Below are 239,093 nucleotides of genomic sequence, written 5' to 3'. Positions count from 1 at the left end.
AAATCGGCATGGCTTGAAGGCACAAAGTACGTAATGTAATGCACTAACAATGCTTTGTGTAAAATTTGGTGGCTGGTAGCAAACAGGAAGAATTACCTTCCCATGAACTTTGTCACAATTACCCATACAGTTTCTGAATAAGCTCTAAAAGGAATATTCTGGGAGGGTAAATTTTTACGTACAGCTAGTAAAACTCCACCGTCCCGTAGTTCTCTACGGTCAGCTATAAAGTGAAAACAGCTGAGACGCTGTAAAAACTTCATTATCTTGGATTTGTTAGTGAAGTCGCGTTTCGGTCAGGGCAATCACGTCTGTGTTACGTGTGTCAACTGCTGTTGATATGTGCTTGCGTTTGTTAGTAACTCTTGTAATGTCGCAAACAAACAAATAAACAAGAAGACACGCGTTGTTTATGCCCATGCCCCTCACTAATTCCTATGGAGAGACAGGTGACACATTTCGTGCCTGGGTGCTATGGTTCGCTCATCGTGGAGCATGTTCGTCCGCATTCGCCGGTGACCAGTTTTAGGTAAAGGGGCTGACTCGTTAGCGGTATCGGTTAAGCGGTCGTGTATGTACTGTTTGTTATTCGTCAGAAGTTTATCGTATCTTATCCGGAAACTTGGCTCGCCGGGTTGCATTTTGGCAAAATCAGTGCGTTTCCGTCGGATTTCACGCTTAGCGGGCGAGAAGTCCTCGCTGACAGTAATAGTTTGTTCTTAAAACCTTCACTTCGCATAAAGCACCGAGTCATTAGTACTGCAGCGGGAAAAGTGGACGATGATGAGGCGACATTGGATAGGTTTAAAATAGGGTCTAGAGCATAGGGTAGTCCCACCAAGCGACCACTTTGCGTGCGCGGTCTGTCCCTCCGGGAAGGTGCTCTATAATAATGTTCCGAGCTTCCGGTAGCTGCATGGATGGATGCTATGAGCGCCCCCTTAGAAACGGAGTGATGGGATGCGCCGCCAAGCTCTTGTTCTTACTTTAACTAACCTTCTACCAGTTCCTTTAAGAATATGAACACACACACAAAGAATTCCCCGCATCAAACTTTCGGAATCACTGCGGAGAACTTTGTTTTTGTACGCCGCCGCTGTTTGGAGTCTCCCCACTTTTCTGTCACCCAACTTCCAATCGCCTTTTACGAATCTTGGTAGCGGACACGTTTACTTTCAACCTCCTATCCCACAACTCAGGGCCTTCAAGGAGGCCAGAGGAGCCCAAACCGACAGCTGTGCAGATATCTTCACATTCTAATAAAACATCCTCCATCGTTTCCCTAGCTTTAACGCAGCAAGCACTTGCTTCTTCGTCCTTGGGGCACCTTGCCTTACAACTACGCGCTTTAAGGCATCCTGATCTCTCTTCGAAAAGTAAGGAGCTTCCGTTTGAGTTACCATAACTCTTTTTCTTTCCTGATTTAGTTTTTACTCTTAGGTAGTTACTTATAGCAGGTTTATTTTCTACTACTGCCACTTATGAGATTGTCTCAGCCTCTTTGACTTTGCGTTTGACGTTCGTTGCTGCCATGTTGCTTACCATATCGGTCACATACTTGCTGCTAAGCTTCCTAGTTATTTTCCTCCACTGTGAGACAATGTTTTTCCTGTACAGATACCTGAACACTCCCGCAACCCGTTTACTTTCTTTCATATTCCCCAGTCGTTCTTCAGAACCAATTTTAGTCTGAGCTTCCCTGACTTCAAAATTTGTCCAGCCCATATCACTCTGCACAGCTTCATTTGTAGTTTTCCCGTGAGCGCCCAATGCGAAGCGTCCCACTGACCTCCGGTTGCCGCCGATACCTTATTGTACCCCTGACTTTAAGCAAACAACCGCATTTCCAAATGCAAGTCCTGGAACCATTACGCCTTTCCACATAACCCGGAGCACCTCGTACCTATTGTATCCCCATAGTGCTCTGTGTTTCATTATGGTCGCATTTCTCTTCTCATTTGCTATTATTGTTTTTTCCTGTGTTTTCATATATCTATTGCCTTCGTTTATCCCTACAGCAATGTATTTGTATTCTTTTGACCGAGGTATTTCCTGACCCTGGATTTACACTCTGTTCACTGTTTTCATTGAATGGCATAAAACCTAATTTTTTTAACTCCAAATTATAATCCTAAATTCTCACATTCCTGTCCACATATATCACCCAGACGTTGTATACCACTTTGCTTGTACGCAAGCAGCAGAATGTCGTCCGCATACAACAAACCTGAAAGCTGCTTCTCTACTATTGTGCTCGCCTCTTTGTTTGCGAGGTTAAACCCGACAGTGATTCCTCCTAGCGCTAATTCCATCCTAACCATGCACATCATCAACAGCAGCGGTGGTAAAAGGCACCCCTGTCTCAGTCCTTTGGTGATATCAACTTTCTCCTTGCTTTTCATCCCTTCCCATTCAACGCAAACAGTATTTTCTAAATAAATATCCCTCAAAGGATGTATGCAGTCGTTGCCTAAGCTTTCCCGTTCCAGCATATACCGCAAAATGTTGCGGTCTAGGTTGTCATACGCTCCGGTAATATCTAAAAAAGCCACATGTAATGGCACACGTCAGGCACCTTGCTCGCCCTCCTCTCCTCTATCTCGCCTCACTGCCAGAAGACCGACCACGTGCCTATTTTGGTCAGACGATACTACCTTATCGTGTATACCTACCATCAGATTGCACAGCTGCAGGGATAAGTTTGCTTCCCTTGGTGCTTAGCTCAGCTACAAGTTCGACTGACATTCCCCGGTATCCAAACGAAGGCACAGCTCCCATCAACGGCTCTAGAACAACTTTCGTTGCTCTTGCTGTAGGAACAATACGACGATCATACCCATAATACACTGATGGTTCAATCACTGTGTACGGATGCGCAGTATCAGTAACTTTTCCTGTGAAAGTCACCACCTTCAAGTTCAAGACATCGCATCAGACTACATCCACAGCCGCGGAGCTTGCTGCTCTTCGTAGTACATTACGCATAATTCCCCAGGAACCACCTCAAAAGTGCAGCATTTTCAGCGACTCTAAGGCAGCTCAACATTGCTTGCTTTTCGCCTTACGCCGTGGACCCTGTGAGCAATTAGTGCTGCAAATCCGAAAGCCCCTTCATTTCCTTGTCGAGCAAGGACACGACGTCACATTTCAGTGGCTTCCTAGCCATTGTGGCATAATGGGTAATGAACAGGCCGATGAAGCTGCTCGATCTGCTCATGAAGACGGCGTGCAGGAGCCAATACCGCCGTCAAGAACAGATGCAGCAGCGCAACTTCGAGTGCTTGCATATGGTGCCTTACAATCGGTGTGGAACACACCTAGTTTCTAGCACACACGTCTACATCGACTGGACCCCTGTCTGCAACTTGAGCCTCCACCTGGACTATACCGAGACACCGGTACTTTACCACTTGTGGCTTGGCGTCGCATTTACGAAGTCGTTTGCTTTCCGTATCGGATCGAATGATAGTGCCGCGTGTTACCACTGCGGCGACGAGGAAACCATCGAACACGTTCTTTGTCATTGTCCCCAATATAGCGCACACAGGCAGTCACTCGCGACCGCGCTGGCGCGTCTTGACGACCGGTCGTTTTCGGAGCAGACAGTCCTGGAACGCCGACCTATACGGTCACCAGAAGACAGTCAAGGCACTCTTGAAATTTTTACGTTCTAGTGGCCTATTGGAGAGACTGCAATTCTCATGGACGTTCACGAACTTCGCTACATTTTTTTCCCGTTAGTTCGCTTTTTCTCTCCGCTGTTCTTTCCGTCTTTCATTCGCTGTTCTTTCAGTCTTTCAGCAAACCAGAATCTCATCCGGTTAACCTCCCTGCCTTTCCCATCCCGTTTATCTCTCTCTCTCTCTCTCTCTCTCTCTCTCTAAATAGACTGACTAATAACGAAGAAGTTATCATCCAGACTCCTACCTATTCTGAAGCCATTTTGAAGTTCTTCCTATGTGCCATTAGGTTTTGTCCATGCCTACAGTTTTAATTTAATCGTCTGCATTTCTAACCTGTATATTGGCGATGTAATGGTCAACGGTCTATATGAGCTAATTGTATCTTTTTCCTCCTTACCTTTATGAACAAAATGTATTCTATTTTGTCGCTTTCTTCCAGTTGAAATTTTTCAACACCAGCTCTGTTGCATCTGGTTCCCTTTCATGCTTTATTTCTCAACTACAAGCTTGTCATTGCCTTGGGAATATTCGGCTTTTATTTTTAGGATGTAATTTAATGCCGCGCCTCCTAATACAGTGTCACGAGATTGCAGCGTCCTTCCTGCACGTGGAAGTAGAATGAAAACATGATGCAGAGCAAAAAGAAAAGACCGGAAATAATCTAATCCTTAATATTTTGGAGGATTAAAAGTATACTTGAGAGTTTATTATTCTCAATGAGGAGGCGTTGACGCGTTTTTGAGATGTTCGTGGCGTCGTTGAGACGGTGCAAAGCAGTTTTGGGGTGTTTGGGGCACCACGTTATATTTTTGAAATTTAGCATTAGGGGCGTACGAAAAGCCGTGCCCAAAGATACCGTTTCGGTTCGGCGCATGCGCTGTGGCGAGACGCTAATCGTTAGCCGCCCCTCTTCTAAAATAGCCTATTTACTCGTCACGTGAGCATCGTGAGACGGTGCGCTCGCTTTATAGCGGCGCCGGGTAGACCACGAAGTGCTGTCCCCAAGCACTGCTTTATCTGCTCTTCGGACTCTTCCAACGAGTGACGGGAATCGGCTAGCCCTCGGAAAGATAAGATTGCGCTGTCATGACCAATCTTCCATTTTGCTGAACCGCAAATCATCAGGGTCACACCGAGTGTCAATCATCGTGACTGATGTTGGTAAGTGACGCGCCGCCTGCCCAAGTTCATCGAGGGATTAGCTTTTTTTTTTCTCTAGTTCGTCCAATCTGTTGTGTATGGCACCCATCTCCGCGTCAGTGCTCTTCTGGTACTTGTTCATCGCTTTCACATCGGAACGATATCAGCCTTACAGTATGCGGATTGCGCGAAACGCGTTTGTAAGCCTTTAATGATAAGGAATATAGCGTTCATGTGTTCTGAAGGCCTGGTTAAGCCCACTGCAGGGCAAAGGCCGCTCCCATACTTCTCCAACTACCCCGGTCATGTACAAATTGTGGCCATGTCGTCCCTGCAAACTTCTTAATCTCATCCGTCCACCTAACTTTCTGCCGCTCCCTGCAGCGCTTCCATTCCCTTGGAATCCAGTCCGTAACCCTTAATGACCATCGGTTATCTTCCCTCCTCATTACATGTCCTGCACATGCCCCCCCCCCTACCCCCATTTCTTTTTCTTGATTTCAACTAAGATGCCATTAACTCGCGTTTGTTCCCTCACCCAATCTGCTATTTTCTTATCCCTTAACGTTACACCCACCATTCTTCTTTCCATAGCTCGTTGCGTCGTCCTCAATTTAAGTAGAACCCTTTTCGTAAGCCTCCAGCTTTCTGCCCCGTACGTGTGTACTGGTAAGACACAGCTGTTATACACTTTTCTCTTGAGGAATAATGAGGGTTCTGAAGGATTCTCACTTAAAGTATCAATTTTGGTGAGGGACTTGGAGCGCGTGTCAGGCCCCGGTTCCCCTGGACATAGCCACTGCGAAGAAGCAAGCATGTCTCTGAAAAACGATCGCAGACAATATAAAAAGAGCACTTGTGGGCATGAAAGCACAGACAATGGTTGCTGCTTTTCCTAGAAAACGCGCAATACTTACTGATCAATATTTATGAGACATAACTCCCTCGTAAACGAACTGGACACTGGAAATATCAAATTCGGGGAGTTCTCTGACAGTGCCATAACGACGTTTGGATCCCTTCATGGGAAGTAGAAAGAGCAGGTATACGCAGTCTCGCGCATCAGAAATTCAATTCTTAGTGACGCTGAGCAGCCCAGTTCAATTAAGGCACAGCCAACAATCACTGCCTACTACGCGTAGATTTATTTTCTAGAAATGGGTTCATTGCTCGTTTTTTTTTCCTTCACTCTACGGAGGTAACATATATATACGAAGATAACAAACCCATATATAACGAACGCATCACAAGAATTAGCTTATTATAGGCAAGTTCCTATGTATTGAATGGCTGATATATCAACTATTTTCAGCTCATAAGTCAGTTGGCTATAATCGGTTTTGGCGGTGCCTATTGCCATCATTGTACCTGAACCTTTTGCCATCGCTATCCTAACGTACAGAACGCAGCCAAGACCGGCGTTCATCTCGGACCTGCATCTTTGGGATATTGGATAACAGTGAGAAGAATAACGGTGCCCTGTTGTCATTGATGAGGTTGTCGAGGTCGCTCGTGAAAATGGAGAGCAGCCACTAGCGAAAGGCATCGGGCGCTTGCCTTGAGAGCAGCCCGGCACGCCAGTGTTTCGGCGGCTACAGGGTTCGGAGTTCGGAGGCTGAGCACGAGGTTGCGGGTTCGATTCGTGGCCGGTGGCCGCCGAGGAATGTAGAAAGCTTTTGTATACGAACACCCAGTGGACGTTAAACAACCGCAGGTGGTGAAAACTAATACGGAGTTTCTTAGCTCCCGTTTTGCTTTTGAGGCGGTGAATTTTATGCGCCGTCGGATCAACTTGTAGTGACCGTCCGTCACTTCGTTGTCCCCGCCGTGGGGGTCATTGCCCCTTGCTCCGGAAATCCAGTTTGCCTCACCGTGTAGGTCATTGCCCCCTGTTCGAACCGAAGAAGCTGCCCGACTGGGGCGAAACCACTGTCACTCGGCAAACCTGCTTTTACTTTCGAATAAAGCCATTCCGCTCACCGTTCTCAAGCTGTCAAAACGTGTTTTCCTTGCTTCCACTAAAGCGAGCTCCCAACAATTTCAATGAAAATCGCTTGACGTTTGGAGGCGACTGCCGCTAATTGTCAAGCGCGAACGCGTCTATAGGCGGGCGCTGATAACACTCGGATGTTATTGTATTCCTCTTCCTCTGTTTGCTGTCGTCTTGTACTTCTTTGTCTTTCCCTGCTTTTCTTCGTTTCAGTTTTCTCGACGCTCCGTTGCGTCCGTTAAAATGCCATTTGTACCTCTTTCGCCTTCTTTCCTTTAGCGGGGAAAACAATACATTAACCTTTCGTCTGAAGGACGAATTTCCACAGAGGTCAAGTGAAACGGCATAATAGAGGAAGCAGCGCACTTTGCACTTGCTGGCTCAACAGCGGGTTTCGTTTTTTTTTTTTTTTTCGTTCGTCGGCACGCTTTAGATCCTGTGTAAACACGCAGGAGGAAGGAAAGCCACGCATGAAACGACCACAGCACTGAAAAATTCGGAATAGAACTAGGCTGGACTCTGATTATTGCCTAGAATTTACACCCGACGCCTTCGGTGTATATACACGCCTGTGTTGAGCGAAAACTGGTGGAGCTCTTGTCCTCGTTAAGCGATGGGCTTCGATTTCGTCATCTTCGCGCTTTTCGCTCACCGACGCTTTTGCATAATTAACGATCGTAAATTGTTACAGGTTATAATGGGTCACTGACATTAAATCGAAGTCGCGGCTTCGATCGCTGGCGATGACTGCTTATCGCAGTGATGATGGCTGTCTTTTTGCGTGAAACTTCCGACACGAGCCCAAAGCTCACCAGCGCCTGCGTCTGGCCAAGACTCCGTGCGCTCTTTTGTCGTCTGCCGATCGTCACGAACTGCACGCGCAGTTGAGCAAGCGCCTTCCTCCCCGTATGCACGACGACCCTGTCGACGCTGTACGCCGGCGTCGCCACCTCGGCTTTCCTTGGCGCCCGAGATTGGTTTCCGGGAAAGCGATCTCAGTAATTGTGTCTCCAGGGCTGCTTTGTAGTCTTGAAGACACTATTACTGAAAGACAACTTTACTATTACTGAAACAACTCGAACGACGGTATGATTACCGTATCACCGTATGATTACCGATGATGGAATGAGGGAGACGGAATGATGATGACGGCACGGCGACGCCGGCGTGATGACGACGGAATGACATTGCAGGGACGGCGAGAGAATGAAGACGCTGGGTCGATGCCGAAAGCATGGCAGTGAACGCTGTCTTTAATTCGTCAGCATTCTCAGGGTATTTCACGCTTTTCAAGGGTTATCTATGTTTGCATGTATGTAGGTTTGTTTCTAACTGTTTTGCCGCATACCTTGTGGGTCACTGGGTAGTCCTTGGAGGGGATAGCGCATCGGGCTGCTGTGCCGAGGGAACAGCAGCCCAACTTGGTTCCCTGAATATGTGAGAATATGCGCATACGTTCCACTCTTCGAAGAATATCATGCCGATATGGTCACTCTAGATAGAGGACTGGGTAGGTATCGCTGTTCGAAGGAACTTTTTTAAGCCAACTTGGAGCCGTGGGTCGGTGTCATTCGGTCTTTGCTGGTCTTCGATGAACCTCTTTGATGCCAACTTGCTTCACTGGGTATGTGCCAGTGTGCGTGCGCTGGCTCTTCCATGAACGTCTTTGACGCCAACTTGGGTAAATACGTATGTGCCCCTGGCAGCGTGCCGTTCTACAATGACGAAAAAGATACCTTAAATTTATCCGACGCTGAACGGAATCGAACCAAGGTCGCAAGGATTCCTCAAGGATAGCGACCAGGTGCATTAGCAGGCTGCCTCACAAATGCAGTAGGCATACGTGCCGCTTTTCAACGAACCTTTCGCCAACTTGGGTCACAGAGTATGTGCCACTTAGCGTGCGGCAACCGAGGGAACAATTCTGAGCGTTCGCCGGCACCGACGCGCCGCGCTTCTCCTTTCAGAGGCGGCGCGCGCACTCCTCGGCAATGCTACTAGATGGCGCAGCGTGTCCAGAAAGAAGAGCGAGAGAGGAACCTCGCTGCCGCATGACGCGTTTCTCAGCGTTCGGTTGCAGAAGATAGCGCCAACCTTTCCCTTCTTCATCGAACCATTTCTGTCCCTCTCTCAGCGTTCGCATGCACGGCGCGCCATGCATTTTTCGGAGGTCACGCGCAGGCTTCGTGGCGGTGACTCTAGATGGCGCCGAGTGCTCTTAGGGACGCGCGAAATAGGAGTCCCGCTACTGCACACGCCTCATACATAACTCGTTTCGACGGTGGCAATACGTTGTGTCGCAATATTGATTCAATGCAACGCATTACCGTCGACATTCATCGTGAGATGGGTTCTGCCACAATTTTATGTGTAAGAGCTCACGTCTGTGCTTACATACATTACCCGTCATCCCTGGCCATCTCGGTTCCCACTAGATCCGCTGCCGACTTCCATTATGTGTACCGGACAATCATTCCAGACAGCAACTTTATATATATATATATATATATATATATATATATATATATATATATATATAAGGGAAACACTTTACAATAATTTGCGAAACAAAACATTTATTGGTTGACCATCAGGACGAGAAGTAGCGCATAGTACCGTACTTTAGGTGTGGCTCGTTTTCCGCGCGCGGGCATCGTCTGCCAATGTCGCAGGAAAAATGCACTGAAAGAAATGCCGCCAGCCTTTCCATTCCATGGAATACTGTCAAGATACCGCATTCACTGCCTCGAAAACAAGCGGGCGCGTGCAATTGGAGAGTGCGCCTAATCAGTTCAGCGGAAGCCTGCAAAGTGGAGCAAGTTTGACGTAAATTTTTCATGAACCGAAACTCGTCAGGTTTATATATATATATATATATATATATATATATATATATATATATATATATATATATATATATATATATATATATATATATATATATATATATATATATATATATATATATATATATATATATATAGTTTCGGAATACTTGCGAGTGGATGACAATACTTCAATTTCAATTGAAGAGTATGTAAGGAGAATAATTATATCCTTCTATTTCCCGGGAAATATATTGTGTATAACGGTGCACTGTTCTATTACAGATGGATTTCATGCGCTTGTCGTGCTATCGTTACATCTTCAGTTCGACAGTTCGACAGTTCGACAGTTCGACAGTTCAACAGCGACATATGCAAATTCCGTCAGTGCGCTTTTGCCGGTGTTTGCGTGGTTTAGGTGGTTTCGTAATCGTGCTGGGTCGTGCTTTGTGCGGCTCACGGCGATAGTTGCGAAGCGGCAACGTTTGCGTTTGTTAGCGGCACCTTCAGTTTTTGACTTGAGTCAAGAGGCAAGCAGGGACAGCAACTTAATTATTGTAGTGCTGAAAACTTCCTCTGCTGACGGAGGACTGTCTCGCAAGCGACGACCACGATGTGTACAATTGTTTGCCATAAATGATGCTTTTCCACGCAAGCGCATGAAAACTGAACGTCGATGTGTTGATAAAGGAGGCCACAGGTGTATGCTCGCAACGAAATTCATAACCAAGTCAGGAAAAGCTCGTGTACACATCGCGTTTGCACTGCTATGCCTGCGCGATCTCAGTGGGAGACTATATGCCCTCTCAGGATATTCGTACGGAACTGTTTTTTTTTTTCCCTGCGTCCGCCGCATCAGCTGGCAGGTGGTGGGGGCGGCACGATCTGGATCTCGTACGCCACCTCCTTGCTGCTCATCCAGCTAAAAGAATTGTCGAACTGCAGCACATCTGCAAAGAAAAGGAACGAGCCAATTGAACATCAACTTTCTAGGAATACGATAAAAAACGAAACATAAGGAATCTCTAACCAGAGTGTACACAATAAGCTGTATCGCGGCTGCACCTAAGCCTACTCAGGTTTGTAACCACTTCATATTGGCCAAGAGTTTAGATATAAGTTAGTTTCATCACGAAGAATGAATGCTTCTGAGAAAAGATTAAGGAGTAATCATCAGAGTTGACGAAACGCAAACATCGCAAAAATTCAAAGCACATTTAACCTCCAGGCTTTCTTCCCCCTCTCAGCACTGAAACAAGTGTTTCTGCTATTGACAGGGTTAATCGTTCTTCAGTGTAACCAGCCTGGTGGTGGTGGTGGTGGTGGTGGTGGTGGTGATGATGATGATGATTATGATGATGATACTGATGATGCCAGCTACAAACCCGGCTCAAAGCGCATGCTGATAAAGCCTGCCATCCATCCACAGGGTGCCGAAGAAGCATCGAGACACCACTTACACGAATTATCGTTCAACCCCGTAATGAGAAAATCTGCAATAAATTTGGCAGTTTCGCGCGAAGGGCGAAGCACTCACAGCGTACGGTTTAGCGTTGCGCTTCGATTTCTTGCACGGTGTTCTACTTATAGAGGGTTTCATAATGTAAGCGGTCTTGTCACTGTAGACTTCGCATGGGTACAACTCAGCTTGCCGACGGCATACGTTATTGAAAGTGCCCTTCCTGAATTAAAATTAAATTAAATCATGAGGTTTTACTTGCCAAAACCACAATATGATCATGAGGCACGCCGTAGTGGTAGACCCCGGAATAACTTGTACCACCTGGGGTTCTTTAGCGTGCACCTGAATCTAAGTAAAGAAATTAATGCTTTAGCGGTGTCACAGTACGAACCCTGCCGACAGATGAAGTCACACGCGCAACGGCTTCGAAACTTTCGACAGACTGCACCTTCCGCTCCCTGGTTAGGTGGGCGGATGAGATTAAGAAGTTTGCAGGGACAACATGGCCACAATTAGTACATGACCGGGGTGGTTGGAGAAGTATGGGAGAGGCCTTTGCCCTGCAGTGGGCATAACCAGGATGATGATGATGATGATGATGATGATGATGATGATGATGATGATGATGATGATGATGATGATGATGATGACCTTCCGCTCAGAAAAAAAAAACACGACAAATTATGTCAGGCCCTGACGTTGCATGCCCACTGTCGCGCGACGTAAAAAGCAAATCCTCCTACCTTCCTGTGCCGAGCAATCCGCTCCCAAAACAAGCGCTCTTTTCCCTTCACATTATTGTTATTCCTTGTTTTTTTTTTACTTTTATACATAAAGCTGCCACCGACTGGCCCTACGGATATCTGCTGTTTATCATTTCACCCTGCGCACAAGAAAAGCATATCAAGTTGCGGTTATCCCACGGAGTCACGTGAGCCATCCTCCAAATACACGTATGACCAGACTGCGAGACCTGCGCCAAGCATTCAGAAGGCAGCTTTCGTGAGCATGCACAGCGAGCCACTTGCCGGTATACTGCAACAGCGAACGATGTGAAACAGTTCCTACGGTCGGGAAAGCCTCGGGAACCAGGCTTCAAGAACAGGGAGGGCACTCACCCACCGTGATTGCGTTGTGGCTTTGGTGTCCGGCTGCTAAGCACGAGATCGCGGGATCAAAGCCCGGCCACGGCGGCCGCATTTCGATGGGGGTGAAATGCAAGAACACCCGTGTATTTAGATTTATATGCACGTTAAAGAACCCCACGTGGTCCAAATTTCCGGAGTCCCCCACTACGGCGTGCCTCATAATCAGATCGTGGTTTCGGAACGTAAAAGCCCATGATTTAATTTATTTTAATTTAGGCAGTGCACTTTCAATTACGTATGCCGTCAGCAAGCTGAGTTACACCCACGAGAAGCCTACACTGACAAGACCGCTTACACCTTCCAGCCTGTGAGCAGTTCTCGGCCATCTGGGCATTTGATCTGGTCGGCCAATATAAATAGTCATTATAAAATTACAGAAAACTTGCCTTGAGACACTACCACGACCCTTCCTACATACACTCTTTAAAGAAATGGGCATGAGTGGTTGCCTCTTTAGATGTGGGTGGGGACTCCAATTTTGAAGGAAAGAAATTGCTATGTAACTGACATGTGTTACTTCAATCGCCATCCTTCCTTCCTTTAACAATTTACAGATGGGGAGAAGCCGGCGACGGATTGTGCTTGTTGTCATCACTTCCAACACATACTAAATCAAATCAAACCCATCCTCAAAGTGACCCGCCGTGGTTGCTCAGTGGCTATGGTGTTGGGCTGCTGAGCACGAGGTCGCGGGATCGAATCCCGGCCACGGCGGCCGCATTTCGATGGGGGCGAAATGCGAAAACACCCGTGTACTTAGATTTAGGTGCACGTTAAAGAACCCCAGGTGGTCGAAATTTCCGGAGTCCTCCACTACGGCGTGCCTCATAATCAGAAAGTGGTTTTGGTACGTAAAACCCCATCATTTTTTTTAAAGTCAGAGAGGGCGCTCTGTAGTTAAACATAACTCCGGCTTTTGTGCACCTGTCACTTCCCTGCAAGGACAGGATCACTCACACGTCCCGGGTTTTGTGCAGACGTGCGATCCGTGCTCGGGCACCAGGCTGCAGGAGGGCACCCGGTGGAGCTCGAGCAGCTGCTCCTCCGCGCCTCCTCCGCCACCTGCCGGTGGCTGGAAGCGAACGCCGAAGGCCAATTCTCCCTTCGCCGTCTGGAATGTCCACCGGATCCGGCAGCCGGCCTGGTCCACGGCAACGGGCATCTCGTGGCGACCGCGCCGATCGACGCAGAACTGCTGCACGCCTTCGCGGCCCCAGAGCCGCTTGGAGGCGAGCTCGTCGCGGTACTCGTCCGGCACCTCGCCGCCGGGACACACCAGGTGCGGGCAGCGCGGGTCACCGTCCGGTCCCTTCAGGGTGCCTCCCCATTGGGCCGGCAGCTTGGTCACGTCCATGCACTCGGCTATGGCCGCCTTCCAGCCGTCTGCAAGCGCGGCCGATACGCGGCAGCCACGGGCTCGTCAAAAACACCTGCTAGAATGCACAAACGGCGTAAACTGAAATGCGAACCGGAAATGAGTGATCACGACGCCCGTTACGCGTTATTACGCGGAAGTGCGACGTATAATCGCTCTGTGCGTGGCCCGTTTTTAAGCATGGAGTTGTCCGGATAGGTGCTGTCCAAACCGACGTCCCAGTGGTAGCGCCCTCTGGATAAGCATGGTGAAGGTCGTGAAGGTTATGCTTTTGTTGGCTGCGTGTGGTGGAAGCGATTTCGGGAGCCGGGAACATGTCGTAGACGTTCGGTTTTGGACACCAACTATTGTACGTTTGGAGTGTCTGAATTAAGCCACAGTTACAAATGCTTGTGAATCGAGAAACGTAGCAACGCAATGAAGTACTTTCGTAATTGTTCGCATTTGAATTTATGCTGGCAGCACAACCGCGTGCAATGCACATTACCTTCGATTGTTTTCAGAATTACCTCGAAAACGATTAGGTGGGATACTCATCCCGTATTGAAGGTAAGATGCCTGTGGAAATGTATGAAAGCTGTTTTTGAGCATTTTCCTGCCGCCAGTTTTCCTGAAAATTGACGCAAGTTGTTCTTGAACCATTGTGATCACAGGCAACGAAGAACACACATGAATTGTATTTCGTATATACCGCGAGATAACATGAATATTTATGATAAGGAATCAACATGACAAGCCAGCACACGGTGTTGCAATTTCATCTCCGTCTTTAAACAAATGAAGGTGGTTCCTACAAGAGAAAAAAATTAACGAGGAGACGGTCACTTTCTCCTCATGCAGCGAAGCCACCAAAGCGTTACCACTTGCAATTACCACTTGCGTTACCACTTGCGATGGCTCCAGGGCTGCACATGTTTTTTTGTTTTTTTTCTGTTGACCACGGAGGTCGGCGATTCTATTCCAGGTCACGATAGCCGAAATCTGATGCAAGTGGAATTCAGAAAACTCTTATATGCGGATTTTTAGTGCACGTTATTAAGAATTTCACGTGGCCGTAGTTAACCTAGAACATTTCGCCGTATGGTCTGTCATAGCGAAAGTTCCGCTTTAGTAATCTAAAGCCCATTATTCATTCAATTAACCAGCATGCGCGTCGAATGCTCGTTCGGAAGAGAGGCATGGGACGCATGTGAGAGGGAGATAGAGTGTAGGATTGGGAAAGGCAGAGAGATTAACCAGAATAGCGTTCGCTCTGCTTTTCTGTAGTATAAAATGGCGAAATCGCGTACATAATTTGAGACAGAGAAATCGAAGAGCTGATGGGCCGAAAAGAGTATGCCCCAACAAGTTCATTTTCACTGAACGCATAATTGAATTTGAATCGAGTGAGGTGTTGCGCTTTGCCTCCCGCATACTGGAATATACTTCGTCCTGCAAATCCTTAAATTTAGGATAATCCTCATTGCACTTTTCACTCGCGCTTTGTCAAGAATTGCAGTACGACTCCGATAAAAAAGAATTTGTTCCTCGCTACGCTGCACTCATTCCTTCGAACTCGTCCCATAACGGTTTCATGCGCCGTTCTACTCTGGTTAATCCTAAAAGCACGCAAGACTATCACTTTTGCATTAGTCTCAGCGCACAATTGATTGATTGATTGATTGATTGATTGATTGATTGATTGATTGATTGATTGATTGATTGATTGATTGATTGATTGATTGATTGATTGATTGATTGATTGATTGCCAGTCCACTTTGTTGAAAATTGAAAGTTAAGAATTCAAGAGCAGGCTTCAGGAAAAATTAACAGGTGAGGGGTATCAGACTAAACAGGAAACGTAGTACAAGCTTCGTAGGAAATGCGACTGGAGGCACGCCGAAAAGTTGAAATTTCGTTTCCTCCACATTTACAGCATGCTATGGATGTTGACAACCGCCGCGACATCCTTGCGGAAATTGCGCCCGTGAGGATGCCTAATAAAAAAAAAGAAAGCTTTCTGCGTTAAGGAAGAATCGAGTGAGCCAGGGTGTATGAGAACTTAGGCATCCTTTCCGTTTACCAGCAGCTTGAGCAGCTGAAAAAGAAAAATAATGAATTTCATAGAGCTACTGCTGCATTGTCGAGTGCCTCCCTCTAACGACAGTGTTCTATGTCTAAGCGTCGTCGATTCTGGCCTTCGAGATTTCTAACGGATTTGCGACGCATTGCCCACGCCGTGCCGATGGCATCTGAGGCCATGTGTTGGTGCAGCTTTTGTAGCTAGCGTAACAGCATGCAGTCGTCGGGAGGTGGCGTCAAGAAGTGAACGAAGGAAAGCAGCACTGACGTTCTGACGTGTGTATGTAGCTTCTAAATAACCCTAGTGTCAAAAAAAAAAAAAGGAGAGGAGGGGGAATATGGAACAAACGCACAATTGGTGAAAAGAACAGAATTCCGGAAAGGACAGGTGCATCGCTTGTACCTGCGCTTTTTCGTAGCCCGTGTTTCGTGCGTGTAGTTTCGGTATGCGTTAACCACAGTCGTCATGAACCTCCACTTTGCCGCTGTTATACAAGTTCACCTAAGACTGTACCTGTGGTTACTCCGCTACATACGTAGCGACATTTCTACGGCAGATTTCTGGGCTGCTTCACAAAACGAGAATATGTTTTAAACTGGCTTTGCAAAGTCTATGGCAGCATACATGCATTCTAAAACCTGTAATCACCTAATTCGAATTAAGCGTTTCGTCCACTTCGCTTTCGTATAAGCCAATGGTTAATGTTTTACAATGGTTAACGTTAATGTTTTACGAAAAAAATGTTTCTAATGGTTTTCGCGAATTATTTACCTCGTTACAAGTGCACCCAGTCTGCTTGGTTGAACACATCGTCTATATCATCACTCGTCTCTTTTTTTGTGACGTATTTTATGGAAAGGAGGAAGTGCCCAATTGTGTTACACGAGGCCCACTAAAAGTGCTGCCCCCCAAAAAAGAAAAAAAAGAATAGAAGTGAAAGGGGAAGGGAGGGTGGAGGGGTATAACCAGGCGTGCCTCCCTTTGGCTACTCCACATGAGGTGAAAGAGGTTACGGTAATAGAAAGAGAGAAGGGTGATGGAGCAGTACGAGGTACCGCGTGCAGACCGGCGCAAAGCAATATCCACGAAAGTAAAAGCAAAAAATAATAAAGTAAAATATGGATGTCGTCGCTGGTTCACTGCAGTGGACGTTTGCAAAGCTCGGTGGACGCAAAAGGCACAAGTGCAGAAGCCTGTAAAAAAAAAAAAAAGTTGACTCGTTGCATTTTTGCTTGCTTAGGGGGTATGAACCATTCCTGATGATGATAAGTTTTGTTCATGGACGAACACGAAAAATTGGAGGACGCTTAAACTTCGCCTTAAGGAGTGGAACGCGACAGCATTCAAGGATCCCTGACTGCTTCTCAGGCATCCCGGCAACTGCAACTTCTCTAACCCTAATGTTCGCCGGGAAACGCTGGCGGCGAACTATATGCACGAAGGTGAGCTTTCTGGTAGAAACGCGACCCCTCGCGTGGGCCGATACTGGAGGTAGTACACAACCGCGCCACGAAAGCTACATGATTTTCATATTTCTGTTATTGTTTCGCCGTTTTAATGTTTAAGTCTGAGAGGATCGAACATAAAGGACATACGCTGTCGGTGTTTTGTTTCATGACATTTGTTTTTGGAATGTCCATTCTCAAAATTTTGAGGAATAACTTTGTCATGAATGCTAGACAAAGCATGAACAACTTCAGAGATAGAATGGCGTGACAATATGACCCGCATATACCGCATGTCATATAGCAAGGCGCGGCATATACATATATATACCTAAACACATACGGCAATTTTCGCTCACGGACAACTCCGCCGATGCCGACACCGGCCTTTCTTCGACACGGGGCCCTTAACGTTATCGCGTTATAACGCCGACCACCGAGAGGCTTTTGCTGTAAAAACTGAGAATTTTTCTCTTATTTCTTTACCTTTGCCGTAGATGCCAACTTTGTTCACCGTCCTCTGCGTCAAAAGCGGCCGCATCATTTTCCACAGGACAGGGAAGAAACTGGGCACTGCGATGAGAGGCATGTGTAAATCATGTAATTAAACTAGGAGCCACCACAGCTCTCCAATCACACGAGTGCCGAAACTCGCCACAGGTCACGTATTTCAGAACCCGGACAGAGTTATTGGCGATAACGTTGGGAGTATGCTGACTGTCGCGTCGCCTATGGGCAAGAAAAGTTTTTAAGAATGTCGCTTTTCGAGTAGAACGACAAAGTGAGATCTCGGCGGGCACGCACTTTAAGCAAAGCCAAAGAAACTGTGTTTTCAACCATCACTTTATTTTTATTATTGGAAGCGTCCTTTAGCAGGTGATGAGTGACGATGGGCTTTATCTTGTCTCTCACTTGTGACACGTCAGTCAAACAACCTTGCCCCTTCTTGTTCGAAGTCTCTAACGGAGTTTAGGGATTATTATGACTGATCAAATGTGGGGGATCGCACACACGAACGAAAAAAATTACCCACCCATTCAAAAGCTTCATGGAAATCCCAGTATAGATTGCGCAATAATTTTCGCACGAGTGGTGCTCGTTTTTCACTGCGCAATTTAATGTGCGGCACTTTACTGTCACTTTCGCGATGCTGTTCAACTAATGAAAAATCTACTTACGGGTGAAATCATCGCTGCAGGCGAGGATTCACGAAGTTAATTTTTCATTGTGACACAAGGACAAGTTCGTCCTGAGCAAATTCCAGGTTTAAAAGTACGTGTAAATACTTTATTTTTATTTCTATCTATCTATCTATCTATCTATCTATCTATCTATCTATCTATCTATCTATCTATCTATCTATCTATCTATCTATCTATCTATCTATCTATCTATCTATCTATCTATCTATCTATCTATCTATCTATCTATCTATCTATCTATCTATCTATCTATCTATCTATCTATCTATCTATCTATCTATCTATCTATCTATCTATCTATCTATCTATCTATCTATCTATCTATCTATCTATCTATCTATCTATCTATTTTAGCACAGAACAATGCAATCCTTGAAACTATGCTCACACATATGCGATTCGAGTTTTCTTACGGAACTTCCAGCTTGAGAGAGCGCCTTACTCTTCGGAAAAAGGTTTCCGACGCGATTTTTTTACCCTCGTATCGGGATTTTTCGCCGCTTCCTTACCCATGACGCCGTAATCGAGGTGCCCTCCATCGAGTGAGGCAGTTACCACGGCTTTCATCTTGCGATAACCTCCTCCTCTTCCTTCAACACTTAAGAAACTTAGCCGCTAGGCGACTAAGATCTGCAAGAAAGCCTACCTCTCAATGGCAGGAGGCGCGAGCTTCTGATTAGGCGAGGGCGCTAGACGGTGCAACAAAGCAGAACGGGGCCGAAATACGCAACGTGACCCAAGTAGAGTAAGAAAATTCATCTCTGGACTTTACGCCTAATAGTCCAATTCAGTAGAGCGTTTCGCGTCCACGTAGCCGTCCCGCACCAACTCATGCATGCAACGGCCCGCGCCAATCGGCCCCTCGGCGAAGGTCATCACAATACCGTTTGAGCGTTCGGTATAGACCACGTATAGACCGAAGGGCGGCCCATTGCCGCGATGCGCATGCGCTGAGACTCCGACGCGTACGCAGCTGGTCTCGCGCGTCAATGCATCACCCGTCGCGGTATGCTAAAAGGCCTTATCCTAAGAGCGCGGATACGGCGCTGCAACGCATCGTCAGTTTACGTTTGCAATAGTAATATTGTTATTTTCAAAGTGGGACAAAGTTACTTCACGTATTTTATTTGCAAAAATGTGATCGTAGAGTAGACTCCACGTAAACGCAAACCGCAAGGTACCGCAATTTGGGTCCGTTTAAGCCGAAGCATCGTTTAAACAAAGCACACAGTTTTACTCGTATACGACTGTTTAATAGCGCGAACCCATGCTGGTGTCACTGAAAAGAAACCGTAGCATCAGGTAAATCTAGCATCTCGCGGCATTTCTAGCTCTAATCATTTATGCGCCCGCTTAACCTGGCCGCAAGGTCGAGATCTGCTAGCATGTATAGACCCGATTTGTATTTGTCGTTCTTGTTCCTTGAATGGGCTTCCCATTTCTTGTGATGGTCATGGGGGGGAGGGGGGGGGCTAGTGGCCAGTTGTTGCCCCGAGGCGACAAATCCTGTTCTTTGGTGAAAGATGCTACCAGCGCAAAATCAAACAGTACAGAAAAACAAGACACTGACACCACAAACGATGCTGCTATGTCAGTGTCAGTGATTTTGCGCTGCTAACATGTTTCACCAATTTGGCAGCCAACCAGCTTGTCTAACGACCTTAGCTAAAATCCTGTTAATGGGGGAGTGTCTTTCCTAGCTCAATGACCCGTACCGGTGCGGCTGCATACACTTGGTATAGTGATCGGACGCCATCTCTGCGCCGTAAAAAATGTAGCAGGGCTTGAATGAAGCATTGAACGAACATCCTCGAGTACACTCACGTGACGCTTTCTCGCATCTCAGCGTCACCTGCCTTTGTAGGCTCGAAAGGTCACGTGAGGTCGTCATTCGCGTTGTATGACTCGAGTGCAATGAGCGACCGCATTTGAATGCGCAGCGCTGCCCGCCGTAAGTAAATACGTAGTAGAACAACTGGGGCCGACCGACCATCGCACTTCATCTTATGTTTTGAGCTTGTGCATATTGCGCGCTGAGTCAGGGTCACCAGGTTGCCGTATAGTTTACGTTTAGCCGAGGGTCCCGTGACAGTCTCGGCGTACTGTCCGGGTGTCATTGGTTCACTTATCAGAGTTACAGCAAGGCTTCAACTGAGACAAATGACACCGTCACAGCCGCCTTGTTTTGAAGTCCCCGTCCCGTTGACTTAATATTTGTTATACTCTGCGAGCGCTTCCCTTACCTGAGCCCACGTAGCGGGTTGTTGTGACTGTAACTGAACTATGTACAGCGTATAGCTAAGCATAGTCGCGCTGGGCTGTGAACCATCGCCAACAGTTTTCGCACGCTCACCGTTGATGACGAACGCCTTCTCAAGGGACTCCGGAAAGTTTGTCTCGTACATCTTGAGCAACTCCGTCAGAAGGTTGAGCACTACGCACAATGAAGAACAAGACACTCTTCAACACGACTGGTAGTGAAAAGGACGGCACACAATTAATCACGCATGAAGTACAAAATGCGCGACTCTTAACTATGTGTGCTGCGTGAAACCCGCTGCCACGCACCTTGCCAGGAGTAAAGCTGGCGCACTGAAAAGCCCTCGTAGTCCATGATCACGTACTGCGTCTCGATCTCTCTTCCCAACTGCAATGGCGAGACAGAAGTCTTAAAAGAGAACATCCGAAAATGGGGTGTTCGGACGAAATGTCCACGCAGTTCTTATGAAGCCGAGCGTTTCCTCCCATTGTTGTTTGGATGCTTTGAACTAGCTAACGCTCTGAAATTGCGCTCGAAAATGTGATGGTTCCAAGCTCTACAGGCAGGTGAGTATACCGCAGACTTCACAATGGAGCATTCCGGTGTGGAAAAACCGATGACACGACTTTCACGCATTATACGTACGTTGGCAAGCGCCGGCCAGCCAAGGCATCATTTGGGTTCATATCTTGCAGCGTAGGCAAACCGTTTTCTTGAAGGTGAAAGACAACCTAAATGCTGTACGTTGTTGCCTATTAGGAGCGAAAGTATGGAAAATGTGATTAATAACGATCTCGCTGTCCGGATACACAGCTGTGAAAACCTAACTTTAATATTACAACAATAAAGGGTGAAACAAAAAGCAATTATTGAAGTCTGCAAATTAAGGACAAATACACAAACAGATTTTACGTACACGTGCATCATGCTTAGCAACATGCAGCCTTAAATGTAATGCTGTATTCAGCGCCCTGGAGCCACTGAACTTGTCACAGCGGTAGGTTAGTGTCTCAAGCCTTCAGTGAAACTGTGTGGTATCGTGTGTTCTCGTAGGTTTCACAGATGTGCATAACAATGACTACAACAAAAAAGGCGTTAGTTTGTCTCCACATCCTTTCTGCAGCATAATAGCGCCTAATCTTCATGGCAGTTGCACCAACGTGCATTATTTAAGTTGGCACGTATATGAAAGGAGCACCGGGTGCCCATCGCTCACCTTGCGCGACGTGTCCTTTTTTATCTTCTCTTGCAGCTCGAGCAGGTACATGCAGTGGCGGTAAATGTCCGCCTGAGGCAGCACCTGCAGAAAACCTGAGAGGACCACCGCGAAGGCATGATTGCCACGCTCCTAGCAATACTCTCGCCACACCGCTCACGTCATGCACCAGTTTGGGTCACCCCCTAGAACACATTTACAAACACGTCAGTGCCGTCATATCATTATCAGCAGCAGCACTGTATTAAAGCAATCTTCAGGACGAAGGCATCTTCCTGTGATCCCCAGTCAGCGCTGTTTTGCGTGAATTAGATGCACCGTATACATCGTATGCCCGCAAATTTTCTTCTCTATTCACTTCAGTTAAACAGGTACCGCGCCAGGGCGCACTTCTGTTCCGTAACAAAAAAAAAGAAAGAAAAACACGTAAGGATTGCTTGCGCAGCAAGCGATGGTAAAGGCAACTGTTGGTACAATGTTATGATATGGAACGACAGTAGTTTATATCAGCGAGGGGACGTGGGTAGACAATTTTCTGATTCGGGTTAACTAATAGAAATAGAGTTTCCTGCTCCTACCCTCGACGTGCTAAAGTTGTGCTACCTTCGGTAGCGGTCACTGAATTTGGCATGCTTAGGAAAAGACGTCCGCGATGTTCAGGATGAGCGTGGTATTTAGGTTGGTCTATCCAAGCTCGACATCACAAGGAGAAAGTTGTCTTATAAAAGTGCTACACAAGGCCACTAACAGCGTTGAAGGATAACATCGCGCACCAAGTGTTACGTACGGGCTTTCTTGTTGCAGCTATATCCGTAAGCCGATCAAGTCATTGCGGTTCGGGGTTCTCCTTTTTTTAATAAAGCGTGGATTTATTCATCGATCGATCGATTATTGGGTTTTTATCGCGCAAGGGGCGATCCTGGCCAAAGAGCACCATAAGTCACACTTGTTTTGCTTGCACAAAGAAGCAGGTTTGTGATTTCATAGAATACAATATTGCAGAATGAAATAAACCAAATGAAATTCTTTCTCTTTTTGTCAGTTATTTGGCCTCTGTACGCTGTAACAATATCCTTCAGAAATTACGTCACTTCTTGGCGGGAAAGACACAGTGTCGAGGCAACGCTGTCCTTTCTATTTTATATTGCCAACCTTCCCTACAGGCCATCAAGGCGTGCGCTCACCCCCTAGATAGGTAAGTCATGCAGTAAAGCTGGCTCTTCAGGTATACGTAGAGATAATTTTGCCTTGCGGAACCAGATAAAACGAAAATTAAATGGGCTCGAGCAGAACTGCCTTACACCTACACACTGCCCTAACATGTCCACTACGGTATTATCATGCGTATCGACTCGTCGGTCTGCGCAAGACGCCAGCCTACTGTGCCCGAAAATTTGCGGATGTTGTCGCGGGTTCCGTAGCGAAAGAATCTTGTCTAACAGAATTGCGCGCGCGACGGGGACGCTCTTGTACATTCTCGAATGTAAGCGAGCACGAGTGATTATTTTGGAATGTACTATGACGCATGCATAAATGGTATACGGACTTGACCCGTGAGATCATATTTCGACCACCGACGAATGGGATGGCCGCTATCGCTGTGCTTTCAGCTGTTACTGGATTGCCTGCGCCCAAGTGTACAGAGTTGTATAAAAAAGATTACAAAAAAAAAGCGTGAGCATCCGGTTCTGCACCATTCACTCGTAGGAAACAAGGCCCAATGGTAGTCATACTTACATAATAACCCTTTCTCCTTGTTTAAGCACTCGTGTCCGTAATTCTCATGCGTAATTTTGTATAATAACGCCGTTCTTTCTGCCACTGCTATCAGCAACCTAAGCTAAATCTGACCATTTTACAGTCTGCTGGTACTAGCATCATTCGTTCTGGACTTGTAGCCTTAGCCTTGGTGCGCTAGCGATCGGGTCGACCTCGAACGCGTAAAGGTCCTGCTGAGGGCTGGCGATCTGTTTAGCGTTAAGAGGCTGAGACCGTATTATGCATTATCTCACCCGCGACCTTCACAAACAGAACAATAAAAATAGCAACGGCACAGACTGGTTGTAAACCTCAACGTGCACGTGGACTCGCAACGCTATAGGCAGGTTTAGGCTGGGTTCGGTGTCGTTGAGCAAGTCACTTCTCCCATACGTTCGAAAAAAAATGAAATTTTACGTGCCAAAACCACGATGTGATTACGAGGCACTCTGCAGAACGGGACTCCGGATTAATTTTGAAATTTGATCAGCCGAAGTTCTTTCACGTTCACTAAGTGCACGGTACATGAACGTTTTCTTTGTGTGTGCGTGTGTGTGTGTGTGTGTGTGTGTGTGTGTGTGTGTGTGTGTGTGTGTGTGTGTGTGTGTGTGTGTGTGTGTGTGTGTGTGTGTGTGTGTGTGTGTGTGTGTTTGTGTGTGTGTGTGTGTGTGTGTGTTCTGCGCCAATATAGTTGGGGGCGCCGTTGCCGGGAACAAACACGTGACGTCAAGCTCAGCTGCGCAACGCCAGCCACAGCCGGGATCGTACCCGCGACCTCGAGCTGAGCAGCGCAACGCCATGGCCACTGAACTGCCGCTGCCGGTTCTCCTCTGTCTTCTTTTCCTTGTACGAACCGAAACAGATTGGTGTGTTCTATCTTTTTCTTGCTTTCTCTCTTTCCCCCTCTCTCTCCTTCTTTCTTTCGCGCTCATGGTTAGGCGTTACAGGATGTATAGCTTGTCCGATCGGACCTGGATCTGGCAATCAGTTCTGCCCGAGCGAGGACAAAGAGTTCCAAAGCACCGAAGCAGCGTGTCCGCGGCCGACGAAGGTCGGGACACGATGTGTTCGACCGCCGGAACACGTCCCGCATTCACGGCCACCCTTACGCGTCGCCGGCTGCAGAGACGGCGACGAAATTCACCTCGCCGCGGTCTCGTAAATAGCGCGCGCTGGCTTCGTCATACCTGACGCAAGGCGTGCACCGTCCTTGTCCGCAGGGTCAGCACGCGGGGAGATCTCGCTTCGTACTTGGCTCGCGTCGTTCGCGGCGCGCGGGGCCTTCATCGAAACGAATAGGTCATGAACGAACAGGCTCCGACGGGGGGGCTCAAATATCAAGATTTGGCACGCGCGTGCACTCTTTCTCGAGCGCAGAAAAGCAAAACCACCTTCACGTACTCCTGTGAGCAAAAGCATACGGACCAGAGATTCCGCGATAAAGTATATTTTCTTCTCCGCCGTACGAATGTTACTTTAAATTGGCGAGTGCAGTCCAAACCTGGCATCGCTAAACTTTCCGGTGCACTCAACAATTTCAGTTTGTGCGTCTAAGTTATGAATACATTCGTTTGCTTTTATATTTAGTTGTTGTTGTTGTTGTTGTCGTCGTCGTCGTCGTCGTCGTCGTCGTTGTTGTTGTTGTTGTTGTTGTTGTTGTTGTTGTTGTTGTTGTTGTTGTTGTTGTTGTTGTTCGGCGAGTCACAGTCTGTGGTCCGTATACTCTTGCTCACAGGGTGCGTTACTTTTCGGAGTTATTATGGTCCTGCTTACAAGCAAATGTCTTCGCAGATTAAGTCAATTTTTTTTTTCATGAAAATAACGGGTGGATATCGAATGACCGTGAAGGGTAATGTCTTACGCAATATATTCGTTGTTTCAAGCAGCTCCTTCTCCTAAAGAGCTAGTTCAGTCGCATCTACTGCAGGATCGAATTGGGGAGGGGGATTCCTGGACTTTCTTTCCCGTCCCCAGCTCTCCTATCCGTAGTAACAGGTATAAATATCTTGAAGACACGAAGAAGGAAGACAAACGAAGAAGGAAGACGCAACACGAGTACCTTCTTCGGCATCATCTTAAGCGCTTTATACAAGTACATGTTCTATAGTATACCAAGAAGACGTAACGTCAACCCTAGCGAAGTTCATCTTTGAGGCGTTTGCCTCGGAGTGCATTGCTCATTATTTCTGTCCCACAATGTCGCACTTCTGGTACAGAGGCAAACCGAGGCTTAGCTACCTGCCGGAGGCCTTGAGTTTTAAAGATAGAAGTGAAAAGGGGAATGCATCTTCCGTGGAGAACCGTAAAAGAGAGCAGGTGACTTGAGTATTGGAGGCGTAAAAGAGGGGAGCACACACTGAAAGGAACATTGCTTATTTTACTCAAGGCGATAAAAAAAATTTAAATTCAGTTCATTGCTAGAGGAAACTGTGGATCTTTCTTTCATCCTTTCCCCTCTCCCACCTGGAGTAATGTGCCAGGCATGTCGCTAGGCTAACCTCTTCAGATAGTATTAAACTTCCCTCTCTCTCTCTCTCTCTCTCTCTCTCTCTCTCTCTCTCTCTCTCTCTCTCTCTCTCTCTCTATCTATCTATCTATCTATCTATCTATCTATCTCTCTAAACAACTGAGAATAAGCGCAAAGAAAGGTAAAGAAAATGACGACCTTGGTGGCACCAGCTCTCGTACATTTCAAAGGGAATGATCGTAAAATACATCCATCCATGCAATAGGTGGTGTCCGAATCCACGCCTCACAGTGTGGCGCCCTTTGGATTTTAAGTGCGGATCTTAAAGGCCATGATTTTACTGGTTGCACGCGGCGGAAGCGATTTTGGGAGCCAGAAACACGCCATGGACATCGGGATTATGGACATCACCTATTGCTCATACAACCGTCTCTCCCCTCTTTGCCCTCCATTTCTTCTCGCCACGAGAACGGTGCTCGCCTCACCCTTTATGTCCACGCTGCCGATGTTTATGAGCCAGACGGGGTGTCCTTTCGGATTGCAGTCCAAGATGCCACCCGGAAAGTTCTCCCGCATCACCTGTAACATTAAGAAATGGCCGAGCCCGGTTTCGTATTTCCTTCTTATTTTTATTTCTGGTCTCACTCATAATATAGGCCACATATTTAATGAGCAGTACATGCTCGTTATGCTTATATGACCGCTTGTAACGCACCTTGCCTGCACTCTACTTAGTTTCATTACCCGTGGCCCTTTCACCAAATATGAGAGGCTTCAAGATTGGCGGAGGAAGGTGCTCCGAACCAAGTAATTATAAAGCAAAAACAACAAAAAGCGCTTTGTTCTTGAGTATTGTTTGTGACCAAGTGGTCGTACATCCTGTCGTCTGGTTAACGATACTGTTCAGTGTACAAAAAGTTTCAACTGCGTAATCTCAGCTACATTATCATCTACGCAGTGTTTGATCTCCTGATCAACTCAGCCGTCGTACTACCGATCGAAAGGTCTGATAATGTACCACTGTGTCTGGCGGCCTTACCACGGCGAATCTCAAACATCACGGCCGCTGACACATCCAAAGATAACTAGCTTTTCACCTACAGTCGATGTCATCAAAACCACCCAGATAGCAAAAGTCCTGTACCCTCCGATTCAAGACGTCATGCTACCTGGCCCGAAATTCCCATTGCCAAGGCTTGCGGGACGAAATCATTGACGTCAAAAACACCTTTTCTTATTCTGGAGCATCCCCATTAGATTCTGCGGCAGTCGGGCCAGGTATCATGAGGCCATGGATCGGAGTGAAGAGGCTTTGTGCTTTCTAGGTGGTGTTGACATAATCCGGTGATTGTACTACTCCTGAATGTTACACGACGGCCGAATGACTCTAGTGGATGAAACCTGTTCCGCCGACCATCAGCGATTTCAGCGTTACATAAGTTCGCTCGCTATTGCCGTTAAAAACTCTAATTTTTCTTTCCGTCACTTAGTTTCGTAATCCACAGATTCACTCTAACTCCCTTCGTTACCGTCCGTTTCTATCCCGTAGAGGATTACTGTCACGATGCAGTTATCTTTGCAATCATATTGGTAAGCTGGTGTGTTGCAGAGTGAGCTGCTAATACGTTCACGCACGGCTCCGCCCATCTGGCGAACTTATCCTGAACAGGTGACTTTTCAGCGCAGCTGTCACATAGTTGTTTTACACTACTTCTTAATCGTTTCCAGGCCACTGCACATGTGAGTGGACCGGGCAGCGTATAATGTACGACCATCACAGAACGTGCCCCGTTACAGTGCCCCATACGTCGATATGGAACAACAGTCCTCACTTTCCTTGAAGGCACAGCGCCAGCTGTGTTACAGAAGCCTTACAACAGAGCGGGTCGCGGACGTTGTCATTTGTGGGGTTGCTTCGAAACTTTAACGTAGAAGCTTTTAAAACTTCGGAACTTTCGGAAAAAAAGGTACGCGTGTAGCAGTGGAGGCACAGAAGCCGGCAAACCCACCTTGGGCACCTTGTAGTCCGTGAGCAGGGTGTCCACGCCGTTCTGCTTGCGCCATTGCAGGTGCTGTTCGGGAAGCAAGGCTCAGCCGAGGGCTGTGCGACCGCCAAGTGCGCCAACGCGTCTCACCTGTCGAAACATGTGCTCCGCCCGGTCCAAGTCGAACTCGCGTGCTGTGTAACAAAAGCATTCGTTAGAAGGCCGGTCGCGAACGTACCATAATGTCGTCACGCTGAAATCAAATCTTTCGCGGGAACGGCCTCAACTGAGGGAATGTGCGCAATATGCTGCCAGCAATGACACGACAGAACGCGTGATGTGCGAGCGTCCGGTACACACGACACCCCACAATCACGTGATTCAGACAACTGCATGTGAACTTCAACGAAACACAACATAATGTTGGTTCGATCCATGAGGTAGCAGGAAGGAGGACATCGGCTTCTCATGGTTCTACATTGATCTACGACGGGACGGAACGGGTTTCCAGCTCTCAGAGGACGTCCCTGAAAAGGGTCGCGCGACTACTTTTTTTGTGTTTTTCAGGCTTTCTTTTAGGCCTGGAAAAAATTATGTAGCACGTATTTAGCAACAGAAAGCTGTATCGAGAATTTTTCAGGAGGGTCTATTATTTAATTTTCTCATTGGCACTTCTTCTGGTCTGACTCTAATATTTGAGCATTCATTAACTATGAATAAATAATAATACAATTAGGTAAAATACAAGAGAATAGTCTGACTGATAGTCTGATGGTGTCAAACTATATACCTGAACAGCTAACTTCTTACGATTTTCCTTTTTTTTCTGGCAATGCCGTTTTTTTTTCTGCTCACATCCTGACAATAAATATGTTTCCGAGATACTTAAGAGTTCACTGAACGGTAAAGGGCTTTGCTGTGTCGGATAAGACTTAGCTTCCATGTTCAGGTTAATGAGCAAAAGCAGATGTGACCTGAGCCACATGACAAATCTTATTAGGCCAGGTTGTGCGCTGCAGCAAGTTTAATTATATCCGCTTGGTCGCATACTGCGGGTTCGTTTACGGTTACCTGCTGCGGCGCCATTTTGTGCTCGCCTCGCGGGCACACAATGGCGCGCAGATCACAGACGCCCTCACCTCACACAGATCACAGACGCCCTCACCTCGCAGCCATCGAAGTAGGTTGGCGTCCGTGTGCTCCGGTCCCCGGACGTCGGCCACCGCTTCGCGAAACTGTGAATGAACAGGACACGGCGAACATGTCAACAAGGAGTCGCTGTAGGCTAAAGTGTCGCGCGTCCACCACATGCGTGACTATACGCATATTTGTGCGTTTGCTAGCGCCGCATAAGGACGGTCGCTCTAATAAGACGTTACATTCAAAATTGCCTTCAGAGGGTCCCCCGCGTGTCTTAGTGCGTTGCCCTTCAGTTGGCATGGCTAGTTGGCGCGGGCTGCTGCGTGCTTGAGAACGGATCCTTCCTCAAGTGACACGCGATTGATTGATTGATTGATTGATTGATTGATTGATTGATTGATTGATTGATTGATTGATTGATTGATTGATTGATTGATTGATTGATTGATTGATTGATTTTTTCTTCGTGTACAGTAACATTCGTCTATAGATGTGCGTCGATGAATACGTGCTTGCATGACCATGCAATGCAGCCTCGATCATTCACTTCCGCAGCGTGGCTTTGTTATCTTTCTGCCGTCGTAGTTTGTAGGCGCGCTCGTAGTTGTTTGGGGCACAATATGCAATTTAACTTGACAGAGCCCATGTGGAACATTCGATGATACGTGTATGAAAGCGGCCAGACGCAAGTGGCCGTTATCTGTTTCGCCGACCGCCAACGACGCTTGTTGCTATCGCCGCCACCGAGTTTAAAAAAAACACATTATCCAAATAGGCTGTTCACGGGTCATTAACCGCCTGTCTTCCCGCCTGCCTGCCTGCCTGCCTGCCTGCCTGCCTGCTTGCCTTGCTGCTTAGCTGTGCCTGTACTTAGTTACACTTACGGCACGTTTCAAATTTTCGCGCAGATGAGGAATGTCGCAATAATAGCTCGCTGTGCGCACCTGGCAAATTGTGTGCTACAAAGTGGGACGTTGTAGTGTAACTTAAACGAGTGCTCGTTTTGTCGTGACTCCGTATACTAAACTTGTCTGACGAGTCCTCGCCGAGAAATAGATCGTAAAGACACCACGAAAAGTATGCAGAGGATGAAAAAGAAAAGAGAGAAAGTCCTGCCTATTTTGTTAGACGCATCTATCGCCTCCCATGACAAAAAGCTACACTAGATGAGCAGCATGATTTGCTGACGTGCCTCGAACGTTTTACACGCGCCACACGCCTTAGTATATAGATTAAATATTTTGTCAGTGCGATAAAACCTTTATTCGTCAGTAGACCCCTCGCGGCATTGACTATGGCGTTGGGCATACTAGCCTCGAGGTCGCAGTTTTGATTCCGGCCAAAGCCCGCCGGTCCGAATGGGGACAAAATGCATAAACGCTCGCGTACGTAGATTTAGGTGCACGTTAAGGAAACCTAGGTGGTCAAAATTAATTCCGAAATCCAGAGCCCCCCTCTGTGGCGTGCCTCATAATCAAATCGTGACTTTGGCACATAGAACCACCAGAGTTTAATTAATTTTAATTGCGAATAGTGCGCCCGTGTTGCGTCTGACTCTTTCGTCCGCTGTGCGTTATGGAGCTGTTTGCTTTCTACAATGCTAACCTGCCAGCTCGGCCAAGTAGCCGCTTGTTTTAGATTAGAGACACCACGCAGGCCCAGAACATTCCCTTGCACAGAACAAACTTTAAAGCAGCTCTAGTCTGACTGCCCATCATACGAAAATGAAAGGCTAGCCCTTAGGTCCACTTAAGGAAAGTTAGACGACCAGCCTTTTGATGAACTGAAGACCCTGGAACTGTGGCCTCGAGCGTCTGAGATATGCAAAACCTGCCGCGTTTCTTGAGATCCAGCAGCCTGTGTGACCGCTTGTCAGTGACTAATCGAAGCACACTTGGGCTTGTGTGCTGTGAATGTTTCTTCTCTCCTTCTGCGCATCTTCCTCGTCCCCTTTCCCTCTTCCCAAGTGCAAGGTAGCCCAAACAGGGGCAGCCTGGTTCAACTCTCTCCCTTTTCTCTCATCACTTTTCTCTCTGCTTCTATGGCATTCCCTTCACATGCACGAGGAAGGGTCTTTCGCAAGTGGCAAAAGATTACGAGGTATATCGGTGTTTTCAACTTTGGTGCGTCACGTGCCTATGTTCTTGCCTTGCTTTGTTCAGTACAGAGAGATTAGCAGATTACTAGGTTGCGCAGGTCACAAGATTGTTCCCGCTGTCGACAGCTCCGACTCCACTCCGAGAGAAGTAATATTAAACAAAACAAAACTGGAAAAAGCGAGCCACACTTGACAGCTTGCGACCCGCCGACGCGAAGAAGGTCAATTTGTGTAGCCTTCTTCGAACAAAAATAAATCTCATAAAATGGGGAGGGATTGGGGTCCAAAGGTAACGCAGTGTGAACAAAAAGTGTTTCTTCCAATGAACATATTAAATACAGGATTGGATAAGAGCGTGATATGAGAATAATGCATCATTGGCTACCAGACTACTTCGCGTCGCGTCTTTTACGGCTTGTGAAAGTGTCGCCATTAAAGTAGCCTTGCGGAAACGGAATTGCAGTCAGCATCAGCCTGCTGTTCTCTTTGCAAGCAGCAATGCTGCGTTTTGCCTATTTCAGCGAGGGTTTCCCCTTGTCAAGTGCATCCAGCGTACGTTACATGTCGTTAAAGAATTGCCGAACGTTGCATTAATCATCGTTTTCCAGTAAGTGCCTTCATATATAAGCGTAGCAAGCAACGAGGCCGCTGACAGTCTTTCGCGCAAAGTGTTGCAGTCCACGCCACCGAAGAAGGCTAACCAATACGCAGAAAGAGACATGAAGCAGGTCATTAAGAGGAAGCTTTAGCTCTGGTGCTCCTGTCCAAATACATGTAAAAGGAGAATTCATTTTCTCGGCAACCACTGCACCAAATTTGGTGAGGCTTGTTGCATTTAAAACAGAAACTGAAGATCTCGTGACTGTTTCGAATTTTGGTTTAGGTGGTCAATTTTTTGTTAAAAGGGGCAAAAATAGAAAAAAATTCGGGAAACCAAGCTATCAAGTTTACAACTCTGCAACTCAGCAACGAAAAATGGTGTCTTAATTACGTGAATGGCACCTAATAGTACATCTAAAGCAGACAAAACTGACATGTTACAAATGAATATGAAAAAAAAATAGTAATATGGAAATACAGCGTTTGCAGAACCCTTCTATACGACGTAACAATTTCACGTAATATATAAAATGACATATCACATTTGTCCGCTTCCAATGGTCTAGTGGATGTCCTTTACAGAACCGCGATATCTGTTCTTGGCGCAGAGCTATTAATCAGTAAACTTCGTGCTTCATTTTTTTTTTCAAACTTTAGAATATTTCAAATTTTTAAAACAAAATTCAGGCCCTAAATCGAAATTTTGCTACCACCAGTCACTAGAACTTGATTTTCTCTCTCAATGCAACAAATTTCATTAAAATCTATGCAGAGGTTATCTCATAGAAATGTTTCTGCGTTTTACATGTGTTTCAATAGGCCGCGTCGGAGTTGGGCCCGAGCTAAAGCTTCCTCGTAAGCCACTTCCGTTCGCTATAGTCTCCGCCTCACCAACCTTGTGTTTTTACGGGACTTAACAGAACTGAAGCTGCTCTCCCTCGTCGCATCCTCACAGGGTCAGAGCAGACTCCAGCTTGGCGGTGCAAGACAAAACTTGTCCCATCATCGTCGTGCGTGAATTTGTCAAGCTCTTGGGGACATTTAAGATTACGTACTAAAACGCCCTAAACTTGAAGTAGAACGCAAGATATTAACAGGTGGACTGAAGCGCAAGATGGCCCCGCATTCTAGGGAAAATGGCATTCGGTACCCGCGAGGACAATGGACATTTAGGACAGAGCTGACTCGGCTCCTCCTAAAATTCCCACGGGATACACGGGGTCGTATAGTGTGAATGGTGAGCCATGTGGGACGGCGTGGTTTGGATAACGGGCGACGCGTAGCGCTCGCTGTCAAGCTCATTGTGATGCCGGGCGTTATTGTTACTAGACGGACTGTGACGGGGCTTCAGACCGTACTGCGTTTGAGAGGTGGCACTCGGGCTGAGCAACATGTCGTCAACCTTTGCAAGTCTGGGTCCGCCTGCAGCAAGCAGCACCCCTCCTCCTACTCCTCGCAAGAAGGACCCTTTGTTCGCCCTTCATTATTATCGGATCCCCCTTTTCAAATCCCAGCATTGTAGGAAGACAAAGTGCTGACGAAGTTGAACTGGTGCAAAGAACGGGATTTATGCTATGTGAGTGTCATAAACTTCACTAATACTCGGTTTCCATTGCAAGATCCCGACATATGTGCCCTAAATTGCAAAATATTGATGAAGGCAATGAATGCTACTTTGGTAATTCGTTGAGAACACAACGTGATCTATCGTGAGTATATAAGGCCCGCGTTCTCCTGTAATGCGGCTGGTACAACAGAATTGTGCAGCCGCGCGGTATTTTCAGCAGTACACATTGCCCGACTATCGGGTCCGTCATGAAGCAATGCTAGAGGAGCACTCAAAGACAACTGTATCATTGTTTCTCTTTGTCGCTCCGTTGTTCCTATCAAGTACCGGCACAGAAGGTTGCTGGAACCCTATCAGGAATCGTGAAGCCAACGAACTGGAGTGGCCGCACGTGGGTTTCGTGGTCTGCATTGTGAGCGTACAAAGGTGACAGACTCCGTGAGTTACCAAGGGCTTCGGCGTGTGAAAAGCAACAACATCCCTTCATTTAGGATGTACGTATACACATATGTGTACGTCACTTGTTCTTGTCAGTTCTTCCAAGTGGGGGCAAGGAAGAACCACGCGTGTTCAGCTTCGGATAAGTTGAATCCCCCTAACTACTCAGTGTGGCTTCACTTTATTTCAGTGTGACTGATGCTGCTGCTACAGCTAAAACCACCACCATGTTTGACGATATCTTATATTGGTGTGGCTCGTTCACTTGACAATGGTGAACGAATCATTCCCTTGTTTCTCGTAACGCTTGAAGGCAATAATTAACTTTTCGCAAGTGCTCCAAGCCGGGGATTCAATTATTTCTATGGAAGCATGCAATACCTCTGATTGCACAGTATTACTTTTAGAGGCTAAAGAAAATTCGCAAAGCATGCTCCTATCATCGTGACTTTCTTTCTGCGGAGTCAACAGTGCACTGGCACAACGTTATGTGACTTTGAGCACATTTACCGACAGTTCTTCATCATTCGTGACTGAGGGGGGATAAAGTCTCGGCTGCAGACAAGCAATGTCAGAAAAATACCTGCGGTTTTACAGTAGGCGCTCAATTAGCTGATCGATCAGCACAGGTTGTGTCTGGCGTACGATGTCGCATAAGTGCTCCTGCTTTAGTGTGTTCACTATACATGAATGACAGGGTAATGTTCAGTGCGGCGAAGCAGCCCATTCAGTGACTTTGGGTTTCTAGACTGTCGATGGCACTTTCTAGCCGTGCGAACCAACAACAGCGCGCCGGTCGGCGTATATAACGAACTTCTGAATACTTTATCTGACACTGCAGACTTTTCATTTCATAAATTCACGCCTGTAGAGAAGACGCATGTCGTGTTATGCGCCATTGTGATTGACATGCGGAGTTAATTTTGGCCTTTGAAGCTTTGGCCGCTTAACTTTCTTGTCATTTTTTTCTTCCTCGATAGCATAGCTTATAAGTTCATCTTTTTTTTTAATCTTCACAAACGGTTTCCGTCAAAGCCGCGACTCCAGTCTAGATCCGCGCAAGCAATTCAGCGCGCCTGTCGTGTATCCAGCCTTTCTGTTATATCGTGCATCGAGAACAGCGGATGGACGTATGGCATATAGCTGCAGTGTTAGCCTATTATACCAACGCGGCCCCACAAAGAGGTCAGGTCTTGCTGCTCTAAAGCGCGCAAGCAATGACTTGACAGAATGCAAGCTGCACAATTCAGACGCATGGCAGTATGTAGCTTAGAACGACAGAAAGCTGAGCTAGTTGGTAAGTATTCATTATGCAAAATAGAAGTGAGGCGTGCAGACAGGACACAAGAGTAGAGAAGTGGACAACACGAACGCCGTGTTGTGTTGTCCACTTCTCTACTCTTGTGTCCTGTCTGCACGCCTCACTTCTATTTTGGCAGTATGTGTACAGTTCAGCCTGGCGACATGGCCGATGCGTTGTGTATTCCTTCGTACACGGATTCTTCCTGTCCACGCCATCAAATATAATCTTTCTTTCTCTCTCTCTTTCTTTCATTTCTCCCCTCACTGTGTGCAATGTAACAGGCTGCTGCACACAAGTTCGGGTTGGCCTCTCCGACTTTCCTGTAACATCTATCTATCTATCTATCTATCTATCTATCTATCTATCTATCTATCTATCTATCTATCTATCTATCTATCTATCTATCTATCTATCTATCTATCTATCTATCTATCTATCTATCTATCTATCTATCTATCTATCTATCTATCTTCTTGTTTAGGAAAACAATTTATATTTAGATCAGTTATAACGGATGAGACAATTGCATGGACCTTTTGAAAGGCTATCTATTCAATTGATTAAGCGACAGTGCATTACCATGGGCTGACATAAACACTGTACTCTTTTCCGCAAGCAAGGGGGCTTTCGCGTCTTGCCTTTATCTTCTATTACTCCGTCACGCACGTTAGCCACGTGTATAAGCTAGGGAACCGGACGTAGGCACGTAATTGATCCCAACTTTATTACCATTCCTTATTTACTATAGCCTCACATTCTCTCTATCTCTGCAACATAGGGCGGAGATAAGCCCGTGTAGCCGTAGACCGCTCTATCATTACATTAACTACGGATATGGGCAAGCTCCATCACTACACAGTTGGGGTAGCTTGTAACCGTTCGTAAGAGATAGCGCAGCTCTCAAACAGTTAAAGACGAAGTATTGATAGGGCGGCTATGTTCTATCAGTTCTTTACCGTTGTTTCTTTAATCGCTGCACAGGTCATAATGTGCGTCTCGATCCTCACAGACATAACTGTGAACTTCTCATTCCGATACGCTTTTTCATTGTTCGCGCCCGTTAGAGGTGTCGAAAGGCGTGCTTTTTGAAGGGAAGGAGGAGGAGGAAAAGAAGGAAGGAAAGATAGGGCGGTCAACCAGGTGCATGTCCGGTTTGCTACCCTCCACGGGGGAAGGATATTAAGACATGAAAAGAAAGAAAGAGAGGGAGGGAGTGAAGAAGGTACTCTCAGTGTCAACACGTGCGGTTGTCCATCTCTTCACGCCTACAATCGGTCACTGAGGCGAGTCGATCTCACGAATCGTAGCGATTCCCGCGTCGCCTTGAAAGCCGCGATGCGTGAGGCCACGGTCCAAGAATCTTTTTTCTCTGGAAATGGTCTGCTGTGTAATCGGTTTAACACGTTCTGAAGTACGTGGCATTCGATTTCATAAAGATTGCAAAACCACAAAGCGGGCTCGGTCGTCTCTTCACAGTTGCACGAGTCACAGATAGGTGCGTCGACCATTCCATTAAGCCTCCTAGAAGCCAACCCTAACCAGAGGCGGCACAGTGAAGTTGCATCACGGCAGGGGAAGTGCGATGGAATCGGCAGCTTCAATGTATATAGCGTCCAGCAGGCGGAGACGACAGTTCGAGAAAATCAGGGTGTTCCACGAAGCTTCAGTTTTGGTTTGAGCAAGTAAACGAAGACCCCCCCCCCACAGCGTCTGTCCTTGATAAGGGTATCGGAACTGTCAGGGTTCCTTTATGGGCTGACCGGGCAGCATCATCAGCAAGGTCATTACCGAGGATGTCAGAGTGCCCCGGAAGCCATTGGACGATGATACCATGTCTGTTTATGAGGGCTTGATGGAGAACCTCTCTAGTCTCAAACACCAGTTGTTTATGGGTCTTGCGTTGTAAGGTTGATTGCAAACCCTGAAGGGCTGCCTCGGAGTCACAAAAAAACGACCCACTTTCGATATTTTGCTTGTGCGATTTAATTAACAGTGGCACGTAGGGTGGGAAGTTCTCTTGCCGTAGAGCTCATTACGGGGCACACTTTGAGCTTCATTGTGACTTGTAAGGCCGGAGTGGTTACATCGTCTGTGGAGCTGGTGGGTGCTTTTCGAACTGTTGCAAGCAGGTATATAGGGCATATAGGGCAGGCATATAGGGCATATATATATATATATAGAGAGAGAGAGAGAGGAAAGGGGAAAGGCAAGGAGGTTAACCAGAGAAAAAGATCCGGTTGGCTACCCTACACTGGGGAGAGAGGGGAGGGGGAGGTAAAGTGGTAACAAAGTAGAGATAAGGAAAGGAAGGAGCGTAGGCACACAATCACAATCGGTCACTGGCACCGAATACTGTCATCGCACAGCACAGTATAGGGCATATAAATTGACGTAGTCTTAGGCGGGTAGAACCAATGTTTCTAATGTGCCCGACCACAGTCACGTGGAAGAAATACAGGTCCTCCAAATTTCTACATGCTACATTGTAGCCCGGTGGTGACACGTGACGTGCTCTATATTGTCATATTACCTACGCTCTATAGTCCCGCGATGCGCCATGATGACTTAGTGGCTGTGACATTGTACTGCTGAGCACGAGGACGCGGGTTCGATCCCCGTGTCCTCAGACCGCCTGCAGATAGGGGCGGAATGCGCAAATGCTCGTGCACCGTTTTTTTGATGCACGTTTTTAAAAAAAACCAGGTAGCCAAAACTAATGCGGTACCCCCCTCTCTGCTATCCATCTTGCAGTTTCGGGAGATAAAACTTCATAATTTATTCTTGTCGCGTGGCCGTATGACGACTCCTTGAGCGACCTATGATATCTTTAGTTGCCACCTGCTAACGTACTAATTAGATCAGCTGGTAGAGCGACCACCCGGGAAAGGCACTGGTCTCGGGTTCTAATTCTGGACAAATTCAAACTTTTTATTCGAAGCGTCGTGTTTTCTGAGAAAGCCGTGTGACAGGGCTTCACGTTGCTTTCGGGTGGTTGGTTGGTTTCTTTTTCTATTTTTCGTGAGACTTCTTCCATCATTTCGATTTCGGCACAACTTGTTTGCTATAAGATCGTTAGGCACCTGAGAATAGAGTGGGAATATCCACAAAAAAAAAACGATGAATATCTCCAGCAACCTTGAAAAAGATGAATGAGCGTAAAGATGAACAAATACGGCCAGTCTCGTATAAATCCGCGCTGAAGAGGAAACACACGCCGCGAGCGCAAACTGTGAGGGATGGTCCCAAAAGCAGGTGCTCCAACTTTTGCAATTGCTTTCGAGCAAACAGTCCAGCGATGCATGTGGCGACACCCAGGGCGCTTTCGTTGGAAAGATGTATGGGTTGCGCGCAAAGAGGCCGCGACGAAATGTCATTTCAAGGGTGCTTCCCTTTTATATTTCTTTTTTTTTTCTCGCGGCTAATTTCCCGTACGCTCATCGAAGTTTTTCAAGCGCGAAAGTCATGAAAACAGAAAAGGCTCTTTTCTAGCATCAAGCGTAATCATCCTTTCAACATTGACATATCTTGAATGACGAGAAACTGGAATGTGGTGTGTGTGTGTGTGTGTGTGTGTGTGTGTGTGTGTGTGTGTTTGTGTGTGTGTGTGTGTGTGTGTGTGTGTGTGTGTGTGTGTGTGTGTGTCTGTGTGTGTGTGTGTCTGTGTGTGTGTGTGTCTGTGTGTGTGTGAGAGAGAGAGAGAGAGAGAGAGAGAGAGAGAGAGAGAGAGAGAGAGAGAGAGAGAGATTACTTCAAGAACTCTATTCATCAACAAGGCCTGTTTATATGCATCGGTCGCTAGGAAATTCGCCTCTTCGGTACTGCATGCTCTAATCTTTTTTTCGAAAATTTCATTTTCGGTGACCATGTTGCAAAGGTCAATGGAACACGTACATACCAGAGCGAATCAGGAAGTTCTTCCTCTCTGTTTTTCAAAGCCAAATTAGGGCTGTAAATGCGAAGCCAACATATCCATTCTCAGCGATCGGTCTTTCTCGGACCAGCCCAGCCTTATCTGCCGGTAGCTCCGCATCACGGCGCTGCTGTCAGTTATTGAAGATGGCGGTTGTGCTTCACGCGTCCAACGGCCTACGAGCAACGACGTGTGATTCGTTTTCTATATGAAGCAAGGGACGAACGCCCATAGAAACCTACAGAGAAATAAATGCAGCCCACGTGTGGGGAAAGGCGTTTCGCTTTGAGAAGTGGGACGTGGTGGTGGTGGTGCGAGTTTGCAAAAGGCCCTGAATACCTGCATGACAATGAGCGTCCGGGGAGGCCGCGTGCGTCGCCGATTGACGACTGCGATGCGACAAATTTAGTGCTGCGATGGAAGATATGTCTGTAGCGGTGTGGAGACCACGTGAAAAAATAGTGTAAGGTACGTACAGTAATACTTATATTTGTAATTACTTGCATGTACCGTAAAATTTATTTTGGTGAATAATATATAGGGGCAAATATTTTCGGGTTCGCCCTGGTATATATATATATATATATATATATATATATATATATATATATAGAGAGAGAGAGAGAGAGGCTAAAAACAAATAAGGTTCTTTGAGAGAGAGAAAGAGACAGAAATACAGGAAAGGCTGGATAATTAAGCAGAAGAAATGTCTGTTTTGCCACGCTACAAACAGGGGTATGGGATAAGGTATTTAGAGAGAGCGGTGGGCGCCGATTTCCGTTTCCCTACTCTTCCTTCTCCCTCACATTATGTCTTTAATGCACAGAAAACTCATTCAAGGTAGTTTAATATGCTAACTGTGCACCCGACGACGGCATCGGCGAAATATTAGTTTTGACGAGTTTGCCGGAGCTTGATTTTTTTACTGCCGGTCGTGGCGCGTTTTCAAAGCTGCGAAATAACTTTCCGTCTACTTGTAGCGAAATAAATGTGCTTCCGAGTTTTCTGTCACCGATAAGCAGCCGTAAATTAACGTTACTTTTTTTCATGATAAACGAGCAACGACAAGTAAAAAAAAAATGAGCGCGAAAAGGCATTACGTACTTCCAGAATAAACTGAAACACGTGATGATTTAACAGCGACGGTTCGAATTGGCGTGCAGCGGATCGCTATATGTAGCTCTAAGACGCGCGTGAATAGCGAATAATAAAGATCACCAAGTATTCTGACATGAAATTCCATGGATGCCTTTTCCTCGCCGAAGGCTGTCTCGCAACTCCGATCCTTAGGGGACGAGGTCGCGGGATTAAATCCCGGCCACGGCGGCCGCATTTCGATGGGTGCAAAATGCGAAAGCACCCGTGTGTCTTTGTGTCGTGTGCACGTTAAAGAACCCCAGGTGGTCGAAATTTCCGGCGTCCTCCACTACGGCGTGCCTAATAATCATAAAGTGGTTTTGGCACGTAAAATCTCATAGTGATCCTTAGGGGAACGCGGCAACACAAACACGCGTTCGAGCACACTCCGAGTCGTTCTCGCCTTGTGTCTTGGGGCCGATAGATACGGTTCGTCCGCTATTATTCCTGGACGTGGCTGGCTTAATGGCTGCGCTCGTTTATACATATCGTACTCTCGAGCTGGCCAGCGAGAAAAAATATGGAAAAGAAAGGAAGAAGAAAGAACAAAGAAACCGAACAGCATTGCTGCTTTCGAAAGAGAGAGAAAAAAAAAGAAGAAAGCACACTAGTTGACACATGCGACAAGGCTCACCTGTTCAAGTGTGGTGCGTTGGCGCTCATCGAGGTCCTGCAGGTAGCCGCTCATGGTGTCGAATGACGGCTCGGGCCAGCGGCTGCGTTCGTTGTAGTCCCACTCGCGCGTCCGCTAGACCGCCGCTATCTGCGCGGCGCAAGGGCGCAGCCTTGGTTGAGAGCCGCGACCTCCTCTCCCACGTCACTGAGGGGCAAGCTATGCCTCTGGGATGGAGGAGGAGAGGAGGGGGGAGTTGGAGAGGGGCAGGAGACTTACGACAGAGGTAGAGAGAGAGAGAGAGAGAGACCACGTCGTTCAATGGCACACGGCGCTACGCTTAATTGTCTGTAAAATGTATGTTAACTTGCGGGTCACGGTGGCCGAATAGTGCCCGATATAAAGTACGCAATGCTTCCCTGTCCTCTACGCGTACGTGTAGCGATGAAAGGGTAGGAGAGAGGCAGTGAACGAATGCATAGCAGTGCGCCACTTCGAGGTAAGGAAATACAGAAGCAGTGCGTCAACCAAGTTTAACGGGATACATGGGCGAATAGAGAGGCAGAGAGAGAGATATGAAGAGGAAAGGCAGGGAGGTTAACCAGATATTAGTCTCCGGTTTGCTACCCTACACTGGGGTTTGTACACAGGGGTTAGAAGGAGGACAGAGAGAAACGGGTTAACACACACACACACACACACACACACACACACACACACACACACACACACACGCACATACACACAAAGGGCGTTCCAGTTAGAGACGTTCACAGAGGCCGGTAGATCGCAAGAAGCGCAGTAGAGCTTGCATGGCCTTCTTCTGTGACGTTAAGTCCTGTCAATGGCGTAGAATTCCTTCTTCCGTTAGTGGTCGGTCGTGCAGTAGTCACAAGTTGCGGTGTCAGCCATCCCTATGCGGAACGCATAGGCTTTGGTAAAAGCAACGCCCAACCACAGTCGATACAAGACCTGTTTACGTCAACGCACTGGCGCGCTATGTATGGGAAAGTAACATGGGACGTTTAGTATACCACCAAGCGCAAAAGTTCTGGGAACACGAAGTCGCGAAAGAGAAAGTTGTACTTCCTCGCGACCTCTCCAGTCAGCCGTAATAGAATGTAGCTTAGAAGTGCGATAGTTGCATGGACAATTCATCAACTGAAACTTTCTATTCGAGAATAGGCACACTGGCGACGACGAAATTTCGTTTTCTGTCAAATCCCGCGATCCGAAAAAAAAAAAAGCCTTTGTGTTTGGAGATACGTCGTATCTGCCTTCCTCGATGAATTAGCGTCTCCTAACGCAATGCTATGTCCTGTTGTGTTTCGTATATTTTTACGATATCGATAAGGCCTAGGTAACAATACCGCATCCCCTTGAGCCTTGCGCGCAAAGCGTACGGAATTACAGAAATTTAGCCCGCATGCCCCCGTGTCAACGTCCCGAAGAAAATCACCTGTCTGCAAACTGTCGATCTTTCCGTCCGACGAAATGCAGCAGGTGCAGAATTCGCCCCAAGCGGTCAACAGAAGCTGATTAAAGTAGTCTCCGTACACGGCTGATGCGGCGAAGGTGGTGTAGACTAAACTTATTTTCAAAGCCTTTAATGTTTCAGTTTCGCTTGACGTCACCCGCCTCGTGCGGCATCGCTTGACGGCGAATTGGGCGCGCGGCACGCGACATGTGAATCGCACTGTGAAGAGAGAGAGAGAGAGAGATGAAGAGGAAAGGCAGGGAGGTTAACCAGATATCGGTCTCCGGTTTGCTACCCTACACTGTGGATGGGAGATAGGGGTTAGAAAGATGACAGAGAGGAAAACGCTAAAAACACAAACAAAAGAAGCACGCACACGTGGAGACACGCAAAAGGCGTTCCAGTTAAAGACGTTCGCAAAGGCCGGTAGAGTCAGCGTGCCAACGAACATAAGGCCTCTCGCCGAAGGACGACAGAGAGTGGTGACCTTTAGTTGTCATCTTAAAGATCGGTAAGGTGGGCACAGCTTTCTCTTAAAGCGATAGCGTTAAGGGCCCCGCGTTGCAAAAAAAGAAAATCTGTTTGTCGGCGTTGTACGTCGTTTAGCGAAAAGCTCATTCCCAACCACAACCACGCAGGCCCACCTCGTGGCGCAAATGCGCTACTGGACTGAGTGGATCCCTCAAAGTAAAATGCATGACAAAAATCGTTAAGTACGACCTACACTCAACTTGGAGACATGATAGCGTCGGAGCTGAATTTGAATATACGAGAAAACATAATTCTGTATACGCAGGAACTCAAACGCAAACTCCTTTTCCAGCATTTCTATCATTCATATAGAGTGGCGCGGCCCGCTCAGTTCCTTGCAACAGCACCATCGCGCTCGCCTCCGCACGTGCGCAGGAAAGCTGCGGTTGTCGGGAAGCGTGACGAACAATCAGGGATCTCTGAATGCTGTCGCGTTTCACTACTGAAGGCGAACCTTAAGCGTCCTTCGATTTTTTTCCCCTACTGGAGAGCGTTATTTCTTCACATTCTTCGATTAAATCGCTACCACGTACGGGCCGAACGGTGTTTTGCTCGTTACCGATGGTAACTTGATCTGTCTGCAGACTGCTTTCCTTTTGCCGTGAATCGTCCCGGTCGGCCTACGGTGGTCGGTCGTATACGTGTGCCCTTGATTTCAGAAGGCGAGCCATAATGTGTGAGACATCTGAATGGGGGAAAATCCCTGTCTGTACTTGTCTGCTAGTATTTCTGTATTGCACTTGCTGGGTAACAGTTTCCTGATGCCACGGATTTCTAATGCGCAAACCTTGATAAGATGATGATGTGGCTTTGTATTTTTCCTCCCATATTACTGGGACCTATCTTACAAAATAGTAGGATCAAATTGAATAGTTTCTTGAAATAACGTTCATTGAAAGCTGTGCAAACTCAACAAGAAAATTTCAGAATGCATGATCGAGCACTTCTTTAAGAGGTACACCGAAGAACAATGTTGACACCGACTACTATGCTCCGTATATAAAATCGGAAGATGGAAATTCAAGATGATAAGCAAAACGAGAACAAGGTAAAAGCGGGAGCCAACGTTTCGACAAGTGAACTTCTCTTTTTATGTAGGCTTCTCCTAAAAGAAAAAGGGGGTAAGGAGGGTGGGTGAGGCGTCACCCATCCTCTTACCCCTCCCCTTTCTCTTTTAGGAGAACTCTTAGAGATGGTCTACACAAAGATGCCTTGCTACTAGTACTACTTTCACAACAAGTACTATACTACTACTACTACTACTACTACTTATACTACTACTCTAGTAGTAGTAGTTGATGCAGTTATAATAATAATAATAATAATAACTGCTGCTACTCGATATTATTATTATTATTATTATTATTATTATTATTATTATTATTATTATTATTATTATTATTATTATTATTATTATTATTATTATTATTATTATTATTATTGCGAATTAGCATTCTTAGGGTACGTCACGCACTTTCCGGGACCTGACTGCCTCTCGAACAGTTTTCCAGCCAACTTCGGTCACTGGGTGTAGGTATGAATTCTGGGGTTTTACGCGCCAAAACCACGATTTGATTATGAGGCACGCCGTAGTGGGAGACTCCGGATTGACTGGCTATAGGTAGTCCACAGTCTAAAGAGTAGCGCATCGGGAGGCCGTGCTGTGGGAATAGGTTCGAAACCAACCGTCAGACCAACTTGAGTCACTGGACATATACGCGACACTGGGTGTGTGCCGCTGTGCAATTAACCTCTTTGATGTCAACCTGGAGCACTGGGCACGTGACACCCTTCCGTAAACCTCTTTGACGCCCACTAGAGTGACCGGGTATGTGGCACTGCGTGTGTGCCCCTGCTGAATGACAAAAAAAAAAGATTCCTTTAAATTTCTCTGGTTCACAGCGGAATCAAAACTATGCCAATTAATCGCAGGCTTCGCGGCGGCAGCGCTAGATGGCGCAGCGTGTGCAGCGGGAAGCGCGCGGAACCAGGCTTCATTGCACGTTTCGGCGTTGGCAACACTACATTGTGTCACTACATTGCTTCAGTGCTAATCGCATTAAAATCGGCATTCAACGTGAGATGGCTTCTGGCGGAATATATTATTATTATTATTATTATTATTATTATTATTATTATTATTATTATTATTATTATTATTATTATTATTATTAAAGCTTCTACAACCTATAAATGAAAGAAGACGACAGCGCGGTGGCAGACGCTGATAACGTTCCCCCACAGTGGGTATGCGCCACTGTTTGGGATACAAGACAAGACGTACCCTCGCTCTCTGTCGCGCAAAATCAACAGCACTTTCCTACGCGGAAACGTCAACGCGATCGGACGGGCTCCACAATCTCGTATTGCGAGACCTGGAGGTGATCCAGATGAGAAGTTAGGAAGCGGCGACCGGCGTCAGCTATCCGGTTCCTGTATCTTCTGGCTGTCCGTTCTATCGCGGAGCCCGCGAGAACTCAGAGTCTGTCAGCGATCACTCGCGCTTTGATAATGCGCGCAGCTCTCTCCGATTGCGTCGATCTCAAAGCCTTGGCCGCCCGCTATCGCGGAATCGGTTTCTATTGCGAGCGATGTCCGACGACGCCCGAGATACCCGCAAGAAATGGCGGGCAAATTAACCGGTATATGATTCCACGATGCTTAGAAAATCCCTTACAAAAATTAATTTAGGCAATCTACCAGGCATTCTATAACTTTCTTAAAACTGATTTGCCTTTCTCAAGTTTGTCTATACGAAATATATAGACTGTCTCTAAAAAGAAGTTGATGAGGTGTTTGTTTCTTCTTTCCTAATCCGTTTCTGTAGGCTATCTACAGACAAAAGTCAATAAGCGTTTATTCCTTTTTGTACACTCCCTAATCTTTGTCTTCCTTCGTTAATATTTTTATCACCTAATTCAAACTTTATTGAAAGTTACTTCTACAATTCAAGTTGGAACATTGTTAATGTTCGTTAATTTGATTGACGGTATCCATCATTAGAACCCTGCCACCCCACGCGTGTGGTACATGCCGCGGTGGCTTAGCGGCTTTGGTGTTGCGCTGCTAAGCACTAGGTCGCAGGATCGAATCCTGGCCGGGGCGACAGCATTTAGATGGGGAGCGATATGCAAAAAAAAAAAAACGCCCGCGTCCCGTACATTGGGGGCATGTTAAAGATCCTCCGGTGGTAAAAATTAATTTGTAGTCCTCCCCCACCACGGCATGCCTCATAATCAAATCGTGGTTTTGGCCCCTAAAACCCCAGAATTCAATTCAGTTAATGTGTGTGTCATCATGCATGTGTTTAACAATCGTCACCTCTTACTACCACACACCTATTCTGTCCCCATCTGTCCTATTTTTCCCTTACCGCCTCAAGGTGCATACATACCGTCAGAAGCACACCCTCCACGGCTCGACTCTTCACATTGTTAACATTGAAAGTATCTCTCTCTCGCTTGTCTACTGGCTTCGTGTGGTTGTTACTAAAAAGAGAGAGAGACGGAGCTCTTTATTGAAAAGCAGGTTACCAAAGGTCAAACCCTTCGGTTCATCTAACTCAGTCTATCTATCTGTTTGCACGTCGTTGTTTACGCACTAATCTTGTCCGAGCTCGGAGAGGCTGTTTATAGGTCGTCCGATGGAAGTAAACATTTCAATTGCGGGTCATGGTCTCTTGCGTATGAAGTCCTTTTCTATTTTTTTATTTTTATTTTCTTGCTCCCATATCGTTCGGCTCTATTTCGCTTGCCCCCTTGACGAAGGACGAACGCGGTTGTATCGGCGGGCGATCGCGAGGATTGGACGCGGCGGCCATGACAGCTAATATGCGAGCCCTTCGTCCACCCAAGTTCGCATCCGAGCAAGTGATCGCGAAAAAAAAAATTTAGAAAAACAAGGCAGTTCGTCGGACTAAAGATATGCGTCTACGGCGGGCACTGTGGGGAGGTATCCTTGGGCTGGCCTTCCCACACAGTCGACTCTGCGAACAGTGCTGGCACTGAGGCTGCATTGCGCTGTAAGAAAAGAAGATAAAAGCACCAAGCAGTGCGCAAAATCGTTCACGTCTGCTCGCACTGGGTGCGCTATCATTGAGTGCATCTCCGATCTCGGGAGACGCGATAATTGCGCTCGTTGTATGCGCGTGCCAAATTCAAAGCTTCATTGAGGATCGAGCCTCGATCGATGGACACAGATAACGTACGGTTGTTCTTGAGTTTGTAAGGGCACTGCTTACATATAGTTTCCGGATTTCCTAAGTGTTGTGTATGGTTAAGGAGGCATCTGTTATTTTTTTCCTTTCTACAGGATTATTGCAATGTTCTAATTAACAACGGCAAGGTGACAAAAACAAACGAACGAAAGCAGAGAAGGAACGGCCTCGGTAATACATGACCTTGCAAAAACATACGCAAACACTCGCCTAAAGAAGCTATGGGCGGTGCGCAGCAAGACTTGTTTTACCACAGAGGCTGCGGTTTAAGGCTAGGTCTTCCGTGGACTTACCCGCCGTGGTTGCTCAGTGGCTATGGTGTTGGGCTATTGAGCACGAGGTCGCGGGATCGAGTCCCGGCCCTGGCAGCAGCATTTCAATGGGGGCGAAATGTGAAAAACACCCGTGTACTCATATTTAGGTGCAAGTTAAAGAACCCCAGGTGGTGGAAATTTCCGGAGTCCTCCACTACGGCGGGCCTCATAATCAGAAAGTGGTTTTGGCACGTAAAACTCTATAATTTTTTTTTTCCTTGGACTCGCTGCAATTTTTTATGGTGCAGGATCGCCACAAACCCACTGTGGATGATAGGACAAGGAACGGGTGGTCATGTCGTACGATTATTTCCTACGAGAACAATGACCACCACGACAGCGAAGAGAAACCATAATGAGAATGTAGCAATGAAAAAGCATTAGGAGAAAACAGAGGTCCAAGAAGCTGCACAGTAATGATTTATGCGTCCCTTAAGTCAAGGGACTAACCGAAAGCGCCCTAAATGATTGCGGAAAATTTTAATCTTTCGTGCCGTGGTTTGAACGTCTCTTTTGGCAAGAAGCGAAAGGAAAGAGAAAGAAAGAAAGATGAGAGAGAGAGGGGAAAGGGATAAGTGAAAAGCACGAAAGTTAACCAGGACTGAGCCCGGTAGGCTACCCTGTACTCGAGTTAGGAGAAAATGGGAAGAAAAGATTAAGAGAAGAGAAAGTCCACTGTTGATAACGCCGACGTAGTGAAAGCTCTCTGCTTTATATCACAGGCGGTCACTCAGTCTGGTAGCCTTCATAAACCGCAGCATCAATTTTGTGACCTTCTTTAGCTGCGATATACGAGGCCATGGCCCCAGGATCTTGTTCAATGTGAAAGCTTTTCCATCCACCCGATTTAAAGATGTGCGGAGGTCACGTCTTTCATTTTTAAAGAGAGAGAAAACAAACTTAAAGAAGGGAATTGCGCTAAAAAAGACACGTCCATGTATTTACTCGTCCGTGTCTTTTTTAGCGCAATTCCCTTCTTTAAGTATGTACGACCGACTCGCCCAACAACGTGCTCTTCAGAGAACACAAGGGTAGGAAAGGCAGGGAGGTCAACCAGAACAGCATCCGGTTTGCTACCCTACACTGGGGGTGGGGGAAAGGGGAATAGAAAGAGGAAGAAAGGGAGAGAGTAAGTACCGAGTACGTGTGGGAGGGACAGCGTACACAAGGACACTATAAACGGTCTGTTAAGCCCGTGCACTTCAAGTACCGCACTAGTGCACGAATCGCTTTTCGAGCCAGTGACGGGTGTGGCCACGGTCCGAGTATCTTTGACTCGGTGAAAGGTCTCGAGTCCAGCCTGCGTAAAGTTGCCCGCAGAGAGAGGCGTTGGACATCGTAGCGAGGGCAGGTACACAATAGGTTCTCGATGGTCTCCTCGCACCCACAGGAGTCGCACATCGGGCTCTCGGCCATTAAAGGATGCACAGTAGCACAGGAGGTGTTCCATAGCCCCTTCGACACCGCAGGAATTTCATTTGGCGCTATCGGCCGTTCCAAACAAAAATGAATATGCAATATGAACAAGAAAGAAAAGAAGAAAGAAAGAAAGAAAGAAAGAAAGAAGGAAAGAAAGAAAGAAAGAAAGAAAGAAAGAAAGAAAGAAAGAAAGAAAGAAAGAAAGAAAGAGTAAAAGAAAGGTCGCGTGACTGGCCACTTGAGGCAAAGTGCCTCGAGCGGCCAGTCGCGCGGCAATGTTTTGTGTGTTCGCTGGCTTCTTTAATGCTCGGAAGAACAATTTTATGTAGCACGTATTGAGCAACAGAAAGCTCCATCGGGAGTTTTTCGTGTTGCTATACAATTTTCTCGTTGACACTTTTCTTCTAATCATAATATTTGTGAAGTTATTTGATTAATGGTCTAATTATGTAATTAGGCGGAATGCAAAATTTAATCTGAGCATCTCCAAGCGATGGCAAACAATATTACCTTGGTTCTGTCCAGCTACGTGTCGTCTGCGTATATTTTAAGTTTGGCTCAAGTTACGTGGGACAGCCGATATATTCGTGTATGCATATATGACTGCGCGCTCTATATTTCCCGACCCTTCGACGTTGTTTCTTCTATTATTTGAATATTTTTTTATTATTATTGTTACTATTATGCGAACTGGAAAGGCCTACACTATTATAGGATGGCATCCTTTCTTCTATATTCGTATAAATTTTGTAGAAAAAAGTTTTCCAAGTTGCTTTCTTTGTCAATTCCTTTAACGTAACGTTGCTTTTTTTTCCGCGAGTAAATACAAGCAAATACTAGATGAGTGGTTCGTCCCTCGCAGTCAACGAAAACATTGACAAACACGTCAGCCGAGTGTATTTCACAAAATACAATGCAAGAACGCCGGCGTACCGTGCATGGGGTGCACTTGAAAAAAAGAAAAAAAAAGGAACCGCAGGCGGTCAAAATTAATCCGGGGTCACCCACCAGGACTTGCCTCACAATCAGATCGTGGTTCTGGCACGTAAAACCATCGGAATTGCAATTTTTTTTCTCTTAAATTTAATAGCTGGACGACAGCGTGGTGCAGTCATAATGCGAGAGAAATGCCCTCGCTTTCGTCGCGCATGCGACGATGCATCAGCTCGATGTCCTCTGCGCCCACCGATGGCGAAAAATGTGCTTGCGGCAGCCATGCGCTCTAAATATCGCGCTTCTGTATCGACGAGCACTGAGTCCGCAATAATGTTCTCCATGCACTCATGGCAGCCAAACAAGTGTTTAGCATAGAATTATCCGCGTAAGTGGCTCAAGCCAGCAGTTATCGGTGGAACGATCGAGCTGATGCGCATGACTCGTTGCCGCAGCGCGAAGCACAGAAAAGTGCGCCTATCCGCCAGATGATGGTATACGGGGAATTGAAAACGTGCTAAATTCACTTGCGGCGAGCGTAAGGGCAACTAGCACTCTCACCTTAGAGTTTCATACAACAGCTACTAGAGGGAACTCTGGCGCTAGTGTTCACGGGAGCTGCAATGGGAGCGGTTGAGCCCCAGCATGGGAACTATGGGACGGACAGACAGACAAAGAACTTTATTTACATGGTCCTGAGAAGCTTATACGTGGATTTGCCTAAACTTCATCCGTCTGGCTTCAAACGGCTTCGTGACTTTGTAAACACGTCATTTTCCACAATGTAATGCGTAACAAATCATTACACAAAATTATTTAGATTGTCAGACGGCAGGAATCGAACGCAGTACCTCTAGCACAGACGCCCGATATCGAAACTATTACGCCACAGACGCATGCATCGATCGGCAAGCGACATATATAACACCGTTATGAATTTATCGCTGGCAATGCCAACGCCTTGAGACGCTTGGCGCGTTTCTATTTGGCCACCTCGACAAGCTGGACCGTTACAATTAGTAGCGATTTTGCGTGTTCGCAGCGTCTTCTGCACTTTGGAAAAGTTTAGACTGCGCTGCAGTTTACAACAATGAAGGCACACGAAGCGCATTAAACGAATGAACAAGAAGGTCTGAATCCACAAGCACGATGATCAGACAAATCCATGTACTTCCCATAATTCCCATGGTGGCTCAACGATTGCAGCGCCAGAGTTCCATCTAGTATATTGTAGGAAACTGTATGTGTCGCACGTCTCCTTTATTCTAGGGGTGTACGAATATTTGAAACTTTCGACTAACGAATCGAATATTGTCATATTTGATTCGAGAGCTGATTCGAGTGCAGTGTAAAAACTATTTTGTCAAGATAAAAAAAATAACGACAGAGTACGGCAATTTTTGTAATATATCTTTTCTGTTCTCTGTTAGCTTCTTCTATTTCTGTGTTGCTGTCACCTCCCTTCAGAAGAGTAGGCAGGCGTTGTGTCCCTTCCGGTGGCAGTTGCCAGCCTGCTCCTCGATTTCCCTTTCCTGATACATGTGTATATGTGTATATGTGTTCAAAACAAATAATAATAATAGTCCTTGTGTGTGTGTGTGTGTGTGTGTGTGTGTGTGTGTGTGTGTGTGTGTGTGTGTGTGTGTGTGTGTGTGTGTGTGTGTGTGTGTGTGTGTGTGTGTGTGTGTACATAGGGGTAGTTAATTTTTACTCCCGTCATGAGTGCAGCTTTCCTGTGTGCGAAAGATTCGAATGCGGTTTGAAAAAGATCATACATGTACAGACAAGCACGCCATAGACATCTGGTGACAGGACGAATGGCACTGCGCGACACATCCATGTGTCCGCTCTACTAGGTTGTATAGCCATACCTTGAACGGCATGGCTCGCCCGGATTGCAGCTGTATCTTGTTCAGAAACTAATGAGAAATGATAAATTCAGACAACTACTAAACGTACAGTCTTCATCATAACAAATATATTCTTCTCTACATATGTCATGTCATATAATACGTGTCACATATGGGTTATGACTTTCTCTTTTCAAATCAAATCAAATCAAATCAAGTTTATTCATTACTCTTTGTTGTTGTTATTGTTGTTTCAATTTTGTTTGCTTTATGTGCTCGCGCTATGTACGTTATTTTGCGCGAGTGTTACATCGCTTTTTATGTTACCGTGAATTGTACTTTTAATTCCTTTCCCGACAACTCTTTGTATTGATTTAGCGTTTTTATTTTTTATTACACTGTTTTGCAAGCACGTGATCATTATAAACATTATTAGCTCTCACCTTTTTAGTGCTCATATATCTGTTTTCTCTTGTCATTTGTTCAATGACGCCCCCCTTACTCAATGCTCCCCTTGGGGCCTGTAAGGTACTTTGAAATAAATAAATAAATAAATAAATAAATAAGTAAATAAATAAATAAATAAATAAATAAATAAATAAATAAATAAATAAATGATTGCAGATTGGCTCGTGCATACGACATCTGTCTACCTATACTTGCATGGCTGGTGAAGACAGACAGACAGACAGACAACGAACTTTATTTAATCCTGAGGAGCTACTGTCAGGACCTCCTAACGGGAGGCCTTTGTAGTCGCTGGCCGCACCCACGTAGAGGACAGAACGCCGTGACGCTCCGCCCTTTCCTTGGTCCTCTGGATAGCCTGGGTTTGATTTTGGAGTAACTTGCTTCTGATGGCCTTCTCCCATTCGTCTTCGCTGGAGAGGAAGTCGTTAGGCAACGCGGGACGTCACCAGAGCATGTGAGCCATAGAATAAAACGTTTCACTGCAGTCGGGACAACTAGGGTCCACATCTGAGTACATCCTGCTGAGGAATCCCCGCGACGGGAAAGATCCCGTCTGCAACATTCTGAGAGTAGCTGACTGACCTCTATTGCTGGTGAAGGGATACACACAAATGCTAATTGTGGATAGTAAACAGGCGAACAAATCTCATTTCGCTCACACTATGTATGACAAAATTCTCACTGTACAGTATGGGGAGCGATTCTTTGGTTCATTTCGGTTCACGGTATTGGTATTTGACCAAAAACCGAAACAGGTATTTATATATATATATATATATATATATATATATATATATATATATATATATATATATATATATATATATATATCTGTGTGTGTGTGTGTGTGTGTGTGTGTGTGTGTGTGTGTGTGTGTGTGTGTGTGTGTGTGTGTGTGTGTGTGTTTCTTCTATTGCAAGAACTTTTCTTTGGGTAAAATAAAATTCTTCGTTTAATTTCACATTAATTTTTTACAGTGTAGTCACTATTCGAAAATCCAAATAATTTTCGAATACTTCACGTCATCGACTGTGCAAGATTAAGCAGGAAATTGAAGCAAAAACGCGTTAACTTTCATCCTATTCGCAGTGAACATAACCTATACAGCACGCTCCGTCACTCCGGTGGCTATGTAGACACGCTTCAGGCCATGGCGTCATACATATAGCTGCCTGGCGTTGCCTACCGCGAACCTGCCCTTTAAAAATTATTGGGTTTTACGAGCCAAAACCACTTTCTGATTATGAGGCACGCCGTAGTGGAGTACTCCGGAAATTTCCACCACCTGGGGTTCTTTAACGTGCACCTAAATCTAAAGTACACGGGTGTTTTCGCATTTCGCCCTCATCGAAATGCGGCCGCCGTGGCCGGGATTCGATCCCGAGACGTCGTGCTCAGCAGCCCAACACCATAGCCACTGAGCAACCACGGCGGGTGAACCTGCCCTTTCTGTTAGACGTACGTCATTCAATTGGTCTTGAGCCTTTTATTGTTGTAGAGGAAGCTCCAGATTACTGAAGCGACGAATTGGTGACTCAACGAGAGAGAGAGCAGAAAGTGTTTCTTCCTTCTTCTTTTTTCTGTTCACGCACCAGTGCACTAGCGACATCATGTATTTCCTGTTTACAAACACGAAGGTTGTCTATAGACTTTTCCAGCTTGACCACGATCGCTCGGAATAAAATTTTTTGTCATGACGTTGGACAGTTGGTAGCCGGCATTGTTTGGTCCTACTTAAGGATGCAGCACCTGTGTCCTCTCATCAGAATAAATCTGAATGCTTTTCATTACAACATGCTTGATACAATAGTGGCACCATCTGCCGCGATCATTCGAAGTAGAAAAGTAAAAGTTTAACTTTTCCTTTTTTCTCTTTTTTTTTCTTGTTGTGCCGTCGCCGCAGAGGACACGCATGTCTAGTTTAGTTGCGAAGGTAAGCAAATGGTAAGCAAAGGTAAGCAAAAATTACCCGCACGGCTGCCTTTTCATACTTACGTGGTAATGCATGACCGCTTAATTCTGCTATAGAAGAGGCCCGAGTATGCGAACAAATTCCTTAGCTGTTCCTAACGCTCCCTTTTGTGCTTTTAATAAAGCATGCTTTATGATGTGCAGTTTGGTTATGGAAAAGGGCTGACGTTGGGAATTCCTGGATGCGAAAAGTGCTCGATATTAATGGTAAGAAGTCTGCATGTACATCATTCGCAAGATTTTCGAAAAAAAAATAATATTTCATTCGATTCAGCCTCAAGAAGTACTATTCGCACCCCCCCCCCCATGTAACTTAATTCCTGGCACTGCAGCTTTTGTCTCAACGACAGCGACGTCGCTCATCTCTCGATGGTGAAATAAAAGAAAAGGAGCAGCCGCACTGGCGCAACGCGCACACGGACCGGTTGCCGTCCTTCAGATGCAAACATCTGCGGCTCGTGTGTAAATGTCCAGTTTCGTCATGACGCTGCCGTACTCTAAGCAGCAACGTTAGTGTTTGAAGCAGCGGTTATGTGCCCAGTCCTTATTTAGTTTATGTATTTGCTCATTATTATTGTTATTATTATTATTATTTATTCGCCTGAGTAGTAGTAGTAGTAGTAGTAGTAGTAGTAGTAGTAGTAGTAGCAGCAGCAGCAGCAGCAGCAGCAGCAGCAGCAGCAGCAGCAGCAGCAGCAGCAGCAGCAGCAGCAGCAGCAGCAGCAGCAGCAGCAGCAGCAGCAGCAGCAGCAGCAGCAGCAGCAGCAGCAGCAGCAGCAGCAGCAGCAGCAGCAGCAGCAGCAGCAGCAGCAGCAGCAGCAGCAGCAGCAGCAGCAGCAGCAGCAGCAGCAGCAGCAGCAGCAGCAGCAGCAGCAGCAGCAGCAGCAGCAGCAGCAGCAGCAGCAGCAGCAGCAGCAGCAGCAGCAGCAGCAGCAGCAGCAGCAGCAGCAGCAGCAGCAGCAGCAGCAGCAGCAGCAGCAGCAGCAGCAGCAGCAGCAGCAGCAGCAGCAGCAGCAGCAGCAGCAGCAGCAGCAGCAGCAGCAGCAGCAGCAGCAGCAGCAGCAGCAGCAGCAGCAGCAGCAGCAGCAGCAGCAGCAGCAGCAGCAGCAGCAGCAGCAGCAGCAGCAGCAGCAGCAGCAGCAGCAGCAGCAGCAGCAGCAGCAGCAGCAGCAGCAGCAGCAGCAGCAGCAGCAGCAGCAGCAGCAGCAGCAGCAGCAGCAGCAGCAGCAGCAGCAGCAGCAGCAGCAGCAGCAGCAGCAGCAGCAGCAGCAGCAGCAGCAGCAGCAGCAGCAGCAGCAGCAGCAGCAGCAGCAGCAGCAGCAGCAGCAGCAGCAGCAGCAGCAGCAGCAGCAGCAGCAGCAGCAGCAGCAGCAGCAGCAGCAGCAGCAGCAGCAGCAGCAGCAGCAGCAGCAGCAGCAGCAGCAGCAGCAGCAGCAGCAGCAGCAGCAGCAGCAGCAGCAGCAGCAGCAGCAGCAGCAGCAGCAGCAGCAGCAGCAGCAGCAGCAGCAGCAGCAGCAGCAGCAGCAGCAGCAGCAGCAGCAGCAGCAGCAGCAGCAGCAGCAGCAGCAGCAGCAGCAGCAGCAGCAGCAGCAGCAGCAGCAGCAGCAGCAGCAGCAGCAGCAGCAGCAGCAGCAGCAGCAGCAGCAGCAGCAGCAGCAGCAGCAGCAGCAGCAGCAGCAGCAGCAGCAGCAGCAGCAGCAGCAGCAGCAGCAGCAGCAGCAGCAGCAGCAGCAGCAGCAGCAGCAGCAGCAGCAGCAGCAGCAGCAGCAGCAGCAGCAGCAGCAGCAGCAGCAGCAGCAGCAGCAGCAGCAGCAGCAGCAGCAGCAGCAGCAGCAGCAGCAGCAGCAGCAGCAGCAGCAGCAGCAGCAGCAGCAGCAGCAGCAGCAGCAGCAGCAGCAGCAGCAGCAGCAGCAGCAGCAGCAGCAGCAGCAGCAGCAGCAGCAGCAGCAGCAGCAGCAGCAGCAGCAGCAGCAGCAGCAGCAGCAGCAGCAGCAGCAGCAGCAGCAGCAGCAGCAGCAGCAGCAGCAGCAGCAGCAGCAGCAGCAGCAGCAGCAGCAGCAGCAGCAGCAGCAGCAGCAGCAGCAGCAGCAGCAGCAGCAGCAGCAGCAGCAGCAGCAGCAGCAGCAGCAGCAGCAGCAGCAGCAGCAGCAGCAGCAGCAGCAGCAGCAGCAGCAGCAGCAGCAGCAGCAGCAGCAGCAGCAGCAGCAGCAGCAGCAGCAGCAGCAGCAGCAGCAGCAGCAGCAGCAGCAGCAGCAGCAGCAGCAGCAGCAGCAGCAGCAGCAGCAGCAGCAGCAGCAGCAGCAGCAGCAGCAGCAGCAGCAGCAGCAGCAGCAGCAGCAGCAGCAGCAGCAGCAGCAGCAGCAGCAGCAGCAGCAGCAGCAGCAGCAGCAGCAGCAGCAGCAGCAGCAGCAGCAGCAGCAGCAGCAGCAGCAGCAGCAGCAGCAGCAGCAGCAGCAGCAGCAGCAGCAGCAGCAGCAGCAGCAGCAGCAGCAGCAGCAGCAGCAGCAGCAGCAGCAGCAGCAGCAGCAGCAGCAGCAGCAGCAGCAGCAGCAGCAGCAGCAGCAGCAGCAGCAGCAGCAGCAGCAGCAGCAGCAGCAGCAGCAGCAGCAGCAGCAGCAGCAGCAGCAGCAGCAGCAGCAGCAGCAGCAGCAGCAGCAGCAGCAGCAGCAGCAGCAGCAGCAGCAGCAGCAGCAGCAGCAGCAGCAGCAGCAGCAGCAGCAGCAGCAGCAGCAGCAGCAGCAGCAGCAGCAGCAGCAGCAGCAGCAGCAGCAGCAGCAGCAGCAGCAGCAGCAGCAGCAGCAGCAGCAGCAGCAGCAGCAGCAGCAGCAGCAGCAGCAGCAGCAGCAGCAGCAGCAGCAGCAGCAGCAGCAGCAGCAGCAGCAGCAGCAGCAGCAGCAGCAGCAGCAGCAGCAGCAGCAGCAGCAGCAGCAGCAGCAGCAGCAGCAGCAGCAGCAGCAGCAGCAGCAGCAGCAGCAGCAGCAGCAGCAGCAGCAGCAGCAGCAGCAGCAGCAGCAGCAGCAGCAGCAGCAGCAGCAGCAGCAGCAGCAGCAGCAGCAGCAGCAGCAGCAGCAGCAGCAGCAGCAGCAGCAGCAGCAGCAGCAGCAGCAGCAGCAGCAGCAGCAGCAGCAGCAGCAGCAGCAGCAGCAGCAGCAGCAGCAGCAGCAGCAGCAGCAGCAGCAGCAGCAGCAGCAGCAGCAGCAGCAGCAGCAGCAGCAGCAGCAGCAGCAGCAGCAGCAGCAGCAGCAGCAGCAGCAGCAGCAGCAGCAGCAGCAGCAGCAGCAGCAGCAGCAGCAGCAGCAGCAGCAGCAGCAGCAGCAGCAGCAGCAGCAGCAGCAGCAGCAGCAGCAGCAGCAGCAGCAGCAGCAGCAGCAGCAGCAGCAGCAGCAGCAGCAGCAGCAGCAGCAGCAGCAGCAGCAGCAGCAGCAGCAGCAGCAGCAGCAGCAGCAGCAGCAGCAGCAGCAGCAGCAGCAGCAGCAGCAGCAGCAGCAGCAGCAGCAGCAGCAGCAGCAGCAGCAGCAGCAGCAGCAGCAGCAGCAGCAGCAGCAGCAGCAGCAGCAGCAGCAGCAGCAGCAGCAGCAGCAGCAGCAGCAGCAGCAGCAGCAGCAGCAGCAGCAGCAGCAGCAGCAGCAGCAGCAGCAGCAGCAGCAGCAGCAGCAGCAGCAGCAGCAGCAGCAGCAGCAGCAGCAGCAGCAGCAGCAGCAGCAGCAGCAGCAGCAGCAGCAGCAGCAGCAGCAGCAGCAGCAGCAGCAGCAGCAGCAGCAGCAGCAGCAGCAGCAGCAGCAGCAGCAGCAGCAGCAGCAGCAGCAGCAGCAGCAGCAGCAGCAGCAGCAGCAGCAGCAGCAGCAGCAGCAGCAGCAGCAGCAGCAGCAGCAGCAGCAGCAGCAGCAGCAGCAGCAGCAGCAGCAGCAGCAGCAGCAGCAGCAGCAGCAGCAGCAGCAGCAGCAGCAGCAGCAGCAGCAGCAGCAGCAGCAGCAGCAGCAGCAGCAGCAGCAGCAGCAGCAGCAGCAGCAGCAGCAGCAGCAGCAGCAGCAGCAGCAGCAGCAGCAGCAGCAGCAGCAGCAGCAGCAGCAGCAGCAGCAGCAGCAGCAGCAGCAGCAGCAGCAGCAGCAGCAGCAGCAGCAGCAGCAGCAGCAGCAGCAGCAGCAGCAGCAGCAGCAGCAGCAGCAGCAGCAGCAGCAGCAGCAGCAGCAGCAGCAGCAGCAGCAGCAGCAGCAGCAGCAGCAGCAGCAGCAGCAGCAGCAGCAGCAGCAGCAGCAGCAGCAGCAGCAGCAGCAGCAGCAGCAGCAGCAGCAGCAGCAGCAGCAGCAGCAGCAGCAGCAGCAGCAGCAGCAGCAGCAGCAGCAGCAGCAGCAGCAGCAGCAGCAGCAGCAGCAGCAGCAGCAGCAGCAGCAGCAGCAGCAGCAGCAGCAGCAGCAGCAGCAGCAGCAGCAGCAGCAGCAGCAGCAGCAGCAGCAGCAGCAGCAGCAGCAGCAGCAGCAGCAGCAGCAGCAGCAGCAGCAGCAGCAGCAGCAGCAGCAGCAGCAGCAGCAGCAGCAGCAGCAGCAGCAGCAGCAGCAGCAGCAGCAGCAGCAGCAGCAGCAGCAGCAGCAGCAGCAGCAGCAGCAGCAGCAGCAGCAGCAGCAGCAGCAGCAGCAGCAGCAGCAGCAGCAGCAGCAGCAGCAGCAGCAGCAGCAGCAGCAGCAGCAGCAGCAGCAGCAGCAGCAGCAGCAGCAGCAGCAGCAGCAGCAGCAGCAGCAGCAGCAGCAGCAGCAGCAGCAGCAGCAGCAGCTGTTGTTGTTGTTGTTGTTGTTGTTGTTGTTGTTGTTGTTGTTGTTGTTGTTGTTGTTGTTGTTGTTGTTGTTGTTGTTGTTGTTGTTGTTGTTGTTGTTGTTGTTGTTGTTGTTGTTGTTGTTGTTGTTGTTGTTGTTGTTGTTGTTGTTGTTGTTGTTGTTGTTGTTGTTGTTGTTGTTGACGTACATAGCACATTCTCACTGGAACATTATCGATGTGGGAAACAGGAAGACAGATTTTGCGCATATATTGTTTGGTTGAGTGACGGCGAGCGCTACTTCCTAGTTGGCTACAACATTATTAATCGATATGTAATATTTAAAAGTAAACAGAATAGATACAGCGTGTTATTTGTTCGAGAATGGCGTAAGCCGATACTCCGGTATTTTAAATACATTATCCTGCGTATTGTGTTTTTATTCACTAAGGGAAGAACGATGGCTATTGGTGACGTTCTGAAGGCTTCGGAATCGCGAATACTAACAATATCATCTGGATTTGACGGTAGTTGCTTCACCCGTGTAGAATAAGGTATACATGTTCAACTGCGGGAGTATGTATGGGACGAAGACCCTGTGAAGATCCATCCAACAATAGTCCCGAAAACTGGTTGAGCAATCCGCAGAGCACAGGAAAGCTGGGGCAATAAAAGATTGGGATTACGAAAAATGAGTAGGTTCTTACGTTCGTAGAGCAGGAGGAGGAGGAGTAAGAACATTTATTCATAAGAAGCCGATTTCGTCAGGATGTGCGGCTTTCTGTAGAATACTAGAAAGAAATCTGGGGTCTCACGGTGTGGCAAAATCATAGACATGAGGCACGCCGTGGTGGTGGGACACCGGATTATTGTGGGCCATCTGGCTTTGTTTAACGTTGATCAAATGCACAGTGCACCAGCGCCCCATTTAAAGCGAAGCTTTCTCAGCATCACTCCCACACTTACGGGCTCGTCTCTTCTAACTCCTATATAGCGCGCAGGTACTGGCATTTTTCTTTCTTTATCGCAGTGGTATAATTGTCAACTACGTAATGATACATTGATGTTTTTTTTTTTTACAATTGTTTCATGTGTAACAAAGATTCCATACGGTGCAACCAATCGGGTGCACGCTTTCTCACTTTTTAAATTTTACCAGAAATGGAATCAGAGACTTCCGAAAGTGCTGTATAGCAGGACGAGCGTGAAAGTCTGCAAGGCGAGCAGCCATGCATGACGTCCAAATACTATGCAGAACCAATAACATAGTAATACCATATATGGAAAACCATCTTCATTATCAATCATGAAGTACCTTATTCCCTGCGCACCCAAAGCGAAATCTTTCTTTAAGGTCCTTTGCAGGACATCTCAGAAGAAAATGTGCTCAATAGTTTCTGGTTTGCTGCACAAGAAACAGTGGTCACCCTACGACGTCATACGATGTTGTATCGGCACTATATATATAGCCTAATTCGGACCACACATCCTGCGCTCTTCCCGCACTCTTAGCGCTCATGCATAAATATCATATGAGGCCAGATCGACTGTGGCGTTTGACTGAAGGTTGTGCGCTACGTGTGTTCTTAGTTCATTCACGTGATTTATGAGTCATGCGCATAGTAGAAAGCCGTACAAGTGCGCGGAAAGCAACAGCACGGGTTCTTTCTGCAGTAGCGAGAGCAGTTACGTTTCGCAGATAACTGGGAAAAGCTACTCGGATGCATTGTAATTAATTACAAATAGGCAACTGATGTCAGCACACATATGTAAAGAAGGCTGCAGAATACCCTTTCTCTTAGCTGTGAATGGCGTCCTCACGGAAGATCCAGGCAGCTGCGGAACAAAAAAGTAAGGAAACAACCCAAGACTATGGACAAGCAGTAATCTGTAAATAAAAGAGACCTGCGCGTTGCACATACCATGTGTTGCCTTTCAATATACCACTCTCCAAAAACCAAGAGAGCTTCGCTCACATGGATATGCAGGCATCAAGAATGTGTTCTACCTAATTTGCATACCGCCCCCATCGGAATATGGCCACCCTCGGCCGGGACCTCGAGCTTACTATAGCACAACGCCATAGCCGCTGGGTTACAGCCACGTGTTTTCGGTACATTGGCTACGTCGGCCACGTATCGTTGAACGCAATGCTTTCGGACTCTCACGACTTCTAGGGGTTAGCACGCGAACTGCAAACCATGGAGGCCGTATACCCTCGACCCCGGCAAGTAAAGCCACGGCGCGACGAAGCGATGATCCCGGCTCACCATCGTCTCGTGGCCGCGTCGAGGACGCGACGTCCTGCGCTGGCTCGTGTATGGGATGGCCTCGGCCGCCACCTTGTTGGCGAGCCACCGCATGGAGGAATCCGAGGTCTGTCTGCTACAGCGATGTTATCGCCACGGGCGCCAGGATTACTTAACGTATCACCCCTTGCCGTATCGTTTTTTTTTTTAAGCTTGTAATGAATGCGCACAAGCTCGACCTCGAAGTTCTCGAAGAGGTGTCCTTTAGTTTTCTTGTGTCGCTCTATATAGATATATAGATAGATTTTTTTCGTGTTTAATTTTTTTCTTAGGCCGATCCCGAACACAGTGCGGTGTCTAACGGCGTTAAAACTCACGTGGTGGTACCGGCACAGCTACTGGTGGTACCATGCGGTACCGCCTGATGGCGCGGCGTTTGGGTGGTATAGGTATATAGTGTTCCTGCATATACAGGGACACTACTGGCAGGTAAAGTGTCAGGAAACGCTTTCTCGCGTTATTCCCTCGTGACATCTCTAGAGTTTTGAGACGCTGTCGTAGAGCCGCTGTGACTCAGCAACCAGCGGCGCTTATTATATACACTGCCGAATTCCGTCATATTCTGGAATTCCGTCATGGCGGTATTGTTGAGCCAATCAGAGAGGTCGTATATTGTCCAAACCAAACAGAGCTAACTAGATGGCGAATTTTTGACAATATGTCGGAATTCGGCGATGTCCAGAACAGCACACCATGCAGAGAATGTGGCAGACGCTGTACGGGGTTCCGAACTTGGTCCTTGAGGAAGTGGTGCTCGAAGTACCGGTAGGCTGGCGTACTTGTAAGACGTGGCGGTAAGGGGAGCGTAACGCATAACACATAGTGCCAAAAATAACCGCCTCTCAAATGCATGCTAAGCGTATTCTTGGATAGCAATCGATGTAGGCTCTTCGCAAAGTTTTCGCATTAGACCCAGAACAGATTAGAGCAAATGCTATAATCTGAGCGCGGCGCTTTACGTAGTGCATTCGCCGTGGCTAAGGACACTTTGTTCCGGCAATGGTAGAAACGAGCTAGTAGGGCACGTAGTACAGCCATACCTTGCAGGTCCTCCGAAGAAATCTCTTTTGGACACGCCTTTACACGCAGCCACAGAAGCTGCCGAAATGTATACGCGCTCAGATTGTCGTGCCTCTAGTGGCGTACCAAGCGTTAGGGGGGAAGGGGGGGGGGGGGAGCCGCAAGTTCTCTCATCCCCTCTCGCTCCCTCTCTCTCTCTCCAACAAATCGAATTCTTTAATATACAATGGAACCAATGTCATTATTATTTACTGTTCTTTTTCTTCTTCTTTTAGCAAGGCGAGCGCTAGATGGTCGCAATCTATTCGCTAACAAAGATTCGTAAACGAACTTTTAGATTACTTGTTTTAACGCCAGCATGTTTCAAGGGTAGTGTTGGAGGACGTCGCAGGAGGCAGAAGTAACTTACGCGGTTAAAGAAGATATATAATGGAGTCTGGCACAACCCATATCACAGTTAATGCCGACATTCAGGAGCGAGATAAACTTTAATGAGAGAAATACGGAGAGGTCGGCCTGAATGATCCGCATTCCTCTAGCCTGCTACTCTGCGCTGAAGAAGGGATTTGTGGGAACGACAGACAGGGTAGGAAGATAAGGTGCCGTGACGAAAGCGCCGACGACAGCTGCTGCACAGCCTTCTGTTTCTGTGCAACTTGCACGGGCACGCTGCACGGCATATCATCCACTCTGGCGGAGAAGAATCGAGGCTATACTGGATCGTAGCCAGGAGACCGTCTGTATGGTACCCATGATTTCCACAGCTGTTCTCGCTACAGGTGCATATATGAGCGAGACAGCAACTGTCGCAGCATCTGCCTTGATGACCGAGTCCGATCGGGTCGTCTCGAAGTGCTCTTGTTGTTTCTTGCCGACAATCGGGTGTCGACGGTGGTAAGCGTGGCCATGCATTCGTTTCCAGGCTTGCGCTTTTTACTTTACGGGGGGAGCCTCCGGAGGTCTACCCGAACTGGTTTTAGATGATGATGATGATGAAAAACTTTATTTATCCCTCTTTAAAGGGAAGGGGGCAATGGAATAGAGGGTCGGGGGAGGAACTACTTGAAGTAGGCCTCCTTTATCCTCTCAGCCCACTCCAGGATGGCCTCCTGAAGATCGGGCCTGGAGCTGCGCAAGGCAGCCTCCCACTGCTCCTCACTAGATATTACAACTCTTGCTGGTCCGACATGACTGGAGCGAGGGAGCTCGATTCTATCGCTTCGTCTGCTTGCGAACTGGCGCCTCCGTGTGCCCCGAGCAGTTCATGCTCACGTGTTGCACAGTACTGTAATCTCTTCATTTTATCGCGGGACAATCTTTAGAGTTTGCCTCGTGGCTGCCATCGCAAATCGAGCATTTTGCTGCCTTGACCGTACAAAAAAAAAAAAGATTAGTCGCGACTGCCTGCACAGCGGAGTCATCTGGTCAGTGCCGACAGTGCAGCTAATAAGATGTCCGAAACTTAGACACTCGCGGCGCTGCAATGGTCGAGGCACGTAAATAACCCACCTTGACGTGAGGAGGTAGGGTGTCTCCCTTCAAAAGGCAGCTTATACGCTTGTCGAGCGGCCGAAAACACCGAATATTTTCTTATTTCTAAGAAGCAGGAATAAAAGTGCTTAATGGAGGGCGTTTTGTGAGTGTTTTGCAAAAAAAAAAGACAAAAAAATTTTTGCTTACGTTATTGGATGCGTGTACTACAGTTCAGAACTAGACACACAGTGAAAGGAGGAGCCTTGAATGAGAAACAACTGAAAGGTTACCGCGTCTGATGTAACATGACAGTGACCGTAATGATACAAAATAGTGATTTGACGGATGCACGCAGAATGTTGAGTTTGTTGCAAAGTGTAGTGCTTCAGCACCGCACACCAATTTAAAGGCTCCAAACGCGTAGCCAGGTCTTTCTTTTTTTTTTTTTTGGGCAGGAAGGCTAAGGTCCCATTATGCTTGGTGCATAATAATACAACCATTACCTTGAGCAGGCCCTTGGTCTGCTTGAAGTCGTGTACCATCCTGTACTTGTTGTACTTGGCGGGCGTTCGAAGCATATAGGCACCTTTGTTGATAGCGACGTGCCAGGCATGAAAGGGAGCAGGATGCCGGCAAGGAAATTTGTTTATTTTTTGGGGTGGGGAGAGGGCCTGAAGCCCCTCCCCATCTGGCTACGCCTCTGAGGCACACCACCAAACGTGATGAGAAGCAAATAATACATTTCTTTGCCTAAACCGAGACGACGAAGTCATAAGCTGTTTAGAGGCGAGTCATCCTAATCTTAATGACTGGGCGTTCCTGATAAATTATTTGCCCGATGTGTTCATTAGGATTCTTTTTATTTAGATGTAGAAATATTTAGTTTTAGAAACTGGTTCTCCGCAATACAATATCGGCTCTCTTGTATCAAAATCATGCGGAACTCTCATCACCTACATCAGTTCCTTTCCCTGTTGACTCTTAATTTTACTTATATTTGAAAAAAAAAGAAAGAAAAGTTCGAATATTCACAATATTGAAGAATGAATTCTCGAATCGAATACGAGTCGAATATATCAATGACTATTGAATTGGTATTCAAAATTTGGAATATGCGCGCACCGCTACTTTATGATTAATTGACCACGTTGACAACCATGCGTGTTCAACCAGTAGGGACCTGTAAATTATAATGCTTCATACATACCGAAGGAACGTTGTTTTTGTTTAAGAAAAGTTCGACGGCCCCAAGAAACTCGGGATAATGCAAGCGAGGGAGTTTGAAACTTGTGGCGGAATAAAAGAAAAACGCTATAGAAAATTAATTAGGTGGCCGCTATTCCGAATGAAAACTTGTCATCAGCTGTTTTTTCTTGTGTTAGCCAGTGTGCTGCCGATAGAGCCCGCGTTCAAAAGTGAGGAAAGGAGTGCGCCCCTTGCCCCCCCCCCCCCGCTTAATACATACGTCTATGCATGCCTCATTCATTTGCACCAGCTTATTTTTTTGTCTATTTTTCTTTTTTCTTCCACTACTAACTTAGTGGGCACTACGGGAGCACTGAATTTCTGTAGACGCACGAGGTAGCCAGGGGACAGCTTCTCATTTCCGTGTTCACTTTCTTCAATTAAGTTTTTCTCGCCCGTATTCAGTACGGGCTTGTCATTATGCGTATCGAGAAAGTATTCGTTTGCACATGCGAGATATCGGTGCAAATTCTGCTTTTCAAGAGCCTGAGGGGCGGGTCGAGGCAATGAAAGTTGTCTATTCACTTCAAAAGCGCCTCGACACGGACCCGTGAACAAAGCTACCCCCTGGTCATCGCAGAAGCACGAGAGCCTCCAGTCATTGTGCTGAGCGAGAAGTAGGAGGAGGAGGAAGTAAACTTTATTGCCCTAGAAAGAGTAATTCAGCGGTCGGGCCGGATGTCTTGATCTTCTATTGGTTGATGAAGATCTCCGGCCTGCATGGTTGGCGCCCCTATTCCAGGGCACCACTGAGCGTGGCTGCTCGTCGGGCATGATCCACCAGCCTCCGTTGGAGGCTAGGGTCGCCGCTGGAGAGCACGCTCTCCCACTGCTCCGCACTCGGATTTTCTATTTTGTGGAATGCCTTATTCGTATTGCACTCCCATGTGATGTGATAAAGTGTGGGTATTGCGCCACACCACGGGCATGTGTCCCTGTATTGACCTGGGAACATTTTGTATAGTGTATGTAAATTTGGGAAAGTTCCTGTCTGCAGCTTTCGCCAGTATAAACTGCCTGTTCTTGAGTAAGTGTACTGTGAGGCGGGGGATATCTGATCCTCGTCCCTCTATGGTAATTTAGTATGTCAGAGTACGTTGGGATCACTGTCATGAAGACATTACGGACAGGGGCGTAGCCCCCGGGGGAGGGGGGGGACTTATGGGGCTTCAGCCCCCCCCCCCATTTTCAACATTTTTTCGGGCTATCATGCACCGCCGACCAAAACAACCCCCGGCGCCGGAAATCATTGATTTTGTCTAGAATGTCTTTTTCACACTCGAAAATACATTTTAGCGCGAACATTGCAAACTCGGGCTGGATTTCGCGGCAACGGCCATGCACCGGGGGTCACATAACGCCAAGGAGCCCCATCCGAGCACAAAGTTTCAAGGGCCTTTTGATGGCGAGCGGGCTCGTCGCGACATCTCGCGGAGGCTGAGTAATCTACGGAGCGCATGGATTTCAATTTCGATACTTTATGGGTATAAAGTTCTCATAAACTTTCTTGTGTGAAAGGTGCATTGACATTTCCAAAGTCGTGTTTTAGATTTTCGATTCCGGAACTTTGCGGGTTTAATGTTATAAACATTTGGCGCCAAATGTGCATTACCTTTTCTAAAGTCGTACATCGGACCATACAACGAGAAGAGCCAAATCAACACACTATCAGACAAGTTGACAAAGCACGTAGCGAGGTCCCATGAGACGAAGCCACGAAGCATTGTGGTGGTTCATTTGTGCCTTCATGTCGGACGATAACGTGAAGGAGTCAGTTGCAGACTTTTTGAAGCAGCAACTTTCTGAGATGGGAATCACGCGACTCGTTCGTCAGTGGGACAAATGCCTCAATGCTCATAGAGACCACTTTCAAAATAAAGTGCCGCAGTTGTCATATATTCGCATCGGTTCACTTTCATTTGGCTCGCCCTCCATTATCTTGCAGAACTCCTGCTTTTTATATGTGCTCTCTGTTGCGACTGTAATTTCGGTGCAATTACTCACAATACACGACCGGTGACAGCTGCTCCTGCGCAATACATTGAAACGAAAGACAGCGTCATTGACCGTTGTATATGTACAAAAATGTAAACAAGTTTCTTGCATGACATAGTTTCATTAAAATATTTGTCCTCAACTTCTTCATTTCACGGACTTTACATTTTTCATATCAACAGCATGCACTGCTTTGCTGGTTTCGAACTGATATAGTTCTAAAGTTCGTATGATATTTTCTTTACTTATTAAGGAAACAACATTTTATGGAAGCATTGATTTCAGTTATTTCGGGTACAACTTTTGGGACATATGAGTATATTCTTTCATGAAAAAAATACATATTTTATTTGTCTTGACAGTGCGTAGCGTTCAAGAATTCGTTTGCAGCATCTTTGGCAATTGCAATGCAGTTATTATTCATGTATTTGATCCCTCGACAAATTCTGTAAGGAGGAGGCCGAGCTGTAACGTGAGCGCCCCCCCCCCCCCCCCCGAACGACATTTCTGACTACGCCACTGATTATGGCATTTTTTTTTTTCGTATATTTACTCAGCATCAGAGCCAAAAGCAATCGGAAGTGTTGCCACTTCCGATTGCATGTAGTTGATGTAGTTTGCATTCACAACTGGTTGGGTGCGAATCAATCGGACCGTTTTTCAAAACCTTGACGAATCACTGCTGTCATGGATATACCCAGAGATATGCGAGTTTCTGTAAGCATCGAGAGAATGAAGGAAAAGCCACAAGTTTCAGCAATCGTCGCGGTACAGTTGTACAAACGGCATGCGAGCAAATCGGGGGAGGAGGGCTCCATGACCCTTCCTTCCTCCATTTGCGACCGCCACTGGACCCTGACTTGCTTTCACATTCAAACTTCCAATTTCATTCGTGTCTCCATAGTGCCTCTCCACTCTAAGAGCCCTCCCCCTGAAACTTTCTGTTATTTGAAGACGGATGGCGCGGTAGGCGAGGGGCGGCGCGTATTCATCAGAAAATTTCGGGGGGAGGAGGGGAGGAGGGCGACAGATTATCACACCCCAGGTGCTATCAGATGCGCGTCGCTGCATGGAGTAAGGAAGAACAGGAAAAGACATAGAAAGCGGCTAATTTAGAGAGAGAGAGAGAGAGAGAGAGAGAGAGAGAGAGAGAGAGAGAGAGAGAGAGAGAGAGAGGAGGGAGGGAGTAGACTTTTTAAATGCAGAATAGCTGCGGAAGATAGCGCCAACTTTTTCTTTCTCATACGAACTACTTCTGTAAAATGTTGTGTCAAGTGGTATAGCTAACCCGCCGTGGTTGCTCAGTGGCTATGGTGTTAGGCCACTGAGCACGAGGTCACGGGATCGAATCTCGGCCACGGCGGTCGCATTTCGATGGGGGCGAATTGCGAAAACACCGATGTACTTAGATTTAGGTGCACGTTAAAGAGCCGCAGGTGGTCAAAATTTCCGGAGTCCTTTACTACGGCGTGCCTCATAATCAGAAAGTGGTTTCGGCACGTAAAACCCCATAGTTTAATTTTTTAAATTAAGTTGGATAGCTGGAACCGTCCCGTGACTTCTACACTCACCTTTAAAAGCACAGGTAGGGTGGACTAACATTAGTGGCACTGCGATGTTTTATTGCGATATCTGGGCACTCTAAGCGATTTTTTTTCGATCGTCGACGCCGTGAGGTTCCGCATATATTTAGGTATATGTATGCTATATGCCACGCCCTGTTATATTGCATGCAGTATATGCAGGTTTTATTGTCAAACCATTCTATCACTAAAGTTGCTTATACCAGGTCTCACATGCTTGGTATAATTATTCCTCAGAATTTTGAGAATGGTAGCCCACGAACAAGTGTCATCAAGCAAAACACCGACAGCGCATGCCTTTTGTTTTAAAACTTCGCAGACTTAAATATTAAAAGTGCAAATCAATAACAGTTCAAACCTCAAAATGATCTAATTTCATTGGTGTGGCTGTGCACAACCACCAGGATCGGCCCACAAAAGAGGTTTGAAACATGCCCGATACGGAAATGTGGTGGTAAAGCCGCTAAGAAAGACGGTGACTTTAATTAATAAACATAAATGAAATTGTCCGATGCCATGATTCAAACAGACGACCCTAGCACAACAGCTCGTCTAACTTACTAAGCTTACGTTTACTTCATACTGCCACTGTAACTACGTGTCTTGCATTTCGTATAATATTCTAACATGTTGATATCGCATTCATTGCTTCGCCCGTATTTCGAAACTGTGATTATTCATTAACACGCTAAGGCACAGAAGGGTAAACTTTTTAAAATTTCGGCGCCGTCCCTGGTCGCTGTTTTTCATTAAGCAAACGGTAACCTGTAAACATAGATCGTTTACACTGATGTGGTAAAGCTGTTGACTTGTTTAAACAAAGGTGTGGGAACAAGTGAAAGCGTTTCGTAGTTCCATCGAGCTTCAAATCAGCTTTCAAAATTCGCGCGCAAAGTTAAAGGTGCAAATATCTCCGTGCGTACATGCAGTTGCACTAAAGAATCGGTAAATTAGGCATTTTTATTCACCACTTATTTGAGCAAGGGTTAAGGTTCAGATGAAATTTTTACCTTTGGAATCTGCCGAGTTAAGCCGACCTTGAATGTTGTGTTGTTGCGTACGAAACTGGGGCCGTCGATTAACGGCTAAAACCCTCCCAAACATATGACGAGGTAAACAGACACACGTTGGCTGCCGAGATGTGACTGCTTGAATGCGGTTGCTACTAAATATGTCACTCGGATAATGCAGATGGAAACGGCCGAATACGACGTCCACTACGTGAAAAGGGTGAGTATATAAAGTTTAAATTCTTCAAAAGATAACGTCGATGCCTAAACTGTTCATATAGTGATGGTATACCTTCGGTTCCTTAGCGTGGTTCGCCCGAACATTTCCTTTCTGTCTCGTAATACTGAGTGCTTGCAGGTACTTAATACTGTCGCGCAGTCATCTTCCCCTCGCGAGTCACTTCAGTGGTGAAATTCATGCTCATTTCTTCTGTACAGTCGCTGTCAAAGAATGTTGTCATGTTGCCTTAGCAGAATGGCGGATCTCCTTGCAATGCATGTCGTGACGTGCTCGCGCTGCCATTTTGGATGATCGTTCGCGATTTGGATGTCTCGCGCTCACAATCTGCCACGCGTGCGGCACATTTCAGGTCTAGTGTGCCCTGTGTTCATCGGTTCTCTATGCGATGTGTGCATAGAGAACAGATGAACGCGCGTCCCTAAATCTGTGTTCTTTGTCATCTCGTGTTACATTTGTTGAGCGCACGTAAACATCGCTGCTAACGTTAGGCAGCTTGTTTTGCTGCGACTGCTGTTACATAAAGGATACCTTTTCAATCATCCATCCTTATGCAATCCATTCAAAGACCTTGTTTTCTCTACTGAGTCTGACTCCTTCGCTTCCCTAGCTCCTAGGTACTTTTCCTCAGGCCACTGCATCCGGTCGATCCCGTTGCAGTGGCGCCGTGAACATCCCGTGCTGTGCTGTTTGCTACCGGAGCGTGAAGCGACCGCGCACGCATACAAGCACTACCGGACAACGTTCTTATCGCCATCACTTTGTGTCGAAGTGAACATTTATTATTTTCCCTGTGTATGCTACTTTTAATCATTAGATAACGCTCGTGACAGCGGTCTGCTATCGCCAAAGGTACTTCCTGTCACGGCTGGCGCCTCCCCAGCTGTTTAGAATAACACCGTTACGTGTGTCGTGTAGCTGGCATACTCGGCATCTCACTGAGCGTCCCGTCGCACGAAGCGGCTAAAAAGCGCTTCAGAATCTGGTGACAAGACGGACCCGGCGTCGGAGCAATCGGTGTCTCACTGTCCCTAGGGACGAGCGCCTTCTCGCTCTCTCTACCTTCTCCACCACCACTCCGTGCGACGGTTGCGGTCAGCGGCACGTAAGTTCATGCGCGACGCACACCGCTGCTGTGATCAGAATTTCACTACTACCGCTATCTTTAGGACGCACAGACGGTTCGCAGAGTAACGTCCTCGAACGAAAGAGATCCGACACTGAAACAAGTGAAGCACGTACGTATAGCCATGGTATACAGCGGCGCGGCGTACTGAGGGCCCCGAGAAGTTGGTGCTTGTTTTTGTGTGGCGGGTTTCGTACTGCGACGCATTTCGCCGAAGCCACTCCGGCGGGTCGTCGGCTCGCCGACAACGGCACCTCCATAGTATTCACTGCTCTATCGCCGGCCTCTGTATGCCAGACGGTTGTACAGCCGGTGATACTGGAGTAGCGAAAGCAGCTGCTGACGTGCCGCATCTGCGTCATATTGCGCGTGACGCCGTGTGCGGCTCGGCTGCGTTGGGCAGGTCGGTAGGTGCAGTAGGTCGGCTTTTGTTGGCCCAGCTTCATCGTCGTGTTGCGATTGGTCGTACCAATACGTGTTTGACCTTGCTTTTACCGATGCGTTGGAAGGGTGCTTATAATATTTGTTACAGTTCCAGGCTTTGTTGAGGTTTCCGTGTCCTGACATAGGAAACACTTATGTAGGCATGGCATGTATTTGCAATATGTAGGGCTGTATTTCAATAACGGAAGTATAGGCCCACTGAACTATCTGTGCCCCATTGATGTCCGGAGAACATCATATTTTAGACATTGCACTCATCCTATAAATATCTGTGTTTCTCCAAACACCATTACAAATGCGTACTATGGATAATCTAAGTCCCATCCAGATTACGTTGCTGTAACATTGAAAGGATGTCGCAGCTGGACATAAGTGACCTCTAATAGATTTTTCTTTTAGGGATACAGGAAGTTCATAGAACATATAATGGATCTTACCTGTTCACGCTGTAATGAGCTGCATACCTGCAAGTGCCACAGCAGATGTACTATGGAATGCAAATGAAATGCAAATTGCAGAACATGCGGCCGAAGCATAACTGAACGCAAAGTGTGCAGCGACGGCCAGCAATCGTTGTACACATGCACGCGCATGTGGATTTGACGCGGAATTCGGGACTGCTTGTCCTAGTGCGATTATCTCACCTGTATTTTGTTTGAAGCTTGCATTCTCGCTGCGCCATTGCTGTGTCATTCCCATCTGCGATTACTGTTAAGGTGGCTAGCACTGTTGCTCCTCCAGTACAATATATTTTTGGTGCTATTCAAATTACACTTAAGACACTGGCAGCTTTGACTGTGGTAACAAAAGCAAAGCAACCGACGTTATGAAACTGGGTGCATGCCAGCTATATCATGCTACAGATGCAGCGATGGTGCAAGCCGCCATAACAGTGTACTGCCAGGTGGGAGCGCCACTGCCACGGAGAGATGAGGAAACAACTTTCAGACGAAATATGGGTGACGTTTATGGTAGTATGGCGAGCAGCGCTACACTCTGCGCAAGAAATACATGCGCACGCACGTGCACAATCACTGGCCGACGACACGCACTGTACCGTTAGTTGTGCCTTCGGCCACACGCTCCGCTGTTCGCATTTCATTTGTCCTCAGTGGTACATCTCCTGAGGCACACTAATGCCACAGTTACCACCATTGTAAAGTAGCTGGTGACCTTGTTTGAAATGTTTTGTTAACATGTAAACTTGTTAATGTCAAAATTTAGATTGCAACACTCCTGAGGTATCTTTCTTATTTGGGCGAAATCCTTAAATGGCTCATGCATTGAAAGACCCGATGTCCAACGTTACGGCACCCAAATTCAATGGAATCAAAATTCGGGCTCGAACCTTCGACCTTTGGTGTTAAATAGGGTGAAGCAAATTAAGGCACAGTTCATTAAGATATCGTTAATTAGGGCACTCTAACCCACGAACCAACATGGAGATATGGGCGAACCAGCCATATCTCCAATTTGGATTCTGATTGCCATGGTGAAGGTAGAGGGTCGAACCCACTACCTTTGGCTTTAATTAAGGTGAAGGTTATTATGATAGAGTTAAGTCCTTTGAACCCGCGATGTTTGGTGTTAGGGTGAGGTTAATTAAGATACCGTTAATTAAGACACGTACCCTCGACCTTTGGTGCGAGTAGAATCCACGACATTTGGTGTTAATTAGGGCAAAGTTAATTAAGACCAGCTAATTAAGATGTAGTTAATGACAGCACTCGAGTCCTCAACCTTTGGTGGAGGTCCAACCCACGACCATTGGTGTTAATTAGGGCAACATTAATTAAGGCACAGTTCATTGAGGTCAAGTAAATTAAGGCACTCGAACCCACAACCTTTGGTGGGAGAAAACAAGTAATAGGAAATGAATTTGAATGAGAATGGCAAGTAATTTAACGAATGTATTGTAAGTGCCCAGGCTTTCACCTTCACCTTCTTTAGCATATGCTAAAGTGACTGTCAACTTTTATATGTAGTCCTAGCACTCATCAAAATGTGAAAATTGGGCTGACGAAATCGTAGATCTGTATTTTGATCCTTGTTGATTTTTACAAATCCTGCAATGGCTGCTTGAAAAAGCGAGTTCAGTGAGCACTAGGTAAAGCACACAAATGGGGCTCAGTGTCATATCAATGTTACTTTTTATTTATACAATTGATAAAGCTTTATTGCAAAAATTGTTGGCACACAGCCAGGCACATGTATGAAAATGTTCATTGCAAGTTCTAGCTATCTACAAACAGATTAAACATGATTTCTAAAAAGAAGAAACATAAACTTCGATAAAAATTTTTGAAATTCAACTTGACTAAAGCAAAGGTAGTGCGAAAAGGGTGTTAAAACTCGAAAAATGACCAGCAGTCACAATGGCATAGTTACATTCAAAAGATTAAAACTGATTAGTAGGAGGTAATAATATCATACTAATGAATGACAAAAAGGGTATGGCCTGCATGCCAGCAGCTGCTTCTGGGGCCACGAGATTCAAGATAGAAAGCCAGTACTTTCTAGCTATCTTTAAAAATATATACTAAAGGAAAACCCACACGAACAGAATCCTGAGATGGAATGTTCATCTTGATAAGCAACTTGCTCAGGCAGCTTCTCACACCACGAAAGTGCCAAAAACATAATGCTGCTAGAGACTTTGAGAAAAGCATTGCAAATGAGAAATATCTCTTGACACTTGAAGAGGTACGCTAAATAACAAGCCACTCAAACATGTCTGAAACTGAACGACCAAAATGTTGACCTGAGGACATTTCTACAAGTGCTCCGCAAGGCGAACAAACATACCACAAATAGTAGTCGGAAGCACAGCTCTAAATTTCAGTACGCAGCTGTACGCAGCTGTACAGTTCTGCCTATTATATATGTACTTGGGCCATGGTCAACTGAACAAAAGTGGAAAAGGCACACCAATGCAGCACACTTCATGTTGCTCGCATGTGGTAAATTACCCTGCGCTTACGTTGAGGGACATGCTGATTTGATATCCGTGGCAATGTGAAGTCAAAGATATGGATATTGCGAGTTGAAGTGTGCTTTTTTTTATAATCTATCCAAATATGTCAGCAAGTTAAAGATTATATGTTTTAACAGTGTACTAATAGATATAACTGAAAAAGGAAGCATTTATGTTTGAGAAAAAGAAATGACATAAACGAAACCGAAAGTTTCGGCTTTAGACACACGGTGTCCAGCAGTGCATGCTGAGGTCGTGCAAAATTGCTACTGATAACCACGTTACAAAAAAATAAATGGGGTCATAAGTAAAGTTCTGAGCTTTAGTACTTCAACTTGAATAATTTCAAAATGAACAGATGGATACTTCGCAATTCAGGAACACATTCTCTCTTGTAGGATCTCGGACATGTACGTGATGGGGAAAAACAAAGTAAATGCCCAGCTACAGTTCTGGAACAGACAGCAGTGCGATTTTTCCTTTCCCAGGATCTCATTGTTAGGCATTAGAGACAATTTTCTTTTACATGGTGTTTTCATCTAGTCACAACGCACAATGTACCATCAATGCACAGAAGCTTTGGATGTGCAAGAAATGTCCAAATCACAAAGTGAACTAGAAGTCGTTAAATGCCCTGGATATTTGGTCTTTTGTGGTATGTCCAATGGATATTTGGGGTTTGCTGGGGAGAGGCTTCATTCACATGCCCATATCAAAGTGACTTGTTGTTTTTGAGCTAACAGCCCGCCCACTTCTATAATTATATGGAAGAAAGCCAGCAGACTTTTCTTTCTTGATGCATAGTGTGTTATGTTTGCCTTTCATCATTGACTCTTAGAACGGCAGCTTAATTAAAAAATCTCCAGGACAGAGCTTCTCCCAGAGATCTCCAGCCACCCTTATCACGAATGAATGAATTTACCGTATGTCCTCGCATTTCCTAATCTCATCACCTTTTATGTTTCTCTGGTGCCCTCTACTACTCCTCCATTCAATTGACCATTTGCTCATCCGTGCTGTGTCTGTCAAATGCAGGAGAGTGTAGAGGAGGAGGGCCACGGCGGAAGACGGGGTCGGCGCAGCTCGGGCAGCTCCGTTGGCACTTCGGCGACTGGCGGAGGAGGGCGCAGCAGCGGCAGTGGCAGCAGTGGGAGCAAGCGGGGTGATATGCGAGCCAAGCTGGAGCGCAGCCGACAAAGTGCACGTGAGTGCCGGGCACGTAAGAAGCTGCGTTACCAGTACCTCGAGGAATTGGTGGCCGACCGGGAGAAGGCCGTGCTGGTGCTGCGCCACGAGCTTGATTTGGTGAGTGCTGCGGGCTTCCTGGTGGCGCCATGTATTGCAGTGGCTCCTCTTGAGATCCGTTCTTGTTGCCCATGACAAGAATGCCCCTTGGAACGTTGAAATTTTGTGATCTGACCCCCCTTGAAGTGTGCCCTCTTGCAAACACCATCATCCTTGCGGTGGTGATAAGCACGTGCAAAATTGCTTCTTTGCACATTTTCATGCCTAGGTGTGCTCTTATTGGCATGGGCTGTTGTTAATGCAGAATGTACAGAGACAGCACCAACGTTGGCATAACGCAGACGTATGGCGTACCTCTGCAAACAGGGCTGGTATAATGTAACATTTGTTTTTCAATTGAGTCTATTCCTTTCTTGCTTGATCCTGCTGATAATGTTGGTGGAGCACCATTTGGACCTCTGATGAAACAGGTAAAGGAATAGAATCGTCACATTATGCCAGCGCAGCTTTTCATTGTCATTCTGTTCATAGTTTCTGTGTTGCAAGCTCACAAGCTGATACGGACAGCTGTCTCCAGGTCTACGTTAATGGGGATACTTGCTCCAATTCCTTAATTAAAACTATTCATGTTGATTACTATAAAGCTTGTGCAAATGTCATTTTGACATCGTGAACCTTTGTCCTTCAGTGACATGGTGCGACACGCATGCGAGGAAAGCAAAGCTTAAATTTACGTTGACACTAGCAGAAAATCAACAGAATGGGTCAGAAAAATAACCATTGCAAGATATATCTTGACCAAGTGCAATTGCTTTCTCCAATTTCCATGTCTACGCAATTTAATAGTCGGTACGTGCTCTTGCTACAACAAAAGGCACTTGTTGATATGTTTCTGTTGCTCATTGGGCAATTGCACATGATAGTTTTGTGAAGCAAAAGCACTCAATGCATTAAGAATTATTATGGGTCTACAGTGGTTGCTGTTAGATTCTTTCAGCTTCGGATATCCCGTGGCTATGTTACACAAACTTTGTAGCTACTTCAAATAACCGTGTACAGTTTGTCATGATGTCTCTTCAGCACTTTTGACGACCATGGTGCACCGACAGTGGTGATGAGAGAATTCTAGTGTGGGCATATTTATTTTAACCCAATATCACTGTTTACCGTAAAGCTTGGTTCTGTTTGTTGTTGTGAGCAATATCACCATAGTAAATGTGTACACAAAAGTGCCGCAGCTTGCAACTCCAGGGTCATCATCGTCAGCCTATTTTTTTTTGTGTCCACTGCAGGACGAAGACCTCTGCCAGCGATCTTCAATTACCCCTGTCTTGCACGAGTTGATTCCAACTTGCGCTTGCCAGATTTCCTAATTTCATCAGCCCACCTAATTTTCTGTCATCCTCAGCTGCCCTTCCCTTATTACCCATTCTGTAACCCTGATAGTCCACCGGTTATCTGTCCTACGTGTTACGTGGCCTGCTGAGCTCCATTTTCTTTCCTTGATGTGAACTAGAATATCAACTATTGGCTTTTTCTCTATCCAGGGTAACTCCAGGGGAATGGGACTCAAAAGCATTTTTTAACATAAGTGTCCACCTTCTAAATCGTGTAGCTATACTACAATGAAATAAAAGGGCCACCATGAATGATAGAAGCTGGTTTTGAGCTGTGCTTAAAGCTATCATAGCAACAGGATGGCTGTAGTGACAAAGTAAGTGCTACGAGGACAAGTCATAGAAAAAGACGAGTGAAGTAGCAGCTGTGGCACTGAAATTATTTCATTGTGGCACTGAAATTCTCTTTTAGTGGCCCTTTATACCTTAGCTTTGCAAAGTGCACATAAAAATGCTACGTTCCTCTCCTGTTGTGAAGTAAATATACGCAACTGTAACGTTTAATGTACATTTGCATGCTGAAGTTATAGACTTTCCATCATTTCGCAAACTGCAGTTGCACATCACTTGACAAAACAGCTGTTATATTTTGTTTATGACGTAGGCACACACCTAAAGGGCATCCTAAGTAGAAAGATGGCAACATCTTTGCTGGCAAATGCAAAAATAGAGGCCAGAATCGGAGGGGGTAGAATAGCTCAATTACTTTACGCGCAAGCGTGCGGTAAATGTCATACTTAAACTGAAAACACCATAAGTGCTTCTTTGCTTCCTTGGGGAGGGCGCTGGACATTTGTGATTGGGTGCTAGCTTGATGCATTTTTCATCCAATGCATTCGATTTCTGCTCCTTGCAGCCAGTGTTTGTTATAGTTCGGCTACCATATGTGTGCCTTCATTGTTCAGCCTAATTCTTATAGCAGGTGTACATATTTAGGTGGTAAATGTCTGGGGTAAGCACATGTAGCATATCCTTGCAGTCTTTCTTGCTAGAACAACAGCTAGCTGTGTAAAAAATGGTATTTTCGTTCCTTGTATTTCAGTACCAACAGTACTTCAAAGAGATGGACCAAGGCAACATTCCCCAGGCTGTGCTCGAAATCCTAGAGAGAGAACACGAGAATGAGCAGCAAATCCCACAACAAGACTAATGCAGCGGAGCCTCGTGGCAACTTACTTGGTTGATTTGAGCGAAATGCGGCAGCACAGGGAGCATGTTCAGGCAATGATGAGCTCCAGGTCATTACTGTCCTTTGATATTTGTTACAGACATCCGGTTTGTTCACCTGGAGTTTCATACTGACTGGCACAAAGGACACATGAGAAGGAAGGAAAGAAAGCGGGTGCTATCTCCAACATCTTTCATGCTGTCGGTATGACGGCACCATTCTGGCTTTGTTGTGCGGAGCTGTTGTCTCCTCGCAATGTCCTTTGTGCACTTTAGTATGAAATTATACCAACCCTTTCAAAACATTTATGCTGCTTATATGGAGTGCGCTGCAACATTCTTTGTTTCCTTGCTTTGCTTTCTTTCAACATTTTTGTTGATTACCAAAGCAATTTGCCAGAGAGCCATTTCAGTAGAAACTGTGATTGAAACAGTGCCCTAATTTACCCAGTTGTGAACACATAACGTGGTTGATAAAAATTTTTGTCCATTATGTGCATTATAACACGAAAGTGTCATGATGTAAAATTACAAGGAAGGCTTGTGAAGCAACATAGCCACTAGAAACAGCAGTGTTGTGACGGCTGCATTGTATTGCGCATGTAGAGATCCTGATTCCTGGAAAATTATGACAAGGGTTCAAATACCTCTTCAGAACTTTCAAAAAATAGGGATGCAGTAAGAAGCCAGTCATAGGTGCAGTGGCTGTGGTTTCTTTTGATAAAATCTGTTCATGACGGATAACATATTATATCACATCACATATGCAGTGCAATGTATCTGGTGTGGTTATTCCAGATTTTGAAGCTTATTTATTTGTGATGTTGAGCTGGAATCATACGCAAGTAGGAAAAAAATAAAATCGTAACTCTTATGTCTAATTCCTCCAATGCAGAGTCATGCTCCACATTGTTATTTTTTTTTACTTTGCATTTCATTCCGGCCCAGCAGTACATATTTTTGTGAAAAACAAACAAACTTGCATAGCAATATTTTTTTTTTTTTTTCAGAAAAGCAGTACTGATAGTTGTGGAATCATATTTATTGTTGTTACAGATTATACATATAGCACTTTATGAATGCGATATTTGTTCTTGCCATTGCTGTGAGGCAAGGGCATTGTTTGGTTCGTTGTGACATTTTGCACTCTCCCAGGAACAGTTGGAAGCGGGGATGGGTGTGTCTTATGTGATTATGTAGAACTCTTTTTCATGCTGCAGTCACATGCTTGGCTACATATGACAGTGCTTATTTCTGTTACAAATGAATGGTGAATAAGATCACACGATGCACAATGTGTGATGGAGACATCTGTTGTGACTCTTCTTACAGCATTGCTGTTCTTGTGCATTCACAAGAATCATGTGCATCATGCACTTATCTTGTGTTGCGTTGAAAGTTGTTTGTTGTATTCAAGGTACAATAATGTTCCTCTATTATGTTTGGTTGCAGCAGGCATTGCTTTCTTGCTTTGCTCATTGGTGATGGTTCTTTAAAGAGGAGCTGTGATATGTTACTACTAATGATCTTTAACTATGTTGAGTTTTTAAGGCAGTAGAAATTATTTGCGTGAGGAGTTTTAAAGTTATGCATCTAACTTTATCTGGTCAACCAAACAGTACCAGCAAACAGGCTGGATAGCTCTCCTTACTTTTTTTTTTTGCCCCGGCTGTTTGACTTCATTGTGTAGTTTATCATTGTTTGTGACAGAGATACAGAACTGTTCTTGACCACGCAGCCATTTGCATCATGCCTAGCGGTGTAGCAGGTTATGCTTTGCTGTTCTTACTTTTCTGTGTTAGACAGTTGTCGAGAAACTATTTTTTTCTTTCCTTTTTTAAGCCAAAGATTAATCTGTTCTGCAAGAAGCAACTATTGGCATGTGAAATTTCAAACACTTCCAGTGTGATGTCATTGTTATTTGGCTCCTGTTGCTGCTGTTGTATGAATGGAAAGATATGCTGGATTAAAAGCTTGATTGATACCAACTCTCTCCATTTTTTACTTTCAGCTCTTGTATTAGGCCATGTGTGACATTGCAGTTTGACACTTGCAGATCCTGATAATGCTATTGGTTCTCATCTCTGCTAGCAGGATTGACATAACATGGCTCTTGTTGGTTGTCCTGTGAATACTGTGGAAAAAAAAATTATGCATATTGAATGCACTTGTTGGAATGACGTGAAATGAAGCTTAATGAAGTCTCAAATCCTATGCGACCACCTAAATGTGATGCATAAAATTATTTTCATGCGGTGCAACGTGTAAACATGCAAAGTTTCTGCCTATGCACTGCATCATTCGCAAACAATGGAAAAATGCAAGCACCTAATAAGATGGATGCACAATGTGAGATGTTGATGCAGCAATGTTGTGAGGACAAAGGCAATGTACAATGCTTGCCGAGGAAAGAATGGCGATTAGAGAGTATGCATAGAAAGCGCGACACATATGTTAACATATTTTAAGGATTCTATACCCCTTAGGTTGCAGTAGGACATATCCAGTTGCATATACTAAATGGCCTAAGAATGCGGTAAACCAAATTTAGGAATTCAAAAAAGCCATTGAGTATCGTATTTAAGTAAGTGTATGTGCATTAGAGACATTTATGAGCTGACATGTGCAGGTTTTATGTCGTGATTTAATATTTTATTGCAGACAATGCTGGTGGGCTCACTGATAATATGTTGTGGACCAATTCCTTGCTGTGCATTATAAGCCTGTTAGCTGTGTCCTATATGGTGAGATACCAACCGGCCGATACGAAACTATGGGGACTAGACAATCTTTTAAATAAACACATCTCTTGAAAAAGCTGTGTGTGTTGCCGCAACACGTGCTGGACTTTTGCGAACAAGCATCAAAACTCATTCAAGAACGGGGAAAGTGGCAACACCTGCATTGTGTAGTTCACCCCTAATAGCCAAGTCCCACAGGGCACTTTTGATCACGGTCGAGCCCAAGCTGGATTGAGTTTCTATCGAAAACGCCCCTGTGGCACTGGTGTGACGATCTAAAGAAAGCTGTGCAGACAGCTCGATGCAAGTGGTGGAAAGATGCACATAAAGGGACCTCGTTTACACCCAGCCATTCATATTCAGATCATGTATATTTCTACATGATCTGAATGTAGAATGATATTATGTAGAACTATCTGATTGCCCAGCGTTGCAATGTGACAGTAACATACACGGATGAATTAGTAGATAGAAAAGTAAATTTTTTGTTTAATATTTTCAGTTCCTCTTTGAGGGAAGATGCAGTACACCAATAAACTAGCCAAATCTGCTCATTCAGAATGCTACATGCCAACCTTCAGGTCGCCATAATACCTTGTGGGGTGTGGAGTGCTCTCTCTAACAGAAGAAGCGACAACAAGGTAGTGCACGCGAGAAAAAAAAAAGGCATTTATTAAGCAATTTCTACAGAAAAAGCCGGCTCGCCGAAATACAAGGAATAGTTCCTTAATGCAACATGTTTCCAAATTGAAGTTCGATTCGCGATGCAAGAGTTACCAAGCGAATATTTCGCCAATGTCCGAGGTGAGTCGTCCACCAAGTGCGGCCCCGCAAACGGAAGCGACTGGGTTGGAGCAGTCGTGTTCATCCACGCCGGTGCCACTCTCGGAAACCGAACGGGAAGCGTCCTGCGGGTTAGTGATGCCAATCGTGAACTACTATGTTCAGACTGATGAAGTAGTTCAAAAGTCCATTTTCGTTAATTTCGCGGTGATAGTTTGATTAATAGAAGTTGAAACGAACGTCAATTTCATTTTTTGTTTGGAATTTTGCGCCGATACTGCAGTGTCGATACGCCAGTAAGACGTCGCGGATTTCAAAGTAAAATGTACGTACTTGGGCAGTTGTGGGCCCAGTAGAAGTTCTTGACACTTACTAAGTTCAGTATTTGGGACTTTTAGAGCACACTTTAGTCCATCTTTGCGGATAAAGAATTATCAAAGCTGAAGCAGACGCTGTCAAAAATTCATGACGTCGCGGCAAGCTGGTGCGGGAACTTCAAGGCGGCGTCGCCACCTGTCGATCTTTCGTTTTTGGGCATTTTTTCACTTACCGAGCCTCTTCTCCTGGTAATATAATGGCTAATGGCATTTTTTCGGTATTGTATAAACAATTTGCTAATACCCGTCAGAATATTTTTCTCTGTAGAGCATGCAGACGTCCCTCAGCCGAAGAGCAAGCGAGTGCGTTATCCACACCGTGAGGTGGCGCGGTAGCATCTGAACGCACGTGCTATCTCTCGTCGCAGCTGGAAGCAACAATATATAGCAACGACACCGACTTTCCGTCATCACATGTGTGTTGCAGGGAAGCCAAATGCCAGGACACGCGAGAGCCATGCGGGGAAGTTTTTTTTTTTGCTGCAGTTGTGGCTCACAAACTCCTGTTCCCGACTGTAAGTGTGAACCAGCTTCTGATTATGTGCATTTTGCACCAGGTATGTTTTTTGGAACATAATACATTTTCACTAGGACTCTGGGCTGTGGCACTGTACTTTTAGGTACAAGCCAAAGCACCAGATTAATTTCGCAGCTCTGCAGGATATCTAAGCAAATGATACACAATCGTGAGGCATTGCAAGTTCCACAAATTCCAAGACCTTGTTAACAGCAGAGCTGTTTAAGCTTTAGTTCTGCCGTGAAGTGTTACCAGAAAACTCGGCCCAGCTGTGCATGGCCTCGCGTTGCCTAGCAACCACTTGCAAGGGCACTGAGCCACGTAACCTCCTTGTACCCTTAGGTGCAGCAAGTGTTTCACATTAATGGCATAAGCATAAAAAAATGAACACATTTTCATTCTCAACATCCTGCAGCAGGCTCTTAGCTGTTTCAGTGACGTACTCCTTTTGGTGGTTGCCATATGTGAGAAAACAATTATGCAGATCCAACACATATGTTGGAATCTGAGAAGCAAAGTTTTCGTGACACAGTTCAATAAATGCCATGTAACTGATCATGTTCTACACAGCATTTTGAATCATAGCAATTACCTGCCTGCAGTGAAGACGTCACATGGGCCACCGCATGACCGCTCAGTATACCGTTTCTGGGCTTGGCCCCCTTTGCTATGACACTGCCGACTAAAGCAGGTCAATCCTGAAGATAGCGCAACAGTAAATTTCATTTTACTCGGCGAAACACTGACCAAGCAGATGCGCCAAACCTCGAGCCCTAGGAAAATAGACATAGAAAGGTTTGCTTTATTAAAGGAATTGTGCTCGTTACGACATGAATTTGTCGCAGTGAGGATATTTGTGTTATGTACTTTCTCAACACAGTCATTCCATAGAAAACAAGGCCAGCAGCCAGGACAGCTGTAAATGCAGTATTTGATGGTAGTACTGTCTTGCATATGAGCTATTCAGCAAAACAGCAGCAACCACCACGGCCAGGAAGGTCCGGCGGTGTTCGCAAATGACGCTTCACTTCACCGACTGCAGAGAGCCAATTAGAGGAAAGCCCAGAGTGTTGTCCAAAGCATCGGTGCCCGGGGCAACAACAACAGCACGATGGCACGAACAATAATGACTGCGAGAATCCTGGGAGAAGCAAGAAAGGTCATATCTTCTATCAAGGAAATGAGGGATGTCATGATTATAATATGATAACTGTGATGGTTGCAACAAAAGCTGGAAAAAGTGCTCTTGATAGCAGCGTTGTATTTAGTGCCTTCCAGCAACATTAACATTAACCTCAAACCTTGCAGCATACTTGTGTGGTTGCAGCAGCCTTATTAATGAACAAAACCTTAGAAATAATGCAGATTTGATGCACAGCATTGGTAGGCTAATATGGCTAAAGAAAAACAAAGAACACCGAATGCATTTGTTAATTTTGAAATGTTTTATTAAACATGTAACGTCTCATGCTTGCAATTCATTCAGACATACAGCATGTTGTTTTCATTGTGACAGACCGAGACATTTCGCTGAGACATAAAAGACAGGTTTGTCACTGAAGTAGTCTTATAAACCGCCATGTGAAACGTAAACAATAGTCGCCACCTTTGCAGCACTGTTCGCAACTGTGCGCGAAAAAAGTGAACCTCAAGCATCACAGCATACTTAGGCTGTTGCAGCAAGTCACATACGAGGTTCTGTGTACTATATTATATAATAAAGTCCTGAAGAACTGTTTTTCAACTATCCCGTGCAGCAGCAACTTGATAATGACTGGTCGCTGCGACAAGCCGGACGAGAAGGGAACAGTTCCTTTGATGAGAGGTGCAGTGAGACAAGAACACAATTTGAATCGAGGCTTTGTCTCTTCATTCCATGCCTGCTTGTGACTTGGGCAGTAACACCAGTGATTCCAGCAGAAACACTGCAGGTCTCGTCAGTTTGTTGCCTGCACTAGCTGAGCCTGGCCCACATGGGTAGCAATGAGCTGAAATTCAACCTAAAGGTCAACCCTGCTGTTTGACTTGGAGCACATTCTTCTGTTGCGTGGTGGAAATGTGTTTCCCACTCGCCCATATAGGAAACATTTTCTATTTGTACTCTTTGTCCTCCATACACTTGATTTGCGGAGGACTGCTCTCTCGCTCTGCAACCAGGATGTAGACTCAACTGGAAGTCCTTGAGCATGTTGCATCGCTTCTGCTGGCTTGAAAATCCAAGTGGGACTTAGGCACTAGCTCCAAGATTCCAGCTGCTCCTCAAGAACAGCCAGTGGAATCTGTCAGAGCACCAGCTTGCATTCCCTGTACTATATCTTCAGTCGAACAGCAAAGACAGTTCAATGCAGACGCTTTTGAAATCGTTGAGCAGATGCTAAATGCTGAAGAGAGCATTGAGAAGCGGTACGGAGCAACACAAACTGCTCTGCCCAAAGGCAATGCGGGCACAGAATTGCACGAGGTGGGAGTACAGCAAGTGCAGGCCAAACTGAAGAGGACCTGGAGACACACGGCAAGTCCATGCAGTGAAGAGTGATGTACAAGGAGTGTAGGGAAGGGGGCTTCACAGTTCTGAGTGGTCATGCAGCAGTCGACTAGAAGATATCTCTGCCGTTGGCTTAATGAAGATGCCCTCAACGCTCTTCCACTGACACGAGTTGTCTGGGTAGCTCAGCCCGCAAATTTCCATTTGGCCGCCTATGGGCCGTCCATATGTCTGGCCTGAGGAGCAAAGCCACCTGCATCATGGAATGGAGGGAGATGGTTGAAAGAGGTTAAAATGCATCTGTCCATACTACAGTGCATATAGTACTATGAAGCATTTCCCACTCCACATTTGCTAGTGTGTGCATGGCACCAGCACGATTCATTTACAGACATACATCATACTATAGGAAAACACCAGCATGAAAACAGAATACTACAATAAAGACGGTGGAACAGAGGCTTACCTGCAACTTAGTTCTTTATTCTAGAAGTGACATCCATATATACAATACATTGCCACTCGCTAAAGTGCAGGTACAGTCGTAAACTTACAACAAAAATGGATCCAAAGGAATTTGCCAATCAAATCTAATTCCCAGGTTAACATATGTAACAATAATATACTGTGGACCATTGTGTAATAATAATAATATAATACTTGGGGTTTTACGTGCCAAAACCACTTTCTGATTATGAGGCACGCCGTAGTGGAGGACTCCGGAAATTTTGACCACCTGGGGTTCTTTAACGTGCACCTAAATCTAAGCACACGGGTGTTTTCCCATTTCGCCCCCATCGAAATGCGGCCGCCGTGGCCGGGATTCGATCCCGCGACCTCGTGCTCAGCAGCCCAACACCATAGCCACTGAGTGTGGACCATTGTGTCCCCACTTCTTCCAAGTACTTTAATCTTATGCGGCAGTGGTTTACAAGAGCCCTTAGCATATTGTGTAGGCACGTGAACATGAATGTCCTCTGACATGAAGCAAACATCTTGGTGGCTGGCCTTCTGCAATGTCATACACAGGAAACCTTGTTAAAGTGAGAACAGTATCAGTGTGGTTCTACTGTGAAGACTTTCCACATGGGAAGCGATGATTTTGAGACCAGGTGCTAGACATGCGTTACAGTGCCAATACTTACGCATCAGTGTCGACGTGCTTGAAGCGAACTGGTGAGCCTCTCTCCCAGAAGTCTGAGCTGCAGACTACAGTCCAGTTATCACCTGCACAGAGAAGACACTTATCAGTCATTTAATCAAGAGTTCAATGGAACACCGTTACATGAGGTGAAAGCATCATTAGTAGAACAGATCAATGACCAACGTAAAAAGAGAGAGATGTTTCGGGGCTTGTACATCAAGTTTACTTTTTACATTAGTCAGCAACCTGTTCTACTAATTATCAGTCATCTGAAGTTGAGCGTACAGTGCAAGCATCAAATAAAAGGTGCAGGACTAGTCAGTGCTCTCATGACACCTTCAAGTAAAAGTGTTAACAATTTCAAAAGTGGAAGCAACATGTGTGCTACTTAATGAAACTTGCACTACAAACAATGCTGTGGTTACTGCAAAGCAATGTACATAATTGGTTTCCATAATCTGTCTTTCCAGTCATTTCCTCCCAGATCTCTTGTAAGCAACAAGGAAGCCTCCCTTCACAAGTGTCGACATATTAAGTTTCTTCAATGCACAACTACCACATGCACCCGCACACACATGCATACCTAACCTAACCTAACCTAACCTTCGCACTATTGATGCGCATTACACACTGCAAAGCCTGTGAGATTCAATACAGATGCACCTAAGTATGACAGCAAATTGTGCATGCTGCTGCAAAATCACTGCCTTGCTGGTGGACACATTTGAGGCTGGCTTGGCTTGCTATGCTTGCACATTTGTGTCTGCAATTATAACACCCTTGTTACTACATGCCCTACTGCCCTGCATACTCCCATCTGTACCAGTTACATTGGTCAATTAGAACACAACAGGGAGCCCCTTTTGCTACCATATTGGATATCCTCGGGCAGTCAATGGAAGTATGTGTACCAGATGTTTTAAACCTATGCAGAATTAAAAAAAAAAATTTCCTGTGGCAGATAGCGCAATTCTAATCCTTGAAGTGGATTGCTCAAAGAGAAGGACATAACTTGCACAATAAATTAAAATGCATAGTTGACTAATCAATGAAGCTTCACTAATTAAGTTTTAAGTAATTGCTTTCTTGCATATTAGCAATTTATGAATTGTAACCGGTGAGTTTGCAAGGCATATCCACTTGGAATGAATTCTGAGGATGGCATTGGTTTCGAAATATTGCCATCAAACCCACAGTAAAAATGTACTGTTGTTCCAATTACGTTTTAAACAAAATGGCTGTTTCTGCACTTGAGTATAAAAATAACCGCAATGACAATGTATTTTGTGACACGCCTTAGAAATGAATATCTTGAAACTGACGTCATCCAGTGAATTCGTTCCGAGTGGATACGCTTTGCAAGCTCACTGGCTATATGGGCCTTAAACCAACTAATTCAAACTTAATTAGTGAATTTTGTTAATTAGCAAACTATATATTTCGATTTATTGTGCAACTAATGTCTGCCTCTTTGAGTAATCCAGATCAAGGACTAGAATTGTGCTTTCTGCCACAGATGATACTAAGAATTCTGCACAGCTCAAAAAAGCTTGGTATAGTGCCAAGGATTTCGGCAGCAGAAGAGAAGACTGATGTGCCTTCTGTTCTGTGTTTTGTGTGTTAGCAACTGTCTCCAACATCGTGCACTTGTAGTGCTCGAAGAAATCATGCTTTGGCAACATCATGCTGTACAGAGCGTGTGGCCAATTTCAGAAATTTCGTTGATACATGCCACATTTCAAGATTTTTCAACATTCCTACTACAGCTGAATACCGAGATGCAGTGCCATATTGCAGTGCTGGTGGAAACAATCTGTGGCTGGCATAATAGTTTTCGCAGCACTGCCCACTTTTTACCACCACAATTTTCCCCTGCCAAGGCATGTCACATAATGGGACAATGTTCAAGCAAACTCTGGTTTGAATGCACTGTAACCAGATGCCACTACCAGTATTGCTGTTCAAGTTTCTGACCAAGTTTTGCACAAAAGTGAAATTGCTTGAATGTGTATGCAGGCTAAGACACAATGCTAGACTTACTTGGTATCTTGTGTGGGCACCTATCATTTCGCATACATTATTCTTCATCACGTTCACAAATAGTATGCTGAACTTTGGAAATAAATTGCCCTTTGTTTGATCTCTAACAGTTTAGAAGTGTTCTTTCACTTATCTTTTATGCATTAGAGCTGTAATACATGCTGGTGTGAATGCATGGTTACATTAAACTCAAGGAGTGCATGATGGTCATGCTAATGCGTCAAACAGAAGGAAAGGAGTAATCAATCAATGCCTTGAAGCTGCCCAATAAGCGACAGCTATATACCTGTGCAGTTCCTCCCTGGACTGAAACCAAAGCCAGAGCTACAAGCATATCTGCACTGTTCATAAGTGTTAAATTCAAGTTGAAAGGGCCTAACAAAGCAGCAACAAGTACTGCAGTTTTTAATGTCCTGGAGAGCATATGAGCTTAAAAAACATGTCACAACATATGGTACACACAGCGAAATGCCCCTCTCTTGTGGCACAGCATCTGTGTAATCACCTCTCAATGATTGCATAAGAGCTTCCCAATGTTTCAATGAAGCACTCTGCACAAACTGTCCTCCAGGTTACTGTTTGAAAGCATCAGCTCAGTGCTAATTATGATTTCTCTACTCAAACATGAGTGAAATACCAACAAGATCTCATCAGACAAGTGGCCAACTGATTTGAATGAAATTTGCTGCACTAAAAAAGGAAAGAGCAACATCACCTTAGCCAGTTTGCCAGTGAAACTTCCCTTTATGCGAATTTATAAACATTGATGGAATTTGACATTTGTAGTTGTAGTTTGTAGAGTATTGTAGTTTTCCTCAATTTTTAAATTTAATGGCCTAAATAAAGCTCTGCTTATAACAGCCACTAAACTTTCGCTTTACTTTAAAGTTAAGTGCAACAAGTTTATTCAAATGAGTCCAGTGGCACTAATGGGAGCAGTTTCAGGTCTCGCATTTATACGTACAAGGAAATAAAATATTTCGACTCAAATAAAGCTACCTCCCAACTCATCTGCGGTGTACGCTCTACTTCAGAAGTGTTGGGCGAGCTCACCAGTGTCACCCTCGCCTCCATCCCCAAATGCGCTGATCTCCTGGTTGTTGGACAGCGGAGACACAAAATGGTGGCTGTGCAGGTTCTTGTGAGTGACCAGATGCTCCAGCCTCACAGGTGACCCACACGGAATTGGATCCCTGCAATAATGTACTCTGCTGTCAACAAGATCATTTGTTTCACACAAACATGATTACATCATCAATGTTGCAGCCCTGGCTGCCATGTAGTGTTGCCCGGTTCAAGTTGATCACTGAGGGTCCCAGGCTGGTGCACAATAGCTCAAAATGGTGCGGTATGGCGACATTCATTATTGAAGTTGTTGCTGCCCAGACTGTTGCACACATACAAATTTGTCGCAAGATTCACCCAGAGAGAGAGAGAGAGAGAGAGAGAAAACAAGGAGAGGCAGGGAGGTTAACCAGATGGACATCCGGTTGGTTACACTCTACAGGAGAAAGGAGATGAAGGATTGAAAGAAATAAGCAAAAGGTAAAGGAAATGAGCGTTCACATGCACAGTAGCAGATGCAGAATGTCTACAGGCATCTTTTCAGGTCCATTGATTTTAGGAAAGTCATTGGAGAGCACACAGCTTTCTGGATTGATGATGAGTGAGCTCATGCACCTAAGATCTTTGCCTCTGTAAAGGGCCAACTGTCCAGTTGACCATGCGCGCTCAGAGGAGACTGACGTTGGATGCTGAAGTGAGTGCAGTGGGAGTGGATGTGCCTGATGGTCTCTTCGCAGTTGCAGTGGTCGCATAGGGGGGGGCCAACCATTTCAATGAAGAATGAGTACGAATTTGTGAAGGCTACCCAGAGCCGTAGGTCGCACAGCCACGTGGTGTTGCACTGGGAAAGGACTGATAGTAACTGCAGCTGCAATGACGGAGGTCGTCATAAGGTCATTGCAGGTCACAAGGTTTTCATAATGTTGTCATAAGGTTATGAGGTCGTCATGAGGTCATCGCCGGGGCTATTGCAAGAACATGGCGATGAGCTAGGCAACAGCGATGACAAGGGAGGGGCATGCATTATCTGTATGTTTCAGTTTCATTTGCATGTTCCTTTTAAGCACATATACTGCAATTCACTGTAAGTAATTGTATGTTAGCTTCACATGGCTGTTACTAAAGATTGAGCCCTTCAGTTCCACTTTTCAATCAGTGCACTGTAATGTGGTTTTCAGGTATGAACCAATTTACTCATGAAAGTCTTGTAGCTACCATAAGTTGAAGAAGTTACAACCTTGTTCCCTCCTTTTCATACGAAGTGCTGTGGAGGCATGCAATAAGTGGGATTGTAAAATCACTCCATGCATTTCATAGTGAAGTTGTCCAAATTTGCAATGATGATGATGATCTATATGCGTTTAGGTCTTGTCTACAACAGTTATAACATACTATAAAGCTTATGCTACATTTAATCATGTAATGTTTTTATGTTTCGTTTTTGTTCCTAATATGTGTAGAGCTGTTTTCAGGTCAGCATTTCGACTAGAGTGAAGATTCAGTTTCATCTCCAGGAATAAGATATGCCTCTGCCACTAGTAAATCACAAAAGTTCATAGTTAATGAGCAGATTCTCTGATATCAAAGGAAGAGACCCTTTGTCAACACTTCAGGTCACCATCACAAACAACCCCACAGAAGTGGAACAAGAAAAGAAATTGCTAAAATTTTCGTACAGTCTACGAGTAGCCCCGGTTCAAGATTAACCCACTGCATTGCACCAGCCTCATATGAAAATTTGGATGTCTGCATAAGCTCCTTCTTGATGAATACCAGCTCGTTTAATTTGAGCAGAAGTGTGCAAGGTATGTTGAGCAGCATATTAGGTACAGCATCTTCCTGAATGTGGTAAGAGCAATGCAGAAGGCTGAAGATGAAGAAATAAAATATCCAAGATGCAGTGCAGTAGTGTGTTATTGATCCTATGTTGCAAAAGATACGAACTAACACTGTCTTCGACTTTTGGTCAGACATAGTCTCTTCTTTGGTAATGAAGTGCTGGCAGCTTGCCATGAGAATTTGCAAGGAAAACATGCGACTTCAGGGACAAGTTATACACTTTCCTGAAGTTAGAGTAACAAATATAGTGCTCCTGTTTTTTGATGGCACAAAAATTTGGCATGATGCGCTATCTACCCTTAGGTATCGGCCAAGTGGTGGCGAGCCTGCACAAACTTGGCGAGCTAAAACAGAAAGACAACGAACTGCACACGAAAGCACGCGAGTACACCTAGGCGAGAGACATGCTGTGGCCAGGTTGCGATCCTTACCCACGCAGGCAGGCCTTTTCACGCTTGCCTTTGACGACCCAGTGGCTGTTGTTATCTTCTCTATCCATAGTTCCCGTGACAGACTGCGCAAATGCAAAATGAGATGCTGCGATTAGCCGACTCACAAACAGCACGCAAGCACGCACAGCATGCGTACAACTCACCTGCTGGCCGCTGCCAGAGCCGTACTTTATGTCGTGGGAGTGCAGGCGCACTTGGTACTGCTGGTTCTCCAGCTTCAGCACCGAACCGCACGTTACATACTGTAGGTCTATAAGATGCGGAAGAACAATTGGTGTGAGTGTGATTGATTGACTCTTGTAAAAAGGAAAAAAAAAAAGCAAAAGTGAGAAAAGCAGGGCAACGTCGGAATTCCTAAGAACCTACTGCCACGCGAAGCTCACTACAATCGCTCAAATAGTATAATGAAGTAAACCACAAATCACAGAACAGCAACAGAGCTTTCGAACAGTGAGCAGAAGTTTTTCGGAGAAAATGAATGAGCGTGCTCGAGTGCACTTTCTAGACGTGACACGTAAGAACGTTACTACGTCACTTAGACTACACGCACGGACACATCGCAGCTCTTGTGCGCGCAAGCTCGTAAAGCGCGTCACATCTGTACGGTAACGTGAAAAGCTGAAAGGCGGCACGTATTTCGTTGCACTAAGAAAGATGTGAAACCTCTCAACTTCTCAAAGGAACTTCAACACAATCAGAAACTGTGCACCGATCGAAAGTACATGCGTACGAATCCCGTAGCACTGAAGCAAGGTGCGACTTCGCGAGCACGCACAAAACACAGCAGTCGACGAACGGTGCCATAATTTCCTATATTCGCCACCCCACACTTTGTACAGAACACGCGGATACCAGATTCAGAGTGAATCATCAAGCAACGAAACATTTCATGTACGACCGACGAGACTTCTACCATGAAAAGTTGATATTTTGATCCATGAACTGTAAAGTCGGCTCACTTACCAGCGCACACTAATGTCCCTAGTTGCACCAAGGCAATAAATAACAGAGATATTTTGCACCAAAAAGTAGAAGGCATTGTATAAACAGCGGAAATAGCAGAAGCAGCAGCAGCCGGCGTCCACCTCCAAGTTGCCATCACATCGCCTCAAAACCCACGTCATCTCTTACAACAGCAGTGTGAACCATAAAGCAAATAATTTGCCAATATTTTTCTTCTCATCTTTAAGATAATTTATTTGCATGCTTTTATTTCTTATTTGTCATCAATATGTACATTTTTTAAACATCTCGGTTTGTCCAAGGTTGGTCGCTCGCAAGCCAGTCGCCTGGCCACATTGAAGTCATTAAGTTCGAATTTTTTTGTTTTGTTTTTTCGCTCGTTCGTGCTGCTGCTCGGCTCGGGGCGTGTTGTTGGTGTAGTTGCTGTCGTTGGTGGTGGTGGGGGTATGACTTTTATTTTGGCCCCTTTCAAAATGCAACAATGGTCGGATACGATTCCCGTAAACGCATAGAACGACTTTTACTCGCGGTCACATTAGCGGAGAGAGTGATGGAGCAACGTGTGGGACTGTCCGCGGGCGAGGTGCGATGCTGCCGGAGCGGCACGGTGCCGACGGCGACTGACGGGCCCGTGAGTCAGTGATGCTAGGCCTTGCAACAGCCACGGCAGCAACCCGTCAACGGCACACGTGAGGACCACTTCACGTCGTCGACAGCGGCTCCCGTCGATCCGGCCGGGCCGTTATGGACACCATGGACGAAGACTACGATCTGGACGGTGTGGAGCTAACGCCGATCGAAGAGTACGACTTCGCCAAGGTACGGCCGCTGCGGGGGCGAGCGTCTGGCCGCTAAGCGGTCGCCAGAAGTAGCATTTCTACCGTGTCCGAGTTTACGTCCACTTTTGACAGGTGGTGATAGTGCGACAAGTCCGCTTACCGCTTGCGCTCGCGGGCTCGTGCGAGTTAACGCGTCTACGGGTCACTGGCGTCCTACATTCAACGGAGCGGTCCTTATTTGGACATTTACTGGTCCCTTCGTTCGGCCAGCCTGCGGCTCTAAGGCCTCATTTCAGCGATGCCCCGAAAAACGGTGACTGGCCAGTGCACCGCGAAGAGATGATCCTTCATGGGCGCCTTGGGTTTGGCACGGTGGTGGGGTGTGGGTGGCTCTTGCAGGCATTCCTGTGACGCCTCTGCGCGGGCGCCGTTTGTGTGACCGTAAATAGAGAGAGAAAAAAAAAAAAGAACAGGGTCGCGGACCACGCCGTACGACTCGAGTTCGTGGCTCTGCGGCAGGCACACGATCGGGCCACGTCTCGCCAAGCGCCCACGAATTAAAGAAAGAAAAGTCTTTCGGCCCCCTTTTCAACCGGAAGCGCACGATCCGCCGAAATGCTTGAAAGCCCGGCTTGCGTACGACGATGGCTGTCTCGTTTCTCCCGATGAAAGATAATCGGGTTAGCGGGCAGCCTCGTTGTATTGTACCAACGCGAAGCACCTTTCCACTTGTCGCGTTTTAGGGGTGACAGAGTCAGTGCAAAGGCCGGGTGATCTATGTTTCTGTGCGTTGGTTATGTGTTAACCTGGTATTCTGCTTCACGTTCGGGTGGTTTCGAAGTAGTTTAGGTTGCGTTATTTATGATCGCCTAGTTTCGTTTTCACTTTTCGCTAGGTAGGATAAAGTGTCGTCTGAGAACACTTGTGTAAGTGGCATGCTTTGGTCAGTTTAGTTATCACTGCACCCAGAGGATTGGTCACTGAGCATGCATCTTACAAATTGTTGATCACGAAACGGTGGGCGTCAAAGCACCGGTCAGAGGTTACTTTAAATAAACTTTGGCGCCAAATAACTGTAGTGCGTGCTTTTACCATCACATAATTGATCCTAACGTGATAACAGGGTTTCATACTGTTCTCACTGTATAAATATACAGGTTTCTATACCCATTCATTGGTAGCATCTGTTCACAAAGAGGATTTTGCTTGTTTTCTTGTGTCCTGAAGGTCACTATTATTTTCTCATGTTTGAAAAACCTGTCATGCAAATTCAAAAGCATTCTCGTTCTTCATGAGAATTGAACACAGACATGAAGAATGAATGTACTACCTGTTTCAACCACTGGTGTCCCAAGAACCCAGAAATTACAGCAGCCCAGATAAAATATATGTGAGTATTGTGTGAGAGTCGTGTTGGGGCAACAGCTGCCAACAGTGATAGATTCGAAAGCAGCATATTTACATTTATTGCCATGTTTAGATTTAAAAAAAACAACAACAGTCGTTAGGAGCATCTAAATAGCACTACTTCATGATAATAAATTATTGCTATGACTGCAGTTACTTTCTTTTGACTGGTAAATTTTTTCAGGCTCATCAGCACTCAGATAATGTGTAACTATGAAAACTACAAAAAAAAAAGAAAGGCCAATAGACTTCTAAGAACAGCCACCCTGACCATGGTATAATGACCTGCCATTGTCAAAGAAAAGCTCTATGATGAAAAACGTTGTTTTCTCCCCTGTTATTGATGATCTACATGTAAATTGACAAAGCTAAATCGATTGGTATTGAATTGGCTAAGTGCTTGCAACCAATCGGCATACAAATGTGGATGCCTAGTCGTTTTTGAAGACAGAGGCTTGTCAGAAGTTCTCTCAGACAGCTAACATAGAGCTTCAGACAAAAATGTAGTCACCAGTGTGAGCCCATGCTGAACAGGTTGTTTGGTTTCTAGGTTCTCCATCTCTTCAAGCATTAGCTCCTTGTTTGTTATTGAGCCTGGGCTCCCAGGGCTGCTGCAAGTTGTAGGCTGTATGGGCAATATAATTGGATGTACAAGATATACAACATTGGGCATGATACACTGACATTGTACAGATTAGCATGTACAGGAAATCAGTTACACATTGCATGGTGGTCTTGTGTGGATGAGTGTTTTATTTCTTTACTGCCATGTCTTCCTTTTTCTTCATTTAATAATCCACCGTTAAGGAAGGTTTTGTGAAAGAGGCTGGAGTCATGGTGATACCCGCATAGTCACCATGCTGCATTCCTTTTTGCTGCTGCTTTGGAAGGCACAAAAAAACATGCTAGGCTATTCTTGGATTTCCCTGGGAACTAATTATTTTCTAGAGCAGGTTCACAACAAGTGTGATCATTTAAAAATGTATGTTCGATGACAAGTTGATGATGCTTTTAATAAGAAAACCTTTTTCCTGTTGGCGCAGCGATGTTTGGGAGCAGTCTATCGGCATTGCTAACATTTTAGCAAACAGAGAAGTGCTCAACAGCACAGAGTCATTCAACATTGGATCTTTAAAGCCGTTGTTATTAAACTGGAGTTGGCGGGATACTGAATATTGTGCGTGAGGTCAAGACAACCCAGCAGAATTAGTTAAAGCACTGAAATAAACACTAGTGTGTGCAAGCTCCTATGACACCTGGCTCTGAAGTTACCTCTAAACTATTCCTGCAAATTTTACTGTGCTTGTCATTACCTTTAGACTAGACAAAATATTAGCAGAACAACAAAATCAGCATGGCTATTCCCATTGTTTGACTTAGCAGTAGTGCTAAGTCTTGAAATAAGCACATTATATATCAATTTTGGTGACGTCTGTAATTCGTCAGCCTGGGCATAATAAAAAAGGAGGTTGGAGGTGGAGGCTGCTTATATTCGAGTGAATGCGGTATATTTAGCAGCTCCGTTGGAACAAAAGCGCCCGGTTCCCTTTTGGTTGCGGAGGAAGTGAGGTGCGGTGGGGTCATTCTTTGTCATTTCAACCCCCCCCCCCCTTTTTTTTTTGCGCAGTATCAGAAACGAAAAACGAAATATTGTACCTAAGACACCGCCCAACATTGCATTCGTCCGTCTCCTTCACCAACACGACTCCCACATGCACGCGCCCACATCAGCATGAGGCGAAGCGCCCGCGCCTGAACTGTCGTGTCGCAGGCGTAAAACGATCGCTTTGGCATCGTGACGTCATCGCGTCGCTGATAGCTGGCATATTTTTTGCTTTCTCTCTGATAAATGGGAGAGTACCACTTCTTTTTCTTTTTTTTTTTTTTCCCTCCTGCGACGAGGATCGGCAACCCTTTTCCGCTGGTTTCGGTTTCGATCGAGCCTGGGAAGTTTCGTGGCACGTGCTTACCGGTTCCCATTTCTACGCGTCTATTCCGTGGTGCCCTATTTTTTATGGCGTGTTTACTCATTGCTAATCGACAATTTGGAAGCAGGACGGCTTCCGTGCCCTGTTTCAGAACACCTTTAAAGGTCGTTTTATATCCGCTAGTTCGATATTTCGTGAGACTGAAGGACCGGACTTAGGGATTGTTAACTTAGGTGTTCCCGCGACAGTTGCGACGTTTACAGTTGTGTTGGCGCCGGAACGGAAGCTGCAGCTGGCATATCACTCAATCAGGAGGAGCGCGATCGTGCTGACGACGCAAGCGCGTTTCAGCGCATGCACCTCCGTGTCAGATTTCCATCTAGCTCCGTGAGTTGTCTCGAGCGCCAGTAACAGTGCTTAAGAAGGACTTAATGTCTAGCTACTGTTACGTCTAAGGCGTTTTAGTTTGTGTGCATGCGTTGGCCAATTGCGTTCTTATTTCCGTGACGTCATGGCGAACGTATCAGGTAGCGCTGTGAACGCTAGAGCAAGTTTTCGCACTACCTGAATTCGCGACCAAAATGTAGCGCGTCCCACGTGACAGCAAGAAGGGCTGTGCTATAGGTGATTCGCCATTACGTTGAGTTGATCCATTACAGTCACAATAGAGGAAACAGTTATCACATAGGTGACCCCGCAGGTCTGAATTGTAACCGCAGAACGACGAGCGGAGTGACACGTTTGCTCGACCGCACTCACTGCGCAGCATCCGCAGCGCACCGCCAGCATTCGCGACCGAAACGTAGTGCGTTACCTACTGGAAGCACAAGGCATACAAAACAGTGCTGGATTCGACGTAATGTTAGCTCCATACGTTATAGTTCTAATACATCAAGAAGTTGGCCTGTAGAATACGTTGCATATTGCAATCCATTTCACTACTGAATGCGCGGAGTGATACATTTCCGTGACCGCACTGCGCGCATTTCTTCACATGTCTTCCACAGCGTTGCCCGCTAAGTATGAAACGGAATAGGTATATTTTTTGGTGCGCCGGAGCACAGAGGGAATGTGCTGTGTGGATTTGTAGGCGGAGCTTGTCACCGTGTATATATAGCATAGCTAAGCTCTTAAGAAAAGTTTACGCCCATTTCGAGCTTATCTTGTTCCCGAACATTATACAGGTTTATATTAGAGGACGCAGGAGACATGCGTTCCGCTTGCGTGTACGAACTCCGCTCGTGCCCCAGCGAAACTTAAGAATCTGGGTTCTTGGGTATGCAAGCCGCTTGCATCCGCTCAGGTCACGAACGGAACGTGCCCATGTAAGCGACATAGCGTTCTTAGAAGAAAAGTTGCGAGCGGCCGAGTGTTTGAGAAAGGAAGTGCACGCAATGACAATTATTGTTTTGGGACTAGATAAGCCCCAAACGAGCGTACATATTTTTCAGATGGTATGCGATTACCAGGGCTATATGCACATGATGGGAGCGGCGGCCATAAGGGCCTCGAAGCAGTGCTCCCGTTCGGAGTCGACGTCGAGGCTCCTGATCCTACTTTGACCGAAAACGGTTGCGATAAGAACAAGCGACATTGACGAGGCAGTTGTTAGGCGAACAGATACATGCGGGATTGTCATGTATGTCAGGTATTGCCGATCATTCAGCGCTTAACGACGATAGCAGTGCATCAACACAACCTGTATAAACGTACGCCTTCCTTTCCAGGGGCCCTCAATACGCTTGGCGTATCTGTGTAAGTATACAGTTTTTACCGTTACCTTTCTTATGACACCGTCGCACCTGTAGGAAACAATGCGTATTGCGGCAGGCTTCGCACACGCGTCGGTTTGAGCACGAGTGAAAGTGCAATGGCCGTTCGTACCAAGCGATGAGGAGCGGGGCGAGAGAAAAAAAGAAACCTGCGACCCTTTGACTGTGGAATAAATTAACGCCTCCTTCCTCCTTTGCGCCTCCTTTAACTGCCGTGATCCGCTCCGTTGATCACTACTTTGGTCGTGCTTCTCACGCGTCATCGTCGGCCGACGCCTCTTTACCATCTCGGAGGAAGTGCTGAACCGTGTGTGTGTTGTGTGTGTGTGTGTGTGGATGGGGTGGGGGAGCGTTCGATTTTCCAGGCTTTCGTCAAAGGCGTCCGGATAAAAAACGGCTTCGCTTGTCACCGTCCTTTTTTCTTCCGTGTCGTTTTCTTTATTTTTCTCATATCTGTTTATACGCCATTGGAAACAACGTTTGCAGAGGCTTCACACATGCGAGACCAACCCCTTTCACACGGGGATAATCTCGGTCCTCGCCTGAGTCGATTGGCGTTGAACTTTTCAATCACGATTGAGGCACCGATACTCAGATTGATGTGGCGCTGAAGTGGAACGTATACGACGCGCGCTCTGGCGATATCGGAACTTCGCTCTCATCTACACCAACTGTAATTTAATGAGTTCAGTTGCTTGTAAGAGCCATTCCTTCGTTGATTTGTCATTTTATTTCCCTCTCTCACCCGCCTTCTCGCCTGAGATTAGATCGTGGGGTTTTACGTGCCGAAACTACGATCTGATTATGAGGCTCGCCGTAGTGGGGACTCCGGACCAGCTGGGGTTCTTTAACGTGCACCTAAATTGAAGTACACAGGTGTTTTCTCATTTCGCCCCCATCTAAATGCGGCCCCCGATCACGCGACCCCTTGCTTCGCAGCCCAACACCATAACCACTAAGCAACTATGGCGGGTCTCCTCGTCTAAGTCGTAGCTGTTATAGTTGCTTTTAGCTTTCGATGTATCCGTCATAACGCGCAAAAAAAAAACACAAAAAAGTCACAGTTCACAACTTATGTTGTGCCGTTCTTAGCGTCGTTGCCGTTCGGGACAGCTACTTGAGTGGCACTTAAAGGGACGCGATAGAGAGAAAGCTTGAAATATATGGCTTTGCAAGTAGTGTTTTTGAGACCGAACCGAATGGGAGTCGATTGGAGCCATAACCGAATGGAATATCGAGTAGTTTTCGAATAACGAACAGCCTTTTTCACCACTAATAGAAGGCAATGTTCACATCCTATAAGCATTTGCATCATTAGCAAGTCGCCGTCTTTACACTGCATATCCTGGAGCATTCCTTATTGTACGCACAAATGGAACATTAGGAACAAATAAGTAGTTGGTTCTCGTACTCTGACCTTCTCGCTGAATACGGGGTCGTGCATTATGAGAATAAAGTTTATATAAAGGCAATCTTGAGAGCCCGCTAGCATACGCGTAAACGTTGGCGATAAATCCAAAAAGGCGCGTCGCCTGGGGCGATGGTGGAAGGGAAAAAAATAAAAATGATAAAGCACAATTTCTTTATTTGGAATGACAGCTGTAGATGGGTGTTACTACATATCAAATAACGTTGCAAATCAGTGTACTCAGATTTATTCCGTGTACACAGGCACTGCATCGGTAAATAGTATGGTACAATTCCACAATGCCTAATTTCATGTCTGAGAGAAGTTTCAATGCTAATGGTCGCACTTTAGTCGAACATCGTCAACCCCTCGTGGCTTCCTGAGCGATGAACCAGGCTCTCTACTGCTAGGGGCGTGCGAGTAGCAGTTTTGAGACCGAATCGAATAGTGCGAAAATCGAATCGATTGTTTTTTCGAATACTTTGCGAATCATGTACTACTTTCTCACGGTTAATATCAGGCAATCTTAACCCGGTATTCACAACAATAGAAAGTTTGTCATTACACTGCTCGTTATGCAAAGCGCGAAGGGAGCATTAGTAGCGACTGAGCAGATTGTCCGCCAACTTAGGGCTCTTAGGAGAATACGTCGTCATTGATTACTATATAAAATTTATAAACGTAACCTTGTGGGCCAATTAATACCATCTGTCATACATCGCGACCAGGCATGCGTTGTCGCAGCAGAGAAAAAAAAAAGAGAGAAAAAAAAAAGCATTTTTTTCTCGAGCTCTAATTGTCGCGGCAGAAGGCGCCACCATTGTATGAAGTATGTTGCAGTGAAACGTATCCGATTTAATGCGATGAGAGGACACAGGTGTTGCGTCTATAAAATAGTACCAAACAATACACACTGCCAAATGCAGTGCATAAATGACATTTTATTGCGAGTCATCGCGTTTAGCCGGAAAAGCGTGATTGACAGCGACGCTGCGTGCTCTAGTACTTCATGTCCATTGTGGATGCGATGGAAAATATAGCATTTTTGCTTCTATTTCGTGTTTAGTGGTGTGCAGTCGATGACATGAAGTATTCGAAAATTATTCATATCTTCAAATGGTGACTACTCTGCTCAAAGGCCGAATTGAGTAGTAGTTATTCGATTATTCGATGTGGCGCCTGCATGCTGCTAGTGCATTATATATTCTATTCGCTATTCAGAAGTTTCGATATTCGCACACCCATGTCTACTGCGTAAACTTCCCACGTTTTACGTCTCCTATGACTGGGTGAAAATTATAGCACGTTTGCTTCAGTTTGTTTAGTATGAAATATTCGAAATGTTATTCGAATATTCGAAAATATTAAATTTGTTGTTCGAAATACTCGAATATTTGCACTTCCCCGACATCGTCTAACCTGATTACCCCTCCCCCCCATTTTTTAGGACTTCGTTTGTATTTATTTGGCAGAAAACAGTTTGTTCTTATCGGTGAAAGTGAGCGCCAATGTACTTTTTTTTTTTTCTTCTTAACTCCTGCGCGGTAGCGCAGTGCCGGCTGTGTTAGTACGACGTCACAGATTTCAAGGGGTATTTTTTTATTTCTTTCAGTTTTCGTTTCTTTCTATTTCATTTGTATGCTTATTTATTCAATCATACATTTTTGATCCGTAGAAATGCCCAAAACTCGCTTGTCTCTTGTTCCCGTGGTATGCACTGTAATCAATGTCTGTCGATGGACTGCTTATCGGCTGATTTTGAAAACTCTTTTGGTCCCTAGCCGTTGCTGTTCAAATCTCATGGCATAACGTAGGCACTTCAAGCCAGCCTTTCGTTTTACGTCTGTTCCGGCTTGCCAAGCTCATACGTGTTTCTGGTTATCGACGTCATCGGCACCGTGTGGGTCTTCAGCCCAACCGGCCACCAGACTTGCTCATGTGGACTCGTGGACCACATTCCAGAGTGCGTGGCGCCATCTTTTAGCGAAAGCGTTAACCGGAGAATGCACAGATCGGTTACTGTAGTGACGAACCGTATTCTATATTTGACTGCTGGCACTGACCCTAAGCGTTAACATGCAGCCTCTCTCCCTGTCTCGCAATTTGTTCTTTTCCTTTGAGAACACTCACGCAACGCTAACAACGTTTCAAACGCGCTGTATAGTTGGGCAAAGCGTCACAAGCTGTCGCTACCAGCGTTGCTATACTGCCGCTAACAGCTCCAGTTATCCGGTGTCACTAAAGGATAATGCGTTTGCAGGCAAGCTAAAACTAGAGAGTTTTTTGGCGTGTCCGGTATTCCGGTACGCGCAATGTCGTTTGCGTAATAACGGGTAATACCGGACGCTGGTAACAACACCTTGTGACGCTTCGTCTAACCTGCCACTGCCATATAGACACGTTTTCATGTTCCATGTATGTTCCCGTCGAAAAAAAAAAAAGCATCTTAAGAGGCAACGTGTTCACGATTACACATGTGCCGAAATTTTACGCTGGTAGTGAAGTGGAATGTACTTGGTTACTGCAATAATAGCTTTGTGTTTCTCTGGTTGAGCTCTGCTCCACCAGGTGGCGTCACCAGCCCGTCGGCTGATGTTTACGCCTTCGATAAACGGTAATCCACAAACTATAAGATGATGCGGACAAACTAAAACTCCGTACTCCTTTATTTAGCGTTGGCGGTTAGGCCACCGCGCGCAGTGGTGGACCGTGACCCCCGGTTCACCGCCGTGTGCAGGGCCGCCCCCGTATCCTTTGTCGGCGACTTCTGCTGCTAGTGCATTCAGAGCCCGGTGAGCGCGCTAAATCACGCGCACTTCTGGAGAAAACAGCTGCTCCGCGAACAACCCGCGCTATACGGCTGTGTGTGCACGTGTGCAGAGAATCCCAACATTCGGGACGCGAGCGTTGTGGCGCGCTTCAGCCGACGTCTGGAGTAACACGGTGACGGGTGCCTGAACCCCTACCAGATGCTGAATAATAGGCAATAACGGTCTCATTGAATAACGAAAGGGCAACTCCGGCGATTTGTCGAGCTCAACGAATCTGAACAAAAATTTTGCTACGTGTTCTGTTTTGACACTCTCGATCATTTGTGCCGAACGGTATACGACTGAAAGTTCTTTTTTTTTTACTTTTTAATTTCCCTCAAAATAACTTTGAAGGATTGCCACATACATGCTCCCGGCTCGTGCACGCGAATGTGTGAACATTTACCGACCAGCCTGTGCTTGCTGACGTCAGCGCCTACTAACAGACGAGGATGACCGAGGAGCGGGTGCTTGCCGAATGGTCATTTTGCGCGAACGCGAGCAGATGCAAGGACCGTGTCATCGGCCTGCATTAGGACGACTGTGTGTTTAAGCCCACCTACTTTTTCGTGGAATAGCATATTCAGCGGCTTGATTGATTTTCTTAAATTTCTTATATTCGAACTTGGGTGGAAACCTTCAGGCTCGCGAAGCCAAACTACGGTAGGCGCTTCGAGAACGACGCTGTGCCGACGCTCTACTCGTTCACAAAAGATAGGCTCTCACGTCATCACGCGGTCATCGCACATCTCCAAGCTGCCCTGTTCGGTTTCGGTTACGATAACTCCTTTTCCGATTATTTAACATATTTCCGTGTTTCCGAGCAAATCGGTCCACTGTAACGTGTGGCAGAGAGGACCTATGCATTTACACACTTACCGCCGAAGTTGCCCTTTCAAATATGTGAGGCATCAGACTGTTGCGTACTTCGACCGTGTTTTATTTCGTCTTTCTATCGTGTGTCACATTAGCTTTGGCTCCTTTCCGACATTTCCCGTAAATTAAGTTGGCCTCGTGCTTGTCGCATTCACTGAATTTTGTATTTTCGCGTAAGAGGCACGGAATTATCATGTTTCGTCGGCTAGCTGGGCTCTAGTGGGTTCTCGGCGATATATATATATATATATATATATTGTCTGAAGACATAAGGGATGTATGGAGGAGGGAGTAGGAAGAAAATATGTTGGGTATGTGGAACTGCTTAGAAGTTCGAAATGGTGGAGACTGGCGTGCTGCCATCTCGATCGTATCCTTGTGAAGTAACAATGTCTTCTCGCAAAAGTACCAGATTGTGTACCTGGAAGCAAGAGGGCAACCCATGCACAGCCGCCATATTGTGTAATTTCCTGGACTGTAAGCGTGCTGGTTGTTTTTTCAAATTTTCCGTCCGCTGTTTGCAAGTGATCTATTTAATGAGCTTCGGCCGTGCTTGGGGGGGGGGGGGGGGGGCGTGTCGCAAGATCCGTGAGACGTACGTTTGCGAGAGACGACGACTACGACCGGAGGTGTTTTATACAGACAGAGGCTTCCAAACTGCCAGCCTTTCCTTCTCACTCTCTGGAAATCGAAACGTGCTCAGTGTGCCGCGGCAGCCGTGAATGCCCGCAAAGGTCGTTCACCTTCTACCGCCTTTCAACCGGCGCGCTTTATTTGTTTACTTTGTTCAAGAACCGCGCCACGAAGAAAAGGAAGAGAGAAGTGGCAGACCGTCGTGCAGTTTGAAGAAATACAATACGCACGTTGTGAACGACATTCCTGAAGTTGTGCGTGCCATTGACGGCAGCGGCTGTATACACACGTACGAGCAAAGTGTCGCACGACGCACGGCTATCGTAAACTATTGACCAAAAAAAGAAGTTATAGAAAAGGCCACTCCTATCAATGTGGCGACGCCGCCGTGAAGTTGCCGCACTAGTTCGCTGTTGCGTCGCGGATGTTGCCGGCTTCTTCTCTGGTCTTGTTAAATTTTTTTTTGATCTGCAAAGGCTGACCACATTGTATTCTGAAGAAAGGAGTCAAAGCCTTAGCGAGTTTCAAAAACTTTTCCTGCACCATTACAGTCCAAATATGCGAGAAAAAAATACTTGAAATTTGTGACGTCACATTGACGTACGTACGGGCGCTGATGCTTCGGCGCGAAAGCTAGAGAACGGAATTTTGACCTTCATTTCCTATCCTAATTATAAACCGATTACCGAGAAATGAACGCAAATAAAGTTCTTAAATAATACTTTTTTAGTATTTCGATTACCGAAAACTTCGAATCGGATCGTACATGAATATTCCAGAAACACGACCTCCCAATATCGTATCCAATGCCGAATATGTTCTTTCTTCTAAACAAATTACCATATGGAGGTTTCCAGTAAGGGGGCAGATAAGGAAAGAAATTACATGATGTGATTTATAGGTTGCGCGTCAATTGAGAGGCTTGTAAATCGTAAAAAAAAAAAAAAAAAACGGAAGGGTAAATGCATATGTTGCTTCAATGACTACTACGGTAATGTCTTAAATACCACTTACGTCGTTTCTTTTTTTTTTTTCCCTGCATACCACAACAGCTGTCGTGGTCCCTTTTAGTACCCGAACAGAAACGAATATTCGTGGACTTCGAAAAGCGAAATCTCGAATCGAATAGCGCAATATTTGTATTTGAAATTTCGGATATTTGCGCGCACCTACTGTATCAATCTGCTTTATTGCTTAAGTAACACTCAATCAATTTGGACCGATAAACTATTCTTTAAAACCGTTTTTTTTTTTTTATGTCGTGGTGCTCATTATTGGGATACAAACTGAAGGTCCAAGTTAAATTTTTCGCAATTCGCTCCGAAACCCCAGCGCAAGTACATTAGAGCGACGTCATGCATCTCAAAGAATTTTGTTTTTTCGTACTTGGGTTCTTGCAACTCGGCAAAAGTTCTTGGAATTTGACCAGTTGACTGTTTGGCTCATATAGAGTACAACGTAGCCCATCTTTGCCATTTAATATTCAACTGGGCCTGAGTAGCCGCAGTCAAAATCCATGACGTCCCATCCAGCTGGTGGGTCTTTCTGGTGGACTGATCCTTTCTTTTTGCTTCTTTTCTTACTTAAATATACCAAGCCTCCTTTCGCTGATAGTGTTCTTTCTTTTTGTATGCATTGTGGAAGGGTAACCTACGGATACATTCCAAATTATTTTTCTCTTTAAGTGTTTCTTTGATGGCGTACGCGTCGCGTCGTAATGTCAGTTTAATTGTCTGGAACCCGGAAGGGACGGCGCGTTCTTCTGCGGCGCCTCCCAAGAATAGCCTCTTATCTCGGAACGTTTCTTCGGAGTCTGTTCTGTGCGAGCCGCCGCGTTATGTTCCGGGTCGGCCTGTAGCCGTGCCGCTCTTCCGAAAGCGGGGACCGAGCCGAGCCGAGCCCCTCCGGCGACTGACGAGATCCTGCTTGGTCCGCCGTGATGTTTCTAATGCGACAGGAAAACGAGGGCACGGAGGCGTGTGTGCGACCTTGCGCGGATGACCATCGTGCGTGCACGATGCGTGTTTGGGAGACGTCGGCGGTAGCAAGCGCGAAACCGAAAAAAAAAAAGGCGAGTTGCGTTCATCTCGGGGGCGCACCTCATGGGTATTCGAAGTTGGGCCCACAGGTGCCTGAATTTCCCGGGCGCGGCAGCCCCGGCAAAACTTTCGCTCGGTATGTGACGGCGCACCGTTAACTAACGGCGATGTACTGAAGCAAGGTTTGGGTACGGGCTAGGTGGCAGCGCTTGTCTTCGTCGTTCTTTCGGTCCCTTGTCCTTGTATGCGCTGTAAGTGATGTTTGAAATAACGGCGATAGTCTGGTTGGTTTTATGGTTCTTCAGGCAGATACGGCGGTGACAAGGAAAACGCGAGGGAGGAGTGCACCGCCGAAATAAGTGCGTGGGAAAAAAAACACAAAAAAAACTGGGAATTTGGTATTGAGAGAGTAAAGATGACAATGGGTGATCATTAGCAGACACATGTCACAGGGCTGCTTTGTGCTGCCGAGGTTCGGTAGCCTCTCTCTTTGTTTCTCTTCTTTTCAGAGCAAAGTGTACGAAACTAAAGAAATAGACCCACCCCTCCCCCCAGTGCGTGCCGGTAGGAGTTTAACGAGCGCACTTGTGTGTGAGCGTGCGGTTGGGTGTGTGTGGCGGGGGGGGGGGGGGGGTTGCGTTGATGCAACGCTGTGAACGCCTCTGTAGCTGTCGGCAAAAGGGGGTGTTGAGCGTGTTGTCGTATTGGTCAGGTGATGGGTGTTAAAAATTTTCTGTGGTTCGAAATCTTGTAAAGACAAACGAGGCCGTTGTTACTTTTTTTTTTTTCGTTTGCTTCCAACGCACAAGCGGCGCCAAATGCGGCGAATATTTTCCCGTAACTATACTTTGCTTCGATGCGTCGCCTCCTTTCTACACACCCATGGCGTTTGTGCGTATAGCGCTCTCTACGCCTCTCCTCACTTTGTCAAGAGCGCCCCTGACCGATTGGACTGACCTCGCGTTCTTGTATAGGCTGCATTCGTGCCAACCGTCCGGGATGTTTAGACAGCGAAGTGCGCTGGATCGTTATAAGGGCGCCTCCTATAGTGCGTGCATGTAGTACGTACGATGCATGTTTGAAACTGGGGCGGGGTTGGGGTTGAAAGAGAGGGAGCGAGCGAGCGTGAAGGGGAAGGGGCTGCGGAAGAGGGCACGCTCTCGGGCGGTGACATGCTGAGGTATATGCAAAGTACCCGCGGCTCCTTTTTGGGAACACCCGTATTGCGAGACTGTGGCGCCGTGTAAGGTCCATATGATATGGCATGTATCCTCCAGCGTCTCCGACATCGGCGGGTGCGCTCCGATTCCTGAGGCCATGCCTCTGGCGGTGCGTATTTCCGAAGGGCTGCCTCAGGGCGCTGCTGCTGCCGTCTGCCGGTTTTGCGCCGTAACTGCTGCCTTTTTCATTGGGCATTTGCGGAGCTGTGGATCCTTTCGTCGATGCTCGCGGTGGCAGGAATGCGACTGCTACACCAGAACACTTCCGGTCGCACGATTCTAGCGGTCGACGTGGCCGTGAATCTGTTTTGCGTATTACTCTATACCGCACCGTACCGTATGCTGAATGAATGAGTGTTCAGTAGTATAGGATAGCCCTGTAGTCCTCGGTGGGGCGCATGATCCAATTAAAGGAACACATTTGACTGCGCAGACCAGCTTTGACGACAAAGGTCGACAGCGCCTGCTGGAGTACGACAAAGGTGGTCTTACAGCCTTTATTGGGCATATAAAGGCCTGCAGATTTGTCTCTAATCAGCAGATACGCCTGCAAATCGGCGACCTTGGCCGAATTTAACCCATATAGATGTCGGTTAATTCTGTTGATTGAAAACTTATTTCACTGCATTTATTACTTCTTCGGAATCATAAAAAGCATATAAGAATTTCGAATTTTTTTGTGAGTTTTGTGAGGTCTACAGAATGTGGACTCCATGTGAAAACCCATGACAGGAACATCATATAGGAAAACATGAACTATTTCATGTCTAGCAGGCTTGAAAAGCACCTATCCAGCGACTTGAAAATAATGCCTGGTGGAAAACATTGTAAAAAACAATGAAAGAAGTCAACCTGCTACAAACGACGTACTGACACCAATACGAAATACCCAGCTGCCTACCTTCTCACTCGTTCTACTAAAACATTTACTAAAACATTCTGCACTTGTTATTGAAACTTGCAGCACTATTCTAATCAGAAGTGTTTCAGGTTGTATGCAACACATTCGAAATATTTTTACTTTCATCAATGCTTTGCTCTTGATGCAACACCTTGGTGCACACAATTGTGTACACAGCGTCTGAAAGGGTTTTAAAAAAAAATTGAACTGTGGAATTCTACCACAACATGGCGCACGGGTTCCTTCCAAGTTCCCCACAGTGCGAAAACTCTACGTTTGCCCGGATGTTAATCTTTCGATATACGTCGAACGCTATGTGTAACGCGCTCTCGACAAAAATTGCATTGTCGCGGTATTTCTTTCTTTTTCTCATTTTATCTTCGAAACCAGCAACGCCTCCATATCTCTCTGGGTCAGAGAGAATGCTCTCGCGATATCTGACCACGACAGCTTGTGGAATGCTTTTGGAACGTGCGCTTGCTCTTCACATACCGCAAACGCCCTTAGGAACAACATCGAATGAACAGTCGCATAATCTTTTTAAAAGGGGCCCTAATGAGAATGAGGTCAAGCTATTATAGTACATTGGTTGGTTGCACAACTAGATTTGCAAACAGCAAAAATTGCAAAAAAAAAATATATATATACAGGTGGCGACTTCACCAAACCCTACACCAGCCATAGGCAGCAGCTCTTGAGGCCGTCATGTATTTCAGCATTAATCTGGCCGAGTCTAGCTAATCGTTTACGAATAAGAACAGTCGCACTGCATTTGAAAAGAACTCATTTTCGCAACCCTTGTGCAATTTTCCAGCGCAGAAGCACGCGAAGACTGTTTGCCGAAAAATTCGTCATCTTTGCGTCACATTTGCGACGTCTGTGAAGTCATATTGACATCAGCAACCTAGCGGAATCGGCGCATTGTTCGAGAAGCAAAATTTGGCTTTCTTATTTTGCGCTGAGCCAGTCTTTTGCCGCTGAAGAACTGCAGAAATAGTTCTCTGAGGGTCGGTATGCCTGTCCGAGGCCGATTTAGTATTTCTCTTTATCGTCAGCTTAGAGGGACAATGAAGGAAAATATTAAGTCGAGCTAGATTGAAAGATTAGGCATCTAATAATTTCGTCATGCGTAGCGAGAACAGAGCTTTAGTAAGTGTGAAAAGAGAAAAATTGGAGTGGCGCCGCCTGTTGTGGACTCTAGTACCTCTCCTGTCGCTTTAGTACTGACCGTACTGACTCATTCACAAAGGGCACCATTGAATGGGAAATGTTTGTCTGTTAGACATTAGGCAAAATAAAAAGAAAAAATCTTGGTGGCGCGAGCCATCGTCCCGTTTCAAATGGGACGCTCATTGCATCCATCCATACATCCATCGATCCTTCAATCCCGTCTATCCATGCATAGAGGAAGAAAAAGATAGGGGGCGCATACCGCAACGCGATTGAAGCCAGCCTCGTGGCCCAACACGTGATCGCAAGTCGGAGTGCGCGGTTGGTTTCAGCAGTGTCCGGCAAAGCATTGAAGGGCTCTGATTTTAGTGTTCCCGCTCTGCAGGCAAAGCCACGGCAGAGCAGTCGAACAAACGCGCACCGAATGAAAACTATTGGCTTAGCTACTGGGAACCAAGCGCCTCAGCAAATCTCGATTCTTGTTCTATGATCTCGACGCAAGAGGTCACGTGTTGGGCCACCACTGTGTCTTCTCTTGGCAAGGCTGGCTGTGTGACACAGTGCTCCCTTCTATATTTTTCTTCCTCCATGCATCATCCATGCACCCACATAAAGATTACGTCAACTCGTCCGCTGTGGCGCAGGAGGTTGAAATTGAGGAGCAGCAGCGGCAGCTGCGGCAGCTATTTTCTACGCAACAAAGTAACACATTGGCACACAAGAAACGATGACAGACTCCTAGACGAAGAACCTATCGACACAGTCGACTTAATATTTTCCTTTACTGTCCCTTTAAACCACGGTGAAACGTATCCTGAGCCTCAATTCATTGATATTACAAGGCACTGGTACACACAGCCTTTCTCAGGCGACAAATAGTCTTGCATAAGTCATGGCTGCGTGCCTGACGCAAGAGCCAAAGGGAAGCGCCGCCTTGATAGTAGCTGGCAGACGCCAGGTGTTGCGCGCTGGCGCCTTAGGTGTCCCCTTCCTTTCCGTTTGGTCGCTTGCTTGGGCAGGGCTGCGTTCGGGAACATGTTTGGGCGATTGCGCATGATCGCTCGAACGAAGTGTGGCAGCAGCTTACAGGCGACACAAACCTGCCCTTCGAAAGCAAGAGTAGTCTGTGATGCTTTCATGTTTTCTTTTTATTCTCTCTATGATTTTACAGCACGTGCCAAATGATCGAGGTAACTGCGCCCACCGCGGCTAACGAGGTCGACGTGTTTGTTGTGAACAGTTCGTGTTCTGATATCTCGTGATGGTGTGAATCGGACGCTGAGAGACCGCATTTCGACCTCTACACGCAATGCGAGAATCGGGGTTGGGGGGGGGGGGGGGGCGTTCTTCTATCATCTTTTCGCCCGGCAATAACGATGCACTCCAAGTGGGCCCGAAAGGGGTGGATCGTCTGCCTGATCGATCACGTGCCGCTAGAGATCGCGCAGCGCTATCGTCGTGCGAAAAGAGGAGATCGTGCTCCAACCGTCCCCATACCCTAACCGATCTTCGTACTACGGTCTCGCGTCTTTTTGCGCGTGCAGGGCTGCTGGAAGTCTGCCGGTGCTGCTCGGACCGACGGTACCCCACACGGACTGCTCGTCCGGCGTGAGAGTGCGAGGCGAGGGCGAACACGAAGGTGCGCCGACGCGCGCGTGGTCGTGGGGGGCGTTGGGCGGGCAGCCCCGAACGCCTCCGGCGGCTGCGGCAGCATTCGTTCGTCGCGCGCGAGGGTTCTTGCCAAGGCCGCCGACTCGTGGGTCGTGCCGTGGGCGCGCCGCGCTCGGCCGACGCTCGGATCGCTGGCTTTGGCCGCCGTAAACCACGCGCACCGCACACTGCGTGTGTTTGTGCGGGCCGCCGCCGCTGGGGCCTCCGCAAACACGCGCGAAATCCCCTCAATGGGCGCGCGGGTATTCCGGCGCGCCGCCGTTGCGTGCGTGGGGCAGACCAGCTGGCGGTGCGGTGATCCCTTCCTAATGAAACGATTTTCATGCACGCGCTTTGGTCGAGCGGCCGCCGGCAGTGCATCCCCCTTCCCCCTTTCCTCCTCCTCCTCCTCCTCCCTGAATATGACGCGTCGTAGTAGAAAAAAAATGGCAGTCCGCCTCGTTTGCCGAGAGTTGTGGATCTACGACACAGCCTGTCATCTTGGAAAAACTGAATGTTATTGCTAGTGGAAGGTTGGGTGAGTAGGTACATACATTCATAATGGTAAAAGCGCGAACGAAACGACGACGGAGTGAAAGGTGTTGCGTTTCGCCTGCGACACGTGGTTTTGCCGGCGCGACGGCGGCGGGGCGGCGGACATTTTGGCCCGATCGTCGTCACCGCAACACTCATCGCCAGGTGTTTCCAGGCGCGTCTGCGGCGATGCGACCGCCTAGGGATTTCGTTCCAGTCATTGTGCCCGAAACAGGCGAGGCCAAAGCAGGGATCTCCTTCCAGTTATTGGGCCCGAAACAGGCGATGCCAAAGCAGGGATCTCGTTCCAGTCATTGTGCCCGAAACAGGCGATGCCAAAGCAGGGACCATCTTCTCGTTACAGTCATTGTGTCCGACCGGCAGCGCCACGACAGTGTGCTGCGCAGCGCCACGACAGTATGCTGCGCAGCGCCACGACAGTGTGCTGCGCAGCGCCACGACCAGGTGCTACGAGATCGTGCGCAGCGCCACGACATGGTGCTACGGCATCGCTACGACAGTGTGCGTCACCATTAGCCCATTGTACATTCACGTGCTCGTCTTTTGAGGGGTTCCTTCTTGCCCTCAACTGCGAGAGTATAAAAACAGCTGCCCCCGGACGCCAGAGGAGGGCTCCGATTTCTTCCGTTGAGTGAAGTGCTCTCCCGTCTCTCTACTTCGGTCAAACCTGACCGCCAACTCTTTGCGATGTTAAAATAAACAAGTTGTTTCGTTGTTACCTGTCGACTCATGCTTTGCCGGGACCTTCGGATGCTTGCAGTTGTACCCCAGGCCGCCAGGCCAACGCTACCCGTGGGGCTTGCGACCCAGGTACGACCACGGGCGTCAGCGCCGAGTTCCCAACAGATCGTACCAGAAGTCCGATCCAAATATCTGGTTGCCAGCGGTGAGATCGCCTACGACTTCAAACAACGGTCTGCCAGCGGCGAGATCGCGACAACGGAGGCCAGCAGCAAAGAGATGCAGTTGACTGTATGCTGAGCAGCTCAACGTCGATCCGGGAGCAGTGCAACGAGCCCTGTGTGACGACTGGTTGCCTGCAGCGGAACGACTGCGCGGAATTCCTGCCTGCGAGGTTTGGTGAGTGCGGGACTTTCTTCTACTGAGCTTTGCCAGGCTTTTTGTTAGTGTCAGAAACAGAGCTGGTAATTGTGGTTGTCGTTGCTGCCGGGTTAGTTTGCGGCAAGACAATAGTAAGCAGTAGAGAAAGCAGCATTCAGAGCAGCCATGGATTTGAAGTCGTTGCGCAAACCGAAATTGTTGGAGCTTGCAAGAGAGTTGGGTCTGGATGTCTCAGACAAACTAAGAAAACCGGAACTGATAACGGCTATTCTTGAGTTAGAGGCTGAGGATGACGAGCTGTCGGAATGCCTTGAGACTATTGAGGAGAGGTCAAAAAGACAGGAGCGCGAACTTAAAGAGCAGAAAGAAAAAGAAGAGCGCGAACACGCTTTGGAAATGAAGCGTCTCGAGGTAGAGATGGAACGCGCTCGTAATGGAAGTCAGGCACACGGTGCAGGAGAACGCGTATTGTTCAAAATGACTGACCTGATGCGGCCGTTTAAGCTTGGAGAGGACATTGGTTTGTTCCTGGTTAACTTTGAGCGAACGTGCGAGAAGCAGGGGTTCTCTCGGGAAACGTGGCCACAGCGCTTGCTCACTTTGTTACCCGGCGAGGCGGCCGACGTAGTCGCTCGCTTGGATAGAGAGGAAGCAGAGGATTTCGACAAAGTAAAATCGAGTCTGCTAAAAAAGTACCGGCTGTCTGCGGAAGCGTTCCGTCGGAAGTTTCGGGAAAATGAGAAAGGCAAAAGTGAGTCATATACAGAGTTTGCGTATAGGCTTATGTCGAACATGCAGGAGTGGCTCAAAGAAGAGAAAGCGTTTGGTGACCACGATAAAGTTCTGCAGTGTTTCGGGCTAGAACAGTTTTATAGTCGGTTACCGGAGAACGTGCGATACTGGGTCTTGGATAGGCCAGACGTGAGTACGGTGGCTAGAGCCGCTGAGCTAGCCGAGGAGTTTGTGACGCGTCGAGCTCGCGGAGCTAAGGACGGTCAAAAGGGTGAATTTGGCTCCAAGTCTGAGAGGCCAAGGTTCACGCCCATGAGATTTAAGGGGGACACGCGTAGTGAGGATGCGAGTGAAAGCAATCCGACCAAACGTAAAGAGACGGCAGCCGAAGCCGAACGCAGAAAGCGGTTCGAGATGAGGCGAGCGGGCGTTTGTTATACGTGCCAGAAGCCGGGTCACTTTTCGGCGCAGTGTCCGGAAACAACACCAAAAGTTGTGTTTTTTTCAATAGGCAGCACTGACGAGAACATGAAGCTTCTTGAGCCTTACATGCGAGACCTCCTCGTAAACGGGAAAGAGTGCCGAGTGCTTCGCGATTCCGCAGCTACGATGGATGTAGTTCACCCGTCTTACGTAGAACCCCATATGTTCACGGGCGAGTGCGCATGGATCAAGCAAGCCGTGGAAGCTCATAGCGTGTGTCTGCCGGTAGCAAAAGTGCTTATTGAAGGACCTTTCGGAGCGCTTGAGACGGAGGCGGCAGTGTCATCTATGCTGCCACCCCAGTACCCGTACCTATTTTCAAACAGGTCCGATCACCTCCTGCGCGAGAAGGGGCTTTTGTTTGGTGAAGCTAGTGTTCAGGCCTTAACCAGATCGAAGGTTCGGGAGCTCGCTGCAAAGGCGGTAGTTGCGGGGCCGACGTTATCAAACAACGAAAAAGGGTCAGAGGCGCAGCAAGCTGATATTCAGAGCACGCCCGAACAGAATAGAATTGAGTCTGTAGCGTTGAAGGCGCCAGATACTGGAGAGGAAAATCCCGACGCGGGAAAGTTAGAAGAGCTATCTACTGATTTGCTCATCGCGCCTACGTCAGACGGACTTGATAGGTTGCTAAAAGTCAGCCGGACGGCTTTGATAGCCGAGCAAAAAAAGGATGGCAGCCTGGAAAACGTGCGCTGCAATGTCAAAGAAGGTATCGCCAGGAAAACTGCGCGTTTTGTGGAAAGAGGTGGAGTCCTGTACCGGAAGTATCTAGACCGCCGAGGAGTGGAGTTCGATCAGCTGGTCGTGCCTCAATGCTATCGTCAGGATCTGTTGCGCTTGTCACATGGGGGTTCGTGGTCCGGACACCTAGGAGTTAAGAAAACTAAGGACCGTCTCTTGCAAGAGTACTATTGGCCAGGGTGTTTTCGGGACGCAGACCATTTCGTGAGGACATGTGACACTTGTCAGCGGGTGGGCAAACCAGGGGACAAATCGAGGGCGCCGTTGAAATTGGTACCTATCATTACGGAGCCTTTTAGACGGCTCGTTATTGATACAGTGGGACCTCTGCCGGTAACAGCCACGGGGTACAGACACATTTTGACTGTGATCTGCCCAGCGACAAAGTTCCCTGAAGCAGTGCCGCTTAAAGAACTCAGCTCAGTTGAGATAGTTAATGCACTACTGTCCATATTTGCGCGAGTTGGTTTTCCTGCAGAAATTCAATCAGATCAGGGCACAGTGTTTACTAGCGCTTTGACGACAACTTTTCTCGAAAGGTGTGGGGTAAAGCTGCTACACAGCTCAGTGTACCACCCACAGTCGAATTCCGTTGAGAAGCTCCACTCCGTCATGAAGCGCGTGTTGAGAGCCTTGTGTTTTGAACATCAAACTGACTGGGAGCTGTGTCTGCCTGGGGTGATGTTTGCTTTAAGGACCGCGCCGCATGCGGCTACGGGGTTTTCGCCAGCTGAACTGGTGTACGGTCGCTCGCTTCGATCTCCGCTTCGCATGCTTCGAGAATCATGGGAAGGTAGGGGCGACGACCCAGTCGTGGTGGAGTACGTGCTTAAGCTCCTCGAACGCTTAAGAAGGGCACAGGAGTTGTCAGGTGGAGCAATGACAAAGGCCCAGCAGAGGGCCAAGGTTTATTATGATCGGACAGCCAGGGCCCGTCGTTTTGAGGTTGGCGATGAGGTCATGATATTGCGCACATCGCTAAACAACAAACTAGACGTGCAGTGGGAGGGCCCAGCGCGAATTGTTCAGAAACTGTCGGACGTTAACTACGTGGTAAGTCTGCCAGGAAAGCGGAAAGCACAGCAAGTTTACCACTGTAATCTGCTCAAACCTTATAGACAAAGGGAAGCAGTGGTGTGCATGATGGTAAACGTTCCTGAAGAGCTTCCGGTCGAGCTTCCGGGACTAGGCTCAGTGACGAACAGGGAAGACACCGGTCAAGTCATTAGTGACCTTATCAGTAAAGCACCGCTGTCGCCTGAGCAGAAAACCGAACTACACCAGCTATTACAAGAGTTTCAAGGTCTGTTCTCTGAGAGGCCTGGTAGGACTTCTGTACTTACTCATGATATAGAACTTACCTCCACAGAGCCAGTACGATCCAAGGCGTATCGGGTGTCACCCCGCCAGAGCGATATTATGGAGGCTGAGGTAAAGAAAATGCTACAGCTCGGTGTTATTGAGGCAGGTGAGAGTGATTATACCTCCCCTTTGATTTTAGTTGAGGTACCGGGCAAGGAACCTCGTCCTTGCGTCGACTACCGCAGGCTTAATTCCATCACTAAGGATCAAATTTATCCGATCCCTAACATCGAGGAGCGCCTTGAGAAAGTTAGTAGCGCTCAGTTTATTTCCACCCTAGATCTTGTCAGGGGTTATTGGCAGGTTCCACTTACAGAAGAGGCTAGTAGGTATGCGGCGTTCATTTCACCAATGGGAACATTCCGTCCTAAAGTGTTGAGTTTTGGTTTGAAGAACGCGCCATACTGTTTTTCAAGTCTCATGGATAAAGTGTTGCGGGGACAGCAAGAATTCGCTTTACCGTATCTAGACGACGTAGCTATATTCTCCGCATCCTGGTCTGAGCATATGACACACTTGCGGGCAGTGCTAACCCGCCTGCGCGAAGCAGGCTTGACAGTAAAGGCTCCTAAGTGCCAGTTAGCACAGGCCGAGGTTGTCTACCTCGGTCACGTGATTGGTCAGGGTCGTCGCCGCCCCTCTGAAATAAAAGTGGCCGCTGTGCGAGACTTTCCGCAACCGCGCACAAAGACCGATATTCGGTCGTTCTTAGGTGTCGCCGGCTACTATCAGAGGTACATCCCTAGGTACTCTGATATCGCGGCTCCCCTGACGGATGCTCTAAGAAAGACAGAGCCTCAAACAGTCGTCTGGGACGAGACAAAGGAAAGAGCTTTTAGCGCCCTAAAGAGTGCCCTAACAAGCCAGCCTGTGCTACGATCGCCAGACTATACAAAAGGGTTCATTGTTCAGTGCGATGCTAGTGAGCGAGGCATGGGCGTTGTACTGTGCCAACGGGAAAATGGAGAAGTAGAACACCCCGTCCTGTATGCTAGTCGTAAGCTGACCAGTCGTGAGCAGGCGTATAGCGCCACCGAGAAAGAGTGTGCATGTCTCGTGTGGGCCGTTCAGAAATTGTCATGCTATCTAGCCGGCTCGAGGTTTATCATTGAGACAGATCACTGCCCTCTCCAATGGCTGCAGACCATCTCTCCCAAAAATGGCCGCCTCCTGCGCTGGAGCCTCGCTTTACAACAATATTCCTTTGAGGTGCGTTACAAAAAGGGGAGTCTCAACGGTAACGCCGATGGCTTAAGTCGAAGCCCCTAACGTAGGAATCAGCCTCAAAATTGTTTGTTACTGATGTTTTTCTTCCTGAGGCAGGATTTTTTTTTAACATATTGCTTTTGTTTAGTGTTTCAAAGTGATGATATGCTTTCTAGTGCAATTTTTCAATTTGTGGACGCGTTCTGAGTGATGCTAGACTACTGTAAGGAACTAGGCAGTGGTATAAAAAGGGGAAAGAGCCTGGCAGGGCTTAGTGAGGGTTGTGCCGTGCTTGCTGACTGAGCGGTTGAGTTTTCAGCGTAGTTCTAACGCTTGCCGGGAACGAGAACAAAAATGTGAACTCTCCCGAAGTCACTTTGCAGTGTCCCGTGCGAACCTGAACGAGAGAACGAGGCCTTCTCTGTGCGCTGCGCTCAAGAAACGTCAAGGGACGCCCGACTTCGGTTATGAGCATCATCGAGCGACATCCCTCCGGACAGCGGATGCAGTCCCCTGTCCATCGGGATCTCCTTTCCCCGGCGGGGCGGTCTGTTGCGTTTCGCCTGCGACACGTGGTTTTGCCGGCGCGACGGCGGCGGGGCGGCGGACATTTTGGCCCGATCGTCGTCACCGCAACACTCATCGCCAGGTGTTTCCAGGCGCGTCTGCGGCGATGCGACCGCCTAGGGATTTCGTTCCAGTCATTGTGCCCGAAACAGGCGAGGCCAAAGCAGGGATCTCCTTCCAGTTATTGGGCCCGAAACAGGCGATGCCAAAGCAGGGATCTCGTTCCAGTCATTGTGCCCGAAACAGGCGATGCCAAAGCAGGGACCATCTTCTCGTTACAGTCATTGTGTCCGACCGGCAGCGCCACGACAGTGTGCTGCGCAGCGCCACGACAGTATGCTGCGCAGCGCCACGACAGTGTGCTGCGCAGCGCCACGACCAGGTGCTACGAGATCGTGCGCAGCGCCACGACATGGTGCTACGGCATCGCTACGACAGTGTGCGTCACCATTAGCCCATTGTACATTCACGTGCTCGTCTTTTGAGGGGTTCCTTCTTGCCCTCAACTGCGAGAGTATAAAAACAGCTGCCCCCGGACGCCAGAGGAGGGCTCCGATTTCTTCCGTTGAGTGAAGTGCTCTCCCGTCTCTCTACTTCGGTCAAACCTGACCGCCAACTCTTTGCGATGTTAAAATAAACAAGTTGTTTCGTTGTTACCTGTCGACTCATGCTTTGCCGGGACCTTCGGATGCTTGCAGTTGTACCCCAGGCCGCCAGGCCAACGCTACCCTTGGGGCTTGCGACCCAGGTACGACCACGGGCGTCAGCGCCGAGTTCCCAACAGATCGTACCAGAAGTCCGATCCAAATAAAGGACACATGGGCGAGCGTTGACACACGCATAGACAGCGCGCGTCCTGTGTCCTTTCACTGTCATCGTTTTGTTCGCGCTGCTACCATTATGAATGTTATTTATAGTCTGTTACCAAGGCGTGCACAGTTCCCGGAAACTGAAACTGAAGCCAGTGCTCAAAATGAAAGTAAGGAAATGGGTGCCTTCTGCTTGGAGTAGTACCCATCAAGCGCGCAGCAGTTGTCGCGTCATTGCGTTAGCTCTTGAAGCCCCTACACTTGCTAATGCTGGCGTATCACCGATCGTCGACTAAAGAAAGTGCGCGTCATTACAGCCTGATTGCGGAATAAAGGCGCCCGGACTATGCATGGCCTCCATGATGCGCGCCGCACGCTGCTTCTCGGAGGCCTGCTTTCGGGTGCGCGTTCGCGGGTCGCCTGCGCCATAGAGTTTCTCACTACATTACCTAGAGGGAAATCTGGCGCTGCTGCGCTGTGGTATGCATGGGAATGCCGGTATATTGTGACTTCGGATTGGCATCGTTCTCGTAGAGACAGGACACCTTGAAGAGGCGCTTGGCAAGTACCGTTCCGTCTGTCACAATGATTCATTTTCTACTAGAACAGCACGTGAAAAGCTGTTTTAGCTTTATTATTACGCGAAAACATGTTTTGTTTAACTATGAGAACTTGTTATTGTGTGTACGACTACATGTTACGTAAAAAGTATCAGCGGGGCGCTAAAGTTGGAGGACAGACGACAAGGTTCGCGCTCGCTTTGAAACAGTTGGTCGTCTGTTCTTGCTTTTCTTCGCTTGGTCTTGCATCGTGGGTGAGTAAAGATGTAATATGCGTGAATGGAAACATTTTATGAAGATCTTACTTTGAGAACGCATTATTTGCGTAGCCATATCCACGTTTTAGACGAAGCCTCTTACAACACCAGCCAACACGAGCCTCGCAGACACGTATACCGTCATTCCCATGACGGCACGGTGCCCCCTTAAGAAACTCCCATAGACGGTGGCGCCAGATTACCCTCTAGGTGTTATAGTGAGAAACTCTATGGCCTGCGCCCTTCCTCGCGATTTAATGTGAAATAAGTGCCTGACGTATTAACTTGTAGGCAACATTACGTAATCGTGTAGTTACGAAAAAGTGTACTTGAAATATCCGATTTACTTTTTTCATTCTATACTTCGGCCTACAAGTTGCAGTCAAATTCCATGTTTTCTAGATTTTCTCGAGCGTGTTATCTCACCTAGGCACGTCGTTTTGATTCGTTAGCAGTGACATGCAAGATATCAGTAAAACGGTACATGGAAATTTGTTGAATATTGGCTGTTTTTTTTTTAATGGCTGTGCGATTTGTGTAATGGTGTTGCATGTCGGGGCCCGCATTTTGTAACGTTGTAACACCGAATGGCCGATACCACGGATAACGGCGGCACAGTTGCATGCGAGTCATAACCGATCTTACCGAAAAATCTCGGTATGGCACGTAAGCTACAAATTCAATAATCCCATATGAATATTAAGAACGTTAAGAGACAGAAAGAGAGCGGTTTAGATCAGAGAGCAAATGGGTATAGACGATATTCTATTGACATCAAGAGAAAAAAATGGAGCTGGGCAGGCCTTCTAATGTGGCGGTTAGATAACCGTCGGACCATTAGGGTTACAGAATGGGTACCAAGAGAAGGGAAACGCAGTCGAGGACAGCAGAAGACAAGGTGGAGCGATGAAATTAGTAAATTCGCAGGCGCTGGTTGGAATCGGTTGGTGCAGAACAGGGGTAATGGGAGATTGCAGGGAGAGGCCTTCGTCCTGCAGTGGACATAAAACAGGATGATGATGATGATGATGATGATGATGATATGTTTTTGTGTGTCATATGAGACATTTTGATAGGGGAACCAATGACAAGGAGTAAAAAGAATGGAAAATGAAATAGAAAAATAGGGCCTCTGACTGCAATTGTGAAAAGAGGGGAGATTAAGGTGCAGAATTGCATCAACCATTCTTAGCACTTCAACTTACATTCTGAATTAGGCATCTTTTGTGTGTCACTCCTCTTAATCATAATAGTCAATCAGTGTAGGGCATTTGTAGTGCATTGTTGGCCTTTCTTTTTATCACTAATGCTTTGCTCATGTAAGCTTTTGTAGTTACTTTAATATCTCATAATTAGTGATTTTGTCTTTTATCGTCAGCATCACATTTATGCAATACTGCTTAAACTAAGCATGGTTCTCAGCACACTCTCCTTGTGCAAGAGTGAACTAAGTTTGAAAGAAGGAAGATTGCACTTAACTAAACGCATTGCACAATATCTTTGCATTCTGCGAAAGTATACTTGCCATGGTAGCTGAGCACAACATTGGAGGTTCGATATCCAGTCACGGTGGCCGCATTCCAATAGAAAATGAAAGAAAAACGCTCGCATGTCGTGCTTTGGGTGCACATTAACACGTTCACTGTGGCAGTACATTTTGAAGTCTCAATGCCTAATGTGTTGGGACCCACTGGCGAGTCACCAGGAATTTGTGTTCCTTTAAAGCTTCGTCAAGGGGCAGACAGATAGTGCCATAATGTGTTGGACCAGAAACAACAATTCTTCTTTCTTTTCATTTATTTCTAGTAGAGGTGTTGCTTTCGCACTCCAGGAGAGCCTTGCATAGCCATGCAGTGGGAATAACTGCTGTGACCTACCGATCACTCATGCCATAGTCAACGTGTTAAAGAAGCTCTAGGTGGCTGTAATTAAGCAGGATTTCCACTATGGTGCCCTCATATCTCATCGTACAGCAGCTCTTGGATGTTTGAGCAATGCTGCATCAACTAAGCACCATTTTCAGCACACTTCCCTCGACCCGACTCCTTAGGTGGATAATTAATCCCACAATTTTTAATTTTTTCTTGTGCAGGAGTTGAATAATTGCGGCACTTCATGCAGCAGCAGCGCATTGGATAGCATATTGCCTTAGTGCAAAAAGAATGCTTGCATGTTAGCAAGTAAATTATACTATGTGTGTTTACGCATGCAGGCCAAGCAGCGAGCCTCCGTGCTGTGGCTGGTGTCCAAGGCACACCAGAACCGGGTGCCCCCCGAGCTGCGTGAGGTCTTCTACCGGGACCAGGCGGAACAGGACCGGCTGCGGCCGCAGCTGGTGCAGGCGCTGGCCAGTGGCGAGCTGTACTGCCTTGCGCTGGCCAACATCTATGCCGACCCCAACTATCACAGCCTCAGCCACCAGGGCGTCGTGCAGGCACTGCAGCGCAAAGGTGTCGAGGTTGAGCCACCTGCCGACCACACCCCCCTCACCGAGACCGTGCTCGCCCAGACTGCTCCGCTGCGCATGGTTTGTGTAGCTTGTTTCTAGAGCGACTGCTGTTGAAGCTGCTTCGTCAGCTGAAGGGGACACTTACGAGAAAAACACTGAATCAGTTCAAATTGATAAAGTATTCTTGAAAAATTATACTTTCGTTGATTTCGCAGTAATAGGGTGATTATTAGAAAAGAAAATGAAGGTCAAAGTTTCAGTTTGGAATTCTTGCGGGAAGTTCAAGGCGTTGTCACTGCCTGTTTTTTGTTTTTGTGTCTTTTCTGCCTTACCAGGCTTCTTGCAGTAAGAGCAGCTGTTTTGATAAGAGTAACTTACTAATATAACTCAAGTCATTTTTCTCTTTAATGTCCCTTTAAGGAAGAGTGAATCAAGGTCCGTAAACCTCCTTGAAATAATTGAAAACACTTGAATTTGAAAAAAGATACTCAAGGGCTCTTAAAACTCCTTGAAAATGAATGTGTTCCTTGAAAACTAAAGTTTGGGACAATTATTGAACATTCAAATGAACAAACCCCGCATTACAGCTATACCATAGACGCTGTGTATTGGGAAATGACCCTAGATATTTTTTTTTTCATAGTGCCGCTAAGTGATGAAATGTGAAGTGTCTGCAGCCATCAATGACAGGCATGTTTAAATTACCATTGCCATCATGGAACTAGACAAAGCTAGATCAAGGGACCAAGGCGTACCACTATTTTTGTTGTTTTGGCTAGTTTCGTACCGCCGCCAGCATGACTCTAATTTCTAGCCCTAAGCTCTAGAAATGGCTGGTGAAAAGTAAGTTTCAGTCATTTGTCTTTAATGTGACAAGTATCTTTGACTGAAGCCAGAGACTACTAACCATTATGCTAGAAGCTGACTGACATCGTTACAATGGAAAAGTCAAGTTTGAAAAGGTACTTGGAAGTGCTCAAAGCGTGTGTCGTACTCAGCAACTGCTTAGCTGCGAGAAATTGCAGCAAGAGCAAACGAGGTTTCATTATTTTCCAGTGTATGTGTACAAGTAAGGCTTGTTTCCCCTCCTTGAAGTTTGGTCTTTGACATCCTTGAAATCCTTGAATTGTCCTTGTATATTGAGTGAAAATTCTGCATGAACCTTGGCAAATAAGGTTGCTTCATGAGTACAGTTTGCATAACTAAGTCACAGAGGTGATCTACAAATGCTTTTTGACTAATACGTTTCATTTGAGTGAGCGCAGTTTATGAAAGAAACATTTGTGGCATGTTCTCAGCACTTGTTCTCTTGCTGTACAGAGTGCCCACATGGCTGTCATCAATGGCATTATGGAATTGTACATCAAAGAAGTGCTCATACCCATCAAGGTCTTTGAAGTGGTCAGGTAAGTTCAATCAGGCGGATGCCAGACGTGTCCAGTTTCTCCTTGGCGCAAGACTTGTAATTTGCCTGCAAATTTTCAAGTTTAAGCATAGTATGGCTGTGTGCAATGAGCTTTTGAGCTGCTAGGTATGACCAGCCAGCACATTCCTTTTCTGTTAACTTCCTCCTGAGGTGTAAAAATATTGATTATTATTCTGACATGTATGGATGCCAGACGTGTCCAGTTTCCCCTTGGCGCAAGACTTGTAATTTGCCTGCAAATTTTCAAGTTTAAGCATAGTATGGCTGTGTACAATGAGCTTTTGGGCTGCTAGGTATGACCAGCCAGCACATTCATTTTCTGTTAACTTCCTCCTGAGGCATAAAAATTTGATTATTATTCTGACATGTATTATGAGTGACAAGAGTAACAGTACACTGAGGGCCTTGATTTCTCTTGTTAGTTACAACTGGATGAAGCTAACAGACAATGAAATCAAGGAAAGCTTGGGGAAAAAATTGTCTGTTCTTTTAATTAAAATTTTCATATAAAATGAAAAGAAAAATTAAAGTAAACAAACGGGCAGCTTGTGGCCATTGGGAGCCATACCCACTTCTTCTGCATGACCCATGTGATGCTCCACTAATTGAGCTGTCTCCACTAATTGAACTTTCTTCTGTACTAAATTTAGTCCTGTGTTAGTGCCATTAATGGACAAAATGGTGTTATGTTAAATAAACGGAATGCCACTAGGGGGACACAGATTCCATCATGTGGCTTATCAGTATTTGTTGTTATCTCATTTGCAGTGGCATGTTTACCTCTTGCAGAACATACATTGTACGGTGCAGTCCAATGGTAAAGGGGAGACATGAGTATAGAGCACATGCTAATTGTTCCCCTCTGGTACAATCGCTGGGCAGTCGCTCTGTACAATCACTCTGATTTGCAGCAGATGACTTGTGGTTGGTGGTACTGGGACTTTGCTACCCGGGTGCTTGTGTTGCACGTGGACGTAGCTTCAGCTGACACTTGCAGCTTAGGATGCCAGCAAAGTGAAAGGGCCCGTCACCAGACCCCATCGGAAATTGTGCTTGTATACTGGAAGTTGTTAAGTGCGATCTAGGAAGTGTTCTGCCACAACAAATTTTCAAACTAGTTCATTATTACAGGAGATAAAACAAATTTGATTTGTGTTGCCGTTCTGCCAGGAGGTGAACATTACTGATAACGTCAGCACTCTCTGCCTTTGCCTCAACTAGTGTTCGCAAGCAGCTTTTTTTCTCTGCCTTCTCACGTACCAGAGCCGAGAGACCACGTACCGTTTATCTCATGAGCTTTGCATGCTTTCTTTTTCTATTCTTGCTGCATGGTTTGGTTCTTTGCATACACCATCGTCAGTGTGTGATCGATTCGCTGCGCTGGTCTATTTTCAAAGCCCAAGCCTAGTGAGGGGTCCTTTAACAGCAAAACGCACTGTACACTGTAAGCAACGGCGAGGGGTCACTGTTCTTCCTGCAGACGGTTTTCAGCTGTCGGCTACCCGGAGGAAGTTCCCGTGGACGCAGAGGATGCAGCGCTGCTCTGGCTGAACAAGTGCTCAGTGAAGATGCGGCATCGCATCGAGGACGAGCTGGGGCCCGGGCAGCCACCTGTTGGGGGCCCGCCTGTGCTGCAGGACCTGGCGGACCTGAACGACGGTTGTGCGCTGGCCGCGCTGCTCAGCTTCTACTGCCCGCAGCATCTGCCCTGGCACGACCTGTGCCTGCCGGGCGACAGCCTAGCCGACTCGCTTTACAACCTGCAGCTGAGCCAGCGCTTCTGTGATGCTCATTTGCCGCATGATGTGTTCTTCCTGACGGTGGAGGATGTGCTCTTTGTGCACCCTTCCATCCGGCAAAACCTTCTCGCCCTCCTTGCCGACCTCATGTTTGTGTTTGAGATCCGGCCGGCGAAGTGTGTGCGACGGCCGGGACTGCGGTACGATCCGCCCAGTGCTGAAAACTCTCTGCAGGGTAAGACTCCTCTCTCTCTCTCTCTCTCTTCTTTTTTTTTTTTTTTTTTTTTGAGATGGGCTGCAATAGCTGTTGTGAGCTTCTTCCCTTGTTAGAAAAAGTGATGTGGTTGTTGCTGTTGGTACTCGTCGTCTTGTCATAAACACCCTCATCCCCAACCCCAATATGCTGAATGCAAAAGGTTTAACATGAGAAAACAAGATATTGTCACCTCACAATCCTTGCTTCTCACGAGGAGTGTTTTTCACCTTTGTCTGTCTTCAACCTGCCACGCACTGCTGCAGGACTGAACTTTGCTTGTATGAACAGCAAGTAAACATAATGAAATCAAAGTGACCAGAGGGATGTTCGGGCCATTAAGGCTGAAACTGCCACAGTCAGTGTGCTGCAGATTGCACTGTAGTGGCAAATGTCCTTTTGTTTGTTTCATTTGTGTGTGTGCATGTGCTTGCATGTGCACATGTGCATATGTGCCCATATATAACATTGTGTAAAGCACTGTTTCTCAATCTCGTGTGTCTGATGCTTAGATGGGCTGGGCACAAACTCAATTGCAAGACTCTTCATCCTTTAGTAGAGCATTTTACATTAAAGGCCATGTGTAGATGCACGCACCGTTCCAAGTCTAACATGTAGTATATGTATTCTTCCCCCCCCCCCCCTTGCAGTAATGCTTTTACGCGCTGCAGGTATGCTGAATAAATAAATTATATGAACATATGAATTCATCCATGCTTGTCCTTGACATGCTTATGGGAGCAGCATGGCTCTGAAAGTGAAATTCTTTTTTATCATCACTTTTCGAACAATCTTGATGAAATTAGGTATACCTGTTTAGTTTCTCATGCTGATTTCAAATATTATATTGTTTTTGTTAATTATTTCTCAAGTTGATTGAAATTAATTTAGAATCACATACTAATGTTTCCAGCCTCTATCATGAGAAAATGGAAAAATAAAATTTAATTTTGATGCATACATCAATAGCCCGAAAAGTGAAAACAATAATGCCAGTGAGACACAATCATGCGAGACACAATCATCCAGATAAAGTAGCAACAGCACACATCCCTCGGCTTGGTGACAGTGATGGATACCTTTTGGAGGGAAGACGCAACTTCAAGACAGAAAAGGTTTTACCTACTGTTGCTATAAAAACTGGCGCTTCGCGGGAAATCCTAAATGATTGAGTGACGTGCGAAAGTAGGTTACCGTGGTTAGGGGAGAGCATGGAGCAGAGGGCGTCACCTCGTCGGAGCACATACAGCCGCGTAACACTGCATACAGACACTGTTCCCTGGTTGCTCGTGTTATCTATGCATTTCTTGCCCGTGCAAGCTCTCACCTGTGTTCTAACTGAAGTTGCGTCGTCCTGCCGATAGGTATCCGCTGCCGTCACTAAGCCGATGGACGTGCGCTGTTGCTGTTTTATCCGGTCGATTGCATCTCGCAAGCAAGCCGAGAAGCGTTCCCACCTAAAGAGTATATATCTTACACTGTAGTGCTGAAGTATCAGTGCTGCAGATTGCAAGTGTAAAAAAAATTAATTGTGAGAAAATTGCAAAAAATCAACTCGGGATAGGATGGACGTGGGTATATGCAGTTAAATTTGTTATTACTTGACCAAAATGGCAATCTTTGAAGCAGGATATTCTACAGATTAGTGCAAAAAGAATTATATGTTTCTAAATAGTCAGTTCTAAAAATTCAATTTTTTTTTTGCAATTTTTGGCCTCCTAGGCCTGCTTAAAGAGCAACTCTTTTATAAATCAGCATTCAACTGTGACAGCAGTGCGCATCGCTTGCCCAGCGAAATGAACCGTTTTCAGCTGTTTTGTGGATGGATTCTTCCATATTATGTGAATGCTGATGAAACTCATTCTCGCAGTTTTGTATCAGGTTTATCTTTTAAATTGTGAAGCATACAACATGCCTCTAATCTACACAGTCACTTTGAGCAGATAGAATGTCTCAGAAATATTCATGCTTGAGAGGGAGAGCGAGTTCTTCAATACGCCAGCTTCTGCATTTAAACACCCCACGGCCAGTATACTGCAAGAATTCCTTCAGCTTAGTTCTATTTCCTTCTTGTCATCCACCAGTCACGGCCAGCCCATCCCTGTTATAACGTGAGTGTAGCACCGCTCAAACCACTGACAAAGTGTGAAAAGGAATAGCATTGGAATAGAATTGCTGCATTATCCCAGCCCAGGATTCAAATATTGGGTGCTTGGAAGGGCTGGTGCATGGAAGATAGCATGTAAATTAGCACCGTTTGTTTGGAAGATCTTACATATTCAGTGACTGCCCACAAGTAGTTGGTATTCATTAGAGTGGCATTTTGTTCTACTGCAAAATCTTGTGTGCAGTGGAGCTTTGCAGGTCAAGGAGCAAGTCGGCCTGCAGCTTGAGAATGTCTTATGTGAAATTCAACACTAAACTTAGCACGCACCTTGCTAAAGATACAGCAGTGGGGAATAAATTTTATTGCTGATCAGCTGTTATGACATGAAATAAGTGTTTTTTGCATTTGTCAATATTGTGTCAATACTACCATTGCCTTTCTGTAGAACATATGATAGTACAAAAAATATTGCATTGGGTAAATATGAACTCGCACACCAACTTGCGGCTAATGAAAACAAAGCCCATAAATACTCAATGTAAACTTTTATAATAGTGTTTAGCTTTTGCAATGTTGAAGGCTCACAGATGTGAAAGAAGCATTATTGTACTGTACTAAGATCTGCTAGCGTTTGTTACTCTTTTTTATGATAAGCATATGAACTGATTATCTCTGTAGGCAACAAGCACACTTTATACATTTTATTTGAATATGGAAACTATAAAGTTTTACGTTCTGTGTACAATGCTCTGGTAGTGGTTTGGAGTTCAAAAGGACACTTCTTTATTTCACATACTTGACATCAGCCAATTGAATGCACCACTTTTTCTGATGTTCACGATTCCCTTCAGATGTCCATTGACTGTGTCCATTCAAAATTTAATTTCGCCACATTTTCTACGTCTTTAGAATCACAAGAAATGTACAGCTGCAAAACGGGTTAAACATTTTCAATTCTTCAGTGAGTTTTCTCAAGTTTACAAAATGTACACTCCATGCGAGAACTCTCTACAGAAAGGGCACATATGGAAACATTCATTATTTCATGTCTAGCATACTTGGAAATCACCCACTCAGCCACTTGAATAGTATGCCTGATGTAAAACACAGTGAAAAACAGTAAAAGAAGTGAACCCATTACGTGACAACATATCAATGCCAAAAGCAACTCCGGTCCATCTACATTCTTTCTTCTTTCACTGAAATATTTGACAAATATTATTAAAACTTGCAGCGCAGGTCCAGTGAGAAGTGTTTGAAGATGTATGTGACTTGTTTGAAATAGGAAATATTATTTTCATCAGTGCTTTTGCTTTTGATGCACTGTCTTGGCATGCATGATTGTGCATACAGCGCCTGACACCATTTGCGGTTGGCAAGTTTAGTTTCTGAACCCTGATTTGTCAAGCACTTGTCGTAAAGGGGCAGTGGCGCATCATTCTTACATTGTGTTTCATGTCCGGAAGCACAATGTAATGTTTCCATGCATTTGTTGTGTGCAGCGGCTCGGCATCGCGGGGAGTCCCTACGCAAGGCACGTGCCCTGCAGAACTCATGTAGCCACATTCCAGATTTGTGCCCAGCTGACGACCACAAGTAAGGGTGCCTCTCTCTCTTCCCCTCCCCCATACACACTCTGTACAGTGTAAAGCCTATGTGTCTTATTTTGGAATGATGATTTTGTAGGTTGTTCATTTTTTATTTCTACTAATTGGCAAAAGCATAAAAAGTACATATAATAGAAAACATTGTTTGTAGGCACACTTCTTGCTGTTACAGTCATCCTGCAATCATTCAAGTTCAAATGTGTACTTAATTGGAAATTTCTTTTCATTCAAAAAGAAAAATTTTCATTGACCACCGTATTGAGACCACTTACTGCAATATCTTGATTTTAGAAGAGCAGCAAGTTGAGCAAATTGGTTAAGGTTCATGATTAGTGGCAGCACAGAGGACAAGGATGAAGGAGGACCACAAACACTGCACAAACACTGTGCAAACAACTGGAAGTTTATTGAAAAAGGAAAAATATACATATTTTCTGAGGTGCTTTTACGCCACTTCTTGCTGATGTTTTGTTTGCAAATCACATGATGTGTACTGTGTATATATATATATATATATATATTTCCAGTTGCTTGTTCAGCACTGTGTTTGTAGTCTGGTGTAGACATGTTAACCATCCAACCACTCTTTATTCTTGCTTCCTCCATCAGCCAAACAAAGCACAATGGGGCCTGGCCAGAAGGAGTGCGAAGGCTGAGCCAGGGTGAGCACACTTCAGTTTTTCACTAGACAATGGAATTCTTGATGAAATACTTGCATTGACTGATAATTTGGACAACTTCACGGCGCCACAACTGCTCCTATAGAGTTAAAGGGACACTAAAGGTTACTATGAAGTCAAGTTAAAGTGATAAAGCAATGCTCTACAACGTTTAAGGCGTCAATATAATCGCGAACAGAGCTTTAGTAACCGAGAAATTGAGGTAAATGCATGACACTGTTTGAGACCCCCCAGCGACATTCTGGTACTAGCCCAATGACGAAGGCACTCCTTATCGTAATTTATGTCGCTAGTACTCAACTACTCGTATTAAAAGGATAATTTCATTAGGTTTTAAGATGGAAGAAAATGCTACTTGTCTACTTCTGTTCGATTCTAAGAAAAAATAACATTTTGACGTTACCCTTCAGTAGTATGGGTGGTTGAAAGGTTTCGTTTTCGCTCGACTCGGTGTGCTCGACTCTGCGCCACGCGCTTTGGAGTTTCAGTCGTTTCATTATCGCGTCCTGCTGCGCTGGTTCTGCTAGCTCATGAAACTTGCATTTGGAACAAGCAGCAAGAATTCCATGTCCATGTGATGTCGTGGGATGCGCGATTGGTCCGCGGAACTTGGCCAAGGGCAGTTGCAACGGCGAATCTAATGTTACTTATCACTGTTGCCAATGAGTTAACCTCTCCGATCGAAGTGCTTAAGTACCGTACCTCTGCCACAGTGCGTTGGCAAAAAGCAGAAAAATCGCATGGTGTGCTCGCTGCACTTTCGTCCAGAGGATTACGAGTTCAACGCCGACTTACTGAAGTCATGTGGAGTGCCTTTCAAAGCAATGCTTTCCCGTAGCGCTGTTCCATAGGTCTTGCCTGTATTCTCCGAAGTGAAAGAACAACTGCAGGTCAAAGACAGGCGCATTTGGTTTTTGCGAAGGAAAAGCTACAAATGTGCGAATGTGTACAGCGATGACATACAGTTGCCGTCGTAGTAGTACGCAACAATGCCGGCAGCGCGAGCCCTCAGCAGCAGGTCACGTTCATCAGTGCTTAAATCGCTGAAGTCGAGCCCAGCATCGTGAGTCAATGTAAGTCGAGCCCAGCATCGTGAGTCAATGTGTCATTGTCAGGGGCGTCCATTGCAACGAGCGTCAAAGTTGACGTCGTAAAATAAAGAACCAGCTCATCATCGCGCTCTTTTCCTTCCACTAGCCACCATAGTTCGGCTTTCTCGCTGCTGTCGGCTCTGTCTTGACTCTGTTTCTGGTTGCGCGTATTCGTTTTGCGCAGAAAAGCCGTAGTGCCGTCTGCGGGTGCCGTTTTATTCACCGACAGCGCAACGTCACTATGAGACCATGATGTCACCACTCCTCGATCAGAGGGCGGGCGATTTGAACTGCGCTAGAGCTACGCGGACGCTTCAGACCGCATTTTCTCTTAAAATAAGTCTCTTCTTCGCATGAAACAAGCATTTCGAGGTATCTGGGATGGTATTTCAACAGTCCACGTTGACTTAATATTAACCTTTAGTGTCTCTTTAATCTATAAGGATGACCAAAATTTGAACACCTCACAGTGCTTTGTGCATCCACAAGTTTAGTAATTCGGACTATGCCTGCATGACCACGTTCTAATTCGGCCACCTATTGGAGCAGAAATAGCAATATTTTTGCTTTGATATCTTCTTCATGCATTGTGAGCATGATCGCAGGCCATGTTGCTGGCGCCTCATCAACATTGAAACTAGCGAAGCCTGGTCGACGTAGTATCCACAGTATGTTAAGTCACTATGCTTTGTAACCTGAAGCTTGTGAAACAGTGACGTACAGTGTAATGGTGCATTTGATGCATTGTGAACATGTTTTGAATTGCAGGTGCAAAGCCTAGCACTCGTGTTTCACGTTCTTCTGTCCGGGAGGATGAAGATTCGGATCAGCTGAGCTCGTCACCTAGGTAACATTTTCACTGATGGCCTCACTGGCTGTACAAGTGTGCAAGGCTAATTTGTAAAATCGAAGAGCATGAAAACAACAAAGACAGAGGCAGACATCAACAATTGCTGCGCTCTGTCTGTCTGTGTCATGTTTTCACGCTCTTGGTTTTAACAATTCACAACTAGCCCAAGCATAGTAATGTCATTCTTAAAGAGCATTGATAACAGGACGAAAGCAAGGATTGTGTCATCTGTTTCTTGAATTTTGGTTGTTGGAACAGCTCCTTCAGATAACTTTTTCCCATTTGCCATGTGACCTTGTTGTGTATTCTGTCTTATAATCGAGGCCCGTTGACTGAGTGGGCAAAATTTGAGATTTATTGAAAGACATACAATTATGTGGCTGTTTATCCATGCATCATCTTTGCTAGCATGAGAAGCACGCCATCAAATTCTTTTTGTTGAGCCCTAGCTCTTGCCACAAGTGATTGTTGGCTTGACCTTTGCGTTGCTTACCTCCGCGCATGCCGTTCATGTTTATGGTGCCTGCTATATCTATCTCGTTTCTAATAACTCAAGATGTTCTTGTTGATGCATAAGAAAGAAAAAACAAAAGCAACCCAGAAAACCAAACCAAACAGTTAATGTTGGGACCAAATGCTTGTAAAAAACTCAGTAAACCTCACGCATGCACACAGTTTTTTCACTCTCCTAAGTTTTCCTGTGTAAGCAGCCTCTGTGATTTATATACTGATGTCAAATGGCATTTATGATGCATACTCACAAGTTTATGCATGTGGTATAAACATTGATTTTCTAAGGAGCAGCTGAATTGCAAGTCAGGTGTAGCAGTTGTGAGCTAGTTCGTGCGTAGACATGTCAAAATTGGCTTTAACATTATTTTTTTCCTTTAAAATTACTTAGTTATGCTGCTCGACTGTGGCCAGGCATTCACGGGAGGCTAATGTTGGAGCTTCTTGCAAGCTCTTATTGTGTATACAAGGTTCCCTCATTTTCGAAATGGCTAAGTGGAACCATGCTTATTTTAGCTTCTGCTCGCCATATTATTCACCATTTTCTCTTATCATGGCCCAAACTAGCTCGAAGTCACAGATTGGGTAAGTCAAGCAAAGCAGAGATAGGTGGTCCTTGTACATACCTTACGATCTTCTGTGTCTTAAAAACATATTGAATGCTCTTACAGGTTGGTTTTCTTTATAGTGATGGCAGTGAGCTTCTTGAGATTATGTTCGTGCAGCTTGTACAACACAATACACTACAAACAGTAGTCGTGACTCTCTATCTGTGGCAGATGCTGTCAATGAAGTAGTGGTAGACCACACACCAGACTCTGCAGTTTGGATGCAAGAGTTAAACCTTAATTTTTGTAAGCATGGCTCCTCAGGAGGCTGTACAGAATGGGCTGGAAAAGAAAGTACAATTTTTTTAATGTTTATTTTGGTCGTGGCTTAATGTCCTTAAGGTACAGATGCAATGTTTAACATTGTGGTGCCTTGAGATTGTGTGTGCTTGCTACCTGCTGTGGACCTCCAGAGCACCCACCTCTACCGCAGGTGTCGTTCAGATGAAGATGATGCCTTTCTGACTGGCCGGAGGCCAAGCTCCTCTCTGCGACGGCACTCAACTGAAGCCATGGACCCTCTTCTGCCGGCACGCTTGCGCGAGCCCAAGGAGCGAAATAACTGTGATGTCGCAAAGTACCTGGAGCGTGGTGAAGACACCTCACTAGGCTCTTCACCTACGCCCCAGTCCCCCGCACGAAGCCTGCATGAAGCTATGCTCCGAGCGCGTGAAGCAGAGGAGCATGGGTCTCCAGCACACAGGGCATCATCCATAAGCGGAAACCTGAGCCTTCGAAGGAGCACCTCTCGCTCGGAGCTGGGATCTCCTCTTCACCGGAGTGGGTCACGCAGCACCCTTGTCGGCTCGGATCACGCTTCGCCTCTGCACAGGAGTGCCTCCAAGTCCGATGTTGGTTCACCATTGCGGAGGAACTCTTCCAGATCAGACCTGTTCCAGCCAACAACACTGAGTCGCAGCACCTCACAGACCGACATCTATGGAGGCTCTCCCATACGGAGGACGGGTCGGCTTGCAATGGAGACTGAAGCAAAGAAGCCTTCAACCTTGGAAACCTACTACGACCAGTTGGGGGGAGGTTTGCAGAAACAGGCGGGCTATCCACTTCGGCGAGAGTCATCCCTGTCGCACATGTACAATTTTTCTGGCGAAAAAGCAGCCCTGGAAATGACAGATCCATTTGAGACTGACATGTTTGCAGAGCACAGGGAACGAACGAAGAAGGCTGCTCAGGTTATGAGCTTTGCACAGCTGTCAAAGATGAAGGATACCACAGACTCCGGTAAGGCACCATCAAGCATCAATATTGTCTACATGCAGCAGGACGGCTCTGGGAATCGGTTGCCACCGGAGAAGCGGAAGACGACGCCAACTGATGGTGTTAGTAAATCGTCATCATCAACAACCACATGGCAGCAGCAGGCTGCAGACAGTGAGGAAAACAGAACTGCAGAGGACAGTTCATCACCTCTGGCAGCACAGCTGAACAATGTGCGATTAAAGCTTGAAGAAAGGCGGCGTAAGATCGAGCAAGAGAAGCGCCGTATGGAAGATCGTGTCAAGAAGCAGCGACAAAAGGTCAGCAAGGCAGCTTTCTTGCAAGCTGTTGCACGCGGTGACAGCAAAGTCTCCGAAGGTGGTAGCATCCACGAGTCATCTGGTGAAACACTGCTCGATGAGACTTCTGCCGACAGTGTTGACTCTGAGCATTCCCAGCAGAAGTGGCTGCATCAAAATGGCAGCCCACAACCCGTGCAGGAATCCCCTCAGAGTGATGACGTGGACCTTGAGGATAGCACCACGACTATTGAACAACTCAGCACAGAACTGACGGTTCTGCAGTCTGACATCTCACGCATCACCAAACAGCAGCAAGCCATTCAGAATCTTCTGCACGGACCCCAGGCAGTGCCATTGCAGCCACAGCCTCAAGAGCAGTTCTTCCTGCATAGTGGTAATGATAGCGGCCAGCCTCAGAGCCTGCCCACATTTGCACATGCCACTCCTCAACCTTACCTCACTGAAGTGGTGAGACCACCACTATTCCAGCAGCAGCAGCTGCAGCACCAGCAGCACCAGCAGCAGCAGCAACTGCAGCACCAGCAACACCAGCAGCAGCAGCAACTGCAGCAACAGCAACTGCAGCAGCAGCAACTGCAGCAGCAACAACAGCAGCAGCAGTCCCATCAACGACGTCAGTGGGAATACCCAATGGCACCCATACTTCCGCCGCAGCAGCCTAGAAGAGGGCAATGGGGCCCTCCTGTGGTCACACTTGCCGAGCAACCCATGCGCTGGGGGGCACCAGCCGCTGCACTGGTGGACCCGGGTTATGTAGTCTATCCCTCAGGTCAAAATGAGTTTGCATACCAACCGCCTTTCTACCAGAATGGCACTGCTGCCACCATGCAGCAGGTGGGCTATGCCAGTTTTACAATGCCATCACAACAGCAACCGCAGCAGCCGGTGCAACAGCAGCTGCCGCAACAGCCACAGCAGCAGCAACAGCAGCACCCACTGCCGCCACCATTCCAAGCACTTTGCACAGTCAGCACAGAGCAGGTGACTGCTGCCGCACCCACTCAGTCTGAATCTCAGCGCCCGTCACGGACGCCGCCACCGCCTGCTGTGGAAGAGCAGCTTTCAGAACGCCTTGAGAATCTGTCAATGGGCAGCTTAGCTTCGCAGCCCAGGAGTGTTGAATTTGGCAAGACGTACCGTGTTTCTAAAGGGCAGCAGCCAGTGCGGAATCAGGCCAAACCGTCTGATGACGGCAGTGAAGTGGGCTTCTTTATCAGCTTTGATGATCAGCAACCCAAGAAGCCCAAGCCCAAGCTCCGACCAAGAATTGCAAAGCCAGAGGAAAATGCTAGGCCAGAAGAGCTCGGCCTCAGCAATGGTACCCTCACAGCAGCATCTACAGAAAGCACAAAAGGTAAACGGATACTTCTTCTCGTCTCACCTCAGAAATGCAGATTCGTTATGATAGCCTATTGTACCTTTATGAAATTTTGTGCAAGAATTACTCTAGGGAAACCTGGAAGTTCAGTCAGCATGGGAATGGCAGGAACCTTTCTTTTTTTTCTCATTGCAGGCTCTGAGAACTCATCGAACAGCGCCCCATCAGAGAACCAAGGACCTCCTAGTGGGTCATTAGGGGTTGGTTTTGTCATAGGAGCTGACTTGGTGAATCCTGACCCGGTAAGTGGCAGCATAGTTCTAAGTTCTTTGTAAGTCTAGGAGTAGGGAAAAGTGCAGTCATTTACAGATGGTAAAATGCTTTTGAGTAGGCTTTGTTGTTGGCCTAGTTGGTACAAGTTCATCTTGGTATAATCGGCACAAAACAAGATGACAAATAAGAGTCGGCGACAGGAAAAGTGCCGCCAGTCCTTTCTTTATGCAGAATGCTGGTAAATCTAAGTAAGAAGTTTCTGCTTAGCTTATTGACTCGTTGTTTGTGCACGTTGGTGTTCCATGCAAGAAGCAATTGACGAACCTTTGCTTCCTTATTTTAGTTTGATTTATCGCTGGACATAGGACAGTTATTCGGAAATTGTTCGGCCTGGGCAGCTTCATTTACAGTGGTTAGTATGATCCCACCCGCACGGATTTTTGCGTACACATACATGTACGCATGTACCAAGGCTATACGACTCATGAGATGTAGTGAGGTGCAGTGAGATGTAGTGCCACAGTTAGGCACCTGTTAGATGACTAAATGGCCTTGACAAGTGGTCTTGTCGGCAGGTGTTTACGTGGAAGCTTCCTTGCAGAGCACAGGGGCACTTCTTGCGTGATTTTGTTCATTCTTCAATAAAGTACTTATGGCGCAAACAGGGTTAATTCATGAGACTTGGTCAGTGACCGTGATTCTAATTTGCATTTAAGAAGTACAAGCAACTAATTGATTTGACAGTCACTAAATTCATACTTATAGTCAGCGCTGCCATAGCACTGCGGAGGACTCCTTCCTGGGTAGTGGTTTGTCCTTCACATCAATAGCATCCACAGGCTTTGCTTGTGTGGTATTGTTCCAAGCTGCTCTTTTACATGTAAGGAATGAATAAGTTGGCTTTGAACATGCTCGGATCAGTGCGGAAGGAATGCAGTAAATGTGCACGAATTCTGGTTAAGAAAATTGATGCACTTATGAATGTCAGCGAGCGCGCCGTGTACAAGTGAATGTTACAAGAGGGATCAAGAGATGGCGCCACCATGCTGTGGGACACACTGGCGGAGTGCTCCTTCTGAACCCTCCGCTTCCACTGTCTCTGCAACCCTCCTTCTCCTCTGTATTTCAAAATATCTTGAAGACTCACATCTTTTTGGTTTCTACCACTGCTACCACAACAGCTGATCTCGCTGCGCAATTCCAGTCTTTGTAGATGCTGTTGCTGCCTCCTGCATTGCAGCACTTGCCGCTAGCAGACGACAGGGCACAGAAGGGCACCTTTAAGATTTGTTTGCCCCCCATATTGGTTGAAGAAGCCTGTAGCTTCCACAGTGCTGCATGTAACTACTGAAAAGAGTATAGAAAGGTGTGAGAAAGCAGTCTTGTGTAGCCAATGCTAGTGTATACACACGCAAAGGTATCATAAAGAAAAGGGACATCAATGAGAGGTTACAAAGGTTTCTAGCATTTAGCAGCATTATGCGGAGAAATGCAGGCACCCTTCATTGACGCATGACAACCGTTGCCTTTGAGAACGCGAGTTCTAACCCTCTTCATGTGATATTGCCACCCATGACATTATGTTGAAATTCTGAGATACTATGGTGCAAAAGCACACTTCAGTCTGAGGAAGATCACACACCCATAAGGCGTCTTGCCTCAAGTGACTCTGGTGTTTTATGTCCGAGAATATGCTTGAGTGTATCTATCACAGTCTCTACAGAAATGTTTTGACGTACATATGTAAGGAATCGATTATTATTTTTGTGTGACACTTGTTACAGATGTTCCAAATTGCAGCAGTGGCCAAACACCTCTCAATTTTGAGGTAATGAAACTTATGCTTTGTTTTGCATGTTGTGCAGGAGGCGGAGAATGAGATGCAGCGGCGCAAGGAGATGATGATGCTGGTCTCGCTGCGGAGGAGAGAAGAACAGGAGGCAGCCAGGCTTGCCAAAGAGCAACGAAATGCTGTCAAGCGAATGCAAGAGCAGTCAGTGTCTTTCTTCTTTTTCTCAATGTTTCTCAGGTTTAGTTAGATACGTATTCATTGCCTTATTTGTCTAGTATAAAGAAAGTATTCCTAAAAGGATACTGCAGCACTCATTGAACTTTAAAGAATAATCCCACCTAGTTATTAGACTGTGCTCTCGTGAACACCTGAGCCATATATTAATCCTGTACTCACAGAGTGTGGTGCGCATTCCTGCTAAAGAAACCGCCTGGCATTTAATTCAACTTGTTTAAACCCCTGCCATTTTCTGTGCTTTTATGTTTTGCATCAGTAAACATAATGGCTATAGACTAAATTTTAGGGGTGTGTGATTATGCTTGAACATCACCAAATCAAATACAATAGTGAGCATTCAAATCATTCAATTTGCAAATAAAATATTCAATACGCTGTAGAGAACCGTACAATGCCACATGTCGTGTGTGCTGCGAACCCCCTCATGCTTGATGCCTTTCAAGTGAGCGTTCCAGTTTGTTTTCGGCACAAATGGGGCATCAAGCGCACTGCAGACAGGCTGCCCTGACTGAGGCCGTAGCGAACTTTGTCACTGCGAGATCTCCCCAACGTCGATTGAATGTGGGGATCGCACACACAGTGCCCAAATCCTGCAATTTGCAGAACTGTGATGTGTCGGCCAGGTCTGCCCCTGTTGGTACAAGGCTCGTCTGTGTCAACAGGGCCAAAAAATATGGTAACGTCACATGGACTGAGGGAATGGCAACAAAAACAGCATTTATTTCGTAACGTGCTAAAGCATGTGCCAAAATCAGGCCGATTAGCCGCCAATAGGGACACAGATCTTGTTAGATATGTGGTGGCAAACTTAATTCACGCTACTTCAAGAGCTGTCAACGTAACCCGCACGCATGTTCTCAGGACCGATCACTGATGAGCCACCAGTACGGCCATGCTATATTCAGACGAGATTATGTGAATATATGTGGCACAGGTTTGATTCCGCCGAACACAAGAGAAATTTTAAAGGATTTTTTTGCCATTGAAGAAGGCACGTACGGCTCACATCAAAGAGGTTCATTGAAGAGTGGCAGGTGCCCATTTGGTCATGCCCAGTGACCCAACTTGGTGTGACATTTGGTTTCAAACCCGCTTCCCTCAGCACGGTAGCCCGATGTTCTAGCCATTTGACCATGGACTGTACTGGAATACAGTAAAACCTCGTTAAACCGTACCCGCTTAAACAGTAGTGTCATTTTAAAAGTAGTAAAGTTGGATGCCCGACTCAGGGGCCATTGAACATAATGCGTGTTGTATCCGCATAAACCATACCAGCTTATTGTGTATGTATCGGTTAACACGTAGTGTTTCCACTTTTCATCGCGTAATCACGGCGGTACGTCGGCCTGGCATAACAACGAGCCTCAGAGATCGGAATGGCCTCCAAGCGCAAATGCAGAGGGCACTTGGAAAGGTGAAGCCACATTAACATCGATGTCATTTCAGCGCCGTGCTAGAGTCAGAGCGTTGTGGCCTGTGTTGTAGCGTTATGCAAGCTAGGACAAAAGCCGGGTGCTCAGTATAGAAGGAAAATTGGACATCGTTTGGGCTGTCAAACGTGGCACGAAGAAGTCGATGCTGGCACGCGAGAGGGATCTACTGTTGACTACAGTGTGTGGCATTTGGAATGGGAAGGAAAAGTTGGCCAGCAATGCCGCTGCGACTGTGAAAATACGTCGGCTATGAGGTTCGACTGTTTGAGGTTTGACTTTTCGCCATCATTGCCTCCGTTACTGCTGAAGTTTCTCCTAACAGTGATAAGGACGGCACAGAAAGAGACAGCACAGGCGATTCAGGCCCTTCAGGGGCAGCCTCATGCGGTTGTTTGCCGAGAAGAGGGGGCTGGCGGAAAAGCTGGGTCATAGCTTGAGCGAGTTTTAGGCCGCTGCTATCGCTACTAGCCCGCCACGGCACCAAACGAAAATAACATACTTTTGTCGCGCGAAACGAATAGATACTGCATGTTTTCCACCCTTTCACACTTTCTCGTAGTTCCTTTTATGACAGGTGAGTGGGCAATCTCACGCTATTTCGGTTAAGCAGTACTACCGTTTAGTACATACTTTTTCCAAGCTCCGGCCTACGGCTTAAGGAGGTTTCACTGTACTACAAAGGAATTCAACTTGGTGGAAAAACTTTCAGAAACTCATCCAGACAGCCAGATAGTCCCCTAAAAATTTGTGAAGTACCCTAAGAATGCTTATTGCATAAAAAAAAAATAGCAGGCTATTCCTCCTCCCGGCCTTCTGATGTCATGTCTCCAAGATATTTACAAATTTTTACGTTCACGGGTTGGCAGGTATGAGAACGAATTAGCATTTTTAGCTGGGATGGTTCCAGAAGCAACATGTGAAATTCCCAACTGCATGCAGACTGCGACGCGAGGAACAGGCACGGAAGCGAGAGGAAGACCGTCAGCGACGACAGATGATCCTCGAGCAGTACCGACAGCGCAAAGCCCAGGAAGAGGCTGAGAAGGATGCTGCAGTCCACGGGGGCAGCAACATGAGCTTGCGTGGCGGTGAAGGTGGTGCTACGCTAACACGCAGCAGTGCCAAGCCGCGGTCGTCTTCACGGCCCCGGCCAAAGTCGATGCACCTCGGGCCATGCTCGTTGCAGCGCGGCTCTCATACCAGTCTTGACGGTGAGATGCGCAAGTGCATGAAGTTCTTGCTTCGCTGCAATTAGGTTGTGCCACAGTTTAATGTTATGTGCTTATCTAACAAACCTTAGTTGAGGTCTCTTGGCTACGGCGTTGTATATTAGCTTTATTGCTTTGTAGCCTTTGGCATTAAGAGCCATTGTCATGCACAGGAATGCACTTATTGCAAATGCCTATAAATTATTATTGCCAGCAATTGCATTTGCTGCCACAGCACAATGCCCTATTGCTACCTTGGTACTTGAGTATGTCATTGTGCTGTTATTAGGATCGTTTGATAGACCTGGATTTGCAGTAAGCATTTGCAGAAATGTGTGCATTTAGATTCAAAATGCTTCTTTCTTTTTTTTTTTTTACTGGGCTGCCATTACCATTTCATTGTGTATTATATTTTGGGTGTTCACCATGTGTTACTTTTTCCTTCGCCGTCATGTCCTAAATGCCCAAAATAAACAGCCCGATGAAGTTTTTCGTCTCTTGCTCCCATATTTTCTTTTATTCTCTCTCTTTCTCTCTCTTTTTTGTTATTTGCTTCCTTGTTTGTCAGGAGCTTTAACTTGAAGACTGAAGCATGACTGATCTGGTTCCGTGCAGAGTGCGGACGGCAGCGTGCTGCTAGCCCACCACCCTCGGGAACCGAGTGGCGCGCTTCGGCCAGTGATGGTGCCTCAGACACAGCCTCAACCCACTCGCTCATGCTGTTGCCCTCGTCAAGTGAATACGTGGGGCCCAAGCTATTCGTCAAGCCTACAGCAAAGTCCAATCGCAGCATCATCATCAATGCCATTAACACTGTTCTCGCAGGAGCTGTCAACTCTGAAACCAAGAGGAAAGTTTTGGAGGTGCGTGACCACTTCTTGAGTTTCTCAGGAACAGTGCTACAAGCCTTGTGTTTGGATTCACCTGTCAGGCACAGTGCGCAGCTGTTAATGTATCACACATTTCTGCGTGGTAGGCTAGGTCATGTTACTTTGGTTCTTCTGGTGCCTTCAGCTAGACAATAAGAGTGCCTGTTTATAGAATTTTTATTCAGAAATCATGGAGAAGTAATGTGCTTTTTGTAGATTTTCCACTTGGCTTCCTTATAGGCAAAATTGTGAACATGATAGATCTTTCAGCAGACTTGAAATGATGCCTTTTTAGTCAGCTTTTGTAGGACTCGCAAAATTAATCAGTGCATTCTAGTGGATTTTGGCAGTTGTCCTAGGAGACATTTTTCAAGTAGAAATGGCAGCACTTGGATTTCCAGGGCTTGTGTTTGGCAGTGCCTACTCACTGACGAAATTCTTCTCCATTTTATTTTGTAAGGCATCTTATTAAAACACAGAGCATTACTTAAAATGGGTGACTATAGTAACGTACATTCACAGACAAATGATACTCAGAACTCTATTTATAATAATAATAAAAAAGATTGCAAAGTGGAACACTCTTCGCAAGTAATATAGCTCAAGAGCATGATCTTGTGCTGCTGCTTATGATGGCATAACTCTCATGCTAAGCACACAAGCTGAAGTTCTGTTAATAATGCACATATTGACAAAAGCATTAATGAAGTAATGCTAACTTCTCATTCCAATCTTCCGTGACTGTACATACTTCAAATGGCACTTTCTACGCTTGGCTCAAAATTGAGAAACATGGAGTTACCGTATTTACTCGCGTAATTCTCGCACTTGCATAATGCTCGCACCCCTCGCATTGCCCATCAAAAATATATTTTTTTTTCCTCTAGTAATCATCGCACCCCCAGAAATTGCAGCAGCAGATGTCGTCTGCTTGTTCCAGCGACTGATAATGATATCATATGACAGTGGAGCGCCATCCCTGAAAGCGTGTGAGGAGAGCCGACGATCGGCGGCTCAATCTGGCGTGCGCAAGCTGACAGGAAACGCACAGTCTTCCGTCACGCAAAAGGCCGTGGGGGGATGAGAGGGAGAGAGGGTGGGAGGGAAAGAGGGTGGATGGTGTTGCTCTCCAACAGCAACTGCGTATTTCGCAACCGTGCACATGGGGAACCGATAATCGCAGCTCAATCTCATGCGCGCAGGGAGGGAAGCGGTGTGAGGGGGGGGGGGGGCATTATAATCCGGCACCGACTGCGTACTTTTCACAGTTGCACACGCCTATATTGAAAGCCATCTGCAGGCAGCCCATACCTTTGTGCGTGCAGTGTTCTCGTCGGTCAGTTGGTATTGAAGCAATAGACACCATGAAGGTCACTTCGCTCACTGCCACGCTTCCTTGTGCCAGTGTTTTGACAGTGAGTGTCTGCGATCATTGAGTGTGATGTGTTCATGTTCGCTTGTGTGCGCTGACATCAGGCTTGTTGGTTTAGTTAGTAAGCAAATGTTTCCAAGTCTATAAAGGCCGATAAGACTACTTTCCTTACTTGGTACAGCTGTCTACTAATTTGTTATCACAATCAATGCTCCGCCTTTTGGGCGAAACTGCATATTTTGATTTAGAACTTTGTACATTCTTGTGGTAAATTTTCCCCGCGTAATTATGGCACCCTCAAACTTTGCGTCGGTTTTCCACAAAAAAAAAAGTGCGAGGATTATGCGAGTGCTTTATGCTTCCGAGTTTTTTCCCTGTGGTCATTTCGGCAGTGGTCACTAGGCGCCTTGTTTCTGTGTTGCCTGCAGGAGATAAACATCTCTGAAAGCAAGCACTTTCTGATCCTGTTCCGAGACTCGGGCTGCCAGTTTCGCGGCCTCTACTCGTATTACCCCGAGCGAGAGGAAGTGTTGCGGCTGCATGGCACTGGACCGCGCAGTGTTCTGCCATCCATGATGGACATGTTTTTCAAGTAAGCATTGAGGCTGCATGCTTTTGAGACCTCTCGCACACTGCCAGTTTTCTTCGAAGAGCTGTGCCACATTGCTGCACTGCAGAATCTCATTAATACGGGACTATAAATAGTTGGCATAGAAGTAGATACGACATTAGGGAAATCCGTGTGTAGGAATAGTGCTGTAGAACAGAGCAAGAGCAGGTGACGCAACCAGTGCTGTTTCTTCACCCAAGTATGCATCAAGTGGCTGAAGTTAGCACTTTGTTGACATTAGGGAGCCTGAAAAAAAAAAAAAAGAATTGAGAATTCGCAGTGTTACATTTATTGTTGATGTCCTTACAACTACTCCTAGGAATTTTCGACATTATGCCTGGCTGGATATATATTAAGTTGTGGCCATCCCTGCTTCCTCTTCAGGCCACCTCCACAGATTGGTGACCGAGATGTGATTTGAACGTGCAGCTTTATAATCGTGCCTGGGCCTCCAATCCGTAGAGGTGGCCCGATGAGGGAGCCACCATGGCCACAATTTTATCTAACTGATCCAGCCATGGTGCCGATGGTTCCTGAGAGCAGTTGGTTGATGCAGCTGCTCAGGCTGGGTGTGCTAGCATGCTCTAATTTCAAGCCAGTCTTGCATGGCGCTCGTGGTCATCAGCCACAGCCCACGGCACAGCGAATATTGTGCCACCACAGCTCCATAGGGCCGATATTGGAGAAACCTTAATGAACAGTTTTTGTTCTACTTAAGTACTAAAAATTTCTTGCTAGTAGGCCATGAATGTGACACCGCATTTCCCAAGCCACGTTTTGTGGGTAACTAAGATGAAAAGCAGCGAGAATGCATACACAAGAACAAGGGGTACACAGCATGGATGCTGGTATGATTTTGCTTGTTTGGTGGGGCCAGCTGTTCTTGAGTGGCCACTTGGATTTATTGATTTGTTTCTTCTCGTTTCAGATACAACTCTGGCGCCAAGAGCTTCACTCAGATTCACACGAAGCACCTAACAGTCACCATAGATGCCTTTACCATCCACAATCATCTGTGGACTGTGAAGAAGACCTGTGTGCCTCAACGCAGGGACTTGTGATGACCGCACGTCTAAATCCCCTTCCAGTGCATTTGTTTCTCGAGGATAGACTGCTGTGCTGGGGCTATAACCAGGCTAACCAATGTGTGCCGAGGAGGCACGGCAGTTCTCCACACACCGGTCACATATTGCCGCTGGCTTTTTTCTTCTCCACGGCTGAGACCCGAGGTTTGCGGGCCAAACCTCATCAGGAAGTGGTGGGGACTGTTTCACCCGCATTTTTTTTATCTTTCTTCCTGGGGATTTGCGAGCACTAACTTGTTTTGCTTGAGATTGTACTTTGTATATAGTGGGCGTCGTTATAGCGGGCGTCGTTGCCGAGCGCGTAGTTGGAGGAGAGAGCCCAGCTGGAGAGACACAGTTGTCGCAGTTTCTTGTTGCCCTGTTTGTGCGGGAGGGTGACCCTATGCTCTTTCGGCCGACTAATGATGACTGGAGTCCTTGGGCAAATTGTGTGATATGGCTTGCCAAATGTAATATAGTCGAAGCCAACAGTTGCGCATGTTCCTCGGAAAAAAAAGAAGAAGGCCATGCGGGTGCCGGTTTCTCGCTTCATTTACCTCCGATGATGTCCTCGTTTTTCTTTTTAGGCTTTTAAATGTTACTACAAATATAGATACGCTGACACAAACACAATCTGCACGCACGAGTTGCTCTAATGGCAAATGCAGCGCTGATTACTTTTTTTTGGCTGTAATACATGAATTGTTCGCGAACAATAAATGCAGCTTTCCCTTTTTCGTGTGTTGTCGTGTATTTCTTGTAATTGTTAGGTTAAGTGTGTGCAACTTCAGATGGACCTTCATATCTAACTATAATTATATAATAAGGTGTAATACTCTACCGAAGTGCCTAAGTCATTATGGTTGAGTGTGACCAGATAGTTAAAATGCACTATGTATTTCAGCCTATATAGCACTTAAAGGGGCCCTGAACCACCCCTCTGACTTGGTGAAATAATAAAGTCTGCAGGTAACATACGCTGCTGTGAACATCTCGGCCAAGTTTTGCTGTCGTACGCGGTGTGTCGAGCTCTCAAGTGGATCGCCAAGTGACCTCTCAAACGCTCCCTTTTCAACAGAAAACGCTGTCCTTACTCTCTTCTACTATATGCACTATATTGTCATTGGACGCACCATTTAGTCATTCCCTTAGTTGGCTGCTATTGGCCGATAGCTGACACCAAGCTGCGGTCGGCTACATGGCATAGAGACTGCGGCCGCTTGAGGTGCTGCCACGAGTCCACTGGCTAAGCGCACTGTGGCTCACTGAGGACAACCGCATTCGGCTTAACGTTTTAGCATAGGCACCAAACGCGGAAGTCGTGGCGTCTACGTTAACATCCAAAATAAAATTTGAACTGCACGCCACGGTGGCATTTAGGAAGTGGAGCATTGTGGGTATGCGGTATGTGGGTATGCGGACCACGGGTATGCCACAATGCTCCGCTTCAAGCACAGCACAGCGGAGGCCATGCTTGATTGCCAATAACTCCGCTTCTGCTGAACGCATTGAAGTACTTTTTGCAGCAAAGTATTTCTGAAGTAGCCTATATTCACTTCAAATGCCTTTCTCACTTTGATCAAAAGTGGTCGAGGGCCCCTTTAAGTGCCACATCTACTGAAATTGTGGTGTTTAAAGAATCGTGAATTATTTTGCGCAATTTATGGCAGGATATGTCTACCTTTGGGTGGTATTTTTTTAAAAGTGCTGAGAAAATATAAACCAATTCTTAAAGTGTTAATATACACATGAATATGTTTAGTTTGGTGATGTGGCCAGTATATTTTCAGGGATGGGGATTTGGCCAGGTTACTAGGCATCCTGTGTCCAAGTGCTATTATCTACTTGTTCGTGGACAGGATGGTATCGTGCACCAAATACAATTTTGTGGTACACAAGAATAATGCATACGCACATGCAAAGCTCCAAGAAATTTGCTTTGTGTGCATTCGGTAGGAATTTTATGGTATCAATACTTTTGAAGGCTCAGAAGGGAAAATAAAGAAGGTGCAACAAAGATTTTACCATTGATTATTGGCCAATCCTTCCGAGTGGCTAGGTGCCCTTGCTTTATCATTATCAGCCATCTGATTAAAATAAAAATTTTAGCATAGCAGAACACATTGTCTGGTACAGTGATGTGCACCCATGTAGATCACCTATGTGAGCTTGTATTGCAGTAGCAGATCAGTTGCAGTAACAGATTGGTTGCACTGTACCGTGCATTCTAGCAGGACAGCAATGTGCTGTCTCCATAGGTCACGAATAAGGTTTGGCGAGCTGTAGTTGCAGAGACAAGACTGCATTGGCGTGCATCATGTTTGTAGGCCACTTTGTTGGACTGCGCTGCTCCCTTCGTGACAAGTGCTCGTAGGAGACTGCCTTCTCACTAAGTTCAGTTGGCTGCTGGATGAGCTCGCTTCATTTCGAGGTGTGCAATTAACGAAGGATCATCTTTGTGTTGTTTTTGGAGTGAGGGTTCAAAAATGCAGAATGTCTAATGCATACATATGGTGATACAAGAATGTGAGTGATGTTTGACGGCTAAACATTGTTCTTGCCGATCTCCAGGGTATGTGGTAAGGCTACCTGTTGAAGAAAGCACGCCGTGATTACATGCCTGTAATCACGGCATGTGCTTAACCAGACACTCTGGCAGAAGAAGTTTGACTGCTATATAGCTGACCAGGTCATGGAGCAAGAATAATTTCTTATGTTGGGAGGATTTGTATTTTCCGGCTAAACGTACACAGCGTAAAAAAGTGGCAGGCATGCACGGCACACCCATCACAGGTACCAAGTTCAAATTTCGGTGCTGCCGGAAAGCCACCGTTTTTTTCTAATGAGCAGAGACGTTCCTTGGCCCGGTGCTCGGCTGTCGTGGGGTTCACGTCCCGAAAGGAGACCCAGTAGATATTTCACGAGTTTCCGCCGCAGGATACCCTACCAGTAAAATAGGTACAAGCGCGCTCGATCCCGCCGTGGTGCTCGGCCATTATGGGACTTCAGACCTCAACGCTTAGAATGCGGCGTTTGTCCCCAGCCCGAAGGCACTCCTTGGGCGCCACGTTGGAAATAGTCGCCATGGGAGCGGCCCAAACTATTATTAATATTTTTATTTGTGTATGTGTGTGTGGGCTCAAGTGTTTCGACGACAATTAAGGGTGTAGGCTCCTTTCCCAAGCGTATAACGCCTGAAGAAAGCCGAACGCCAGGCCGTGGTACACTTGTGCTCATTTGAACCAGCGGGTGCGCAGCGGCAGTGGGAAGCGACCCACAACCTCCCGCAGCCGAGGCGGGCACTCTACCACAGAACACCCATATAAACCGAGGCCACGGCTGTCTTTGGAAAAGCAATTTGTTTTCGCGCATATAAAAAAAAATCAACAATGAACGCGTTTTCAGGAAAGAAAATGAGCAATCAAGGTTCACATGCAAAATATAATAGGCGATTCTTGTGTTTGTGACAGGCAACGTTGGTGACAGGTCACCCAAGTCTCGTCGAGGAAGTCGCGAACTGTATCACCGAGGATCACACAACCAACCAACTGAAGCAGTTATTATTGCGATTAAGGGGTATTGACGGAACGATCGGTTGAAGTGGTGAAGCCGCACAAGTAAGGTCAAACAGCTATATATTGAACCAGACAAACGTAACCAGAACGTTGCACGAGAAATTCAAACTTCGCGCTCTCTCTTCTGTGGCTTCGCTAAACGGCACAGCCGTATCCACAAACCGTTATCAGTCAAACGAAGCACAGCCAAAAGCCATCCTTGGCGCGCAGGTCGCACGAGGTTGAGTTTGTTTACAGCCGCGTTCATTCGCGTTTCTGAAAATCTGAGTGCGCTCGAAGTTTGTCGATGCCTGTGAGACCTAGGCCTTCAAGTTGAAGACCATGGCGGGAATTCCAGCGGATTATCTTGAGTGGTCGGAGTCGGAGGATGACGAGATTGTATTTGATGACTGCTGCCCCGACGTCATGCCAAAACTACTGGAGGTGGGGAAGTGCTTCAGTAGTTATACAGTCAAGCCGTTGGTAGCTAGCGTCGCCGCAGTACCACTTCCCTTTATCGTAGCAGTGCCTGTTCGCTGCGTATGAGGTAGCAAATGTGTTCTGCTAGAAATCTGCGACGGAAGGAAAATTATGCAGATTCCACGCACTGTGGGAATCGATGTAAGCGAAGCTTTCCGTGCGGGATGCTTTGATTGACGATAATTAGCGGTGATGTTGACGGCTAAAACTTAATTTCTTCAACATTTAGTTTAACACGAGAGTGATGAGTTGATGTTAAACATAACCTTGCGGGCACCGCTGCTATTTGTCTGCGTAGTACACAGAGCACACAGGGAGAGGCGTTTGCTTGATGCGTTGTTGCGTGCCATATTTCGTAACCTCTGAGGGTTGGCCATAGTCACTGCCTCACATGGAACAGGGAATTGTCGCACAAGTATTAAACTTAAATTGAATTATGGGGCTGTACGTGCCAAAACCACAGTCGGATTATCCGGAGTCCGCCAATGCGGTGTGCATTGGCGGACTCCGGATTAATTTTGGCGCCGTGTTGTTCTTTAACGTGTCCCAAGATCTAAGCGCACGTGCGTTTTCTATTTCGCCCCGTCGAAATGCGGCTGCCGCGGTTGGGATCAAATCCACGGCCTCTAGCAATGCCATATCAACATCTTTTTATTTAAAAAGAAGGTAGAGAAAACGCCGCCGGAAGGGGAGAATATAACCGCAAAGCTATCGTGGCGGGCACAGAAGTGATTTGACGGTCGACCGCTTCCGTGGTGTCGCCTGGACCCTGCGGTGCGCTTTAGTTAATGCGGCTCTGCTTCTGCACGCCCTGCGTAGTTTGTCCGCTTGACATATTTGCATGGTGTTTATTTTTCAGAAATAGCGGCAGCGTACTGTGCCGTACTTTGAACTTAAGCTTATCCAGTTTTCCCGCAACCGCTGTCATATAGTAGTAGGGCTTCCTTGCCTTCTCACGTTACCTCCTCCCTTATATGGAAACTGCCTCTTCTCCTGCCTCCTCTCTACAGTTCTATCTACGTCCCTTCTGGACTCGCACGTTGCTAGAAAGAGAAGCGCTGCTGTTTCTGCAATGCTTTTTTGGGGAATCACGGATAATTGCTGTTGTCAGGAGGGTATTGTGGTGACGGACAGGGAGCTCCAGGGGGCATTGTGCACATTCGACGCGGTGGGGTGAAAACGAGTTTCTAGCGTCGCCTTTCCTCTCTGACTCGCTCCTGTCATCTATACACATGCTCTGACCCCCCCCCCCCCCTCGATGCGGTGTGCCTGACAGCAGCAGCAGTGGGAAAGTCGAAGGAAGAAGCAAAGAAAGCTTCACTTTAAAACTTGTCATTCAATCCAAACAGTAGCCCCTGCTGCGTGTTGCATTGGGTTGCACTACTGTCAGTTCATCAGGTAACATATGTGAAAGGTGGCGCACTACATGCGTATAGCTAGCCAGGATCGTAGTACTCAGAATCAATACATTTGTGCTGAATCAAGGATAGGCATTCTTGCGCGGTGCCTAGCTCTCTGATCGTCATGAAAGTGGAGACTTGTGCGGAGGCAGCCGAGGTTTCTCGCAGCACTGGCAGTCATCATTGGCTGTGCTTTCTTTGCGCTTTCAGAAAGAACTAATCATGTAAAGCAGTGTTAGCCAAACATGTGCTCAAACGTAGTTAAGAAACACATATTCGCTGTCGCTAAGTTTTTCGGCATTGCATAAAACAACTGTGTTTGTTCCGTACTTATTCAAAATTTTTTGCATTGTTCCAGGCTCCTGCGCCAGCTCTGCATGATGTCAAGAAGTTGGAAAAAGACGAAGAAAGCTCAGTCGTGCCACGGACATCACCGGAATTGCAGGAAGACTTTCGAATGGCGGTGACAAGAGGCAATGTTGAGCTTGCTCGTAACCTAATTGCACAAGGTTAGGGGTTTACTTTCTTTATCTACTGGCATTTAGTGCCCGTTAACAGTTCAGTGTCTTTTCTTGTGATGTCAAAACTTTGCAGCAGTAAAGGAGACGTCAGCTGTACGAACTAAGGTATGCACACATTGCACGCATCTTGTTCAATGTAGTGCTGAATGTGTCACTTGAGGGAAATGAGCCAGCTACCTGAGAAGTGCAGTCAAGTCGCAGTAATTCGAACTCCTAAAGATTTTATTTGGATACCAAATCTATGGTTCAACAGAGATAGACATACCCAATCATGCTCGGAACAGTCATACAAATAAGTTATACAAATAGATGCATGCAGTACTGACTTGTGTTTGTGGTGATCAAGTTGATGGCGCCATTTCACAGTGGCATTTCATGTCCCTTTCAACAGTCCACTTGCCGAAACACTGGCTCCATGCCGAAGCTCCCCTTGTTATTGTACTGCTGCTCAATTCAAATCTCTTACTTTCTCGCAACTCCTTTATCTATAAGTGGTATTGCATAAAACAGACTGCAACCTGCATAGGAAATTGCGGATGGCCAATGTTGCTGCTTTTTGTCCCTCTTTTTGCAACAGGATTGAATGTCAATAGGGAGTACCGGTGCAACTGGTCTGCGCTGGTGCAGGCCGGTTACAGTGGCTGTGCCGAGATGGTACAGCTGCTGATCGATCATGGAGCAGATGTGAACGCCGCGAAAGGTGAGCCTGTTCATACCAATTCCCTTTGCCTGTGTGTCATACAGGCAAAGTTAACAATGGTTCTTGTGCGCAAAACATCAAGGACCTTTGAACATTAACCCTGCAATGATCAGAGTGCATAATGAGGGTTATGTGCAGGGGAAAAAACATAAGAGGAAGTGCCTCATTAGGTGTTCCCGACTGTTAAACAACTTTTATTCTTGCAGCAAAATTGAAGGGCACCGTGCAACATGTTGTTGAGTGAAGTAGGTGAAAATATATATATATGTATATAAAAACAGCACACAACAGATAGTAATCTTGTTTTGACAAGGCTACGGTCCTTGTATTTATGACAGGAGTAAAGAATGCTTACACAAGCAAGTTCTTGTTTACATTATTGGCTCTCTCTGATGCTGCAGGTTTCGCCACACCACTGATGGCAGTGTGTGGTTCTCAGAAAGGCACAGAGGCAGCCTTGGTCACGTGTGCCGAGGTTTTGTTAAAGCATGGGGCGGAGCCCGATTTGGCTGACAGGTAGACACTCCATGGTTCTCCTTTTATCTTTGTGGTCTTGCTTAAAATTGCCATCTTTCCAAGAAAGAAAATGGCACTGGGAGGTCTGAGGGTGAACGCAAAACTGAACGAAAAAAGAAAGAGAGAGAAAGAAAGCAAAATAAATTGGCGATACCGGTACAAACTTTGTATGAATGAAATTTGTGCGCAGGTTTTATAGAAATTTGGCACACACTAAGTTAAAGAATCTTTAAAATAGACCAGAGGCTAAGCCAACAGTCCACTGAGCGTGGTTTCCATAGTCCAGGAATGCATGAGTGCAGGTGAATGAACAATGCACATCTGTTTTGCTCATGTGGCCCAAATTGATAGCACCAACTGACACGATAAGTGCGTACAATGGGTGGCTCCTGACAAGATGTATCAGAAAGAAGCAGAAGTAGCGCTCCTCACGGGCAAAAGCTCATAATAAAAAAATTGAACTGAAAGAATAGTCTGTTCAGTCTCGCAACTTCGCATAGCATGAACGTTTCATGAGAGGTGAATAGTTTAATGAATCAAGAGTGAATCCCCTTGCAACAGTTCAGTTTTTTGCTACATATGAAAGTCCAAAGGCCTGTAAAGAAAAAACTGCCAAATGGTGCGCGCACATTACCACATGCTCAACTCCCCCCTCCTCCCTTTGCATGTACTTGATCGCATGATGTTCAACGATGGGTGCATGGCGCTCATCAAGTCACAATATATCTCGGCTCTACCTTCGCATGCTTTCCCTCACAGCCACAGTCTATGGCTCTAGGCATGATCTTATCGCACTTGGATTTTATATGGAACCTCATGGTGACATTGACAGTGAAAATTTGCCTGGAGTGTCCATACAATTGCTATTCAATCTGATGACCATTGATTATGCTGCCAGTATTGCCGCTACAACTTTCCGTGTTGTGCTTTACCTTTTGCGATCCCAAATGGCCCAGTAAATATCTTCTTTACTTGACATTCATTGTTCCCTGTTCACTACATGTAGATCACTTTCACTTGATGATATTTGGCATGAGATGTCTGTGCGTGCACAGAAATCGGGCTGCGTTGATTCTTGATTTGAAGAAGTGTGACCCCTATTTGTCCCTGGCTTTTGTGACAGGGATGGCGTGACACCTCTCATGTTGGCTGCACGAGAAGGCTACTGCCAACTTATAGAGTTGCTGTTGGATCGAGGTGTTGATGCAAAACGATTGGATAGCCAGGGGTGGACAGTAAGTGCAAACTGGAATTATTGAGATATCTTATTACAAGCGTCATTGCTTTACAGAAGAGTACTTATTCTTCCACCTTGTAGGTGCTGTGTAATGTTCATACTTGTATTGTAGGCCCGCTTTAATATTAAAGGGACACTAACGAAAAATATTAAGTCGACATGGACTGTGTAAATAACGTTCCAGAAACCTCACAACGCTTGTTTCGTGCAAAGGAAAGGACTTAATTTACGAGAAAATTGCATCTGAAGAGTCTGAATACCTTTTTCCAAACTCAAACCTCCCGCCACCCAACCAGGGGAGTGGTGACGTTGCATACACCATCATCGCCCTTTGCTGCCGTCGGTGAGTAAAACGGCACTCGACAGATGGCGGCACCGAGCCAAGACAGAGTGGTGGATTCGCCGCTGCAGCTGCTTTTTGGTCAAGTGGCGTAGACTGTTCGGGCATCCCATGACATAACATCGAAGTTGAATTCTCTGTTACTTTCAGTTTGTGCGAGCCAGCAAAACCAGCGTAGCGCTACGCGATAACGAAACTGCTGTATCGCGAAAGCAGGGGCGGCGCAGAGTCGAGCGAAAACGGAGCCTTTTGAACGCCCGTGTTGTTCGCAAGGGTACTTTCAATTAGTTTTTCTTTTTCTAGAAATAAAATTGAATTGGACAAGTAGTATTTTATTTCGTCTTATAATACAATACAAGGATGTTTTTTTGCAACGAGTGGTTCAGCACTAGCGATAAAATCTAAATGAGGAGTGGCCTTCGTCATCGGGCAAGCACTTGAATGTCCCAGGGGAGTCTCTAATCATGTCCTACATTTACCTCAATTTCTCAATTATTAAGGCTCTGTTAGCGATAATATTGACGCCTTAGAGATTCTCGAGCACTAATCTGCCACTTTATCTTAACTTAATATTTGCCTTTAGTGTCCCTTTAAGGTAAAGGGGCCTTGGAGATAGGCTTACGCTATTGGAAATCATCATTACCACAAGTATATGTTGGATCTTCGTGGGACTGAAATGAGGTCAATGATAAGCTGAAACGAGGTTAGTGACCTCATTTCACCTTGAATCTCCATTCTACAGACTTGAATCTCCACCCTATATAATTTAAATGCAACTAACTTTGCATGATGATAGGTAAGAGAAAACTGTATGTAAGAAAAAATTGCTGCTCACGGAAGTTCTTGCGACACAAACTGAATGTACACACACACAAACCATACGTGGAAGTTGATTGCTGTCATGGTGTGGCATTTATTCTATGTCTGGGTGGGATTTTTAGTACACTAAACTCAGTTCTTTACGAAAATCCACCGACCTGCCACAATGGCTCATTGGCTAATACAATCTGCGGCTAACCATAAGGTCGCAGGTTTCATACTTAGTTGCGGCTGCCACTTCCTGATTGAGATGGATGTGAAAACGCTTGTGTACTTATAGGTCTGTTCAATTCACCTGCACCAATTGAACCAATTCACGAGGTGCTGCACCCTGCCATTCGTTTCAGCGGTGTAACAGTTGTGCTTGCTGAACCACACCATTCATTTAAAAAGGTGCTAGAGAGGTGCAGGGCTGGTTCATAACCTTTTTGCACCTTCCCTACTGACAGGGCCGACTTGGTGAAAGAGTGCAGGTGCAAAGCAGCAGCGAAGCAGACAATGCAGCACGCTGGTGTAAGCACCATTGAAACCCCACTTACGCATGTCTGTGATGTCTATGTAACACGCTTAGGTATGTTGTATTCGTCACACGTGTGCATTAGCACATTGCGTATTTGCCATAGCCCGCAATTCAGCCGCATGTGCTGATCAGTCATGTTCTATATCGGATTAAATTTGTCATTGCCAATTGTTAACACTGGCAGCTTGCTTGTGTTCTTATTGTTCTCTTAAGCTGATAAATAAAATGACAGAAAGAAAATCACCTTTATGTTCCTCAGTGAAGGCATGACAAGCTTAGATGTATTCTACAATGCGCATTGTCTGATTCTCTGTAGTGTAAGAACTGTTATCCATTAACCAGACAAATAGCTTGTACACGCTTACTGCTTTCTGTTGCTTTTAAAGAGAAAACACTTCAGAAGGTGTTATGTATTTGCTGTTCGAGGCCTTTCAAACTTAGGTGGACAAACATAAGGCCTGCACTGCTGAAGTTGAGCTGTGCAATTCCTTAACTTCTTGTATACCGTCGTGAACTGGTTCACAGTGGTGCAAGTTTATTGAACAGGCCTTTTATGTACTTGAGCACATGGTAAGAAACTTAAGGCAATCAGAATTATTCCGGAGCCTTCTACAATATTGTCTATCAGCCCAGGTGCTGCTTTGGAACGTTAAACCTCTTCAGTAAAACCTAAGAATTCACTGGACTTGATTGTGTGTAGTTTAGTTGCATTTACAGTTAAACCTGCCTATAACAAACCTCCTTACAATGAATTCCTCGATATTCTGAAGTTTTTCTATTCCCCGTTGTCACTCCATAGAAGCACATGTATTTGTAACCTCTATGTAATAAAGTGGCGGCGGGAGACACCCGGGAAACAATGAATCCCCCCCCCCCCCCCCCCCCCCCCGCTGACCACCTACTGATTTTTCTCAAAATTTTGTTATTTTAGCATGAGCAGCATGAGCATGCATCACCTGCGGTTGCCCTGCCGCCGACAGAGCGCGAAGCGGTCATTGCGCTTGGCGTGCATGTAGTAGTCCCGGCAACAGCGAGGCTTCTGCAGAGTGTTGCTGGCACAACATGCTGGAAAACACGGTGCAACATGCCCCGGTGACAGCGAGGCTTCCGCAGAGTGCCGCCGGCACACAGAGTAGGGAAGCACGATGCCTGTCTGCGTTTGTCTGCGCACGTATTGAGGCCCTTGAGGTCCCTTGAGCCGGCAGGCAACGCAATTCTTGCCTCCATGGTTGTGTCCTTGTTTCCTCCTTCCTTCAAACATCCCGCTGCTCGTTCTGAGTAACATTGCTGCCGCTTGCAGGTTGCTGGCGGCGCGTCAGTAGCGCCACTTATTGGTAGCTGCAAAAGTCTCTGCACTTCACTTCATTAACCTGACACCAAGTGGTGACACTACTAAGAAGAAAAGGACTGTGGCTTTCCGTGTCTCGTGTACTCAGGGTCTCTCTTTGTTCCTTCGTTTTTGATGCCATGTGCACGCACGAGTTGACTCCTATGTCCGCGCATCCTGTCACTTCGGTGTATCATTCCAAGGATGAGTGCTTCGACGAAGAAACGCAAAATATTGACTCTTGAAGACAAAATGGCCATCTTGGACACTGTTTCTGGAGGCGAAAAAAGAAGGATGTAGCTGCCAAATTCGGCATCCCAGCTAGTTCTCTGTGCAATTCTAAATGCAACAGATACAATTCGCAGTGCAGTGGAGCCAGGTACTGACTGCAAGAAGAAAGTTGAAGCCATCAAGGTTCGCCGACGTCGACAAAGCTGTGTTTACCTGGTTCATGGACACGAGAGCACAAAATGTTCCCATCAGCGGCGCTGTTTTGCAGCAAAAAGCAAGGGATTATGCTTGTACTGCGGGCTGCAATGACTTAAAAGCTTGTAACGGGTGTCTTCAAGGCTTCAAAGGCAGGTATAGAATCGTCAGCAAAGTAATTAATGATGAGTCCTCTTCTGCAGACAGCTATGGTGCCACTTTGTGGATTGAGCACAGGCTACCAGGAATTTTGGAGCGTTACAATGCATCTGATACATAAAACGCTGGCGAGACGGCTCTTTTTTACGAGTTGCTGCCAAACCACACCCTTATTCTAAAAGGAGATGTCTGCCACAGCGGCAAGCAGAGTAAACGTCATTTGCCTGTTTTTCTCTGCGTAAATTCGGACGGAAGCGACAAGCGAGTGCCACTGGTTATCGGCAAAAGCGCCCAACCCAGGTGCTTTAATGGGACACACAGAATGCCTGTGAAATACGTGGCAAATGCGGAAGCATGGATGACTCGGGACATATTTAGTGACTGGTTGAGAGAGTTCGACAAAGATATAAAGAAATAAAGCTACAGAATTTGCCTATTCATAGATAACCGCACTGCGCACCATGTTGAAGGCCTCGAGCTAGCATTGAACTTCAGTTTTTACCGAGGAACTGTACATCGCTCATTCAGCCTGTTGACAGAGAAATTATTAGCAGTGTGAAGTGTTCCTACTGGTGTAGACTAATCCAAAAGCTGCTTATAAGCTTTCGTCTCCAGCGGGAAACAAAGGTGGAGATTTTTCAAGCAGTTGAGATGCTTGAAGTATCCTGGTGGGAAACAAGTGCAGACATTGCAGACAACTGCTTTAGCAAGGCCCGGATCACAAAATATGTTCAGGCTGTGGAAACTGACAGTGGAGAGTAGGAGCTTTCAGGCCTGCCCAATCTCACCAACGCTTGGTTTTCACTGTGCGTGAATGGAGCAGTCCCGGACGACGTGCAGCTTTGCAATGTTTTTGTATGCATATGACTGTGCCATCAACACCGAAGAGATCTCGGATGAGGCGCTGGTGGAAAGTGTCCAATATCACAGTGACGACGACGGATCTTCGGAGGTCGAGTCATCACGTGCTTTGCCTTCCGCAAAGGAAGTGCTAGATGCCATCAATGTTTTGCGCCACATCGCAGGCTTGCTAGATGATGTTGGAGCAGCGTTGTGTTCCTTGATATCGTATGAGTGTTCAGTGTTGCCGCCCCTTACAAACGAGCAACAGTGCACAATAACAGTTTTTTGTCGCTAAATAAATGCGTTTTGGGTGAGTACCTCTAGTACTTACTCCCTTTGTTTAATTTGTGCATTTATTTTTCGGATTTTCATGTGGAACCTGCATATAATGAAATCCTATTTGTAATGAAAATTTTGGAGCATTTGTCAACCTCGTTATATCCAGGTTTAACTGTAGAATGTTTAGTTAACTGAGTCCCATTCGGCTCACTCCGGAGCTATCGCTTGCTTTTTTATTGTGCCATACTACTGTGCATTTGCAAGAGGAACGTCATCTCAGCTGCAGCATATTTTTGCTTACTGTTTGTTTACTCTTCTGTAAAAGTCAGGTTAATGTGCTTCTCCTGTGCCACACAGTAAAGAAAAGAGCTGATCGATGCACTGGTAACGTATCGAAATAACCAGTGCTCATTTGACACATTGACTAAACAAGAGCTGCCCATATTTGTTTCTTTGTGTTTTTGGTGAGTGCCTGTTTTCTTCACAATGCTGCTTCGCCTGAACCATTTTCATCTATGCTAACATTGCACCTTGTTCACTTGCAGTCTCTAAGCTGGGCAGCTTTTGCGGGGCAAGGCAGGGCTGCCCGTTTCCTTCTCATGAAGGTGCCTTTTGATATGGTCTCGCTTGTCACACTCGATGGACAGATGCCCTCGGATCTGGCCCTCTCCCAAGGGTACCACAAGGTCAGTGAGCAGGCATATATATACTCAGTGTCACATTAATAGGAGCGCCAGGAATACCTGGCTCTTACAGCAAACCGTTGGCTGATTGCTGCTCAAATTTTGCTCCAAGGTAGCATTTTGCAGTGGATTCAGTTCAATACTACACATGTTCGCAAGCATTGCTTGCCTGTTTCATTCCCAGTAAGGCCAAAGCGTACAGCATCTGTGGCAGAACCGCTAAAAAAATATGTTTTCAATGCTGTGGCAGCACCGTCTGTCAGCACTACAGTGATAGGCATGTTCTGTCATAACGATAACAGATGCACGGTTTCGTTGCAGCAGACTCAACTTTTATTGATTACTGCATGAGCTTCAGCTTTTTTGTGAATGAAACAGGCAAATATTGCTCGCAAGTGTATTATACTGTACTGAACCCACTGTAAATTGCTACATCTGTGTGAAATTTGAAGGAAAGTCATCCAGCATTTCAGGTGTAGAAGTCATGTACCTATGGCATTCCTATTTATGTGACACTCACACGTTGGTGTAAGTGTCAGTGAAAATTCTTAATATTTTGGCAAACAAAATGTACATATAGTTGGACCCTCCATGACTGTGCAGAAAATGGCTAATGACTTATTTGGGGGTCATGACCTGCAGTTTCAGAAACACTGCATTATTGCATATAGTACTGGGAATTTCATTCACTTCGTTATATCTATTATGTCATTATAGCTCGTTTCGTTATAACCAGGCTTGAGCGTACATTATGCTGCTACATATTTTGCCAAACTGCCGCAACATTTTAATAGCTGTTATTCAGTTGGCTGTAATATATAGCTAATAATTGTGAGATAATAAAATGTTTCTAACATTTCTTTCCTTAATTTTTAGGCTCCGTAACCCCACTAACAAAAAAATTTTATGATGCTACTTTTCTTTTTTAACATCGTGGCCTCGAATAATGGAATTGAAAGGATAAATATCTTAGGAATCAATTGACTAGTACCAAAAATAAATTACTCTTGAAATAAGTTTAAGAAGCTTAACAGGCATGTAACGTTACATTAATATTGATAAAGAAAGGAAATGGTGGTATTAGTGTCCCCCCTTCAAAAAGCTGTAGATGCGAGTTGACAGCCATGAATAACTTGCCGTGATAGCTCAGTGGCTATGGTGCAATGCTGCTGAGCACAAGGTTGCAAGTTGAGTCACGGCCGTGGTGGCCTCATTCCGATGGGGCGTGATGCAAAAATGCTTGTGTGCTGTGTCTTGGGTGTAATTCAGAGAACTCCAGATGATCAAAGTAATCTGGAGCCCTCCACTATGGTGTCCCTCATAAACCACTATGCTACGTGAGCATGTTGAACTCCACAGTTCAAAAAAATGAGCATGAACAACGGTGCGAGGTCGCAGTTCATGCTCAAGCACTGTGTATAGACATCAAGATGTCTATACAAAGGCAAAGGCATGTCGAGTGGAACAGGCTTAGCCATTCTCCAATGCACCACCTGGTGTCACAGGACCGCTTGCTTCACAATGTATGCACCAGATGGTACTACTTCCACTACTGTTTGCCTTGGCTTCATGCCCTTGTGTCTATATGGTTATTGTGCTTTTCCTGAGAAATTCGTTCCTTTTGTTTTTGTCGTTGTTGTAGCTTTCACAAATCTTGTCCAAGTTTGAGACTGAGAGTCGGCAGAAGCACAACGATGGAGATGTATCAAGCCTCAATTCGGCACAACCATGGACTATAAGCCAATCTACAAGGTAACAAACTGTCTGTACATGCTAATGGGAGGGCATTCATTATAGCTGCTCATTAAGATGACCATCATACAAATATTGAAGGATATCAATTTTAAAAGCAGTCATACAGGCAACACGCTGTTACCCGTTCGCTTCATTTGGAGGTGCGACAATCGGTAACTCTTGGAAGCTTTTTCTTCTTGTTTTGCAAATAAATAGTTACAGCCAAAAGAGTTTGTTTGCTGGCTAGTTAGTGCAGTGTTCTTAAGAACTGGGTATTTGCAGTGCAAATAGACAGGACATGAAGGCACACAAACAACATGCACGCACTGACTTTTAACTCGCTTATCAGCACATATCAGGAATAACGATTGAAACACATTGCACTTGGTGCAGTGCATTTCAAGCAAACAAACAAACAAACCAGCAAATAAAGAAACAAAAACAAGGAGATACTGTAGGCAAATAACTCATCATATCTAGAACTACTGCCTTTAGTAATAGCATGACTAAGGGAAGTGGTTTGTCGGCAACTTGTTTTGTCTGTAAGCCTGTTGCATTGGTTTAGTTTTGCTTTCCACCATAGTGAATGCTGACCTACTTTGGTCTTTTTGTGGTAACCTGCATTTTTATTTTAAACATTTAAAAAGATTTTGCACTTCCCATTGCTTAACTTTGACCAAACTTCATGGCAAGATCGCATCTTATGGCCCTAATCAGGACGTAGAATATTTGCATAATTACTCTCCCGGTTTGTCAAGAAAAAAAAATTTAATTGCCTTCATCTGCACTTCTCGTGGTACCAGTTCATTGCACCTCCCAGCGACAAGTTAATCAGAGCAATGAAAACCAATCTCTGAGGCCATGCTTTGCCATACATCAGGATTACAGTGTTTTGGGTACCGCTGAAAAAGAGGGACACAGGTAAAAGAACCTATGCATTATTTGTACTTTACAAACCAGGAAAGTAACAGTGCCAAGCGTTCGAATTGTCCAGGCTATAGACGCTTTTCACCATGCCCCTGTGGGTAGTGCCATGTTTGATCACACTGTGACGCTTCCATTGCTTGCCGCAGCCGACCTCCGCTGTTTCTTTTTACGGTGGCAACGTATGGGGCCATCGTGGCGCAGCAAGCTGCAGTTTCAGCACCTGTTGGCAACAACAATGACTGAGTGAATGACAGGAAACTTTGGCCAGTGTCAGCAAACATGTAAATGTTTGTAAAATGTAAAAGTCCTTCTGAGCTCATAAAGCTTAAGACAACATGTAAGTTTTGCATATCAGTCCCTCCGAGCTCATCACACCTGAGCTCGGAAGGATGGATTTGCGAAATGTGCATGTTCTCTAAAGCTTTGGCCAAAGTTGTCAAGATGATGCAAGGTGATGCGTGTATAGAAGGCAGGGCCAGAAATTATTTCCAATGACACAGTAGTGCGTGCATTCCACCTCTGAATTAAATCATGATCACTGTCAATTTTTATAAGGTTCTTTTTTTATTTGCCAATGGTTCTCAAGCTACAGGATGTGATATTCTTGGTTCAGTACAGTAGTTTTTTGGTGAGATGCCTTTAGATTAATCACTCACGAGTGTGCCCAATTGCAGTAGTCTCTTTTTGCTGTGCTCCAGGCTTAGAAAAGACATAAATATGTTTTGTCAGTTGTTTACATTGTGACTCATGATGATATGTACAACTTTGAACATTTGTATGTAATCAATGTAAAGCACTCATTTGTCGGCATAACTAATGATTGTACTCATGAGTGTGAGTCTCTGTGGGTTCGACGGAGTAGAGATAGGCTTTAGTGGATACCTGAAAAAAATTTCCGGGCGCAAGTGAGGGTGTACTAGATCTTTGTGTTATCTGGCCAGCCTACTTTTTTGTAAGTTTGCCCTTGATTAAAAAAAAAAAGGAGCCACAAAATTTTTCCGCTGCGGCAATACCTTGCTTTGGGTTAGATGGTGTTTCAACATTTTTTTCCATGGCTGCAACAGAAACAACACATAACAGGACGCAAGCTTTAGCAAAACGTGCATGGTTAATGAGTACTCATGAGTGACATGTCCTTTTTTCGTGCTATGCCGCTGTCACCGGCAAAAAAAAAATTCTTGTATCCAGACAAAGCGGCAGCAGCTGTTGGGCAACAGAGAGTTAAAAAATGGCATTTTTCAAACATATGGCATCGACCATTTGGAACCTGTTCACTGCACCTTATGTTTAAGTCTTTGACCCTGAAAGGGTTAAATCTAAATACAGGAATGTTCTAGCATTCCACCTCTATAGAAACGTGGCTGCCGTGACTGGGAATCAAACTGCTGTTAGGCATCGCGGTGGGCTTTGAGGCAAGAAATGGCTGAGTAATTCGGCTCGGTGGGTCGTTGGAAGCGCCATCTTGTATGTAGGGCACAGACTAGGCGATGAAAAGAATATATAAGATGCAATCTTGCTGGAAACGCTGAGCAAAATTAAGGGAGCAGTAATAAAAAAAAGTATCAAGTATTTCTTTTTAGTGTTTATTTTTTCTCTGAGTGGGTTAGGTTAGGCAAACCAGTATTAAAGGGAACACTAATGTTTGGCTCTCACTTTGTTTTTACTCTTGCTGCGAGTCACTGATCACAAGTCATTTGCAAAGCCAGGCGATTTTACATTTCTCAGCAAAAAATTATTGCATGTGCTCCACATTAATGTGTTTGCTTTAACCATGGACTGCACTGTAGATCGAGTCTTGCAGCATTGTACTGGTTCCTGATCTGGCGGGAAATCTGGCACTTCGTGACAGAATATTAATAGCCAGTCTGGTTAGTAAATAGTATGTATGCACTCTATGTTTTGCTAAAGGAAATATCAGGATGCCTTTGGTGATGTGGCCTTGGTCCTGGCTGCCATTGGAGCAGAGGAACGGCTACCATTGTTCCAGGAGCATGGTGTGACTTTCCAAGAGATGCTGAACCTCGACGAAGAGGCTCTCTGCAAGGTACAACACCTGTGTGTTAGTGAGCTGCATTCATTGTGTTGTGAACAGTTAATAGAAAGAGAAATGTGTGCAGTTAATAACAAAATAGTCTTCTGTTTTTAAACCATGCAGGTTATCTGTGCATGTGATTTCCTAAGTTTGTGAGGACGCTCGACTCTCTTGCCCTCTCTTATCTTGTTTCTTCCGCATGGTTCTCGCATCTCCTGTTATCTGGCTTTTCCGCATAGCTAAGCGTCACCGCCAGTCGGTATAGTTGCAGAATAGTATAAGAGATGGTGCGAGTGTTGCGTCGCTAACGCCATCTAATGGCGGGTTTAGAGAGAATAGCCTCTTCCGCTTTTACTTGGGGTAGGCTGGGTGCGCAGACGTTTTGCATGTCTGTGAGCACGTATAGTGGGATCGTCCTGCGAAAGGCTTGAGAGCAGGACACTGGGATGGACAAACATGATCATTCGAACGTGCCACTGTTCGCATGGCTGTACATGCAACCAATTGGACGTTGTTATCCAGCTTGGGGGGGCATATTCGCTCAATATCCTGTCACGGTGAGTCGGACTCCCTCAATTCATCAGCACCCATTGGCATGTTCTAGTGGTAGTAATTCGGCTAGCTGGCATTCATCTATGAAATGTGCAATAACTCTTGCGATTGCTTGCACCATGCATTGTTCATTCGTTTGTTCCAAGAGCATGTTTGAGACTCCACAAGCTCTGTGCAGTGTATGGGAATGACAGCTTGACTGATGTTGCATTCTTGGTTCCTCCAGTAGAAAGGTGGACCTAGCCTGCAGATTTACTTGGCTAATTGATTACCTTTCTTTTTTTAGGTCTGTAGTACTCAATTCCTTAACTGGAAAAGCTACCCTGAACTACACACATGTCAATCAGGGTCTTGTATGAAGAAGTTTTTTTTTTATAAATATGAAAACAACAGAAGTAATCAAACTGAGCCCATAGCAACTAGAACATGTTGTAATATATTTGCAACTATTGCAGCTCCTTTTATGATACCTTAAATCTGTCTCGCAACAGTAGGCGCTTTCAAACTTTGTTTTACAGAACACAAATGAAATTTCTGTGTTCACTCTAAAATTGAAATGTTGAAAACCAAAACCCATTTTCCTCAGTTATTTCAATAATTCCTTGATATAGAGATTAAATATTGCATTGCATTTTGGATTTAATGAAGCCACTGCTTGCTCCATCCGCAGTTCGATAGTAGCCTATCCATACAGACTAGTTTGCTTTTGTGCTGCGTCCAGGGTTTGTACACTTCCTTGAAATCATTGAAAACCCTTGAATTTCGAAAAAGATATTCAAGGTGCCTTAAAACTCCTTGAATTCTTGAAAACTGGGGTTTTGGGCGACATTTGAACGTACAAAGTAACAAACTCATCGGGTCTATGCCAGGGCACTGTATATATTGGGAAACGATCCTAGATACTTTCTTTCCAGGGTGTCGCTAAGCGATGCAATGTGGTATGTCCACAACCACCAACAACAGTCATGTTTAAATTGCCGCTACCATTGTGGAGCTAGACAAAGCCGTAAAACTATCTTTTTTATTGCTTGTTGGTTCACACCGCACCCATCATATCACCATTTTCAAACCCTAGGCTCTAGAAATGGCTGGCAGAAAGTAAGTTTCAGCCATTTGGCTTTAATATGACAAGTATCTTTGGCTGAAGCTGGGCACTACTAACCATCCCACTAGAAGTTTATTGACATCAATACAATGGGAAAGTCAAGTTTGAAAAGTTATTTGAGCTCGAAGCATATGTCATACTCATCATATGCTTAGGTGCATGAAATTGCAGCTAAGGAGGGTGAGATATCACTTTTATTCCAGTGTACGTACGTGTTTGTACAAATGTTTGTTTGCCCCCTCCTAGTTATTTGGCCTGCGTAATGCTTAAAACGCATGAATTGTCCTTGTATTTTGAGTCGAGAATGTTCTGTACGAACCCTGGCTGCAGCTATTTCTATGTTATCCTGAATAAAAATGCGTAACAAGCACTTCAGCATGCACAAGATGAACCACAGTTTCTCAGCCATGTAACACAGGCTTTTATGGTGCAAGAACATTATGCAGTGCAAGTGACGTGCAACATTTGTGTGCAAAAAGAAGTTAGCTTTTGTGCTTTTGACATGGCCCTGGAGAACCAAACTGCCGAGTTTCGGCTTTTGGCGGCACCAGGAAACTGTCCGAGACGTGCAATTTTCACTGCTTTCCAAGTAGCCTTGAGATAGGCATATGTTATATTTCAAATTGTCGATGTATCACACCGCAGCTTGGACCACATATAATGTAACCACTTATAGTGCAGGGCCAGATATAATGCAGTCTTTTCCGACTTCTGGTTATCCTCCCATAGAACACAAATGTATATGCATACCGCTTATAGTGCAGTCGTGCAAGACGAAATACCAGGTATAGCGTGTTTGCTGGAAAATCCCGCAGACAAGCGAGGCAGTGAGCGTGCTTCTCTATGAGGTGCACTGATCGAGAAAGAGAGAGAGGTTGCAAAGAGGAGAGGGCATTATTTTCTGAAACCCTTCAGGGAATCCAGCTCAGTGCCTTTGGGAAGGAGAGGGGGACATGAAGAAAAAAAAGAAGAGAGAGAGGGTCGAGATGGTCACAGAGCTCTTGGCTGTCAGTGGTAGCCAGGCATTGCATTTACGAGTTGCACAACAGCCCCCGAGAACAACAAAGGTGATGCGTAGGATGAGGAGTAGATGCAGACCGAACAAACAAATGAGGAACAGAGGGAGAAAAAAAGAATGCAGCGGCGTAGTGTGCTGGCTCAGCAGGTGCGCGGGTCTTGCCTAATCAACAGAGAAGCATTTTGCTCCAGCTGCTGGTCAGCTGCACGCAGTCCTTCTTGAATGCGTGCTCATTGCCACTCTTTGACTGTTCAGTTTGTGGGCGAAAAGTAAATACAGCCGCAGACTGGTTTTTTTTTCGGACACGGATGTGGTCACAAAAATGTCTGAATTATCGGGTACGCTGGAAAAGCGAATTTCGACGGCAAAATCAATTTGTTGTTTTTCACAACTCTAGCACTGCTGAAAAATCGGTCGAGGCTGTGAGTGCGTTTTGTGTTCGCCCGTTGCGATGCGAGTCACCGCGAATTGCAGATATTGCGTGTGTGACCTTGACTCTACAAAGCTGTCAGTTTAAACTGTGTTCCGCAAATTCATCACACACGGGAACTTTTGCCATTCCTACCAGCGTGTGCACATACAAACTTTTGCTATACACGTTCAGGGTATATGCCAGCTGATCGCCTGTGAACCCTGCTTCACGCGCGCTGCCGGTAGTGCAGCCTGTGCACATGATCTCGTAACAGATCAACATGTATTCGTCTGCAGCTACGAACATATTTCAATGTATCAAGGGCTAGCTTCTTGTGACAGCATGCTTCCTGACATCCTCGTGGGCAATGCCTAACCATAATCATTTTTTCGGGAGCCAGCAGCCAAAGTTGTTGAATTGCTTCACAATGGCTGCACGTGGCTTGGAAAAACAAGGGGACCACCTTGCTAACAAAAGTGAGGGCGCTTCTAATTATATGCTTCAATTCCCGGACACACGTGGCAGCTTGGTGTACATATTTTGTACACACATGCCTTTGAAGAATGCTGTTTTGGTTATGGTGCGGTGCCGCTTATACTAGTGTGAAAAGTTGCGGCTCTGGCAATTAACGTGTATAAGCGGTCTATGCTATATTACGTGATACCTTTTTAGTTTGATATAATCTAACATTTACTGGATACATCTTTTGTGTGTGCGAACGTGCATTAATTTGGATTATTGGTCTCTTTGGTTTGGTGGCACTTTCTGCTCTAGTTCAGGGTTATAGCACTTTTGTCCTCTATTTGACAGTGCAGCTTGTGCTGCCTGCACCGCGCTCTTCAATTTGACCTTGTGCCAGGCAAGTTCACATTTCTCCTGCATCTGCTACTTTGGAACTGCAGGTGATGTGCAAGCTCTTGGTAGCGGACAAAATGGTGCAATTGACTAAGTTGATCAAAGGTGCCTACAGTACATAAATATGTCCCGCTTGGTTACAGCAGTTCACCTCGCTGGCACAAGAAGGCAAAGTACAGCTTTGATGCCCGTATTGCTGTCAGGTCATATTGCTAAAGATTGTAGCATTGCTAAGTTACTTTCATTCAAGCGACTTTCTATAGAGATGTGTTTTCTGACAGAAAAATGGTCTTCACAGCTGCCATTCTGTTGCCTCGGTGTTGTATTATCACAGTAGTGATTATTGTAATAACGAAAATGAAACACTCTTCCTTTGGTATGTCTGCATTTGTTGGAAAAGCTTAACTGTCTGCAGCAGATGACAGTGTGTTCTTTGCTGCACTTTTCTCTTCAATTTGCATGCAATTTAATGCAATTTGCACTGCCACTTGCATGGCATGAACTCATGCAGTACTGTGCGTGGCACTCTTGAGAACTAGTTCTGAGGCGCAGCCAAAATAAAAAGACCTTATGTGTCGTATTTCACGGACTGAGGTGCTGCAATTCTTATGCCACTTTTTGTGTTTCCATTTTGTTTTTCATTGTATCTATCTATATATAGCATATGTTGTGGTGATAAACTTTGCTGGTTTTGAGTGGACTGTGTGCATGCTTCTTTCTATTCATGCTATTATTATCTAGGCCTTCTATATCTTCTCTTAACCACTTACCGACTTGCCCCTGCCTGTGGTTTCGCAAATCGTCAAGTCAGAATTAGTGTTGTCTTGACAAGTGTGTGGGTGTGCTTTTGTTCGCTTGCAGATGGGTATTGAATCAGAGGAAGAACGTGCAAAGATTATTGCAGGCGTAGAATCCACCAGACGCTTCCAAATAGTTTCCTCATCATCGTGAGTGTTGCACCACAAGGCAAATGTTTGCCACCATATCCCTGTCTAGTAAATTCTTGTACCTTTACAAAAATGGTTAAGCAATCTAAGTATGCATGTTTCCTCATTGGAGTGCACTTTTATGAGTTGTGTACAGCATGTTTATGTTGCAAGCGGAATGAAATGTAATATGTCATTTATTTTCGCACAGCTCGCACAGTTCTGCGACAATGCACCGAAGAAGTGATTTCACCTTAATTTCCTTAATTGGCTTGCCTACTCTCTCATTTAGTTGCTGCTTGTACCATTGTACACATCAACATTTTGCACCTAAATCAGCAATGCCAATGAAAATAAGAATATTCAGAGAGTCGCAAAGATCTTGAGACACTCCTAAATGGACCCATGCTTCAAAATTTAGCGACTATATGTGCCAATTGTTGAATTGGCACTTGGAGGATTTAGTTCTACAGTTAACTTTCGTTAACTTGTATTTGATGGAGCTGGTGGAATTCAACTAATTATCTTGCAGGTTGAATTAAAGAAGGTGCAGACTACGTTCAGATAAATTGCTGCTTCACTTGGCAGCATTTAATTGAATCTGAAGCACACTCATTTATTATGGGTTCAGAGTAAGAAACAAGGTGCGCCTAAATCTAACATGTAGCTCATTATTTAACAAGAAAAATGTAGCATGCCTCTGATTCTGCTTTGAGGAAAGATGAAGCCAGTGAAGTTTACCTGCGCAGAATGTAAATTTATTTACACTTAAATTTCACCGCCCTCTCTCTCTGAGAACTTTCCATTGCTGTACATAGGCCACAACTGGTCGTCCTTGGTGTGGTCCAGTGTGTTTTATATTTCGCATTTATCAAACGGCTCTGCAACAATCACAAATGGTATGACGGTCCTCGCCTAGACAAAAAAGTTCACCAATTCCTCTTATGACTCATCCAATTCTCTGGGATGCTGAAAACACATGGTGCTACTCACTGCCACTAGCTTGTTGTGAAAAATAACTTGTCTTTTGAATGGGCTTTTAGAATTAGCTGGAAGTGGCCCATCATCATCACCATTCTACGTGAAAACTTCTGTTGCTACTTTGTGATGAATGTGGCAATGGTGCTGGCTTTGATGGCAAGCTGCTGCGAACACAGCAAATGCAGTTTCGTGTTCATATCCGGTTGCAATGTGCAGGCAGTACTCGGACAAATCTCCTTGGAAAGAAGGCATGTGTTAGGATTGAGTCAATTGGCAATCATTCATTGTGAGCTGTTATTTCCGCTTGAAAATCCTGGGGAGGGCTCAAGACGGGCAGCTTCAGCAGAAGATGACAGTGTCATCGACACATTCTCTGTCCCCTACTGCTCCCAGTACACTGTGGCCATTGAGGTCTGACATGTGCGTGCTGACCAGTTAAGTTCGAATTATCTGAAAAGACCAGTTTCAAGATTCAGATCAATGTTTTGGCCCATAAATATATGGGTACCACCTGTGACCTTCGGTCTGTATTGAATTGCCCAAAATATCTAATTGATGGAAGTCTACCATATTTGGATGATATTTTGAAATTGTTGTACTATGTTGCTTTGGGGCCCAAAGTCGCCATGGCTTAAATGCGTGCTTTTCTTTTGCACAGCACGTTGGCCTTTACATATGCTGCGTTTCACTTCTTCCAGGGGTGTCAATGTGGACTATGCGTTGGAGTCATTCTTGTCAGCTGTAGACACAGTAGAACTTGGAGACACTCTGCGAGAGCATGGTGTGAGCACTCTGGACACCCTGCTGAAGTTGGATGAGCAGGGCCTCGAGCGAGCTGGCATCACCCAGGTTGGCTCGCGGGCGCGTTTAGCAGCTGCAATACGTCGGGCTCACCAGTTGCCATGGCACAAGAGTAGCATACCAGACTTTCGCAAGTCAGCCACCATCACGTGAGTTCTGTTGCAAAAGTTTGTGCTGCCCTTCCCTGCTTTGTTCGGCCTCATGCAGGGTTTTTCTCTGTGTTAGCCGCTGTGGGCTCTTATCCCAGTTCATGTGATATAGTGTGCACAATCTACAGTTGTTCAGATGTGAACAGTGGAGTGTGTGTATGTTTTTTTTTCTTTAAATATTAACGAGACCAAAGGGAATGAACATGTATGACCAACTTTGATGTGTCACGAGCAGTGTTCATGGCATCAGAGTTTGTCATACAGCTTCGTGCTCTTCGCTTTTCACTAGGTTGCAAAATAACCGTGCACTTCCCACGCGCTTCGCATATACTGCAAAAAATATATTACTGGAATTAGAGTTATTGTATATGCCTCCCTTCAGGGAGCCAGCGTTCCAGATATAATGCAGTGCTTTCTGACTCCCTTTTATTCTCGCATAGAACTATGTATACACATAATCCATGGTGTGTAGACGCCCTCTAATTGTGCCAAATGTGCCACACATAAACTGAGAAATGAAAGCCTTCAGCAGCCTTTCTTACTTTCACTCACGCAAGGGTTCATGGACTAGCTGTGTTTACGCTTGCAAGCCATGTGCTTCTGGTCCTTACTCCATATTAAAGCCAAGTAGATACAATTCAGTGGAAGTGAGCACCCCCACTCCATTCCTCCCACCACCAACGCTTTCATTGCAGCTTGTTATGATGTTTTGGCTTGAAGGACCCTTGATGGTCCCCCCCATTACATGGAGTGAACATACTGCGGGATAAAATTTGGATGAACAGGGTTAAAGTGCCTCAAACAGGCTGGCCGACATTTCAATCGGTGGACCATGTTTTTGTTGAAGGTGGCCTTGTCATCCTTGGCATGTTAGTCTTGAAAGGTTAGAAGACTGGCACGATCTGGTGTCACTGGCGATGGTGACTATCTGCAAAGAAAGAAATTGAAAAGAAAATGAATGCTGTCATTTGGCGTTTCTAGCCATTGCTGTTGTGAGAGCCGAGTTGGATAAAGAGGGGCAAAAACGGGTGAAATGGAATGGGGGAGGGGGAGCAGTATTAAAGAAAAAAAAGAGACGGTATCGACAAACCGGGAAGACTAGCAAAAAAAGCCGCTAGCTGTAAAAGGCACCCATGTGCAAATCAAAAAGATGGGTCAGTCAATTGCTCAGTGTGAGAGCAGCCAATGAGAGATGGGCTGGGGAAACGGAAGGAATGGCTGGAAATAGTTTGCCAGAGTAGTCTCGTATCGATGCAGTGGCAACCGTTCGAAGCTTCAAAGCTGGCGACATGTAGTTTATCACAGAACGGAGGGTGGGAGCAGGAATATCCTTAATGGGATGTCATTCTTCAGTGAATATGTGTTGTTGGTGGCATTGCAGACAGACAAAAGTAAAAAAAAAAAAAAAGGGCACTGAAGAAGACCAGAGGTGCATGCACTGCAAAAACTGTGCTGACATAAGGAAACGTATGAGCAGCATTTGTAGCGACTTTTCTTTGTGCCCTTCATTCTTTAGTATGAAAAGAAGGGAGGGGAGAGGGGTGCAGGTAGGTAGGTAGGGCTTGTAATAGAAAAGGAAGTTGGGAGGGTAGCTCATTAAAGAGAGATACATGTAGAAGCATAGAAAGACTTAGAATATATTAAACAGAGGGGTTGGGGAGGGGAAGCAGCACTCGAAAAGAGCTGGAATAAGGGAGATAAGTGGGAGGACAAGGTCTGTATGTTGTACAAAAAGATAAGCGTCAAGGTTAGCTGGTGGCATAATGTGTCTTTGTCTTTGTTCATAATATGAAAATTTCAGAATTGTGCCGCAGCTTTTAGCAATTCTAAGAGCAGTGTTGAATCACTGCACAATCAACATGGTGATCAGCACAGGTGACAGCACAAGTGATTCGTTGTCATGTTTGTATCTGTCGCATCTGGACAGTGTGTCTGTCCTGTTCATGTCACTTGCCTCGTCATCTGTGCTGTTCACTTTGTTCATTGTGAACCAGCTAGACCAGCCTAGTAGAACTTTGTGTAATCAAACCTGCAATATGTAATACCTTGTTGCTGACAATATCACAATAAATTTATAGCACAGCATCTTTGGAGTGTGACCTCCTGTAAACACGCTGCTATTCACAGCGTGTTTACAGGAGGTATTCAGAGACCTGGATTGGGAAGAATTGGGGATAAGAGTTAATGGAGAATACCTTAATAACTTGTGATTTGCTGATGACATTGCCTTGCTTAGTAACTCAGGGGACCAATTGTAATGCATGCTCACTGACCTGGAGAGGCAAACCAGAAGGGTGGTTCTAAAAATTGCAGAAAACTAAAGTAATGTTTAACAGTCTTGAAAGAGAACAGCAGTTTACAATTGGTAGCGAGGCACTGGAAGTGGTAAGGGAATAAATACATCTACTTGGGGCAGGTAGCGACCGTGGATCCGGATCATGAGACTGAAATAATCAGGAGAATAAGAATGGGCCACGGCGTGTTTGGAAGGTCTTCTCAGATCATGAACAGCAGGTTGCCATTATCCCTCAAGAGAAAAGTGTATAATAGCTGCGTCTTACCAGTACTCGCCTACGGGGCAGAAACCTGGAGGTTTACGAAAAGGGTTCTACTTAAATTGAGGACGACACAACGAGCTATGGAAAGAAGAATGATGGGTGTAACGTTAAGGGATAAGAAAAGAATAGATTGGGTGAGGGAACAAATGCGACTTAATGACATCTTAGTTGAAATCAAGAAAAAGAAGTGGGCATGGGCAGGACTTGTAATGAGGAGGGAAGATAACCGATAGTCACTAAGGGTTACGGACTGGATTCCAAGGGAAGGGAAGCGTAGCAGGGGGCGGCAGGCAGTTAGGTGGGCGGATGAGATTGCAGGGACAACATAGCCACAATGAGCACATGACCGGGGTAGTTGGAGAAGTATGGGAGAGGCCTTTGCCCTGCAGTGGGCGTAGCCAGGCTGATGATGACGATGATTTTAGGAGTTACTTAAGTTCGCAATACTGATGTAGCGCCACTGCTGTGCTTCTCTGCGCAGGTGCCCCGAGGCGGTGTCTGTTGTGTCCACCCTGCGTCAGCACCTGGGTCACCTAGAGGTGTCAGTAAGCCACCTGGGGAATCACCTGACTAAGAGACCCCAAGATTTGCAGCTGGGTCGTGACCTCTGTAGCACCCGCCACTTGCGTAAGGAGCTCAGGGAAGCCCACGAGGCACTGTGCTCATTGGCCATGCAGATGCGCAAACTAGACCAGCTGGCAGCTAAGGTTAGTGCTTGCCATCAAGCTTTCTACTCGTGTCACTAGAGGGAAATGGGGCACTGCTGTTGTATGTATCATAGGGTTGCCTACTTAATTAGAGGGAAATCTTTATCAACAGTAGTTAAACAAAGAAGGTCACTGGGCCCAACATTTTGACAAGGGAACTTGCCAGACATGCCAGATTTTTCTCTACACTTTTCCTCTGAAAAGGAAAATCTGGGACTGTTATTGTTTTACTGCTATTGAAATGATGTGCAGGAGGACGTGGATTTGTCTAATCTTCGGGCTCTTGGCTTACCATACACCGCAGTGTATGGTGACCATCACGATACAGCCCGGTTTATGGTGACGGTCACTAGTACACTGCCACCAGCTCGGCATGGATCTCTTTGGACTTGCGTCTCTTGAAATGCAGAAAGCGGATCGCGGCCTGTTCTTAAATCAACTCTCCTGATAGACGTCGCCTATTTTGTTTTGATGCCCTAGTGGTGTTCAACAGTTCATAGGATACAAATTTTACGTTCCGCTAAAACTAGGCTAAAGCTTGCACTCATTTTCATGCCTATCATATAGGCTTGCTCCAAATTTATGGTACCGATAGCACAAACTTTATGAACGCCCTTTGTAGTGTACATGTACTACGCTTCATTTCCATGCTGGTTGAACCATCGTGCTTGCAGCTCCAATTGACATTAGGGCTAGATCTCGTCTTGTAAATTTTGTAGGAAACTCTATGCTTCAACCACTTTGGTAAGCATTCGTAGTACCCCTCGAAAGATGTGAAAGGGAACATACAAATTGCTTTCAAGATTGCCGCAGTGGCTGATCACACATGCTCCGCAGAAAAGTGTTCAGTGAGATTACATGTGTAATTGTAAACCTATTCCTTACGCATTAACATAACGAATTAAGATGAAAACACGTAGTGAATAATTATAACAAATTAGGTTTTCCCTCTTGTATTGTTTCATACTTTATGTGAATTTTCAATGGCTTCATATGGCTTCATCAAGGAAATGCATAGCAACATTTTTATTTGCAATCTGGCTCAGTTGTTCTATGTGCTTGCCTTTCAGCATTTTTTTTTTAGCAGTTGAGTATTCACTGTTTGCATCATTAGTTAATGAAGCAGTAATTTCTTGCTAATATATGAATTGTGACACATTTGAGCACTATATATTTGTTGCCGAATCTAAATTACCGTATATCCGAAGAATAAAACCGGTATGAGTAGATTAGTTGTGATATTCTGAACAACTATCTCCGTAATGTTCTGAAAGCAGTATAATACCACCATGACTAATCAGCCATGTAACAAATTTGCAGTGACAAGCACATCACCCAAGAATATTAGCAGAATACCACCATGACCAATCATAGCCATGTAACAAATTTGCAGTGACAAGCATATCGCATCAGAATGTTAGCATAAGAATCCACGAGGACATCCAAGTCGAGAATAATGGATTTAAATCTTAAAAGGCAAATCAGTGTACTCTCCATCATTCTGGTTGGTTTAACCACAACACTGGCCAGCGCACATACACTTGCGCTGGCCTCCTCTCCTGTATTATTTGTATGAAAATCTTTTGTGCCCGTTTGTTGCTTGATGTCGAATTTGTATGCTGGAACATCGAGCTATTTTCTCTACATTCGTCTATTTGACTAATGATAAATGAAACACCTGATAGAAAACATAGTTCTTTAGTGTATGGTTTCTAGTCGTGGTGTGCTGAACTGGGCTGGTTGGTCCATGATGGAGGGGGTGAAAACAGTGCTGTGTATGTGGTCTCTGCTTTTTTCCTGTCCTTTGTGCTGTATTTAGCTGTTTTTACTCTCTTCGTTACTTCTAGTTATTGTAATAACGAAGCCATTGGACAGTACTGTGCAGGAGGCCAAAGTACTGCCACAGTATTGTTAGGTCCTGCTTAAACTGCATAATTGAAGCTTTTGTATTCATATACGTATTAAGATGTCCTGCAGGAGTTTGGCCCGATGATTTTTGGTAATATGCTAAACGTAGCCGCAGCCAGAGTCAGCAGTTAATGTGTGTGTGCTCTTTCACGGACAGGCAAATGATTGAAGCTGGTTTAGATACCATTGCTGTTTCTAAGCCATTGTCATCTGTGCATGTGGATGGAACACATTGAGACGATGTGTAGTTGGAAGTTCAGGGCTGGGATAATGTAACGATTCTATTTCAATTCTTTCTTTTTCACACTTTGTCAGTGGTTGGAGTAGCGCTCTGCCTTCATTATCATTAGGATTGGGCAGTCGTAAGAGATGGATTATAAGGAATATAATTGAGTGAAAGGAGTTGGTATTATATTTGCACGATTCTAATGCGCACCTTTTTTAGATAAAAGGTGCATTCAAAATTGCATGCGCGTTACAATTGCAATTCTACTCAAAATTAAAAACAAAATAGATTCTTACTGAAAAAAAAAAGCTCCATGCAAGGTAGCTAGCCACACTACCATCGAACGTACATTTTTTCTTATTCTGATTTGGTTTAGGGTCACTATTTTCAAGTTTGTTGTACGTCTGGCATTTCTGATGTGTTAGATGGAACTGAAGATGATTTTCCGTATTCGGTAGACAGCGAAAAGAAGGTATCCTCTGACTCCGATAGCGACTAGCTGCTAAGATTCAGCAGCCTATTATGGTCCATTAGGTCACGCTAGTTTCCTACCTGAAGAGGGCCGCTTCCACACTGGGATCGAAAGGCCAAGCCTTGGGCCCGTTGGACTGCCCATAGCTGTTCTTCGAACGTAATACTGCGTAGAGCTGCGTCCCACCGCTCTTCAGTGTTGTCCTTGTCACTGTGTAACGCGGAGCTATGCCACAGCATATGACTAAGATCTATGGTGCCATTACGTCTATTGCATGTTGTGGGTGTAGAGATCTCCGGATAGATCTTGCTGATTAGAAGCGGCGGATAGGTTCTTGTTTGCAGGAGTCTTAGCGTAATGGCCTGAGCTCTGTTTAGTTTAATGTGCGGAGGGGAAAGACCCTGCGCCCTAGGTAGAAGTGCTTGCTTAGCCCGTTGTACGTGAGGAGGTGGCCCCTGCGATCTAGAACCTCAGCATCTTCTTTTCTTGTGGCTACACAGTTAACAAGTCCTCATGCATCGTGGGCAGATTCGTTGAGGCTCGTGGGAGCACCAGTGGTTCCTCCGATATTATCGGAAAACCAGATGATCTTGCGGGGTTTGACAACCTTTCCGTCGAGAATTGCCAGGGCCTCTCTAGAGATGACTCCTTTGGCAAATGCTTGGATGGCTGCCCTAGAATCGCTGTGGATCCTGGATCTCTTTAAGTCTAAAAGTGCCAATGCGATGGCTACCTGTTCTGCAATTTCTGGTTGTATGATGCACGAGGAAGCCGAGTTGGCGACTTGACCTTTGCCGTTCAGAAGAACCACTGTGAAGGCTAGTCTATTTGACATGAAAGCCACATCAACGAACGAGCTTTCTTCAGCCTGATTGTTAGCCTTCTCTAGTAGGGATTTGGCTCTGGCTTACCTTCTGCCCTCGTTATGAATGGGGTGAACATTCCTTGGAACAGGCATGATTGTTCTTTGGGAATTTCTCTATGGTTATTATGTAGTGCTGTAATTGGTACACCAATCCGTTTGAGGATGTGTCCTCCCGATCATTTGATGGAGAGCCTAATGAACTGGGCTCTTTCTTGTGCCTCAGCTATTTCCTCCAGTGTAGTGTGCCTTTGCATGTTCCATAAAATTGTTTCAACACGGTACATGTCGATTTAGGTTTCGTTACTTGATGTGTGTGGTAGAATCGGCACCAAGTTATATTTTGAAATATTGTAACGGTATATAAATGCACGCTACAATCGAGGGCGCATTAGAATTGTGCAAATATGGGGCAGCAAAACCTCGTTAATTCGACCCTCACTAATTCGGGAAATCGGATAATTCGGACTCGTCCTTTGGTTTCGGCAGGCGTGTGTATTATTTAATGCAATGAAACTCTCATTAATTCAGGCATATTTGGCCACACGTCAGTTAATTCGGACAACTCTCGGATTCGGCGAATGCCGCAAATGCGCGACGCACAAGAACAAGTACGGCGTTAGCGTCCACGAACACGAAGTGGCGGAGTTCGCATCGCCATAGTCATCAGTGAAAATCGTATGTGAATGACAGCAACGCCAGAACGCTTCGTGTCTATTTGTGCCTTTGAAGCCTTTATTCTTGCATTTACCACTGCGCATAGCAACGCGTTGGCTGCGTGCCTTCATGACTGCGTAGTCGCTATCCATGATTGCGTCGATAGCGACTGCGGTTTCATCGCAGTTGCAGCGTTTCGTTTTGACTTGGCACGTGCGTCGGCAGCACGCCTTCAGAACCGCAAGGTCGCCGTCCCTGATCATGTCGACAGCGGCCACGGTTTATCACGCAGTAGTTGCGGCAAACAGTAGTTTTGTTTTTACTAGCGCAAAACTGTCCAGGATGAATAGCACCGTCTACATCGCGATGGGCGGCGACCTGGCAAAAAAAAATAATCTGGATAATCTGGATAGCGGTAGTGAAAAGAGTCGGTCAGATGAAGACGCCTGCCGTGGCCTACCTGTGAAGGAAGTCTTGAGGCCTTCACCGCTGCGAGCGGTAATCAGTGTCGAGAGCACGAAAGTTGCAGTTTCCGCACTACTATTGTGCAAAATATAAACAGCACTTGCCAATTAAGGCAGTAGATAAGAACGTGTCGACGTAGGAAGCATTTGTTTGTTTTCTTGATACTCGATAACTCGACATTCGGTTAATTCGGAAATTTTTTTCGGTCCCGTCAAATCCGAATTAACGAGGTTTTACTGTACATTGAATTTAGCAGATGTGCCATGATTGACTTATCCTGTATTTCTTCAGCAGTACATTTAGTCATTCCTTTTCTCGAGCACTTTCTTAAACAATTTTGGCTTGTTCACCACTGCAATTTCAGTAGTTTGTGTGCCCATTCATGTTCATTAATGCTAATCAAACTACTGGATTGCCTTTCACTCCTGATGAAGTGAAAAGACTTGTCTTTCTTGCCTACATTTTGTGTGAAGGTCATTAATTTTGCTGCAACACAAGGATTACTGAGCAAACAATCAGTAAGGCATCAACAAAAAAAATTTTATTTCTTGTGACCACATGCCTTGGAAGTATTTTGTTTCCTACCTAATTAATTATATTAATTAGTATTGCTCTGTTAATTTCATAAAGGCTTGTAGCCCTTCCATTATGCATATGCTATTTGTCAGCTGCAAATTCATTCAGATACAGTACTATGAATGCGAAGTAAAGATGGCAGTAAAGACCTCACAGCCATAAGGCACTGGCAAAGTTACTAGAACGTCTCATGAGGTGTTAAAACAAATAAATCATTCAGCCCTCGTTCAACATGCACATAAGGCATCCGGCATTGCACATTCGCTGTCCTTGGAAGCATGCATTCACTAAATTAATGCATGCTTTGACAACATGCCTTTACGTCGAAAGAATTGATGTATCATGTAATGCTTTGCAAAAGTTGGGAGTCTTCTCCTTCAGTTAGTACGTAATCATCCAGATATTATCTACATCACACGCACACATTTGTTTAGCCATATCAATTCATCCCAGTTTTGACTATGTCAGAATTTGAGGTAGTGTTCTTGCAGTAGTCGTTCACCTCCTTGTCTTTGCTGCAGCTGTGTGGGTGCAGCATGGCGAAGCAGACGTTACATTGTCGTCGTTTTTCTAAAATGCAGGTGGAAGGATGCGTCGAGTACCAGCCACAGTGGCCACCGCTGCCTGCTGAGGTGAAGCGCAGCAAACACTTGGTGTGGCTGCCTTTGTGCCTTTTGTTCACGACACTGTGGACTTGCAAGTTCGTTGGTCGGCTTGGACATTGGCCACTTCTTCCAGGGTGGTCCTTACATCGCACTGTGTGAAAACACTAACATTCCTTCCCAGTCATATGAAAGAGCTGTTCATTTCTCAATGTGGGACTTCCTTTTCCACCACTTGTTTCTTGTGCTGGACCACAATGTAATGCTCAAAGTAAAAACAGTTGCATTTCTTATTTGCGTGCAGGCTTCTCCGTGTTGTGCCCGAGCGTCACTTTTCTCCCTTGCTGCTCTGAGTGGTGAGAATCCAAGTGTGGAGATGCGGGTTTGTTGTAGCTTGAACGCCTCTGTTGTGGTTCTGTCATGGTACCAGCATCTCTGGTCGCAGGCGCAGGTTTGTGCAGGTTTCTTTCAGCGCTGTCCTGTTGGCGATCACCGGACGTCCCAGAATTGTGTAATGCTGCAATAACTTCGTGGCGCCTGCTGTGAGGTATAGGGATGGCGTCAGGCACCACATCGTGGTGGCTTCCGTTGGGATCCCAAGGCATCTCTTGGGAGAAGGTCTGCCGGTTCCCAGGCCAGCACTGGCTGCAGTATGGCACCGAGAGAACCTGCACAGCATTCACACATGCCAATTTTGTTCAAGCAGCAAAGCCACAATGAATTTACAAACAAAGCATGCAGCAGAGTTGGTGGTGTATCTAGTATCACCATCATCACTAACAAAGTGTCAAAAATCTTTGCAAAAGCTGTGACACTTGCCATCAGCATATTTAGGGGCAAGTGATCGCTTAAAAAAAAATTTATATATATATATACATTGAAAGAAAAAAAAAGTACATTTGTGTCTGCACATTTGTTACATCTGTTCTTAGTTTTAGAGGTGAAAGGTACCACTTGACATAAACATAAACATGAACTCAGATTAGCTGTGCTGTACATTAGCTGTGTTTTATGCTTGCTGATGCTGTCCATCTTGGCCTTCTTAATGTGATTTAGAGTTTTAGCTAAAGAGTAATCCCCTCTTGCCATCAATGTCCAGTAGCTTGGCATGAAACCTCCAGCTGTTTCGTCATTGTAATAACCCAACATTAAGAGGTGCGGCCATTGTGACTGTCTGTGTGGTCACTGGCACTGATTTTGCACCCAATTAGAACTTTGCAGTGACTTGGCATTTTTGCATTACACTCCTTCCTCACATGAGGCGTTCTGTTCCGACCTCAAGAACCACAAGAACTCACTTTAGGAAGAGTAACTTCGTTATTATTATTCTTAGAATGAAGTACACACTTATACGAAATCCCCGAGTCGACATGGTACCCTTTAATTGCTTAATTATGGAGGCTATCAGGTGAACCTAACACCACACAGATCTTATGATGAGGACCATGATGAGGGCAAAAGTGCAGATGCCATGCAATATTTTTTGTTTCCTTCCATAAAAGGAAGCTACTGCTACCTCATTGCTTAAATAAGTGCTTCTACGATCAAGTATGTCATGTGTAACTGCCAGATTAAATTGTTTGCAAACATCCATCCCATGAGGTTCGCCATCAGCTCCGACTGCTTAAATGAAATTTCGTTTCTACAGAGAAATGAAGAAATTTGAAAAAGTAAATTAGACTAATGCACCGCTAGAATTGCGTATATATAGTTAACTGTCCGTTTTCGGACGATGTTGACGATTGCTCCTGGTTTTAACACAACTGCAATAGAACAGCCCGTTGCTCCTTCGCGCCCAATAAGTGTATCTCTCACCATTATAAGCAAGCACATTCATACTAGGTCATTCACCGGATGAGAAAGTATGAAACGAGGGCATTTCCTCGGCGCACCTCCTTCCGATTCCCGTGTCTACATACTGCATTTGTATTGTGGGAAGTCTCGGAACCGAATTTTTCTGCCCTCGCATGTACAAGAAAAAAAAAAAAGCACATCGCATTAAAGTACGGCATAAGTGCGGGCATAATATACCCAATCAAACCCTACCTTCTCGGTACCACGGCAAGAGTAGAACGGTGGTACTTACCGGTTGATCACACCGCAAGCAACGCCTGTGAACCATGGCGAGGCACTAAGTGGCCACGCAAGTTTCCCTTCTCGGCAGTCAAAGGTTACCTGAATGATTTTCCGTTCCGCCTTTCGCGTGCTCAATGTAGCGGTACGCTTGAGCAATGTGCGTGGGACGGCTTTTTTTTATGCAACACCGTTCGCGTCAGACGCTGAGTAATTTCTCCGAACATTACGGATTGGCTAGCCAAAAGCCACTGTTGTTCTCTGCCCTTTGCTAATTACTAGCGTCTATCACCTGTGTGTGATCGAAAAAAAAAAATCGATACCGCTGCAGATAAGCCGGCGCGCTCGCGAGCGGAATTCCCCGGTCGAATCACGCGCCCTGTGATATGCGCGCGGTGCGCCACTACGTTAACTATACTTTATCGAGTGCGCTGTTCATGGCGGCTTTAAATTTATTTCGCGTCGATCCCGAAGTAACAGCTTCCGTCACTGTTCGTAGATCATAGACTTTTGTGCTGAAATATTTAAGTTTTGAACTAGCAAGAGCGAATTGGGGTGCATATGGCTTCTTCCCGTTAATCTCGTGCGTGTATGAAGAGCTTACCGATGCAGAAGAGTGTTGTCACTGTCGTCACAGTAATAAGGCTGACAAAGGGTTTAGAAACATAACAGCTCTAGCCAGCTTCGCGCGATTGGAATCTTGCTACTTCCGTCACGGACAGCACAACTAGGAAGAGGAGTTGTGAAGCATAGAGTAACGGGGTAACTGCAGCACGAGCTGCACGGTACCACCAGACATTCCCGTCGCGTCCCCGACATGAAATTGATGCACAAGATCACCGCTGCAGGTGGACGTGGCGCTCACATCGGCACCGCTGTTGGGATGCTTGTTAAGCCATTGTAGGCTTTCAGCCTGGCAGCGACGTCCGCGGCGAGTTACGACTGTAGTTGGGACCTACGAAGTTTTACAGGACAAACCATGCAGGCAACTTTCGGTTGGACATAAAAGGCAAACACTTTATTGCATTGTGGGCCTCTGCAACGGGTACACTTTGACAGGAGGTGGGGGACGTATCTTGCGGCCGCAATAGCCGTCTTTACGATGCCAAAAGCCAGAGCGAGGTCGACGACCCAAACGACGCAACCTATTGGGACTCCCAATAGGATAGAAGGTCTCGCGGCGGTTAGCATTGGATGCCTGGCCAACCACAGCCATGCATCGTTCGCTGAGCGACACCTGTAACTTGGATGGCAGCTGGATGATCACGCGGTCCTCGAGCTGCATAAATAAATGCAACATGGATGGTCATAGGATGAGGGAATGTTGTGAACAGTAACGAAGAAAAGAAATAAATCCCCGCATGAGATGTGGGGCATGAGAAAAAAAAAATGCATTGATCAACAGGCCAAAAGTTGGTGACATTAATAGGCCTCTTCGATCATCCATCCCTGACAAGGTCCCAGACTGTCGGAGGCGATTCTTTCGGCCAATGAGCGTGGTGTATGCAGCGTTTGGGCAGTTCTGGGCAGTCTGGGATGACAAATTGAAGAGGCCCAGTGATGCACCAAGACAAACTTGCCGGCTGCAAGTTCACTTCAACAGCAGCAAAGAGCAGGAAGTATGGTTTGGTAGAAATAGCGTGGTTCGGTGCACATGTGTGTGCATACAATAATGTAGCTGGCAAGAAAGTGTCGCAAGGCGCTTTACTCAGGCAGTTATTCTCAATAAATACTGCCCCTGCCACAATTTTGCATGCTTCCGCTTCTTTCAAAACTGTGCTGCTGTGAAGATATGGATCAATGTCAGCATTGCTCCACTCGTCATTGAAAAGAGCTCTGGTATCAGCACGGCCTCGAAAATTGGTTCACTGCATTGATAAATCTCGGAGGCCACAGTATTGTTCTTCACCAACAGCAAACATGTGACGGAAATTATTCAATTTTCACAAACGGTTCATCTACTTGTTGCCAACATGACCTTAATAACACCTTTTTCTATTTTCACAAAGATATTTTGAAATATAGTTTTTTTTCCCCTTGCCTTTTTGACAATTGGAACTCTTACCAAGTTCCACTCATTCCCTGCCATTGAAAAAAGGACTCAAGAAATTATTAACATTTCGTGCCTTCCTGTCAGTGCTCTTGGTCTATCTTATTTGCACTTCACCTTTTATAAGAGCTGTAGTGTTAAATGCATTACTTTTATAACAATAACATGTTTGATCTTGTTTTTCATGTGTGCAAACGTTTCCATTGTTTGTTTCCCTCCCCACTCCTGCTACTATGACCCAACAGGGCTGCAGTATGTTAAAAAAAAAAAAGAAGTCAATAGCCATTTTGCTTATTGTTGTCACAATAAACACAAAAGGAAGGCAGTCTTCCTAGCAAAATTTTATACAAATTTTTGCGTGTAGTACAGTAACAGACAATATACTATATGTTTGGTTCTCATGCTGACCAAGGTGTTCAGTGGCTGAGCAGATTTACCATGTTCGAAATGTGCTGCAAGGTGACTGTAACATTACATAATTATCATGAGGTCGGAGCAATTCACTTAATTCACTTTTTAGTGCTTGACATTTACGAATTGATCACATCTTGTGATATACATTCTCTTATAATTAGGGGTGGGTGAATATTTGAAGTTCTGAATATGAATCGAATACTACATACTAACTATTCATATTTATATTCTAAAAAAAAACTATTCAGTACTTTAGAATATTAAAAACTGCCCAAATATTTTGTCACAGCCAAACGGTAAAGTCTGCTTATGTTCTCAGCCTGCGATACAAAGTATTGCAAATTATCAGACATATAAGACCAAGACAAAATTTTTCAAAGCAATGCCAAAACAAAATGGATAATGCAAGCTTTGTTTTCATCTTCCTGGTGGAAGCCTACGTGACAATTTGTGATTTTTGCTTCTAGTCTGTTGTTCAGTGTTTGTGGAAGTCTAGTCATGTAGCAGTTTTATATTTTAAGCTACAACCCTGATGTTTTCTTTGCAAACAGCCTTCTTACATGTTTCTACGGCACACAAGTATTTCAGCAGCTTTTTCTTTTTACAATCTTCTGAACTTCTTTCGGGCAACCATTTATTTAGTGTTCTTGGAAAGCTATTTCATACAGTAGTCATTCTTTCTTAGAAAACTTGTTTGCAACCAGGATCTAAAGTTGTGGAGAGGCTATTTGTGCAGTTTACTTATATGACAATTAGTGATGTTTGGTTTAAAATTGTTAATTTGTCTCTGATAGTTAGTTGCATTCTTTTACGCCATTGTCAGTACAGGCATGCGACCCAATGGTACCGAAATAAGCCTTCTTGCTGTAAAGATATGCCGCTGCATTTGACTATTCGATAGTTACTATTCACATTCGATTTGCATTCGAAAAATTCCTATTCACCCACCTCTGCTAATTATCTTTTGTGAGAATGCAATGTGTCTAGTTCATCTGAAAAATACTGTCTAGTGCCAGCTGAAACACTCAGTGTAACAATGTCATTATTTGCTCCTCAGTGTGTCCTGTCTTAGAGGTTGAATTTGGTGCCCTTCTATGAAAAAAAAAAAAGGAAAGGAAGTTTAGAGGCCTAACATGGCATTGTGCAGAACAAAGCTGTGAATGTCCATTTAATGTATATACAGTCCAACAGGGCAAGAGCTAGGGTTTGTAGTAACAATAAATGTGCTACCATCTGCAAGTAAGACTGCGCGAAAGCTTGTTAATAGGATTACAGTCAGGCATGTCAAATTTCATTCTGGTTTTTCATGCCTACACGTGTGCTTCAGTAGAAATCTATACAACTGCTGGCCATCGCTTCATTGCCCACTATGCCTCCCCACAATTTCTGCTGCCAAAAATTTAAGCAACGGGAAGTAAAACATGATGCATCGAATATAAACATGGCTGTGCTATTAGGAAACAAAGAAACACAAGTGGGATGCACCTGCAAAAACACTCAAATAAAACTATGCAGGAACCATCGACCATGATGGTCAATATCCTAGTAGGCGAATGGCCGAACGCTTCAAGAAAGCTATTTGCTTTATTAAAGGAGTGAGGTACTTGACGGAGTATATTTATTGTAGCAAAGATGTTTTGGTAGCATTTGTTGTTTCAGTGAGTAATTTCATAGAGAACAGAGCCATTAACCAGTACATCTGCAGCGGCAGTACAGTTGGTTAACATGTGTGTCTTAAAGAGTTAAAATAGTCTGCTCTCGGCTACAAACATGCCCAGTAACTTGGTCGTGCAAGAGCATGCATTCTTTGCATTAGCGCCTTATGCCGGTGGCGAAAATCCAACCACCAACCACAAAAACAGGCAAAAGAGTCAGAGAAAGCTATTCGCTTTAAGAGCATTCCATGATGAAAATGTGAAAAGCATACCTTGCGAAGGATCTGAGCAGATGCACCAGCAGCCCGGCACATGACACCTCCTTCACCAGGGAATTTCTCTATGTGGTGCACCAGAGTGGACACAGGCAGGGCACCCAATGGGTGGGCATCACCATCCTTCGGTTGAACTGGATCAGTGACAGAGCATGCCTTTGGTTATTATAAGCTGCATAGTGGGCTATGACGCACACTGCAGTGAGAGGACCCAGCTAAATTCTGACTACCTGGGCTTCTTTAACACACGCCCAAACCTAAGTGCATTATGCTGCCATCACAATGACGACCACCAGCCATACCTACAACATAGAACAAACAGGAATGGGCGACATAAACAAGATAGGATTGGCGCTGAAGATCAACTGAGTTTTTCAGCGTTTGTTCTGTCTTGTTCATGTTTCTGTTTTTTTCAGCACTGTCACTATGTCAAAATACTCAAACCAACTAAGCTGGCTTTCTGCCTTATTGGCCACTAGCCACACTTAAATGCAATGCTAGTGCATTGCATCTTCTAGTACGTCATCACACTGCAATTCACTACAATTTATGTGCAGTGCATCAATCTTTATGCGACAGCATTTAAAAAGTGCTTGTGCCGTTTTTTAGCAAGTGCACCTTGGCTGTGAGTGGAGCAGAGCAGATGCCACAATGTTTGCTTTCACTCTCTCCCTCCTGGAGTGACATGCCAGCAGTTCAGACGGCTGAGCCGTGCTCCCGCATGGGTTGCAGAAAATAGCGCTAGCCTTTTCTCCTTCCCCTCAAGAACCACTTCTCAGACGAACACACTAGAGGCAACTTCAATCATTCAAGCTAGCTCAGGCTGAAGTGCATGCAAATTCCTACAGTAATGTCCCTGTTTACATGAATTCGATGTGCTAAAATAAGGATGTTATGCGCTATTGTGACATTCAAATAACCATGAATGCTGAGGCTGGGAATTGAACCCGCAACCTCATGCTCAGCAGCAGAATGTCATAGCTGCAGCAGTGTGTCAGTACATAAAAATGAGTACTGAACGGGCTCCACATCCACAAAACTAATGTTGCCCAAGTGCCACCTGTGACTGGCTTCAATCGCAGTAATTGCCTCGTGCCCAAGTTCTAGCCAATAAAGAAATGCTCCTGCTTAAGAGATGTATTGTGAACCTGGGCTCTCAGTTATTCAAAAGTGCAGCCAAAAATATAGCTTTTTTTTAATAGGGATTGAAGTCCTCCTACCTGGCTTTTAGCAGAGGGGTCAGACATGCTGAAGACAAGATATTTTCAAGGTCATTACTTGGTAACCTCTTGAATATGGACAAATGTTGCGTTGGGCTGGTAAAATGCAACAAATCCTTTTGATGAATCCTATTGATTCATCATATGCCGTTTATGACCGGCTAATCCCAATGATAATGTCAGTGGAGCACAGCTCGGACCACTGATAAAGAGTGAAAACGAATGGAATTAGAATAAAATACACGGAGATATGCACCTGGGATACGTGGGATCTCGCCTGAAGTGGTGATGACATCACCAGGCTTGATGCCCTCAGTGGCCGTCAACCATCGCTTATGATCACCGGAGGCCACCAGGGCAAGGCGTGCTGTGCGCAGTGGGTCGTAGCGCACTTGGTACACTCGCTCTTCCAGTTTACTCCCATCTTCTCCAGCTACTCGCTTGTGGTCAATCCAACGAAACCAGCGCTTCATACCTCCTCCAATAGTCCTCACAACCACTTTACCTGTCAACAAAGAGAGCACATCTCACAGTCATTTTTCCTCATTCTGTCATGAAACAAAGACTTTCAGCCAGGGATTGTGCTTATATGCGCGTCATTAATATACTAAACCGCTGCACTTCTTTCTTCAATACATCAAGGCTAAGATCGTAATCGTAGGCTGCAGATAGCAGATTCGAACTGCGAACAATGGATTAAATGGAATGTAGCATTTTATATGCGTTGAAGTACCCGTGATTTAGGGGCCTGTTCACACGGGTACGGTTTCTTACTTAGCGCGACCAAATGCTAGAGCAGTCTAAGTTCCCGCGACACTGTTTGAAATCACCATTAGGTGCATCCACGCTTGAACACGGTGCTTCTACAATCGACGTGATATCAACCTGAAGTACCAGGTAAGGACAGCTCTGCTCACCTGTTACTGGATCCCGGCCACCGAGCTTGCGGATCGGCAGCTTTTTCGTCGTGTAGACACCGTCTTCCGGCAATATTGGCCGCCAGCCGTACTTTCGTGCCTCAGGCCTTTGCACGGTCTCCAGAAGCGGTCGCGGATAACCACGAATTCGACGCGACGCACGCATCGACTTGAACCGCAGGCTTTGCAGCTGCGTCTCCAACTGAGCCGCAAGCAGCGAAGTCGCCGTGCGGGCTATGTTTGCTAGGAGGCTCACCGCCATGGCTTGATGGTCGGTTCACTAGGGCAGTCTGCAACACCAGCAGCAGAGCATTATACAAGCATTGAAACCGATTTGCGAGTACAATGCGAGCCCTATGCTCAGTGAGAGCGAAACACAACGCCTTTTCAGTACAGCCTAAAATTAGTCACGATGCCAAAGACGAGATGTAACAAAATGTAAATTGACTTCCTATCTGATTCACACATAACCGCGAACACGAACGAAGCCCGGTCAAGGAGACGATCCGCACATTCGGCAGCCTCACTACTTCGTGAAACTCAACATTCGGGTAGAAAGGCCTCTACGAAGGGCTAATCTAGTGTGCGCAAGGTAGGAATGCGCACAACAAGCACACGAGCTGCATTCGGTTGGTAATATTACATAGCACAGATTCCAAAGACACCTACGGGTTCAGCGAGAAGAGCATTTGTAAATGTTTAAATTTCGCAAAACGTATTTACCCTTCAGATCATCTGTGAGAGCAGCCGGACTCGCGTGTCTCTCCACCCGGCTTCGGCTAGATTTCGTAATGTCTTGTACGGCAACCTTTGGCGGTTGCTGTGTTGCATTTCGGACAGAGAATAATGTGAAAACTAAACTCTATCTAAAAGAAAAGGAAGCACCGACTTTATACATTATTATTGTCAATTACAGCATAAATAAAGAGCTTCTTAAAAAGTTTTATACTGTTACTGGCACTAAAGTCACTCCACCCACGCGCAAAACGCGGATGGAGGGGGTTTAGCTTGCAGCTGGCACCATGGCTGGCACTAGCTGGCGCTAACACCACTAACGCTGCAACGCGACATCGGCATTATTGACGCCAAAGCACATGTTTACGACTGTGCGCGCTTGCAAAGTTCGACTACTTTGACTTGAAATTCTTACTTCTGTTCTCGTGTGGTTAGCGATCGCCTGTCGTAGCGCACTACGTTCCACAAACGCGTGACGGCAACAATTGTTTCGGCGCTGATGTGAATCGTCATTTTACAATTGACCCGGCGTGCGTCTAGATTCGAACGTCGTGAAATCGTTTTTGTTGAAAGCTTGAATCGACTCTTCCACAATGGCCGCATCGCTTGAAGGATATGTCAACCGTATCCTTTTTGAAGTTTGTTTTTCCTAGTAGGTATTCATATGCCAGTCTGTGCTGGGTTGACGCGGGAATCGCACTTTCGCGTGCACACTCGCGCATGTTTGACTCGCAGCCACCAATCCTTCTAATTTTTTGTGCATCGTGCTCCAATTTCAGAAATGTACTGCGAGTGATTTTTTACCATCTGTTCCCCCTAGACAGCCCTTAGTAAGAGAGTTGTTCTGAAAAAAAAAAAAAAAAAAGCGCCGAGGGGGTGGAGGGCTGCGTTCGTGTGTGCGTGTGCGTGTGTCTTGACTGCTTCGTCTTCGTACACTGTACTGTAGTCTTAGCACAAAATCCCGACTTTATAGAGACCATATAATACTATGCAAAGACAAACCAAACTATTTACATTCTTTTAATATATGTATTTTTTACAAAATTCTTTTTCATGGCCTATCCCCCATAGTCGGTTGTGCCATTTCTCAAGGAATTAACTAGTCTACCATACCTCACTTTTGGTTCTTGCTTTACCCACCGAATTGTTGGTGAAACCCTTACAGTGCGTATGAGCCATGAGATGAGCGGAAAACTAGAACGAACCCATGATGCTGGCGCTTGCATACCATGTAAGTGCCAAAAATTAGTTTTTGTGAGTGCTTTCAGACGCACGGTGTCACACTTGTTTGAAGTTCTTGGGACAGCTGGGTCACATGAAATAACACTTGAGGACTAGGCACTTAAGTTGTGGCAGAGTTACCAAATAATAATGCTTATTCTCTTCACTCCTCAAAGCACACATGGAGACATGTTTCTTGGGGAATGTTAACAGGCCTAAAATAAGACAACAATGGGTATATGTACTTTGGGTACCGCTGTTTTAATATACCATTTGGGGGGGGGGAGAGAGATTCTGTGCATAACACACAGGATTTCTTATAATACTTGCAAATATATGAAACACTTGGTTGTCTTGCATATTTGGTAAGGTTCAAGGTGATTTCTTCTATTGTAGCAGAATTTCACAAATGACACCCAGAGTGACCTACGTTATGTGGATGAAATGTGTGACTTTTTTTTCTAGCAAGTGAAGCAGAATGAGTCCTGGACAAATGGGTCTCGTCTTATGTGGTAATGATAAAAACTGAAATGACAACTGCACTTCTAACTTGGAGTTCGAAGGTTAAGCTGTAAAGCTATCATTCATTAAAGGTGCACTGTAACACTTTTTCAGCATCATAGAAAAATATTTGCCATCTAGACAATACTGTCATGAGCATGCAGGCCAAATCTTATTCCTCTGCATGCCCGCAATCTTGTCCGAGAGATCACATACTCTCTCCTGTGGCTTTTGAGGCCCTCTCTGTTGATGTCATAGGCCTATGATGTCATAGTCTTGTGACAATCCGTACATGGCAGCCACTGGGTGATTGTTCATGATCATGGGTTACTTTACAGCAGGATCTCACGCACGCATGCATTCATGCCTCTCATTCATGCCCCTTCTAGTAAATGGGGAAGTGGCAGTTGTTAAATGTGTTCTGCCCATCCTTCACCACTTGGACACCTTTGTCAAAGACCAACCTTGAAAGGTTAATATAAGTGCACTGCGGAAAGAATAAGTAAAAAAGGCAGAACGTTGCTCTGACTACTACCTCAGCTGAGAGAAAATGTTGTGTATAGGAAGAATTCGAACTGTAAACATTCCACTCTTTATATCTCTGTTATTATTAGGTCCATTTAAGAAAATTTCGGCAGTAATGTATTCATTGGAAGGCATCACATCACTTCATTGTGTTCTCAGTTATGTAGAAACGTGTTGGCAGGGCCCCTTTAGTTTGCTCCTCCAGCTGGCATCTCAGATGTCTCATTAATTCCAAGATTTTCCTTAACATTTGTTGTTCAGACACAGTATCAATTATTACTGCTGATGGTCGTCACATAGTGGTAAGTTCATACTGCTGGCAAAATATTGCAGCTGCTATGTCTGTCTGCATGCTCTTGTATTCATTGTAAGTCGCTGGTGGCAAGCCACCTGAATAATTAATGTACAGGCGAGTAGTGCGTCAAAGATTTAATGACGAACATCTGTGATGCAGGGCATCTCTTGTTTTTGTGTGTGTTATGAACCCTTACTACTTGCCATTAACATAGGATATGTGTCATATGTTACTACAGCATGCAGCTGAACTCATATTCTCAAGTTTTTGCTGTGCAACGGTTTAATAAGGCTTTACCCTACTTTATGCATGTGAGTGTAATGAGGCGAAAATGCTTACATTGTTAAATGTTGTTTTCATATTGCAATTTAGAAATTCAAGTTAACTTGGCTGCTGTATGACAAACACACTGATACTGAAAATATGGTTTGTGCATTGACAGTTCATTTTTTTCTAATTAGGTTAACTCAATGGATTCCAAAGCCGGCAATTTGCCGGGTGGGTGATATTGTTAGCTATTCATACATGGATGCAACAGCAAATATATGCTGGACAAGTTTAGAATTGTCAGTAGATGGCATTGTGTGCTGACTTTGGGTTAGATATCTGAAAATGTTTGTGCTTGTGTAGAGTGAGTTTCGACACCTATGTGCCTCAAAGCAGCGTAGTGGGCGAATTTTCCATATCCTATTGTGATGAATCTTGGCAAACAATATCCATCACGGCAGTACAAAAAAAAGGGAAAACAAGCAACAATAGTTAAGAGTGTCAAAGGTGCGGTGATGCTCCCCACATGCCTGAGTGTTTCAACCTTTCCACACAAAAGTGAGTCTGTGACTGGCAATTAGGTTTCTGAACTTAAAAGTGCTGCTTCATATTATAAATAAAACATATTTATTTGCATTAGTGCTAGATAACTTACCATAAGGTATTAAATATATTGAGCACAACAGAAGCGTAGTGTGCATACACAGGTGATGAAAATAGTCGGTACGGAGGGCCATGCAGCACGTGTCATGTTTGGTAGCCAATTAAGATTGTGAAGGCCTAATCGTCTGCACTTTGTCTCCAGGGCACACTGAAAGGCTTTGACCAGACCATCAACCTGATACTGGACGAAAGCCATGAACGCGTCTATAGTTCAGACCATGGTGTTGAGCAGGTGCCTCTGGGACTGTACATTGTGCGAGGGGACAATGTGTATGTATTCACCTGAACTTTCACTGCATTTTAGGGTTCTGCTCAGTAATTTAGTGTCTCACAGCATCTGGCTTATGCTATTGTAATTGAAACTGAAGAAACGATCTTCCTTTTTATTGTGAACATCTGAAAATACATGCCTGACATGGCATGTGTCATTGTGCTTTTATACATTGCATGGGTAATGTGAGCAGAAGATTAAAACACAGGGTTGCTCTGTACAGTGGATAGTTGGGAGCAATGTTTTAGTATCATTGGCCTTCATGATGTGCTTGACAAGGGAAGGGGCAGTAATTATTACTACGGTATTTCTGCTAGATTCAAAGCACTGTGCCTGCAAGTTAAATGAACTGTACCTACACATGAAGTTTTGCTCTGCATTGGAGGTACTTACGTACTAAAAATTTGCAGCGCTGAAAATTTTCCCAAAATGTAACACTGTGCAGTACAACAATTCAGGCTTTTGCTCTGTTTGTTTTATGCAAATGCCATTTTCTGAGAGTTCTGCAGGGTTACTTCTACAACTTGCAGACCGCGATCTTCTCTATAAACTTCCGACCTGCTCATGTCGACATTCCTTCTGACACTAGATTTGCCTTTGCTTGTCTAGTTTTTTTTAGTTCGCCAAACTGCCACCGCATGCGGTGGCGCCACAATTTACCCCTATTGCTTCGCTCTCAGTCGATGTCTCTGCGTGGCCTACTTGTTGGTCTCGGCGGTAGGCGCTTGCCTTTGTGACATTCAGAGGTGATTGTGCGTCAGTTTGCAACTGCACAGCCAACAACAGCATTATGGTACGGCAACAGTAACACCGTTTCCCGCAATGTTGTACTGTTGCGTTCCGTTTTGCAAGTCGAGCGGGTGGCAGTCAAGGATCATGACTGGGATAGCATTCCACGAGTTTCCCATTGCCCATTTCGTTCTTGGATTTTATGCTACGGAGGCTTTTGAGGTGTCAATCAAGAATTTAGAAAATTCAGCCTTTGATCAGGCATAGTGTATTAGTAGTGGGCTATACCATGTAGGTTATAATCTAGTTTTGCAAGCAACAGGTTGTGACATCTAAAAATGTCCAACTAGAATACATGTCCTTTTTCAAGACGGAAATCCTACGAAAAGAAGAAGTTTCTCTCCACAAAATTTCTATCGGTAGAGTATCAAAATTGGTCATACTAAATGAATTTTGGTTTTCTACACAAAATTCCCATGGATCAGTAGTGCTCACCAGAGTTCCTGATTTGAGTTCGGTTTGTCTCCTAATCCTTTTATCTGAAGCAATCTTAAAATTATGCAGCCGCATTTATGAAAGCCCGGGAACACCCCCGATGTGAGATACGCGGCAATGCCAACGAAGCTCCATCGACGCTCGAACCGCGAGAACTAACGGTGTTAGGGGTCATGTTGAAAATATTTAGGCGCGAATTGTCACTGTAGCATGTAGCGGTATGCTGACGGTTGTGTTGCACACTTTCGTCCTTAGAAGGTTGCTATTACTAGACCCCAACGCATGAAGCCCGCCGCTCCTTCCACTCGCTTTTATCTTCCCCTGTGTACAGGGTGATAAAGGTAACCTTGAAACTCTAGTTCATGCAGCGGGAATGAACAGGTCATAAAGGTAAACGATTTAGACGGGCGATCATGTACATCGTTTGTATATGTTCTGTTTATTTGCTCTGCAGAAACTCGGGGTTTCAAGATCACTGTACCAACTAGCCCACAGACGAATTATTTTTGCAGCAGACAGCGAGGCGCTGCTGCACAAAGTGAAGCAAGAAAAGGAATATAAGGGTTGCATTCTCCAGGCCATGTGCTGTATATTATTTTTTTCTTGTTTTTCGTACCTATGCGTTCCAGCTGCAAAATCGCTCGTGCAACTGGTGTTGAATTCCAATGGCGGAGTCGGAGCAAGTTTTTCTGCTCGTTTCGGAGCAAGTTTGTTCCAATGGCAGAGTGAGGGCGGGAGTAAGGTGTTCCAATGAGAGAGTCGGTGGATATTCAGAGCAGGAGTCACTCCGTGGAGCAGAAAAAGATGCTCCGCCAAAATCGGCGGAGTGGACCGGAACTCTGCGTGACGTATTTTCTTTACCACGTTTGTCTGCTGGGAGGCGCCACCGGTCACGACTCGCGAGGAAGCAAAAGCTACTGCACGCTTGGCGAGATATTCATTCCGCACTTTTAAATAAACAACAGATGAACTGCGCTGAGAGACAAGTGACCGGTGCGGCGGTGCTGGGAGCAAACAGCGGAAGGAAATGACAACACACAAGGTATCCTGGGTAACTCTGTGATAGAACTTCCGCTTCCGCCTTGCTTCGGTAGCACAGGTTGTGTTCCACTCGCGGATCCGGAGGCGTTGCTCTGCGCCAGAGTCGAGTGCTTGCTCGCGGAGTCAGTCGGCTGCTCCGACTCCGCCATTGGAATTCAACATGGGTCAGGTAGTCACCAGTATTTCGGAGCCCTCCACTACAGTGCTTCTCTTGGTCAGAATGCTGCTTTGAGATGTTAAACCCCATGAATCAGTTAATCTACACATTATATATACTGTCAATCTACACGTTATATATACTGTGGTGAGGAAATCATATGTTGCCTTGAAGAAGACAAGTCCACTTGTCGAAACGTTGGCACCAGCTTTCACCTTGTTTTCGTTTTGTTAATCTACACGTTAGAAACATGAAAAACAAACAGAAGAATGCGCACACCCATGCGCGATATCGCATTGTCTGCTGTGGGGGTTAGTTCAGGCAGCACCTGGTGGCACCTTCGGTCTCTACACAACAGCTTTTAGGCCCGCGTGACCCTGTAGGGGTGGCGTGAGTGAGCAGGTCGGAAGTTTATAGAGGAGGTCGAGATGCAGACATGATTAGCTTTACACCTTATTGTACTGATGCCGACCTTACAAGTGGGCAGTTTGTAACTAATGAAAATGGTGTTAAATTGACAGTGTTTCGCTGCTGCATCCATCATCTGATTGATGAGAATATGTTACTTTAATGACTACTGGTAACGTGCAAGAATTTTTCGTTATTCAAGTTGTGGCGTGAATCAAACATTGTCAAAACATCACCTGTTTGCACAGGGTCCCTTGTTTTAAGCTCCCAACCCTGGTAATCATAAGCTGACTCTTGAAATTTCAGTTTGTGTCACTCAGTGCTTGTTTGTCATGTGCATTGTTCTACACAAGAAACAGAGCTAATGCACACTGTTTTGTGCAAACAGTGCATGCGCAGTAGACTGATCTCGCGAGGCTCGGAGCACTCACGCACCTGTGCTGTTGCTGCTGTAGTGTCAGTAGTCCTTGCCATGTATCCACTGCACTTAGGCCAAGGGCAATCATAAGTTGAATGCAGAGGCCAGCTTCATTCTAGTTTTTGCAAATGGATTATTGCCAGTGGGGATAGTTAACTCACAGACACACTTTCAGTTCTTCTTTGACTGCATTATTCTTATCCTCATTTAATTTTTTATGCTCACATCCTAGTCCCTACTTCATAAGGTTCAATGTGGTTTGTCATTAGAGAGTAAAATATTTAAAAAAATAAATATAAAGCTAGGTACTTATAGCAATGTTTGCCATTCGGATCGCTAAGGGCTATCACTATTGGCATTCTTTGCAGCAGGAATGCTGTAGTGAAACTATTCGTGATGTTGACCTGTTGACACATGTTGGCTACCGAGAGCTTGGACGTTGTCATCATTCCCCTTGTACGTTTCCAGGGTTGTCGTCGGGCAAGTGGACGACGAGTTGGACATGCACCTAGACTTGGCGAACATGCGCGCTGAACCACTAAATGCTGTGGTTCACTAGTGGAGTGGGGTGTTGTCTGGACAAGGACCATAGCAGCCTACCTTAATGGCTGCTTTAGGACTGCTTCATTTTTCATAAAAGAATGCTTTTTCTTTAAACTCCTTAATTTGTCACATCTGGAGGGTTGAAGCAGGGTTGCATGCAGCCATCTGAGAAAAGCCAATCAAGCTTTCTCTGCTGTACTTAAAGGGACTATGGCCAGACAGCTGAAATCAGAATGTTTGAAACAGCAGTTTTACTGAAGACAAAGGTTTTGTAAGCTAAGCAAGAAAGCATAAATGTTAGGATGGGATTGGTCTCGCCACTATGAAAATATGTCACCACCCTCCAGTGATGTATTGTGTCATGTTCATAATTGGTAAGTGTAGTAGTCAGCCCCTGATAATAAAGAAAGAATCATATTGCATTTGAAGATAAAAGGAAGTGTAGTTTGGTCACTTTTATTGAATTGTTCTGCGGAATAAGTCATCGGGCGTTTGTTAGAGTGTGGTGCCCTCTCTGTGCAGCCATCAGACTCCAGTATAGGCAGTGGTGTGAGGCAGAGCATGACCTGCAATATTGTTGGCACAGTGCAGGATTGCCGAACTGCTCTGGATTATGCATTTCCATCAATAGACAGTTTTAGTTTAGCATACGCTATATGTTATAGTGTAGCTTACGCTAAGCAGTGCACGTTTTTTACAGTTTTAGTTGGCCGGCGAGATCTTTGGATCTCAGAGGCCATATGACGTCGTTGCAGCTATTTTCCGACTGTAGCGATAGGTGGTGCAGACATCTCGAATGTTTCTTTCGTTAGGCTTCGACTTGTTCGAAAGGAGAAGCGATCTCGAAAACACCACGAGGTTATCCATAATACTGTGTCGTCGAAGCGGCCTGAGACTAAGCAAAAGCCGTTTACACATTCATTTGCTACGAACAAAGTGCATTTTACTAAAGCAACGCCAAATTCAATTTGAAGTGGGCAGTCGGGACCGCCGCCATGTTTCACGCACCTCCGCAAACCACGCAAAGACGCTAATGCTAAATCTGAGAAATAGCGTGCATATGCTATACTCTATGTGTCCTTTAGCGTTCTGCACAGTGACGACCTGCGATTTTATAGCATACGCAATGGTATAGCATACACTATACAAAAACTGTCTAATTTCTTGAACAATCTGCCAGCTTTGGGTGACTTGCTGCTTCCAGTTGCGAGCTGCCTACAGTTGTGATTTTCACTTGGGGAATTAGTCGTCTCCTAATGCCAAACAAATGCTGAGAAATTCTATAAGAGTGATTTATTACTCTAGCTGTGTATATTTGGCTTTTGTGTTGTTTAACTTGTGTAGTTAGACTTTCTTTTCTGTGTATGGAAGCTCACGTCTAATACTTTTTATGTTGATAACAACATAATTATCTATACCTCCAGCTTAGGATTTAAAAAAATAAATTAATGAACTGTAGATTTTGATTTTGCACTTCTATTGGCTGTGTCCTTTAGATGCAAAGGGTAATCTTCCTCTGAAGAAACCAACAGGCCATGATTAGCCATGTGTAGCTATCAGCATAAAGATGTGTCAGTGTGTTTTTTGCTAATGTGTTATGCACATCAGCTGATATGAGTGTATATGTGATATTTTCATCTTTTATGGACAAATATTTTAACTTTAATAATTCAATATTCTGAAGAAAAAAAAACGATGGAAACATTTTTTTTTTATTTGCGCAATCACCACTACGGAAATTTTGTGCAAAATCTTTAGGAAAAAGTCCAACTGTAACATGAGACCTGCACAAGTCTATGCATTAAAAGAAAAACTGAATAGCAGAAATTATTATGTTTTTAAGGCAGTGGGTAAAGATGAGACTATAATGTAGCTTCTTTGTATGTGCATAATGAATATAAAATTTTTTGAAGGTCTTTGCAGCTTATAAGAAACTGATGCAACAATTCTCTGATGGTGGTTAGGCACAGAGCAGTCTTGCAGCGCTGTCGGTGTAGAAAAACATTCCAGGTACTACTGAAGTTTCTTCTCGGACTTTCTTTTCAAGTCATTTTTGTAGCTGAAGGTGTCCCCTTCTTTCTTGAACAGCTGCAGTAAAGAAACATCTTTTTAGAGACGTTGAAATCAGCAGATATTGGTCCTGTATCCTAAGTCAGTATGTTGGTATTAATGAAATAAGAACACATACTCCCAGGACCCTACTCACAATGACAAATACAGTCGAGTCCCGCTACGGTGCGCTGTCATCTCACGTGAAGATACCCTGATTATGTACGATATTCCAGGCAAACATTTGTTAGATACTAATGTAATGGAGGAAAATTGAGATTTATTTTGCTATGTTTGACTATTCATTATATCCATGTTCAATAGATTGAAGTTTGGCTGTACTCTGGTTACTCGCAACTTATTTTTTGTGGGCTCTGTTACATTCAGTTATTATAGCCATGTTCTTTATGGTAAGGTATGGCTGTGCTCTGATTGCATGCAACATATTTTGCGTGTGTGCGTGTGTTTGTAGGTTTGACAGTAAAATCAAATTTCTGTACAAATTTGTTGCTTTTGATACAAGCAGTTTGTTCCACTACACCCTATTGATTAAATGTTACGTGCTCCTTCAACTTCTCAATGAGCTTCCTCAATCTGGCAAATCGTGCAAAAAAAAAAGAAAACAACGAAAACTCTGTGACAGTATTCAGGAGCCTAATCAAACAACACCTTTGCATTTGAAGTGTTCTCAAAGTATGTTTATTGGAGCTGTTACCATGGGCTGGTAGTTTGGCTCAGTTAACTTCAGCACATTGAGCCTCTGATCGTAAGCTTCCTGAAGCTTCCTGCGGCGCAGCGCCTCCGTAACAGTTCGCCATACTCTGCATTGGAAACAGGTTACACGTGGTGAAACAAGCAATCGGTAGGGCTTAGCCAAGCAAAGTCTGTCCATAGTATTCATGGCATTGCTATCTTTCAAACAGTTTGCTTTTGTTTTTATTGTCTACCTTGTTTTTTGCTCTGCTGGCATGTTCAACTTACGGTTGGCCAAATTACTTATCGACATTCTTGAATGTAACCAATATTTTAGCCTCTCTCTTTACAATTTCTACACCACTGCATACAACAGAACAAAAATTATTAGTGGATCTTGCAGAATATTAACTTATGTTTACCATTTTTAATGCAAAGGTCTTCACTTCAGCTAAAAGTCCTGAATGCAACTTGGTTGTGGGATAAATAATTTATTGAAATGAAGTCTTCACTGTCCCTCTTGTTCTCCAACATGAAATTCTCTAGCATCTACCATGTTGCGATTTCATCACATAGCCTGAAGGAACAAAATATTGTAGGTAGAACATATGCATGAAGTTAAAGCATAAGCTTCTTTTTTTTTACCAAGATTATACAAAGACACACATGTACCATGAAGTGCGAGGGATCGTGCGCCCAAGTCGCTCCAGAATACGAGATCCCTAATATGGAACTACACCGATAGAAATCTATATTTTCGTTTGAAAAATTGCATCAGCATCTGAATTCCTTTCTAACACCACTGGCTTTCCAATGTAACTGAATCTTGCACCTGCTGACTTGCTCAGAAAGTGATTGCACCTGCTTAGCTAGGCCATATTTTCATAGCTAGCAACTTAAAGTGAGTGCTTCTTTCTTTCATTTTGATACTAACACTGTACCAGTTTAATAATATATCAGCCGATCCTTAAAGGTGGTATTTAAATGCCTAACTTATTAAATGATAGCAGCAGCACATTTCCATGATCGACACTGTAGCAAAGTTTTACACTTTGTTTACAAAGCACAAATGTGTCAACTCGTGGTTGTAATTGTAGTTGCCACCCACATGGTAGAGCATTTGGGATTGTCTTCTGTGATGAAGGTAGGTTCCCGGCGGGCCTGCTTGAGTAACTGTGCGTTCAGGATTTCCTTCGTCTCCTGCAACAACAAAAAATGAGAGAAGCTTGACCTTTGATTTGTGCTTGTAAGGAGCAAACTTTCAAACAAACGATACTTCATTAGGTGAATTGGCTGTGTAACATTGCAGTTTTCTCTTTTAAGGCAAAGCATTTGTTAGGTATATCCTTGAGGTTTATTTTAAGTCATTGGGGTAGCCTCACTGCAGCAGCCGGTTGTTTTGTCTTGACATCATACCCTATCTCTCTCTCTCTCGTATACACCAGATGACACGTCTAGACTAGCGTTATGCCAGAAGGAGTAAGCATATTCTTTGCTTCTTAGCAGTCACTCTTTGGGTGATCGGAAGACAGAATCCTGTCTCGACACGCTTGGGGCCTAAAAACAATTTCGTGACCAATGCTTTTTATTTAGTTAGACATACATTGTCTGGGATGAATAAACTAAATGCAGGTTAACTCTGCCTGACTATGCTCCCTCTACGCGTTGCCCTCTACATTGCCTAGTAGCAGCGAGTAATAAAAAAAAATTGTATGCTTAAAATAGCAACAATAACGCAAATGTAATGAAACAAGGCTCAGTATCGTGTCAGACACTTAAAATGGCAAGAAATGGGGGGAAAGAAACATCACACTGAGGTGCACCACTGTTTGTCCTCCATGGAAACGCAAGCATGCGAGAGTTAGCTGGCTTCGTATTTGACAACGAAAACAGCAAGAGAGAGACTACAGAAATGGGAAATTATATCGTATTGGGAAGTACACAAGCATACACAACACTTACTACAGCAACCCCCGCCCCTTAACGCAGCAGGCGACGATCTCACTCGCCTGTGGAAGCACCTCGTGTCATATTCGGAACCATGCTTCAAATATAACGCGAGATTTCCCCCTCTTCACATAATCCGAGTACTATATGCTAAAGTCCTGCTTACAAATCAGTATTATATTTGAGAGCGGTGTGTAATAGATCATTTTTGTCCGAGTTAGATGCCTTAATTGGTGCAGTTTACAGAATTTATTTATTACTCTTTCACAGAGTAGAAAACTAAATACTTTTTAAAATTTTTCAATGAATGTTGTGAAGAAGTTGACAGCCTAAAAGAAAATGTGCTACCTACTGTCGCTAGGTTTTAGAAGTTTCCTTTAAATACATCAAATGTCATCAAATTATGTGCAGTGCATATGGAGAAAAACGAATTTCTTTGTTCTTGTGCACATTGGATGAGAGCTCTCGAAAACGCTGCAAGCTTATCTACCATGTGTATATGTGCTATGGGGAAGCCAAACATTTGATGGCAGAAGGCGCAGGTCCGCCAATAGCAAAGGGGCACTGAAAAAAAGAAAAAAAAAACGCGTCCATTCAATTCTGTGACAGAGGATGTACAGCGAAGCTGTTGTGGACGTTGGACAAGCAGCACTACAAGCTACGTACGTGATGCGCGCACGAACGTGTCCGCAAGTTCAGCATACATTTTTATTCTTGTATGCTCCCCGCCAAGTGTGTCTTATTGAACTACTTGAATTTTACAAAGTAAATTGCGTCAGAAATTTCGTAAATCACCACTTGCACACAAGCTGCAGACGTGATAGCTTCGGATTGTAACTCGAATATACGAGAAAAGAATTCTGTTGCACAGAAACTGGAAGACAAGGCTCTTTTCCAGATGCCGTTTGAGGTCTGTCTGAGTGGCCGTTGTCGCTAGGCCTAGGTACTGTTTTTAGGTGAGCATGAGCCCACAAGAATCCGGACCAACTAGAGGTTAACAGCTTATGTGGTGGACACTCGATTTGCTTTAAGAAAATCGCTGCAGCACCCTCGAGCTGCATGCAACTGTGCCCACGTACTCCAGACGCCCAGGAGGCCGTAACGCCGTCCGTCCATCGACCGTGCAGCCTCACGAAGGGTCGATTCATGACGGGGTTGTAGACGTCCACTTGAATGCTGTGTCTCTGACTGCTTGGCATCGGACCCTGCAACGCAGCGCTTCGTGGTAGCGGAAAACCAAGAAAACGCGCGGATGGGTTCATATGCTTGCGCACGACGTGCTTTCGCGTGACCGCACGACACTTGTGAAATTCCGCTTGCTCTCGCAACGTCCGTACCAAGGGATGTTACCTTGAGTCCATACACTACGGCAGTTACAACTTCACGAAGTATGCAAGGCATGGTGTTTATATTTCCTCAAAGTAGGAAGCACATTGTGAATGACGAACGATGAATATTTCATCTGTGTGTGTTATTTACGGCCTTTGTAGAAGGTTACTTATTCAAGCGTTCCAGAGTGCCGTGCTGCCGTTATTCGCAATGTTTTCCCACATTCCTAAAACAAATGCAGAAGATACAAACATCAATTTCGGTAGAAATAAGGGGAATCGTGCGTAATGTGTGGTAAAACGTTCATGCTCCTGGCCTAAATAAGCGTCGGAAAAACCCTGGTTTTTCTCCCCTATTTTCATGTGTCATACGAGGTTCTTAGTTGGTGTCTGTGGTGTCGTCGGTGAACTAGATGATGGAGCTTGCTCTTATTTAGCGAAAATAAGGGACATTATGGGTGATGCGTAGGCAAAGTTCAAAGCGTGTGGGCTAGTTATTTTCTTTGCAATAAATTACGTATGCAAATGCTCCGGAGCGTTATGAGTATGTTTTATGAGCGGCGCACTATTTAGCCCACTGTCCTGGCATATAGTTATGACTACAAATGCTACCGAGATCAAATTTAGCAAACGTGGGGATAACTACGGCAAACTTGTGTATAGCTTAGACAATCGTTGTCGATGGGTTCTGCTGGAATTTATTTTTTCGTTTGCATTGTACAGTTGGGAGCTAAATGTCTGGGGTAGTATCTAGCAAATAAAGTAAGAAAGAAAACTCAGTTTGACAAGTCTAACTGCGGACGTGTATAGAAATCGTGACGTAAAACTTATACTTTACAAGGGTGCCGCACAACTGCATTACAAAACGCATGCATGTTTGAATCATGAATGCCCATTCTCGCTCTAATAAGGTTTGCAAACTCGCTAGCGAAGCGGGAAGTACGACCATCTGATCATGAGGTTGCTGGTTAACACAGTGGTCTCGCTGCAGGAAGCATCATGCTCACGGAAGTTCTTGGGGAGCTTACTGATACGTCTGTCTAGTGTCTCCATACTTTGAAAAGTATGCCGCCGTTTGTGTTTGCAAGGAAGGCTGATGTTGGCGCTGTGCCCTGGATATGCTTTAAGAGGAAGCTTTAGCTCGGCGCCAGCTCCGTTGCCGCCTATTACACTCAAAACGCACGTAGTGCACGTAAAACGCAGGAACGTTTCAATGAAATCTGTTGCAATTGAGAGAGCAAGCTAAACTCTAGTGACTCTTGGAAGTGAATTTTCTGTTTGAAGCATGAACTCATTTTTTTTCCTTTTTTTGAAAAATTGCACAGATATTGGCACGTTTAACGAAAAATAAAAGCACCATGTCTGTTAATGCATGACTCGGCTCCAAAAACAGATGTCGCTGTTCTGTAAACTGCGTCTGTTAGAGCATCGAAAGAGCGGCCAAAATTAAATATATGAATTTGCAGCTGATGTAAATTTGCTACAATGTTTACGAATGTTTTGCAAAAGTCCTACTCGCATAATAATGATATTCTTCATACCGGTACATAGTACATCATGTTTCTCCGCTTTAGATGAAATATTAGGTGTGGTTTACATAATTGCCCAAGTAACCACGGATATCCGGGCAACGTCCGACGGACGTCCTTTCTGGATATTCAGGCTGTACGTGGAATATCCGTAAACGTCCGACGTACGTCCGATGCAGACATTCAACATGGATATTCAGGGGACGTTCAGAATATATATATATATATATATATATATATATATATATATATATATATATATATATATATATATATATATATATATATATATATATCCCCGGGGAACGTCCAACGGATGTTCCAGATATACACATACCTTGAAGCGACTATTGTGGCCGGGAAACATTCAAGGACCCGGCCGTTATATATATTACATTGGTTAAGCGCTTGAATGCATTCTGCTACAGTGACTCTGCTTTAAATAAACAAAAAATGGACCTGCACCAAGTACTAAATACAATTAAACTTTTATTGTCACCTTATACATATAAAGACCAAGAACATATATGCATACTGTTCAAAGGACAAGTATATACACTTATAAAAAAAGGGAAACTTTGCAATTCCAGTAGCACAACAGAGGTTAGAGAACAGCAGAACAAAAATTCTTGTTGCCACCCTGCTCGGGCATTTGAGTTTGCAGAACTGTAAATTTGATAGCTTCGTTTTTCGAAGTTTTGTGATTTTCGACAATATTTATTAAAGTATTTACGGCGTAAATAAGAATTCCGCTTCCGAAAGACACCAGATTTTAACTTTTTTCTTTCATAGGCAACACACCCCATCGAATTCGATGGAGCGGTTGCCAAGAAAAGCGATTCCTCCTTTCCCATGTGTTTAGATAGGAACCCTCGAACTACAACTTCCTCTTAATGACGCCTGAAGCAGTGTTCGTAATTTATGTAGAATGCGGCTAAATTTAGCGAGTTTTTGATCGTCTTAATGACACCTGCCTTTTTGGGGTATTAGCGACATTTTAGTGCTCCTGTTTAAGCGACTAATCGAGCAAATTGCCTCCGGTGAAATTGATTAAGGGAATTTGACAGAGGTCAATGCCTCGCCCATAATTCATTCCAAGGGGGGATATATGTGCGTCGGTTTGTTGTTCCTAATGACAGCGAAGAGCTAATTTGTTAGCTGTTTGAATGTATTAAAGCCGCTTCTCTTGGCAAAACATAACCTTGATATGTGACACCGTTCCACAAATTGGGGGTTGTTCTCTTTTTTTCACATTCTGATCGTTGATTTGCCACAGCAGGAGGTATGTTAACAAAAGGTAACGAGACAAAGATCTAAGAAAAAGAAAACTGTGAGCAAGTAATTATCATCATCACTTAGCGACTTTTCGCTCAGAATGGAGTCAATTGTGGCCGCAACCTGGCGACTTTGCCCAACAATAAGATTGCTAGCACTCACATAGAGTTGGTGATGCGTAAGTCTTCCCCTAACATAGATTCCCTCTTAGGAAATGTGGTTAGACGGTCGTAGCTACATTACATGCCGTCACAATGATGACAGAAACGCCGTGTCACCCATCATCAGATGACTCTCCGAGTTTATATACAAGGCTGTCCCATATATATATATATATATATATATACAGGGCGTTTTTTTTTTTTAGCTGCACCAAAATTTTTAAACATTGCCTATGGCAGATAACACAGTTATAACCCTTGATCTAAATTACTCGATGAGGCGGCCATTACTTATGCGATAAATAAAAATGTTGAATTAAATAATTAACATAATCATGCTAATAAACGTTTTTATTAATTACTTTACGCCACATATTTAGGCTATTTGAGCCGCACTTTAGCTCAGACCCCCCGCGATACTAAACGGCCATTATATAAAACGTTCGTTCGCCATGTTCTAGAATATACATCTGTCGTCTGGTACTCATACAAACAGTGTGAAATAAGCTTGCTCAATAACGTTCAACGAAAATCTATCCGTTTCATTTGCCAAAATTGCAGCCGTCGTTTCTCACCAACACAGGCTCGACAATCTCTGAACATTGAGCAATTACTTTCACGTTATCACATTGAAGCCTTAGAGCTTTTATATGCACTTAGTAACTCCTCCTCCTGTCTTTCTGATTGTAACTATATCACATTTACTAACGCAAATTGTATCCGTAGCTCCCACGCCTTGAACATAACACCTATTTATGCTCGTACTAACACATTCAAGTACAGTTTTTTTCCACCTGAAATAGAGCTTTGGAATTTCCTACCCGGTAACATTATTTCACTATCACTAAAAGATTTTACAGCTACTACTGGCAAGCACTTCGCTAACATGTGAAGTGCATCTTTTTTATCATTCATCTTTTTGTGTATATTTGTGTCTTTAATCTGTAATGTACAGCAATGTATAATGTTCCCACTTCTGCTATATCCCTATATTGGGCTGCAGTATATGTAAATAAACAAACAAATAAATAAATAAATAAATAAATCTCCCATAAGCAGTTCTTAAAAAATTTGGTGCAGCTAAAAAAAAAACTGTATGCCTATATAGGAACAATGCCAACGCAAATATGCTTCGTTACCAGAACAAAATTTCATTTTACAACACTCAAGGAAATGTGGCGCTAAAAGGATCAGCCAGGTTGGTGCGTGTTGCGCACAAAGTCTGCACCTGTCGTCTGCACGAGAATACAGCGACGCGTAGCAGCAGCGAATATGACGGATCGTACCTTAGCCATGAACTTCATCTTTGCGTGATAGCCTGTCTGGCAACAGCTGACATTCACGACGCCGCAAAACTCGAACCAGGGCTTGCCTGAAATGTCTCTGCAATAAGAGCGGATGTGCTGTTATAAGTGCTAACGGTTAATATGATAAGCCCAGAGGGAAGCAGACTGACACGCATGCACTAAATGAATTTACACTCTTTATGGTGAAAATTGTGAATCGTAACACCCCTTAAAGGTATTTTCGTCCAAGAAGCACCCAATCATCGCTAGTCTTCGCGAAGCATTGGGTGGCACTAGATGCTACAGCACACATACCCCCTCCCCCCCACACACCTCCCACACGTGTGTGCTACGAAAGTTGCGCGTCTGTGCAAGTGTGTTTTCGTTTCATCGAGAAACATACAGCTGTGTGAAGAAGCAACGCGTTCACGTGACTGCTGACCTGCGGCTGAAGCACTATACATAGTGTGATGCTATAGTCAGGCTGCACACTGTTCTAAAATGTCTTCGTGTACAAAGTTCACGTGGTGCAATAGTGCTGCTCACAAAGAAGTAAAAAAAGTCGTGCAGCCAGGACTAAGTTTCGGGGGTGCCTTTCCCAGCCGGGAAGGTGTTTCTTGCTCTCACAGGAATTAATACAAATATTAAGGGGGATGTTGTTGTTCCGACATTGAAACTCCATTGACATTGAAACACTCCATTGAAACTCTATTGATTTTTCATTGACATTAAAACAGTCCATTGACAATCCATTGACATTGAAACTACACGCAAGACACGCTTGGTTAATTTCGACGCACCGCACGGATGCAGCTGGCAGCTCGAACAGGTACTCTTCGGAATACTGGCTCACGTAGACGCTGACCTTGCCGTGCAGCCGGATCTGCACGTACGAACCGACGCTAAATGCCTCGGGCTGAAGCTGCGCCAAAGCTCGTATGCCATTGGAGGAGCACTCGGCGTACAGACACGTCTCTGCGAGACAAAAAGAATGAACGAGAATTACGGAAGGCCTTATTAAAGAAATCTTTTAGTGCCACAAGTACTTCTACGATTGCGCTGAAAATTAGAAAATTAGGCAGAAAGGATGTTCCACATCCGCTGCCTAGGTTTTCGAATGGTGGCGCTGGCTAACACTCCCAGGATTACTTCTAGTAGTAAAACATAAATGCCCCAGAAAGTGGATGGGAAAACGGCGGCGCGGTAGCTCAATTGGTAAGAGCATCGCAGTCGCAATGCGAAGGCGTGGGTTCGTATCCATCCTGTGGCCAGTTGCTTTTTAATCCACTTTCATTCCCATTAATTTACGTAATTGCTTTAATTGAATTACCAAGTACAAGTAATTTCCCCTGTGGTTTCATTGTTGGCTTTTTTTATATGATTAATAAGAATCGGGCCCCTCCAGTTCTCTCTTTTCGCGTTCACACACACGCACACCCACCCACACGCACGCACGCACGCGCGCGCACACACACACACACACACACACACACACACACACACACACACACACACACACACACACACACACACACACACACACACAGCGTCCCCACAAATTGATTGCCAATTGAAGTACAACTTCTCCGTCACTCCGCCGATGCTGCAGAAAACAATGCTGTGCATGGACAGTACTCTATCTGGCTTCTTGAGCCTTCGTTAGAACGATTGGCTGACACCGCATTCTGCATCCTTTCATAAACCAGCGGCGTTGTAAAAGAATATAAACGAAGCCAGTTGCAAAAAGCGAAGGGCAGGAAAGGAAAGAGGATTAGGAGGGGCAGACAGTTGAGTCCCTGCTCTTCTCGTCTACCGTCGGCGAGCGCCACCTACGCAAACAAAAATACGACTCGGATTGGAGGCATGACTAAAGTGCCGCCATCTTATGTCACAGACCATCATTTCAAATAAAGGCGTCAATCAAACAAAGTTTTTTTTTTCCTTTTCGAAAGAAGAATGCTCGTGCGCACCGGCGAATGTTTTCCTCAACCGATTGTTTGATTGATTGAAAACTTTATTATTCCACCGAGCTGGGGTGCCCGCCTCTTAACCTACATGCAGGTAATGGGGGAGGACGAAGCAGTTCCCGCGCGTTGAGGACGGTGAGTCTTCACGGCCTCAACGGCCAGGCGGATTGCTCGACGTTGGTCGTCTTCAGCCTCGCTCTGGAGCAAGGCCTCCCACGCTTCTCTACTGTCAATGTTTTCCTTGGCCCCTGAGGAGCCAGCACACTCCCATATTATATGGCCGATACCGCCCGAAGCAGTGAAAGGTTTACTGCGCACCAGAACTGCGCCAGCTATCGTACTACCGCTTCGCATTATGGCGAAGCGGCAAATTTGTTTTGCCATAGCGGTCAGTTTTGTACCCGATCTTGTACGCCGCGCCCATGAGCGCTGCCTTACGCGGCGGGTTGACGGAGACCTGTTCAGCGGCGTACTGCAGGTCTCCCATGCTTTGGCCACAGCGCAGGGACCACGTGCAGAGGTGTGTCTCTCCCAACACCGGCTCCAGCGGCTTGGTGATGCCGTCGCCTCGCTTGACATAGTGGATACCGGCCAGGTACCAGCGTAGCGCGCGTAGCATTCGCTCCGATGCGCGCATTGACGAGCCGATCCTGCGAGCGAGCGAGCGGGAATCACGCGCTGATCCTCTGAAGCTAACAAAGGAACCTGCACCATCCGCTCTTTCTAACTTTTGCCTGCAGAGCCGCCGGGGTCCTCGCGAGCGGTCAGACGATGCTCGAGCACAGGTCGCAGGTACGTCAGCGCGTTCTAATGATTGATGGGAATTTGCCTCACAGCTGCAATGGTGCAGCTATTAGGAACATATGCAATGCACCCCATGCTTTAAGGGAAGGAGTACTCTGACCTCCGTCCCAGAACTGCTTCACCCCTTGTGTAAACGCCTGTATAGACTTGAGACTTATTTAACTAGTGCAGGAAAGACGTAGGACGAGACCAAGATGCTTACAGAAGAACTACACTTTGGCCTAGTTGGTATTTACTGGATATTGACCGCAAATAAAGACGGGGACAGAGGGAGAGAACACGAGCCCGTGCTGTTTATGTGTTCTCTCCCTCTGTCCCCGTCTTTATTTGCGGTCAATATGATATGCAAGATGCTTCCAGGACACGACGATTATGTAGCGTGCTCATGGCCGATGCTTAACGTCCCAATGTCGCACAAGTTATATGAGAGACGCGGAAAGGGACAGCTTCGGAATAAAGATGATCACTTAATGTTCTTTAATGTGCAGCAAATTTTCGGTGTATAAATGTCTTTAGAAAAAAACAACAACAATAGTTTAAAAACTGTCGTAAAGCTTGCTTCGCCTCATTAAGACTTGTTCTGCCAAGGAGCACGCTTTGCAGACATGCTGTCCGTGTTATCTTCGTGACACTATTTCATTGCTTTCACTAGAGGGGTTATCCGCGTTGGTACTGAGCGGCGATTCAAAGAACGTCACACGGTACATAATTAACATAGACAAAGGAACACAGAGAAACAGCGTTGGCGTGGATTGGGACATTAATGAGTTTCGTTGTAAACAAGACACCTTTGGGCAATCAGGCTAAGGACGCTCACGTTGATAGTTCAGCGCGTACTCCACTGCATACTCTATGTGTCCCTACTTCACTACGTACCGGACGTCGCTTAAAGGGAGCACAGTACGTACTCCGCGAACAGCTCCGGGCAGGCGAACAAGTCGGCGAGCGCCTGAAGACACGAGCGAGCCTGGAGCAACGGCATCGGGTAGTCGAGATGCAGCAGGCTCTCGCCGAAGGGAAGCGATGAACAGAGGTCGCCCAGGGTGCGTGCCGTTGGACCGGGTGGTTCTTCCCATATGCGGCTGGTCCCAAGCACCAAGGATAGCTGCACAAATAAGGACACATGCACGCAAGGCAGAGCGTCGAACCCGCTAAGTTGGAAGGTGGTGTAGAGCGAGACTCTTCGTTGCGCATCGTGTGCACAGTGGAAATGTATTGTCACGGTCGCCCAATAAAAACGCGCAGATCGCAACTGTGCATTTTGATTCGAGTGGTACTATATACATTGAATCCATTGTAGCACAAAGGAATACGGACAAAGAAGAGGACAGGGCACCAAAGGCGCTACGGTCCTCTTCTTAGTCAGTGCTCCTTTGCGCTACAATGGCTTCGATGTGCCCCACCCAACTCGCCCAAGAAGGAAACATCGGTACGGTACTATGTACTTGCACTACATACTGGCGCGCAAATTGTTTTGGCTTTTAAAAGACAGAGAAGGCAGTTTCGCCCGAATGCGAAACATTAAAATCGATAGGGGGTTTAGTGCAGGCGCTGAAGGCGTCTCACAATGCTGGAGCGACGAGGAGCGCCTTCGCAGTTGGACGTCTGTGATACACGAGATGAGGCCGAAGGAAAACTGTCGTATTTTCTTTTCTTTTTCAACCTTACCAATATTCGGAAATTTTCGCAATGGAAATTCAGACCATGAATAAAAAGTCTTCTTCCAAGAGTAGTTTAACACCCGTATTCAGAAATGCATCTTAACTTGAAGCCCATGCTTGACTCGATTTAAATGACACCTGTCGTGAACGCACCAAATGAAACGCAATGAGCGTCTTGAGCGCGTTCGAACCAGGCGTCGTTTATATCAAGTCAAGCTTGAGCTTCAAGACACATTTCTGAATACGTGGGTAACTTTGTCTCTGAAATGCAGCAAGTTTCATTGAAATTAGTCCAGACGTTATCCCGGAAAAGTATTTCTGTGTTTTACATGTATTCGAATAAACGGCATTTTATATAGTTGGACCCGAGCTAAAGTGACATTTGATAAAGACCACGGCCACGGCGTCGGCTTGCACCGCTGCAGCCCTACTAACTTCCAGCTGACCTGTGATGTGGAGCCAGCAAAATGCGGCACGAGAAAGAAAAAAATACGGATTGCTGGCTAAAATAAACCGCGAAAAGAAGTTGCCTATCTGAGTGAGGTATGCGTAAGGCAACTTTTATTTCATATTATCATAATGGATAATTACGTCTCAAGCAAATTCGGGGGCTCTGACGCAGGTTGCTTTGGTTGGTGCCCGTTGATCGGCATTTCATACCGCAACCTCGTCGACAGAAGTGGGCCTCCACCGCCGCTAGAAAACCGCTGCGGAACTCCGCTTAACATCTTCGCTGTAAAAGAAAATATAAGTATGGTGCTCGGAATGTCGTAGACACGATGTTTATACGTGCCCTAGCTGTTGAAGGGTAACTAGAGGAATTATCCGTATCCTATTGATCGAACTATACGTTGCTTCACATTTATTTTTGAATGTAATCCTTCGACGATCGAGTGATCCAGCAGTTTCGGAAGTTCGGTGGATCGATTCTGTACGACGTCACTCGTGTTCACCTCGATGTGAACATCGCGACCGCTTTGGGATGGGCTTGGTCATCTACGTCAAGCCACGCAAGTATCAAGTAGCGCCGCGGCATAGATGATCGAACGAGCCGGAGCGAGCGCTACCGCATAGAGTTTCTCACTACATTACCTAGAGGGAAATCTGGCGCTGCTGCGCTGTGGTATGCATGGGAATGCCGGTATATTGTGACTTCGGATTGACATCGTTCTCGGAGAGACAGGACACAATTGAACACGCGCCTGGCAAGTACCGTTCAGTCTGTCACAATGATTCATTTTCTACTAAAACAGCGCGTGAAAAGCTGTTTTAATTGAAATTTGAAATTGATTTTATTCATTATAGATTACAGGTTGTAAAAACAAATAATATACAGAAGGAGGTCCCATAGTCAATGACTGTATCGGGACCTCCTGTTATTTATAAAAATGCGCTTTCTAAAGCAACGAATTGAACTACATTAAAATCATATATAAGCAAACATGGAAGAAAGTAAGTACTGGAGAATGCAAAACAAGATTACGAGTTAGTTACAAGAAATCTAACGAAGGAAATTATACAATTGCAAGGAGCAAATGCAGTAAAACCAAATGAGCTAAACGAATTGAACAGTAAAGGTAATTTTACCCAAACACACACAAAAAAAAAAAGAATTTCAAATATACATGACCATAAATGCAATAGTAGAAACAACAACAGAACAACTTTGAAATACACATGACTATTAATAAAAAAGAAAGGTATCAGAATAGCAGAATATTTGAAGTAATAAGGGTGAAGAAAAAGAGAAAAAAAAGAAGAAAAAAAGAAGTTAACGTTAAATATTTTCTGTTAGAAGAAAGTTCTTGAGGTGTTTTTTAAATACGGATGTTGAACGCGAAGTTTTGACACAAAGTGGTATGGAATTCCAAAATGAAAAGGCAGCAAAATGAACTGATTGTTTGCCATAGTTGGTGCGCACTTGAGGTAAAATTAGATTATTGTGCAAAGCAAATCTAGTGACATTAGTGTTGACCAGGCAGGTTTTAGGAATTATGCATGCAGGAACTTCATTCATTATTCAATAACTTAAAAATAAATATACCCAGATTATACATCACAGTTTTTTTGACAGACAGAATGTTATTACGGTGTAGCAATGGGAGAGCGCTAGTATTATAGGGACTAGAGGTGACTATTCTAATTGCTTGGTTTTGCAAAGTTTGAAGTGAACTGAGGTGAGTATTGTATGTATTTCCCCAACATATTAACGAGTAGTTAATGTGTGAGTGTATAAAAGCGTAATATAGTGACACAAGTGTAGAACAGTTAAAAAATTGGCGGGCTCTAATTAATAACCGAATGCCGTAAGCAACTTTCTTTTTGATATTCGAGATATGATGATGAAACTTGAGGTTAGAATCTAGTTCTACCCCTAAGAATGAGCAATGAGTGCTAGAAGGGATTAAATGGGAACCAAGAATCAGCAATGGAACTGAACAAAATGGTTTCTGGGGGGAATTAAATACAATAAACTTGGTTTTCGAGGGATTAATAACAAGATTATTATCTATACACCAGCTTGTAACCTTAGCCAAGTCATTATTTAGTTTAGTAACTAAGGACGAAATATTTTTATCGTAGTTAATTATGGTTGTGTCGTCGGCGTACAACACACATTGTGAGGATATTAGACAGTCAGGCAGATCGTTAATGTAAATTAAAAATAATAAAGGTCCCAGAATAGAACCCTGCGGTACCCCTAGGTTAGTAACCTTGGCTTCCGAAAAAACATTAGAAATTTTAACTATGTTATGTCTATCCTGCAGGTAGGTTCGTAGTAACATTAGCGCTGGCCCAGTTATGCCTAGAGCTTCCAACTTTAAAAACAAAATGTGATGGTTAATAGTGTCAAAAGCTTTCGTAAAATCAATAAGAACTGAACCAGCAAAAAACCCTTTATCAATAGCTTCTTTTAAGCGATCCGTTAGGAAGATAAGTGCAAGGTCGGTTGAATAGCCAGGACGAAAACCATACTGAGAATTGGAAAGAATATTAAATTTAGACAGGTAATTGGTCAATCGAGTAACAGTCAACTTTTCAATCACTTTACTAAAGAATGGAAGTATACATATTGGGCGGTAATTTGTTAGTAAAGAACGATCGCCTCTCTTAAAAACTGGAATTACCTTTGCTCGTTTCAGGCCAGATGGAAAAATGCCGGTCCTGAATATTAAATTGATAATAAAACATAAAACATCACATATGAGATGAGCAATTAGTTTTATGTTACTAGGATGAATATTATCAAGACCGGCACTGGTTACTTTCAGCTTGCGAATGACATCAAGAACCTCATGGGGAGTTGTAGGATAAAGAAAAAATGAATGCGGCACACGATTCAGTGACAAAGGACGGCTACTGATGACTGGTTTGTCCGGAAAAAAGGCATCACTGAACGCTCTTGCTATCTGAAATGGTTGATCATATGTAATGTGATCGTTTGTGATGGTATCGATGAATGAGAGTTGTTCATTTCTGCGCAAAAATGAATTTAAAACTTGCCACTTTTGCCTCGAGTTGCTGCCAGACTGACCAAGTTTGTGCTCATAGTAGGTCTTCCTCGCATTCTTTATTTTGCTGTTGAGTGCGTTGCAAAATTTTTTGTATCGTGCAGAGAGGGCGACATTAAAAGGTTTCCTTTTAGTTTTTTTATATAGGTTGTCACGTTTCCGCTTATTGGCTAGTATGCTAGCATTTGACCAAGGGTTTTGAGGAAGGGAGAGGATTTTCTTGCATTTTTTCTTGACGGTATGTGAATCGATTAATGATAACAAAATTGCGGAGAACTGAGAAAAGGCTTCTTGCGAATCATTATTTTCAAGGACAGCAGACCAGTCAGTTGTAGTCACAGATTCCAAAAAGGCATCTTTGTTCAGTACGTAGCTGAAGTATGAAATAGTGGGTGACTGCGGCTCTGAGTTGAGGAAAATAAAGATAGGATAATGGTCTGTTATGTCGACATCAAGGATACCAGCCTCTGGCAGTGACGTCATGTTGCTTAGCGCATGATCTAGTAGTGTGCCCTCATTTATCTTATTACAACGAGTAGGTAGCGTTACCAAACATTCAAAACCTAGCTTTATTATCACGCGAAAACATGTTTTGTTTAACTATGAAAACTTGTTATTGCGTGTACGACTATATGTTGCGTAAGAAGTATCAGCGGGCCGCTAAAGTTGGAGGACAGACGACAAGGTTCGCGCTCGCTTTGAAACAGTTGGTCGTCTGTTCTTGCTTTTCTTCGCTTGGTCATGCAGTGTGGGTGAGTAAAGATGTAATATGCGTGAATGGAAACATTTCATAAAGATTTTACTTTGAGAACGCGTTATTTATGTAGCCATATCCACGTTTTAGACGAAGCCTCTTACAACACCAGCCAACACGAGCCTCGCAGACACATATACCGTCATTCCCATGACTCCCATAGGCGGTGGCGCCAGATTTCCCTCTAGGTATTATAGTGAGAAACTCTATGCGCTACCGACAAAAAAAGTGTCGCGGTGATCTACTCCCACGTGACCTCGCCCCCCTTTCCCTCAAGCATCATGACATCATAACACATATGTAGCTCGGGAAAAACGAAAGGGAACCCGGCTTGTAGCAAAGTATTTCATCCATCGTTCAACGTCATCGTTCACAACCTCTGTACTTTTATGCCCGCTGCAGGACGAAAGCCTCTCCCATCGATGTGGATCCAATTGCCCCTGTCTTACGCCAGCCGACCCCATATTTTTTTTAATGCCTGCAAACTTCCCGTTTCTAGAGCGTTTAGTGCTCTGCCATCCTCGACTACGCTTTCATTCCTCGCCAGAACAGGAATTGGCCTCATAGGAGCAGTGTGTGGCCCTCATTATTTTTGCAATTAAACGAGAAAAGCTATCGTAGTAAATTCTGGATGTTTTGAGACTTCCCGTAATTTTCTTCTAGTGTTTTGAAATCGACGGAGAACGATGAAGATGAAAGGGGGAAAAAAAGAAAAAATAAGGACTCGCCATCTTGACCCTGGGAAAGCGGGTGGCCAGCGAAGCTGTTGGAAAATCGCTCAAATGCCGTCGATGGGGACATGAAATTTTTTATTGTTCTGCCTAGTCTTAGCACGACACCGTTGTTGAGCATTACGATTTTGCACTCTTAGACGCTCATCGTATTCACGCTGCTCTTCGGGACTCTTTGTGTGGTCTGCCCATAGCGGTCTTGCAATGAACTGAATGAGCTGTTAGGCAGGTCTCGCTTTTCTATATGAAGTTTGGTGACGTCACTCACTGATTCGTATGCTGATGTTGCCCCTTTCCCACCGGAGCAGCTTATGCAACCGTAATCTTTACCTAAAAACACACGCGGGGAGAAGGAACGTGCCTCGCATTGTTCACAGGCGCTTTATCATCCGTCATGTGGTTTTGACGCTTGTTTTGTGCTTTTCTTTATTGAAATGAATATTGAGCTCTCTGTTGTATGCCTGATTCTAAAGCCGATATGCACTTTTATTTGGTTCAATCTATTTATTTATTTATTTATTTTGCTGACGGACACGAAAAATACCGACCAACTAGAGGCTAACAGCTTAGCTGTAAAAAAATATGAAGATTCGGAAATGTCATGCCACTGCTAGTTTAAGTTAGGAGAACGACCGTGCGTTTTCCTTCTCTGCAGCTAAGCTTCCCACAACGCTTTCGCAGATCTACGTACCGGTGGTGTCCTTGAGTGATGCTTCGACGGCTGCCGACTTTCTGGCGCCTGCCCCTGCCCCACCAGCGTGTCGACCTGCCAGCGATAATCGGCCGAAGACACCGACGATGGAGTGGAGGGTTCCGTCTCCGAGCTCTCAGCTGGGCATCAACGTCCATACTAGAGTGAGACATGCAGAGGGCTGTCGACAGCTTAGCGGGCTATCGAAGAGGCAGAGATGGCTTTTTACGACCTTTGACCTGAACAGTCTCACTCGATCCCTCGCAGCCCAAGCGCCATATAAAACTAAAACAACACGTTCCATTTATTTATAGCCATAGAGATTGAATAAGTACAATAAGAAAATGGTATTAAGCTACATTAATTCGTATGGAAATAATTATTTAGTAATTGGTTTTCGATATCATCCGCAGATGGACGCTTTCCGAATCGTATCAGAAACGCTAATATGGTCTTTGCATTAAGGCTACAGAGCTTAAATGAGGAAATTAAGGTATCGAATTCAGAATATCAAGAATAGTGCGCTGGGCTGTTTGGAGTTCATCTGAGACATCCTGAGACTTGTTCTGTCAATTTCTTGCCACACGTTTATATTATTTTAGCTTGGATTTTAAAACGTTAGTGCGGGTTCATCACATACTTTTTTTTTTCGGAAGTCTCCAATATATTGGATATTTTGATTCTACGAGGTCTTTATGCCTTTACAGTGGCACTCTCTGCTAAAGCATGCATTTAAGTGCGATATTTGTTTCATTATAAATGCCGAAAATGTATAGCTATATTTTTCCATGCGTGCAAAGTGGAAGAAAAAGAAATCATTCATAGATGTATGCCAATCCGACAACAGATGCGTAAAATACGAAGAAGCCGTATGCACCATTTTTCGCACGTACACTTTGGAAGCACTACGAGTCTGTGTCTGCTGGCTTAGTTGCCAGCCGCGTTCGAGCGTGGTCGTATTCGACTGTTCTCAGTGAAGGCTTCCACGCAGACTGCGTAGCAGTACGACGCCGTCAGCATTCACTACGTATAGCGTGCACGCGACAGAGTCGTCCCCCACAGCCAGCCACGACCGCTCTCGAACGCAGCGTGCAACAAATATTCTGCGACAACGCTTCGTTGCAGTACACACTGCCGGAAGTCCTTCACTGCCGCAGCCGTATACGAACTCCGAGACTATACCTGCAGCGTGGCACTGAGAAAGAGCGAAGTGAGAGACAAGGATTTCGGATTACTGGCTAAGTGTACGCAGGATTAGTATCAGTATTGCGTGATGATTACTGCGTGTTAACAACACAACAGCTGTTAATTCGCGCCCCGTTCCCGTTTTGTCCGTGCCTTCTTCCATTTGTTATGCGTGTCCGCGTGCCTGAGTGCCGTAAGCAGCGCGCTTTACTGTGAACTGAGAGTGTGACGCCATTGTCGGTTGACTTTTTTTTTTTTTTTATTAACGGCGTTTCGACAAAGGCCGCATCATGCATGATGACCAACCACTGCGTGACGTACGCATTTCACAAGGAAGGGAATACTTACAAGAATCGCTGCTGTTCTGGCTTGACCGCTTGGATTGAGCCGTGGCGGCGGTCATCCTACAGGGCGCGGTCGTCCGTTAGATCACCGCGCAGAGTTCAAGCGTGCACAGAAAGTTATTTACGGGGGGTTCGTAAGTTAAGCACAGCTAACCACAACACGCTCCGTTATTACGAGCACATATTTGAATAGATATACGCACGCACACGCTCGATCACTCTATAAAAACGCAGAGGTCGCATCTATGCGTTCCGATTCGAACGGTATACTATATACTGGCACTATATCCTGGCGCGCAGTATATTATGTTTACACTCAGCGCATTCATATAATGCCGCCTATAAGTAGGATTTGAACGATTGATATTTTGGGCTCAAGTATGGATGAACACTGCTACAGAAGAGCACTGACAGCACGTGGCGCCACGACCTATAGTCGCTGAGCGCGTGCACGTGCAGTTTATTCATTGTAGTCGCAAGCTATCGTTTATTTCTGTTTCATGCTCATTGTTAGTGCGCCTCATTGCCAAGTCATCTGCGATCGCTCTGGGACGCTATAATGTAAATATATTGCAAACTTTTCTGTTACATTTATGCAATCAGCCCTCCACGATTGATGAAACATTTTTTCAGGCCACCCCCACTTCGCTTGTCTGTCAAGTGGCGTCAGGAATACCGCGGAAACTCGCCATCTGATACGACTCCGAAGTTAAGACGCAACCAAGGGAAGAAAAAAAAAACGCTTTAGGACAGGAAAGAGCGTCACTTGCAACTAGTAAAAACTGTCCTAAAGCTTTTTTACTCCCTTGGTTACGTCTTCGGGTAATAAGACGAACCAACTGGCCCAGCAACAAGTATTATCTGATATGACGTGTGCACACTGATTAAGCATGATTAGACCGAAGAAAACAAAAGTAATTATTTCTGATCCCGCATATTTTTCCCCATTGTCACTCCGCTATTGGTCAAAAGTTTTCGGGCTGCACCGACTTCGCCTGTCTGCCACGCGACATCACGAAACAGCGGAAAATCACCACGTCAAAGGGACATGTACGTGGTATATATGCATTAATATGCCAAACAAAACTGAGTTTATTTTTTTGCGGTATAGCCGGATTCTGCTCCGTTCCAAAATGAATAAAATATAGCTGCCACCTATCGCTCTGGCACTCGCTACTCGAAGCTACCTGGAAATTTTTGCGTGGCAGCATATCGTTGTCGAGCCCTTTCAGCACGCACATGACATCGCTGTGCAAGCTTTTATTTTTTGGTGGTTCGTTTTGGCGGCATTTCAGAGCGCAGCTCTTAGGCGTCCGTTCCCGCGGCGACCGTCGGCGTCGGCGCCCAACCTCGTAACCGAGCGGACGGGCACAAGGAAATGTGAGAGCGAACGTGGAGCGCAGCGGGGAATGAGAAATATGGCGAGAACGAAGAGAGCGCGAGAAGTAAAGCGGAGGGCGAGGGTGTGGCAAAATCGCTTAGAGAAAGCGTAAGTTCATTTCAATAGTTACTGTCCGTCAACGGGAGTGCAGAGCGTAGCCATCGCGAGAATCCACGCTGAATCCAAGCCGTGGGTGCCGCCATGTTCGACAGCGCTATATATATATATTTTTTTTTGCGTCCGTAAACATTACGAACTTTAAACCCGCCGAATTACGTACGTTATCATAGAGCACGTAAAACCACAGAGTCCAAATAACGTTCAGAGCATGCACAATGATGACAACGCTATTTCTTCACATACGCAGCGCCTCTACGTTTGTCTGCAAACAATAAACTAAAACTGTCTAATATATTGCGAAATGGAAACACGTGTACAGCTGCCCTCAAATTTCGCGTTTAGGAGTATCGTAATCCTCGGTGATTTTTTTTTTTTACCCTTCCGTTGCACGCCGCCGTGATATTCTAACAGCCACCGTAAGCTACGCAAGGAGGAGTGGGCCAATCGCCGACCCCGTCACCACCCTCCTCATTCGGTTATCTACGGTCCGACCAAAAACCTCTCCACTTCTACGGTACTCGTCAGCCAATTTGATAAGAAAAGCCTGTCAACGTAGGCAATGCTATTTGTTTTGAAATCAAACAAAACTGATCTCCTATAAACGAAGAGAACGTTTCACTGGCCTGTTCAAACAACGCTGTGGGTCAACGCCCGATGCTTGCGTCGGCGGTTACATAATTTTGACGACAGGAGATTGGAATAAGAACACATTGGAATAGTTTTACGTTACAGGGCCCCTGTTAACGTTAGGCCAGCCAGGATATGTACGGTAAACGAGGCGAGATTCAGATTTTGGAGGCCTATACTCACATTGACCGGGAACTCTTGTTGTCGGCGTGCACGTCTGCAATGGACAAGTGACGCAGCTTAGTGACATGAAATAAGAACACCGCTTCTCGTTCACGGGCTAAAGAGGGAGCTTTAGCTCATGTCTTGCGTATTATAAGTCATGTGAAAACTAGAAATTCGCCTATCAGGCAACCGAAAAGCAGACTTCAATAAAAACTGTTGCATGTGCCAGGAAAAAAAAAAAAACTCTAAAGAAAACTTCAAATTCTGTAGTGACCGTCGGAAGCATGTGTTTGTGCGTTATGTTGCGGGTTGCATATGGAATTGAATTGATTTTCCTTGAAGGAAACGTACAAGGAAGGAGCAGCCACAGAAGTCTTTTGAACTACAAAAGCTGCATGGCGTAATTAGTAGAACAGGACAGGAAATAAGAAATGACGTTTCGGGATGCGTACAGGTCCCTAAGTGTTAATATATATTTTTGTGACGTTGGTCAATATTTTTCCGGTGTTTCTCAGTGACCATGTCTACTAATGATGCGTTTACATAACCAGACGGTGTTACGTCGTACCTTTAATTATATACGCTCAACAAAGCACGTTGTGGGGCTAATTGGTGATGCATTTCTTTCTTTCTTAAGAAATAAAAAACAACCTTGCTTATATACGGTGCTTACATTGGCGGACCACCACTGGGCAGTGCACATTTACGTAATTACGTATATTTACGTATTAGTTACACACCACGAAGCCACCATTAGTGCGTGTCTCTAATGGTTATTGCCCTCTATAGGCAGAAGACGTAATTTACGACGCATGCGCAAAATAACCGCTAGCGCAGATGAAGGCTGGAGGCCCGCTTACGCGAATTTCACTCTGCGTCGGACAGCCTATACGGAGTCACCCCAGAGCCAATATACATTCGTATGCGTAAATGTTGGCGCACTGCGTGGTAGGAACTTTACGAGGCTGCTTTTTGAAACACTGTTGAGTTAGGGAAGGAAATCAAGGAACTGAAAGAGGCAGATTCACGTCGTCTGGTCAGTGGTGTTACGCAAGCTAAAGCGCTCTCTCTCTCTCTCTCTCCCTCTTTGCTTCACACATTGCGTAAAATTGAAATTCTTCCTCTCCCTCGCAGCGCCTCTCGTTTCCTTTTTAATATGCCCCGCCTATTCTGTCCCGGAAAGTCTTGCGCGACCCAGCCGCGTGGACTCGTTCGTCATCTTAATAGCGCCGGGGCCGAGATATTGTCAAGCCCGCACTGTAGATCCGTGACTCGACTTTCGTGCCAGACTGTCAGAACGTGCTTTCTGTTGTACTCTGGCCTGGCGCACAAGGTCAACCCAGTTCGTCCCACGCCAACTCCAATCTCTTAGATGTCTCCCGGCCTCCGTTTTACTGACCCGCGCCGTCCGCTACATGCATACGGTTAAGCGTTGCCAGCGTACTTATTGGTAAAGGATTCGGCGTGTATACGTTTTTGCCTGTGCGTACTAGAGGGTACCTATCACTTTCGGCTACCATTCACACGAAAATGTGGCTCTTTCTTCAGCGATCTCTGTGGTAAACACAATAAAATTGAGGTATTGCCGCTATAAGGAATACCTGTCCGTGCCTACGGCTAGAAATGCGTTTTACCGTAACGCTATGCGTTCGGTAAATGCAATAAAGAGTTACGGTAGATATTCGCAATGTTTCCGTGACCAGAAGCAATCAATAATTTCACGTAAAATTGTTTTAATTGCCATAAATAAAAAGAAATTGTAGTCTGTGATACTCTCATAGAAAGTACGAACTCTGCGGCAAATTCTCATATTGACATATTCGGACGGTACGAATCTTTCGCAAGATTATTACTACTCAACGCTTCAATATAAAGAAACTTACTCGTGTGATTCTATTCCCATATCTTTATTTTTTTTAAATATTCTTTTCGTGTAGAACGAGATTCCTAAATGAGAGTTAGCCTTATATTTATCGGCGATTTGAGATATTTAACTGAAAATGCCGAAACGCGGACACAGATAAGAATGCGTTGATTTTAGGGACTGCTTCGGTGCAAAAGCGTAAATAAAGACATAATCGCTGCTAGTAGAGTGACAACATTTTCTTTGAGCATGGCGTCATTTATGACCCCCTTGTATGCACACACGTGCAGACAAACGCAGTAGTCGCCCTCTTAAATTTAGATCTTTCACAGCACGCTCGCCTCCACGTCCCCTCTCCCTTACCCCTTCTTATCCACAGCCAAGCGCAATACTTGAAAGCGCAGCCTTAGGCGCAGGCCTCTCTACGTGTTTAATGGTGAGCGGTATTGAATACTGAAGGGACTCAAGTCGCGTACGTCCGTGTCGTTTGCTCTCATTAGCAGCAGCTACTTCCTCCACTGTGTTGCACTGAGTGCGAGTTCGAGCTGCCGGTGCCAGGATACGACTTCGCTAATTGCTTGGCCAGCTACGCAACTTTCGGGGTCAAAGGCAGAGAGGCGTGTGTCTGAAGAGCCGTGGTTGTCTGGTTGCCAGCGTTTTGAACCGTCGCGTGTTGCGCGAGCCGTGCTGTTGATTGCATGTCTAATTAAAGATGTTTGTCTGAACAAGGTAACGGGGAGACGGAACAGCCTGGCTGGAAGTTCTCGTCGGTAGGATGACACAAAAGGCGTCGAGAGGGCGCTTTGCACTTGAAAAGATTAGTCAGAGTACAGGTTTCGATAGGGTCGAATGTAGGATTCACAGCGGTGTCTACGAAAAGTGGGAATGACAAGAAGAAGTCGCAATTTCGCCAGAAAGGTGAAGCGCCGATTGCGATGGCAAATTGTTAGACAGCTATACGAAGTAAGGATAGTAGTTTTATCTGCTGTATAAAATGGTAAATATTCGCCGACTAACTAATTTAACCAGCATGGCGTCACGCACACGCAGGAAAACATGAATACATGTGGTTCTGTGACCGCAGACACTCACTGTCAAAATGCTGTCGCGAGGAAGAGCGGCAGCAGCAGGGAGCCAATTGCCCTTCGTGATGCTTCTCGCTTCAACGCGAATTAAGCAGCCAGAACACAGCGCACACGAAGCTATCAGCCCTCTGCCTGAGCCTAGACTCTGTACCCATCGCAGATTGCTTTCAAGATAGGGAGCACGCGGCCGCGCTCAGCCGCGCAATACGCATCCGCCACTGGAGTAGAATGACCCTCCTCCCTCCCTCGGCACTCCCTCGTTGCCTTGCGCGCGGTGGAAGACAGTGCGCTTTTCCCCCGCCTTCCTTCGTTGCGCGCGCGAGATCGAGCCACCATCCGTGGCTCACCCTCGCACGCTTTCACTCGCACCTACAGTATGCGGCGCGTGGCCACAACATTATCGCTCTTGGACGTTATACGAAACACCACGGTGACGCCGACGGCAACGGCCGAAATGCGCTCGGAGTGTCCATGTAATCGTAATTGCAATAAAAGTGATGAGTTCTTGCGTCCAAAAGCTACTGTGCCGGCCAGAAGAGTGGAAGATCGCAGACTAATTCTGACAGGCTCCTTAACGTGCACCCAGATGTGGGTCAACTATGAGACGCATCCTCAGCGTTTATTTTGGGCGCGCTGACGCGCAGCAACTTCGCGTGGAATACAGGGTAGTTGCCGACTGAACCATCTGCCACCCGTTTTCCGCTTGGATGGATGAATGGATAAAACTTTATTGGATCTATTTAAATGTGGTTGGTCCCCTAGATGCCCGGGAGACCCCTGGCCGACATCTCTAGGCAAGCATGGTCCACCAGCCAGAGCTGGTCATCCGAGCAAATGGACCGAAGAGCGGCCTCCCACGAGGAAAAGGAAGGGTTGGGAATAGGCTCTACCGCCTGAGCCTGCGTACGGAAGCAGCTACATCGCCACGGCCAACGACGGATGGCGCGTTCAGCACCATGGGGAAGCAATAAAAAGGCAGCTGCCCGCGCTCTGGCAGCCGTTCACCCGGTTCCTAGCTTAGTCCTAACCTCCGCAGTGCTAATTCATCATGGAACACATTCTGATCATTGCTACCGTGCCATTGCCGGGTGGCCTCAAATGGACGCGCCGATGCCTGGGGTGATATTTTGAAAGGATCCCTCACCAGGTCTGGCCATTTTGAGCTGACAAGCGCAGAGCATACATTGCGCGATAACGATCGCGTCTGCAAATTATTACCTCGCAACGCGCCGCGGAAATATCTGAAATTTGAAACCGTACGCCATTTTCCCTTCTCCTCACGGCCGCCGCGCACCAAGCCGGAGGAGGACGTAGACGCGCTAGTGCGCCTACGTACACGTGTTTGGAATGTGACGTCACTCGTTGTGACACGTGACTTCGAGAATTATTCAAGGCAGCATCTGTTATTTGTGTAATATGTTGTTTGAATAGACGAATTAAAGCTTAGCGAAATAATAAAACGCACAAACCGAATGTCTGCATGTTTTTGTTTTACTTTGCACCGCAACAAGAAAGATGTATTTCCGTTTCGTGTGCTTGTTCCCACGTCGTGCAGTCACGCGCGCAGACACCAAAACTATGTCACTTTTTATCATGTCCCAGCGCGGGTTCATGCGCTGTGATTTCCTTGCCTCCACCTCAGTATTTGTGTAGCCCTGACTATACGGCTAGTCAGGTGCCCTCGTGCTCAGCGCGCAAAATCGTGCGCTGCGCGAAACGAGACAATGGTGCAGAGCAGCTCGCGCGCGACGCCGTCAGCGGAAGTGCCCCGCGCCGCAAGAAAAGCGAGGAGAGAAAAAAAAATGAAGGTGGAGCGCGTGACGTATGCGTCACACGATCCTCGACGTCCGGTAAGGGAGAACGCAGGGAAGGAATTTTGTTTGCGGAGACTCTTTAGAACAATGGGAGACCTTATTACTCAGCTCCGATCCGGAGATTCAACTGAAGACCGTCCAACTGGCCGAAATCGCCGCTAGGGTCCAAGGACTCCTGGCCGTCGTCTAGGTGGGAAGACTTAAAGCCTTCCCTACATCTGTTGGACAAATAAAGTTTTACAATCCAATGCGGAGACTAGACGAGGCAAGTGGAGAGAGTGTCCCGCTTAGCAGTGGAGCTTGCCTCCTGAAATCATGGGTTCGCGGCACTGAAATATTTCTATCTCGGCTATTAATGAGCAGATTTGAAAATTGCGGCAGAACGCTCCCTAGAGGACACGTAACGACTTCCAGCGTATAACCGAAACTTGTTATGGGGCTTGGTGAGGGGCCCTATTTTTAACACTGTCAGGCTGCGCCATGTTGTCAAATTCGCCATCCTAGTAGCTCTGGTTGGCTCTTAGGACGTGTACGGCCTCTATGATTGGCTCAGAACGCTACCGATAAGGAATTTGTCAATATGGTCAAATTTGAGTGTTCCGGATAGCACCCCTGATGACCCATGAACCGAAACATATGTCGCAAATGCGTCCCACATGGTTGCCCATGTGGCAATGTTGAGCGTAGACGGTGCTGGCCCCATGATAGAGTTTGCTACAAATATAACTAGAGGGAAATCTGTTGCTAGTGTTTACGGGTATGGGAGCGACAAGCAGGGTGGTTCAGTCAGCATTGGAATGAGTGGCAGTACACGAATTAGCTGAAACTTCGCTCTCCTGGCTTCAAAAGGATTTGGGACATTGTAAATTGATCATTTTCAAGTAAATAGTGCGTTATAAGTGGAACAAATCGCAAAAAGACATACGCGTGTGTGCTGAGGCTCACTGCTTTGCCGTGTTTAGAAAACTATGAGTGCTTGAAAGTTTAGAAAGGACATAGGCTTGTTAAACAACATCGCAGGAACGTTTGAAACCGGAAGCACGAATATTAGACAAATCCGTATGTACTAAAAACCATCATTCTACTTCATGGCGTAGCTGAATCCGCGCAGCGCCAGAGATCTCTCATAGAAATTTTTAAATTAAATTATGGGGTTTTACGCGCCAAAAACCACTTTCTGATTATGAGTCACGCCGTGGTGGAGGACTCCGGAAATTTTGACCACCTAGGGTTCTTTAACGCGCACCTAATTCTAAGTACACGGGTGTTTTCGCATTCCGCCTCCATCGAAATGCGGCCGCCGTGGTTGGGATTCGATCCCGCGACTTCGTGCTCAGCAGCCCAACACCATAGCCACTGAGCAACCACGGCGGGTATAGAAATTTTTGTGGGTTGCGTCCCAAGTCCTCACCGGAGCGTTCGATGCTGCTGACAGCGGTGGTGAAACGGGCCAAGGACCAGGTGGCGCTATCGCTGACTGACATGAAGGAGGAGTCGTCGGCATCTGCGAGCTGCTGACCGCTGCCGCTTCGGGGACTTCGGACGGTGGGCAGACTTCGCGTTCCGGTGCGCTCGGAAGTTGACGGACTTCGGCGACCTGGCGGACTTCGGCGTCCCATAGCGTCTGCGTGGCACACCGTGAGCTATACCTATAGTGAACAGCAGCAGTCATACGGCCTTTGTCAAATGATTCGAAGTGAGTTAAGTCATGAGCAGACTGGGGTCACGGGGTCGTGGGGTCACGTACTGGTGCCCTCGCAGAAACTTCAAGGTTCTGAAGCTTCTATTACACTCTCGGCTTTGTTATTTTGTTACATGGAATAATCGTCATTAATCGTTCGGGTATTTTCTTTTCATAACACTGCGTGCCAGGTGCGTGCCTTCTTGCATTATTATATGGAAGAGTTATGACGTAGATCGCAATCCGAACAGAAAAGTACTCTGCACGAGGCCTTCATAAAAAGATTGTCTTTCGAGAATCATGACCGTTATTGCTGTGGAACAAAATTAAATGTCGATTTTGAATATTGTAGGCATCTGATAGTACAATGTCTTGTGTGCCGTTACATCATGCCTGGGCACCAACTCAACCAACTTTCATTCCTATACAGTAGTCAACTTCATGAGCTTTCGAGCACCATGGGTGGTTTAGGAGTCCCGCAACAGCACCCTAAAGAATATCTTTTGACTTTTGGGCTGGATACAAAACTTTTGACTTCGACGAGGGTGGCGATATGGGCTTGTTTGTCGGTCATCATGGAATGGTATCTGGATAGAGCACCAAAACACGGACATAAGAAAAAACGAAGACGAAGACAAGCGCTAGCTATCAACAATTGAATTTATTTCTGGGATCGGTCGTACTTACACGCCCAAACAACCACGTGTACAGTGATATCGACCTTGAAGATATGTACATGACGGCATGAAAGCAATATAGAATCGATACATCCAGAAAACACATAAAAAGCCCAAAAGATACATTGCAAATACGATCAGTTTTCATGGCGTGCACAAATCGAACTCTCTCGTGGACAAGAATATTGACGGTTTGATGATACATTGGTCACCGATCCTGGAAAGTAATTTCGTTGTCTATAGTTAGCGCTTGTCTTCGTCTTCGTTTCTTCTTACGTCCGTGTTTTGCTGCGCTATCCAGATACCATTCCTTTTGACTTCGGCTATGAGCAAAACGATCGACGGCGTGGCCGTGGATATAATGTGAAGGCAAGAGATACCGTCATCCCTTTGGCATGACGTGCTCGAAGGAAATGGAGAGCGCACCCAATCTCGACGCGTATCCCGAGTGGTCAGTGTGCGCCATTTCGGACAGCGGGTGGTGCAGACGGGTGCGCGACCCCCGAAGGGCCGGCTCGAGCAACGCGCTGCCTTCGACCGTCGGCTCCGGGTTCCGGCGAAGCAGCACGGAGAGTGGGTCCACAGCCAAGCCTGCGACTCGAGAAGTAAAGAGCACAGTCGCCCATGCACTAGCACCTTGCCAAGAACGTTCCAGTGCACGACGAGAGTGCCGAACGACGTTCGATTGCGTCTCACACTCTGGGGTCAAACATTGCAGAATGTACGTCCGTCTACTTACACAAGTAGATGACCGTAGTTATATTTGATGTGCTTCGCGACTACGCTTATCGTTGCGATAGCAAATGTATATGGACACTATGTGCGAATTTCTGCCAACCGCGGTCGTTGCCGTAGCCGTGATGTTCCTTTAAGGTCCAAGTTCGATAACATCGCGACCGCGCGCTATATGCTGTAGGAGCGATCGAAAGCGTGCGAGGATGAGCAGAGAGGGATGACGGCTCGATCTCGCGCGCCCAAGGGAGGAGAGCGAGGGAGAAGGGCGCCGTCTTCCGTCGCGCGCAAGGTAGCAAGGGGTGCGTAGGTCGCTCTACTCCGGCTGCGTCTGCGTATGCGTGGGCCCTATCTTGAAAGCGATCTACAGTGAGCACAGAGTCTAGGTGCGCCGAGGGCTGATGGCTTCGTGTGCGTTGTGTTCTCGCGGCCTGATTCGCGTTGAAGCGAGTCACAGCAAGAAGGTCAACTCGCTCTCTTCCCCGCGCTAGCGTTCTGACAGCGAGTGTCCGCGGTAATTGAGCGAGATGTGTTCATGCTTGCCTGTGCGCGCGTGAGAACGTGTTTCTTAATTTAGTTAGTAAGTGAATAAGTGAATGTTTACAGCAGTTTATGCAGCTGATAAGAGGACTAACCTTACTCGTATAGCTGTTTAATAATTTGCTGTCGCAATTAATGCTTCGCCTTTCGGGCGAAACTGTGACTTTTTTTCTAAAAGTGGTTGACCGATAGAACGATGAAGCAGTCGATTTTGCGATCCCAAAGCAATACCCTGCGCTATTATGACAGACGTATTTGTGCATGCATCTAGTTTAAAGATAACCACATGGTGTTATTTGCACGCATAGAAAGCTCCGTACGTGAGCGATTCCGTAGTTTTCTTTGACCGCGTACTTTCTGCAGCTTCCTAAATATGCTACACCCTTAGGGCATGAATTTATGTCCCCATCTGATATTTGTCATTATTCGTTTAGACGTTCTCCTTCTCAGGACCTTATTAAAGTTTTGCATCCATCCATCCATCCATTCTCCTTCTTTATCTTTGCGTGGCCGGGCCCTTCCTTGCGAGAAGGGTATGTGTGCACATGCGTACCTGGTAGGAAAGCACTCGAAAGCAAGTTGACAGGAAATGTCGAAACGAATGATGACTAATATTTTTGTGATGGAAAATTACGTACTAACGGATGAAGCACTCTTGAGAAGTGTTAGGTGCGCGTATATACTGGAGACCTATGGAAGAATCCATTCATATATACGCAAGAACTGTCGAACGTAAGAAGATTCGTAAGTAAGGTGATTCATAAGACGATCCGTAAGTGCGTGGGTCGGTCCATCTCGTTTGCCTACTAAATTACAACCTTTGAACAACAGTTGTTGAGAAAGGAGCTTGTGCGTCCAGTGCGTAATTGTACTAACGCTAATTTTTTTTCCTTTGCGCATTTTCCATTTTACATCTTTCTCTTTCGTGCCTTTGTTTTATTCAGATAAATACTCACATTAATTTCAAGCTCTCTCAATCCTATGTGGACTGCAACAAATTTCACATCTACGTCATCGTTAGTGTTTTCATCCTTCGCGTTTCATCTTCTACGAATGCCTGGCGAACAACAAGTTTGCTCACAATACACGCGACGCCGGTAACTTACCTCGCCACTTTTGTTAAATGACCTAACTGGACAGCAGCGAGAAAACTCCACCGTGGGCATATATTTTCCTGCCTTCCCCGTCTTTTATTAACGTATAAAACACAAGATACAAAGCGCAATAACGATAGCTGAAGTTCCTTTCTTTTTTTCGTTTTATCTCGCATGCGAGCAGTGACCTTCGCCAAGGAATGTCGCAAATAATTGCTTCGAATTTTGCCCTAACCATAAGAATAAAGATGAAAAGGTTTCCGTCAGAAGAGGAGGGTGTGGCGACGGGACGCTTTGGCAACGCTGTAATATCGCACTGCGGATAACTTCGCAATGGGTAGTCGCTTAAATTTATGCATCGTTTCCATGTCATCACTCCTTTGCTGATCACAGCAGCGAATGATCTTCTCATGCCTGTAGCACAAGAGCGCGGCAAGGACCTTAATTGAGCCACACGCTGTCTGTGACAGGCAAAATGCGGTTAAGCAAGAGTCAGTACCGTTTGGAGCACTTCTCCACTGCACATTCTTCATTAGAATGGCAATGTCATGCTGATTTCGTTGGTGTTCCTAATTTATTTCTTTTTTTGTGTCTTGGTGATCTGGGAGAAGATTATGCAAATGCGCTATTTCTATAATGAAGGTGGAAGGGGAGTGGGTGGGGGTTGTTGCTCCGTATAATATGGCACGGCCGCGGCGTACAGATTGGGCAGATATTTCGTTTCGCAACAAAGTTTATTGCGGCTCTGTAAGGATGAAGGCGCCTGGGGGCCTGCGATAAATGCCCGGAATTCAGCCGCAGCGGTAGGCGGCGTTCTCGCATGCAAGCGGTTTCCGCTCACCGGCTGCTTGCGTCCTGAGCAAGCTGAGCATGGTGGCTGCTTTCTTGCGTGGTTGCATTGTGTCCAGCTGCGCGAGGAGTCCTGGAAGAATCATTTCCTGCGAGAAAATTTTTTTTTATTGTCCTCGTCTCTCTCTCTCTCTCTCTTTCTCTTCACGGTAAGTTGATAGAAATGGGCATGAGTTAATCGAGAAAGGGAGAAAGTCTAAAAGCAGGTGCAACCTACATTCGCTCTGTTTAAATATTCCTCCGTAAACTCTTAATATTGATGCACGTAAGCTCGGCCAAGTAAATGGATCGTATTTTTGCAAAATTGTTCCGCTCATTAAGTGGAGCCTGCGTGGAACTAACGTCTTTCAGCGTAAGTTCTTAATTACTTCGGGCGAGCTTCTTGCTACTGTTGTAACTGTGTGTGACTGATTTGTTTTTACACACGCGTTTCGGCACGCGGAACATCTTAATCTCGTTAATGTGTTTCAACAAATATTTCCCAACTAAGTGGAACGTATGTTCAAAAATGTTCCACTTAAAGGAACTTACAGGGAACGAGATTAAGGGTGCGCGTACTCTCTTGCGACGCTACCACCTTAGTACACCATGCACTTTCGCACGAACCTTGCTAGCACCAAATATGACCGTGGTGTTCAAAACAGCCAATGCCGTTTCAGACACCAGCGCCAGATATGTCGGCACCCGCGCACGTGGCTATTGGCCCACAACATCATTGCTGTTTCTAGGAACTGATATGTATTACCTTAGTTCTCACCTCGGTATTCGTGTAGCTTGATCGCTAAACGACAATACTTAGGCATCCAGAGAAAAGACGGGGAATGCGGGAGATGGAAATTCAAGACGATGAGCAAAACGTGAACAAGGTGAATGCAGGAGCCAACGTTTCGACAACTGAACTTGTCTTCTTCAAGACAAGTTCACTTGTCGAAACGTTGGCTCCTGCATTCACCTTGTTCACGTTTTGCTCATACTTAGGCATGTTTAATATCTGTGAGCAAAAATTCGACACTTCTTCAACGAATCGACGATTCAGTGGGCTTACCTTCAGTTTTTCCAGCAAAGCCATGGTGGCACGAGCAGTTGTCAGGAAAGCCTGCAAAATAGCCAAGTAAAACCATTATACGAAAAAAGGCAAGGCGCGACAGGGGACTTGCAGCCGTGTTGGTCGGTAAAATCTTTATGTGTTTGTGGCATGTTCAATAGTTTTGTGCGTGGGTGGCAAAGGCTAACTATACTCTTTCGTTGCGTGCTTCAGTTAACGACCATATCTAGACTACCGCGATTAAATCACAGAGGCCCCGGACTCTGGTCAGTTCATGTGGCTGAATACAAGTTTGCTCTTTGTCAATAGCGTTGAGTAGGATAAACCTGCGCGAGCTAGCTCTTACTGAGGTCGTAGGATCAGCTTAAGATTACGCACCGTACATTATTTCGTGAGCCCTCTGTCCATCATTGTGTGGCCTAATAAACACATTTAGGAACAAAAGTGGCAGCAAATTTCCACGTTTGTACAATTTTTGGATCTTAACTGCTGCAGTAAGTCACACTGCCGAAAATTCCAACTGCATATCGACCTCTTGAGAAGAAATGGCGAAAGGTATCGAATCGTGAACATGGTATGAGCTAGCAAATATTGTAACTTTCTTAAGTTAATACGTATTGGGGCCCAGTCGAAGGAAATAAATCACTTTAAAAGCTTGAAGTTCAGTCCTCTCTGACTAAATTCGACACGGTACGGCGAGTTCTAGAGAAACACAAGTGATTTTGGAAACACTGAAATGCTACGAAATGCTTCGTACTCGCTGCGTATTCTGTCCAGCTTGTTAAACGCTAAGCGACTACTGCATTGTGTTCATGGTTACATGTTTTCACCTTCCACATTATTCATTGTCCTTTTTCTGGATGAAGATATCTATAAAAAAAAAAGAAAAGAGTTCATCAGCTACCAATATGAACTACGAGGTAGTCTGAACAGGGAGGTTCACGAATACAAGTACTTTGGACTGTTTATAACTTTAGATCTAAGATGGAAAATACATGTTTCTTTACTAGCGGGAAAACGTTTTCTAGTCTTTATTCGTTAAAAGAAATGTTCAAATCAGCCTCTCCTGTTACCAGGATGTTAGCCTGCATCTCCCTTATTTGACCAATGTTAGAGTACGGTGTAATTAGTTGGTTTCTTCACACCAATCTAGGAATAGCGAAATTAGAAAAAGTGCAACGTAAGGCAGTAAGATTGTCTACGATAAATGTGACCGACGCACTACTTCTTCCGAACTTCTTGCTAAGGCTAGAATCCCAACGATTAATAAACATGCGAAATTCTTACGACTCAAGTTTCTCTTCCAACTTTTACATAACGTAGTGAAAATCGACCGCTACAGATATGCATCACCTACACAAACTAGACTAAATAGAAATAAACGCAGCAAGCCCTTGATGACAAAATACAGATTCCAGGCAAACACTTGCCGTTATTCTCTTTTCCCTTCACAATCCTACACTTGAACTCTTTTTTTTTTCGCTTAGGTTACCACGCCGCATAACGTCACAATGGATTTAAATATAAGCGTGCAGACCCGTTTCATAGAGATACTGCAACAGTGACTTATAAAATGTGTTGCCCGTAATCCGTCTTTCACCACAGGAGATTGTAAACTGCACGTATATTGAATTATTTACCAACAAAATGATCCAAGTTTACTTTCTAACCTAGCAGCAGCAGCCTAACTCACATTATCGTGTATTTATGATACCTGTCTATTTATAATTGTGAATCTCTTTTGTGAACATTATTGAGTACCACATGCACTCACTTTTTGTATTGATTTCCCAGTTCTGTCACAGCCTCAAAAACTTCAGCTAGCAATATGTGTAAACAAACAAACAAACAAACAAACAAACAAACAAACAAACAAACAAACAAACAAACAAACAAACAAACAAACAAACAAACAAACAAAGAAAAATAAATAAATAAATATGCTTAATTAAATAAATGCTGACAGGACATTCTTGATTTTTGATTTTTCTTTCTTTCGTTGAATGAAAGTCTTCAAGCACGAAGCGCTAGGAAGAATACTTGCATGACTCAGAAAGTCTTAAATAACTTGGCTATATCAGCTTCTCTAAAAACCAGGGGCCGAATTCACGAAGCTTCTCGCTCTTACGTGTTCTTTGTCATTACAGAACCATTTCAAGCCACAAAAAAAAAGTTCATGCAACTATACTACCAATTATTCACATCTGGTTGTAACCACCACGCTGCATTTCTCATAGACGTTTGCACCAGGGTACCGTCTAGTACCCTGTGCAATCAACTCTATGGGGCATTGTACTCTGACAGATCGCGTTGCCCTGAAAACGCTTCTGTAACTTTCGGTTTTCTTGTGCTCCCACTTGGAGTGTAAGTCTGATTAGTAACATAGACGATCGAGCGTATCAATCAATCAATCAATCAATCAATCAATCAATCAATCAATCAATCAATCAATCAATCAATCAATCAATCAATCAATCAATCAATCAATCAATCAATCAATCAATCAATCAATCAATCAAATGAATGAATCTAACGGATAAGAATGATAAATAAATGGGCTAGGGTGCAAGAATTGCATCTGCCTTCAATTTCAGTTTTCTCGACGGACCGACGGGCGGCACAAAGCTGCCGTGGCGCACAAACCAGTAAGTCTCGTATGACGCCCGGCCATCGCGTTCTCTGGCCTGCCTCTTCAGTTGACCAACGCCTGTCGAGCTCCTGGAAAACGATGACACACGAGTTTACGGCAACGTTTAACTGAACGAACTGCGAAACGGTGCTTTGTCAAAGAAATGTATTCTTGGTTTTGTGTTTATTACTTGTTGTAGCATGGGGGGGGGGGGTGGCAGCCGTTACGAACAGAAACACTGGTTAGCACAATGAATCTCTCATTCCACAAATGCCTAAGGTTTCTACGAAGCTCGTTATCTTGCCGTACTTGTCTTCAGCGTACTAGTTTACTTTAGCTGCATCTGTACGGTTACTAAAGTACGCTATCAAGGAAGCGATGACTGCCAGGTTCCTGAAGGGCCCAATACCTTCTAGAAGCTCAACGTATTGTTGTATAACCTAGCGCACGTCTCTTTAGTGTACTAGTTTAGGATAGTTGGTGCATCTGTATGGTGGCCACTCGATGTTGTCGTAAACTACTAATGAACGCAGAAGCTAAACGGAACAATTACAGCCTTCGAACAAAGGTTCTTGCGCTTCATCGGGCGTTTCTGAGATATCTGGGGCAAATGGTTGCGGTCATCTCAACTTCTTTTGCGCGCTCACCTGCAAGCTGCATGCCAGCTCCTCGTACAGAAGTCCAGCGTCCTGCAGCTTGGCGTTCACAAGGGCCAGAGTCGGCCCGATGTATCGTCTGTCCCATATCTGCGAGTCGCGGTCTCTGATTTGCACATATAGACAAGGTAGTTCAACTTGCTTATATAGCAATGATCTCCACGTTTTTGTATAGCTGGCACCGCCACAACTATCAAATGGACAAACTACAGTGCAACAATGAACACTACTTTGAGTGCAATTAGCAGACATTACGAAGCTGCGGATGGAAAGCTTGCCGTTAAAGTTGAAAAGGTATGTAATTACTATATATTGTGCAGTTGACCGATGTAAAGCACGTGCATTCGAATGGCGCAGTCCCAATACATAGATTGCGCTAATACATAGCAAGGTTACCGTTCGAAAACAGCAAGCGCATTAAATGTAGATGTCGTCGCTAGGACATATTGTAATACTAAGCTAGCAAACATTGGACATCCGTGGCCGGGCATCTGAAGTTCCCCTGTGAGAAGGTGCCAAATATTATTTGCTCAGATAAATAATACACAAAGCTCTCCACATGCGTGTTTTCCAACATGAAACCGCCATTTCCTCACAGCTCATTGATCGTTGTCTACATTTATCGGTGACTAGCTGAGTTAGTAGACAAATGGTTCCCATGAATGCAATTGCGAAGAAAGCTGGCAGATGTGTAGGGAGTTCTAATAAGCATTTCTTGCGTTGCTTTTTTTCCCCTGCATTCTGGGGAGATTAATGCTGATTGCGCGATCTCTTCCACTGACGACTTATATCTGCTTACCGCGAGGTATGTCTATACTTGTTAGCATGATGAAGAAATGATTGAAAGGAAACTACACCGAATTTTTAGTTTGGCTAAATTGAGGCACTCTATTGAAGCAATCTTGACATAGCCGGGAGGGCTGTTAATTGTCTAATTTTCATTATTAGCAGAGTTGAAATAAAGCATAAGTAAACAACGAGTGCACCCGGTGTTTAGCGGATATACGTAAGTGCCAGCACGTCACCTCCGGTATTGTTTAGAGCGCCGTGGGCAGCGCCTCATCTCGGAGGTCACGCCGAGGATCCGCGCGTTTTTGGTCATGCGTCGTTTCCGGCCGGCGACAGTGGCGACTTTCTTTTGTAGTTTTTTATTCTTTTCAGTATGGAAAACGCCAACTTAGGTGACCTTTGCGCGACGCATCCACTCGCGATTTCAAACGTTAGATTTTGCACGGAGGATGCGGTAATATTTACACTGCTTGAAAGTGGCGGGATTTACGCGGTCCCAAATTTTCGTTGCACTTTGCTTTTAGGTCAAGCGCGTGTTTGCCGAGTTGGTCCTCGAGAACCAACTACCAGGACACCCAACTAATGACTCACTCACGTGGTAGGCTCGGCGACAGACCATCTGCCGAAGAACCGCCTCTTCGAGCTCCATCACCCACGCGTCGCGCTCGTCTTCGCTGGGAGCTGCGTGGAGGCGAGTGACGTTTCTCGCGTGTAAATTGGTCACCCGTGATTGTAAAGGCTGTCGTGTCCTAAACACATGTTTGTGCAGCACGTGCGCATCGTGTTTGTCTCCTAGACGTAATTTAAACTACCACGGCGTGCAAACACCTTAAAGAGACCTAACGATACCGCGCCCCCTTTTACTCCCTGCTTAATTCGTTTGATTTAACTTTGCTGCTTTAGCGGCGAAGCGTGATCCGTCAGCAGCCGTTGACGTTCTGAGATTCCTTGGCGGCGTTTGAAAAAGTGGCGCAGAAAGACGTGTGCTATAGAGCCGACACTCGTTTCCACTTGGTGAAAAACTGTTTAGGAACTTTAGTTGCGAAGTCAGAAAATCTTGCGCTTAAATCTTTAGAATAGAGAACCGCTGGGCTAGCTGGTGCGACATCTCGTACAAAGTGGAGCGCTAAGGCGGTACGGAAAAGGAGAGTATACGTATACACACGCACGTACTGACGCACGTCTTTCCCGCATCTTTCTTGTTCATATATACCCTCCATTTCCGTACCATTTTAATTAGCGCTCCCCTTTGTACAAAGCCTAAATCTTTGTTTGACATTGTGCTTCGTGTCTGGAAGCTGACTTTAACCACCGCAGGCGGTGGTGTAGCCAGGGGGAAGAGGGGGCACACCGAGCATGTCCCCCCCCCCCCCCCCCGCACGGGTCAATTCCGTCCTCAGTCAATGGGTGCTCCCCCCGGAAAAAATTTCTTGCTACGCCACTGATCGCGGGCCTGATTAGTTTAATAATAAAGTGGCACTGCGTACAGTCGGGGTGAATTTCGGTTCGAACATGACTTTCGCCACCCGGCATAATTCACCCACCTTGAAATCTGTACTCTCGGCCTTCTGAGACAACGGAGAAACCGTTGGGTTCTCTGGGGTCCTTCGTCACAATGGCACCCTGTGCAAAATTGGTAGAACAGGCTACGGTCAGCGTGTCGCACGCCATGTATGGATACGCAATCGCAGCTCCCTGCATATGCAAAGACTATAACTTTAACTATTCAGTCGGAAAAATCTTTTTGTCTTCCTAACCACGGTTTGTTTGAGGTCATGGTTTTGTAACGAGAGCGTGCGGGTTTTCTTTAAAGATAACTTATGCTGACAACGGTGAAGATTCCTTTGCGTGGGCACTAGAAGCGCTTCGGACTTCGTTTGGTTTTCTCGAGCCAGGAACATATTGATCATCGGTCGCGCCCTCTTGCACACAAAGAGAGGTGTTGCCTCGTACTTACCAGGAGATTGATGCCGCCGAATTTAGCTAGCAAGCCCATTCGTTTCCGCCTCTGGTGATGTGACTGCAAAGAGATTGCACGTGCTTGCTGCTATAACAGGACGCAAGAAGTATGCAATAGCTTTGCGTTAAGCATGTTTTTCTCTTTTGGGCTGGACTTCATTTGCTTTATTCAATGTTTGAAACATTTACCTATACTGCCTAAGGAGGCGACTCATGGCCTCACTTTCATTTTACGCTACTGTTTTGTTAGTAGAACGTTGTTCTGGACCAATGAACTCAGGCTAATGATGCAGGCTAATAAACTACTTGACTTCAGATCCAAAGCACACGGCCACGAAGAAGTAGACACATAAGCGGGGCGGTAGATGACCGTTTATATGTATATTTGTCTATATGGCATAATCACATCAAGAAATAGACGCATGGATAAGGCAACATCTTTTCTTTTATGTGCCTATTTATTTGTGCTTGTATGACTCCGCGACTCAGGAGAAGCCAAAATAAATTGATGCGATGAAAGACAGAATGTGATAGATTCCTGACTAGGCATGCACCAACAAAGGGTGGAACGAGCAGCTTAGGATATGACACATTCTCCTGGTTGTTATCAAGTGCTCTAGAACGCCCTGGCGGCGTGTTTTACAACTGGCTGGTCGAAATTGTGCTTGAAGCACATTCGCTTGGTTCATTTAAAGCGCCGCGCTCCAGCTAAGAGCGCCCGAAGGCGCTTTCACCTTCGAGTTGAGAGCGCGACTGAGATCCGACAGAATGCTGGTCACGTGCCTTCTCAGGTCCTTCCGCTCTGAACATTCGGATCGCGCAGGCCGTTTCTGACTCCAATCTCGAGAGGGCTCCGCATCGCTGCAAACTAAGTCAGAGCGCTGTAGAAACTAGTCGAATGTACCGTAAGATAGATTTTCGCCTTGTACGAAAGCCTAGCTCACTTTGTCAGCCGCTCTTTCAATAAGCTCATCACTTGCATGGTTCGCAGCTTAAAAAGTTGTGACAGGAACCGCCGAAGACAATTGACAATTCCAGCAATAGCTTTCTTGTGCGATCTGCCGCATGTCCCCATGCCATCCGTAAATCACGAAACGTTATGGGCACATCAGCAGACAAACGAAGTGCCATTCTCACTGCCAACCAAGATGTCAAATGATAGCAAGACATTATATATCTTGTCGTAATCACAAAAGCCGAGGTGAAACTCTGTAGCAACCCTCCCCCCCCCCTCCCCAACCCCTCACTATCCCTAGTATCCTGGCTGCAACTTCGTTGCTATGGCTATCCATAAAGCGACCGTGCTCGACGTACAGGTTTCTGCTTCGGATGGGACGCTCTCTATTTAATATATGCAAAGTGGCTATATAACTTGGGTCACCTTGTCACATATGTTACGGGGAATTGACCAAGAATAGTCCCTCACCATTATCACATGCGCAGTGCCGAAGTTGTCTGTCCGGACACATACCACATGTCCTCTGCTAGGCAATACAGCAGCCGGCGCATACCTAGTGGCCCAAGTTGAATTTTCCCCCAGAAAAGGACAGAAACATACAAACCGTAAAGTGGAGGAGAGGGTGGATATCCAAAGAAAGCTATCGCTTTAAAAGGACAGAATGAAATTGCAGTGGTTTTGCTGAGGCGGAGGTTGCTCATTCAGCTGCAGGTCTAGACAGAAATTGTATGATCACAGATGCGCTGTTATTCGATTTCCAATGAACAAGATACCGCGGGAAGGGCCTCAAACTACGGCTGTCTCAGTGCATTAAAGATTAACAAGATGCTGAAACCAGCGTGAAGCCATATGTAAAAAATAAAGAAAAAGGAACATGATGCAGCACGTAATGAAAGATCCAGTGCTCCCTGTGTGTAACTGGACTGCCCTACAATGGTTTGCATTATCTGACCTTC

The 239,093-nt window shown here is 45.8% G+C and overlaps 9 protein-coding genes across 13 annotated transcripts; 4 read left to right on the top strand and 5 right to left on the bottom strand.

The window, feature by feature from the left end:
* Positions 1-9,771: 9,771 nt before the first annotated feature.
* On the bottom strand, positions 9,772-71,034 carry LOC142585479 (SEC14-like protein 2). The gene is made up of 12 exons (XM_075696267.1): positions 70,870-71,034; positions 40,847-41,052; positions 29,185-29,254; positions 28,170-28,213; positions 28,044-28,106; positions 26,520-26,613; positions 21,810-21,904; positions 20,902-20,980; positions 20,687-20,767; positions 17,618-17,704; positions 13,206-13,631; positions 9,772-10,588 (listed from the first exon to the last, which is right to left on the bottom strand). The coding sequence occupies exons 2-12, from the start codon at positions 40,898-40,900 to the stop codon at positions 10,494-10,496; spliced, it is 1,188 nt and encodes a 395-aa protein (XP_075552382.1). The 5' UTR covers positions 40,901-41,052; positions 70,870-71,034; the 3' UTR covers positions 9,772-10,493.
* On the top strand, positions 69,460-79,968 carry REPTOR-BP (REPTOR-binding partner). Of its 2 annotated transcripts, none has more exons than XM_075696269.1 (3): positions 69,460-69,609; positions 75,207-75,476; positions 77,856-79,968. In XM_075696269.1, exons 1-3 carry the CDS (start codon positions 69,565-69,567, stop codon positions 77,961-77,963), a joined length of 423 nt encoding a protein of 140 aa, XP_075552384.1. In that variant the 5' UTR covers positions 69,460-69,564; the 3' UTR covers positions 77,964-79,968. The 2 variants fall into 2 exon arrangements, with proteins under 2 accessions (XP_075552384.1, XP_075552385.1); XM_075696270.1 differs by lacking the exon at positions 69,460-69,609 and adding an exon at positions 70,599-70,732.
* Positions 79,969-83,820: 3,852 nt separating this feature from the next.
* Positions 83,821-92,545, bottom strand: LOC142585472 (stromal cell-derived factor 2-like). The gene is made up of 6 exons (XM_075696254.1): positions 92,387-92,545; positions 91,567-91,673; positions 91,403-91,485; positions 89,121-89,260; positions 86,029-86,110; positions 83,821-85,136 (listed from the first exon to the last, which is right to left on the bottom strand). Exons 1-6 carry the CDS (start codon positions 92,520-92,522, stop codon positions 84,962-84,964), a joined length of 723 nt encoding a protein of 240 aa, XP_075552369.1. The 5' UTR covers positions 92,523-92,545; the 3' UTR covers positions 83,821-84,961.
* Positions 92,546-92,756: 211 nt separating this feature from the next.
* On the top strand, positions 92,757-145,090 carry Patronin (calmodulin-regulated spectrin-associated protein patronin). 2 transcript variants are annotated; one of them, XM_075696252.1, is made up of 14 exons: positions 92,757-93,205; positions 121,529-121,843; positions 123,086-123,171; positions 124,672-125,165; positions 128,793-128,886; positions 129,507-129,559; positions 131,437-131,515; positions 133,070-135,531; positions 135,691-135,797; positions 137,634-137,761; positions 140,170-140,441; positions 141,054-141,301; positions 143,108-143,271; positions 144,218-145,090. In XM_075696252.1, exons 1-14 carry the CDS (start codon positions 93,131-93,133, stop codon positions 144,348-144,350), a joined length of 4,710 nt encoding a protein of 1,569 aa, XP_075552367.1. In that variant the 5' UTR covers positions 92,757-93,130; the 3' UTR covers positions 144,351-145,090. The 2 variants fall into 2 exon arrangements, with proteins under 2 accessions (XP_075552367.1, XP_075552368.1); XM_075696253.1 differs by lacking the exon at positions 92,757-93,205 and adding an exon at positions 111,479-111,517.
* A 3,020-nt stretch (positions 145,091-148,110) lies between these two features.
* Positions 148,111-178,975, top strand: LOC142585466 (ankyrin repeat, SAM and basic leucine zipper domain-containing protein 1-like). 2 transcript variants are annotated; one of them, XM_075696247.1, is made up of 12 exons: positions 148,111-148,351; positions 150,146-150,296; positions 150,886-151,008; positions 151,410-151,524; positions 152,648-152,759; positions 158,020-158,160; positions 159,800-159,909; positions 162,727-162,862; positions 167,654-167,739; positions 169,398-169,649; positions 172,689-172,914; positions 178,662-178,975. In XM_075696247.1, the coding sequence occupies exons 1-12, from the start codon at positions 148,250-148,252 to the stop codon at positions 178,842-178,844; spliced, it is 1,737 nt and encodes a 578-aa protein (XP_075552362.1). In that variant the 5' UTR covers positions 148,111-148,249; the 3' UTR covers positions 178,845-178,975. The 2 variants fall into 2 exon arrangements, with proteins under 2 accessions (XP_075552362.1, XP_075552363.1); XM_075696248.1 differs by lacking the exon at positions 148,111-148,351 and adding an exon at positions 148,429-148,528.
* On the bottom strand, positions 178,024-181,563 carry LOC142585468 (uncharacterized). 2 transcript variants are annotated; one of them, XR_012829094.1, is made up of 2 exons: positions 181,360-181,563; positions 178,024-179,350 (listed from the first exon to the last, which is right to left on the bottom strand). XR_012829094.1 is itself a non-coding variant. In XM_075696250.1 (2 exons), exons 1-2 carry the CDS (start codon positions 180,802-180,804, stop codon positions 178,973-178,975), a joined length of 414 nt encoding a protein of 137 aa, XP_075552365.1. In that variant the 5' UTR covers positions 180,805-181,324; the 3' UTR covers positions 178,024-178,972. The 2 variants fall into 2 exon arrangements, 1 of the variants encoding a protein (XP_075552365.1); XM_075696250.1 differs by lacking the exon at positions 181,360-181,563 and adding an exon at positions 180,769-181,324.
* A 188-nt stretch (positions 181,564-181,751) lies between these two features.
* mRpL2 (mitochondrial ribosomal protein L2) lies at positions 181,752-188,169 on the bottom strand. The gene is made up of 5 exons (XM_075696249.1): positions 188,010-188,169; positions 187,287-187,576; positions 186,626-186,874; positions 185,147-185,283; positions 181,752-182,034 (listed from the first exon to the last, which is right to left on the bottom strand). The coding sequence occupies exons 2-5, from the start codon at positions 187,546-187,548 to the stop codon at positions 181,774-181,776; spliced, it is 909 nt and encodes a 302-aa protein (XP_075552364.1). The 5' UTR covers positions 187,549-187,576; positions 188,010-188,169; the 3' UTR covers positions 181,752-181,773.
* Positions 188,170-188,304: 135 nt separating this feature from the next.
* Positions 188,305-195,990, top strand: LOC142585469 (U6 snRNA-associated Sm-like protein LSm8). Its single transcript, XM_075696251.1, has 4 exons — positions 188,305-188,645; positions 190,530-190,570; positions 191,636-191,763; positions 195,481-195,990. The coding sequence occupies exons 1-4, from the start codon at positions 188,615-188,617 to the stop codon at positions 195,569-195,571; spliced, it is 291 nt and encodes a 96-aa protein (XP_075552366.1). The 5' UTR covers positions 188,305-188,614; the 3' UTR covers positions 195,572-195,990.
* Positions 195,991-198,292: 2,302 nt separating this feature from the next.
* LOC142586321 (oxysterol-binding protein-related protein 9-like) lies at positions 198,293-210,983 on the bottom strand. Its single transcript, XM_075697567.1, has 8 exons — positions 210,916-210,983; positions 209,503-209,775; positions 208,229-208,440; positions 206,624-206,798; positions 205,824-205,920; positions 201,324-201,449; positions 199,406-199,497; positions 198,293-198,425 (listed from the first exon to the last, which is right to left on the bottom strand). The coding sequence occupies exons 1-8, from the start codon at positions 210,981-210,983 to the stop codon at positions 198,293-198,295; spliced, it is 1,176 nt and encodes a 391-aa protein (XP_075553682.1).
* Positions 210,984-239,093: the final 28,110 nt, after the last annotated feature.

Source organism: Dermacentor variabilis, chromosome 6, assembly GCF_050947875.1.
Source record: "Dermacentor variabilis isolate Ectoservices chromosome 6, ASM5094787v1, whole genome shotgun sequence".
Taxonomy (NCBI): domain Eukaryota; kingdom Metazoa; phylum Arthropoda; class Arachnida; order Ixodida; family Ixodidae; genus Dermacentor; species Dermacentor variabilis.
Note: the sequence above shows the minus strand (reverse complement) of the source record. Positions and strands in the feature narration are given on the sequence as shown.

Coding starts and splice junctions, on each gene's coding strand:
- LOC142585479 (XM_075696267.1), bottom strand. CDS start 40,900: ATGAGCGGCTACCTGCAGGACCTCGATGAGCGCCAACGCACCACACTT. Junction 28,214..29,184: donor CCTACTTCGATGGCTGCGAG/GTGAGGGCGTCT, acceptor TTTGTTACACAG/CACGCGAGTTCGACTTGGAC. Junction 20,768..20,901: donor CCAGCTTTACTCCTGGCAAG/GTGCGTGGCAGC, acceptor CATTGTGCGTAG/TGCTCAACCTTCTGACGGAG.
- REPTOR-BP (XM_075696269.1), top strand. CDS start 69,565: ATGCAGATGGAAACGGCCGAATACGACGTCCACTACGTGAAAAGG. Junction 69,610..75,206: donor ACGTCCACTACGTGAAAAGG/GTGAGTATATAA, acceptor TGTCAAATGCAG/GAGAGTGTAGAGGAGGAGGG. Junction 75,477..77,855: donor TGCGCCACGAGCTTGATTTG/GTGAGTGCTGCG, acceptor CTTGTATTTCAG/TACCAACAGTACTTCAAAGA.
- LOC142585472 (XM_075696254.1), bottom strand. CDS start 92,522: ATGGCAACTTGGAGGTGGACGCCGGCTGCTGCTGCTTCTGCTATTTCC. Junction 91,674..92,386: donor AGGGACATTAGTGTGCGCTG/GTAAGTGAGCCG, acceptor CGCATCTTATAG/ACCTACAGTATGTAACGTGC. Junction 89,261..91,402: donor GAAAAGGCCTGCCTGCGTGG/GTAAGGATCGCA, acceptor ACATTATTGCAG/GGATCCAATTCCGTGTGGGT.
- Patronin (XM_075696252.1), top strand. CDS start 93,131: ATGGACACCATGGACGAAGACTACGATCTGGACGGTGTGGAGCTAACG. Junction 129,560..131,436: donor AGTGCGAAGGCTGAGCCAGG/GTGAGCACACTT, acceptor TTTGAATTGCAG/GTGCAAAGCCTAGCACTCGT. Junction 141,302..143,107: donor CCAAGAGGAAAGTTTTGGAG/GTGCGTGACCAC, acceptor TGTTGCCTGCAG/GAGATAAACATCTCTGAAAG.
- LOC142585466 (XM_075696247.1), top strand. CDS start 148,250: ATGGCGGGAATTCCAGCGGATTATCTTGAGTGGTCGGAGTCGGAGGAT. Junction 148,352..150,145: donor TCATGCCAAAACTACTGGAG/GTGGGGAAGTGC, acceptor GCATTGTTCCAG/GCTCCTGCGCCAGCTCTGCA. Junction 158,161..159,799: donor TCTCCCAAGGGTACCACAAG/GTCAGTGAGCAG, acceptor TCGTTGTTGTAG/CTTTCACAAATCTTGTCCAA.
- LOC142585468 (XM_075696250.1), bottom strand. CDS start 180,804: ATGGTTCACAGGCGTTGCTTGCGGTGTGATCAACCG. Junction 179,351..180,768: donor GCTTGCGGTGTGATCAACCG/GTAAGTACCACC, acceptor AATGCTGTGCAG/GTTCTCTCGGTGCCATACTG.
- mRpL2 (XM_075696249.1), bottom strand. CDS start 187,548: ATGGCGGTGAGCCTCCTAGCAAACATAGCCCGCACGGCGACTTCGCTG. Junction 186,875..187,286: donor TGGCCGGGATCCAGTAACAG/GTGAGCAGAGCT, acceptor CTTTGTTGACAG/GTAAAGTGGTTGTGAGGACT. Junction 182,035..185,146: donor CTGCTCAGATCCTTCGCAAG/GTATGCTTTTCA, acceptor TTATTTATGCAG/CTCGAGGACCGCGTGATCAT.
- LOC142585469 (XM_075696251.1), top strand. CDS start 188,615: ATGGCCGCATCGCTTGAAGGATATGTCAACC. Junction 190,571..191,635: donor CTGATGGTCGTCACATAGTG/GTAAGTTCATAC, acceptor CTTTGTCTCCAG/GGCACACTGAAAGGCTTTGA. Junction 191,764..195,480: donor ATTGTGCGAGGGGACAATGT/GTATGTATTCAC, acceptor GTACGTTTCCAG/GGTTGTCGTCGGGCAAGTGG.
- LOC142586321 (XM_075697567.1), bottom strand. CDS start 210,983: ATGTTAAGCGGAGTTCCGCAGCGGTTTTCTAGCGGCGGTGGAGGCCCA. Junction 199,498..201,323: donor CGGCCTCCTGGGCGTCTGGA/GTACGTGGGCAC, acceptor TTGTTGTTGCAG/GAGACGAAGGAAATCCTGAA. Junction 198,426..199,405: donor AATCCCAAATGCTCTACCAT/GTGGGTGGCAAC, acceptor TTTCCAATGCAG/AGTATGGCGAACTGTTACGG.